This window comes from Martes martes, assembly GCF_963455335.1.
Source record: "Martes martes genome assembly, chromosome: 2".
Taxonomy (NCBI): domain Eukaryota; kingdom Metazoa; phylum Chordata; class Mammalia; order Carnivora; family Mustelidae; genus Martes; species Martes martes.
The window spans coordinates 160,326,990-160,615,347 of NC_137889.1; the positions used below are offsets into that span (position 1 = coordinate 160,326,990).

At 39.9% G+C, this 288,358-nt stretch overlaps 1 protein-coding gene across 3 annotated transcripts; it reads left to right on the forward strand.

Annotated features, from left to right (window-relative positions):
• Nucleotides 1–4,336: 4,336 nt before the first annotated feature.
• STIM2 (stromal interaction molecule 2) lies at nt 4,337–144,537 on the forward strand. Of its 3 annotated transcripts, none has more exons than XM_080797251.1 (13): nt 4,337–4,390; nt 4,654–5,058; nt 62,287–62,417; nt 86,613–86,727; nt 117,540–117,651; nt 121,468–121,583; nt 124,418–124,595; nt 125,134–125,311; nt 130,093–130,260; nt 130,962–131,062; nt 131,287–131,525; nt 137,873–138,146; nt 142,886–144,537. In XM_080797251.1, exons 2-13 carry the CDS (start codon nt 5,052–5,054, stop codon nt 143,361–143,363), a joined length of 2,097 nt encoding a protein of 698 aa, XP_080653377.1. In that variant the 5' UTR covers nt 4,337–4,390; nt 4,654–5,051; the 3' UTR covers nt 143,364–144,537. The 3 variants fall into 3 exon arrangements, with proteins under 3 accessions (XP_080653377.1, XP_080653375.1, XP_080653376.1); XM_080797249.1 differs by lacking the exon at nt 4,337–4,390 and adding an exon at nt 130,525–130,548 and having other exon boundaries at nt 4,438–5,058; XM_080797250.1 differs by lacking the exon at nt 4,337–4,390 and having other exon boundaries at nt 4,438–5,058.
• Nucleotides 144,538–288,358: the final 143,821 nt, after the last annotated feature.

Below are 288,358 nucleotides of genomic sequence, written 5' to 3' on the forward strand. Positions count from 1 at the left end.
CACAATTTGCCTTCCATCTTCAGAATTAATACTATCCAAGGACTCATCTGCGTGCAAATGAGGCAGTGCTCATTTTCTCATCATTTTCCGTTATGAACCTCTCTCTACCTTCGTCTTCGTCACAATTTGACTTCTCTTTTTAAGGGAGCATTTATCACTCCCACTGCTTTAGCACTTATGAGATACTATATGATCAATAGTATTCATGTAACACCTCAAATTAAGCAGTAACAGAGCGAATATCCTTTTAAATAATAGAAATGACTCCAGAAGCCTACTGATTAGTCGTGGTGGGCAAAACTGATTTGCTTTTGCTCTGTTGGATGGCTTTTAAAAAACTATGTTAATATTATGTTAATTGGTTTTGTACCCTGGATGCAGGATACCCTTTAAAAGACTTCCTTCTTCCAAGCAAGAATGCAATGACAGAGCTTACCACCTTCTCCAAACTAGCTGAGGAATATTCCCTGCCTTATTGGCTTTAAGGAGAAAGAATTTTGCTAATGAGTTATTTCCACAGTGTCACTTTTTCTTCTTAGCGCTTCAATCAACAATTTGAGGACCATATTAATTTGCAGAGGCTTCACAGTTCGAATCCTGGGGCCATCATAACATAGTATCACTTGAGAGATGTTTCTGAAGTTCTCAGGACCTCACTTCCCTTGCGAGCCTGGGTGGGGAGTTAGCGGGAAAACACAAGGTGCTCCGTATCAGGACTTCCACCAACGGGAGCTCTTTGCATCTCTCGAAGGGGCTTCACCGTAATTAGCAGAAGCGGAGTTACGAATGACTCCCCGTCAGGCGCCGAGATTCTGTGGAGCTCCTGTATCTTGGTTCCAGGAAAGCCATGGCCTTTACTGGAGGCTTATTTGAGGTATGGTGTCTTTAACTCTTTGTTATGTTACTCTTTCATGGTAACTTTGACTCTTTTCAGACTCAAAGCCATGAAAACTGGCACATCTCTCTGTAGGCGGAAACGCGGGCCAGAGAAGCTCGGTTGGCTGGCGGGACACAGGAGGAAGCCCCCCTCTCAGTTAACCGCGGACCGGAATTCCCCACTCCCGAACCTCCACCTCAGCCCCGGCTCCACGCCCACCCAAAGCCTGCCGCGCCCGCCCGCGCGGTGACGTCATCCCGCGGCAGCCGGCCGCCCGGACGCACCGCCCACGGAGTGGGAGCCGGAAGCCAAGCTAGCTGCGGCGCGCGGCGTCCCGGAACCGCGGGAGCCTGAGAGCTCGCGCACCTGGGGAAAAGGCGGTGGGAGACAACGGGCATGCGCGAGGTTGCCTGGTGGCGCAGGCGCGCTGTTGGCTTCGCTCCGAGACGAGATCCGGTTCTCCGGGTTGCGGAGGGTGGGGAGTCGTGGGCTGTCTTGGCTCTCCGGGAGAAGGGGGAGAAGAAGATGGGGACCGAGCCCGACGCTTTGGAAGGGCTGGTTTGCTTCTGGGATGGGAGGGGCGGGGTGGACGGATCTTGCGTCTGTGCTGGGCGCGCCCTACGGAGTTAGGGAATTTTTTTTGTCGGAAGAAGAACTCAAGCGACCACGCAGGCAAAGAGCGATGAGCTATCCCTAAATTAGGAACACGCTCAGAACACACGCCCGGAGCCTGGGGCCAGTTTTCCCTGAGGGATGAAAACGTACCTGTGTGCCAGGCAGCGTGCAAAGGCAGACCTGTTATATATTACTCTTGCAGCCACCAGCAACCCTGTGGGGCGGGCATTGTTACGTGGTCCCTAATTTTCCCCTCCGGAAACCCAGGACAGTACTTTTCTTACGGGTTACACAGGTGAAAAATGGTGGAGTTGCAGTTTCCACCAGGCTTCTCTCATTCTAAAGCTCAGTGCTCCCCATCAGATGCTTGAAATAGCGAATGGGTGAAAAGCAGACAATAAGGACATTCTGTAAATTAATGGATAAGGTTTGGACATTAAGAACTAGGCTGTAGGAAGGCATGCGGCAAGGAAAGGGGCTTAACGTAGATTTTAAGGGAATTTGGCAAGAGGAAAGAAGAAAGTTTTTTGGAAGCTAGGAAAGGGAAGGCAAAAGCTTGGAGGTGGGACAGGAAGTCAAAAGAAAGGAAGGCGATTACTCTAGCGGGAACCTGGTGTTTCTTTTCGGCTTGCAAATGGAAGCATCTGTAATTCTACAGAAACTCTTGCCTTCCAAAGCACTGGACTTTCTCTTTTCTGGACTTAGATTTATGCTCGATGCACAGTGATGCTATACCTCTGTACAACAAGAGGATGCATTCTGGCCACTCTAATAGAAACTTTGGCACCCATGACAGAGATGATATGAGATGGATTTAGGGCTGAACTCTGACCTGCTTGAGACAGGTCTCTTCAGTGTTCCCAGGTACTTCCCTATCTCCTTTTGGCTCCAGCAGTGAGAGGCATAAACAGTTAATCATAACCTCAAGTCCAGTGCGCTCTCATTGCCAACATCCTTATCTTTCAAAGAAGAGGGGTGCCTTGCTGGTTCGGTCAGTGGAGCATGGTACTCTTCATCTCAGGTAATGAGTTCAAGCCTCAGATCGGGCGTGGAGCCTATTTAAAAGAAAAGGGGGGGGACCCTATAAAATCTTTGTCTAAAGAAGTTTGGCCTCAGTGATTTGATAATTTGCGTTTTATACTGCAGTTATTGCTATAATACTGCCTGCTGTACCCAATTTAACAACTAATTAACTACTACCTTGTTTTTGTCACTAATTATTTAATGAGTGTAAATTTTATCTCCTAAGCAAGATCCTCAGATTCCCCAGGCAGGGACTGTGTAGTCTCTCATATGCCTGAGTACTGACTTGACTTTTTTGTCTCTCTTACTCCTCCCGAATTCCCACTACTCATTACTCTCCCCAGCACGTACTAGGCACTCAGTAAATATTGAGTGTATGACATGTTGGAGAGCAGAAAACAAGCCTGTTATTTATATTTTCCTGGTCTTCTAGCAAAGTTCTCTCCTTTTGGTAGATGCTTAGCAAATGTGTGACTTGATTGCTGTGCCTTTCAGCAGGGGAAATATAATCTCCCTGTCGTCCTATTAAGAATTGCCACCTAGGGGCGTGTGGGTGGCTCAGTGGGTTAAAGCCTCTGCCTTTGGCTCAGGTTGTGGTCCCAGGGTCCTGGGATTGAGGTCGGTGGCATCGGTGGCATGGGCTGATCTGCTCAGCAGGGAGCCTGCTTCCTCTTCTCTGTGCCTGCCTCTCTGCCTACTTGTGATTTCTTTCTGTCAAATAAATAAATAAAATCTTAAAAAAAGAGAAATAATTGTTGATAGATTGATTAGCTTCAAAGAAATTCTCAGTTCTTTCCTTGGGTGTGCATCCACTCTTCCACAGTAAATGAGTCATGGTTACGTTGGCCAGATGGACTAAGAAATTCTTTGGGAGACTGTGTAATTTGAGTATCTTCTTGACTTTAGAAAACCCGCCAATACAAACTAAAATCAAACCCCTGACCCAACAACAAAAAACTAATACCAAACAGGATCTTTATGCTCAGGAACCCTATCTGCAAATCTTAAATAACTTGGTGCTCCTGGAAGAGAGAATGCCTCTGCGTGCGCATGGCGCTGGTGCATTGTGCTTCATTCCCTGTAGGTAAAGCCAAATCTGAACCACCATTCTGTAAACTTAAAAAACTGACAGGGAAGAATCCTTATGCTGGGGTGGTAGCGAGGTGATGAGTTCAGGTAATGTTTGAACATAGGAAAGTTAGATGGCAGAGCAAATCCATTTCAAATATTTGCATTCAATAGTCCTAAATCTGTCCCTGTCTCTCATTTATTAGCTGTGGGGCCTGGGGGCAAGTTACTTACCATCTCTGAGTCTTAATTTGCTCAATTGTAAAGTGGGAATGATAAGCGATACCAATACATAACATTTAGAATTACAATGTGTAAATTTGTAAAGGCTTTAGAGCAGTGCCTGACACGTGGGCTTGTACCAAGCGCTTTAAGTAAATAAAACACTGCTCTCTGCTAACCTCTACTTCCACTTTGCAGGCTTCTTGTAAGCCCCACCTATATTGAAATTCTAGAGACGCCGCTGTTTTTGATTACAAGGTTTTCCTGACCCACGCAATTATTTTTGTTGTCGTCTACACGCCTATAACTTGCCCAAACAATTTGGGAAGTCTGTACTCCTTTGTCCCGCCTCTTTGGTCCCCCCACCCTCCAGCTGTCTGGGCGGGTCCGTGAATGGGGGAGGGGGGCATGCCCGTCTTCCTCCCGGCCTTCCAACTCCGTCGCTCCAGGAGAGCGTTAGCAGCCACCCCACCGCACTCCAGTGTTCCCGGGAACGCCCTCGGGGGCGGGGCTATGGGGCCACGCAGGCGCAGTGCAGAAGAGCCGCGCTTGCGCCGTGGAGAGGCTGAAGGAGGCGGGGGATTGGTATGCTGCGTGCGAGTGTGTGAGGGGAGGAGGCATCGGGGCCGAGCGTGGTACTACGACGGGCGCGGGCCGAAGGGGGCGGGGGGATGCGCCGCGGCGGCGGTGGCGCGGGCGCTGGGGCTGGTGTTCAGAGGCGCCAGAGCAGCGGATCCCGGTCTCGCCGCCGCAGGAGCGCGGGTGTCGCGCGCGGCCTGAAGACGCCGTACCTTTCTGCCCCTCACCTTTTTTTTTTTTTTTTAAATAACCGGAACCAATGAACGCAGCCGGGACCCGAGCTCCAGAGGCCGCCGGTGCGGAGGGGACCAGGCTGGCGCCCAGCAGGAGCTCGAGTCCGAGGCGGCGGGGGCGGCCCGAGAAGTCGCCCGCAGCGGCAACGGCTGCAGCGCCTGGCGGAGCGGACGAGTGGCCGGCGGCCGGGGCGCCGCCGCGCTTTCCCTTCGCTCCTCCTCCGCGCCCTCATCCCGCCGCGGCGTCCGGCCCGGCCTCGGGCTGGCTGCGGCAGTGGTGCTGGGCTGCGCTGCTGGTGTTCGGACTGCTGGTGGCCGGAGCGGCGGACGGATGCGAGCTGCTGTCCCGGCACCTCCGCGGGCGGCGGGCCTCAGGCTCTGCCGCGGCAGCCGTCTCCTCTCCCGCTGCGGCGGCGGGCGACAGTCCGGCGCTCATGACAGGTGAGGGCCCGGGGGGTGGCGGGCGGGGCAAGACCGGCTGCTTCGGGACTCCCATCCCCGGGAGGGGCCCGTACCCCTGCTGCGTGCCCGCTAGACGACTGCCTTGGGCAGTGCGCGATGCGGAACGGGGCGCCCAGACGCCAGCGCCTTGGCCGCTGCTTGGTCGCGGTCCCCTACAGTCCGGACGCCTTTCTCCTCCCACCCCCACCCCCGACACCCCGCCCTCGACGGAGCCTCTCGACGGCACTCGCTTCTCCGCCCTACAGTCGGGCTCCCCGGTGTTCCTCGCTGAGCAATGCGGTGGTTTCTCTTCGGCGCTGCAGAAGAGCTAGCAGGGTCTGCAGGGTACTGGGCTGATTTTTTTTTTTTTTTTTAAGCTGCTACAAAAAGTCAGCGCAGCACTGCGGTATTTAGTCTGCCTGTGGTGCTCCTTTTGCAAAGGCAGCTGGCAGCGAGTCTCACAGGTTCAAAGCCTCGCTGAGCACAATGTCCCAGGGGAGGCTGCTAAAGAGGATTCTTTGAGAGCCGTCATACCTAATGGTATTAGTGGTTCCGTATTAGTATGCGGAAACCTCTAAACCTAACGTGTATTTTTGGAGGGTTGGGAGGAAGGTTTTAAAGGATGGGAGGTATTTGCTGCTGGGAGCATCACTGGGGGATAAAGGGTGCAGAAAGCTCTTCAGGTAACCAGAAATGTACCTAAAATTTGTCAGGCGCAGGATATTCGTTTCGGGGCTTGTATTTGAGCAGCACAGTTCTGCTAGAGCGCACGAGCACCTTTGTAGTATAGAACGTTCTCGAAATTATTTAAAACTTGCGAACATGTTTAGTAAGTTTAGAAAGAAAATGGAATCCCTTTAAAGCCTTCCAGTGTCACGTACAACTGATATGTGTGGTTTAAGTAATGATGTAGGGATCTTGAAACGATTTCTTTTGGAAAAGTAGTGGAGCCAAACCTTATTTTTTTAAATTTTTGTACTGTATTTTTAAAGGTCATCAGTAGGTTTTCTACACTGATTGCAAGACTAAAAAGAAAAAGCAAAGTGAAACAAGATGATCCATCATTGATTTAACCAAAGTGATAGTCCAGCAGTCCCCTGAAAGTTACTAACAGCTGCCCTGAGAAGTGCCCAGGAGCTGTACTCTTTGGAGCAAAGCAGCTCTTCTCTGGGTTCTGTGACAGGGTGTTTACTAGTTCAGAGAGGAAGGTGTTGGTAAACTTTATCAGGCTCTTTCAAAGTTGTGTAGAACATAATGATCAGAATCTTTAACTTACTTTACCCTGAAACATATCAAGCTCTTTTAAATGAAACTTGAAACATCAAACCTATCACTGGTTAATTTGGATAAAATGATTACAGAATGATGAGTATTAGGAGCATAGTATAGTTTGAAAGGATAGGTGGAATAACTTTAAGCTTGAATAGTCTTTATTCTCCAAATACAACTGTGGCAGATAAAATGAAGAAGAGTGATTATTAGGAAATTAGTAAGATAAAACTAATTGCAGAGGTTAAGGAAAGTAGCAAGATAAAACATTCTGAAGGTTTAATGCCTCATGCAGGAAGGGAGGGAACAAATATTTGGGCTTCTAGAAGATACAGGAGCATGACTCTTGGTTTCTTGAGCAGAAGAGTTTGATCAACAAATAATTGGCTAATGTTTTATCAGTATGTAATGATAGGAGGGCATGCGACTTAGAAAATTAAGTACTTTCTAACTGATAATACAATGTATAGTATATAGATTATAGCAAGGAAATTACTTCAGGAGGAATTTTATTTTAACTAGCTGTTTATAATCCTTTTTAAAGATTTAAATTTCTTTTCTTTATGGCATCATGAAAAAGGAAAGGTAATTGCTATTAGATAAGAAGTGTGATCACACAAAGTGAGTTTGTACTATAGTGCTTTAAAATATGTTTGCAAAAATAATATTAACTCTGGAATTTATTTTGAATGTTCTTATTCTTTCCTTTTGTTGGAATACTAATTTTTAACAAGTTAAACATTTCCATTTCAAATTTAAGATAATCTGACTATACAATGTGCAAGTTAAATTGTCATTTTACTAAGTTTATGTAAATACAATCAATAGCACTGATACCTGGGAAGTGGTAAATTGAAGTCTGTAATAAAGTTGGAGCATATTGAAAATTTCTTTGAGCTCTATATATGCTCTCCACTATAGGGCTCTTTCCCATTCTTCTGATTGTGTGAATAGCGCTTTCTTTAATGGTTTCGACTTGTAAATGTTATGCTAAACCCCAAACATAATAAATTATTGCTATTGTACACTTCAGGAAGTAGAACCATAGACTGTACTTAAAAAATACGGCTTTATCATATTCTGGGAAGCATTAATGGAGAGAAGTGGGGTAGAGAGCATTAGTAATAAAACTAAGATACATGTGAATTTTGAAAGTGGAAAATTCTTGAAAGAATTCTGAGAGAAGAATTGTATTCTGGCTCTGTATTAAAGTTGTCATTTAACTGTGAGTATTCTTAATAGCTCTGAAAGTGATAGCCAAAATCAAATCTTCTCTTTTCCTCTACAGATGGGTATTTTTAATACTTCAGCAACATCATAAAGAGTTTGCCTCTTACAAATAAAATGTTGAAAGCATTCTTTTCCACTGAATTTTGCCTTCCAAGAGTTTTACTTTTGAGGTTTAGTGTATTTTAAGACTAAATTGCTTTTTAAGTCATCTGTCTCATGCTTAGTTTTAAGTAAGCAAGTGTTCTTATAAAGAGAGACTGAGAAATCATCAAAAGAAACAGACTCACCATCATAATGAATATTGGTTTATATTTTTTTCCTTTTTTATATTACGGTTCCAGGATTGAGTGTGCAAATGTTTTGATAAAGTGAAACCAGTATTTATAATACTGTGTAGTAAAGGTTTAAATTACGTATACATGTACATATCTTTAGGGTTCTTGCTTTGAAAGTGATTGAAATTTAAAGCAAATTAGGGCTTGGTGATGAAGTTTGTTGATTACAATCTAAGGCAGTGTTTTAATAATGCAAAGCATTATTATTATTATTATTATTATTATATGCCGGACAGATTTAGAATCAGTGAATTGATCCCAATGAAGAGTGATTGATCTCATCCAGATACGGTCTCGAGAAATAGTTTATGAGAGGGCAAGGGAAGGACAAAGAATACACATATGCAAATATGTCATGTGTGTTTATGTATATGTCACAGTTCTTTATTCTGGCAAAGTGTGCACAATACAGTTGATCATTGAACAATGGGGTCGGGAGTGCTGACCTGTGCAGTTAAAAATCTGAGTATAACTTTTGACTCCTCCAAACTTAACTATGAATAGCCTACTAGTGACCAGAAGCCTAAACAGTTGATTGACATGTATTTTATATTTATATTATATACTATATTCTTAAAGTAAGTTAGAGTAAAGAAAGTGTTATTAAGAAAGTCATAAGGGAGAGAAAATATATTTACAGTACTGTACTGTATGGAAAAAAATATGTATATAAGTGAACCCACGAAGTTTAAATCCACAAAGTTCAAACAAAGTTCAAGGTTCAACTGTAACTGAAACATTTAAAACATGTTTTCTTGTAGAAGTTGTTTCAGAATTTTTTTTTTTTTGTTGTTTCAGAATTTTTTAAAACAAATTTTGGCTTTAGAAATATTTGGTTCTGGGGCACCTGGGTGGCTCAGTGGGTTAAGCCTCTGCCTTCGGCTCAGGTCATGATCTCAGGGTCCTGGGATCAAGCCCCGCATCGGGCTCTCTGCTCAGCAGGGAGCCTGCTTCCTCCTCTCTCTCTCTCTCTGCCTGCCTCTCTGCCTACTTGTGATCTCTGTCTGTCAAATAAATAAAGAAAATCTTTAAAAAAAAAAAAAAAATAAAAAAAAAAAAAAAAAAAAAAAAAAAAAAAAAAAAAAGAAATATTTGGTTCTATCTTTTCTTAAAAATGAATTAATGCAGCCTTCTTTAGTGCCTCTGTTAAGGTTTACTATAATATTTACCATTAGTATGATATTAGGAATATAAAACTTTTTTTTTTTTTTTTTACCATTTTATTTATTTATTTGACAGAGATCACAAGTAGGCAGAGAGGCAGGCAGAGAGAGGAAGGGAAGCACGCTCCCTGCGGAGTAGAGAGCCAGATGCAGGGCTTGATGCCAGGACCCTGGGATCATGACCTGAGCTGAAGGCAGAGGCTTTAACCCACTGAGCCACCCAGGTGCCCCTGGAATATAAAACATTTTAAGACGTGTCTTTTGGAAGTATTAAAATTTCAGTGAAAACTTAAAATATTCTTAATGTGAAGGTATACCATTTAGAAAGAGCCACTCTACTCATTAGTGTTAAACACATGTATGTGGTGGGGGTTTTGTTAATTTAGATGAAAATACTTCACATGAACATGATTATCACTGTAAAAAATCTCAAGGTTCATTTTTAAGCATTTCAACCTGCAAGGTGTGCAATACCTAACATTTACCTAGCAAATGTCGCTTTTTAAAAAAATTAGTATTGGCTTGAGTGTAGTTACATATATGTTGCTTTGATGAGTATTTTACAGTGAATTTATAGTGTTGATGTTGACATTGTGACGATAGGTAAACTTATAGTGTAGTTCACATAGTATTAGAAACCATTGTTTCTCTTTTTGTGAAATTGCTCTTTCTGAGTTTAGCTTCTAATTTCCTGAAGCCACCTTTTGATGGATAGGTCTTGTGCTGTCTTCTCTTTTGGCTTCCCAGGTTAACTAGTACTGGTCCTTTTCTTCATCATTCTTTGGCCATTGTGATAAGGGGTTTTTCTTTTTCTTTCCTCTTCTTCCTTTTTTTTTTGGTTTGTTTTGTCTTGTTCTCTTGCTAACTACAGGATTAAGTATCTACTTATATCTGTTTTGATCTAGTCTATTTTGAACATTTTAGAATTATCTCACTGGTCTGGAAACATTGCTTTTCTTGAGAATACCATGATAGAACTGATTGGTGTCTGTTGGGAATCCCCTTGCATAGGAATAACTTAGAGGCCCAGTTGGAAAAATGGGTTACAGATTTGGCTTAACTTTAGCAATAGAAGGATCCACACAAGAATTCTTTACTTTGCTTAGGGCTTGCTTTTTGGTTGGATACATGCTTATGTTTTTAGATTAATATCTACTTCTGAGTAACTGTGTGTATTTTAGATATTGGCTTACTCATTGATAATAATGCAGTGTAGAATACTCTTAAGATGATGTTTGAGATCTCTATCTATGTATATGGTAGCCAAAGTATGAACTGGTTGAGCTAATGTTAAGATACACAGTTAGTAATATGAGTAGTAAACCATTACTGATATTCACTATAATTATGACCTTATCTTATTAAGAACTATCAGATTTTATTAGCCAAACCATTATTATTATGATTATTTTAAAGATTTATTTATTTGAGAGAGAAGGAGAGTAGTAAGACTCCCCACTCAGTGTGAAGCCCGGCATGGGACTCAATTTCATGAGCCTGAGATCATGACCTGAGCCGAAATCAAGAGTTGGACCCTTAAGTGACTGAGCCACCCAGGTTCCCCTCAGCCAAACAATTATGAAACATATGCAGAATATTGTATGTACAGTAGGAATTGGAAAGAATACAAAAAGGAGTAAGACAATGAGTGTGCCTGTTGGGAATAGTATGTATTTATTAAACTATTACTGGCTGTCAGTATTATGCTAAGTGCCGCATATACATCACTGTTTTTGATGCTGAGATTAACACTGTTGGCGATAACCCTACTGTAATCTTCATATAAAAGATGAGGAAAGCCATAGAGGATGATCTTAAGTAACTCGCGCAAGGTTATACTTAGTAATTATAGTCAGAGATTGACTTGAGTTTCTCTGCTTACAAAGCTTTGATTCTTAACTGGTATGTTGTATGCATCTTAGACACAACTAAACATAATGAGACAGACTGATTAGTACCAATAAAAGACTGCAAAATATTGGGGAAGGGAAGACTATTAGGGAATAGGAGGAGGTTAGGGTTTGAGTGGGAGCTTGATGTATAAATAGGGACTTCTTGTGGAAATGAGTGAAAGAGCTTTCTGGAAGAAGGCATAATATGCAAGAATAAGCGGTAAATTAATAGTTCTTTTTAGAGTTAAGTATAGGGTGTATATAGAGTAGTGGGAAATGCAAGGAGAAAGAAGATTCAATCCAAATTATCTAGAACGTTAATATTTCTTAGTTTATATGCTTTGTTTTGAAATGTGAACACATCTAACACTGGGGTACCCAGCCATGTGCATGGGAGTATGGGAATTATGATACATTTTCTTGGCATATCCATTTTTTTAAAAAAATATTTATTTATTTGACAGACAAAGATCACAAGTAGGCAGAGAGGCCGGCAGAGAGAGAGGAGGAGGCAGGTTCCCTGCTGAGCAGAGAGCCTGATGCAGGGCTCCGGGGCTCTATTCCAGGACCCTGGGATCATGACCTGAGCTGAAGGCAGAGGCTTTAACCCACTGAGCCACCCAGGCGCCCCTTGGCATATCCATTTTACTAACTGGGAAACAAACAAGTATTTAATCCATAGTAGTTTAAAACATTTAACAGTACTGAACTTGCATGTGTTATGGAGAATGCAAATTTACTTTTATTGTTAAGGTAAAACAAAAGGCTTAAGGAGGTATTTTGATCTTTAGTAAATCTGTTTACCTGCTGGGTTGGGAAGCACTGTGGTTTTTGAACATTGAAGTGACATGAGCTCTTTGTTTAAGAAAGCACAGTCTGGGTGGATGGAAATGAGGAGATGATAGAGATAAGTGAAGAGGCCAGTTAGGAAGCTGTATAGAAGTAAAGGCCATGACAATTTCAATCATGAAATTATGGCAATGAAAATGTTTAGAGGAAATTTTATAAAATTTGCTTTATTGTTAGAAAGGAATCTAGAGGAAATCTAAGAAGCAAAAATTATTGTTTAATTTTAAACATGTAACCTTTGTAGAGTGACTTAGATTGGTGAAAGTCCTTGAAAATATCAAGAGGAAATTATTTTTAGTATTCCTAATTTTATTTTGATTTAATGTTTTAAAAGATTTTATCCGTTTATTTAGAGAGAGAGCACGTGTGCGTGTGAGCGAGAGTGAGCATGCAAGTAGAGGGAGAGGCAGAGGGAGAGCGAGCGAGCAAGCGAGAGTCTCAAGCAGACTTAACAGAGAGTGCTAAGCTGGACACAAGGCTGGATCCCAGGACCCTGAGACCTTGACTTGAGCTGAAATCAAGAGCTGGATGCTCAACCAACTAAGCCACCCAGGTGCCCCTAGTATTCCGTATTTTAAAGTGCAAATTTATTCCTTAACAAAGGATAACTTTCCAGGTTGACTTAATACTATATTGTATCAAAGTTGAACTTTCCCCACTCTCACCCATTCCTTGACAGGCAATGTCATAGAATACTGGCATATTATTTGTTTCAAAATTAACTTTTGAATTTTACATATGAATTTCAAGCTTGATCCTTAGGTGATGATTTCAAATGACAAATCTAAATGATTTATTCATTTCCTTATCCTTCCAGAACTTTATATTAGTAGTTATTAGATATTTAGTTCTTCTTGAAGTATCTAATCCTGTCTTCAGTAACTGTTTTCCTTGACTGGTTTTATTTTTGCTAATTTTAAGGGTGGTTCTCTCCTGTCTCTGTCCTCAGTCTTGTGTTCCTCTAGCCTAGCTGAACATTTCCTCCTCAGAGAACTTCATTACTAGGAAAGCTCTAAATTGGGGATAGGGAACCCCAAGCCAATGATTGATTTGACTTTTGGCTTTATTTCATTTGGCCCTTGAGGTGATAGCCACAACTATCATGGCTGTGGACCTGAGAGTAATTTCCTTTCTGCTAGGCTGCCTAGTCATGCAGTGTAAAGTGAAACAACTTTAGGATAAAGACTAAAATTAGTTGTAGAATGTTAAATAGTGGCTATTCAGTGTTTTCTTTAGATGGTGGTAATTCGCCTTACCCCCAGAACCACAGAGTAATACCAGAACAGTTATTTAGACTAATACTCATCTCAGACCCCACGCACCTGTATCTTGTCCTAGTGTTTCTTGCAAAATAAATTTGTCTGTCTTTGTGCTTATGGATCTTGGCCTCTGTTTAACTTACTTTTACCTCTACTTGTTCTCTCTTTCTCTACCTCTCTTTTTGACCTTCCTAAACTTGCCAGTATACAGAACTTTCACACTTCAAAAATGATTTTACTGAGTTAAGTACTAGGTTTTTGACTTAAAAAATAATTGAAGTGAATCTGATGTATGTGATTTAAAAATACTAAACAATCTTATCACAAACCCCTAGAGTAACAAAAATGATTTGTAGTTGTTTGTTAAATGATTCTAAGTAAAAAGGTTTTTTTTTTAAAACCCTTACTTGCAATTTTTATCTGTTATTTAACATATTGGACTTTCACAGGTCCATGTTATTGTGCTTATGTTTTTTTTTCCTTTTTAAAAATATCTGATGTTGAGTAAATAGATAATATTAATCCTTCTCTATTCCTATTCTCCAGCAATAAACCTCTAACTTTTCCATTAATGATAAGTATGTAGTTTCTCCTGTTTCCTTACTTTCATCTTTAGCAATTCTTTCTACTTTGTTACACACATTCAAACTGTGTTAATCCTTGATATTTCTTCTGTGTTTCTGGATACCAAAATTAAAAAAAAAATCTACTTTAAATCTTTGTTCAACTGGGGGTATAGATACTCTGCTATGTCTTGGGTTTGCTTTTTAAAATAGACCCTGTGATGTGCATCCAGTGTTTGGTTCTAGGTCTGTTGAAATAGATCCTAAAAAGAAGGGTGGAGGGTAAAAGTCAGAAAGTCAGACTTGGTGAGTGTGTGTGTGTCTGTACATAAAGCTTTAAACATTATTAAGGGATTGTTTTGTGCCAGATATGATGCAAGGAACTGGGGATATAAAGATGCTGAAATTGCATTGTTGCAAGAACAATATAAACTTGAAAATTGCCCGAGAGTGGATTGCATAATCCAAAAAAAAAAGTAATAATATTGTATTTGTTTTTTAAAAGGAATCTACTGTGGGAGCTTATTTCATAGCATTTCTGCATTTACTAGAAATACCTATTAGAATATTTATTAGAAGTTTCTGCTTATATATTTGCAATATTGAAAATGAGCTCCCTTCCCCTTCTTTGGAACAAGTTGTGGTATTAATAAATATAGTACTTTTTTGTTTACTTTTTGGTATTACTTTTAGTCTTCATTAATAAGCAGACAAGCAAATAAACAAAACACTTAAGTGACTGTATGTGCCAGTCACCAAGTTAGGTGTTTGGAATTTTAAGATTAATAAGATACTGATCTTGCTTTGTATTCTAGGAGGAGATACTGCCTTTTAAAGGGTGATGATACATTGTGACAAGAGTGTAAGGGCATAAGGGCTGTATTTAATGGAATTGCATTTTGATGTGGGGAGGTGGGGTATTTAAAACAAGTTTTTTTAAAATTTCATTTTAAGTAATTTCTACACCCAACGTGGGGCTCTAACTCACAACTCTAAGGTCAAGAGTTGCATGCTCCACAAGTGAGCCAGCCAGGTGCCCAACGTGGGCTATTTTTTTCCACAGAAGTATTCACTGAGAATGTATAGGAGTTTGTCACATAGGGGGGTTGCCTAGGTGGCTTAGTCGGTTAAGTGTCTGACTCTTGGTTTTGGCTCAGGTCATGATCTCAGGACATAGCAGAGGGAGAGGGACAAGCGGACTCCAGGCTGGGTGCTCAGCCTAGAGTCCGCTTGTCCCTCTCCCTCTGCTATGTCCCCTCCATGCCTGTCCATGCTCACTCTGTCTTTCTCTCTCACAAATAAATAAACTCTTTAAAAAAATGTTATAAAGAGTTTGTCACATGGGGAAAGGTATAGCAGTGTGAGAGGAGGAAGCTGAGTGGGGAATGACATCATAGGCATTACCATTTGAGAATGCCTAGTGAAGGTTGTGAGTTACCGGTGTGGCAGAGTCAATGGTCAGCCTGTTTGTAGTGTATCAACATCCGTGTCTGCATGTGGGATTCAAATTTATGCCAGGCATTTGTATGTTTTATCTTATTTAATCCTTTAAAGTCCTGGTGAGATTATTATCATATCTGTAGATTACTATGTATGATGGAGATTTAGGATTGGTCTCAAATAGTTTATAATTTTAAAAATACTCCTGGGGCGGAGTTGGTGCCTGTGTGGCTCAGTCAGTTAAGTGCTTTCGGCTCTGGTCATGATCCCAAGACCCTGGGATCAAGGCCTGCATCAGACTCCTGCTAAGCAGGGATCTGCTTTTCCCTCTCCCTCTGTGCTAGTGTGTGCTCTCTTTCTCTAGTAAATAAATAAAATCTTTAAAAAAAAAATCCACCAATGCGGAAATTTTTATGATAAATTAAAATTTAAAAAATTAAATTGGTAACCTCAGTAAGTGGGTAATTCCTGTTTGTGATTTGTTTTCATGAATATTCCTTAAGAATGGAATGTCAGTTTTAAGAAGCATAACATTTTATATCTTGAACTTTTTTCTGGGCCGTAAGTCTGGTCCCACATTTTGTACAGTGTGATCAGAAGCATAGCCTCTAGATTAGAGTGGAATTTCTTGAGCTTGAGTCCCAGTCTGATAGTGGTTCTGTAATCAGGGGTAGGTGATTTAATTTATTCATGCCTAAAAAGTGTTTCTGGCCCCAGTTCCAGTCTGTGCGGGGGAGACTTGCCCATACCAGCAAGCAGTTCTCCGACTCCAGCGGAGTCTGAGAATTCAGCCCGATTCTGACGTTTTCTACGTGAGATAGAATCAGATCCCACGTGTAGAGTGCTCAGTCCCACAAGACTACCTTCCATTTCAGAAGCCATTCACAAGCCCTGGTTGTTGTTACCTGTGCTTCTGACTGATCCTCTGTAAATCGTAGGTTCCCATGGATCCCCCACCTTGGGTTTGATTAATTTGCTAGAGTGACTCACAGAACTAAGGAAAACCCATTTACTACCAGTTTATTACAAAGGATATTAAAAGATACAGATCAGCAGCCAGATGAAAAGTTGTATTGGGCAAAATCCTAAACAAAGGAGTTTCTATCCTCCTGGAATTTGGGGCTCCGCATAATGGCACATGGAAGCTTTCTGGTTCCCCAAGATGGAAGCTCTCTGAATGCCCTCTTTTTGTTTTTTTATGGAGACATTGGGTTTTCATTATATAGGCATGACTGATGAACTCATTGGCCTTGGTGAATAATTCAACCTCTAGCCCCCGTATCCTCCCCAGAAATCAGGGTGAGACTGAAAGTTCCAGCCTTAGAGTCAAGGTTGGTTTCCCTGGCAACCAGCCCCTATCCCTTAGGTGCTTTGTGTAAGTCTCCTTCGTTAACATAAGCCCAGTTGTGGTAGAAAGGGTTTGTTATGAATAATAAGACACTCATTTCACTTTTTTGGCTCTGAAGCTTTTTCAGGAATTGAGTATTAGAGCTCAAATAAAGCAAAGATGCTCCCTTTGCTCTTACCTCTCAGGAAATTCCGTGGATTTTGGGAGCTGTGAGCCAGAACTGTGGGTGAAGACCAACCATAAATGAGGTTTTTATTTTGTTCTTTTCCGTGACCCAATACATGCATTTCTTATAAATTACGGTATTGTAGTGCCTTAATTTCCTTAACTCTAAACTGAGTTTGAAGAATATATGACTTAATCTGTGCTGAGTACAGAGTCTGGCAAATAGAAGTATTCAGTTGTTGACTTTTTTTTTTAATCTGGAGATAAAGATGTAGAATAGTTGTAGAAATGTGCTGTGATGTATTGAGTATCATTGTTAAGATGTTTTACGTTGCCTTTAAAAAAAGTGTGAAGACGTAGTTTGAGTCACTTCCATGATCCAAATAATCATTAATGGTCTAAGATTAGTAAAAACTTTGTAGAAATATGAAACTAAGTGAGGAGATTGAGAGTGAGGAGTGTTACTGTATTTTTAAAAAGTTGTGTCATTAGCTTAAGTGATTTTGTACCTTTATTATTTTATATGATTAAAAAATTTAAGACATTTTGCAGTTGCAATATCAGACTTTAAGTTCCCCACGGAGCTTGCATTTCAGTTGTGAGAATAGGAAAAATAAATTGTTTTTAACTTGTGAGAAATGCTATCAGGGAACAAAAGAGATAGAAGATAGAAGATAATATGACTTGTATGGGGACACCTAATTTAGGTAGGCTGATTAAGAAAGGTTTCTTTTTTTTTTTTTTTAAAGATTTTATTTATTTATTTGACAGACAGAGATCACAAGCAGGCAGAGAGGCAGGCAGAGAGAGAGAGGAAGGGAAGCAGGCTCCCCGCTGAGCAGAGAGCCCGATGCGGGGCTTGATCCCAGGACCCTGGGATCATGACCTGAGCCGAAAGCAGAGGCTTCAACCCACTGAGCCACCCAGGTGCCCCAAGAAAGGTTTCTGAGAAAGTGACATTTAGCAGGAAATCTAAAAAATCAGGAGCCAAATCTCTGAAGAGTTGGGTAATAACATTCCATATCATGGTAGCAGCATGGGCGAAAGACCATGAGGCAAGAGAGAATTTGAATTATTTGAAGAAGTGAAAGTATCATTTTGACTGAGCATCTTGAGGAAGAGGGAGAGCAACGTTTGATCTGGCTGTGCAAGAGGGAAGGGTCAGACAGTACATAGCCTCATAGACCCTGTTTGGGGTTTATTCAATGAGTGATAGGAAGCAGTTGAAGCATTTTAAGGAGGGTAGTTATATGATTCCTTTTTTGGGGGTGGGGTTTGGTTGAGTGTTTTGGCTTGCTTTTTTTTCCCCCTCAAATTACTATGGAAAGAACATGTAACACAAAATTTACCATCTTAACCATTTTTAAGTGTACTATTCAGCAGTGTTAATTATATTCATGTTGTTGTGAAACAGATTTACAGAGTATTTTCATGTCACAAAACTGAAACTCCAATTTCCAATCAGGTAAAGAAAGGAGGCAAACTGAACAAGAAACAAAGGCCTTTTATTTGGGGTCTCAGAATTGGCAATTCAGGGAATGCTGGTATTAGTAGCAACCAGGAAGGTATCCCACTGATGTGGGGAAAACAAGAGGTTTTTATGAGTGAGAAGAGGGTAATCACATGACTTAGATAAGAGAAGAGGGGGAAGAATGTTCATTGGTGCTAACTTGTTGAGCTCCTTTTGATTATTTTCTAATCAACTACTTTATTGGTGCTACCAAACAAAACAGTTCTTGGTATGCATTAGTTAATTGTTCTGTCTTCATAAACTTCATACCGACAGTTTTATGGTCCGAATATCAGTTGTTCTGTTGAGTTTTATTAGCACCTGCTTGTCAAACAGTTGCCCATTCTGGGTCAGCTTAAGAGTTCATTACTTAGAAAGGAAAATGGAGCTTCAAAATGGAGCCTCTCACTTCAAGCCATTAAACAGCAGCTCCCTGCAGCCCCTGGGGACCTTCTGCTTTCTGTTTCCATGGATTTAACTACTTTAGATATCTCACTATAAGTGGACTCATACAGTATTTGTTTTACTGTGGCTGGCTTCTTTGACTTAGCATAATGTCCTCAATGTTCGTTCGTCCGTGTTGTAGCATATGACAGGATTTCCTTCCTTCTTAAGTCTGAGTAATATTCCATTGTATGTATATACCACATTTTTTATATCCCTTTATCTGCCAGTGGAGAGTTGGGGTTGGTTCTACCTTTTGGCTATTGTGAATAGTGCTACTGTAAACGTGGGTGTGCAAATATCTTTGAGACTCTGCTTTCAGTTCTTTTGTATATATATATATTCAGTGGGATTGCTGGATCATATGGTAGTTCTATTTTTAATTTTTTGAAGAACCTCATATTGTTTTCCATGGTGGTTGCCCCCTTTAATTGCCCCGCCATCAGAGCACAAGGGTTTCAATTGCTCCATGATTTACATTCAAAAAGTATCTTTGGCTGCTGTTAGGGGAATGAATTGTTGAGTGCAAGAGTCACCACAGGGAGATTGCACTGGAAAGTAGTTGTTAGTAGTCTCATTTAAAATTAATGGCTTGGACAGGATGATAGGAGGAGGAAGGGTTAACAAGATATTTTGGAATTAGAATTGACTTGGTTTGCTGATGGACTGGGGACATAGCAGTGAAAGAAAGGGAAGAGTCAAGGACAGCTCTTAGATTGTTAACTTCAAGGTCTCTGATGACCTCCACAATGCTAATGCAGGTAGGAAGGTCTTTCCTCGAAGCCTTTAGCATATTTCTTCTCATCTCATGGGTCAGGTCTGGGTGGTTGAACAATGATTTCCATTTTTAGAACAATTGTGTTTCATTCTCATAGGACTGGGAGAGTGGCCCACCTTCCTGAGCACATTGCTACCCTGTTGGAACAAAATGGAGGTTCTTTTAGCAAAGAAGAGGTGGAATGAGAGATTAATTAGCTTTGTCAGCTTTGGGGAAGTATCTTGACTTCTTTTGCCTCATTTGTAAAATGGGAGCGTAACTACCTCACAGGGTTGTTATAAAGATTAAAATAATGCATTCGAAGTGCTTAGCAAGGAATAAATGCTCAATAAATATCATTTTCTTTACCTGATTCCCTCTCCCCTTTCTTTGACTCTGTATTTCTTTTAGTGGCACCATTGTTTTTCGAGTCAAACACAAATTCTTGAAGTTACGTTTGAGTTTTTTGCCATTCTTTCTGTTTTTACTGCTAACACAGTGCTTCTGAACTAAATTATTTGTGCTAGGGGAGGCAATAATCTTGTAACTGACGTTGTACTCTGTTATATACTACTTTTATTAATAAAGCTGTTACTATTTTTTATTAATACCAAATTAAATTTAAACTTGTTTTGAAGTTCATAGTGGACTCAAACTCCTGATGGTCTTCTGTATATCATAAGTATATTCTAGCAAAATTAGGATACTTCTTGTTCTTTGAACACAGTTTATTTTCTCCTTTATTCTGTTGCTTGCATATTTCCCTCATACTAGCATGTCCTCTCTGTCTCTCAAGGTCCATTCCAAATATTTGTTCAGTCAGTAAATATTTATTGAGACTATTCTATTTCAGTGCACAGTTGTATGAGTTGGAGATACAGTGGCGGGAAGAAATTGACATGGGTCCTGCTCTCCGTATTTCTTTTGTCATAAAGTCTTTCCAAAGTTATCTTCAGTAAGACATGATTTCTTCCACCTTGGGACTTTCTTAGGAAATTGTTTATACCCTTCTTGCAATTCTTACTGGCAGTATCTATCTAATTATGTGGTATCACAGTGGTTGTTCTTTCTTTTTGCCCATTTGAGGTATCTATTATGGTATCTTTCTCATAAAGGTTGTACCATTAGCCTTGTTTGTAAATACTTTTCAACATGAAGGTTTGTTTTTGATTGTAATCTGTTGTAGTTGATGATACTTATATCTGTGTAGCGATTAATGGTTGACAAGTAGAACTTTGTGTCCACTGTGTCCAGCACCTTAAAATATGTGGGTCATCTGTAATACAGTATGATTTAACTGTTGGTGTCTCTTCTTACCTAAGATGTTTTTGTTGCTATTGAAAAACTGTATTAGTTAAATATTTTTGGAAAAAACTGTAGCACATCTTTATTTGTGACTGTTAATAATTTCTAGTGGAAAAATGTTACAGGATAACTTTCAGTTTTTCCTTCTATAAACTTAGTAATTATGATGAATGCATTACTCAGTTGGTTTGAGTCATGAACTCCGTAGTTGATTATTTCACATCCTTTTGAAAGAGTTTAGAGAAATTAAAATGATTGTGATTTTTAAAGTGATTATTAAAAAGGCTGGAATTTTATTCAGTTTGTAATCTTAGGGACATTACAAAAGTTTAAAATTTAAAAAGTGCTGGTTCATGTGAAATTAGGAGTAGTAAAGTCAGTAGTAGGCATAGTCTGTGAGATTGCATTGTGCTTCTTAGTTGGGGAGTACATTTATTTAACAAATGTTTGAATGCCTACCGCTAGACACTTTTTAGGTGCTGGAGAAATAGTAGAAACTAAACAAATGAAGTCTCTGCTCTTATGATTTCACTTCTAATGTTCCAGTTATTTGTCCTGCAATAATAATTTTGGTATATATAATATGTGATATTTGAACAAATTGGCAGCTTCCTCATTTTGTGTTGCTGCTGATCCCAGTATTCACTGGTTTCCAGATGCCTTTGTAATTGAAGCTGAGAGCCACACTGATTTTAGCTATTAATCTTTTTACTCACTCATAAATGAGTAAAAAAACTTTTTACTCATTAGCTCTATAAGTCATGATAAATCTCTGTAAGTCTTATACAAATCATACTTAAATATGTGTATTTTAAACGTTAATGCAGTGTGATAGGCCTAGAACTAGAACCCAGATCTATTAACTCATAGTCCTGGGTTGTTTTTGTCATAGGCTCTATAATATATCTTTATGGGATTTATTTTAAAATGTTACAGAAACGTGCAAATGTGTTGGTCCTCTGAATGTAGTCAAATCCAAGAAAATTTATAATGAGTTGTTTAAACTTGTTTATAAAATTACCATTTATCTTTTATAATGTACTAAAAATTTAGTCTGATGTTTTGAAATCTTAAACTTTTTTCACATAGCTGGCTGATAGTCATGATATATTTATCATAAACCTTGAGTATTGAACTGTTAATAGTTAGGACTTTTTTTTTCATATTGAGGTTAGTAAAAGAGTAAAAAATGGTTATATTCTAGGGCCGCTGATTTAAAATGAAATAATATAAGAATAGACTCTTCTTCGAAATTAAAAGATAATAAGTCAGTTTTTTTGTTTTTTGTCTTTGGTCAGTTTTTTAAGATTAGATAAACAGCAGCTGTTTCTAGTTAAGTACAAATCCAAAGCAAGACATGATTATAGATAATTTCTTTCTAATCATGATGAAGATATTTCTGAAAAGTCTTACCGTAGCAGAATTCAAAGTTGAAGAACTAAGATCTTATGGGGAAAATAGGCTTTCCAATGAGGGATCAGTAGGAGCGCCTGGTCGGCTCAGTCATTTAAGTGTCTGACTCTTGATTTTGGCTCAGTCATGATCTCACTGTTGTGAGATCGAGCCCTGTGTCAGGCTCCATGCTGAGTGGAACCTGCCTAAGAGTCTTTCCCTTGCTCCCTTGCCCCCCATAAGAACACACCTGTGTGCATGCTTTTGTGTGCTTGCACATGTGCATTCTCTCTCTCTCTTCCAAAGGAAAAAAAAGGGATCAATAGCTATATGACAGTCTTTATTAATATTTATATTTGCTAAAAGAAAATGCCATAGTAAAGGATTATTTGCATGTTGTGAATTAGTAATTTAGAAAAGTTAATTTCTATTTATCATCTTTTTTTTAATCATCGTTTTATTATAATGAAACATTCAGAATTTCCACTTGTAGTTTGTGAGATGCTTGAAAACCCATTTCAAGTTGTAGTAGGCAGTATGTGCACTAAGGAGCATTATTCATATGCTACTCAGTGTTTAGTCCATTGGCAAGTTAGATATCCTTTTGCTTTTACTTGGAATTGTTGATTCATATCTCTTTGTGTCCACTGTGGTTCCAGACATGCTGATTAGCTTTGATGGAAAATGGGAAAAACTTTGGGTAAATTTATTTAATGGTTCTTTGAATATTTTTACTGCTATGGCTCAGACATCTTCAATAATTCATTAGGGTATTAGTAAAATTTGAATTCTTCCTGTAGGAACCTTTTATCAGGAGACATGAGTATATTCTGACTTGCCTCTGTTTCCCCACCATTTAAGTGTGTCTTTGGACCTCAGCACTTTCCCAGCTTTGAGACAACAGAAGGATACTCTAGAGGTAAGGTCACTTTACCTAGGTCTCCTTAACTCAAGATTGCATTTTAAAAGTCTCAACTCTGGCTCTTCTCTGCTTTATGCTTATCAATCTCTGGATCCCTCCCCCCACCCCAGTCATCTGTAATAAAGATTCTCACGGTAGTGAACATGATAAACCATTATTAAATTTGTAAAAGAGGGATGCCTGGCTGACTCAGATGGTGGTGTGCAAACCCTTGTTCTGGAGCCCCACAAGGTTGGGTGTAGAGATTATTTAAAATTCTCAAAAATAAATAAATAAATAAATAAATAAATTTGTAAAAGAATTCTCACAAAATTATCATCCCAGAGGATTTACCAAACTCATACACAATAACTTTTTACAGCTCATAACTGAATGCTTTTATTTAATGTACTTGTTGAAAATTAAGTTTTTTTTTTTTTCAGTCAAAGTGATATATTCTAAATACCTGTATTTGGTGGCTGTTGGGAGGAAACTATAATATATGTTTATTTGATTATACTTTATAATTTAGGTCTTTTTGTCCTTTTACCACCTTTTCTTCTGTTTGATCTGTTCCTCTAGTTCTTTAAATGTGGAGATGGAAATAATATGTTACTGTATTTTTATAGATAATAGAGAGTATTTTACAGTATCTGCTAAATACATACTTTCAGTAGTTAATTATTTCAGGCTTTATCTTTTGTTTAAACCCTTTGCTTTAACTTGTTTGATTTAAGGTAATGATAACTTCACAATTTTAAGAGTTTTCTGAGCTTCTTGGATTGGTAGTTTGTTGTCTTCCAGTAATTTTGGATAATCTCAACCATTACTTTTTTGGATGGTTCTTTTGTCCTATTTTTCTTCCTTCTTTCTTTGGCATTCCCAATTAAGTATATGTTAGACCATTTGATACTGTCCCACATTTGTTGGGTTTCCCCCACCCTTTTTTTTTAAACCCTTTTTTATCCTTTTTATTTCAGCTTGGATAAGCCATTGGTCTGTTTAAAGTGCACTGATAATCCTGTCAAAGGAATTTTCCAACTTCGAAATTGTGTTTTTTTTAATTTTAGTGTTACTATTTGGTTCTCTTTTAGAATTTTCATATCTATTGAGATTCCCCAGCTGTTTATACATATTGTCCAGATCCTTTAACATATTAATCCTTTTCTCTAGATCTTTTAACATTAATCATAATTATTTTAGCCACTCTGGTAGTTCTAACATCTGGGTTATCCTTGTGTTTGGTTCTGTTGTTTGCTTTATCTATTGACAATGAAGCTTTTTTTCTTTTTTTCCTTTTCAAAATGTGACTTAATTTTTTTTTAATGGCTCATTATTTCTGATTAAATGATAGCACAGTTGAGACTGAGGTAAATATTGCCTGTTTCCTTTAATGGATGTGCTTCTTCTGTCACACTATTCCTGTGATAGGTTGAGTCAGTTTTGTTAATGGTTCAGGTGGGTATGGTTTTGCTGTTACTGTCATCACTTACAGAGCACCATAGACCAGAAATTTCCCCAGCAGTGATTTGCTGTTACTTAGTGTTTTGTTTGGCAGAGGTAGTGTTCCTTTTGCATTGGCAGCTATCAGCAGCATGCCTACACTGTGGAGAGGCTCTCTCTGTATACTAGGTTTGTGATGGGAGTGGAGGAGTTCTTGGTTTTGATCTACTCTAAGTCTTAGGTAGGGCTTGTGAGCGTGGGCCTTGGGAGTTGAGCTTTTTCACTCTTCTTCCTCTTTCCCCAGCAGCAGGCAAATTCTGCCTAGTATTGCGGGGTGGGGGTGGGGGAGTTGAGGGGGTGGGAGAAGTACTTAGGCGAGAGTTTCCTGTTCTTTGCCCAGTGGTAGCCTGTTTTGTTTGGTGTGGCATCCTGGACCAAGAGGGGTTCTTGTCTCTCTCCTGAAGTGGTGGGCTCTTACTTCTACCTCTTCCCTTGGAGCAGTGGATCTTTGCCTGGGCCCTGGGGCTATGAGAGTTTCCTGATGCTCTCCTTGTTTCTCTTGGTCTGTGCTTGTCCCTCAAATTGACTGATCATAGTTTTTGGTATATGTCTCTTTGCCAGTGCTTTCCTTTCAGGCTGTGGATTATGTTCTCTTATGCTTTTACTTGTATTTCCTATCTAGCTCTTGTGTTCCTGTTGATAATTCTTTGCTTCCATGGTCTAACCAAATTCCTAGTCTTGAGCTCCCTTTGCATTGCTAGGAGGTTGAGTCATCAACCTTATTTATCAAGGTACTTACTGAAAGATCAATACGCTTTTTGATTATTTTGTGATTCAGAGGTTACCAATTACTCTAATTTATCTACATGACTATGTATAATACTGAACCCTCTAGATTTTGGGTTGTTGTGTAATTTATGTCAAAAAGTTCAAGGATTTCATAGTTCTTCTTAGTTGATTTCACAATCTTAACAGTTCTTAAGTTTTCAGTCTTCATTGCTCACCTGTGGTGAAGAGTGTATGCTTTTATAAAGATTAAGTCAGATGACCTGGGTATAAATTCTTGCTTCATCATTTCTTTTATCTGCCTATTTATCTGTAAAACATTTGTTGACTGCCTTTTCTATTCTGGTATTGGAGTCATTACTGTGACTTCTGGCAGCTTTCATATATTGAGCACAAAGTGTTTTTCATAGGTTCACATTTAATCCCCCCTGCAACTCTGTGAGCGTTGTAGGTATTTATAGTAATTATTTGAGGGATTATTGAGTAATTATTTTAGGAAACTGGAGGCCTGGATACTTAGTATCATATCCGTTACCCCATAGATGGTAAGAGATGCAAACCTTTAATAAACATTAGTGATGTTCCATCTGATGGATACTTCGTAATATATTTTACTGTACCTTAGTATTGGAAACACACTTCAAGTTTTAGTTTTGTAAGTAATGATTCATTCAGACTTCTAGGAGCTATACTTGATTGTTCTGGGTCCTTATTTCCCACATCCTGACCATCTGTCATAAATGCTGTGGGTTCTAACCACCCACATATATTTTAAGTTTCTCTACTTTTCTGTTTTCATTGCCATCATTATAGTCCAGGCCAGTGTTACCCCTCACTGGGATTCCTGCAGTGGCTTCCTAACTTCTTGTTAATTGCTCTTAACCTTCAACAGTCTGTTTTCTCAGAAGCCCCGTAAAAATACACATAAGATCATTTCCTTCCCCCTTCAGTGGCTTCCCTTTTTAATTACAATAAAATAGACATTTCTCCTGGCCTGCAAATCCCTCCGTGGTCCAGCCCCTGCCTACCTCTCCAGATTTACCTCTTTTACCATTTTCCTCTACACTGAATTCTTTGCTGCTGCTAGAATATGCCAAACTTTCTCCTTGTTTCTGAATTCTGGCACTTAATGTTTCTTATGTTTTGACTGTTCCTCTGTTCCTTTTTGCCTGGCTGACTTTAATTTTTGGTTTTGTATCTTTCTCAGAAAGACTTATTTTGGTGACCACCTATAGGAGCAGTCTCCTTCCTGTCTCTTCCCAAGAAACAGATAAAACACTTTTAACACTTATATATACTTAAAACTAGAAGTTATATTTTATTAGATCTATTAACTTGCTACCTGTACTTACCTATAGAAATCTAAGCTCCATAAGAATTGGACCCTGTCTTTCTTGCTCGTATGTTACCTAGATAGTGTCTAGTATGTTATAAAATTAAGGTAAGCCATAAAACTTTTTGGATAGTAAATGTCTTGATTTATGCTTTTTGTGCATAAACCTATTTCTGTATTTTGGTGTTTTTTTCCCCCTGGGAGTAAAAAGTCAAAGAATTAAGCTAAGGGAAATGTCTAATGTATTTTTTAACCATTTATGCTAATTTGAATATTTCAGAAATGATCCCGTTCCTCCCCCCATTTTTTAGGTCTTGTGATACTTAAAGTGGATGTTGTGCCTTCTTAATTTTCATTCTTCTTTTATATAAATGGTTCTTATTATGAACTTTGAATATACAGACACATTTAGTAAAGAGAATAAAACAAATTTCACTCCTCAGAATTACTTTGGTATTGTTCTTCTTTATATCTAGTAAGAATTATTTTATTTAGTTTCAGTCCTCTTTGATGCAGTTTTGCATCTTGCTTTTTTAAATCTACATATTCCGAGCTTTTTCTTAACTAGTAAATGAAATAGAACATAGAAAATGAAATAGAAGATAGTAAATGAAATAGAAGAAATGATTTACTTGTTCTTACTGTTGGAAAGATTCCCATTGTTGAACAGATGTTTTCAGTTTTTGTGTTAAAAATATTGTTACAAACATTTATGCACAGAAACCTTTCCTTCATTCTGGATTTTAAGGGTACATTCCCAAGAGCATAGTATTAGAGTAAAAGGTATGAATATTTTAAGGTTAAAAAATAATATATTACTGGCAATATTAATAATTGCATCCTGAAAGGATTATGTTTTTGAATGCCCATTGGTGTTTTAATTGTAAAAGAATCTTTGCTATTTTGGGTGAAATACCATGTTTCATTCCTTCAATTTAATTAGAGTTTGGATGTTTCGCCCTTTGTGTATTCAGCATATTGTCCTTGTGATCAAACGTTGGAATGGTCCTGATGACAGATCTCTTCTCTCAAACTAATGAGAGGATCAAGACTGATTTTTTTCTTGATATTCCATTGTGGTGACTCTTATAAAAATGTGGTATCATTAAAAGGGTTGAGCTTTCCAATAGGGAAATAGTGATTCCTTTTTCTCAATTTTCTTAATTCTGGTTTAGTTCAGAAGCCTTGTTTCTTGAATTTGTTAATTTGATAACTCAGGTTTCTGAGGAGTAAGTTACTGTGAATATTAAAGATGTTGGTTGCCTTTATTTTCTTTTGCAAGATTTTCTGGACTATTGGCCCTTTTCTGTAAATGGTGAGGTCTGTGACAGATCCCTGATTGCATAGTGGATCTGAAGTGTGTGTCATTTGTCACTTTAAGGCTTGTACTGTATAACTATGTGTCTCTTCCACTATGGGGACTGGTGACCAGAGAAAACTACAGAGTGAGAAAGAGGTAGATTCAGAAGGAGAAGAGAGCATGGAATAGAGGAAAACTAGGCAAGGTAACATAAACCTGCATTTTAATTGTATACCATTTACTAACTCCAAGTTTCTGTGGCTCAGTTTCTCCCTTGGGGGAAAAGGAGCTAATAAGCTCTCTTAGGTCATAGTAAGGATTAAATTATACGCGCGCGCGCGCGCACACACACACACACACCCTCTGTGCTAGATAGTATATTATTTGGTGTTCAATAAATTAAGAAATTAGGAAATTGTGTTTTTTCCCTAGGGAAATTAAAAAAAAATTGTTGCAGTATCTGGGAATACCATATTGTTAAACACAGGTGTGAGTTGTAATAGTATAAGCTGGGACATTGCCTGAGGTACTGAATGTGTATAATAAGTTCCATTGTGATGAGCAAAGCAGTTCAACAGATTCATTCCTTGTGACCAAGCTGTAGTCGAAGTAGTATTGTTTAATTAATTAATATGAAGTATGAAAAGACTCTTTGAAGGTTAATTTAAAATGAAAACTTCCTATTATATTTACTAATTTCTTTGAAGTAGACTTAATGATTTATCAAATGGTGCTCCTTTTGTAATGGAAGACAAAAGCAGCAAGTTAAGATATTGATGTGTTATTGTAGTTTTGAGTGAGGCATGCAGATCTGCAAGATTGTGTCTTTTGATAGGACATTGTTAAGTTAATTTCCTGTTAGATGCCCATTAAAGGGTTTCTCAGCATTTATCTTATTCTTGGAAAAGTTACTGTTAACAACAGGATTATCAGATTATCACTGGATTAACACCTGGCAAATAGATGAATCTCAGCAAATCAAGAAAATTATCTCAAGTGGAACTGAAATAATGGAATTAGATGCTTGAGTTCTTTATGTTCTTCTGAAGATGAGGTACTTTCTCTCCAACTCACTCAAATGCATTTGGGCTTAAGATTTATTAATTCCCATCTTTATAATGAATTAGTCCATGGCAACCATTCCTGAGTCCCTTCTGTGTGTCAGCTCTGGGAATGGGGAGTTGAAGCATCTGTAATCTAATGAGGAAGAGCAGCTATAACTACAAAACATTACAATAAGAATATATAGATAGTTATGAGAGAATAAGGTAAAGGAAGTAAGTGAAATGAGCTCAGAAGTAAGATGGACATAGGCTGTTTTAGTTAGAGTGAACAATATACCTATTTAATAGGGTTGTTGCAAACAGTAATGGTGAATATAGGAAAATGTTTAGTGCAATGTTTGCTACATAGTAACTTTTACAAAGGGTTGGCTGTTAGTATTTTACATTCCTATAGTTTTTCTATGGTGATACAGTGCTCTAAATGGTTATTTATTTACTCTTTAAAATATTCAGCACAAAGAATTGAGAAAGAACCAGAGTGGGACTGAAGTGTGATTCATTTTTTTATTTTATTTTTTCAAAAGGTTTCCTTCCTTCCTTCCTTCATTCATTCAGAGTGTGTGCCGAGCAGAGGGGAGGGACAGAGGGAGAGGGAGAAAGAATCAGAGGGAGAAAGAATCTGAAGCAGATTCCACACGGAGTGTGGAGCCTGACATGGGGCTTGATCTTACAATCCTGAGATCATGACCTGAGGCAAAATCAAGAGTCAGCCACTTAACTGACTGAGTGACTCAGGCGTCCCTGGAGTGTGATTTATTGCTACTTCAGCAACTACTTTGGGAAATTAAAATTGAAGAAAGCTAATGGTTTGTGATCCTGCTTTGTAGAAAAAGTACAATACAGTGCCCATCTGTCACTTGGTTATGGTTGTTTATTTAGCATCACTGGGAGATCAAATATCCCACGTGAATGAAGAGCAACATTTGTTGAGCTCTTACTGTGTGTCAGGTGCTGTTCTTATGCTTTACATAAGATGACTCACTTTGTCCTCACAACAGGCTTATGAGGAGGTGGGGTCGCAGAGGGCCAAAGTTAAGTTCACGGACCTGGCAAGTGATAGACACAGGATGCTATGGACAGGATTTACATCCCTAACAAGTGTTCTTTGGACTCTTGAGTGATTTCAGCTTAATCCCTTGAATTGTGAACTTGTTTTATTTCAAACTTATTGGAAGCACTTTTTTTTTTTTTTTTTTTTTAACAGTTTGTTACTTCCCTGCCTGGTACTGAGCGCAGTTTAACAGGCACAGTGGTACTATTAGTGTGCAGGTGTGCTTCAGGGCTATCGGTTTGTGTAGAGCTCCTTGTCCTTATCGTTCATGGCCTTGAACTGCTGTAATAATTATTTCTTTATCAGCTTTTTAAGTATGATAGTACAGAGAAGGGCACCAAGTCAGCAGATGGCATATCTTTTTCACAAAGCGAATCCTTACATATTACCAGCACCCAAATCAAGAAACATAACATTATCTTTACCCCTGAGGTTCCTCATGCCCTCTTATAATCACTGCCTGTTTCTGCCGGGGTTAACCACTGCCCTTACTTCAATGTCATAGAATAGCTTTCCTGTTTTTGTTTTATAAGGATTTTATTTATTTATTTGACAGAGAGTACACGAGCAGGTGGAGCAGCAGGGAGAGGGAGAAGCAGTCTCCCTGCTAAGCTGAGAGCCCGATGTGGGGCTCAGTCCCAGGACCTTGGGATCATGACCTGAGCCAAAGCAGACACTTAACCGACTGAGCCATCCAGGCACCCCTAGCTTTCCTGTTTTTGAATGTAATGTAAATGTGGAGTCATCAACATATATAATTATATCACAGTTTATTGGTTGGACATCTGTAGTTTAAAAATATTTTTTGGTATCGGGGCACCTGTGTGGCTCATTCGGTTGGGCATTTGCCTTCAGCTCAGGTCATGATCTCTGCGTCCTGGGACTGAGCCCCACATTGGGCTTCCGGCTCAGTGGGGAGTCTGCTTCTCCCTCTGCCCCTTACGCTACATGTGCTGTCTCTCTCATTCTGTCTCTCTCTCAAAATAAAAAAAAAAATGTTAAAAAAAATTTTCTTTTGGTATCTGCTACGGCTGGAAAAAGGTACCAAAGCTTGAGTTGTTCTAACTCTTGGTAGTGTGAAAGATCCTCCTTTGAGTAAAGCATGTAGTGTTTTAGTGTGTGATATTTGTGATATCATTTTCATTTCTGAGGGTTTATTTTTTATTTTATCTTTTTTAGATTTACTGTGTTTTGCTTAAGTCAAGTTAGAAGGAGCATTCAGATAAACTATTTCCTGTGCTTACCAGATTAAAGAGTTTAGGGGCAGAGAAATTTAAAATGTAAGGTCTAGTGTTATTTGCATTAGGAGAATGAAGCTAAACTTAGCCCCTTAGGCTATAGATAGGGTATACATGCATGTAATTTATATATGCATATACATTGTTGATTTATCCTGAGTACTGAGAAACCTCCTTATGGCTTATTGAAAAATTTATACTAAACTTTGCTTCAAATCTGATTTTTAAATCCTAGATTTTTAGAAGCTGATTACCATGGGCTAGTTCCTCTTATTTGACAAATAAAGGAAGTTGGGATTGGAGACTCGTAATTTGTGTTGAAGTGGAAAAGAAGAAAAATAGGACAGTTAGAACATTCACTTTTATGTTTATTGTAAAACTAAATCAGGGAGAAGAATAGAAGAACTAGGAAAGTTGATCAGTTTTCCTACTTAAAGCTTTTGCTGTTTAATAGCATATTCACATAATTGAGAGGATGGAAATTTGAACTTAAGGCTAAGTATTATTAGTTCAACATGTATTTACTGAATACTTAAACAGTGCTCTTGGCACTGGGGCAGTAAATAAAACAATGCAGAACAACAAGCCTACATTTAAATGGGTAAGACAGTAAACAAACAGACAAGGGGCACCTGGATGGCTCAGATGGTTAAGTGTCCAACTCTTGATTTCAGCTCAGGGCCTCAGGTCATGATCTCGTGAGATCGAGCCCCATGTGGGGCTCTGCACTGAGTGTGGAGCCTGCTTGAGAGTCTCTCCCTCTCCCTTTGCTGCTTCCCCCACCAAGCTCATCTGTGTGAACTCTCTCTGTATCTCTCTCTCTCCCCGCCAAAACAAAACAAACCCCCTAAACAAGTAGACAAATATGTAATACGTCAGGAGGTATTTAGTACTATGGAAGAAAATTATATAGCTGAGGGCAATAGAGAATGTCAGGGCATAGTGTGTATGCATATTTGCTATTTTGTGTACAGTGGTCAGAGAAAGGATAGGTGACATATGAGAAGAGGGAGGGAGGTGACAGAATGATGTGGTACCCCTTAGGTGGAGGGAACCTGGCCTGGGGGCATCATGTACAGCATCACGATAGGGAGCATGCTTGGATTTTGGAGAAACTTAAGGAGACTACTGGGTTGGTATGGAGTAAGCAGTAGAGAGGGGAATAGTGGATTAAGTCAGGTAGCCATGGCCAGAATGCCCAGGGTCTCATAGACTGATGTAAGGACATTGACATTTCTCTGAGTGAGATGTGGAGCCACTGCAGGTTTTTGAGAAAGTTGTGACATCATCTGACTTGCGTGTTCAAAGGTCAAGTTAGTTATTTCATTAAGATTGGATTGTAGAAGGGCTGCTCTCAGGGAGGGGATACAAGTTAGGAGGCTTTGTCCCTGGGAGGGAGAGTGATAGGGCTCTGGTATTCTCTGTGCAGATGGTGGGAGGTGGCATAGGTGATTCTATACAGAGATACCAAACACAATGAAAGGCTTTCTGTTCTGTTGTCCTGAAAGTTAGGTTTATTGTGATATAAACTTCCCTGTGATGTAAAAACACAAGAGCTTATGCTATATTATGTAATTTAAGGAGTTAAAACATTGGAACAAATTTATTGTAGTTTTCAAATGCTGGGTGTTATGGGTGGCATAAATATCATACCAGATAGTTAAACCTTGTTTGCTTCTCTCCATGTCCCTAGTCCCTTTAAAGCATAGAGTTTATTTTAATTTTTTCTTTTTTCTTAGTTTTGGTTGATATTGCCTTCGTTTTTCTTAACTTTCTCTTGTTTTTGTTTTTGATTTTTAGCCTTCCTCTTATGTGCCGATGTAATCACAAATACCTGATCTGGTTTCTGCCCATAATTTTAATTAATTTTCCTTTAGTATTTTATTAGGTTTTTTACTTTTTCCCCTGATTTTGTATAATCTGTTATATAATTCTCAAAGTTACATCATTGTCACTTAACTTCAAGGCATTTTGCTTTATTACATAATAAGAGCTTATTTCATTTTGCAGTCAGTAGAGAGAGTAAGTTATTATCAGTGTCTAGCAGATAAATACTTAGCAAATGCTTAATTTTTTTTTGCTTTATTCACTTGTATTAATTTCTTGCTACTGTATTCACTTATCTGTTGGAAATTATATTATGTCATGTATGCATTAAAAAATTCATACATACGCATATCTCGAGTATTATAGTCTGGTAAGTATCCCAGCTTTGCAATCAGACCCATGTGAGTTATCATCTTGGTTCTGCTGCTTATTAGATTGGTAGGGCATTCTAGGCCTCTGTTAGCTTCCTCTAAAGTGGAAAACACAGTGCCTGGCTTTCCAGGTTGTAAAGTGCCTAGTGCAGTGTCTGGCAATAGTAGTACTTGTCCCTCAAATGGTGTTTTTCCTTTTTCCCTTACAAGTGATTTCTGAAGGGTCTGGACTGTTAGAAGTCCTGCCTGATTTAGGTTGTTGTAGTCTTCTATTGACTTTAATCACAAGACATGGTAGTACTGAGAGTCACTGTAAGAGGTCTCCTGTATTTCAGACTTATCTTTTTTTACTGCCACTGTGTAATGGCAGTTCAGTCTCTTGATAATTGGGTCCAATCGCATGAGTAAATAAAGTAGCTCCCTTTGTTTCCCATTGGTGCAGAGGGAGGAAGAGTACAGAGTGGCTGGGTGGCAGATTGAACTTGCAGTTTGATGGAATTATTGTGTCTCCCAGTGGAAGCATTCCTCTCTTTGGAAGTAAGACCTCTAGACCACCAGGGTATAAGGTCATGGGGGTAGGAAGCAAGCATTTTGCTATTGGGTTGCTAGGGGAATTTCCACCCTTTGATTTCAGGATTTGTGAATTCTAACTAGGGAAGAGACAACACTATTTCTTGGATGCTGATTTAGAATATATACAGTCTCCTGGAGAACATTGCCTTAGCCCTGCAAGGTCTTGCCATCTTAACTAGCACTGTAAGTGAGTCTTCAAAAGGCCATCCCACTAATCTGTGGGCCTGTCCTTTCACGATGATGGGGAACATAGTAAGACCACTGAATTCCATGAGCATGCATCCGTGGCCACACTTCATGTGCTGTGAAGTGAGTTCCTTGATTAGAGGCACTGCTGTGTAGAATATCATGATGGTGGACGAGCATTCTGTAAGTTAACAGATGGAGATTTGGCAGGAATATTGGATGCAATGAAGGATTCTGGATACTAATCTATATCTAGAAAGTCTGTCCATTAAGAACAAAACTTTTTTTCCTCTGTGATGGAAGCGTTCCAGTGTAATCAGCTTGCTGCCAAATGGCTAGCTGATCACCCTGAGTAATGGTGCCATATTGGGACCTCAGTGTTGATTTCCACTGCTGGCATATTGGGCACTCAGCAGTGGCTTGTAGCCAGGTCAGCCAGAATGGGCAGAAATCCATGGTGCTGAGCCCGTGCATAACCTTCCTCCCTCCAATGACCACTTTGTTCAGGAGCCTATTGGGTAGTGATAGGAGTGGCTGGGGAAAGAGACTGGCATATACAGAACCAATCATCTTGTCCATTTGATTATTAAAATTCTCTGCTGAGGTGACCCTTTGGTGAACATTGACATGGGACACTGTTTTCACATTTTTTGTCCACTCAGGTATTTCCATATTTTTTATCCCCCCCCCCTTTTTTTTTTGTCTGTTTGCATATCTCTTCACACTACCTTGTAACCGGTTTCTAAGTTATGTCCTTCCAAGTTCCTGACCTCCTAGAATAAACCACTGGCTACATCCTAATGCAGTGGCACCTCTGGCCATCTCTTCTTCCATGCAAAATGAACAACCAGGTGCACTGCTCAAAGTTCTGTCCTCTGGAAGGATTTCCTTTACTCTATGCTGCCGCCACCCACTTATGGGTGGAACCCGCATATGTAGAGAATTATTTGTAAATGAGGCCCAGCATTTCCCTTTTGCATTCAGGTGGTGGTAGGGAAGTTCCCATGTGGTTGTGACTGTGGGATGGGAGAGTGAAGATAATGTAACAGGAATGGAGGCCATGGGCATTTGGGCACTTCTTCATGTATCTTACTTGTGCCTTCAGGATCTGTGCCATCTCCGTCTTGTTTGTACACCTTCCATTTTATGATAGAGTACTGGTGTGCATGTCCGCATTTATGACTTAGTGGGTCAGACAGCCAAGGTCATGACAGGCAGCTCAGTTCACATGGTAACTTCGGTAGTCCATCATTAAGCATCAGTCTCTACTAAGTCACAGTAGCAAGCCAAAATCTATTCCTTAAGAAGAGAGTATTCACTGCAGAGGATGACTGGCTTTGCTTCAAAATTCTAAGGGTCTGTACTGTGATTAACCAACTTGGGCATGCCATAGGCCCCAAGCAGCATCTCTCTCTTTGCTGACACTTCAAGTACCACTGGATATGCTGGGTCTATGGCCCAAGTGGCAGAGCAACTTGCTTGGCATCCTGACTTGATGTAGAGCTTTCTTTTCTTCTGGGTTATCCTAAAAACTAGTAGTTTTTTTGGATCATTTGGGGTGATGGTAAGTTCTGTGTGTCACCTTGGCTAGGGTGTACTGCCTACAGTGGTTTGGTCAAACACGAGTGTAGACCTTGGTGTGAAGGTAACTTGTAGATTTGACTCCCTAAAGGAGATTATTATGGATAATGTGGGTGGGCCTCAAGCCAATCTGTTGAAGGCCTTAACAGCAAAAACATTTTCCAGAAAGATTGCTCTGCCCAAGACTGTATCTTAGAAATCTTGCTGGAGTTTCAAGCATGCTGTCCTGCACTACAGATGTTGGAGTCACGACTCCAACATTCATTTCTGACTGAGTTTCCTGCCTAAGTGGCCTGAACTACAGATTTCAGACTTGCCAGCCTGTACAGTTGCACAAGCCAGTTCCTTATAATAAATCTCTTGCTATGTATTTCTCTGTCTCTTTTCCTGCCCCATGTGCATGTTATCTATCTGTGAGTGTGTGTATTGGGGAGTAGCACACCCAAATGGGGAATACGTTGCCTGTAAAATCTAAAGAGACCCACTAGGTATTGTCTCTTTCCTGTTTGTGGGAGGGGCTAGATGCAACAATTTATCCTTTGCCTTAGAAAGGCCACCTTGACATGCCCAAACCACTGTACCCCTGGAAATTTCAGTTAGGTGAAAGGCCTCTGAATATTTGTCCAGTTTATTTCCTACCCTCTGACATGCAGTAGTAGCAGTAGTTGCTACTTCTTGCTGACCAGATCCAGTTAGTATAATATCATGAATGTAATGGACCAGTGTGATATCTTGTACAAGGGGAAGGGTATCAGGAAGTTCTGCAAATTAAATTATGCCTGGGACCATAATGCTGGAGATTTGATTATGCCTCTGAGGTGGGATAGTGAACGTATATTGCTGGACTTACCAGCTGAAAACAAACTGCTTCTGGTAGTTTTATTAATAGATATTGTGAAGAAAAGCATTTGCAAGATCTTCATCTTCATACAAAGTATTGTTAACGATGTGTTAATTTATTCAAGTGGTGAAACCACATCTGGTACAGCAGTCTCAGTTGGAGGCCATCACCCAGTTAAGTTTGTGATAATCTACTGTTCTCCAGAATCTATCTGTTCTCTGCACAGGTTGGATAGGTGAATTGAATGGTGATGTGGTGGGAATCACCAACCCTGCTCTCCTTAAGTCCTTGATGGTGGCACTGATCTGTATTTCCTCTGTGAATGCAGTATTGCTTTGGCTTACTCTTTTCCTATATAGTGGCAGTTCTAATGGCCCCCCAGATGGCCTTTCTTGTCCTAATAGCCCTTACTCCACAGGTCTGGGAACCAATGTGGGGATTCTGTCAGTTGCTGGGTATGTCTGTTCCAATTATGGATTCTGGAACTGGGAAAATAAACCATAGGATGGATTCAGGGGATGCAGTGGACCCATTGTGATATGTACCTGAGCTAAAACTCCACTGATTACCTGACATTCATAAACCCCTACTTTGACACATGGACCGCAGTGACATTTTGGGTCTTCTGAAATTAGTGTTAGTTCAGAACCAGTGTCCAGTAATTCCTCAAAAGTCGAATTATTTCCTTTTCTCAGTGCATTCATCATGGGGGAAGTCTGGGAGAAAAATTAAATCTATGAATTTTTTGTTGTATCACAGGGTCCTTCCTCAAGAGGACCCATTCTCCCCTCTATTTCCAGGGGTTATGAGTCTATAAACTGGCTCAAATTTGGGAAGTTATGAGGGGCCTTGATTCTGTCTTGTTCAGGTTCACTGGACCTAGAACTGTTTCACCTATTAGAACAAGTAAGAATTTAGTAGACAACCCACCTTTTTTCACTTCTAGAGGCACTGTGATCAACTAGTGAATGTCATAGGTTTCTGAGTTAGACCATTCTGATTTTTGTTTTCATTCTGTTGTCCATTGTGGTAACCATGTCTACCTTGTATTTGGTGATTAAATACTGCCACATGGTCCCTGACTTCCTAGGATTCAGTTACCCCCATTGCATTTAAGGATCTCACTTCAGTGGTAACAGTTCCCACTGTGATTTCTGACCTGAAGAGTAGAGCAATGACAGAGTTCTTCAGCAAAGCTGAGACTCACCACATATATTTATTTATCACATCTCCTCTGGACCCTCGTGGGGTTGGGGAGCAGGTTTTACATCAGAAAACCATTTTAACGTTCCATTCTAATTTCTCCAAACCTTTGGATACTTTCTTCTATGTTATACCAAGGCAGTTTTGGCATTTCAGCTTCATGAAATGCAGGCCACCTTTTGGTCCATGTTTCAGCCAACCAACCAACCAAAAAGATAGAGCTACAGCCCCTTGAGCTACAGCATTGAATCTAGAATCTCTGTTTAGTGGGCTTACGTTAATAAATTGGGCTTCATTCAACTCTTATTTTTTCCGTATTACCCCACATCCTTAATATCAAATCCGACTCATATTCCCCAGTTTTCCAGTCTATATAATATAGAGTGGAAACATTTTCAGTTATAGTGTATCTTCTGGAGGATAACACTTTATACCACACCTTTTGGGACCAGCTGAGTCTTGAATCTAAATACAGGTCTAGAAGCAAAGGGTGAGAGTATAGGTCCTGAGGAGAATCAGCTGTGTGTGGCAAGGTAACTACCTCAGGTGAAGCTATTACAGAGTCTTTATGCAAAGCAAGTTCACCTTAGTTAAGTGTAAGGGTCTGATTCTATTAGCAGAGAAGACCCTGCAGAATTTAGAGGTCCAGTGTCCCCTGCATCATTGAGATCTGCCCACATGTTTCCATTCTGATTTTCAGGATCTCGTTTCTTCCTAGCCAGTACCCTTTCTTTAATGGACAGTATTGCATGAAGTTGGGAATTCAATTTGTGTTGTAATTTGGCCACGCACAGGATGACACTCTGGGTTTGATTTTCAGAAATCTCAGCCCTGAGGGTTTAGTAGATAAAGATTTCAGGGCAGAAAGAGACAGAAGCTTTCAGGTCATTTATGTGGAATTTGAAGCTCTGAGCTTATCTTTTTATTTCCCAATTTATCTAACACAGTTAGTAGTCACTACTGTCATTTTCTGGTAAATGTTCCAAAGTATCAGTTGCATGTTCATCCAGAACCTTGCTTTTTATAAGTATTTGCTTAGGAGTTATCCAGTGGTTATATTTTATGTATCTCTATTGCTGTATCCTCCCATGTACCACCAGTGTTTTCTTTACCTTGTTACTGAAAATGGAGTCATTAGTGCCTTTTAATCTAATCAGATTAGAGACCCAATTGCAGAAACCCCAGAACCAATTCAGAAAACTAATCAAGATTCTGATCCTCTAGAACTATTCTTGCCTTTTAAATCATTGTTAGGGTTTTTTTTTTTTTTTTTAAGATTTTATTTATTTATTTGACAGACAGAGATCACAAGTAGGCAGAGAGGCAGGCAGAGAGAGAGGAGGAAGCAGGCTCCCCACTGAGCAGAGAGCCCGACGCGGGGCTTGATCCCAGGACCCTGGGATCATGACCTGAGCCAAAGGCAGAGGCTTTAACCCACTGAGCCACCCAGGTGCCCCCATTGTTAGGGTTTTTAAGAGAAACAGAACAAGTATGTATGTGTGTACACACACACACACACACACACACACGATTTCTTTTAAGAAATTGCCTTATGAGATTGTAGGAACTAGCAAGTCTAAAATTTGTAGGGCAGGCTGAAAGGTCACCTTGATCCACCATCAGGTCAAGAAATAGAATTCCACCAATATTCATAGAGACTTCCTTCTCCCATATCTATTCTAAATTACCACCTCTCCTCCTGCCAAAGGTAACATTAAATCTTCTGTGGTAAAGATTTTTTCTTTTTGCTTTTACCATTTGTGTATGTATGCTTAAACCCTATCATTTATTTTTGTCTCGAACTATATATTAGGCTCATTGTACTTTTTTTTTTTGTCTCTTGCTTTCACTCAGGAAAAGTGGGAGTTTTGTTCATTTTGTTGTATGTAGCTGCAGTTTGTTCATTTTACAATAATATTCCAGTTTTAAATACTCCAAGGTTAATCAGTTTTTCTGATGGACGTTTTGTTTGTTTCCAGTTTTGGCCTTTTATGAACAATGCTTCTGTGAATGTACCAGCATTACACATCTGTGTGAGTTTCTCAAGGGTATATAACCAAGGAGGTTGCTGGGGGTCAGATGGTATCAACTTTACTTAGCAATGCCTAATTATTTGCCAAAGGAGATGTATCAGTTTACTTTCCCAGTATCACCAGCATTGGTATTTGTACACTTAAAAAAAAATTCTATAGTAGGTATATAGTGGTATCTTCTTGTGAGTTTAATTTGCTCATTACTATTGAAATTGAGCTTCATTTCATATTATTGGTCATTTGGATTTCTTCTTTTGGAGATTGTTTATTAAAGTCTTCTGTCCATTTTTGTATGGGGTTGGTCCTTTTTTTTCTTACAGTGTTATGGAATTCTTTATATTTCTATCCTTTGGTTACAAAATATTTTTGGAATTCTTTGTTTTGCTCCTGTGTTTATAATTGCAATATCTCACCTCAGTTTGGCTTGAGTTTTTATTTACTTTATAGTGTGTTAATGAACAGAAGTTCTTAATGCTAGTATCAAATTAATGAGGCTTTTCCTTTATAATTAAATGCTTTTTATATCTTAGTTAAGAAATTTTTCCCCGCCCTCATGATCTTATCCTACATTATTTTCTCAATGCTGTATGGTTTGTATTTCAAATTTAAGTTTTTCATTTGATAGGACCTGAATTTTGTGTGTTTTGTAAGAATCGAGTCTGATTTCCATTTTTTTCCTTAAATGTAGATACTCAGCCAATTCCAGAACCATTTATTTTAACAAGTTACAATTTTCCTACCAAATTGCATTGCTAATTATGTTGTATAGCCACTGTGTGTGTATGTTTGGATCTGTTACTGGGCTCTTTATTTCTTCTACTTATTTGTCTGTTGCTTTGACAATACTCACAAAGTTTTTAAGTTACAGATGTCTTCTAAGTCTTGGTATTTGGTATAGTATCTTACTGGCGTCTTTCTTAAAACTGTCTGGCTATTCTTTCCCCTTTGTGTATTCATATACATTTTGCAGTCAGCTTGTCCAGCTCTAGGTGAAAAAGCCTATTGGGAATTTGACTGGAATTGCATAGGTTCTTTCATACTGAGTTGGAGACAGCAATCTAAAAACTTGGTATAAATCTCTATTTGTTTAAGTGTCTTTCAGTGGCTCTTATGAAGTTTTAGAATTTTCTTCCCTAGAATTCATATATACTGTTGTATTTATTTCTAGGCACTTTATGTTTTGATCCCCTCTTTAAAAAAATTCAATCATATTTTTAAAATGGGATTGTGTTCTCACTCTTTAGGATAGCAAGTATTATCATAGATTCATAACTGTATGAGGTTTTTTTGTACCTCAGGAAGCGTGAACTTGTAAAAATTCCCTTCCTTTTCCTGCAGATTTTTAAGGCAAGTGTTTTGAAAACCCAGTGGTAATGAGAAATGTAAAAAAACAGAATTTGACTCTAACCAAATTTCATTAATTTTGTCTATATCTTGCCCTGTCATTAATGAGGGCCAAACAATCCCAAAACCATGGCACTCTTCAGATAGTTTGTTCTTATGAAACTTGTAGCCAGAATATGAGGGGCTAAGGTTTAGACAAATTTTGAATAAGTAGTGGAATCTGTTTTTAGTTTTATTTATTACCCCAGAGTCCTTCTCTTTGTAAGCATATTTAAGAAATAATCATCAAACTCAGTGTATTAGATATCTGTATTACTACATAGTAAATTATTACAGATTCAGCTGCTTAAAATAATGTATACTTATTATCTTACGGTTTTTGTTGGTCAGGTGTCTTGGCATGGCCTAACTGGGTTTTCTGCGCAGTCTCATAAGGCTGAAATCAAGGTGTTGGTTGGGCTGCATTCTCATTTGGAGCCTGGAGTGTTCTTCCAAGCTCATTCAGATTATATAACTGTCTGATTTTCACTTAGCATAATGACCTTAACATCCATTCAGATTGTTGAGTGTATCAGTAGTTTGTTCCTTTTTTGCTGTTGAGTAGTATTCCATTGTATGGATGCATCACAGTTTGTTTAGACATTCACCCATGGAAGGACATTTGGGTGGTTTTCATTGGGCCAACTACAGATACAATTATTAACAAACATTCATATTCAGGATTTTGTTTGAACATTTTAACAATTTCTGTAGAATTAATGCTGCAGAACACAATTGATGGACCATATAGTAAGTTAGGGTACATTTAACTTTCTAAGAAACTGCCAGCCTCACTTCCAGAGGGACTGTACCATTTTACATTCTCACCAGCAAAGTATGAGATACGATTTCTCTTCATCCTTGCCAGTGTTTGGCTGTGTTGGTATTTTTTTCTTTTGCCCATTTTAATAGATAATGTGGTGATATCTCGTTATTTTAATTTGCATTTTCCTAATGGCTAGCAATGTTGAACATCTTTTTATATATTTATCTGTCTTCTCTCTGTCTTCTCACATCTTTGCCCATTCTTGAATTGAATTTTGATTGGTTTTTATGTGGACGTTTGCAAATAAATATAAAAGCTTAGACAGTAGCCTAATGAACCCCTATTATGGAGCTTCAGCTGCATATTTAGCCCTTTTTTTCTTTTGAATATTTCAAAGCAAATCAGATACCTAGATTTCATGACATTTTCTTATAAATACTTAATTTGTATAAGAGATGCATTTCTCTTACAAGGATTTTTGAAAACTATAACCACTAGGACATTATTATACTTAATTTAACAATAATTCCTTAATATCTACTATTAATACTGGTAGTATTAGCATGGGTTTAATATATATCAGTAATGATATATATTAGTAACTAGTGCATACTAAATATATATTAGTAATGGATAATAGATATCTAATGTCTAATAGTGCATATTTGCATTTTTTGTCTCAAAAATGTATTTTTAAAAATGGTATGTTGGAATTAGAATTCAAATAAGATCATTTATATACTCTTTTTTGACAATATTCGCTCCTTTTTTTCCCTCAGCAGTTGATTTGTTGGAGAAATTGGGTCGTCTTCTAGAGTAATTTGGATTTGGCTGATTCCTTTTTCTTTGTATCATTTAACTTGTTCTTTTTTCTTCTCTTTCTTTCTTTTTCTTTTTCTTTTTTTTTTTTTTTTTACATTTTATTTATTTATTTGACATAGAGAGACACAGTGAGAGAGGGAACATAGGGGGAGTGGGAGAGGGAGAAGCAAGGAGTCCGATGCGGGGCTCCATCCCAGGACCTAAGACAAAGGCAGACGCCTAATGACTGAGCCACCCACGTGCCCCCATTTAACTTGTTCTACCCCCTTGTTTTATTTCCTAAACTGATAGGTTTACTGTCTTGGTTAGATTAGGGTTCGGATTTTTAGAACAGAATCTTCACAGGGGTACCATGTACTCTTTTTTTGCGTTGCATAAGGCATATAATTTTTGATTGTTCCACTTTTCAGACTACAAGTGAGATCAGTTATTTCAGATATTGTCAGTCCTATCCCTACATTAAAAATTCTCCATTCTTTTTTTTACCTAATGGTTATGGCTTCCATTGATGTTTGTTGCCTAGATTCAAATTTTATTTGGGGTTGTAGAATGGTGATTTCTTAGTTATTTCCTCTTGCATTTATTTGCTGGACTTTCTTTCTTTTTATTTGCTGAACTTTTAAGAACATTTATCACCATTTTGGTTTTCATGAAATGCACTCATCCAGGAAAAGCAGGAAAAATGCCCAATTCAGCACCACCCCTCACCTCTTTATCAGTTCTCAGAGCAGTGACTTAGTGCCCAAGCAATCTACAGAAAACACCGGTGAGATGTTTTGTCCTCCATCATTTTCTCTTTGTGTATCATTTTGAATTTGTGGATTTTTAAAAAAGGTATTTGATGCTTTTCAGTGACATTTTCTTTAAAACTTCACTTTCTGTTTGTAGGTGTTTAGAAATACAACTGAATTTTGTACATTGATCTTTGTAATCCAGCAATCATGCTAAATTCTTGTTCATTTAAATTTATTTTTAGATTTTATCATCTGCAGATGGCAGTTTTTTAATTCTGCTTTTTAAATCTTTATTCCTTTTGTTTCTTTTTTTTTCCTTACTGTAATAGTATAGTTCTCCAGTACAATTTTAATAGAAGTGGGATAATGCAACCCCCCTCTTGCTCATTACCTTAGAGGCAACAACACCTCAGTATCTCACTATTAAGAATGTAGTTTGCTACATTCTTATGTAGGTTCTTTATCAGATTAAAGATGGTTCCTTATATCACTATACATTTTATCATGCATTAATGTCTAATTTTATGGACAGCTTTTCTGCATCTCTTCCCATGATGATGTGAGTTTTCTACCTTTAATCTGTTAATATGAATTATATTAATTGATTTTTTTAATGTTAAACCAGTTTTCCATTCCTGGAATAAACTCATCTTTATCATGATGTATTATTATCCTTTTTGTAGGTTATGGAATTTAATTTGCTAATATTTGTGATTTTTACATTTTGTTCACAAGTGAGGCTGGCTTTATAATTTTCATTTCTAGTACTATGTTCTTGGTTTTGGTTCTAGTGTTAAACTGTCCTAATAAAACAAGTTTCGGAGACAAATTTCTTTCTATTCTCTGTTAAGAGTTTAAGAGTGGAGGGGCACCTGGGTGGCTCAGTGGGTTAAGCCTCTGCTTTCAGCTCAGGTCATGATCTCAGGGTCCTGAGATCGAGCCCCGCATCGGTCTCTCTGCTCAGCAGGGAGCCTGCTTCCCCCTTCTCTCTGCCTGCCTCTCTGCCTATTTGTGATCTCTGTCTGTCAAATAAATAAATAAAATCTTTAAAAAAAAAAAAAAAAAGAGTTTAAGAGTGGAATTCCTTTTCCTTGATTATTTCTGGAACTTACTCATAAACCATCTGGGCTGGGAATTTTCTTTGTGGGGGAAATTCCCAGGTGGTTTAGTTTTTAGTTCTTTGAAGAATGGTGAGATAGAAATAATATATTCCTGTGGTAACAGGCTAGTAGTTAAAAGTGAAAAATTCATTTACTGATTAATATTTTTTACTATTTTGAGTTAAACTTTTGTCTTCAGTTTTTGAGATATAATCTATATACTTTTTGTTTGTAAATAATTACATTTATTTTGAATATTAATACATTTTGAAAAATATGTTATTTCCTTTCTTTCCTTAATACAGTTTAGATTTGTGTTTTAAGCTTCTTAAGTTTGTAAGAATTCTGAATAACGAATCTTTGAGGACTCTTTATAGGCCTTTCAGCCAGATACCTAAGTTCAGCTTCTGGCTCTGCCAGTTACTATCTTGAGTATATCTCTTACTTTCTGGACCTCAGATCCCTCATTTGTAAAACAAATAGATACTTCACATAGTTTTCATGAGGATAAACTGAGAAGTGCTTTATAAACCATAAGCTGTATAAATGAAAGGTTTTGAAGATAGTGAATATAGGTGAAGTGTTCAAACAAAGTTAGAGAGTTGGAGGAACCTTTGAGATCTGTTTAAGTCCCTCCATTTTATAGGAAGTAGAAGTGACAAGTGTATGTTCAGAGCTGAGTGCAGAGTTCAGACTTCCTGTTTCCCAAATCACTGAGCTTTTTCTATTTTGTCTTCCTGCAAATTGAAGTAGGTACTTGAGAGAAACTGACTTTTTTAGATACACAGTTGAGTGTATCATTCCTAAGAGGCTGGGGGGAAAAGTACATGTGACATTAGGGAGAAAAAGGAATTTTAAGACTTTAGTTTCTTAAGTTATCCGTAATTAAAAGTGCTGTCAAAGTAGTTATTGATTTTTTTTTTCCCCCAGAATTTAGACAAAGAGAGCCTTGTTATACTTCTCAGGGATTAAAATTCATCTAATACAGTAAGAAGTAAGGCCCTGTGTGGTTGCCACATAACTTTTTTTTTTTAAGATTTTATTTATTTATTTGACACAGAGAGAGAGATCACAAGTAGGCAGAGAGGCAGGCAGATGCCACATAACTTTGTACTTGAAATTCAGTTGAAATTTTACTTTAAAAACTGTTTCTTCAGTATAATTTTAGTAAAATCTTACCTTACATTTAATGTGAAAACTTTCAAACTAATTGTATTTGCAAAAGGTGGTTTCTTGAAGTCTAACTTGTCTCCTTGATTCCTTATTCTCTCTGTAGGCTTAAAGAAATAGTTTACTTCAAATTCTTAAATTGATACTAATAATGAGGAGGTTTGTTATTACTTGAGTTTTGAAAATTCAATATGTTATGTAGTTGTAGTGTCTAATACCCAGGAGGTATTCTTTCCTCCCTTCTTCTCACTGTGGCAGTGTATTGGAGATACCAGGCTGTACCACACACCTCCCCTCCCCCAGCCCTCCATAAGGTGCAGCACACCTTTCACTTGGTGAGCCTTACCTCTATTTTTGCTGTCTGTTCTCATTGAAGAGTTTTCTCTTTTCTTCCCTTCTTACCATTCCTCTTCCAGAAAGTCGCTTCCCTGGGAACTAGTGAGACACTAGGGGAATATTGAAGGGAGAATCCCAGGTTTGATGAGGGACTTCTACAATCCGAAACATCTTTGTAGAAAATATGTGTCCCATACTTTCACTGAGTTTTTAAATATTTTATGTAAGTCATTTTGATCACATTTGTATTTTTTTTTTTTAAGAGGTAATACCATCAAATACTAGATTTGTCAGTAGTTATTTGGGAATACTTGAATATTTGAATATTTGAATTGAGGCTGTGTTCTTTTTTTTTTTTTTTTTTTTTTTGGAGAGACAGGCAGAGAGAGAGGAGGAAGTAGGCTCCCTGCTGAGCAGAGAGCCGATGTGGGGCTCCATCCCAGGACCCTGGGATCATGGCCTGAGCCAAAGGCAGAGGCTTTAACCCACAGAACGACCCAGGCGCCCCGGCTGTGTTCTTTTTGTTTAAATACTAATTTCTATGATATTCACTATGCATTTATGTAAAACTAATTATAATTTTGTTGTCTTAAAGTTGGAGGTCAGATTTAATGTTAGGTTAGTTGTTACAGGCTTGTGACTTTTTTTCCCCTGAAAAACAGGACATTTTCTTTAAATAAAACTCATTACCTGTATCCTTATCACAAAGGTAGAACTTATACCTGACATCGAGGAGGTTTAGTTCTTTTATATAATAAATTTCTTTTTTAGGTTTAATAGATGTTGTTATCTGCACTATGATTCTACAGGTTTTCTAGGACTGTGTATCATTCTTTATATTTTTTCATTGCTATGAGTGAGGGTGAATATTTTATGATAATTTTGCAGCTGAGGTAGCAGAGAATTGAAGATGTTAAGAGGTTTACTAAAGATTATATAGGTAATAAGTAGTGGAATCGCGATTTGAGCTCAGGTCTGACTAGAGTTGGTGGTGGTGTGATTATTTAGGGAGAATGCTGGCTGACAGGTGGAGTTACTTGCTGCCGTAATAGTTATGCATAAACTACTGTAGGAGTGGAGAATTGGAAATATCTGTTAGGAAGGTCAGGAAGGCTTTACAGAGAGGGTGAATCTCTGGTGAAGTGATTCTTCAGAGATCGGATTGTGTCTTGTGTTTCTTGCTGTGGAGACTGGGCTCTATTCTTTGGGGGATTGGGAGGTCCTGAAGGATTTCAGCAGGAGGGGTGATGTGACTAGTGCACATTCTAAAAAGATATGGTGGCTGTAAAACAGGGCACCTCTGTAGTGTGGTGGTCCTGGAAGTAGAGACACCATTAGAAGAAGGCTGTGGGGGAGTGATGACGTTATCTCCGATGGCAGTGGCGTAGAGATGGACAATGGACTGGACAGGGCAACCAGGATTTGAGCTTTTAATAGCCAGACAATATACAGATGTTGTTCTCACTAATTTCTCTTCCCTGTCAAAAATAATGAGTGAAAAGTCTGTGTTTAGAAGATCAACCCAATACTGCTTTGCAAAGAACTTTGCTCTTGTTAAGATTATAGCCACATTTAGGATAGAAATCATATCTTTTAGTGACAAAATTGTTTCCTTAGATGGAATCTAAATTTATGCCTGGATTATGGTAATAATGTTAGACTTTGCAGTATAGGATCTACACTGACATCATTTCAGGAAGCAAAGCTAGTATTACTTAAAATGATCAACACCATTTTATGAATGACTTCTTTCATTGCATTCTAGATCATTCTAAATCATTTCTTAGAAATATCTGATTGAGTTCTGTATGCAGAAAGAATGCAGTGATTGTCTGTCTTTTTGACAACATGTTCTTATTGGCCAATTTCTACCTATTTGATGCCACCCTGCCTCATGTTTTTTCCTCATATCCTGAGGTGGAATGGAGCTGTTGCAGTGTTCCAGTCTGTCATGTGGTAGGTGGAGTTTTCTTGGATTATCTATAAGAACAGTCTTCCTGTTGTTAATGAGGCCAATAAATAAATAAATAAATAAGTAAACTAAAAGAGCTTATAATAATATGAGTTTAGTTTTCAATATCTAATCATTTAGAAATGTATGTATCTGGATGTCTCTTTCTCTAAAATTACAAAATACAAAGAAAAAGATCATAGCTACCTTTATGCTTGATAATGAATAAGATCTTTTCCTCTTGATGACATTTCTATTTAATGGAGGCTGCATATTGTGGTGGAAACAGTGGAGAGTTCTTGAAATTAGTAAAATTTACTTTGTAATATTTATGCAATCTGCCGCATTCTCTCTCACCTTATTAGTACGACCTTACAGTTTAGACCTCGTTGCTTGAGATAAAATTACTTGATTCCCTGCCTCCAATCTGCTGTCCTTAAAACCACATTCTGCAGCTACTGCATATTCTGTACAAAACACAAATCTGACACTGTTCCAGCCATGTCTCCCAGAGCCTCTTATTGCTAATGAGTTCTGCTAAATGAGTTGTGACATAAATATAGTGGCTCCTTGAACATTTACTTTCCACGAGCTTTTGCTAGCTCAGTATTTTACACAGATACACCCCTCACTCCAACACATAGGTGTTTGATTTTTTTAAAATATTTCAATGAGTTTATTTCTTAATATGCTTCAAGTATCATTTTACTTTAATTACTTCTAATTAGTATTTATTAAAATACCTGCTATAGATAGATGTTAATTGAGACAGGGATGTAAAATTATGAAAAGATAGGACATAAGACCTATAAGTGATAGTAAATGAGAGTGGTACAGATCTCTGTCAACTGTGTTCATAATTTTGAGGGCCAGATTTCGCTGAGGCTTGTAGAGAGTGCTAAGAAATCATAAAAGGCATTTTGGAATGTTATGTTCAGAGAAAAAAACAAGGCAGCGATTATTTCTGATCCTGTAATGGTAACAATAGAAAGTCTAACTCTTCACCACCTATTGGATTCTCTCTTTTGTTAGGAAAATAATTGATTGAAAATGGTAGAAATAAGTTATTAACAGAATAGAATAAGAAAGGAACTAATTGTTCTCAGTGGCCAGGATATTTTCATTCTAAGGGTTAAAAACAACTAATTATCTTATGTTCATGATCTCTGAGCTGTCATGGAGACTAGGAATGGTATGTGAAAACTGACAGTTTTTTTTAAACTTTTTTTTGAGGTATAATTGGCATATCATAAATGGTCCCCATTTAAAGTGTATACTTTGCTAAGTGTTAATGTATGTATATACTTGTACAACTGTCACCACAGTCTAAGTAACCATATAACCATAATCCCCCACAGTTTCCTCATACCCTTTGAAAGAGAAAACTGAGAGGCAGCAGTGAATGAGGAGGAAAACAAGAATATTATGTTGTCCTGGAAACTGAATAAAGAAGAGAATGATCAGCTGTGGCAGATGATCACTGATAGGCCAAGAAACAGGAGCAATGAATTGACCATTGGATTTAGTAAGGTAGAGATTTCTGGTGATTTTGACCAGGGGAGTTTTGGTGGAGTGGTGAGTGCTCAAGCCTGATGGGTGTATTTTAAGACAGAAAGGGAGTAGAGAGATTGGAGATGGTAAGTTAGCCACATTTTCAGGGAGTTTTTCTGCAAAGGGGATCAAAGAAATGGAGTAGTAATGCAGTGGAGTTGAGAATGTTTTGCCCCCCACCTTTTTTTTAAAGAATGGGGGAGGGAAAAAAAACTGTTTATATTCTGATGGTAGTGATTCATTGAGAGCAAAATACTAAGTGTGAATTTCTGGAGTAGTGCTCTTGAGGGGCCAAATGGCATGAGATTTAGTATATAAATGTAGGGATTGGCATTATGTAGAAACTTGGATAATTCATCTGTGGTTACAGGCAAGAGACCCAGTTTGAGGTATAGGTATTGGGAGGTTGTTCAGTGTGTGATGTGAGTTTACAGAAGTTCTCTTCTGAATGGTTTTTCTTTTTCCTTTTCCTTTTCTTTTTCCTTTTTCCTTTTCAGAGTCTTTGCTCTGAATGAGGGTGAGGGTTATGCATTGAGGGTGAGGATCAAGAAGGTGTGAAATAGAGCAGGAGTGTGAATTGACCTGGAAGTTAGAGTGTGATTGTCTGGTCAAGTTAGCGGTGCAGTTGAGACCTGTGGTTATGGACTTAAGGCATCATGCTCAGTCATGTTTAGATGCATGGGTGTAGGGACAGAGTAGGTGGAGAACTAGATTTTTACCATGGTTATGGCTTTGCTAACCAAGAGTAATATAGGAGTAATATAATTACTTCCCTGCGTGTGTTTGCAGGGGAGTAATTATAATAAGTGACTGTGGATTTCACTGTGAAAGGAGGGGAGAGAAGACATTAAAGGATGAGAAACAGTAGTCTCCACAAGAGATGAGGGTGTCTCTGAATGGGGCAGAGTCCGGATAATGTTTCCAAGGTAGAACCAACAGATTTTCTGTGGTTGGATATTATGTGTATGAAGGTTGTAGTCAAGAATGACTTTGGGGATGTCTGAGTGACTCAGTCGGTTAAGCGTTGAGCCTTGATTTTGGCTCAAGTCATGATCTCCTGGTGGTGAGATTGGGCCCTGCATCCGGCTGGGTGCTCAGCAGGGAGTCTGCTTGAGATTCTTTCCTTCTGCCCTCCCCATACTTGTGCACTCTGGCACGCAAGTGCACATACACACACACTCTCTTTCAAATAAATAGATAAATCTTAAAAAAGAAAAAGAGTTTTTGTTTTGAGTGGTTATAAGAATGTCATTATTGCCAGCTGAAGTGCTTGGTACTTTGTCACATTCAGTGGTTTGATTATTTTTTGTTGATTTGATTATTCTATATAAAAAGGAAAATTTTTTAGTGTAATTAAGCTAAATATAATAAATATAAATAAACTTAATCCACGATCACTCATGCAGTTTCTATGTTGATTCACTCATTCAGTAAATACTTGAGTATTTGCTGTTGTTCCCAGGTGGTATTCTAGGTGATGGGAATATGAACAATAAATCAATTGCTTATACTGGTTTTTAGTTAAAATTGAGAAATGAAAATTTGGGAACTTTATGAAATAAAAGGAATTACCATATCTTAATAAGTGAAAATTTATATTCGTACTGAATTGCTAAATATCTCAGTTGACTATATTTAGGCCAGTTTTTTTAATCTTTTAATACTCTTCCTCCTGGAACTTATATTATCATGCAATTAGTTTTTAGGTCACAGTTATTTAAAATAATTTAAGGTATTAATGATGTATTCCAAAAAATATAAAGTAGAAGTAAGTTTGAGGGGTAATGAATTGAAATTTGACCATATGAAAAAATCTTTTTCTTTACTGGCACCTGATACATTGTTTGGAGTATTCTTCATTCTTCTATTTGATGCAGTTTCCAAAGTTTAAATCTACACTAACTGGAAGAAAGTGTGCCATTTTAAAGAATATGCAGAAACACTGCACATTCTTTGGGGCTAATTCTTTTAGTTGAGTCATGAGTGCCTTGAATTTTGGACAGTGGCAGCGTTGTTGGGAAAAGTATATATATTTTCCTAAGGGAGAAATCTCAGAATAGGAAGGTCAGTATTAGTTTGTGTGCATATATATTGATATATTGATTAAATAATTTAATTACTTTCAGTGTTATCTTTAATAAACTCTGGTGTTTAGAGAGAACCCCTGAAAGTTGATTTGTTGATGACAACACATCATTACTACTAAAGAGCTGAAGTAAACACTTTTAGAGAACAGAGGTTCCTCTGGGAGGTATTTATGTCTGCCATACTGGTTAGGAACAGTGTTGGGGTACATGTGAGGAATCTCCAGTAACTTCTGTAATTCTGAACTCCCTACTTTCTACTTAACGTATTTCTTCTCTTTTCTTTTTTAAGATTTTATTTATTTATTTGAGAGTGAGAAAGAGAGTATGAGAAGGGGGGAGGGCCAGAGGGAGAAGCTTGGGGACTTGATCCTGGGACTTCAGGATCATGCCCTGAGCTAAAGACAGTCACTTAACCAACTGAGCCACACGGGCTCCCCTACTTACGTATTTCAAAGCAGAAATAGGTGTTAGAATTATATGGTAGGAAAAAGCATATGTAAAGATAGATAGAAAAGACTGTATTGGAGCCTGACATTAATTAATGATCTTTAAAATTAGCTGCTGGTTTGCTCATAAACTAATAAACAGATGCTTTGCCTGATTCTGCTTTTTGCATGAGGTCCTTTACAAGCTCTTTAACAAATGTTCACATCTCCAGTTTCTCTCTGCTGCTTTTGGATGTCTTTGGGGGAGGGAGGAAGCTTTGAATGTCTTAAAGAGGCTCTTTTGCCTGTGAATCTCTTAGCATTAGAAAATAATCAGTGGAATTCTTAGGGTATACAAAAGCAGTGAGTGAAATGAAAGGTATGGGGTATGGGCATCTGACCTGAAGGAGGAACAAAAGAAACAAACGTGGCTAGAAACAAGAACAATTTTTCTGATAAAATTGATATCCCTTGATGTTGGCCTTTTATTTATTTTTATTTTTTAAAAGATTTTATTTATTTGGGATAGAGTGAGAGCAGGTGAGAGAGAGAGAAAGGGACATAAGCGAGGATGGGGGAGGGCCAGAAGGAGAGGGAGAAGCAGGCTCTCCACTGAGCAGGGAGCCTGAGGTGGGGCTCCATCTCAGGACCCGGGGTTCACAATCAGAGCTTAAGGCAGACACTTAGCCAGCTGAGTCACCCAGGAACCCAAATGTTGACCTTTTTAATTGAATTATTCATAAGTTAGCTATACGTGAAGATTAGATGATATAGATGTAGATCTCTCTCTCTCCTGGACTTCAGTGGTGAACCAGGAGAGCTGTTACCTTTGGTCTTACAACTTTTTTGATACTAGGTTACTTTCTTTTCGAGTTCATACTTAAGATGTTATTATGTACTCAATTATTGCAGAATTTCTTTTCACTGATGTGCTTAATCTCCATGGTTCATCCATGTAGAACTGACAGTTCTCACGGATAGTACCCGTAACTCTAAGTAGATGTGCAGTGCAGGAAAACAGTTAATGGAGCTGACCACAGGAGTATAAATTTAAAATGCAGACTGTCTTTTGGTGACTATCTCAGTCTCAGTTTGCTTACATTAAAGATATAGATAGTAATAAATATATTTCATTATTAATGTAAAAATTGGAATTAATATGTTAAGAGAAATGATGATAGAATCTGGAATATGTAGGTGGTCATTATTATTATTTTTTAATTTTTTAAAATTTTTAAAAGATTTTATTTATTTGACAGAGGGAGTAATCACAAGTAGGCAGAGAGAGGGGGAAGCAGGCTTCCTGCTGAGCAGAGAGCCTGATGCGGGGCTGGATCCCAGAACCCTGAGATCATGACCTGAGCTGATGGCAGAGGCTTAACCCACTGAGCCACCCAGGAGCCCCAGGTGGTCATTATTTATTAGCAAATAATAATTCACAAAACCTCAGGGAAAAAAAGACGCTTTAAAAAAATTCTGAGAAGATATTTTCTTCAAAATTCAGAAATACCTTTATAATACTTTCTGCTTTGATGTTTTAATTACCAATAAGGGTTTCAATAAGCTCTGTAACTATATGTTTTTACTTTGGAGCACTGTGTGTTGGAAGCTGAATTTGTAAATCTTTAATGTGTAGAGGATTTTATGAGACTTTCCCTTTCCAAAACAAAACAAAACCAGTGGCTCTCTGTTTTTGGAGGTGATTGAAGGGGTTGGTTGGTGGTTTCTTTCTACATTGTATAGGCATTTCCCAACTTAGAAATATTTGATTTACAAATATCCTTATTATCAAGTCTCTGGTTGTGGCCTCATTTATCTCCTGTGACTGCCATCACAAGTGCACTTCTGCCTGGCGCTCACCTCTTTCATTGAGTGAAATATAACTTTGTAAGTCTTTCTTCCATTATTACGGAACAGTACATGGAAGGGGAATTACCCATTTTTGTTATTGAGACCAAATTGGTGGGACAATGAATTCTGCTTCCCAGTTGGAAATGTGAATTTGTTTTCACTTAGAAACAGTAAGAACTTTCTAAAATAATTGTTTGAACAAACTAATCCTGTAAGTACAGAGTAAAACTTATACCTAAATGAGTGTTTTTCTTTTTCAATATAGTAATCTTTGGAGATTTTATACTTACATAAGTACTGCTTTTAATGAACCTGCTTTTAGAATTCTTGTTTTGGAATTTACTTTCAGAATATTCTTTTGGGGTATTTTAGAAATAGGGAGTATTTTTCTTTTGATATATTATGGGAGATGGGGAGAAGTAATGTTCTTTTGAATTTCAACAAAATAGTTAACCCAGCTCTTTGACTTTGGGCATATTGCTTTGCATATGAGAATTTGGTTTGTTCATCATGGAAAGAAGCAGCATGATCCCAACATGGCAGCATTATTGAGAGAAGTTGAATTAGATAACCAAGTAAAGCACCTGGCATATGTTACCCAGTAAATGCTCTATTCCCTCTTTATCTTTTCTCCTTGTCTTTTAGGGTCTATTTGATTTTAGAATCAACCAAAAGATATTTAGAGTTAAGTTTAATTTAGAAAAAATGATGTTTTTGATATATGTTAAGATAATAGTAATATAGAAAGACTAGACTTAGATTGCAGGAGACTTGGTGTTGTGCTGTTGATTAGCAAAAGCCCTCACCTTTCTGGATAATAGTACTAGGTATCTACTGAGTGTTGTCTGCTGAGTTCCATATGTGTGCCACACACTGTGTTAGGTGTTTTATCTGTAGATGCCTCATTTAAATGTAATGTCAGCTTGGCAAAAGTTGCTGTCTATTATTCCCATTCTATAGATCAGGGAGTTAAGGCAAAGAAGTTAAGTGACTTTGCTAAGGTTGTGCAGTAATTGGCAGGATTTGAATGAATTTCCTGGGGCCTGGTTGGTGAAGTCGGTTGAAAGCTTCTGACTCTTGGTTTCTCCTCAGGTCGAATCTCAGTTTCCTGGGTTCCTTGTGTTGGGTTCTGTGCTCAGCGTGGAGTCTGCTTGAGTTCCTCACCAACTCCCTTTTCTATCTCTTTCAAACAGATCTCTAAAAAAGAAGTTCTTTTCCTTTTACAGACTCCTAAACCTTTCTTTCTGTAAAATTGGGATAGTAATTTTATTTTTTGTGGTTGTTTTTAAGTTCTTCCTCTGTGAGAGAACTGAAGCAGTGTAAGACAGTAGTAAGGATCTTTGCTCTCTATACCTTGTGCTTGGCTGTACCTTTTTTTCTTTATTGTGTAAAATATAAATATGACATAATGTGTAACCATTTTAAGTACACAATTCAGCGTCATTAGGTACATTCACAGTGTTCTGGTTGTCACTTTGAATTACCACATGCAGTCAAAAACAACACAAAATAAATAAAAGTAAGCAAAGTTATTATTGCACTATTCTGTTCACATAATGCTGCTAATTCAGATGTTAGTGTTTGTGGTATCCTGGGAGTAAATCAGGGCACTTGTTTACTTTTTTTTTCTTTTTTGTGCCTAGTCAGCATTATTTTCCCACATATGATAGATGTAGCTAATGTTATAAACAGATACATTACTACTTTCTAGGAACTTACAGTATTGAGCACAGTGGAAATAGGCAGCTGTCAATGAATGCAGAGAGATATACAGCTGCAGAAATACTACTTACTTATTTAAATACATTGAAGGAACATATTGTTTAACCATGAATATAAATATAGATTTTTTTTGGACGAGGGATGTGTTGGTAAGTGAATTTCGTATTAAGATAGTTTCAAGGCAGAGGCATTCTCTTTTGTCTTCTACTTTTAGAGAGGCCCTTTGAGATTAGCAGGGACTGTTTGAGGTGGCAAGGACAAGATTCTTTTTGTGGGTGGGGGAGTAAGTGGAAGTGAAGCAGTTAGAAGATGGTAAATTGAAAATTGTTCCTGGAAAGTGCCAAGGGACCTCAGTGAGTGAGTTTGTATGGGATGGTCTATTTAAAACATTTGGAGGGTGTAGTTGAATAAGGCACTTTTTTAAGGGAAATTTTTAGCTAACAATTAGGGGAAACTTCTTTCTTTTTATAAGAGTAGAGACTAATTAATAGATACTTTTATACAAAGTCAGTGATTAAAGAGATTCAGAGCTCCAAGAGGCAGTCATCAGTCAGGAGGGGTTTCAAGTAAAGACCCTTTATTTTCTGTTCAGTGTAACACTTATGGCATAATTAGGTACATCTGCAGTGGTTTCTCAACCCTCTCTTGGTAAGGTTTGTTTCCTTTAACTGGTGAACTCTAATTGTAGGAGTAAATATCAGAGATTCTAGAGTCTTCCACCTGCATTTTTATAGTGTCCTGGTGTAGCATTGTGTAACCAGTTACAACTTTTTCTTTCTCATTTGTTTTTCTGGCATGTAATACGCTTTTAATAAAGAGCATATTTTGAATATCTACTTTGAATATCTAGCATATTTTGAATATCTACTATATACAAAATAATATAGTAGAAAATGGGTTCCAACTAACTTCTTTCTAAAAATGTATTCAGTGACCTTTATTATTTATTAGATTTTTTGAGAAACATCCATTAATCCTACTATATGCTAGGTGTTGGTGGTACGTTAGACACTGGAAATAGAAGGGGCATGAGAGACTCACCCTAAAGAGGATATCAGAAGAAAGAACACATTATTTATTTTTATTTTGAGTTTGAATCATGTCTTTAGCTTATCGAAAAACGATACCAAGGAATTATCTCTGAAGATCTTAGAGAACATTTATTCTCAAAATATTTAGATTGGAGTATTTAATTTGATAAATGCTTGAACTATTAATGGAAGTACTAAATACAGACAATATTTATTTAAAGAATTTCTCTCAGTGGTGGTAATTAAGAAAATCCTAATCACGAGATGCATAAATAGTTGCCCGTATGGTAAGCCAAGTTCTTGGCAGTATATGATATTGCACATTGTTAACAGGCTACAGTCATTGGATTGTGATTAAGAGTCGGCTGGCTCCCCTTCTTAGTTCTTTTCTGCATGAAATTTGCTGACCTTAAGGGCATTATGGGAGGGAAGCTAGCTCTAAAGACTGGATTTACTTTTTCAGCTTCAGTTATTTCTGAAGCTCTTGCTTTCTGAGGTTTCCAAACCGTATTCCCTGCGTGTATCGATTGAATGAGATGTCCCCTTTGACTGCTTTCGGTTGTCACTTCAGTATGACCTTTTCTTTCTATCTTCACTGCCATGACTTATATTCTGTTTTATATTCTAGTACTTCCTGCCTGGACTGTTGGAATAGACACTCATTGGTAACAAGCATGTAAACTATAGCTACAGTTTCTTCTCTGGATTAAAATAAAATCGACTATATGGGAAAGCATATTTTGAACTTGAAAGCACTACACAAAATATAAGTCGTAATTTCTCTCTGTTACATTTGTCATTATGTCACAGTCCTACTTAAAAATCACCAGTTGCTTCTTTTAGATGCCTCTTTCAGAGATTCATTGTCCTTCGGTGCTGACAGCTCCAGGCTCTCTTTCTAGATTCATACCCTTCATATCCTGCTGCTCCTCCTTCCAGCAGTTGCTAGTGTTTTCTTCCTCTCTTTGGGGGACTGTTGGCATAGCTGAGGACAAGGCTGTTCTCTGCTGTGTGGGACTGGACTGAGCTTTCTAGCTGCTTCATTCTTGGGCTCCACACCCCTCCCCTGCATGTCCGTAGCTGCAGTGTGGAGAGAGGTGAGTGTGAGGGGGACGGGCAGAACACTGAGTGGTACTCTTATGGAGAACCAGTCAGTTAGCTAAACTACTTTGTCGGTCCCAGAGCTCATGTTAGTTCCTGTTTGAGTTCTTGCTTTTTTTTTTTTTTCCCCTAACCCTACTTATTAAAATCCAATTTCTCTTTCCTAATGCCACGAAAAATGTAATTGCTTGCATGTAAAATTCAGGCATCATTTATATAGCAGTAATATATATATACGTATATATATATTGGTAATAATATATAGTAATGAAACTGGCTTAATCTTTGGTTTTGAGTAGAGGAAAACAAGTTGGAATTTAACAGTGGTGTTGATTGCTGGCTTTGGTTAAGTTTTATTCTGTTTCAGCTGATTTCTTTTCAGTAGAAAGTTCTGTTCTTGATTTAGGAAAAAGAAAATGCTCAGTGTATAATGCTAAAAAGATTTATCACATCATATTGCATTTAATACAAAGTGAGGGCACCCAGCGGAGGAAATTTGTCTTAATTGTTATGTGGATGTCCAGCACCAAGCACAGGGTCTGACACATTACAGACACTCTATATCATATTTACTTGAACAAATGAATTGTTTAGATATCTGAGAAACATGTTTCTGGCTATGGAATACATGATACGTGCTGGTGCATTTTGGATAGCTAAACTAGATGTCAGTGAAATGTTGGCAAAGGAGGACCATTTTGTCATTTTAGCAGTTGTCTTTGAAACCCTTACACCAGATGCATTATATGCACAGATCTTTTGTAACAGTTTGTGTATTTGAAAAGAAATTTAGGTCAGCTATTGTGAGTTAAAATGATCATTTGAGCTGAATTAACCTGGAAGGGAAACAGTTGAGAAAGAAATGAAAAAGGCTTTAGAACAGGTAATGGGGTACAGAATTCTCAATTATTCTGAGATTTCTAGTCCTTAAGTCACTGTACCAAAAAGAGATAAAATTTTATGTGGAGGAATGGATCACTCTTGCCACATCCTCAACTCCTGTTTTTCCTTTTCTTCTGCTGCTCCAGCTTGGCAAAACACCAAATCCCAGAGCAATGTTCATCATTTCCCTCCTCCATTCCTTGGATGCATGGAGTATTGCAAGCCTCTAGGATTACAGTAGCACTTCCTGACAGCTGTGCCTCTCAGCCTTGCTCTATTCTGTTTTCCTCTGTCACCAGAGTGATCTTTCTGTAATGGATCTGATTGTGTTGGGCTTCTCCTTGAAAATCCCCTATTGTTTTCAGGATAAAAATCCAAATTCCTTAGTTTGGAAAAAGGACTCTTAGAGATCTGGCCCCTTCTTTCCAGTTTCTTACCTGATCTCTCTTCTTTTCTCCATTTTTTCTCTGTATTCCAGACATATTAACTAGTGGCATTTCTCTGAATGTTCGTTTTCTTTTCATGCCACTGAACTTACGATGTTTCTTTCTTTCTTTCTTTTTTTTAAAGATTTTATTTATTTATTTGACAGACAGAGATCACAAGTAGGCAGAGAGACAGGCGGGGGTGGGGGGGGGGGGGAGCAGACCCCCTGCTGAGCAGAGAGCCCGAGGAGAGGCTTGATCCCAGGACCCTGGGATCATGACCTGAGCTGAAGGCAGAGGCTTTAACCCACTGAGCCACCCAGGCACCCCATTATGATGTTTCTTTTTCCAGGCATGTGTTTCTCTCCCTCCCTATAGTCATCAACTATAGGTCATTTAAAACTTCCCAAGGTTACCTCTAGAAAACGTCTGACTCTTCCTTCCCAGTCTATTGGTTCCCTTCCTCCATGCTCTCCTCGTATCCTACAAATAGTGTTTTCAGTGGTCCCTAACCTAATGTAGTAGTCCACATGCTTCCCTTCTCACTAGACTGTGAACTTTTTTCAAGTACAAGATACTCTTACAAGCCCTTTAATTCCTCATCCCTGTCACTGGTTTGCACAGTATAGAAGCCTAGAAGTTTATGGTTTAGTTAGTATATGAAGTAACAGAATTTATCAGAGACACAAAATTGCCTGGCTAAGTCCTGGGTATTATGATTGCGAGAAGTAGAACATGTTTATTGCCTTGTACATAAACTCATTTGTGTGGGCAAAATGACCCATGAAACAATTAGAGATTAATAAAGTACAACATCAAATGAGGACTTAGGTTGAATGACTTGAGAGTAAAATATAATCAGATTTCAAATTCTTTGGCATTTCATATCTGTTCTTTATTTTTCTACTTAATAGTTACCACTGCTAACATGCTCTGCCTTTTACTTATTTATCATGTTACACTTGCCTTCCCCACTATGCTGCAAGTTTCATGAGGATTTTTTTTTATAATTTTTTATTTTTTATTAACATATGTTGTATTATTAGCCCCAGGGGTACAGGTCTGTGAATCGCCAGGTTTACACACTACACAGCACTCATGAGGAATTTTTATTTCTTTTTTCACTATGGTATTTCCATGCCTGACACATGGTAGATACTTAATAGATATTTGTTGAATGGATGGAATAGTGTTCAGGAAAGGAACTGATCCCTAAAAGATAGTACAAATACAGAAACACTTCCTGGAGATGTTACAACCTGAAACAGACCTTGAAAGGTCGTGTTTTATTAAATTAGTTAATTTAATTGAAAAAAATACTAATTTTGTTTTTACATGAATTTTTTTCAGATCGTATGTTCCTCCTAATTTTCTTTTAAGGCTTTATGAGGTTTTTAGAGCCCTCATCATTCACTTCTTTTATAGAGTTTGACTGGATTAACAACAAAGCCTGTTTAATCAGTGACTGATGATAACTAACCCTTGTGTACTCGTTGCAATAACACTTTCACTCCATATATTTATTAGCAAAATAAAATACGTAAAAAAACAGGTTTGCTGGAGGCAATAACACATTGTTTTTGGATCCTCTTTATTCCATATGTTAGGATACCTGTTTGCCTATCTTTTACTTCACCTCCGTTCAGAATAAGTACAGATGAGTTTGAACTTGTAGGCATGTCAGGGTTCTGGTTGTTTTGTGATGTAAGAATCATAATTGACCATTGTGCCTGCAAGTTCTTTGATTTTAGCAAATCTTGATCAGAGTTTTAAATACACACACATACACACGTGTCACATAACTTAGGAATTGCGTTGCCCATTGTTATAGTTTTAAACTTTTCTGTTTGCTTCTCTTCCAAGACTAAAGAAATTAAAATTAGATTTTGACTTCAAACTATTAAAAGTGTTAACTCCTCCAAACGAGTTACAACTGGAACGTGCATGTAATCCAGATTTGCATTGTTCTGTTACCAAAATTAAAAAAAATTATTAATTGGTTTCCAGAAGTGGCTTCTTGACATTTTTTTCCCTAAGCACAGAATTAGATTATTTCTTAGGCCATTGTAGCTGCACTAGATCTTAGTAAACATCTAGACTACTTTATTTTACAGGTGTGGTAACTAAGACACAAGGACAAGTGATTTGTACAGAATCAGACAGTTAAGTTTATAACAGGGGCAGAATGATAAACTAGATTTTTAACTGTTGTTGAAAAGACCAAACTGTGGCTAACCCGTCTATTGTGCTAGTAACCACTTTAAACTTTTAGGCCATTTCTAATTCTAGAAATACATATGGAACTGATGGTGTTTTAAAAGGGTATTTTAGTGACCTGGCAGAATAGTTGAAGTAAGTTCTTCGAGTTTGTCAATCTGCCAGTCAGCTGGATTGGGTGTAATTGAAGTTTTGGCAGTACATTTTCATTTTAGTGTATAGGCTGTTTACTGTTTGAGTCAACAAGTAACTTTTACTAATCTGATTTTAAGCTTTGAAAAGCCTTAAATTGTCTCTAAATTGTTAGATTAAATTTACACATTTTCCATAGGAAGAGGTTTAACCAATAAATGTATATTAAGGAAAACATGAGGAATAAGATTTTTAAAAGTTTAGTCTTTTTTTTTTTCCCAGTGTTTCCTTGTTAAATTTAAGAAGTGATGTATTTTAAAAGGTATTAATATGGGTGGGCCCTGATTGTTAAATAGAAAAGTGAAAAAAAAACTTTCTAAGTGTCATGTAACTCTTCTATATATCCTTTTCTTGTATTCTCTGCTGTATTTACTTGGATTCACATTTTGATTAAACTGGATTCTTGAAAAATAGCACCTTGTATTCTGTGATTTTTAGGTTATTTTTTCTTTTTTTTTAAGGAAGGAGTTCTATTTTGGGGGGGAAATGATTAGTAAATATAATGGGTTGAATAAGAAAAAAATAGTTCAAGATGTGGAAGAATATAGACAACCTGAAGTGAGTACTAGAGTTACTCCTGGTGGTGGTTGCCTAAGATCCATTAAATTGAGTTATTTATTTTTAATGAGTGTGTCCATATATTACACTTTCAATGACTCTGCTAGATTTTAAAAACCCATTGGTTTGACTTAGTCTGAAATTTAATGTTTTCAAACATTAAACATTAAATGTTTTAAAATTTAATGTTTTTCTTTTACATTATATTCTCTTAACTATATAGCCTGTGTTTTGCTGTGGCAAGTTAGTGATTGCCCTTCATTTTCTTTCAGATCCCTGCCTATCACTGAGTCCACCATGCTTCACAGAAGAAGACAGATACAGTCTGGAAGCTCTTCAAACAATACATAAACAAATGGACGATGACAAAGATGGTGGAATTGAAGTAGATGAAAGTGATGAAGTAGGTGGAAAGCTTTTCCTGTTATTCTCTTAAATTTTCCCATTATTCATCATATGTGATTCAGGTTCATCTTCAGTATCTTTAGTTTTTCTCTTTGCATTCTAATTTTACCCTTTTTATTTGCACGCTTTTCTTTTTTCTTTTTTCCTCATGCATATACAAGTCTTCCTAGTTTTATAAGAATCCTCAGTCTCATGTTCTTGCATTTCTCAAACATACGTCCTCTTCTGACTATATCAGTTATTATCTATTGCTGCTTTATAAATCACCACAAAGCTTAGTGGCTTAGGACAGCAATTTATCATTTCTCCTGATCCTGTGGGTTGACCAGGCTCAGCTGGGTACGTTTTCTGTTCCCTTTGGTATGGTCTGAGGTCACTGTGATGCTGTGTGGTTGCATTCCGCTGGGGGCTCTGCTGGGGCTGAAATGATGACTTCTTAGTCTTTGCAGTCTTTCTTCACGTGGTCTCTCATCATTCATAATCTAGCTCAGGCTTCCTTACAGCATGGCAGCTGGCTTCCAGGGAACAGTGTTCCAAGAAAACAAGTTTCCGCATGAAAGTACTTATCATCCCTTGCTTGCCTTGCCAGTGCCTGTTAATATCAAATTGGCTTAAAGCAAGTGATCTGGTTAAGCTCACAGTCTGTGTGGGAGAGGATTATACAAGGGCATGAATGCCAGGAGATTTGGTTTATTGGGGGTCATTGATGTAATGATCTACTGCACCCACTGTACAAATAAATCATGTTTTATTTCTTGAGCATTATTATCTTCCCCCTGACATCCCTCTGGCGTCCCTTTTAGTTTCTCCATAGAAGTTGTTTTCTTTGGTTGGAATCTTACTCTAGCCAAGTCCCCTGGTTGTTTTTCAGGCCTCTTCAATCTCTTATATTTGTCATAGTTGAGATGCTTCTCTTTTAGTTTATATGATACTAAATTATGTTTTTTCTACATTATAATCTAATGTTATATAATAGTCACATTCTCTAATCACATTGTTACCTAACAGTTACAGTCTCTAAAGATTAATTCTTGACTTGCTCTGCAACACTTTTACCTTGCGAATGCTCATCCTTTTGTAGGCTACACTTGGTTCCTCCATCTCTAAGCCAGTGTAGATTCCTGACCTATATACGTTGCTTTCTGCCTGACATCTTTTGAGGGCTTTACTTTTTCGTTCAAGTTAGTTTGTCTAAAACAATTATCTCAGCTCTCCTCTTTGAAATCTGTGACTATTCAATGGCCCTTCTGGACCTACTTCTCCTTAGTTTAAAATTTTCCAAATCAGGTGTTGGCGGACTTTTTTTTTTTTGTAAAGGCCCCAGTTATGAGTTGAAATGTGTCCCCACAAAAAAACATATTTTGAAGTCTTAAAGTCCAGTACCTCAGGATGTGACCTTATTTGGAAGTAGGGTAATTTCAGATGTAATTAGTTAAGGTAAGGATATACTGGAGTAGTGTGGGCCCTTCGTCCAATATGACTGGTATCTGTATAAGAGAGGAGAACACCATGTGGTGACACAGACACTGGGGAAAAGCTGACCCTGACAATGGAAGCAGAGATTGAAGTTATGGAGCCATAAGTCAAGGAATGACGGGGATTGCTGGTAACTCTAGAAGCTAAGAGAAAGGCATGGAACAAATTTCTCTGTTTTTATGGAGCTCAGTTTCTTCAGTGGTCAGAAGTGAAAGTCCTATTGCTCTAATCACCCGGTCTTTCTGCTGACCAGCCCCATCCCAGGGTGATCTAGAGGTACCATTCTGAGTACTCTCTTAGCATGAACTCAGAGTGTGATCAAAAGGGGCAAAATATACTCTTCTGACTCAGGAAATTCCAAGGGTTTTAAGAGCTCTCTGCCAGGAACCAAGGACAAACTCCAAATATATTTCTTATATCACAATTACAGAAACATTTAAATCTGAAAAGAACAGCAAAAATTCACATTTTTCAATCGTTAAAAGTACCCTCCAAGGAAAGATCTGTTAAACTTGCATGTAATATATAGACAGGGAGGGATTAAGTAAGCTTATGCAGGTATTTGACAGCCTATTTAAATGTATCTGATTGCATAATAGTTCCTCGAATTACAAGTTATTTTAATCTTTTTAACCTCATCATCAGATATTAAATGCTCAAATGTGTGAAGTGTTATCATTTACCACTGTGCCAAACAAAGTAAGCAGGCATGGCTGTATAATTTATACTTAGGTGGAATTCATCTGAGTCTTTTAAATTTCAGTGAAATTCCAAATATTTTATAATAGAGGTTAGAAGTAAAAACTTTATGTTAAAATGTAAAGCTTATGTTAAAAGAACTTAGAACTCTGTGAGTATGATTGGTGAGCTTTAATATTTAAAAACAGGAGATGTTATTCTTGGTATTTCTTCTAATATTACTATTCAAAAGCAAATAAGGTATGCCTCTCTATTTTATTAGTACCTTACAGAATCTAGAAATCTACTGTCCAGTATGGTAGCTACTAAGCTATGTTTGGCTATTGGGCATTAAAAATTGAGATGTGTTGGGGCGCCTGGGTGGTTCAGTGGGTTAAAGCCTCTGCCTTCAGCTCAGGTCATGATCCCAGGGTCCTGGGATTGAGCCCCGCATTGGGCTCTCTGCTCAGCGGGGAGCCTGCTTCCCTTCTTCTCTTTCTCTGCCTGCCTCTCTGCCTACTTGTGGTCTCTGTCTGTCAAATAAATAAAAATCTTAAAAAATAAAAAAATAAAAAAAATAAAATTGAGATGTGTTATAAGTGTAAAATGCACTTCAACTTTTGAATATGAGAAAAATAATGTAAAATACTTAAACTTTACAATATTCATTACCTGTTGGAAATGATAATATTATGGGCATACCAGATTACATAAAATATGATATGAAACTAATCCCACATGTTTCTTTTTACTTTTTATTGTGACTTCTAGAAAACTTAACATCACATATATAGATCAAATTAATTTGTATTGGAAGCACTGATCTAGAGACTGTGGTGTGTTGTAGGCTTTAAGGAAAGGGTTGTTAATTCTGTGGTTCTTGGACTATTTTGGTGCCTTCTGATCTGCATAACTACATCTTGATTTATATTTCTTGGTTAAGCGTTTCTTTTTTAAAGAAGTGAATTGTAATATCATTCTGGGTTTCTAGCAGTCATCATTAGGAAACTTCATGAGTTTAATAAGAAACCTTAGTCAAAAAAATTAAAGTACTTAATTTCTTGTGATTTGGTTTAAAATGTTAACTTTTTTTTTTCTTTCAAAGATTTTATTTGTTTATTTGACAGACAGAGATCATAAGTAGGCAGAGAGGCAGGCAGAGAGAGAGGGGAAAGCAAGCTCCCTGCTGAGCAGAGAGCCTGATGCGGAGCTTGATCCCAGGACCCCGGGATCATGACCTGAGCTGAAGTCAAAGGCTTTAACCCACTGAGCCACCCAGGCGCCCCATAAAATGTTAACTTTTTTAAAATTTAGAAAAATATTTAGCATTCAAAATGCTACTTGAAAACTTAATTTTTTTCTCTTTAGTGCTTCTGCTTTTGTTTTTTTTTTTTTTTTTTGGTCATGTGAGAAAGCATTTACTCTTTTAATTTATTCATGCATTTACTATTGAGCTAATATTTGAAGGTCTGTTTACGCCAGATACTCAGATCTTGGAATATATCCGGGACAGAACAGAATCTCACATTAATCTTTAAACCCTAAAGTGGACATTTTGTTGGATGCTTGTAAAAAGGTAGACTAAACAAAAAACAAAATAAGCAGGAAGAAGGGGGATGAGAGCAGGCAGATGGTGGGTAGCTGTAATTTTAAATAGGGTGCTTTCGGCAGACCTCACTGGGAAGGTAACGTTTAAAGGGTGTACTGTATGGAATACTGGGACAAGTAAGAGAATAAGTATCTGGCAGTTTTTCAGAGCTGTTCTCAAATTGAAAATAGAGGACAAGAGTGTTTTAGATTAGGAACGGGATATAAAGCTTTTGCTTTCCAGGTCATTGTCTTCTGATCAAAGGATTAGATGTCAGTGTATGCTCAATCTGTGACCTGTTTAGATTGAGGTTTTGATTACAGTCAAGTTTGTCTATTCTGCCAATATTGAAGATATTTTGGAAAGTGTACCTACACTTGATTAAGAAATACTTTTTTTTAAATAAAAGAAATGAATGGTTTTGTTGATTTGAACACAGCGTAGGAGGCAGTGGCAATTGACATTGTTATTGCCTGCTTTGTGGACTGAAAACTTTAGTATAGTTTCTAGTGTGCATGAACTTTGTTTTTACTTTTCCTCTTTTTAAAAAAAAAATTTAAAAATCCTTTTTTCCCTAATTTTTCTTCCTTTATATATCCATGCTTACCTTTTATTGATATCATTTGGAATAAATAATTTTCGAGTTTATGTTACCAGTTTTTGATATTTATAATTAACTTTAAACCAATTTATGTAAAAAAAAAAATGGTTGTACCTGATATTTCAGTTTTTCTTAGATTTAGCTAAGCTACCTGAATAGCACCTCTGTCATCTTTTATCTGTATACTTCTTAGAAAACTTAGTTAATAGCACAGATGTATGTGTGTCTGAAACAAGGAGAGTTACTATGAAAGCATGCAAAAATAGGGTTAGGAAAACCTACTAGAAAATACATTTTAAAATAGGATCAGTGAGTTTTGAATTACGAGGAGTACTGTTTCCAAAGGAATAAATGCATGTATATTTTTACTGAAAATTTTAAGTTAAAATTTTAACTTATGTAATATCTTTTGCTATGTAACAAATTACCCCTCCCCAGCTCCCAAATTTGGCAGCTTACAACAGTGTATGTTCATCATCTCACAGTTTGTTTGGGTCTGAAATCTAGGTGTAGCTTAGCTGGGTCTTCTCATTGTGGGTCTTTCAATAAGCTGCTATTAAAATGTTAGCTGGTATTGTGGTCCTCTCAAGGCCTGATACATGGTGGATCCACTTCAAGGCCTAATCATGTGGCTCTTGGCCCCACAGGTCTTCACTGGTTGTTGGTTGGAGATAATAGTTAACTGCCACATGGCTCTCTCCATAGGGCAGCTCCATAACATGGCAGTGAGCTTACCTTAAAGAGTGTGGGAGGGAGCTCAGAGAGAGAGCAATAGAAGGTCAACAACCTGGGAGTTAAAGTCTTTTTGTAAGCTAATCTTGGAATTGGAATCCCTTTACTCTTGCCAAAATTTTATTTGTTAGAAGGGAGTCACTAGGTCCTGCTGATACTCAAGGGGAGGCTGTTTGACAAGGTATGGGTGTGAGAATGTTGGGGTCATTGGGAGCCATTTTAGAGACTGATTAGCACAGTTTGTTTCTATACTCTGCTCAACTACAGATATTTGATGGGAAATTCTCAAGCCACGGAATTATAAAATATAAAAATGATAAAGTTACACAACTTCCTTCAGAAGGCTTTGTGTTGGAGGAGACCCACAATAAGACTTTTCATGTTGATCTTAGTAATAGAATATGTCTAGAATTTTAAAGCATTGATACACCCGATTAAAATTATCTATTAACTACTATTTTGCTGTTAGTAATTATGTGTAATTATATGCATAAATGGACCAGTACAACTTATTTGACCAAAGAATCACTTGGCATTCAACTGAAAGGACAAACAGAGCAAAGGTAAGGTGAGGAGAGATTAGGTGCTAAAGAGTCCTTGCCGTCTGTTAAGTTATAATTATTGAGGCATTTCCCTGCATATTGGAATTTTTATAGTTTCATAGTTTAGTTAATGTGTTATCATAAAAACAGGCTTTAAGTCTTTCTGGAAAATAGTAGCAGTAAGCATATAAATAGAGTAGCAGAGACTGGTAATAGGTATTCAGTTAAAAAAAGAAAAAAGGGTTAAATGGCCAAAATTGGGAAAAATAGGGAAATGATCTTTTAATTTTGTTACTATAGGGGTTATCGAACTTACGTTTATGGATTTATATGCTAAAGTAAGAGAAAATATTGAATGTTTACCATTTGTTTCATTCTGTAAGCACTTCACGTGGACTGTGGTATGGACTCCTCATAGAAGCCCTATGAACGACGAGTATACTCTCCATCTTATTTGCAGATGGGGAAATAGGCTTAGGGGAGTGAAACAGTCTGCACATTGCCACTAGCTTGTGAGTGGTATGGGTGGAGTTTGAGTCCAGACTGAATACATGTTTTTTTTTTTTTTTTTTTAAGATTTTATTTATTTATTTGAGAGAGAGAGCATGAGAGTAGAGAGGTCAGCAGGAGAAGCAGACTCCCTGCTGAGCAGGGAGCCTGATGTGGGACTCTATCCAGGGACTCTAGGATCATGACCTGAGGCGAAGGCAGTTGCTTTCTCATGTTAATGTTTATCATCAATCTCCATTGTTATGCCCTTCCTAATATAATTTACAAATAAATAGCTATGTGTATGTGGTGTACAAATATAGTAGATATACCTGTATCTATATACACACACTATTAGACATATTTGATGCATACATACTATTATATTGTTATGCTTTTTAAAAAATATTCACAAATATAAATGAAAACTGAGATAAAATTAAATATAATAGAAGTTCTTGTATTTTCTCCCTCATGAGTGGATTAGATTGTATATCTCTGTGGGGTCTGGGCAACTGAAATTGGAGATGACTACGCTAATGAATTATAAAGCAAGATCTGTTATGAGTCACATATACTTCATTCCAGTTTTATAAGAACAGGTAACTGAGAATTTTTTAAAAATGCAAGTTTCAGAGGCAGCCAGGTGGCTCATTCAGTTAGATATCTACCTTCGGCTCAGGCCATGGTTCCAGGGTCCTAGGATCAAGCCCCGCATTGGGCTCTCTACTCAGTGGGGAGCCTGCTGTCCCCCGTTTGTGTTCTCTCTCTCTGTCAAATAAATAAAATATTTAAAAAAGAGGCAAGTTCCAGAGACACTGCTAATGTTAATATTTATTCTTCTTTAATTTTCACTGTTCGCTCTATATGGGTCTCTTAACTATATAGCATATCAATTCCGGATATACTTATGGTGACCACTTTGCTTTTCAAGATTGAAATTAGTTCTGCTGCCTCTGATACCTGGAAGAAATGGTACTGTAAGAATGAAGCAAAACTTACACATTTATACTAATAAAGAAAAAAAAGCAGGGGATGATTGAGGCAGGACATTTAGATATCATTTTGATAAGGGAAGACATGGTTAAAATCTACATTTTATTTCCTTTGTTTCAAAAATACTTCTATAAATTTGTCACTATAACCATTGTAGCTACAAATTTTAATTTTTATTTGGAGTGTATCTCTTGATATGTAGAGATCCTAGAAAAGTAGTAATTATGAACACCTATAAATAGGAGTCTATGGAAGAAATATTCTGTTATCTGCAAAGAAGTCATCTCTTAGAATATGTGTACAGTTTTTTGATATTCTGCAATGCACCAAAATCTTTTAAGCATCAAATTTTGTTTTGTTGTTTTACTTACCTCTTTTCTTTAAACATTTTTTTCAGTTGCAGTTTTGGCAATTCAAAATAATATGGAGGCTCTCTATGTGTTTGGAAGCAAGGTAGAAAAAAGGTTGAGACCCTCTTTGCATAAAGTTTAGAATGAAGAAGGAAAGGCAATAAATCCTGAAGACAGAGTGGGTCAGTGCACCCAAATCTTTGGCCCTTAAGGGACAGAAGTGGATGAAAAGGAGTTGGCATAGTTCCTTAAGGTTGCTCTAAAAACCAATCAAAGTATGTTCCCTGGACAAAGCGGCAACGTGTGGAAATGCAAATTTTCAGGACCCATCCCAGACCTACTGAATCAGAAATGTGGGTTGGGGGTGGGGGGGCAGAAATCTGTATTCTAACAAGTCCTTTGGTAATTCTGATGCCCATGTTATCCTTTAATAAATCTTATGGTTGTTTTTGTAATATATACTTTTATAACAGTTTTTATAGTCTTGGTCACAGTATTTATATTTGGCTACTATGATGGTCTTGCAAAAAATACTGTTTCCTGACCCTGTACTTTGTGATTTCATTTTTCCCAAGTTCTACCTTAAAATTTTCTTGATATGTTCTATTGGAAGTCATAAACATGTGTAACACAGTAATTATTACAGTAATATGTTAATTATTACTGGAAAGCAGGGTGTGCTTGTATATTGCTAGGGAGAGGATTCTTTGCTCTTGTTAAAGTAAGATGGTTCTGTAACCTAGAATGGTTAAGAACCATTGTATAAATTATTAAGACAGGTCTTAAGAAAGTGTCTTTATTATTTTATAGTTGTACTTAGGATATTTCTTAAGTTCTAAGTTTGCTGTCTTGCCTCAGCAATTTTTAGTTGAGTACCCAGGCTTTTTATGTCTTGTCATGACAATTGTAGTACCTCTTTACTGGGCTTCCTTCTCTATCTCTTGCTTTTCCAGTTAATTTACCAGTTGCTCTTATCTTTCTGTGTATGATATTTGGTAAGAATGAATTCTCCCAGACTATTTATTTTTATTTTTTATTTTTAAATTTTTTTAAAGTTGACTCCACGCTCAGTGTGGAGCCCAGCGTGGGGCCTGAGCTCACGACCCTGAGATCAAGACCTGAGCTGAGATCAAGACCTGAGCTGAGATCAGCCTAACCAACTGGGCCACCCAGGCACCCCTCTCCTCGACTATCTCTATTCATGTGTCTTCTTAGCCCTCAGAGCAACTGCCATAGAACTCAGAAGACTTTTTCTTATCCTACCATTGCTTGCCATCCAGAGAGTCTTGCCTCTCCCCCCTCTGACTGTGATGTAGTGTAATGGTTACCCTCTTTTTTATGTCCTTAGTTGCCTGTCATTTGAGAAACACCATTGGTACTATCTAGTTAATACATACAGATTAAGTGGGCTTTTGTGCTGCATTTGGTAGGTACTTAAATATCATAACAGTTTTTGTGGAAAAATGTTTCTTTTCTTTTCTTTTCTTTATTTATTTGACAGAGAGATCACAAGTAGGCAGAGAAGCAGGCAGGAAGCAGGCTCCCTGCTGAGCAGAGAGTCCATTGTGGGGCTCCATCCCAGGACCCTGAGACCATGACCCGAGCTGAAGGCAGAGGCTTTAACCCACTCAGCCACCCAGGCGCCCCAAGGAAAGATGTTTTTCAAATGGCAAATACACTCTTAAATACAACCAGTGTGTAAAATGGGAATGAATGGTCTATGGTATGAGATCTGTCTGTAAGAGCCAAAAGTTTCTGGAATCATTTTGTGGCCTTGAGACATTTAACCCACTACCTTTGGCCTCTTTCTAGGAAGTTACCACAACCCCTGCTTCAACTAGTAAATCTTTTAGCCCCCTTTCTCCAGATGATTTCCATTTTCTTTAGACAGAATATCTGGTAATTACCTGTTTTCATTAAAGAAATCTTCCCTGGGGCACCTGGGTGGCTCAGTTGGTTAAACGGCTGCCTTTGGCTCAGGTCATGATCCCAGGGTCTTGGGGTCGAGACCCACGTCGGGCTCCTTGCTCATTGGGGAGCCTGCTTCTGCCTCTCCCTCTCTCTGCCACTCTGCCTACTTGTGCTCTCTCTCTATCTCTCTGGCAAATAAATAAATAAAATCTTTAAAGAAAAAAAAAAATCTTCCCCATTCCTGTTCCATTAGTCTTTCATTTCCCTTAACAGGACTTTCATATTAAATACTGTTATACACTAGAAGGGGGCAGAGCAGCAGGGGTGTGAATCAGGATCTATCTCTGTACTGCTTTAGTTCAGCGTGACTGTACAGCCAGTCCTGCTCTTCTCCCTTCTCCCCCAGGCATTTTCAGGATTATGGCATGGTAATGCATTTATGTAATATATTTTTTTGCGAGTTTAGCATACTTCGCATATCTTGTTTTCTAAAACATCTGAGTTTCAGTGTACAAAACCTATTCCTGTTTCACAAGTGAATATCGTACCTTTACAGTAACATTAACTCTATCGACCTTATAATTTTTGTTGTTATGGATATGGTGACATACAATTCATCATCCAAACTGGAATACTTTTGAGAGTAAAAGATAGTACTATTAATAATTACACTAGGGCGACAGGTGCACATGAGGATTGTCCTAGGCAAATGGGGCCATATAATTAACTCACTATATGTCTTTCCACAGTCTGCTTTCCACTGTAATTACCTTTGTCTTTGTCTTGCTCACTTTACTAAGTTGTTACTAAATTGATTCAAGTATTGTGCCAAGGTTTGTGCTGTTAGTAAAGGTTGGATCTGTTACAATTCAGTTTATCATACTGTCTTTATGCATGGGCCCCTTGTTTTCTAGTAACATGACAGAGACTTTGACATAATTCTAGTTTTTCCTAGAGCTAAGTGATTTTTTTTGTCTTTCTATTCTCTGGAAATAAAACAATGTAACAGTATTTTCTATATTAACTTAAAACTCATCGACCCTTTCTTTGATTTCTAGAATTTATTTATTTTTTAAGATTTATTTGTTTAGAGAGAGACATGAGTGGGAGGAGGGGCAGAGAGAGAGGGGAGGGAGAGAATCTCAAGTGGACTCCATACCGAGCACAGAGTCTGATATGGGGCTCGATCCCACAACCCTGAGATCATGACCTGAGCAGAAGTCAAGAGTTGGAGGTTAACTGACTGAGCCACCCAGATCCTGCTATTTTTTTTTCCTTTTGTTGTAAATTTCTGGCTTTCCCGATTATTCATCTGAAGAATTGTATATAGTAGTCTAAATTTTCCTATTCACATACCCAGTGTTTGGCCTCCAGAATTTCTCCCAGAAGTAACTGCTGCAGTCACTAACCCCATGGTCTTCGGAAGACTGTTTTGCTCTAAAAAGCTGTTCTTGTGGCCTTAAGGTGATAAGGTGCTATGCTATATCAGGAAGCTATAAGGTAAATTGTTCTTATCCTCCTGATAACCCCACCGTATATTGATTATAACATCATGGTTCATAAAGCATTTATGGTATCTCACCTTATCTTCAGCAGTCTTGTTTTGGGATAGGCAAGACAGGTGGTATCCCTGTTTTATGGCTGGGACTGCAGCTCTGATTATGTTACTTAGGTCACACAGCATAGGGAACTGGGCTAGAGCCCAACCATCTCAAGTCCTGTTCACTCTTGAACATGTTTAGGCACAATGCCAATTGTTGTTTCTTGAACTTCTGTTCAATTTTGAGCCCTGGACTCTGAAAGAACATCCCTTGCTTACATTCCTGAACTGTGTTTCTATTAATGACTTCAGTTTTAATTGCAAACCTTTAGGCATTGATGTCAACTCTTTCACCTGGACCTTATACCTGCTTGTTCCCTATATTTGGTCTAAATCATATTGACTTGTATCTTGGGTGTTACCTTAAGCGTGGCTGAAGAATCTCCTTATGTCACCCTAAAGACTACTTTTCACACCACTTTTCACCCCTATATTTCCTTTAGGCTTTCTTTCTTGGCCTTGCTGGGTCTGGCCTGGCTTGACTTTGTTCACGGCATTGACGTATTACTGGTATTACCAAATGTTGATGACTTGCTTTTTAGTACACCCCCCCCCCGACCTTTTTATAGAGTTATTAGGCCCAGAAGGCTAAAACTATAAGGCTGTTGAATTCAGTTGATAAAGAGAACCTTTTTAAGATGAAGGAGTATTTTGCCTTGATCCTGAAAATGTTTCAAAAATTTAAATAAAAAGGGGCACCTGGGTGGCTCAGTGGGTTAAGCCTCTGCCTTCGGCTCGGGTCATGATCCCAGGGTCCTGGGATCGAGCCCCACGTCGGGCTCTCTGCTCAGCAGGGAGCCTGCTTCTCCCTTCCTATCTGCCTGCCTCTCTGCCTACTTGTGATTTCTCTCTGTCAAATAAAAAATTAAATAATTAAAAAAAATTTAATAAAAAATATTTGAGAGCTTTTCACTTTAATTGCTAATTTTTGCCCACTGACTCTTATTTTTTGTATCTCCCAAATTCCTAAAATTTCTTTGAAGTCTTTATTAGGGAAGTATAGGAATTTTTATGGAATTTAAAGACCTGTGGTTTTTTTAAAAAAATTAACTAGTTGCTTTTTTTGTTTTTATTTTTCTTTTATTTTCTTTTACTTTGTTCCTTTAAGAGCTTGGGAAATATGCCTAGGCTCCTGACTAAGGGCATTGTTGAACATTCACTTAAAAACAAGATGTTTTTAAGTTCCTATTTATATATATAACACTGTACTGAATATGGAGCAGAATGAAAAAACAAGCATAGACTTCCATATGCTTACCATCTGGTAGGGCATATGAGGCTCTATCTGTCTAATACAAGGCATGTCATGGCATAGTATGTACTAGGAATACACATGAATCATGGAAGTGCTCTTGTGTCTCAGAAGAGTGTACATTCATTTGAGGAGCATCTAGAAAAGCATAAAGTAGGAGTCCTTGAGATGGGCCTTTGGAAGTTGGCATGGTGTTTACAGTTGTGGATGATTAGGTGGATCACTCCAAGAGGAATGGTTGGGGGGAAGAAAAAAAAAGCAAGAATATAAGGTACTAATTTATGCAGTAGCTGGTAATTCAGTCTGACTGGAGTATGGTGGCATGGGGGATAGCATTGAAAAGAACTTGCTTGGTTTTTTCTCTTTCTGCTTCTGGTTACTTCTCCTTTGATTCTTCATTGTTCTTACTTTTCTTGCATCCTAAAGTGTATGTATTGTATAAGATTAAAAAAAGTTTTTTTTAAAGCAGTTTGGTTTACAAGATTGAGAAGGCACAGAGATTTCCTATATACCCCTTACCCCCACACATGATGTATATTCTCTCTTATTGTTAGCATCACCTACCAGACTGGTACATTTTTTACCTACTAAAGACTAACCTACACTGACGTGTCATAATCACCCAAAGTCCATAGTTGTCATTAGGGTTTGGTCTTGCAGTTGTACATTCTCTGGGTTTGGATGAATGTATAATGACATGCACTCAACATTACAATATCACAGGGTATCTTCACTGCCCTAGACTTTCTCAGTCTTTATTGTTTCAGGCATTTCTTCTGTTCCTTTCTCTGTTTCTTCTCCTGGTACTCCCGTTACTTGTATGTTATACCTTTTGGAGTTGTCTCACAGCCCTTGGATACTCTGCTCTGATTGTTTTTTCAGTCCTCTCCTTGCTTTTTGGTTTTCCAGATTTCTACTGATACATCTGTCCTCTGGGGTAGAGAGTTTTTCTCAGCTGTGCACAGTCTACTAACAGGCCCATCAAAGGGGTTCTTAAAGTGCTAGAACTAGTGCTCTTGATCTGTAGCATCTCTTTCTGGATCTTTCTTAGGATATCCATCTCTTCTTATATTGCTTATAAGAGCTCTGTAGCATCTCTTCCTTGGTCTTTCTTTGGATATCCATCTCTTCTTATTGCTTATCTGTTCTTACTTCTGTTCTACTTTATCCACTAAAATCCTCAGGGTATCCTCTTGATTATTTTAAATCCCTCATCAGATCAGTCCCTGCTATGTCTGGTTCTGATGCTTGTTCTGTCTCTTCAGATGTTGGGTTTTTTTTTTTTTTTTGCCTTCTGGTATGCCTTGTCATTTTTTCCGGAGAGCTAGACATGGTGTATGGGATAAAAGAAATGGCTGCAAATAGTCCCGTAGTAATATGGTGGTGAGGTGTGGGGAGAGGGGAGGTGGTCTGTAGACCCATGATTAGGTCCCATTCTTTTCATGAACCAGTGATTCTGGATGGCGGCCTTCACAAATGTTTCTCAGTTTTAGTTTTTTCTTTTCCCTTTGATAGGATAAGAAGGCTAGAGTGATTTGGATTGGGTATTTCTCTTCTCCCACTGGAAGGCTAGAGCCTGGTAGAGTTGAATTGGTCCTGGTCAGTTAGGCTCTGATAATATCCCTGCAGGATAGGCTCCAGTTAACTAGTTGCCCCTGAGGGTAGACCTGATTGAGACAAACAGAGTGCTCTGGAGTACACCTCTTTTTCTCAACTTATAACAGGATTATTATTATATCCCAATAAACCCATCATAAGTTGAAAATATCGTAAGTCGAACATCCGTTTAACAGACTTTAACCTACTTTAAATGTGTTTAGAACACCGACATTAGAGTTGATCACACTTGAAAACCACCACTATAGTCTACCATATATAGTCTAGACTTCTTAATTTGGCATTTAAAACATTTTATTGTCTGGTCATAATCTGTCCTTCTAGCCGTTACCATTTACTCTGCAACTTGTTGATGCACTCTTTATTCTCCCCAAAGTGAACTGCTGAAAGACTGCTCTTTGGACATATCTGTATTCTCATGCCTGGAGAGGCCTTTCACTCATGATTTCTCTCATTCTCTTCCTGTTCCATTTTGCATGTGGTTGTCTTGGGTGTCAGACTAACATTCCATAGATGGGGTAGGTTTTATATTCTATAACACAGAGCATCCTAAATGGCAATTTGAAGTCAGTCCTGCATTTAATACATCTTGAACATTTTAAATTACTTATGTTTCTGTGTTGCTTTTGGTAAATTGTTTCCTCAAGAAAACCATTCCTTGACCTTGGCTTTCCCTGTCAGAATTTTGTATACTTTGTAATATCTTTAGTTGTAGTTGTCCAGTTTTCCTAGTAACTTTGTTAATGTGTTGTGACAGATTAAAATTTGAGTATGTAGTGTATATGATATTAAATTGTGAATTAGTGGGACTTAATTGTGTAACATTGTACAACATTTGACAATAATAGTACTTGATATCCTGTTAAGGAAAATTTATCCCCAGATTTTAAGCTGGAAAGTCACTGGAATAACTGCTTAGAAAAGATTCACAAGTACATGATTTTTTAGGTTTTTGGTTACATACATGAAGAGTTGTGTGCAAATTGAAATGTCTTTGTGCTAATCCCTAGAACAACCAATAAAATCTCAATTATGACAAAACAACCAAAACCCACAAAGAAATGGGTTATAGTTACAACCCTGAGTCTCACTGATGGAAGTACTTCAAACTCTTCTACCCTGAAAAACCAAAATATAATAAGACATTCACAAAGTTTAATGTATGGCAAGTTAATGTAATTTCTTAGAGTTTGGCTTAATGATTATGAGAGATGAGTAGTACATTTAGAATAAATAATATCTTTTTTAATGAATGAAATTGTGCCCTAAAAGATAATGAGTTTCTTGAAATTCTTGATGATTTAAATATTTGGGGTATATCTTACATTCAATTCAGTGCAGAATTTTAGCTATACAGTTTCATGAATTTTGACAAATGTATATACCCATGTATCTACCACCCCAATTGTGGTATAGAACATTTTGTTCCTCAGATTTTGAAACTGTTACATTCTTTTGTGGAAGACAGTGAAGAGAAATCTTTGTGTTGCTATAAAATCTATTATTTATAATTGGTCAGTAATTTTCCTTTACCTTTCCATTGCCTTTTTATTTCCCATACTTTGTGGTGTGTTTAAAATCTTATTCCAGGGGTGCCTGGGTAGCTCAGTGGGTTAAAGCCTCTGCCTTCGGCTCAGGTCATGATCTCGGGGTCCTGGGATTGAGCCCCGCATTGGGCTCTCTGCTCAGCAGGAAGCCTGCTTCCTCCCTCTCTCTCTGCCTTCCTCTCTGCCTACTTGTGATCTCTTTCTGTCAAATAAATAAATAAAATCTTAAAAAATAAATAAATAAAATCTTATCCAATGATGATCTTAGGATTGGGATAGGGAAGTTTTTCCTCTCTCCTTTTCAGAGGCCATATAAGGCCACTGGGGTTGCTCAGCCACCTTCATTTATGGCTATAAACTATATATTCTCTCCTATTACTGTTGATTCACTGTTTGTGCCCCTTGCAAAAGTGTATTCTTCCACCTGAGCACGCCATCTCATCTCTTGTCTCCCCTCGGCAACTCCAGGACAGTGCTTCAACAATTTTCCATTTTCTACTGGATCTTTTCCATCTGATGCAAACCTGCTTTTGTTTTCTCACAACAGTATAAAAACTTCTCCTGACTCTGTTTCTCCCTTTGGTTATTGCCCAATTCCTTTGTCCTTCTCTTCCAACGAGTTCCCTCAAAAGGATTTGTGTACTATTTTTCTCATCTCGTTCTTTCTTGAACTCACTGAAGCTTTTGTCTCTGTTATTCCTTCAAAACTGTTCTTACTATGCTCAGATTTCCATCTGGTATTAGTTTCCTTCTGCTTACAGGGCTTTTAAAAACATTTCTGGCAGTACAGGACTTCCTGTGATAAACTCTTACTGTTTGTATGTACGAAAAAGTTTTTATTTTGCCTTCATTTTTAGAAGATGTTTTTGCTGGATGAGAATTGTAGGTTAAAGTTTTTTCTTTCATACTTTAAATATGCTTCCTAAGCGGTCTCTGGATTTTTTTTTTTTTTAATCTGACAAAAATTGTGCTATCCTCCTTATCTCTGTTTCTCTGTACCTATTGTGTCTTTTATCTCCCTTCCCCTACCCAGTTGCTTTTAGATTACCCTCTTTATCCCTGGTTTTAAGCTATTTGATTATGATGTATATTGGTGTAGTTTTTTTCTGGAATCTCTGGGTTTATAGTTCTAATAAAATTTGAAAAAATTTTGGCCATTATTTTTTCAAGTGTATTTTTTTGTCACTCTGTCTTGGCTCCTTATGGACTCCAATTACACTTATGTTAGGCTGCTTGAAGTTGTCCCACAGCTCAGTCTCTGGTTTGGATAGTTTCTCATGCTTACTGTATTTAAGTTTGCTGATATTTTAGTCTGTCATGTTTATTATTAATTTCATTTAGTGTATTTTTCATTTCAGTCTTTGTGGTTTTAATTTTTAGAATTTTGATTTGGGTCTTAGAAAACACTTCGATCTTACATGTCTCCATTAACATGTTCAGTATTTACTCTGGCTTTTTGAATAGAATATAGCTATAATAACTATTTTAATGTCTTTGTTTATAGTTCTCTCATCTTTGCCTTTTTTGGGTTGGTTTGATTGACTTTTCTCCTAGTTGTGGGTTGTTTTTCTATGTCTTGGAGTTTTTCATTGGATGTCAGACACTGTAGTTTTTCGTTGGATGTCAGACACTGTGGATTTTACCTTGCTGGATACTGAATATTTTGTATACATAGAAGTATTCTTAAGCTTTATTCTAGGGCAGGGTTAAGTTATGGAAACAGTTTAATCCCCTTGGCTTGTATTTATAAGCTTTTTGTGGGGCAGAATCAACGTAGAGTTTAGTTGGGGGTTAGTATTCCTCAGTACTAGGGCAAAAACTTCCTTAGTCTTCCACCTGATGACCTACAAATTAGGAGATTTTCCATTCTGTCTTGTGGGAATAAGCACTATTCCCTGTCCTTTGTAATCTTCAAAGACTATTTCTTCCAAATTTTTGGTGTGTCTTTTTTCTTTGGCTTACATGCATGGGGTGATCAGTAGTCACGAAAGACTCAAGGTACTCTTTCTAGGTAATCCAGGCTTCTCTCTCTCTCTCTGTGGCTCACTCTTCTCTGGTACGTAGTACTGTAATCCGTACCCTCATTAGTTCTCTGCCAGTTCTGTCTTTTCAACTCAGAGGACTGTCCTCTCTGCCTGGGTTCCCTCCTCCTGTGCTTTGTCCTGGAGTTCTCTTCAGGAATTAATTTAGGGCAGTCACAGGGCTTTCTTTGTTTTTGGTCTTCAGGGATCACTGTACTTTGTTGTCTTGATATTCAGTGTCTTGAAAACCATCGTTCCATATATTTTATCCAGGGTGGTAAATCTTGTGTTGTAACCTCTTCTTAGCTGGAAATACAAGTTCTGACTTAACTAATTTTAGCCAGTAGAAAAGAGGAGATTTTTTGTTACATCTTGAAAGTTTACTTAAAGTAAAATTCACATATTGATGTTAAATCTGAAAGTCTCACCTTATATGTTACTGTTATGCTTGATGGATATTTTTTGACTTATGTGATCTCAGTTCATGGATGGCAGAAGACATTAAGTAGATATGTGTGTGTTCAGAGTTCTGGAAACTGAAACCAAAGCCTAATGGTAGATTTTGGCCAGAAACTAGAGCCAAAACTAGACTTTGGTGTATCTCTAACTTGCTACAATACCTACTTATTTTTTTAATAATAATAATAAATAATAGTAAATAAAAACAACAAATTTTCCCCATATATTTGTAAGTCTGTGCTCTCTTCTTTTATATTTATATTTAAAAAATTTGTTTACCTTTTATTTTCCAAATGAGAACACAGAAGATGAATCATTTGCCTCTGCCTTTGGACTTTTATTTTGGTATTCTTAAGGACAGTATAGTACTTCATTTATTTATTTATTTATTTATTTACTTATTTATATTTCTTTATTTACTATTGGATAGACTGATGGAATCATCAGTAATTTTGTTAGAGATTTTTGCATTATAATGAACAGTAATCTTGAAGACTAGTCATGATATAGGTCATGTATTGGTTCATGTAAAACAAATGACTGGCATACTTCAGCTCATAAATATGTTGTGTTTTACAGGTCTTTGTAAACTCATTGTTTGACTGTCATCTGTCATCTCTATTAATTGATCATTCAGTTGAATTAGTGTAATAAATAATGGTTAAGGTCTCTACCTGGCTCATGAAAGGCTATAGTCTAGCTTAGATGGTGTTGACAGTCATTGTGAGGTCAGTTGAACTCTGAGCTGTTCTGAGAACAGAACAGAATCCTAAGGAGGTCATTGGTGATTTACTGTGGGTAAACTGGGGATTGACTGATGGGTTTTTGATGTTGGAAGCTTAGGGAGTAGAATTAAGGGCTGATAACATACTGTAACACTTGGGCAAAAGTGTAAAGTTATGCTTGTGTTAAGGTGTAGAAACTGTCCAAATCAGCTTGAAGTTTTCTTTAGTATAAAATTTTAATGTTTGAAAAAAATATTTGAATTTAGGATCTAAAAATTTTTTTCTCAGATGTTAAGTGATTTACCTTTTTATTCTTAATTCCATGAAAACATATTCCAGTTTGCCTGGGTTCTCTTGTGTTTTTATGTAGGTGTCATCATCCATCTTAGATGATAAGATCAAAGTTACTAAGACAAATCTTAGCACTAGCCTGTATCTCTGCATTGCGAACAGCATTTTGTGTGACGGGTATCAACCAAGATTTGATATTACTACACTTACATCAGTGATTATCAGTAGTGTTTTTTAGTACCTCAGAGTTATCTTCTGCCACTTCAAGAAATGATACAGAGTGTGCCTATCAAGGCAAAGATTTAACTCTTTTTTTTTTTTTAACAGTGCAGTTTTTTTTTTTAAATTTTATTTATTTATTTGTCAGAGAGAGAGTGGGAGAGAGAGTGAGCGAGCATAGGCAGAGGCAGAGGGAGAAGCAGGCTCCCCGCCAAGCAAGGAGCCCAATGTGGGACTCCATCCCAGGACGCTGGGATCATGACCTGAGCCGAAGGCAGCCGCTTAACCAACTGAGCCACCCAGGCGTCCCTTAACTCGTTATTTTAAAAAATAAATGATTTATATGAAATACTGACATTGTTGAGTGTTTACTCTGTACCAAACAGTTTTTTATACTTCATGTGAACTAAGTCACTTTTGATATATGACTATAATTGCCATTTTGCTGCTGAGAAAACTGAAGCGAAGGGAGGAAAGTAGCTTACTAATGTCATATAGCAGATAGTACATTTGAGATATTCAAGGTGTGAAGATTGAGTCTGTGCTTTCCACCACTATGCTTAGTTTTGGGATGAGGAAACATGGGCAATTCATGCTTTATTAGCATGGTATCATTTCTAAAAATTGATAATCAGTACATTTTTCAGAACATCCAGGTTAGGGTAGCGGTGTGAATAGTGGTGAAGGACTTAAACTTCGGAATTCTTTAAAACTTACTTCCAATATTTGATTTTCTTAAATAACTCTATCAAGTCAAATAAATTGTCAACCCTCCCTTAGCTCTGCCTTTTTCCGTCTGTACAAGCGTGGATAATAGTAGTCCTTTCTGGTTATGCATTCTTTCCCTTGAGACATTATACTGAGCTATTTTAGTATTATTTTCAAGACAGGAAGACCCTGCAGTTTTTTTCCAGGAACCCATTTGCTTTAACTGACTCACATATCAGACCTTGGACACTGTTGTTTTGATGACAGGTGTCCTTTGGGAAAACCTCTGCTTACATTGTCAATGAAAAGTGTGTGGTTTTCCTGTTCATTTCTGTGTTATGTATTTTGTTTCAGAATGTCTGAAATGGTAGTTTTAAGAGTATTTGGAAATTGTAGCTTTATAAATGTCTGATATTTTCTAAGATGTATATTAAGCTACCAGTGTAGTCAAGGTGAAACTAATTTATTCAGGCTTTAACGTTCAACAGCAGTAACAACTCAAATTATTTTTATTGTCTAACACTTTTATATTCTAAGTATGAATTTTTAATTTAATCTTTTCATAACCATATGTGGTGGGTGATTTAATTTCCTCACTGTACAAAGGAGAAATATGAGGCTAAAAAGAATGCAAACAGTGGAGTCAGATTTTGAGTATAGTCTGTCACCCTAGAGTCTGAGTGCTTAACTGTGATGATAAATCACCTCTCCTTGGGTATTGAGATCTTAAAATTGTATATTTAAAAAAAAAAGGGGGGGAAATACCTATGTATCATTATTATGTCGTGGAAATCAGGACAAGAATTATATACCCCAGGCCTCTTGGGGAACTGAAACGGGAAGTCCTCAAGAATTGAGGCAGTTCCTAGTGCCATTTCTTTCTCTCTCTGTTCTCTTTCATTAGTTTCTGTCTCTACATTTTGGCTTCCTCTGTACGTGGTTCATGTGTCCATTCATAAAATGGAACCTCAATACCAGTTTCCTTATCACTTTAAAAATCCAGAACCATCACCAAATAACCTAGCCTTTTATGGTCTGAATTGCATTTACTTGTGAAATAAAATCCTTTCATCCTGGTCATACTCTGGATGGTTTTCTTCTGGGTCAAGTGTCCATTCTTTAGTCACACAGCTGTGGCAATGAGTGATAGGTTGAGGAGGGAGGACTGAACACATTCAGAGATATGCACTTACATTGGAAGGGAAGGAGGTATATATTGGCTGAAAAGAGCCCTCAATTGTGTCTGTACTAGCATGTATCAGATTTTATTAAGCACTGTCATAGAAATAACACAAATATAAGTGCAGTTGGAATAAAAAGAAAAATATAGCATCAAAAATATGAAGTATAAATACAAAATACAAATAATATATATGTTAGAGATACAAGGAACTGATAGCAGTTTATCATCTAGAAGCTAAGTTCCTGAAACTGGCTATGTAAATTCCATAATGGTTCAGAAGAATGTATTTTAAAGAATCATCTGCATAAATATTTTTGAGAAGAAATTTGAGTACTTCTGTATTTGTGTTATCAATTCAGCCTTTCTTATAGTAGGTATAATTAGGTACATAATTGGACATGTTTACCACGTTTTATTTGCAGTACATTATTTAAAGATTTACCTCATAGAATTTCAGATTCTATTTTCTGATTTAATTCCCACATTTCAACAGGTAAAAATTTGTCATTTTCTCATGCATTTTCAATTATTGGTGACTGCTTTTAAAATTTCTCTAGTTAGCCTGCCTCAGTTCTATAATTTACAGTTTTCTGTGAAGTTTTAGAAAATTCTGAACAGTCAAAATGATCCTGTAGGAAACATATTGGAGAGGGTTAATGGAAACTGATGAGTTTTAGTGTACTTGGTTTAGTTAACATTTTTCCACCTTAGTTTCAACATAAAATAATTCTAGTGCTTTCTATTCTACTCTAGTGCTTTCTACTCACATTTCTAGTGCTTTCTACTCACATTTGTGATCAAAATGTTGATGTATGAGATATAAAATACACTTCAATATGGTTTGTTATGAATTGTGTTATCTTGGGATCATGTTTTAAAAGGGAAGTATATATTAATTTTTAAATGGTAATTTCAGGGAAAATACAATTCTGTGCATTTATTCAGTTTTGACCCAACATTTTTGGGAGCCAAATAGTTCTTTTACATTAAGTGCACTATAGATAATCTTCCTGAGCTTTTTTTTTTTTTAATTGCCTTCTTAATTAAGAATATCTTAATTCTTTTATTTTGTTAATCACATATTTTGGCAGGTATCTATACACTCATCCTAGGCTTACTAAAATAGTTCAGTGGCTAGAATGCCTCATCTTGTCTGTATATGGAGGTTAGCTTCATTTTCTGAAATACATTGATCCTAAAGCCACAGAACTCTACTTTTAGGTTCTTTGTGTTCATGTGGTAAAGAGAATTTCTTAGGACTTTTTTTTTCTCCCTCATGTATCACAAATATGAAACAGTTGCCATTTATTCCAACTGACTGGAAAATTTCCAAGGCAGACTTCCTCCCTGCTTTTTTCATCAGCATGCTTTTCTTTCTAGAATTTCTCTCTAGCTCTTGAACCTTTCCCAAGGTAGGTGCAGTTTCTGAACATTTCAGTGACAGTGATTTTTCTGGGTATATCTACTGGATTCTGAAAATATCAGGAAGAACAGAGAGGAATGGGCAGAAAATAGGAAATTAGAAAAATATGAAATAGGAGGAGTTGGAGCAATGAGGCAGACCCCTTTAAAAATAACTTTTTAAAAGGGTTTTTGGAAAACAAAGTGAGGCACTAGTTAGAACAGCAAAATACATAAGTACTAGAATAGACCTGGGTTATTGCTTTTCAAAGTATCTATGGTGAAGGACCAGATTTTTCATTTCCAGTTCATTATAGATGGGGCCTACCTGGTAAATACATTTACCACATGCTTGGGTCAGAGTCTTTGAAAATGTCTGTTACTATATTGGTTTCTAAATGGCTTCTCTCTGTTTCTGTACATACTGTAGACAGGTATCAGTTTCCTGACCAAAATCAGTCTCACGACATGTTGAGTAGTGTTGATCCTAAAATGTTGTTTCTTCATTTTGTAGCTGAGGTTACTAAATCTCAGGAAAGTGAAATGATTTCTCAATATTATACAGCTATTAAAAATTTGTCTTTTTAGTTTTAGCGGAAGATGACATAAAAGCAAAATTTGGCCTTTGTCTGAAAATGATGTTCATTGTCAGTATATAAAAGTCAGAAAAATATGCCTCTGGGGTTGGGAGCTATTCACTTTGGGGGATATTGGTTGGAGATATTCACTTTCTGCATGAAGGGTTTCTAAAATAATCTTTTGTGTGATCTTATATTTTTGAAATTAGAAAAAATCAATAAAGATATCAAGTAAAATAATACCAAACAGGAAAAATGAGAAATGAGAGAAAAAGCTTAATAATTTAAAGTATTTCTTTTATGTATTTAGAGTAATGAGTTTATATGAGGATAGTGTCAAGAGATCAGGCTGAAAAGATTGTCGGGAATAGGATTGGAAAATGGTAAGTAAGCCATAAAAGGTGTTTGCTTCTCTTTCTCCCAAATGAAAAGCAAACGACTTTTTAACTACAGTGGGGAGCAACTGATGGATTTTCTATAATGAATACAGAGCAGGTTGGTTTTTAGCAAAGAAAATTTTAGTGCATTTTCTTTATATATTTCAAAGTAAGATTAATAGAGATCTACTTCAGCTTTATAAAATATAGTTCTGAACACTGCAGTCAAATGCCTCTCAACTATAAGTAATAGCTTCACAGGTAGGAGAACACAAAAATATGAGGTAGTAATTGAGATTAGCATTTATGGCGTTTTGAAACACCCTTGTCCCTAAATATCTGGTAAAAATGCATGTATAAATGCATATATATACACATACATACACATACACACACACACTTACTGGCCATAATACGGAATATATTATGCTGTTGAGCACAATATACTTAGCTCTGCTGTTTGTTATTTTTTCAATCTTGGACAAATTATTTTACTTCTTTGGGTCTTGGTTTTCTCATCTATAAAATGAGGATACATAATATAGAATTATTATGAAATTAAATGAGTGTGTGTGTGTGTGTGTGTGTGTGTAGAGACACAATGTAAGATAGTATCTGGGAAATAATGAGCATTAAATAAGTACTTTTATTGTTGTTATGATTAGTAGAAGACATTTTATTAAATAAATTTTATAAACATGTAAGAATAATGTGACTGTAAAATACCAAAAATGCCCCAGTTGTTATCTGAAAATTGCCACCTACTGGATTTTAAAATTTTGTTTCTGAGTCTACAGAGATTATAAAATAGTGAATTTAAGGTTACTTAACTTAGTGTTTTCTCTCTTGCAGTTTATTAGAGAAGATATGAAATATAAAGATGCTACTAATAAACACAGCCATCTGCACAGGGAAGATAAGCATATAACTGTTGAGGATTTATGGAAACGGTGGAAAACTTCAGAAGGTAAGACTGTTTTAGTGAACTGAATCCTTCATCTGCTCTTCTGCCCTGCTTAGCATTGTTAACTCACTAATTGCAAATGATTTTATGAAAAAAATCAAAATAACATTTCTGTGAGGGTATTTATATTTTAGTAAATAATTTTTCCATTTTTGATTTTGAAAAATGTTCTTTTACCTTATGATTCATTAAGGGTCAGCCTGTTTTCAGATAATTTGATACCTTATGCTAGAATAAATACGATAATGCATGTTTGAGAGCTTAAAGTTGTGGAGTATTGCTTCACTTGTTAAATGACATTATTATAAACGGTTTATCTAATAAATATGGGTCCCAAAGTTTTTTGTTATTGCGAACAGTTCCTGAAGTCTTCAGAAGGCACAGAACTTTTAAGCTTTTACTGAAATAAATTTTTTATGAAGTCTTCTAAGACTTGCATGATGAAGTTCTGTGATTTATATTTTACTACTTTTCTGCTCTTAGATCCTCCAGCCATCTCATGGACAGCAATTGTTTAAGGCAGGAAAGGTGTATGACCTAAAACCTCAACTTGATTTCCTAATACTAGAAAGCTCCAAGAATTATTAAAAAAAAAAAAAAAAAAAAAAAAAAAGATGTCCATTAAACTTACTCTTCTTCTTATTTTTATTTTATTTGAGTGACAGTCAACCAAAATGTTTTTCTAATGTTTTTATGTTTCTATTTTTTTTTACCAGTCAAACATTTATGTTATATATATTTTCCTCTCTAAGGTTGAATAATGAAAGGAAAGGAGGAGAGGAGGAGAAAGATGGGAAAGTAGGATAAAGATACTTTATTATAAATTTACTAGACTGGTTGTGGTAATATTTGGAAATGGAAAAATTTTCATAGAAAAGTATCCCATCAATGCTCAGTATTTTTATTAATGTACAAGGAGGTTTATAGCTTGCTTACATTTTTGTTTTCACTTCTTAAAGGAGGCATTTGTTAAAATACACTGGGAAGAAGAAAAGGAAGGAAAAAATATCACTGACTTGAATGAAAGATACATACACTTAAAAATCTGTCTCTCCATTTCCCTGCCCCATACCATTTTTAAGTAATAGGAATTTGGGTAGTATTGCGAATGAAAGAATGTACATTTCATGGGGGAGAAAGTGCTAGAATGGTGGAAAACTCAGAAAAACTTACTCTGCTTACAGGTATGCCTTAGAGATACTTAGAGACACCACCATAATAAACCAAATATTGTAGTAAAGCCAGTCAAATGAGTTTTTTGGTTTCCTAGTGTGTATAAATGTTATGTTTATGCTATACTGTATTCTGTGAAGTATGCGATAACATTATGTATAAAAAATGTACATACCTTATTTGTAAAATACTTTATTGCTAAAAAGTGCTAATCATCCTCTGAGCTTTCAGCAAGTTGTAATTTTTCTGTTGGTGGAGGTCTTGCCTCAGTGTCGGTGGCTTCTGGCTGAACAGTATGCTGCTTGCTGAAGATTGGGGTGGCTATGGCAAGTTCTTAACATAGGACAACAATGAGGTTTGCCACATTGATTGACTCTTCATTTCATGAACAGTTTCTCTGTAGCATGCAATACTGTTTGGTAGCATTTTACACAAGGAATTTTTTTCATAATTGGAAAACCCTGCCCCTGCTTTATTAACCAGGTTTATGTAATAGTCTAAATGCTTTGTTGTCATTTCAGCAATCTTTGCAGCATTTTTACCAGGAGTAGATTCCATCTCAGGAAACCTCTTTCTTTTGGTCATCCGTAAGAGGCGACTCCTCATCTGTTCAAATTTTATTGTAAGATTGAAGCAATTCAGTCCCATCCTCATGCTCCTCATCTCATTCTAGTTCTCTTGCTGTTTCCACCACATCTGCAGTCGCTTCCTCCACTGAAGCCTCAATGTCATCTATGAGGGTTGGAATCACCTTCTTCCACACTCCTGTTAATGTTGATATCTTGCCCTCTTCCCATGAATCATGAATATTTTTTTTTTTAAGATTTCATTTATTTACTTAACACAGAGAGAGAGATCACAAGTAGGCAGAGAGGCAGGCAGAGAGAGAGGGGGAAGCAGGCTCCCCGCTAAGCAGAGAGCCCAATGGGGGGCTCGATCCCAGGACCCTGAGATCATGACCTGAGCCGAAGGCAGAGGCTCAACCCACTGAGCCACCCTGGCGCCTGTATCGTGAATATTCTTAATGGCATTTAGATTAGTGAATCGTTTCCATCCATCAGAGGAATCACTATCCGTGGCAGCTGTAGCCTTATAAAATATATTTCTTAAATAATAAAACTTGAAAGTAGAATTACTTTTGATTCATGGGCTGTTGAATGGATGTTGTGTTAGCAGGCATGAAAACAGTTATCTCGTTGTATGTCTCCATCAGAGTTCTTGGGTGACCAGGTACATCGCTAGTGAGCAGTAATATTTTGAAAGGAATCTTTCCTTTTTCTGACCATCAGGCCTCAACAGTGGGCTTAAAATATTCAGTAAACTATGTTGTAAACCGACGTGTTGTCATCAAGGCTTTGTTTTTCCCTTTATAGAGCACAGGCAGAGTAGATCTAGCATCATTCTTCAGGGCCCTAGGATTTTCATAATGGTAAGTGAACATTGCCTTCAACTTAAAGTCATAAGCTTCTTTAGCCCCTAACAAAAGAGTCAGCCTGTTCTGTGGAGCTTTGAAGGCAGGCACTGATTTCTCTTTAACTGCGGAAGTCCCAGATGGCATCTTCCAATATAAGGCTGTTTCCTCCGCACTGAATATCTGTTGTTTAATGTAGCTACCTTTGTTACTTATCTTCTGGAGCACAGCTTCTACATCAGCACTTGCTGCTTCCCCTTGCACTTTTCTTATGGAGCTGGCTTCTCTTCTTAAACCTCATGAACCAACCTCTTGTTGCACCTCTGTTAGCTTCACAAGTTCCTTGGGCAGCTTCCTCACATCTCAGTCTTCACAGTATTGAAGACAGTTAGGGTCTTAATTCTAGATAAGGCTTCGGCTTAAGGGAACATGGTAGCTGGTTTGTTTTTCTATCCAGACCACTAAAACTTTCTTTGTATCAATAGGAAGACTATTTCACTTTCTTACTATTTGTGTGTTAACTGGAGTAGTACTTTTAATTTCTTTCAAGAACTTTCCTTTCCAAAGACAACTTGGCTAACTGACACAAGAAACCTAGATTTCAGCCTGTTTTGGCTTTGACATGTCTTCCTCTCTAGGCTCAATCATTTCTAGCTTTTGATTTAAAGTGAGAGACATGTGATTCTTCCTTTCACTTGAACACTTAGAGGCTATATTGTAGGGTTATTATTGACCTAATTTCAGTATCGTTGCGTCTCAGGGAATCGGCCCCGGGGGGCGGGTAAGGGGGATAGCCAGTTGATGGAGCCATCAGAAAACACACAACAATTATCAATTAAGTTTGCCGTCTTAAAAAAATTAGCAGTTTCCAGGGCCTAGGGTAGAGAGAAGGATGAATAGACAGAGCACAGAGAATTTTTAGGGCAGTGAAACTATTCTGTCTGAAACTATTATGGTGGATCCATGTCATTGTATATTTGTCCAAACTGTAGAATATACAAGACCAAGTGAACCCTAATGTAAACTCTGGACTTTGGATGAGAATGATGTGTCAGCATAGGTCCATCACCTATAAATAAGTACCACTCTGGTGTGGGATGTTGATAATTAAGGAGGTCATATATGTGTGGGGTAATGGGTGTGTGGGAAATCTCTGCACTTTCCATTCAGTTTTGCTGTGAACTTAAAACTGCTCTCAAAAACAAAATCTAATAAAAAATATTTTAAAATCATAAATTAAAAGTAAAAAAATTAAGTTTGCCGTCTTATATGGGTGCTGTTTGTGGAACCCCAAAATAGTGACAATAATAACAAAGATCACTGATCATAGATCATCATAACAAATATAATGATCATGAAAATGTTTGAAACATTGTGAGAAGTATGCAGATGTGACACAGAGACATGAAGTGAACACATGCTATTGGAAAAATGGCGTTGATCGACTTACTTGATGCAGGGCTGCCACAGACCTTCGATTTTGTGGGCAGTGTCTGTGCAGTATCTGTGAAGTGCAGTAAATAGAAGTGTGGTCAAACAAGGCACGCCCGTGTATGAAATCTCTCTGCAGTATGGAGGCATCATTCAATTCTAATAAGGAATTAGAGACCCATTATAGCATCTGTTGCTATGAGTATAGTTTAGATTTTGGATATGTGATAAGTTAAGTGGAACCCACTTAAATGTGCTTGAATGAGGGAAAAAGGACTTGACCACTTGTTACCACCCACAGTGCTTCCCTCCTGGTTCAGCTCCCACCTCTTGCCTGGGTAACTGCAGCAGCTGCCACAGGGTCTCCTGGAGTGTCTTTGTGCTCTGCTGTATTCTGGAGTTCACATAGCAGAGTAATCTGTTTAAAACGTAAATCAGATTTGCTCAGAGGAAAAGCTAAAGTCTTTACAAAGACCTGTATGCCTCTCCATGATCTGTCCTCCCCTCTTCTTCTCTTCCCTGTCGTGTGTAGCCAGCCTGCCTCACTCCTGGTGCTCTATCCCAGGACAGGAGATGTCCTTATGGACCCTCAGGGAGGCCCACCCTCACTATTTTATTGAAGATCACAGATCACACTCCTCTCTCCCCACTTTTACCTTTGTGTTTTTTGTTTGTTTGTTTGTTTTTGTTTTTTTTTTTTGCACTCCTCTCTCTTAGCTTCACATTTTCTTTTTCCCGTATCATGTGTCATCTTCTAAGACCTCATGTAATTGACTTATTCGTTATGTTGGTGTCCTTTCTTTCTCCTGCCTCTGAGAATGTCTGCCTCAGAGAGCAGGGGTTCTTTGTTTATTTTATTAAATTTATCCCAAATCTATTGGGACTCTATCCTTAAACCTGGTTTTGGTTTCTGACCGTAGGGAGTTTGGTGAGATCTTTTGTGATCTGTGAGCATGTTTTGTTTTGGTTTTGTTTTGTGTTGGCTTAGGGCCTTTCCAAGTTGGGTAGCCTCTTAAATCTCTTTTTACCCTGGGCTTTCACCTTAATTTCTACCTGCTGAGATTTTGCCTTTATGATGGTAAGATTTCCCCGAGTCACCAAAGAGGTGGCCTAAATTATAAACTGTATGGTTCTCACATCACCTTCTAGGGGAATATTATGTTGGAGGAGTAGTCTTAAGGCTCCTATTAACACAGCTTCATGGGAGGAGAGAGAATGAGCCTTGAGCCTCGAGTTAAACCTCCCCTAGATGCTTTAGAGTGACCTAATTGATTTTCTCAATACATGTGAGACATTTATTAATGGTCATGTAAAGACAGGGTATTGTTGCTAGATGGTTTTTATATCATAGCTTGACAAACCCCAGGTATCCTGGAGATCGCTCAGGGACAGGACATGTTGAATGTGCAGGATTCTGCTTTTATCTGGGTGTTGTGTTTCTGTTTAAGATTTTTCTTAGGAAACAAAAGGTGAGTCCTCTGAAAAGGTTTGGAAACTGCTGGTATAGAGATGAGTATGTACCTTTAGGGATTACATGTAATTCATGGTTGTTAGGTGAATATAATACATACACATACTGGCGTCCATGCATGCCTGCATACACATACAAACACAGTCATACTGTGCTCGTTGTCATTGTGTCTCTAGTGCCTAGAGCAGTGCCTTATTTACTTTGATATTCAGTAAATATTTGTTGAATAAATGAATGTATCATACCTGATGAGCGCTGGCTACTCAGTAACTCAGTTCATCCAATACTTTTGAGTATGAGCATTTCTGTTACAATGAGATATATGCATTCTTGAAAAGGTTATGTTTTGTAAACTTATGAACTGAATAATTCCAGAGTTTATGAGAAAAATGGGGTTGGAGCAGGCTACTCAAAACCTATGCGACTTTGTAACCAGTGCACTAATAGTACTAGTAAAAATACTAGCACAAGTTCAAAAGATATGTTAAATTCCTAATCAGTTAATACAGTAGTGAGTATGGGCCTTTACCTTAAACAGGTAGGTCAAGATAACTTCACGAAGGAGGTGTTAGGATTGAGGTTGCTAAATTATGCAGATAAACGCAGAGCTCATGAATTTGAGAAGTGAGCTACAAGCCTTGCTGAGACAGGCGGTGGCCAAATGGGGCTGAGAGGAAGGAGTGTGAGCAGACGGTATGTGCACAGCCTGCTGTTTTGCCATTTTGGATACTTTGTATCCATTTGTTGTTGCTTGGCAGTATAAAATGCTAACATGTGAGGAAAAGTCACACTTGAAATGATAGACTTTTGTATTTTATTGACATGATCCTTGTTTACCAGTTGCATGTAAGCTAACTCATGACGCAGAAGCACCTGGAGCAGAACAGGTTGTGTCTGTGATGTGCTCACTAGGCATTGGATGCCAGGTATTGATGATGAAGGAAATGTATCTCTGGGCTATGAGGCATAAGTAGCTGAGTAGGAAAGACAAATAACTGCAATAAACGGGGATGTGTATCATACTAGGAGTAAGTGTAGGATATGGAGGTAGCTCACTGGAAGGAGTAATTCACTCTCTGGTAGGATTAGACATGGAAGATGGTGTTTGCGATAGGCTGTGAGGGTTGACCAAGAGTTCTGGGAAGGGATGAGGAGGTGGACCATAAATGGTGGGGCCCCATGGCTCTTGCAGGTACCTGAAATTTGCTGGAAGTGGAAGTGGCATGGTCTAGGAAGTATGTGGGCTTTTGAGCTATACAAATTTAAGTCCTAGTCCTTCTACTTAATGAGCATTAAGACATAGGGTACATTTAAAACTTCTCTTATAAAATAGAGTTTTTATGCAATTTAAATGAGTACTGTAGCAAAAGTGCTTGGCATAATTTCCGGCATCATCTGGTAGGTACTTAGAAAATGTTGACTTGTCCTGGTAATGCTGAGTAAATTAAAATGTTACACTGTACTGAAAGTTTTCTAAGGTTTTTGATTCACTCTCATAATATTCATAAATAAAATAAAAAGATATACTAGGCTAAATACTTACCATTGTAGTATACAGTTCTCTGGAGGGTGAAACAGATCCAAGGTCTTTATGGAGAAAGTACTTATGGGAAAAAGTAAAATCGTGTTATGCAAAAATTGATCCTGATCTTACATAGAAAAATTTCAGTGTCATGTGAATGTACTTTTTTAGCTTGTGAGGTGAATGCTTGGTCAGTTTGCACATGCCAGCAGTGCAGTGCAAATGAAAGCCATTTTAAAAACTAGTGTTGGATTTCAGATAGGTTTTGATAAATTGGATAAGTTGTTAGAATTACCGAATGTAGTTAAAAAGTAGCCAGATGCCTGATGAAGGGAAATGTTGGTAGGAAATTATTAGTTGTATATAAGTTTTAAGCACCATAATAGATACAAACTGATTAAGTAATGTACTGTTTTTAAAAATGGTAGTTCATTGGGTTAAATAGTTATTATAACATGTGACAACCATGAGGTAATCTTTCCATCCTGTTTGTTTAGCATGGGTCTTATCTTACCTAAGGTCACTGTGTAATTTTGGGCTTTACAAATTGAATAGACATTTGGAAATTTGGCAGAAGGTTTAATTTAATTTAATTTTTTTATTAGAAATTTAAAGGAACTGAAATTGAGAGAAGAGAGATGTAGGCATTTAAATAATGGTTGTTTTCAAGTGTATTTAAATCCTAGCTAGAGAGTATTTTCTTTCTGTTTAGGAAAGCAGAAATGTAAATATGACATAAAAGGATTTATTTATTTATTAAAAATATTTAATTTATTTATTTGGCAGAGAGAGAGAGAGAGACAGCAAGAGAGGGAATACAAGCAGGGGAAGTGGGAGAGAGAGAAGCAGGCTTCCCGCTAAGCAGAGAGCCCAATGCCCATGCCAGGCCTGGGATCATGACCTGAGCCAAAGGCAGATGCTTAACAACTGAGCCACCCAGGCGCCCCCATAAAAAGATTTATAAGGGAAAAAATTCCTTATCTTGGATGTTAAAGTTCTAAAAGTAAAGAGGACTATAAATATTTCCTTTATATAGAAACTTGACATTTATAAGGGTATTCTTCTGGGTATGGAAGTATAAGTGGATCTCTACATGCTGATAAAAATCAACCAGTTTTTTAGGTGTATGCTGAGATTTTACAGTGAGATTGGAATAAAAAACAAAACAAAACAAAACATAAAGGTAACTGCATAATTGTTAAACATTACCAGAAGAGTAAAGATGTAGATCTTGAACATAAGAAAGTGTCATTATCTTTGTGGCATACATTTACACAATATTTATTTGTATATTTCAGTATGCATAGGAGTCACTATGGTAGAGCACCAAGTATAAGAGAAGGCCTTTCTCCTCACGGGGCTTTCGGTATTGTTACATGTGCACACATGAAATATTAAATAACAACTTAAGAAATTGTGATTGAATACTAGGTAAGTGGTACTATTTTAAGAGTTTAAGGAAATGGACAGATTTGTTATGAGGAAGTCTTCATTAGAGAGATGACTCTTCAGCAGGATTTCAAAAGGCATAAAATGTTCTTAGAAGTGGTAAAGATAGCAGTATACAAGTTAGCACATTAAAATGAGTAAATGAATATGTATAATTCAAGACTTAAATTCTAAATCCTTCGAATAAGCACAATTTATAAATTAGAAATACAATAATTTTTGTCTTTGAGAGATAAAAATAATCACTGTTTTAATATTTGTCTTTTGCTCTTACATGTAATACTTAACTTTTTGTGTCTTAGTTTTGTCATCTGCTAAATGGGGATAAAAATTGTGTATCACATCAGATTGTTGAGGATGAAATGAATTTGTACATCGAAAGTGCTTAGAACAGTGCCTAGCACATAGCAAGTGCTTAATGACCATCCTTTGTTACCACTAATTTTATAAGATGGATGTGAACATGGCGCATGTGGGGATTTGGGGCCTGATGCAATTGGAACAGGCATCTGAGTTGGGAATAGTAGAAAATAGGTCAGTCAGAGGGAGACCAGACTGGTGAGCCTTGATGTTTAAGCCTGATGAGCTGCTCCAGGAGTGGTAAGTAAGATTCCACTCATAAATCAGTGCTTACCAGTTAGTGATGGTGCCTTTAGCAGTGTATTAAGGAAGCTTGATTTGTATTTGGTCTCAGTAGCAAAGAAGGATGTTATTGTAGAAATTAGTGGTTAACAACATTAACTGTGTCTGTGGGCGGTGGTAGTGTATTTTAGCGTTTTTATCATTATCACACTAAATATTAGGAGCTGTTACAGTGTCTTGTTTTGGAAAGCTTTATAATATAGAGCAGTTAAGGAAGATGAATTCACTTAGGAAGACTAGCTTTGATTTTAATATAATGTGTAATTCTGAGATGTGTTTTAAAGGAAGACTTGAATCAACTTTTTCCTTTTGTTCAGAATGAATTCCACTTTCTTTTTCTTCCATGTCATTTTAAACCCATTGGGTTCGAGCAGAATCATTTAATGGGTTCGTACAGTGCACACATTTTAGTAAATGTATTTATTATGAGCAAGGCATTGTCCTAGTTATGGAAGATTCAAAGATGAAGCATATATTTTCTCTCCTCTGCCGGTCTGTAGTGTGTTATTGGAGAAAGGTCTATTAACACATAATTAAAGGATGTGATATGATCTAGCATCAAGGTATGTAGTAGGCAATGTGGGATAAGAGAATGAGAAGTATGTTCTACCAGAGGGCAGGTAAAGCCAGGGAGTTAGTTGCATGAAGGGACATTTATTTACCTTTCATCTCTTGCCACCCCTTCACTGGGAGGCACTCTGCTGGAGTAATTGCTTTCAAGATACTTGTGGTTAATACAGCACATTTTAAAAACATAGGGCTCTTAATATGCCTCAAATGCTTGTGATATTTTATTAATTCAGGTTTTTAACACTTTACAACTTTTATAACGATGCTTTTGGTTTCAGAAGAAGCTGTTGTTAGCGGTCTATAGAGGTACTTAGGGTTTTCATTGTCTATAGAAAGCAGTTTATATAAGGGAAGGCCTGTTCTTGAGGTAGAGTCTAGTTTCAAAATGACAAATGTCATTATTTGTACTACTAACAAAGGTCTTTTGTAGTCATAGTTTCTTGTATGTGGAGAATAGGCAACACAAACATATTGTCCGTTTACTCTGTCAGCCAAATTTTAAGTGTGCTTAATGTGAATTTTTGTTAGAGGAGTAACATGAATATTATTTGATCAGTTTGCAAAACACTGTTCTGTGCTAGTCAGAATTGATTTTTGTACTTTGCATAAACTGTATTCTTTTAAAAATAATCAAATAGTTTTCTTTTTTGATAAAATTATCTGCGTGAATTCAGAGCACTCACAATAAGTTTCTGATCTTATTTAATCATTATTTTATGTCAGCATTTCAGTTTCCCTCTTTCCTTCATTTCATATCTATTTATTGGGGCTGCTTTGGTTTTTATTATTTTCATTTTCTTCTTTCCTGTTTCTCTTTCTCTTTTATTCTTGGTCCTTTTCCTCTTTTACTTCAGAATATTTGACTTTTAGAGATGTAGAATCATTGTGTATACTAAGTTGCTAGGATTAGTTATGCCTTTCAATCTGTGGAAGATTGTTCACTTTGAGACAGCTGTGTCTTTTATACTCTGAAATAGAGACCACTTTTCAGAACAGGATGCAGAGACCAATTGCCTATCACATCTCTCTGTACTTTGGATTCTAGAAATTTGACATTTTCTATTCTTTGGGAACTCATGAAATACATAGGTTGTGAGCCTCATTTTTTCCTCGAGTAACAGATTTTCCAGTAGGTAATTCATCATATGATGAAAGTTTTCTTACAATTTAAGGAAGTACAATTCTAAAATTGATTGTAAATTTGCCTTATTATGGTTTTCTGTGCACCTGAATTATTCTACATTTCTCCTCTGCTATGTTCACAGACTCAAGGGATACCTCAAGTTTGGAGTACAGTAACAGAACCTTCTGCAGAAGGTAAAAATGAGGGCTGTCCACTTTTCACTGTGATGGACTATTTAGAAAACAGTAGCTTTTCTTAAACATCTTACTGTTCTTTCTTCCTTTTCCCCAACAGTTGGGAATCAATTTTATATAGAATTTGTGTTAAGTTTTGCTTTACCATTCATTGTTTTGGGAAGTGGGTGGGTAGGATGGACTCTGGTTAGAGTTCTGTGTGTTAAAATATATATTATTATAGGAGATCCACTGTATTAAATTCTACTTTAGGTGGAACACAATTTTATTCTCATCCTTTTGGATAAGGGATTTGTTTGTTGATAGTAGTATTCTCTTCAAAGATGGTCAGTTGTACAAACATCTTTTTTCTTTTCAAACAAGTCTTTATTTACTTGGGTTTTTTTTTTTTTTTTCTATTCCACTGAATGTTACTTAGCAGGTTAGAAGTAATTATAATAGAAATAATGCAAATTACAAATACAATGAAAATAAAATTTTCAGAGATATTAAAGAACCATTTCAGTAGCAATATGAACATGGCTTGTTTCTGAAAACTAGACATCTTTGCAATCCTGGATCACATATGTATATATATGTTATAGTACATATATAAATATATGGCTTAGAATGAATGGTAAAAAAATAAGGTAAATCACATAGTATGTGTGTCATACTTAAATCCTTTTCATTCTGTGGTTAGTTATTCTATCTAAATTGAGTACTGAGTACAAATAAAGCTTACTTTCTAACTTTTTCTCATCTGGTTAAGGTGTTCTTCAATATGAGATCCTTAATAAGCATTCTTCTAACATTTGGCCAGTCTTCTGTTTCTCTTTCTCTTTCTGTCAGTGTGAATTCTTCCGTATGTTGAAAATGGTAGGCTATTTAGATACTTTTGATTTAGAGGGTTTAAAGTTAACTGGTTACTTAAGTTATTAGTTTAAAAGTTTAAAAGTAAGAGTCTAAATCACTCTGACAAAATGAAATAGCAAATGTCAGTTCCAATGAAGTAAATTAAGTTTTTACTTCTATTATCAATCCTTTTTCTTAGCATGTAATCAGGTAAAAAGAAAGTGTTAAACAAGTGTTTATCACTAGGAGCTTCTGGTTGCTTAAGGGCTGTGTTCTTGAACAAAATTAACAACGGAGAGTTGTTACTCACTCACATAAAGGTATAATAAAGTCATATGAGTTGAGAGTTCCATAAGAATAGGGAAAAAAATTAGCCCCCTTGAGAATACTGTTACTAAGGCAAAAGCAGAGAATTAGCTAATGAAATAAGTAATGGCCATTAGAAACATGGGAGATGAATCAGGAAGGTACATTATCTTGAAAGTCTAGAGAGGAAAGTTTTCAGGAGATAATGGATGGCTGTATAATTGAGGGCATGGTCTATCTACCATATTGCAAGACATCTGTTGAAAACCTTCACAGATAATTTTTTTTTTTTTAGGTCTCTTTAATAGGAACAGATGAATTCCTGATAAGATGATTTATGCTTATTTTGTGAACCCTGTGACTGATCTTGTTTCCTTTGTCTATTTTTTATAGCTGTTTTTAAGGATCTCATGTATATTTTGTGCACGTTCTTAGTTTCACTTTATTTCCCTGTTCCATTGCCATCTTTTATGTTATTATTCTCTTTACATTATGTGAATCTTTGTAAATCATTTCTTCTCCCTCCCTCCCTTCCTTAGTGGGGGATAGAGAGAGTAGAAATGAAAAGTAGCTAGTAGTTCTGATATAGAGAAATATGATGTATTGGGAAAAACTATTAGTCTTGGCAAGAAGAAAATCATTAACCCTCAAGGATCAGTTTAAACATTGGTATGGGGAATTGAGTCCCATACACACACAGAATAAGTCTTAAAAAAGATTTAAGTGGAAGCCACCTGAATATACATCAGTGGGTAAATGAATAAAGAAAATGTGGCACATACATACAATGGAATATTCTTCAGCCTTAAAAAGAAGGAAATTCTGACACATGTTAGAACATCAGTGAACCGTGAGGACGTTATGCTGAGTGAAATAAGCCAGTCACAAAAGGACGAATACCGTATGATTCCATTTATATGAGGTTCCTAGGAGTCGTCAAATCATAAGGACAGAGTAGAATGGTGGTTGCCTGGAGCTGGGGAGAGGTGAATGGGGAGTTATTGGTCAGTGGGTACAGATTTTCAGTTTTATAAGATGAAAAGAATTCTGGAGTTGGATGGGATGATGGTTGCACGAGAATATGAACACTTAACGACTATTGGACTGTACATTTAAAAATGGGTAAAGATGGTAGCTTTTATGTTACATGTGTTTTAACCTCAAATAAAAAATGATCTTAGAGAGTGAGTAGATGAGAAGTAGAGAAATGGTGGGCAAACCCTCTGTTTAAGGTATAGACAAGAAAAAGGAGGGAAATTGAATGGCAGTTACAAATGGCTAGTATGATCAAAGGAAGGGTTTTCTTAAGAACTGGTAGGTGTGACTGTGCTTAAAGAAACAGGGAAGCACCCAGCTGACATTTTTAAAAGTTAAACATTTAAAAGAAGTTTCAATTCAGGAAGTACTTTGTTCAAAAAGTACAATATATAAGGTTTGGTAATTGGGATTATACCTTATTACATCATTTAATGTCAGCGTTTGTTTTCTTCGTGAATACTTGTGTTGGTTTATGGATTGAAAAGATATCATTAGCCAATAAAAGATGAATTTGAGATAAGACAGTCTTGTTGACAGAATTGCTAGCTGGCACTCAATCACAGACATGTCACTAAATGTTTTCAAATCCGTCATAGAATTTATTTCCTATGAAGAATTTGAATGACAATTTAAAAACAATGTCTTGAACTTTTGGGAGGGGTTTGGGGTGGGCTGGGAAAAGGGGAATTGGGAAGTTGAGTACTTAGAGAGGGGAGGCCCCAAGAAAGACCTTACCTTTTAAATTTGCTTATGTATGTATTTGGTTTCTGAATTATATGTTGTAAGAATATAGAATTCTAATGTTATTTTCCATGTTTTGACCAGTACCAAATATTTTCTGGCAGAATTTTAATGATAGTGCTACAGCTCTACTACTACAATGAATAATAATAGGTTTCTGTGTACTAGCTGCATACCCACTGATCCAGAGCCTGTGACCTTAGCAAAGGTAAGCATGTCCCAGATTGCAGTGTGAGATAGTTGAAGATTGATCTGCTTTGGTAGTTGTCTAAATTTTTCTCATCTCTTTTTAATAAGCATGCTTAGTTGCATGAATCTGACCTTGACATTAGACTGCATTCTCTTTTAGAGGTGTAATTGGAAGCTTTTGGATGTGTAATTGAAAAAAGGGGAGGCTGAGTTTTAAGTTAGTGGATATATGTTTTAGGGCTGTGTCCAGATTCTTTGAATGGTTTTCAGGAATGCCCAAAAAAGTAATCTTTCTAGTTTCCAATGAAACCTGTACTATATTAAGTAATGGAGGCTGAATTTATCATAAAACTAAATGCTTAATAAATTCCTGTGCATAACCGATTGTTCAAAATGCTTTGTTGAGTGGCTTGAAACTATAGTATATTGTGTCTTCTTTTTTACTATAGAGCTTTATTTTGAAGTTTGATCAGTTTATGTGTTTTAGTAAGTCTTACTTTAGTGGCAGGAGATAATTGGGAAATTTGTTGTAAGGATACTTTATCATCAATGATTTTATTAATCACAAGTGATAAAAGTTACATACATCTCCATTCATTCATTAAGTCATCAAACATATGTTTAGTGCTTCCTGTGAGATGGCATTATTCCAGGTTTTGGGGGTGGAGCATTGAGCAAGTTAAATATCCTACCCTCAGGAAGTTAATACTCTTTTAGGGAGAAAGATAGTAAATACGTTTGCATGTGTGCATGTAGGTATATGCACTCATAAAAGTGCTGGAACAGATAAGTGATAGGATAAAAGTAAAGCAGGGTAACACATAGTCCAGGTAGGGCAAGGGCTTTTTAAGTACTGTCATTTAGGAAGAACTCTCCAGAGAAGTGATATTTGGTTATAGATGGGAATGTTGAGAGTGAGCCAAAAGGGGGGGGGGCATCTAGGTGAAGTATATTTCAGATTTAAGGATCAGCCAGGCTAAGACCTTGAGGCTGGTGTGACCTCAAAGTATTGAGAGGATTACGAGGTAGTATAGCTGGAAGGTCCTGAAGGGATGGGAGAGTAGTAGGAGACATAAGATCTGTGAGATAATAAGGGCCAGATCTCATAGGACCTTTAGGGCCTAATAAAGAATTCAGGATTTGTTTTAAGTATAATGTAGTCTGTTGTGCATCTAGCTTCATTTTGGAGTTTTGAGCAAAGAAGTGACGTGATTTCTTTTTAGAAAAGTTTACCATAGTAACTGTGTGGGTCTTAGACTCTTGAAGAAAAGGGGCAGGAGTAGAAGTGGAAGGCTGTGAGGCCTTGCTCTTGAAGTGACCTGGTAAGAGGGAGGTGCCGGAGAGGTCTGACTGATAATGTAGTTTGAAGGAATAGCTGACAGGATTTGCCATTAGATTGGATTCAGGAAGTTGATGGGGGGGTGACGACAGGAATTAAGTTTGGTTCCTAGGTGTTGTGTACCTGTGGTATTAAAATTTCTTCGAGATGGAGGCAATTAGGAGAAAAAAGTTTGAAGAGGTCCAATTAGGGGACCAATAATGGAAAAAGAAAGTTGATAAAACACTGAGGTCAAGATGCAGGGGGGTGAAGGACTGAGTGCCAGGAGGCCAAGAAGCAGAGGGAGGAGCCTGGAAGAGCAGTAAGATGCGATATGAGGGGAGCCAGGAGAACATAGGGTCCTGGAAGCCTGGGGAGGAAATGTGTTAAAAAGTGGGCACAGTCCATGTCAGATGCTCCAGAAGTTCAAATGAGAAGGTGACAGAGCTTGGATTGGCAAAGTAGTAGTTGGTAATCTTGACAAAAGCAGTTGCCTGTAGTGGTGGAAGCGAAAGTCTGATTGGAGTGGGTAAAGGAGGAAGTGAAGAGGGTAAATACTGTTGACTTTCAAACTAGACTTTGAGAAGAGAAGGTAACAGAAAAGCTTAATAGGGGTGGGTGGGTAGGGTCTGGGAGCATGTGTCCCATGATAAAAAATATAGCTACCCCTTTCAGAAATATCTGGTATGTTCTTGATATTTGCAGTCTAAAACTTGGACTATAAATGGATTTTCTTATGAGCCATTTTTGGTCTTACTCTGAATCTTAAGATAATTAAGTGTATCATTTCCCAAATACAGATGCTTTATTAAATCCCATTGTGGTGTTTTAATGAAATGAGCCAGTGTAACTCTTAACACTGAGAGTTATATCAGTAAATTTTACTCCACCTCTCCCCTTTCTAGAATCTTACCAGCTATTTCAGATTTTCTGTACTTCACAGCACTTCTTACTTTGACAAGGTGAAACCCTTGTCACTTAGTTTACTTAGGATCACTTAGATGTTTCTGTACCGTGTAAGAGGAAGTACAGGTGTTTTTAAAAGCATCATTGGTGGAGCAAAAAAGTGAACTTTAGGTGGCAGAAACCAGGTCCTGTCCATTCTGAGTTACAGTGGAAATCTTGAGAAAGGGATGCTCTCCAAATACCTGTAAATTCAGGAAATAGATGATTCTTGGTACATGACCTGAACACCCCCAAAAGGCAAATAGTATTCACCAACTTAAGAAATATATGAGAATATCAACTACTATTCACAACTATTGTTATAAAATATACAGAGTAAGAAGTGGAAGGTTTTTGCAGTGATAGGTAATATCTTGTTGTCAATTCTAGGAAAAGCAATACTTCTTTGTTACTTAGGCTACTATAAGAGTGTAGCTTACAGTGCTGTCTTCATTTTCCATATTTTTAAAAATTTAATTTTATTTAAATTCAATTAATTAACCTATAGTGTATTATTAGTTTCAGAGGTAGAGTTCAGTGATGATTCATCAGTTGCATATCATTGCTCATCACAATGTTTTTTTTTTAAAGATTTTTTTTTTTTAAGATTTTATTTATTTATTTATTTGAGATAGAATGGGGGAAAAAAGAGCACAAACAGGGCAGAGGAGCAGAGGGAAAGGGAGAAGCAGCCTCCCGCTGAGCAGGGAGTCTGATGTGGGGCTCTATCCTGGGACTCTGAGATCATGACCTAAGCTGAACGCAGATGTTTAACTGACTGAGCCACCTAAGTGCCCCAACAAGTGCCCTTCTTAATGCCCATCACCCAGGTACCCCACCCCCCCACCTCAGCAGCCCTCAGTGTTTCCTATAGTTAAGAGTCTCTTATAGCTTGCCTCCCTCTCTGATTTCATCTGACTTTATTTTTCCCTTCCTCCCCTTATGATCCATATTTTTAATGAAAAATTGGTGATATTTTTTCAAAAATGAATTTCATATCATTGTGAGTGTCTTTGCATTTTTGTATATTAATAGGAAACAAGGAGCAGAGTTCTTTGAAATGTCAAATGTATAAAATATTTTTATTAGTATTTGTAGATTGATAGCATGTAGAAACCTACAAATAGCTATGGAGTTCGTCTTCTAGAATATAAGGATTTGTTTACTTTGCAAGTAAATTGGTTAGGTGGGGATCTAGAGGTGATCATTTCTGGTTTGTCAGCATTTTCATTGAAATCAAAATTATTACTTAATAGAATAAAGTATATTATTTTCATGGAATAACAAGTATAAGAAAAGACAATTTATAATTTAAGAACTTTGAATTTAATTATTTGGTAATAGCTTGTTGGTTTGTCACCCAACAGTTTCACCAAAATAAGCAGAATTACTTTCTTCCCCTTTGGCACAGCTGGAGCCCAGGAAGAAAAAAAAAGTAAAATAGGAATGTACTTTGGGATCTGAGAAATAAGTCGAGTACAAGAGAACAAGGAAATACAACTGGGAATTATTGAATAGACGATAGAAAAGGCAAAAAACTCTGAAACAGGTTATTTCAATTCCAGCCCATAAAAGTGGAGAAATAGTAAAGTTTACATGTATTAATAATTTAAACAATGTAATTATTCCTGAAAAAAAAAAAAAGACTACTGAAATTTCAGATAATTCCTGAATGTAGCGTAAGTCAAGGGAATTGGTTTTCCTTTAAAGTCTTGGTTTTCAAAAAGTATCATAAATATTTTTGTAGTAGTTTATTAGTTTTTTGCAGGATAAACATCCTAAATCCATATTAGAAGCTTTCTAATAGTGTGAATTTAGTATCTTACATCTTTTCAATTTGGTACTAAGTGAACAATGAACAACAAATAAACTTTATGGGTTCTGAGGCTTCATAATTCCTGGGGCCTCTCATCTTTTAGACACTAATTTCTTGAGAAACCTTGAAGTACAGCTATCCTTTCCCTTTTGGGAGAGACAGTATCCCAAAGTAATGTGGAGCTTGACTGCCTGTATTCAGTTCTTTACATAAACTTACCTAGATTTGTGACCTTGGGCAAGTACCTTAATCTCCATTTTCCTAACTTTCCCCATTTGTAAATGTAGGTTATTATAGTACTACTACCTTAGAGGATTGTATTGAGGATTAAATGAGTTATTGAATATATAGAGTTTAGGATAATACTTGATAGCTAATAAGGGCCTGGTGTTTGCAGTTATCAATGTTAGGGTTTAAAGATTACTGTACTTTACTGAAGAAAAACAGAAGCTACAAAGTACTAGAGAAATGAGCAATTATTAGAACTCTACCTACATAACTAAGAAAGAATTAGAAATATTTCTTTTTAAAATTGTAATGTCTTAACTGAAAACAGTTTTAAATTTCATGAAATTTGCTGTACCAGAACAAAGAGCTCTCACATATACTTTGTCCAGAGACCCTCATTCCAGTTTTGCCATTTGTCCTGATAATGATCTTTATATCCAAAGGATCCAGGAATATGCATTATACCCAGTTGTCCTGTCTTCTTTAATTTGAAACAATTCCATAGTATTTCCTGGACTTTCCTGTCTTTGGCTTGAAACTTAACAAGAGTGACCTTTCACAGATTGTATCTAAATTAGAATTGTTTTGAGGGTTTCATATGGTTAGATCCAGGTAATGCATTGTGGATTGGACTGTTACAGAAATGATCCTTCTCATTACATCTTTTTAAGTGGCATATGGCATCAATTTATTTGGTTACTGATGGTATTATCTTTGATCACTTCATTAAGATAATGTCTGTTTTTTTTTTTTTAAACTGTAAAGTTACTTTCTTTTCCTTTGCAATAATTTTTTTTTTTTTATGGAGAGAAACTTGGAGACTTTGTAAAAGCATATTCCTCATATCCCTTGCACCCACTAGTTGTAGCATCTGTTGGCATTTCTTGCCTGAATTGATTAACTCTCATGATTGTAATTTTTTTGGATTACATAATTCCTTCTATTTATTAGTTGCATTCTACTGTAAGGAAGAAATTTAAACAGTATATTACCAACATCTTGTCCTGTGGAGATGGTAGGGAGGAAGACAGATGTATCTTGAGAGTAGAAATTGGAGAAATAGTGAATCTCAGAATCTCATGATCTGAAGATTGATCTTCTGCACTTACTCATGTATATCCTTGTGGACTCTTGGATTTCTACTTTATTCAGTGGGTTATAGTTTGTTGCTGCTATTATTTTGATGCTCAAATTGTATCATATTTGACTAGTGGAAAGCCTTTCAAGCTGGCTGACTTCTATATTATTTTGTTTATGTCTCCATCATTTTTTGAGCTCCTCTTTACTTTCTGGCACAAAAAAGATATTCCAGGCTCATGTTGTTATTTCTCGGCCCTAGCCCTGGAAACAGCCATTTCCTCAAGGACTCCTGGTTATATATAGTTGAAATTGTATTTCGAAACTGTGATTTGTGCACTAGGTATGTCCATTGCTTCTGAGGTGTTGTTGCCAGGCCTTCTCAGTGAACAGGTTAGAAATACATACCTTTATATTTATTTCTGTCTATATATTAAAAAGTCTTGAGTATCACTGATATCTGGTACCAGTTCATACTACTATCAGTATAACATTACTGGATCAATTCTAGCTTAATCCCTTTCCCTAATTGTACCTGCTTTTACTCATCATGAAAAGCCTAGCTGTTATGTTCAATGTATTTCCTTATTGCCAGAGCGCTCCACCCCCCCCCCCCCCGCCTCCCTACATAGCCACTTTCTTGACTCTTTTGGGCTGCTACTTATTCAGGAGTCTGCCATGTATAGACCTCCACCCTCACAGAGCTACCACCCCATCCGGTGTCCCAGTTATCCAGTTATGTATGCTCTGATCACCATTTGCCTGTCTTCTCATCCTCTTACGGAATCTAGCCACTGCTGGGTAATTGAAAGATTTTGAAATAAAACTGAGAATTTGAGAAAACTTTGGAGAGGAGTCTGAGTGCTCTCCAGTGACACTCTGTCAATGAGTCTGTCTTTATTTTTATTACTGAAGTACATTATTCACATTTTTCCTTTTTCCTAGAACTCTAGCTATTGACAAGGGTCCCTGTGAATGGGAAAGTTATTTAGTATTTTAATGTTTTAACCATTGTGTCAGTACTCCCCAAATGAGAACTTTTCTTAAAAGTCATTTTGTCAGTAATAACTAGTTAAACCACTACTCTATATAGTAAATGAAACCTTAGTTGGGAAATGTTATCTGCCAAGTAAATGCAACTAATAGTATTTGGGATCTGTTAAATTTCTAAACACTAAATGTACTAGAAAAAGGCATATGCAGTTGCATACTAAAATAGAAACTGCCTGAGTCTGGAAAATGCTTCTGTCATTGAAATTGGTGAATTTTTCTGTCTAGAAGAAATTAGGATTAAAAAGTTTTGAATGTAATGCCTTTTCCTACCTGGAGATTGTGTGACAAGCTGTGAAAACTCAATTTTTAATCACTTTTAGAAAGAAAGTATTTATTAACTGGACTTTTGTGTTCATTTTTTGTTGAACTCCCTCTTAAAGTCAGTATATATTTTTTTGAGCTTTCTAATAATGTTGGTGATAATATTTTGATGCTGATGTTTTATATTTATTTTATCCAGTGCCCGGTAGTAATTACTGTGAACTCAGTAAATATTTGCTGAATAATGGGGCGCCTGGGTGGCTCAGTGGTTAAAGCCTCTGCCTTCTGCTCAGGTCATGATCCCAGGGTCCTGGGATCGAGCCCCACATCGGGCTCTCTGCTCCGCAGGGAGTCTGCCTCTCTCTCTCTCTGCCTGCCTCTCTGCCTACTTGTGATCTCTCTGTCAAATAAATAAATAAAATCTTAAAAAAAAAATTTGCTGAATAAAAGAATCCCAAGTTGCATGTAGAGAAAATTCTTTTGAAGAAACTTTCAAATTCCAAGAGAAAAAAAATTGATCATTTTTAATAATTTTAATAGCAGAAAATTAAAGCAAACATTTGTAAAGCTGTCATTTAAAAGTAGAATTTCTGTTAACATATTCTTTGAAAAGCAGCATCTGTTCCATTTTATGAAACTTAGTAATACTTCTGAAAATGTTTGCTGCTTTATCTAGAAGCGCCACTAAAAGGAGTGAACGAAGGTGACATTTTCCTGGCAGCCTTGGTTGATAGAATCACTTTGTCATCTATTCACTCATCTAACAAACATTAATTGAGTTCCCAAGACATATCTGCCATTCCACATTTATGTAGTGGTAGCTATATTTTTGATATTGTACAACATGTTGGGAATGAATATAAAAATGAATTAGAAGTGTTGTCTGCCTTTAAAGAACTTACCTTCATTTGATGTGAAATGTTCTTTTTATTCTCAGTTCAGTGTTTAAAAGTAAATAAAAGAGGGCAAGAAGGGCAGCTGAGGGGCTGAGTGTGACACGAAAGAATGCATAACCAGAGATGCGACCACCCTGTCCTTAAGGTGATGTCTTTAATAATGTCTTTAATGCAATAGTGAGGTATTTAGGAAAACTTGATTAAACATTTAGTTTTCTTTATGGCCTCTGAGTCCATGGGTTTGTTGACTCAAGAAAGTGCATTCTTTGCATTTCTTTAATTACAAATAATTTCTGACCCATTGTTACTATTTTATTGTGATACTTCTTTACATTTGTAGTTTCACACCATTGCTTAGAGGCATTTCCACATGCATTTTGTTTATCTTCAGAACAGTCATAGAATTTTAAGACTCAGTGTTTCTCCAGGTTTTATTTTATAGGTATGTCTTTGTTATTCCTCACCATCTTCATGAAATTAGAGGTTGATACTATACCCTGTTTAAATTATAATACGATGGCAGTTTACAAGAGAAAAAGTAATAAAGTCTTCCTTTAGTGTCCATTTTACCACTCTTGAGAAGAAAACACCCTGGTAACTTTTATGTTCTAAATGTTCAGACATTTGCTGGCATTTATGAAGTGTGCCTAAAAATTACATGTAATTCTTGGATGGTGAAAGTTAAGGAGCTCATGAGGGAAAGTGTGTGTATTTATTTGTCTTTAGTGCAACTACTAATATCTGGACTTCCCAAGTTCAGGGTGTGGCTTTTAGGTGTCCAAATATAGCATGTTGCAGGAATGTAGTCCATGCTACAGAGACGTGCCCCGCCAAGCAGCGTGCAAATGAGGAGCTCACATTCTGGCACCGTTCTAAAGATAAGCCTGTCTGGACCATGCAGAGCAGCTGATCATTTAGCCTCACTCAGAAGTCATACCACAAAATCTATAAACCGGCTGAGATAAGATGAAATGTGGAAGGCTTTAAACTTTTTCATCTTTTATATTCTAAGAAGTAATTTTTAAATGTTTCTGTTGCATTTAGTTGAAGTCGCTTTTCATCAAAGCCCTGCTGTATTGTACCTTAGATTAATTGCATTTTCTTTTGACAAGTTATGTCACTGTAAAGAGACTTTCTGAGGCTTTAGTTACTTGAAATTTCATAGTGAAATTGAATTTAGAGAAGTGGTTAATACTGGTGTGCACATATATTTTAGAATATAGTACTTCATATAAATATACAAATAATTTGGGTGTTTTTATAGCCACAAATAGTTTTTATTTACTTATCTGTTATTTTAAAAACATTTTTATTTATTTATTTATTTGACACAGAGAGAGAGAGAGAGAGAGAGCGCGCGAGAGAGAGCGCACAAGTAGGCAGAACAGCAGAGGCAGAGGAAGAGGGAGATGCAGGCTCTCCACTGAACAGGGAGCCCAATGCAGGGCTTGATCCCAGGACCCTGGGATAACGACTTAAGCTGAAGGCGGCCACTTAACCGACTGAGCCACCCAGGTGTCCCCACAAATAGTTTTTAGCTTGTTTATCAAGAAACTGCAAAATCTAGAACTTCTTTCAATAACCATTTTATATGGCCAACTTTAAATGTAGTTGCTTTTGTTAACAATGTTTTAATTATGTTAAATATGTTAGTATTTTGTTAATCATGTTTATTCTTTCTCCTCCCTTTTACCAAACCTTTTGGTACTTATAAAGATGTTTTCGTGCTTTAATAGAAGATAGTGAGTGTGTATTGAACTGCACTGTATTTAATTCTGCAGTACTATTTTATGGTATCAGACGTTGATTTTATTTATTTATTTATTTATTTTATTTTCAGCGTAATAGTATTCATTGCAGAAGTTGATTTTTCTAAAATACAATAGTTTGCCGGAAGAAACTGTTATGCCAGTTGCTCTCTTAGCATTAATACATTGTGTGTGTGTGTGTGTGTTTTGTTTTTAGAGAGGAAGGAAGGGGTAGAGGGAGTTGGAGAGAGAATCTTAGGCAGGCTCCATGCTGGCTGTGGAACCTGATGGGCCTCTATCTCACGACCCTGAGATCATGACCTGAGCTGAAATGAAGAGTCAGACGCTCAAACAACTGAGCCACCCAGGCACCCCAACTCGTGTGTGTGTGTGTGTGTGTGTGTGTGTGTGTGTGTGTGTGTTTATTTGAGAAGGAGAGTGAATGAGCAAGCATGGAGAGGGAGAAGCAGACTCCCTGCTGAGCAGGGAGCCCTGGGATCATGATCCAGATGATTAACTGGCTGAGCCTGTGAGGTGCCCCTTAACGAGTTTTTTTTTTAACCATAAATTTAGGATATTGCAGGTTTTAAAAATTAGTAGGAGAGCTATTAAGATATGAGGTATAGAATAAATGTAATGCGTGTATTATATCCAAGTTCTGACGTGGCTGATGGTGACTTTGGCTGTATTTTGAATTTTCATCATGCAGAGGAGCGGGGGAGGGGGCGTGTAATGGTTAGAAGTTGGGGCTTTGAAGTCAACAGGGGTAGTTTTGAATCCTCTCTCTGCTACTTCCTTGTGTGAATTTAGGCAAGTACTCGTACTCTCTGAGCCTCAGCTTCCTGATCTGTGGATCAGGATTATAATATTACTTGTAAAACCTATTTCCTAGGGTTGTTGAAAGAATTTCATGAAATAATTAACGTAAAGCCTTTAGCCTAGTTCCTGGAAATTGCCAAGTGCTCACACAATATTAGTTACTGCTATTATTAACATGTTTTATGTGCACACTAATGCCTTATAATTAGGAATCAGTTTTTTCTCATAGTATTTAGGTGATTTTACAAATTGTCTTTGAAGGTTTTTAGGACAGCGTGTACTTATATTAAATATAACAGATGAAAACTTATATGGTGGTACTTCACTAAGCTGTTTTGTATTTTTAGGCTTGTAACTTAATACAGGTATATGGCTAAGTATACTGGGTGCATTGGTTTTATAAGATTGCCTTTTATAGATGAAAGGAGCAAGTAAATATGTATATCTTAATCTTCTGAAGTGTATCTTTCACACTGGTTTGTGTATATCATACTTGCTTAAGGCAGGGGTGGACTGGAAGCACATAAGTTCTCATCTCCTCCTGCTGTCAACTTCCAGGATGTTGTAGGTCTCTGTGATTCTGATTTGGTGTCAAGGATTCTGCAGTGCTGCTTTGAAATATGATATTATGAAAACAGTATTTTTTGTCTTTTACACAACTACAGACATGGTATAGCCAGTAGACCCAATTAAATAGAGCAGGTTTGGTTTTCGCCTTTAGGGAAGAAAAACATCAGTTACACATACAGCTGATACTTAAATGGCAACATTATGCTGGTCTGCATAGCTCCTGCCTTATGGAAGCTTACAGTATAGTTGAGACATAAGATGTAGTTAGAAAATAAGGCATCACGTATAATGTATTATTTCATACAAATACTAAGTATCGGGGTACGGGGAGAGCACTTTCAGTTGCAGTGTTTCTTCTACTTATAATCAGTTTGTACATGAGGATGTACCTATGCATGATGCATGTGTTTCTTTTAGAAGGCTTCTTCAGCTGGGTGGCCACAGGAACGCTAGCTTCTCTCTCTGTTGCTGGCTATTTCTAGCCCTTTCTATCTTGTCATTCTCCCATTATTATAAATCCTCTTACTGTCTAAAAGCTGCTCTCCCCTTAGGTCCAGTTATCATTTTCCCTCTTTTTCAAGGCCTGATCAGAATAATTACATGGTGGCACTGAGACTTGCAAGGAGGAAGGGGAAGAGAGGGAAGCTGTTTTGGTGCAGAATCAGGAACTTCATTCCCTATTACAGAAATAGCGTTGTTGAGAGCAGCAAGGGGGAGGGATAATGAAAAGGAGAATCCTTATCTTGCCTCTGTTCCTGTGAAAATCCATAAACGTGTGCCCCCACACATCCTACATCTTCACACCCACTCATCTCCTGAAGATTTGGTTCTACTCACCATCCTGTCCCTGCTCTTTCCTGTTCCTCATCACCTCCTTTGTGCCAGAGCCCTGCCCCAGCTCTGAGTCCCCTGGCTCTTAGAAAATCTTATCATTTAGGCTTTTCTAAGTCCCAGGAGGCACCTCATGATGAAGAACTGGCATAGCTCCATCGAGCTATTGTGTTACTACTTCCAGGCCCTCAGGAGGCCACAATGTGTCCTTGATGTCTCTAGTGGAATCCCAAATCCATTAATGCAATTACCTATAGCAGATTGCTCATATATAATGTTTAACTCTTGTATTACTATTAGTACTATGCGTCTAGAAGGTTTGTTTCTAAGAGAAAATGTGTTTTAAGTTTTAAACAGTGAGGTATTCAAATTAGGAGACACCTATATTGGCAGTAAACTTGGAATCTGAAAATGAGAGTTCAGATTCTAGCTCTTCCAGTTCATAGACGTGTGTGACCGTTTGTGTACTTACTGGCCTCTTCTGGCTAAGGTTCTCTGTATTGGCTGTAGAGAGAACAGCAGTCTCTCAAATGTGGTTATGGGGGCTTAATGAGAATATAAGTGAAGGGTATAATAAAATATAAAATTCTATGTCAAAGGAATGTGGCTTTTTTGGTGTTAACAGTCACTATATTACGTTTAAAAAAAAAATGGCTCAGTGGGTTAAAGCCGCTGCCTTCGGCTCGGGTCATGATCCCGGCGTCCTGGGATCGAGCCCCACGTCGGGCTCTCTGCTCAGCGGGGAGCCTGCTTCCTCCCTTCTCTCTCTGCCTGCTTCTCTGCCTACTTGTGATCTGTCTGTCAAATAAAAAAAAAATAAAAAAAAAATCTTAAAAAAAAAAAAAAAAAAAAAGTTCCTGCCCTCTAGGAACTCCTCACCCAGGGTTAGATGAGACAGGAATGGGCAATTCCATGAGAGTATGTGATACATTCTGTGGCAAATATATGTACCTGTGATGAGGGGCACAGAGGAGAGCAACTATAATCTGAAAATGGACATTTAAGGGAAACTTCCTGGACGTGGGACTTCCTGATCTGAGACTTAAAGGCCAGGGAAGAAACATGCCAGGCAGAGAAAGAGGAAGAAGGGAAAGCCATTCCAAGTCGAAGGAGTGGCAGGGGGGAATGTGGTACATTCAGAAAGCTGCAGATACGGCTTTGGGTATGACTGGAGCATAAGCTGTCTACTTGTATTGCTTAATTTGATTATTGGGACCCCTTACCTAAATCCGAAAAGGCAATTTGCTGCACAGTGGTTAACAACTCTAGAAATAAACTCAGTCTGAAACCTGGTTTGATCATTTGCTAATCTGTTTTATCTGATTAAGAACTTCATCTTCATAGACTTTTAAGTTCTGTGTGGTGATCAAGGTATCTACTTCAGTGGGTTGTTGCGATGAGTATTTGAAATAATGTTTGCAAATATCCTGGTGTTTAATACACACATAATAAACATTAGCAGCAGTTTTTGTGTCTGTGTTGAAAGTTTTTAGAGTTACTTTTCCCCTGTCAGTATTTTATAATCTACTTTCTAGGCTAGCTATTTAGCAATATTTTAAACACCAACTTTTGTTTGTTATAATGGAATCAGAATTTGAATGAATTTTTAAAGGTGGTCTAGATCAATTTTATCATTCTCTGTGTTAAGAAACTGACTCATAGTTAATCACCTGGCTGTCGTATCCTAGTGAATCTGTGACACAGCTGGGACAAGAATAAGGTCTTTGTATTCCAGAGTTCTTTATTTTAGCCTTGGAATAAATGTCAAAAATCACTCGGAGACACAATTTCTAGCAGAAAGAATATAGGTTAGCCGTATAGAAATTGGCATTTCTATAGCTTTGCAGATGGGAAATCTAGGTTTTGAAGAAATGCAGTTTCCTTCTCGGGCTGCCCTCTGGTGGAAGTTCTGTTTAGCAACAGCACATGGGAAAGAGCCCTGAAAGGCAGTGATGAGGAACCAGGTAATTCTTAAATGAGTGAGTGCTCTGCCATCAAGGATTTCTTGTACAAAGTCCTATTTCTGATTATTTGAGTCTCCTCATTAAAGTGTGGAAATAGATTTTCACAATACCTCCCAATTAAACATGTTCTATTTCATTTATTCAAGAGGATCAAACAGATAATTTTTTGAGCATCTTTTGTGTACCAAATGCTAGGAATAGAAGCAAGAAGCAATGCATTAGTGAAGTAAACATATGTTGAAATGGTCATACAATAAATCATACAAATAAATAGCTATAATTAGTTAAATGCTGTGCCTAAAGAGTACAGAGTGATTTATGACCATTAGCAATGTTTGGGAAGCCTCCCTCGAGGGATTGAAGTTTTAACTGAGATAGGGAGTCTCAGTAAAGAGACAAAGATGAGTCAGAGCAATGGAGAAAAGAATCTCATACTGAAGAAGTAGCATGTGCAAAGGCCCTGAGGAAGGACACAGTATGATTTCTCCCAAGAACTGAAAGACAACTAGTATATTTGGATCAGAGAAAGCTCATATTAAATACAGGCCATGGTCGTGAGAAGTGAAGGTATTTACTAGGTATTACCGAGGAAACCAAAAGGCATAGGAAGAAGTGAACGTCCTCTCAAAGTAAACTGTGTGCTCTGAGTTAGAATTTTGTTGTTTTAAAGATTCATTATAAAGAAAATTACTTTAGAGCCACTGTAATAATCTGTTTAGAGAGTAGAGTAATGCTGGGATTTGGGCACTTTAAATATGTATTTTTTTTCATTCGATTTTTCTTCCTTTCTATGCTGGCTTATTGGGAATTGGGGGAATATTTTGATGTGCTGGAGTGTTGAGATCAGGGACTTTTGTTGATCAGTTGAACAGCCATAGAAATGACAGAATCTTATCCTTTTTTCTTGGCTGAGATTTTTGTGTGGGTGTGTGAGGTGCAGCTGCACTGTTGGTTTCTTGGCAATCAAGACAAGCAATTCTCAGTGCAGTTCATGCTGAATGGGAAGAAACTTAAAAGAAAAAAGGCTACTTTGAATATATTAAATTCAGTGGAAAGCACCGAGGGCCTGAACCTTTGGCTGGTATTCTAAGTTACTTGACTAAATGGATACAGCAGCCTTGGGCACATGTCCAAGCTTATGGCAGAAACACATGAAGGAGAGATTTTTAAAATAGTCAAAGCTTTGTCTCAATAGAAAATTACCAATTACCATGTGTAATTCTTAAATGAATTTTTGCTAGTTAATTTTTCATTTGTGATTTAAGCTTTTTCTCTATTGAGCACTTAATGAAAAAGCAGATTGTGAAGAATTAGCTTTGCTTGCAAAAGTGAACTCATAATTTTCTGTAGTTTATCAGAAAGATATTTCTCAAATTTATATATACACAGATGGATTCCTAGGTCTGCTTTTATTGCTCACTTGTTTTCATCACTCTCCTTTGACTTTTTTGTGGCCTATAAGCACTTTGTGTTCCCAAACCCTCAAATTAAATGCAGACAATATGGAGCTCTTAATTTTTTAAGGACACTTGGATCCTTCCCTTTGGATAATGTTGTTATTGTCCTCCATATGCTTCAAGCAGGAATGTCTAAATCACTCCCAATCTTTAACTGTCTGTTTATCTCTCTACTGCTATTTAGTATTAGTGCTTTCACAGTAGCATAGTCAGGTCCTGCAGTCAGTTGTCCTGAGTTCCTATCCAGTCCTGCTACTGACTATCTTGGTCCCCTTAACTTTTTACTTTCTCATCTCCAAAAATGGAGATAATCATATTAGTGCTTCATGAGGTTTGTTTTTAAGTAAGGCTTAGAGGAAAAAATGGATATAACGAGCTTAATTCAAAATAAGTGTCCAAGAGAAGAGATGCTATAACTGGTCATTTTCTTGATGATTTTGGGCCATTCCCTCAATCCACTGTCCTGGGTGATCTCATTCAGCTTAAAGATCATCCGAATGCTGATGACTCTCAATTTTTATATCTTTGTCTCTAACCTCATTTTTCCTGAAGCTCCAGATTTGTATAACTAACTGCTACTATGGATCTACACTTAAAAACTAATAATACTTCCAATAAAACATGTCTAAAAGCAACTTTTGATCTCTGTCACGCACTCCTACTTGCCTCCCCAGTCTTTTCCTTCCTAGTCTTTCCTATCACAGTTAATGGCACCACCCTGTGTACTTCTTTTTTTTAAAACTTTCCTGTAGCTAACAGCCTCCATCCATTTTGTGAGCACATCTAGCAGCATTATCCCCAGAATATATCCTAAATCTGACCACTTGTCTGTCGCCATATCCTCTGCTAACACCATAGTCCCAGGCAATAACCTCTCATTTGGACAGCTACATAAATGAATGTCCTGCTTACTGCTCTTTGTTTTCCTTCTTGTCTCCTATAATCCTTTCTCCACATTGAGGGTAAACATAGATTCGAAAACATTGGTTATTTACTGCCTCCTTCTCTCAAACATGGCTAGTTCAGTACAATCATAAAGGCTTTACACTAGCTTTTCCTCCTGTTAGGGATATTTTTATCCCTGATCCTCACAGTGTTAGCTTCTTGCAAGTTTTGGTTCTCAAATCAGATAATAGCTCCTCAGAGCCTATCCTGACAGCTTTCCTTTCTTTCTTAATAGCTGATCTCTGTCTGGAATTTCCCCCACTTTTCTTTCATGTCTTGTGAATTGCCCCTCCCCTCTCCCATGAGGCCAAGGACTTTATGCATCTTGTTTACTACCATATTCCCAGGGCTTAGAATGGTACATGATACGATATTCAGAAGGTTTACAGGATTATATAGATGGATAACAAAAATGAAAGAATTATTAGGTACATGTTTTATAAGTGTTTCTACAACCAGAGAAATGATGGATTGTTTCATCCTGAATGATTTTACATAGCTGCTTATTTTAGAATTAACCATGCTAATTTTTTTCTTTTTATTTCATGTTTTCTCTGTCATAGATTATGTGTAAGAGGTATGTCTCCATTGTTTTCAGCTTCTGATAGAATGCCAAATATCATGTTAGTACTTATTGTCAATTGAATTGAATTGAAAATTCAATTAACATCCTCTGAAATTATAGTAATTTTATGTATGTGTGAATGTATATACATATAAATATATATGTAAATTACACAAATTTTGAAAACAGATGTGTTTAAAATATGCCTTCCCCTTTTATCTCTTGCAGTTCATAATTGGACCCTTGAGGATACGCTTCAGTGGTTGATAGAATTTGTTGAACTACCCCAATATGAGAAGAATTTTAGAGACAATAATGTCAAAGGAACAACGCTTCCCAGGTTAGTCTTTATTATCCAAATGTATTTTTTTTTACTCAAGGAGAATTACATACTAGATGTTATTTTTAGTGCCAAATTTATAAGTTGACTCTGTGGCTAAGGGCTCAAAGGAAATATTGTAAATATATCCATTCTTTAATGTTTTTTTAAGGTGTGAATTTGCAATTTGAATCAATTTTTCTTATCTAAATAATCAAGTTCTTTTTAAAATTTATTACCAAAGATAGTAATTTTGGGAATTAGAAGATAGGCCAGCTGCATCTTTTTTAGATAACATTAGAGGGCCAACCTCTGACCATGTGGTAGATATGACAAAAACATATTCATTTGATATTAATCTACCTTTATGGAAAACCTATTTGAATGGGTTAATGTACAGGTCCTTCTTAATTATATTCTTTTAATAACAACAATAACCGCTCAGTATTAGTGGTTGTAAGTTAAACCTCAAAAAAAAATGAGGTTTAATAAAAGCCATTTTAAAATGTATATTACATAGAGGTACTCTGTATTACCTCATTTAAGCTTCATGGTTAAAGTTAAGTATGTATTATTGCATTTTACAAATAAAAAAAAAATCATAGAGAAGTTAAATGTTTTGCCCAATTCAGCATTTGAACCCAGATAGATCTTATACCAAAGTCTAGGATGCCAGTTTAATCCCTTAGGTGTCTGGAATTATTTGTTACCAGTCTTCTAAATTTTATTTTCTAAATCCCCTTTAGTTAACTTAATAATTTTTTAAGTTTTTTTTTTTTTTTTTTTTTAAGATTTTATTTGATAGAGAGGGAGAAGGAGCCAGGGGGAGGGGCAATGGAGAGGGAGAAGTAGACTTCACACTGAGTAGGTTGCCAGCAAGGGTTTCCTGGCTCCATCCCAGGAACTTGGGTTCACAACCTGAGCAGAAGGCAGATGCTTAGCTCACTGAGCCACCAGGTGCCCTATTAATTTTTAAAGATTTAAATGTTGAAATTTGTAATGGTTCTGCCAGAACCTGGCCGTTGGAAGATTGCTTATTTTACATTCTCTCAAATGTTTCTTGTATCAAAAAAGATTAATCCCTTATTATTGTCTTACTATTATATGTGATGAGATGTGCATATTGTATTTCTTATCAGTTTACTTACATATTGTATTTAATTAAGTGGCTTTTGTTGGTTTGGACTTTGGATTTTGGATTGAGTAGAAAAATATGAAAATTTTCAACTCAATCCAAAATTTTCATATCTCCTATAAATATTTTCTGAACATCAACATCAGTATTTCTGAATTTACTCTGTTCATGACTATAATGATGGAATTATGGGAATAAGTGTGTATTGAGTATCATTTATGTTGTTCATGGTGTAACTAGATGCTGGAAAGAAGACAAAGATAAGATAGATTTTTTGTTTGTTTGCTTGCTTGCTTATTTATGAGAGAAAAAGGGTGGGGGTGTGGGGAGAGGGGCAGAAAGAGAATCTTAAGCAGGCTTCACACTCAGCACAGAGCCTGACGTGGGGTTCGATCCCACGACCCTGAGATCATGACCTGAGCCCAAATTAAAAGTTGGATGCTTAACTTGACTGAGCCACACGTTTTTGCTTTTAAATATGAGAAGTTTCTAAGTCAAAACAGGATAGTAGAGCACTAAAATGGGATTAGGGGTTTTTGAGTTCCGTTATCCTGGTATGAGGAACTCATAGTATTTTTCTTATGTTGTCTTTTGGGAAGTTTCTTTGTGTGACAACAACACGAAATAGAAGAGGTTGATTGGTGTTCTGGGAATAAATGTTATGGTCACTTTTTTCTTTTGGTTAAGTAAAGGTTATCAGCGATAAGTCAAATCCTAGAATTGTTGAAATAACATCACACTTAATCAAGATCAATTTTTTTAAATAGTCAACATGTTACTAGGAAAAACAAGTTATAAATACAGAAGTTCAGCTTTCAGGTAAGCCCATTGGAGCCTTTTGGAGTGGAGGAGAAAGGAAAACTGGAATGCCCTTCATCCAGCCCCTTTTCTATGGTAATGGCACTTACATGAGTCCACTTAAAGGAGCAGTATCAATTAACTTAAGGATGTGAGTTATGGAACTTTTTGTAGGGTAACTGTAGATACAAGAGCTGTTTATAATAATGTATAAGAAAATGTATTCCACATCACAGATGTACACGTGCCTACAACAATTCATTATGTTTCCTTTCTGTGACATTAAAATACTGTCACATATGCAGTAGGTAGTCAAAATTATGTTCGTTTTATGTCAGTTATCATGGTTATCATGAGCTTTTTACTGATTTTCTATACTCTGACATTCTTATTACCAGAGCTTATACTAAGGCTCTCTTCGCCTGACACATGCCTCCTCATTCCTTTCAGACCTGTGTGAACTTCCCTGACATCCTCACCCACTCAGGTAGAATCACTTCCACCTCTGGGTTCATACAAACTTTGTATAAAACTGTTATTTGGTATCCTTTTTACTACATCTCATTGTCTTTCTTAAATTTAGTCTATCGATATTGTTGCTATTAATTCATTCATGCATCCATCCATGCATTCATTCATGTATTATACAAGCATTTATCAAGCATCTACTTTTGCCAAGCATAATGCTAGGTGTGGGGATACTGAGACAAGACCTAGCTTTGGCTTCAAGCAGTTTGTCACGTTAAAGGTGTAATAGCAGCATACACAGAAGGGACCTGTGGAGGTGAAGGAAGGCATTTTGTAAAGGGAAAGTTAGAGTTCATTACTCTGTAAAGTGTTATAGAAGCCTACAGCAGTTATAGGAGGCTTTATAACTTCTCCATACTTAAAGGTTTTGATACCTTCCAAAATAAAATGTAGTGGTTCAGAGTATAGTCGTTGGAATCACACATATTTGGATTTGAATCCCTGCCCTACCTCTTGCTAATTATGCAACCTTGGGCAGGTTACTCAATCTTTCCCTTAGTTTCCTCATTTATAAAATGGGAATTTTATATATATTAGAGGTTTTCTTGGATTTTGACTAAGCCCTTGATACAGGACCCGGCATATAGTACATGCTTGTTTTTATTGTCATTGTTATTAGCAATTTTATTATTATTAGACTTTGTGTTATAAGATCTTTATTGGCATCATATTTGTTAAGATGTCTTAGTTGATGACTGGGCTACTTGGATTTGAAATTCAAAACAAAGTAATTTTTATTTACTTATTTCACGTGTGCCTTTTCCTGCTCCCTACCCCCTACGTGGTTTCTTCATTGCTGGTGAAATGGTTCAGTACTTTTTATTACCTAAATCCCTCCCTCTTCTCCATGAGGACTTCTTACTCTCACTTATGACTTCACTGGACTTTGTTTAATTTTTAAACAATTTACATATAAGAATGTTGTAAAGGTATAGGTTTTTTAGATACTTTTAAAGAAAAGTGATACGATCTAAATTGAGAACTATATTTTAAAGTCTGCTAGTGATGTTAAGTAAATCATGTACAATTTTCTTATTCTCTGAAATGATGGTAAAATGCCAGAGGTAATTAATTTTTGTAAAATACTTTTGCATTTGATGAATTTTAATATCCTAGTAAATTATAGCATAAAGTAACCTTAGAAAACAAAAACGTCAACATAATAAATAAATAATTGACATACATGGGTGTTCGTACAGCTGAGTTTACACTGGAAGTTTTTGGATATGTTTTGATATGTTAATAAAGTATTAAATCACATGGATGAGCTCTTAACAGCAGTCATCACTGAGTATTAAATGTATTGTTAAAATATTTAAGTTTACATACTAGAAATATTTTCATTTAATATGTGTGTGTTTTTTTTAAATAAACAGGATAGCAGTACATGAACCTTCATTTATGAGTTCCCAGTTGAAAATCAGCGATCGGAGCCACAGGCAAAAACTTCAGCTCAAGGCACTGGATGTGGTTTTGTTTGGACCTCTGACACGTTAGTATTCTCTCTGAGTCTGATGCAAAATAATCATCAGATCATATATTTGTTATTTAAAGAAGGAAAAAGTAAGAAAGAACACTAAGAAAATCATTAGGTATAAAGGAAATGTCATATATGTTAAGATTTATAGGATGAGATTTTCTGTCATTGAAATGTGGCATGTGAAATTTCCAAGCTGGTTACTGATGTAAAAAGTTGTAAAAACTATGTTAGTTGGTAATTTAGAATTAAATTTCTAGATTTGGAACTTTAAATCTTTGTAACAGTTTTAATGTTGATATCATTATAGCTGGATATTCACTGAAGGATGCCTTTCAAAAATGGTACAATGTAACCATCTCCATGGGATGGAGTAATACATCGTAACTTGATTTCATTCATCACCAGGAAAAGGATTTTCTAGCTATAGATCAAAAGCAGAGATCCACTTGGAATTTTACATGGTAATAGACTATCCTGGCAGAAGCACAAGGTGGAGAATGTTATTTGATTGTGTTGGAGAAGAACATCTAACAAATTTTTGTGTCATATTTGTAAGGAAAATAAGCCTTGTATTTCTTTACTTTTGACAGGAATACTTTTTCCAGAAAGGAAATTTAATATATTTAATTTCAAATTCTAAAAAGCTTTGGGGGAAAGTGTTTGAAGAGTACACATTTTAAAGGAATTATGTTCTATTTTTCAGAAGCCAAAAAGAAATAACAAAATTAATACAAGAAAAATGGCGTCTTCAGATGATAAATTAGGAAACTAATATTTATTTTACCTCAATTTTTGGAGTTAGGAGACTTGCAGGTTTGGGTACTATGGTTTTGGGGGTGGCCCTGCTGAAAAAGGGTTCCTGGAGCTGTTGGATGGATTCCATGACTGTACTGGTGGTTCTTTTTTGGCTCAGGCTGAGAGCAGCTGGTGAAACAGCTGGAACTCCGCTTTGTGAGAGGTGGTGGAAATGCACTGTTGTTGGAAATTACAAACCCTAGGAAGCAGAACGCTCCTGAAATGCTGGGCATTCCACACAGATGACACCCTGAGTTTCTTACTGCATCTCTTGGGGGTTGTCTTCCATGAGATTCTAATTTTTTCATCGGAGTGATTGGTGAAAATAGGATTAAGCTCTAAAACTTGCCTCTCTTTACAACTTGGTCAGGGATATTTATGTTTTATTAATCTGGGAACAAATCACCCTCTATGCCAAAACAGTATTATATTATCATATGAAAAGAAATCAAACTAGTCTCAAAGAATGTTGAAAGCAAATGTTTTAATAAACAAACCAGTGAAGAAGTTAATGATGCATTACCTTTTTAATGTGTTTGTCTTAGAGTTATTATTCGAGTGAATGAGCCCTGCAGTTGGAATACAGGCATTAGATTTATAACAAACTAACATTATAAAATGAACAAAGATGTATTTTAAAGGAGTTTTTACTGAAATCTTTTTCAGTTTGCGGTAATTATTATAGAGTTTGGGACTTGTCTATTTATTGTTATTTCTGGTGATTCTATTTTGGCCTGAACAGAGCTCATATTTGAACTAGAACTCGAGCTGAACTTCTCAGTCTGAGGCAGAAATAAAAATAAATCCTTGTGAGATTTTAGCCTTCTGCAGTGCATCTGTTTCACTGTAGGTGTGCGCTCTGGAAATATGCAGCCCCGAGGGTCTCTGGCCTGGAGCATGCTGTTCATCACACCGTGTAAACATACACGGACCGAGGAAGCCAGGAACTTGTCCGTCTATAGAGCTCCTTATTTCATCACCCATGCAACAGATCTTCCTGCTGGAGGCCTGGGCAGTTAGGTCGTTTTCCACTATAAACTATATCTCTTTGGAGCAACGAATACATTATATTGTATTAGTTATCTTTGTGTATCCTTCCAGAGAGCCCTCTGAAAATTAGTGTGTATTAAGAGTCAGGAAATTATCTGACTATTGATTTCTGTGTTTGGTATCACTGAAGATAGTAGGCCCTGGCTTCTTACTCCTTACTTTAGAAACAGTGCTGGAAATTACTGACATGCCTAATGGAAAGGAAGGTGATCTGTTCTTTCTGTCTAGTAACCCAGATACCGCTGTCAAATAGCCACCTAACGCATGACTTGTTATCATTTAACTCTTGCTTTCTCAACCTTGGTGCTTCACATTTTGGGCTGGATAGTTCCTGGATGATTCTCTATTACTGGCAGAAGTGGGGCTGGAAAGTGATTGTCTTGTGTGTTATTGGATATGTAGCGACATCCCTGGCCTCTCCCCACTAGACACTGGTAACAACTTCCCCATCCACTTTACACCCTCCGATTGTGACAAGCAAAAATGATCAAATGTCCGCTGTGGGGGGGATATCACCCTTAGTTGAGAATCGTTGACTAATCTTAGTTATATGACTACTTGCTTGGGGAAAATGCTCTTTTGGGGAATGATTAGGCTTCCAATGTATGTATCAAAGCAAGACAGATCTCTAACTGGACTGAAGGAAAGCCATTGGGATGATAGTGGTAGTACTCTTTATGCCTGCTTTCACCCCACAGAGGACATGATTGGAGGTGCTTCATGGCTCCCCAGGACTTTTGTTACCAACTCCTTTTGTTACCAACAGGGGTGGGGTACATGCTTGTGGGTTTATCTGTGCCCTCTGGTAGTTCTAGTGTATCAGACTGTTATAATAAGCACTTTGATTATTAGAAGAAAGAATTTTTAAAAGGCTAGAGCTGGTTTATAGGAGGGACATTTTCACATTTGTTTGTTTTTAGATACCTATTACTTTAAAAAAATTGCTTCTATGTATTGAGCTTCTGTTATGAAAGATTAATCATCTCTAATTTTCTTTATAGGCCCACCTCATAACTGGATGAAGGATTTTATTCTCACAGTTTCTATAGTAATTGGTGTTGGAGGGTGCTGGTTTGCTTACACACAGAATAAGACATCAAAAGAACATGTTGCAAAAATGATGAAGGACTTAGAGAGTCTACAAACTGCAGAGCAAAGCCTAATGGACTTACAGGAGAGGTGAGTAAGTTTAAAAAGCTATGTGAATCTTACTATTTTATGTAGGCAAATACAGTTTGTGAAAATGTAATATGGGCATTGGCTCACACTTTTATTTAGTTGTTACACACATCAGTAATGTCTGTCCACTTCATTTCGTATTTTTAGAAAAATTATATTGTTCTAATTAGAGATTTATTTTAAAGGTATGCACTAGAGAATAGATGAGCAGGTCAGTGGAAATAAATCAAGTATAGGTGGAATGATATGTATAGTTAAGTTTTATTTTTAACGTGATTCAGGTAATAATGAATTTCTTAAAAGTCTCTTTGCTGAAGAGTGATTCCCTGCTATCACTGTATTTTGAGCTCAGTGTTACCCATATAGCTGTATAGGGGGCTACCTGCTAGTTTTGGTATTCACATGTAAGACTAATAGAAAATACTCTGATTTTGGATGGAAACATGTATTCTCCTGCTTGATACGTATTTATTCTTTGTGAAAAAAATGAAACTTTGGAAATTTTGGTGAGGAATTTTCATTTTTATCATTCTGTAAGGCTTGAAAAAGCACAGGAAGAAAACAGAAATGTTGCTGTAGAAAAGCAAAATCTAGAACGCAAAATGATGGATGAAATCAATTATGCAAAGGAAGAGGCCTGTCGGCTGAGAGAGCTAAGGGAAGGAGCCGAATGTGAACTGAGCAGACGGCAATATGCAGAGCAGGAATTGGAGCAGGTATTTACATCCCACGAACGTATTTGTTAGGGCAGTGGTAGCGCCCCTCTGAGGAGTTGTTTTGTTTTTGTTTAGTCTTCTATGTTTAGTGGCATTGTATATTCTCCCTTAGTTAATAAAAGAATTATTTGTTCACATTGTTAGCATTGATCAAAGCCCATATAGCAAAATGACAAAGTAATAATTTAAAAATAAAGTTACCGTCATGTTCACTCACTCATGAAATCTTATCCCATGCCATGTTAATTATCTCCAGTGAATTTAAGATGTTTATTTAACATCTGTGATATGTTTCAGCTTCCAGCTGTAACCTAGTAAAGTTTATCTAATGTTAAACCTCTCTGCAAAGGTAAAGAATCTCTGTTATACATTTGAATCCTGTTAAATGGCTTTAGAACATAATCTGCTAAGAATTCTGAAGTTGTCTACAGATGGCTTTTCAGTATCTCCTGCTACCATGCAGTTACTCAAGATGGAATGAAAGCCTTTAGGAAAGGTGGGGTGTGGGGGTGCAGAATTTAATTGTAGGCAGATCTTTTGGTTTTCTGTTCTGGCTATAAAAAAATTACCACTAACTTCGTGGCTTAAAATAACACACATTTATTATCTTACAGTTCTTAAGATAGAGTTTAAAATAGGTTCCCAGGGCTGCATTCCTGTGGAGACTCTAGGGAGGATCTGTCTCCTTTGCCTTTTCCAGCTTCCAGAGGCTGCCTGCATTTCTTGGCTCATGGCCCCTTCCTTCATCTTCAAAACACGTCACTCCAACCTCTGTTTCTGTGGTCTCATCTCCTTCTTCTGACTTGGACCCTTTCTTTACTGATAAACTGTGGGTGAGAAAGCGTGCCCAAGATCAGAGTGTCTCAGTTGTAAAGCAGGGCCAAGAACCTTGGTGTTCTGTCTCCCGCTTTGCTTTGTGTACTGTTGTCTTCTCAGCCAGGTGCTAAATAAGGAATAAGAATTATGTGATGAATGAGTTTCAGTTTTAACTCATGAGAAAATGTTCGGTGTGTGTTACTGTTTCCTTCAGGATTGTCATTTTTGGTAGGATTTGTCTGCCTGAACACAGCCATCTCTTCCATTCATGGCTAGCTATTGTTTCCCTCATACCCCTGGCATCTTTTTTGTTGAATCTTTTCCCTGTAAGGAGTTTGTTCTCTAAAGTTAACTCCTACATGTACTTTGGGGTCAGGTCCTATTCACCTGACAAACCTTATCTGTACAGAATGTAGTAAAGAATCCAGGAGTTAACAGAAAAAAAAAGAAAGAAAAAGGCTTAGCCAAAATTATAGTGTGAAGGAATTCGATATTATGCTTTTTATGTCTGTGAGAACTCACTGCCTTTTCCCACCAAGACTTCTAACTCTTGGCTTGTTCCCAGTACTAAACTAAACAGCTTGTTAGCTATTTTTCTGCACTTTATGGGTAAGAAAGAACAAATCAGAAAGCAGTAGTGGTAATTTGTCTACAGATACATAAACTGATAGCAGAATTTTACAAGTAAGTGACTGCCCCACAGCGAGGGAGAAGACAGCCTACAAAAAGGATTCACAAATCACAAACATTCTAATATGAAGTTTTTGCAAAAGCCGTTGCACACCTCAGTAGACTTTGGGATCTCCATGATATGTCCCAGTACAAATGTAATAATCCTAGTGAGATCCCGAGTCAGTAAGAGGTGGTTTAAAGGGGTTAAGTGGGTATTTAAAAAGAACTTTGTCCAACATGATTATAATAATAAGAAACACAGTTTTAATGGTTGCGTACTGTGTGTCAGAAGTTTATGCTATGCACATTACAGGTGGTTTGGTCATAAATTTTAATCCTCACGATAGAAATTATGCTCATTTATAGGTGAGACATGCAGAGAGGTTAAATAAGTTGCCTGAATTCACATAGCTCTTAGATGGCAAAGCCAAGATTTTTGTGTGTCTTATTCCAAAGTCCACGTTTTCCCATACTGCTATTAAAAGTTTTGTTTCTAAAAGTAAATTTCACTGGAAAGTTAATTTATGTATGTTATATAGTCTACAATTCCACATAGTTTGAAGTATTACTATAGCTTATCTGGGAGGTAGTCAACTTCTCAGAACTACAAGTCAAGAGTATCTGGTACATGTATAGTGGCACTATTTTTCCCTAAAACAAAAACTTTCGGGTGAATAGTTGTACCACTTCATATTTTGTATGGTTTAAATACTTTTTCACGTGAATTATTTTGTTCTTAAAGTTTCAAGAAGACCAAAGTCAGGACAAGTCATAGTATTTGCCTATTCTACATGAGACAAACCTCAGATTAGAAAGTGAAGAACTTGTGAAGGTCGCAAGGGATTTAATAATCATAAAGTTTGGGTCTAGAGCCATGTTTCCAGATATTTAGGGTGTTTCTTTGTGTGACACCATGTTTTTACTTACTGCTGTTTTATTCCTGAGACACAAACATTGTGTAAATAATTATATTTGTAAACAATTTAATAATTCATTTGCAAAAGCTTAAAATTACTCATTTTTTTCTGCATCCATTCCTTTGTAAATAACAGTGTAATTCAAACTGAAGGATTAGAATTTAGGTCAGATGATAAACTTATGAATAATAACAGTGAAAATAGTTAAAATAGTTGCTCTTGTTGGAAGGTCAAGATTTCCAAAATTTTGAATCATTATTTGACAGGCAGTAAAAACACTGTTCAGCTTCAGCTGTGAAATAAACCAATTTCCCAAGCTTCAGCTAGCTCTATGCCAATTCTGTGTTAAATGTGTTCATTGAGTTCTTTTAGGGGATATAAATGTATAGACATAATAAGGAAAATCTTTATGAATAAAGAGAAAAACTTGAGTGAAATTTGAAATAGATTCTCTGTTTAGTTCCTCGGCAGTGGAAATTGTGTGGAAGTTTTAGCTTTAAGATCTTATGAGAAAGAGAGCCTGCTGACCTACACTTTATAGTGTTGTATGGAGCTCCATGTCACAGGACCTGACCTCAGATCCTCTCTTCCTGAAAGATCATCAGGGACGCCACACAGCTTAGACAGCTAGTTTATTAAACACAGTATTGTCCCAAGCGCTTTGCACAGTTTAATGTGTCAGGCACATGTTGCTTAGGATTTGTTTTTAGTGAGTAAGTGGAGTATGTTCTATCTTAGCCTTACTTTTAATGTCTGTACTTAGTGTCCCATTGTGATTTTTTTTCGTCTGATTTTGGAGTTTTAAAAAAGATACTTCTCAAATGTAATTTTCTTTCTGCAGTATCTGACAGCTGTTCTATTTCTTTATCAGAAGAAATTTGTGTACAGTACTCTTATTAGTTTATTCTGGCACACAATAAAGTTTATTTAAATAAATTGTGCTTGTTCAGATCAAACATTCTTCTGCACACGAGTTTAAGAGTGGAGTTTTTAGTTACTTACTTAGCTTTGGGGGAAGTAATTTACAGGTATGGTGCTCCAGAAGCAGGATGCTCCGCGATGCATTCTTGACTTTGTCTGAAGGTCTTGAGTGTGTGTTCATGATACCTTATATTCCACCATGCATCCTTACACATCTTTAGCTTGAGCTCTTGCTAGTTTTTAAGTGAATCTTCCCTAGAATGGATTGTCTCTTCTTTCTTTGTTCTTTTCTTAGGCTTTCTTTAAGAGTTTTTCCCTTAGCATTTTATTCCAACTAATGCAGTAGGCATTTTAGTTTTGTAACTATTTATTGTCCAGCTCCCCTAAAGGGCAGCTCGAAGGAAGACTTCGACATCCTGACAGTGAAACCTATGCAGTTTCTCATGGAAAAATCAAGTAGAGTCTCACTCAGAATCTGTTTTCTTGAAATTTACACATGGTCTGCAAATGCATTTATCTACCTTCTGGTATGTTAGAAGCAGTGAATTAAGTAGAAGTGGGTGAAACAGACTGTAACAGACAGATGTGCTTATGATAACAGTGAGAAATAACTAACCGTAAAGAAGATGTCATGAAAACTGTCAAAAAAATGGTGTCATTACTTTAAGAAGTGAATGTATAGTGAAATGGCTTTTGGTAGTGTCTCCTGGGAACAGTAGAAGGGGTAGTAGGGCAGGTATCCACTGTATTTTGGATACTTCTTATATTCTATACCCTAAACAAAAATACACTATAAGAAGAATGTAATCCATTGTAGTTTGGTATGTGTCTGAAATTTTCTTCTGTCACTTGAGTCTGGCTATTATAAAATATAAAAACTAAATAATGCAACCTAAGATATATGTAAGCCCTGGGGCGCCTGGGTGCCTCAGTGGGTTAAAGCCTCTGCCTTCGGCTCAGGTCATGATCTTAGGGTCCTGGGATCGAGCCCCGCATCAGGCTCTCTGCTCAGTGGGGAGCCTGCTTCCTCCCTCTCTCTCTGCCTGCCTCTCTGCCTACTTGTGATCTTTCTCTCTGTCAAATGAATAAATAAAATCTTAAAAAAAAAAAAAGATATATGTAAGCCCTTTCTACCCTTTGGCTTTACAACTTTGGTTAGTGGGTTGAGATGCACTTAAAAACTTCAGCTCTAGTTTTTATGTTAGGAATATATTTTTATACTTTGTGATTTTAAAAAGATGTTTACAAAGAACATAATTAAAATTGCATTTTCTCTTAATTTTGGTGAAATCTTAATTAAGATGTATCTTAATTTAAACATCTTCTTAAAAAAAATAAATTTCTTTCTCTTTCTCTCTCCATCTCCATCTTCCCTCCAACCTTCTCTTCCTCTTTCTCTCCTCATCCCTTCCGTTTCCTCTTCCCCCTCCTCTTTTCCTTCTCCCTCCTTTCCAGGTTCGAATGGCTCTAAAAAAGGCTGAAAAAGAATTTGAACTCCGAAGCAGCTGGTCTGTTCCAGATGCACTTCAGAAATGGCTTCAGTTGACACATGAAGTAGAAGTACAGTACTACAATATTAAAAGACAAAATGCTGAGATGCAATTAGCTATTGCTAAGGATGAGGTACTCTATTATATTTCAAAATTTAATAAATTTCTAAAGAGATTAACCAATTGGGATACAAAGATCTGAATAAAAATTTTATTGTTATAGCTTCTTTTTGTGAATTGGAACTTACTGCATAAATGACTCTTGTAGTCATAGGCCGTAGAGTAAAATTACCTTATTTAGAGCAGTATATAACTTTTAGAATGACCTCAGTGTCATTTAAAAATCATCCCTATTATCATTATCATAAATGTTTTATACAGAGCTTTTCTCCTCTAGGTTGCTGCTTCATATCTGATTCAGGTTAGTAGTTACTAGAAATTAATGTCTGACTCTTATTAAATTGTGTGAAATGACATTAAGTTTTAATCTGATTTCTAGCAAAAAAAAAAAAAAGCTCAGTTCACTCACTAACACCTCATTGCAGTAGGATATGATTAATGTTATATTGTTAATTTTAATAGAAGATTAGGATTTTCTGAACCATCAGAATAAGAGAAAAGTTCTCCAGAACAAAGTTTTGAATTGTATTGATTGGCTTAAGAAAGCATGCTTTCTCCCTCATCTGTTTTCTTTTTTGGAAATTAGGGCTTTATTTTGGCTAATATAATTCTCCACTGATTTTATGATTATTAATATATTCAAAACAAACTTCATTAATATGTGTGTGTTTTTTCCAAACCTACCCTTATTTTTTTCTCTCCTTGGGTTTCTAGGCAGAGAAAATTAAAAAGAAAAGAAGCACAGTCTTTGGGACTCTGCATGTTGCACATAGCTCCTCCCTAGATGAGGTAGATCACAAAATTCTGGAAGCAAAGTAAGAATGTTATTTTAGCCATCAGTTTACCTGTATTATGTTGAAATGTGTAATTTATAAACAGTTTACATATGTTAATTTGTCATTTAAGCATGTGTAATTACATAACCTATACTAATTTTAAGAATGGGTAATTGCCACTGTCTGTTCATGTACTTGCCCTGTTTAGTGCCATATTAAAGATTCTTTGATGCAACAAGTAATTACTACTTTGGCTTTTTCAGGAAAGCGCTCTCTGAGTTGACAACTTGTTTACGAGAACGACTTTTTCGCTGGCAGCAGATTGAGAAGATCTGTGGCTTTCAGATAGCCCATAACTCGGGACTCCCCAGCTTGACCTCTTCCCTGTATTCTGATCACAGCTGGGTGGTGATGCCCAGAGTCTCCATTCCACCCTATCCAATTGCTGGAGGAGTTGATGATTTAGATGAAGATACACCCCCAATAGTGTCACAGTTTCCTGGTAAGTGATGAGTTAAAAAAAGAGAGTTTGTACAGTTTTTCAAGTAACTTTCTACCATGTGTTTTATGAATCATTGACTTTGAAACCTATGATGAAAAATTTGTTCATTCATCATTTTCTCTTTTTTCCTTTTGTGGTTAATAATTTCTCTTTACTATGTGAGAATAATCAGGTGTGTGTCTATATACATATACATAGAGTAGTGCATCATACATGCTAAATATTGTATGAATGAAGTGCTGAGCTTTGAGGGTAAATATTCTTTCAAATGACAGCTTAATCTATAGTAGAAAGTAAAAATTAGGGGAAGATCTTGGTACCACTGACTAACCAACTGTGTGACTTTGGGCCGGTCTGTGATTTATTTGAAATTGCATTACCATTCCCAGTGGGCATGGAGTTTTTTTGTTTTGCTTTTCCAGTTCTCTGTCCTTTTATTTAAAGAGTTTATCCTGCTATACTTTTAACTCATGATGCATTGGCTCAGTTTACTTTTAAGCAGAATTAAACTGTGCTTATGTTTAGAAGAACTTTTTTTGTTGTTGCTAGAAAATGGAGTTCCTCTCAAAGGTGGTTTTAAAATGTACAGTTTTCGTATGTTGCCTTGTTTATGCGATAAACATAAAACATAAACAAATGTAAAATATGTAAAAACAGTATGTAAAAATAAAACAAACATAAATAGATGTAAAACATAAAAAATACGTAAAAATAATATGTAGAAATTAAACATAAATATTCTTTGCATTTTTACACTGTAAGGAATATGTTTCAGTAGGAAGGTTAAATTCAGGTATTTTAGATTTTGTTAATCATTTTTAGAATTTATTAATATATGGAGTTGTTGCAAAGTTATAGAGAGTTGAATTTAAAATGGTATGTTCTTATATTAGAAATCATTTGAAAAACTTTTGATCCTTGTTATTGCCTGGCTGAATAACTTTCCCAATCTTTGTGACCTTTTGGAAACTGTAGATAAAACAAGATTCCAAAGAATAGGAAGCAGAATTTAATCACTAATTGGTTGAAAACTTAAATAGAAATTTTAGTTTTAAGACAAATCAATCATGATATATAAACATTTTCCAGTTTGAATTTTTTTATCCAATTGTTAAATTTTTCCTGATGTTATGATTTACAAAGGGTTCTAATTTTTAGAACAATTTTAGGAAATAAAGCCCTAAATTTACAAATAAATAGTGAATGACTATGCATTTGTGTTCATTTCTGTGGCTCGCTCTGGTTTAATGATGGAGAGATAACGCACGTCAGTTGAGGAGGCACTAAACTCTTAAAACAATAGGGAAAACAGGACAGAAGATAAATGCCGTGAACCCTAGAATATGTGACCTTGCTCATCCCACTTGTCCTGTGCCACAAAGCAGTTCTGGTGCAAAGTTATACCTGTATCTGGGCCAGCTCTGCTCTTTGAATATTGTCTTGTGTTTATTTGAATTATATGCCCTTAAGCTTGCCAAATGCTACACTGATTCATAAGTGTATGATTTTGTTTGAAAACTATAGCTTTTAAAAATCACAGTTCCTCCTTAGAACCCATAATTATTCAGTATCAGTATACATGAAGATGTATTCCCTAAGTTAACTAGTTTTGTTTTTTTCCTTTCCTTTTTAAAAAGTTCTTTTTGATGTATCAAAACATCTATATGTGAATAGTTGTCTTAGGTTTTCAGTGATTGTGATATATAGAGAAATTTAAAATATGAAAAAAGTATGAGTTGATTTTTAGTTTGATGATTTAGAAGTTCTGTGACCAAATTTATTATCTGTGAAAAAAACTCTTGCCTAAGATTACACTTTGAGAGCTCTGCCTCCACCCAGTGGCACAGCAGTAATACTCCACTCTGCCTAGTTATGAAAGCATAATTTCAGAGGTGATAAATGGGAAACTCCTGGCAGTCAGACTAGAGCCTAGAGTAGGATGAAGGTCTCTTTATTTTGTACCCTCTGAGAAGTTTTAAATTTGTACCGTGAGTATGTGTAAATTGTCTACGTGTGAAATAGTGGCAAGGAAACATACCTGTGGTATGTTAAGAGCAAAGTGAAAGATTGTGAAACTATACACAAAATAATATTGTCTATGTTTAATTATGTGTGAAGAAAAAAGGGAAAATATTATCAAAGTTTAGCTCTTTGTGGGTAGGAGAAGAGATCATAGTTTTTTCCTGTTACTTTTATAGTATCTGCTAAATATTCATAGTGGGGAATGTGGTACCAATTTACTTAAAATTTCTTATTATAAAGTCATTCAGATGAACTTAAAAGTACTGAAAATTAAATGCCCACCTACTACAAAGATAAACGATTTTAACATTTTGCTCTATTCATCCCTTTTTCTGAAATAAACTGCTATACATATAGCTAAACCACATGGCCTCCCCTTCCCACTCTTCTGAAGTTGTATACCGTTCTAAAGCCTGTTGTACTTTTATTACTTGCAGATGTACCTATAAATAATAGGTACAGTTGTTTAAAAATTTACATAAATTATCAAACTCTAGGTAATGTTTTGCAGCTCTTTTTGCTCACATGTATGTTGTAAATTTTCCATGTTCATATACAGCTTTATTAAAATTCACTTTAACTGTTTAGTATGAGTTAATGACAGTGTATCTATTTATTCATTATAATCACAAACCACAGTTTATTAACCCATTTTTCTACTGAGGTAGGCTCTTTGTACTTTTTTGCCTTTACAGACAATACTGCAGTGAGCATCTATCTTTACCTTACCTTTATCTTTTTGTGCATAATTTTGAGAGTTTCTCTGAGTAGACACCTAGAAAATGGATCACTTTTAGTCCTTGGGAGGGCTGCTGTTCCTAGTCATTGCAAGGTTGCTCTCAAAATGATTGTTCGTTTATACACCCACCTTTATAAGAGTGCTTGTCTGCCCATATCCTCATCAATACTTAGAATGATCTGATTTATTTGTTTTGTAACTTGAATGGCTGTGGTATACCATAGAGTGATTAAAATTTTTATTTCCTTGATGACTACTGAGATTGATTTCCAGTTCATTTCATGGTGTTTGTATTCAGATTTCTTCCTCTCTGAGTTGTTTGTTCCTACTGTGGAATCTCTCCCAGGATTCCTTATTGATCCAGGAGAATTTGTCTTAATATTTTCCAGCTCTTTGATGGTTGCAGATAGCTTTCAGGCTTTGGCTTTTCTTTGTTACTCAGCTGTGTTATTTATTTATTTTTTAATCATAGGGGTTTTTAAAATACATTTCCAATGACAAATTTATGAAACTGATTTGTGCTTTTTACATCTTTTCCAGAAGATAACAGATTTGCTCTCCTAAAAGTTTCAGATTTGCTTTAATCCTTTAGTTTTTTAATCTACCTGGAAGTTATTTTTGTTTGTATTGTGAGATAGGAATCTAAATATATCTCCTGATGTATGGACAAACAGTTGTCCCAGCCTCATTCCTGGTCTGTCCGTACCGGTTTGTAATCCCACTTCTCTCCATTGGTGCACACGTGCGTCCATGCTCTCTGTTCTGTTCCACTGGTTCCATTCTGCTTTCTGCTTTAGTTGCTATTTTATAGTTTATAGTAAGTGTTGAGGCTTGATAGGTCTGGATTTTCCTTTATTATTCAAATTCACAATTGCTGTTTTGGCCAATATGAATTTTAGGATTCACTTATGAAGATCCATTGAGATTTTTTTGGAATTTCTTTGAATTTATTGATCTATTTGGGGAAAGTTATTATTCATAAGTTTCATTTATTGGGATCTGCTTTTACGTCTTTAAAATTTAAATTTTTCTCTGCACTCTTCTTGCACATCTTTTTAAAAAAGATTAATTTCTGGATACCCCATAGTGTTTTTTGTTTTGTTTTGTTATTTTGTTTTGTTATTGTTTGTAGTTACACATTACCTCTCTTTAAAAAAATTTTTTTTGCTTGTTGCCGATGTAAAGGGAACTGCTATTGACTTTGTTAATAAGCTGATGTTACGTACAGAAATACTAAATTCTCTCAGGAGTCTTTTGGATTTTTTTGTTTATGCAATAATAATAATAAGTTGTTTTTTTCCCTTTTCAGTCCTAATGCCTTCTTCCCTTCCTTTTTTCCCCCTAAGACCTTCAGTAAAATGTTGAATAGGGGTACCTGGGTGGCTCAGTGGGTTAAGCCTCTGCCTTCGGCCCAGGTCATGATCCCAGGGTTCGGGGATCGAGCCCCGCATCAAACACTTTGCTCAGTGGGGAGCCTGCTTCCCTCCCTCTCTCTCTCTCTCTCTGCCTGCCTCTTTGCCTACTTGTGATCTCTGTCTGTCAATAAATAAAAATCTTTTTTAAAAAAATGTTGAATAAAAGCAGTGATTGTAGGCAATAATGATTGCCATTTCTGACTTCAAGGAGAATACTCCCAGTATTTCATCATGCAATGTGATTTTTATTTATTAAATTATTGTTTGCTCTGTGTTTTTGGTAGATTGCTTTTAAGTTAAGGAAATTTTATTCCTATTTTGCTAAGAATGATTTTTCTTTTAAATCAGTGGCTGTTAAATTTTACCAAATTTTTTCCTGCCTAACTTGAGGAGATCACTTATATTATTTTTCTTTATTCTGTTGTATAAAAGCAGCACAATGTGTGAATGTGCTTTGAGAAGTCAAGGGAAGGACAAAATAATAATCAGTGTCAGGTGCTGGTCAAATGTCAGGGAAGGGTTGAGTTATCTGTTGAATTTAGCAACAAGGAAGTAGATTGTGACTTTGTTGAGAACAGTTGCAGCCAAACTATATGTGAACACTTCATACTTTCTTTGATGAATGAGTTAAGGTGAAGTAGTGGAGAAAGTAACAGATAAAATTCTTCATAAAAGGGGAGAGAGGTTATGTCAGTTGAAAAACAGAGTGAAGACAGAAGAGGGTTTTTTGTTGCTGCTGTTGTTTATTGGTTTGTTTTTTAGGTTTATTGTTCAGCATTGATTTTTAAATGCTATTGGGAAATAGAAAGAAGTTGAATATAAAGCTAACAGAAGGCCTAATCAGTAGAGTAAGGTGCTTGAACTTGGGGTCGAGAATAGGACAGACAAAGTGGAAGGAGCAGAATGTGTGAACTAGAAAGGTAGAAACGTGGTCAGAATCTCAGTTGTCTGTCTTGACTTGTAATATCAAAAATGGAGCAGTGATCTCAAGACAGCAAGACAAAGTTGGAGAGTGAGTGACGTCATAGATGTCTTGAGAAGGGGGGAAACCATGATGAGTTAAGGTGACGGAAGGTCTTATTTGTAAATGAGATTGCTCAAGTTTGATGATAGGTTGGGTTGATTGGTAAGGGAATAACTGGGAAGTGATGACTGGAGTAGAGGTGGTAGATTCACACAGCTTAATAGTGTGAGTTTCAAAAGGAACACATTTTTATAAAAAGATGTAAGAATGAGGGTTTACAGAATGTTGGGGTGTGAGAAGGCCACCAGTGTGATGTTCTGGTGCTGCAGCTGAAGTTTTCTACCTGCATGGGTCTAGACTGAGACTGGTAGCAGGAACAAGATTATCTAAGATTTCTAGTTAGTTCCATAGTAATCAGTGTTCAGGAAACAAGTTTTGGTCAGATCTTTGCTTTACTGGCTAGGAGACAGTATTTCAATGACTTGATTTAAAATTTCTTAGAGGCAGGCAAACCATAAAAGACCCTTAATGATAGAGAACAAACGGAGGACTGATGGAGTGAGATGGGTAAGGAATGGCCTAAATGGGTGACTGGAATTAAGGAGTGCACTTGTGATGAGTACTGGGTATTGTATATAAGTGATGAATCACTAAATTCTGTTATAATATGAAACCATATTACACTATATGTTAACTAACTAGAATTTAAATTGAAACTTGAAACATGAAAACAATAAAACTTCAAGTTCAGACAAGTCACGCTATCTCAAGAGATAATCTCAACCTTTTTTTTTTTTTTACCTGATAGTTTTCTTCTTTTAATGGTAAAATTCACACAAAGTTTTGCTACAAAGTACACATGCTGTATTGATTTTTAAATGTAAGGACTTATCATCATGGGCAGATTTTCAAGCCTATGTAGTTAGTAATGTCAGATGTAATGTTAGAGCCTCATGGGTTTATGTTCTCTTCTGTTTATTTTCTAGACCTGTTTTCATTTTAATTCCATTGTTTTTGTATTTCTTCACCTTCCTGGGAAGCAGTCCAAGTGGTAGAGGTGGCAACCATAGTGCAGTTACTCCAGTGAGTGCTGGCTCCATGGTGACGTGACCTGTTAGTGGAGGCAGGACCCCAACATGTGTGCCTGTGTTGTGCCTAGAAGTGACACTGGTCTCATGAGCCCGTTTGTGTGTCTGCTTGTTTTCAGGGACCATGGCCAAGCCCGCGGGGTCGCTCGCCCGAAGCAGCAGCCTGTGCCGCTCCCGTCGCAGCATCGTGCCAGCCTCACCACAGTGTCCTCGTGCCCAGCTCCCTCCTCACACACCGCACCAGGCCCACATCCGGCACCCCCACCACCCCCAGCACCCGCAGCACTCCTTGCCTTCCCCTGACCCTGATATCCTGTCAGTGTCAAGTTGTCCTGTCCTTTATCGAAATGAGGAGGAGGAGGAGGCCATTTACTTCTCTGCTGAAAAGCAATGGTATTGACAGTGAACCAACTGCAGTATATGTTGGACGGGGTGGATGGGAGGTGGGCCTGGGGTGGGGAGGAGCGACACTTTGGATTCAGTTTCTGTTGCTGCATCACGAATTACCATAAATTTAGTGGCTTCAAGCAACATCCCTTTATTAGCTCTTAGTTCTGCATGTCAAAGTCCAAGCTTGGTGTGGCTGAGTTTTCTGCACAGGGTCTCACAAGGCTAACATCAAGGTATTTGCCAGGTCTTGTTCTCCTCTGGAGCCTGAGGGCCACTTCAGAGCTCATTTGGTTGTGACAGAATTCAGTTCCTGTGATTATAGCCCTGAGGTCCTGTTCCCACGCTTGCTGTTAGCCGGGGGCCCCTCCCAGTTCCTAGTGGCTGCACAATACTCCTTGCTATATGGGCCTCCATCTTCAAAGCGCACAACAGAAACTATCCCTTCTGTCAAGTCCCCTCTTTCCTTGGTATCTCTGACCTGCCCCATCTCTAATCTCTGGACCCAATTTAAAAGGCTCACTTGGATAATAGTTTCTGATATTAAGATAGACTAGTTTCGGGCCCCAATTACATCTGCAGAATCCCTTCATAGCAGCACCTGTATTAGTGTTTGATGGAATAACTGGAAGAATATATGTGTTTACATCAAGACTAGAGATTTAGGGACCATCTTAGTGTTCTGCCCACCACAGACAGTGTAGGTGTTTTGACATACAACTGCTTAGAGACCACTGCACACAACTGACTCAAGTCTCACAAAACAGATTTGTCTTATGAATAGTTTTTTTGTAAAACACAAAGGCATAAATTTAAATATACACAAAGAAACATTAAATATGACTGAATTTTTAAAATATTTATTGCCACTCAATGATTTTTTTCTGTTATGTGCTAGTACTTACTAGCAAACAGGAAATATCAAATGCCAAAGATGAAAGAAAATGTAAGAATTTGTATAGAATGGGTATAGCAGCAGTGTGTTCTAGTCCAGCTTGAGGACCATCATGCTCCATGAGACCCGTTGCAACTAAGGATGTCTCCTTCCAAACCACATCTCTCTTTAGGAGCAGTGGGATATTAAGTGACAGGAAAACCGATGCCAGTTTCTGACTTTGCTCACACATTGTCACTATGCAGCTCTGAAGTCTTCCTGTTCCTCGTGAGAAACAAAACTAAAGGGAGTGGGCTCGATGCTCTCAGTGACCCTTTGTGGCTTCTCTCTATCATGTGATTTTTTAGTTGGCATCATCATCAAATAATAATTTTCATACATGTTTGTTTTTATCTACTAGTGAAAGTAGATTTTATGAGAGAACATTCCCGAGGAGAAGGTCCAGGGTTTGTGTCCTTGTTACAGTTGGAGAATTTGTGCAGCTTTGCTTGGGTAGCACTTTCTGATTAGCTTTTTGTATAACCTTTGCAGTATAACTATCATCACCCACAGGATGGCATTAGGGACAGAACTAATTTTGTGTGGCTTATGGAAATTAATAGGAAGACTCTAGAGTGCTGCTGTCCAGTAGAATCTCTGCATTTGTGGACATGTTTAGTTTTCATTTCAAGTAATAGTGTCGGAAATTCACAGCTAGCTCATAAATAGAGAATTTAGCTGCAGAAAACTTTTCCTCATTTAGTGTCTTACATGTTTACATGATGAACCACTAGAATCCTTACAAAATAGTAATAGTAATGACATTTACTATTTACTGATCTTTTATGTTCTATGCATTATGCGCATATACACTCATTTAAATCTTACCTTGAGTTGAGTCTTGTTATATAGGCATTAAACTGACATGAATTCACCTATACCTCAGTGAGAAAAAAAGAAATAGAAAAATAACATAAATAGTACACATCAGGTTCAACATTCCAAAGAATATATGCTCTAGAAAAAAATGGGACACTTTAAGAGTCAGAGATTATACTATACCTTACGCCCCAAATCTCACTAGTTCTGTGGAAGTAGCAACACTTCAGATTATTATTTGTTTTGGAATAAGGATGTTAGGATGAGGAATAATTTTGGAGATTAATCAAATACTCTGACAGGAAAATTGAGACCTGGCTAATTTAAGTGATTTGCCCAAGGTTGTGCAACTGATTAATGGCAGGACCAGTACTGGAATCTAGGAGTCCTACCTTAGATCAGTATTCTTTTCACATACTATTTAGATTTTAGAGACTGTTTTTGAAATAATGTTAACCTAGCTTAGAACTTCACACACAAAGCAGCCAAACCACATAGCAGAGTAGAAAGTAAATTTTTAAAATTGTAACTAAATCAGCTTCTGGCTCTGGGACCTGGACAGCTTCAGGAACAGTGATATATGCTATACAATTAATGGATGCCCAACTCCAAAAGAAGCTAACAGAAAAGTCCCTACCAGTGACCGACTGCTGAGTCATTTCTTCTTATCTGAACTTCCTCTTGTCCTCTGTTAGCACCCCCATTATCATATTGTAAAAGCACTTAAAAATGATGCAGCACATGTAACTGTATTACATGAAATCATCGTTTAAGACTTTATTTGCCCAGGGGATTTGGTACCTTCTGAGAGCTTGGAGTGTAATAGAAACAATCTGCACATACATGTGTGAGTGAAGTACAGAGAAGTGATTAAATACTTTGAGTAAGATACATATCTAAAATGCGGTATTCACTGCGTGAATAATGATAGTAATCACAGGTCATCTGAGGTGAGAGAGCATTCAGTTCATTTATTCTATAAATATGAACTTGGGTCCTCGCTGTATGCTGTGCGCTTGCTAATAACTCGAGCTGCCAAAACAAGTGAGACAAGGTTCTGGCCTCGTTCTGGCTGGCGGATTATGATCATATGTGTCCTTGCCTTTCTCTTCTGTCTTCAGCTCTCTTCCTTCTCCTACCGTATTTCTTCTGCCCTTTTTATCTTAACTCTACTTTTTATTTCTAAATCATTTCTTTCATAGAGTGAACAGTATTTGTATCCCATGTGGTACATACAAAAATAAGTAAGACATGATCTCTATTATCCAAGGTCTTTTCTCTTTTTCTTTGCTTTCATCTGTTTCTTTCATTCATTCGTTTGTTCATCACATATTTATTTTTTCTAAAGATTTTATTTATTTATTTGACAGACAGATCACAAGTAGGCAGAGAGAGAAGGGAGGAAGCAGGCTCCCTGCTGAGCAGAGAGCCCGATGTGGGGCTCTATCCCAGGACGCTGGGATCATGACCTGAGCCGAAGGCAGCGGCTTTAACCCACTGAGCCACCCAGGCACCCCCATCACATATTTATTAAATACCCACTGTGAACTTGCCTCTCACCATTCCAGTACAGAGAATACAGAAGTTAGTAAGATTCCCTGTCCTCATTTTCTTTCTTCTGAAGAAAGTGACTATAAAACGTTAATATAAAATACCTTTTGAAGTAGTGGGATGTTTTGGGATGCCAACTAAAGTCAGATAAAAAGAGAATACTGTTATGACAGAGTGCCAAGGGATTTATCTCTGGAGAGAGAGCAGTTGAGCAGTGACCTGAATAACCTGGGGCATTAAGCCCTGTAGAGATGGAGGGAAGGAAAATAGGAGGCAGAGGGAACAGCAAGTGCACAGCCCCAAGGGAGTCACGGGATTGGCATCTTGGGGAGAACAAAGAGGGAGGCATAGTGTAATAAGACAAAGTGCTGGGGCCTGCAGCTGGAGCCAGAGCCGTGGTCCTGATTGTACTGGGCTCTGTGGACTTTGGCAAGGTCTTTGGATTTTTAGCCTGACTAGGGGAGGAAGCATTGGAAAGTTTTGAGCAAGTAAATGAATGATGCACTCGGTTTTTAAAAACCCCTTTGCATCTGTGTAGAGCAGTGGCTAGGAGGGAGGAACAAGAAGGGAAGCAGGGAGATCAGTTAGGAAGCCCTTGCAGTCCCTGAGGTGACTTCACAGTAGTTCAGGAATAGGGGTGGTAGCAGTGGGGGAGTGACAGGTGTTGGATTTGAGGGATATTTTGCAGGAATGGCTGATAGCATCTACTGTTTTTTGGCCTTGAGGTTGTGAACTGTATCTTTCTTATCCTTCTTATTTCTCTTCTCTCTTTACGTGGAGAAGGGGGGAATCAAAAAGGAATAAACTTGTGAGAATTTATTGACTGTCTACTTCTTAAAAAATCAGGTGACATCACTGACTTTTGCCTCCCTTCACTCCTACTCCCCTCCCCCCAGTTGTACGTCAGCTTCCTTCTCCTTTCTAAATTTGGGAGAACTTACATTTTAGCTTAACTATATTCCTTTTTTCCTTCCTCAGGAAGCTAGATTTCATCAGTTTAATAACTAAGAAGGAAAAGGAGAGACCGTGACTAAAGTTCATCTTTTAAAATATATAATGTCAGCTATGTGATTTAGAAAGAAAAATACTTGGTGTTGAAACAAAACACCAAAGTAGCTGAGATTTAAAAAAAAAATCTGTAAACTTTAAACATTTTCATTCCTCTGACAATTGAAGAAAGATGTAGCATGAGTTATGTTTCTTAAATTGGAAGATTTCATTATTATAGTGTATGTTACATATTAAACATTGAGTTTTGCTAAGTTATTTAAAATAGTAATCTAATTTTGTCAGAATGTGTATAGACTTTTAGTATTTCTCCCTTTTACATTTTGATGGATTAAAAATAGAAGTTGTTTTAGTTAGAATTAGTTAGCATGTCTGCTGGTAGTGTTAGAAAATACTGATTTAAAATGTTAACCTTTGTCTCTGTCTCATCCAGGGAAGTGCCAGACACGGCCTCAGAATGTGACTCCTTAAATTCTTCCATTGGAAGGAAACAGTCTCCTCCTTCAAGCCTTGAGATATACCAAACATTGTCTCCTCGAAAGATATCAAGAGATGAGCTCTCTCTAGAGGATTCATCCCGAGGAGATTCACCCATAACTGCAGATATCTCTCGGGGTTCTCCAGATTGTGTAGGTCTGACAGAAACGAAGAGTATGATCTTCAGTCCTGCCAGCAAAGTGTACAATGGCATCTTGGAGAAGTCCTGTAGCATGAACCAGCTTTCTAGTGGCATCCCGGTACCTAAACCTCGCCACACGTCCTGTTCCTCTGCTGGCAACGACAGTAAACCAGTTCAGGAAGCCCCACATGTTGCCAGGATAAGCAGCATCCCGCACGATCTTTGTCATAATGGAGAGAAAAGCAAAAAGCCATCAAAAATTAAAAGCCTTTTTAAGAAGAAATCTAAGTGAACTGGCTGACTTGATGGAATTTATTCAAGTGGCATCTTTAAACTCTTTATCTCCCATCCTCCACTCCCCCTTTTTGTTTTAATTTTAGGAATGTAACTCCATTGGGGCTTTCCAGACTGGATGTCATAGTGGACTGTCCCAGGGGCAACTGTCTACTGTCTGCCTATTTAAATGACTATATAATCAATTCGTCAAGCCAGTTATACTGAAAAATCATTAAGAGATGAGACAGTTTACAGTCATTTCTGCCTATTTATTTCTGCTTTGTTATTAGTGATGTATATACATTTTGTTGAAAGCCACTATGGACTTATAAGCTTTAATGGACTAGTAAGCCAGCATGGGCTTGCAAAAATTTCTTGTTTACCACACCATCTTCTTATCTTTCCACAGAGCTATTTACATCCTGGACTAAATGACTTAAAGTAAAACTAATTGCACTACCGTTTTCCAGACTGGAAAAAAAAAATCTCTGCAAGTGAAACTGTATAGAGTTTATAAAATGACTATGGATAGGGGACTGTTTTCACTTTTAGATCAAAATGGATTTTTAAGTAGAACCTAGGGTTTCTAATTGACTTGATTTCTGGAAATGAAAACCCACGCTTTTATTATGGGAAGCTTCTATAAATGCATTTAATATTATAAAGTTTCAAGTCCTGCTGTAAAGATCATGTTGTTTTGTTTTTCCCAGGGCTTTCACTGTGATTTACTGCATTGCAGGCTGTATGATAAAATATAAATAATTTAAGGAGAGAAGGCTCTTGATTTCCTTATGCACGTGGAAGAGTTAAAACTTGATTGAAGGACTTACATTCACAAGCTTAAACTGAGGTCGGGGACGTGGGGATCCAGGCACTTGTTTACAGACTTTGAATAACCGCAAAGAAGTTTGGTTTGTGAAGAATTTGTACTGTGGAAAAGATAATAAATTGGAGACATTATTGTGTGGGACTGTGTTGATTTTTGTTGATAACACTCCACTAAAAACACTATACTTTTTTTGGAGAGCTAAGTGAGCTGTTGTGTTGCTTAATTGCACTATAAGAAATAGTGACGTTTTGGAAGTTGTCAACAAATTTCTTTCCATTTTATATTGTTTGTCATATTTTTATGTAGTTTGAAATGTTTAAATGTTCTAATATCAAGATTAACAAATATAAATTTATGGTGCATTTAGATTGTGTTGTATTAATTTATAAAGTTTGGAATTCGTTAAATCTCTAGGTTATTTAAGGGTAGCTTTTACTGTGAAGATCATCACATAGAGCGGCAAAAAAAAATACCAATAACGTCTGGGAGTTTTCGCCTAAACTACTTCTAAAAATTCAGGCATAAATGATTGGTTAATGCAGTATGGATGGACATTGGGATGAACAATGGATACATATTAGCTAGAACGGCTTTTTAGCAGTATGGCTAAAACACGTAGTGTCCAACCCAGTCCTGCTTAGAGGAAAATGCCAACTGATCGGAAGTTTATGTGAGATGTGCTCCTAAGAAATTCTTTTATCAAGAATATGAACAGTTTCCTGAAGTGTCTGAAAGTTGTGGTGGTTTATTCTCTTTAGTACTGTTGTTAAAAACTGTTAAGGTGTTGAATGATATATATATTCACATATATTCAATATATATATTATACACACACACACGTATATAAGAGTGGTGTAAAGGCAAAAAATTGATTAACTGAAATAAACACAGTGTTTTGGTCTAATCAGAAGGTAAGATCCCCTGAAAGGTCAAGAGTTGAGGAACAATGGCACTAAAGCTGTTTGGGAAGTGGGGGTAATGTGCATAAAACGTTGAAAAGCATTCTGGAAAGTTTCTTCCAAGTGAAGGGAATATCTTTATCTTCTTTCTCTTTCTTACAACCAGACAGGAGTTCTTTCCTCTGAAAATTGCACAAGGTATGAGAACTTTATAGTTTGATAGATAGAAAAGGTAAAAGACCAATGGGGCAGGGAGTTGGGTGGGAGGAGGAAAGAAGGGCTCCAAGGGGCTCCCAGCAAGGCCTGCTGCTTGATGAGTGTTAGAAGGGAATTCTGGATCAGAACCACTGGACGCCGGCACATGGGGGCTGGGGTGGAAGAGGCCCGCCTAAGTATAGTGTGGGCAGTCTAAGGGAATGCCTGGTTTGTATGAAATTTTATGTTCTTGTGTATAAACAAATTCAACCAAGGGGTTTTTTCTGCTTTATGTTGGTAGTACTTACTTGGCGTTAGTACAGTGTTCTATATTTGTAAATTCAACAGAGAATAATTAAGCTGTAGAAAGCCACAATAATTTCTGTGTTGCTTCATTTCCATGTGTAGAGTTGGGCATTAATATAAGTTTTTTAAATTACCCATTCATTACCTTACTAATCTTGTAAGACTGGTGTTTTCTGATTTTAAAAGTAATATCCTCCTTATTATAATATAAAATGACTCATGATAGAAAAGTATAAAGAAGAAAAAGAACAGCAAGCAGGTTAAATTCTACTGCCCCAAATAACTGTTTTTAATGTTTTGGTTCATTTTCTGTCAGATTATTTTCTCTATATTGATATATATTTACATAATTGAAAACATACCATATATGTATTTAATTTTATATCATGCTTTTCTCTTAATATAAGCATTTCTCCAACATCATTAAAAACCTCATGAACATTTTAGTAACTATAATATGCCATTGTATGAATTTACCATAATCTTTTTAATTATTCTTTTATTAATCATTAGGCTGTTCCTGATTTTTGATATGTGAAATACTAGGATTTAGTATTTATTGAGCACTCAATGTACTAGCTGCAGTTCTAAACTCAAATGTATATTCTCATATAATCTTTACACCCACCTTGTAAGGTAGGTACTGGCTTTTGTTTTTGTTTTTTTTAATAATCATTTTACTGATGAGGAAACTGAGCCCAGAAAATTAATAATGTGCTGAATGTTACATAGCTAGTAAGTGGTAGTGTCAACTTCTGAGTCATACCACATAAATTCTAATCAACATTTTGATTCCTTAGAATATATATTTTGAGAAGTATGTAGGAAAGCCTAAAGAAAATATATATGTATGTATATCTAAACATCCAGTTTTACATATAAAACTCTACCTTGTTTATACCTTGAGTATAACTTTTTAAGGTTTCTTATCCATATAGCTGTGTTTATAACCCCCCCAAACACCCCACCAGAGTGTTTCACACTGTCACTTCTGAATTACCATTTGGTTAAAACTGCTAATTTAATTGGTAAATAATGTCTAGTATTGTTGGAAAGTTTATTCATGTTATGTATTTTTCATTTCAGTGAATTGTCTATTCATGTCTTTTGCCCATTATGTTCCTGGGGTCCTAGTGTTTTTTGTCTTTCAAATGTAGCTATTCTTGTATTCTTCATTTACCAACTAAAACAGTGATTTTTTAAAAATTATATTCGTATTTCCATGTTTATTTTTAAAAGTAAGCAAAAGAAAACCTACATATGTTTTAGCCTTAATGATCTCCTATTTATAGGTCTTAAGTGGTATTTCCCAAAAAACTTACAGATAAGAGACAATATTAGAGACAATATTAGAATCTTATTCAACAAATATTTAATAGCCTATCACATACCAAGCATCACAATCATCAGCTCTGTGGGTATAGAGACTAATGTGACCAGTACCTCCCCTAAAGGAACTCCTTCCTCAGTATCTAATAGGGGAGACAGGTCCAACAAAATGTCTTGTAATAAGGACAGTGATAGAAATACAAACCAAATGTTGGGGAGATGGGAGGTAATAGGGAGAGGATTTCTCTGCAGCTCAAAACTAATAAATCAAGGACAATTAAATGGTGCTAATTTGCTGAGGACGTGGAGAAATTTGCTAGAGCTGTAACAGGCCCCAGGGCAAGTTAGTTTTAGGGTTTCTACCAACTAGGAGTCTAGTTCCAGCAAATGAGCTTGCAGTTACTGAGGTCCAGCAGAACAGCTTGTAATAGCTGGGAGGGTGTGCATGGTGGTTATGTTATCAGAGGGAAATAGCATTTGAGCAATCTCGAAGCCCTGATAGTACGGATAAGATTTCCCTCCGCACATCCCAGGCCTAAAACAGGGTAGTCTCTGTTGAAAAGATTACCCACCTCAGACTTACCTGGGTAGGCCTGATCCTATCTTGAATCCCTTGGCTTCATGCTAGCCTTCAGGATTCTACCCCAGTCCCGTGATTGAGCTTTTGGGAGGTTATCTGCAAGTGTCTGCAGTGGCCCTTACAGGAACCCGTCTCCGGCAATGTGTGTGGTAGGCCCAGATGGGACATGGGAGGGAGGCCTCAGTCCAGATCTTGATTTCTTACCATGTGAAGGGAGTGAGACAATGCCCAAGATCCTTGCCTGAGTTAAAGAATTTTATCTCCATTGTTCCGATGGTCCAGTTTTTACTGGATGTGCTGCGTTGTCGTCATCAGCCTCCAAAAGTGACAGCAACAGGTTCAAGGTATGGCAGACAGTTTGCAGTTGTGTCCCAGGGAGACACAGTCACTCAGCCATTCCAGATCTTCAGTTCTTAAAACAGCAGCAAAGCATCTGTTTCTGCTTCCCACACTCCCCTGGCTTTGCCTTGCTAGATTCTAGTTCCTTGTAAAAGTCAGACTCTCGCAAGTTTCTTAACTGCTCAAAATGGTTCCTTGTCTCCAGCTTCAGACTGTAACATTTTAGAGTCTTAGTTTCAGGTGTATGTGATAGTGATTCAGTATTTTTGCACATTACAAGCCCCATGATAAATATAGTTGCCATCTGTCATATGAAGTTATTACGGTATTATTGACTATTTTCTCTATGCTATATCTATTACGTCCCATGACTTACTTCATAACTAGAATTTTTACCTCTTAATCCTCTTCACCAATTTGGCCTACCTCCTAAATCCTCTTTGCTATGATAACAGTTTGTTTCCTGGATCTGTGAGTCTGTTTCTGTTTTGTTTGTTCATTTTCTTTGTTTTTTGGATTCCACATATAAATCATATGTTACTTGTCTTTCTGGCTTATTTCACTTAACATAATACCCTGTAGGTTCATCCATGTTGCAAATGGAGAGATTTCATTCTTTTTTTTTATGGCTGAGTAATATTTCACTGTATATATATGTTTACCACATCTTCTTTATTCATCTTTCGATGGACAGTGGGGTTGCTTCCATATCTTGACTATTATAAATAATGCTGCAGTGACCATAGGGGTGCATATATGTTTTTGAACTAGGGGTTGTTTTCTTTGGAAATACCCAGAAGTGGAATTGCTGGATTGAACGATCTAATTTTAATTTTTTGGAGGAATTTTCACCAATTTCCATTTTCATTAACAGTGTTATGGGGTTCGCCTTTTTCCACATCCCTGCCAACACATGCTATGTCTTGTCTTTCTGATAATACTTAGTCTGACAGGTATGAGGTGATAGCTCTTTGCAGTTTTAATTTGCATTTCTCTGATGATTTAGTGGAGCATCTTTTTGTATATCTGTTGGCCCTCTGTGTGTCTTCTTTAGGTAAAATGCCTATTCAGCCTATTTTTTAATCGTGTTATTTGTTTAATATTGTGTAAGTTCCTGACATAGGTTGGATATTAACCCCTTATGGGATATATGATTTGCAAATATATTCTCCCACTTAGTAGGTTGCCTTTCCGTTTTGCTCATGGTTTCCTTTGCTGTGCTAAAGCTTTCCCATTTTGCTTTCAAGTAGTTGTGTGACATAGCAGCTGTCCTAGTGTTGTAGTTCTGTTAAGATTATCGTGTGTGTGTGTGTGTGTGTGTGTGTTTAAAGATTTTATTCATTTGACAGACAGAGATCACAAGCAGGCAGAGAGGCAGGCAGAGAGAGGAGGAAGCAGGCTCCATACTGAGCAGAGAGCCTGATGCAGGGCTCGATCCCAAGACCCTGGGATCACGACCCAAGCCGAAGGCAGAGGCTTTAACCCACTGAGCCACCCAGGCGCCCCTCATGTGTGTATTTTTAAAGTACAGCTTCTTTAACTGAAGCGTCGTGGTTCTAAAATTTCCATGTGAGCCAATTCCCCACATGTGAGAATGTTATCTGCTGAAATACCCTTAAGACCTCTGGTCCCTGAGATGTGGTCATGCCAGATTCTGTGGAGATCGAAGGGCACCATCCCTTAGGAACTAGAAGAGGTTTCTAGGGGAAGAATGTGGCTTGTTTTGTTTTGTTTTTGAAATACCACCTGTTCAAGTTTGATTCTCCTTGAAAAGGCTTTCTATTAACTCTCAAGATGTATATCTGTAACCAAAAAGTAGAATGATAAGAAATTACAAGAAAGGGGGATTGGATTGGAAAGGATAAAATAAGCCTGGGTGCAACCAGAGGTTATGTTTGAACTTTAAAATTCAGAAAATGAACCTGGAAATAGGACTGAGCATAGGACCTTGGGAAAGGAGGGGACATAGGGAAGGAAAGGATGCATGTATTGTCAAATCACCAAATCTTGTTCATTTAATCCCTGAATATCTCTGCTAATGCCCCTGTCTACTCCCCTGGGGCCTTGCCTTCTTAATTTCTAATTTTATTAACTTCCACAAGCTAACTGACCCAGCCTCACCCTCTTTCATCTTCCTGTTGGTGAGCTAAGCCACATGATGGATTTTCTCTGATTAAAATCTTTCTATGCCTTTCCATTGCCTGTAGGAGAAAATACAAACTTAACAGAAACTAGTGAAAGACCTTGATGTTCTGGACCCTGCTAATTCTGCCAGCCTCAGGGCTCGCCATCATGGACATAACCTAACCAGTTAAGCAGAACTTCTTACAGCTTCCCTGCCCGCCTCCTTGACCATGCAATGGCTGGTGCTTTTGCCTAAATGTCTTCTCCTTGGGCCGTTAACTCTGAGCCTTTAACTCAGCTCGGGCATCTCCGGAAAGTCTCCCCTACATGTCCTCAGTGTGGATGATATCCCACTTCTGTGAAGGTCCGGAGCTTTACTGTGGCACTTGTCACATCATATTGCCACCACCTCCTAACTGGTTTGCCCAATAAACCAAACTGCTTAAGTGCAGGGAGTTGGCTTTCTCCAGCTTTGAATTCCCAAGGACTGGCCCTGTAGGCGCTAAATACATTCTACACCCATTGAATGAATAAATGACGAACATTATTGCTGCTGTCAAGCTTCAGACCGCTAAGGGTATTCATACATTTAGTGATGAGAAAAACAGTTCCAGACCATTTCCCAACATGATTCAGCAACATGTGCTGTATTTCCATTGTCTTCTATGGAGATTCCAAGGAAGGAAGAGATCAGAAATGGCACGGAGTAACTAGTACGCTCTCTTTGCAAAACATATTTATGCAGCTGGGCCCTGAATGATGAGTGAGGTCTGAAGAAGCCTAATAGGAGAAACAGATGCTTTTCCTTCCAGGCTCTGCTTAGGTGTGTGCTTTGTGTAGTTAGCCTGTCCTATATGGAGCTCGGCCCCCCTCCTGAGCCCAGCATGTAATGGCTGTGCTGCCTAGCTGGTAATTAACGTGATTTCTGGTATTGTTAGGTCTTACTCTTTCAGTAATTGTAGAGTGAGCGTCCATCATGTGCTGAGTGCTGGGCGTACGGCAATAAGTAAGATAAACATAGTCCTTACCTTCTTGAACAAACCCATAAATGTTTACATTACTATGTTATTAGTGCTATGAAGGAACAGGTCATGGGGCTATGTAATTATTTAATGAGGGTCAGGAAGTGCAGCGCTGAGGAAATGACATTTGCACTTTCCCCTGCAGATTCTGTAGGAAACAGACAAGGAGGAGAACACGTTTCTGAGTGGTGGTGGTGGTGGTACCAGCATGTGTAGAAGGACTTCAGGAGGGAAAGAATCGGGTGGGTTCTGGAAGCAGAAAGGTTAGTATGGCTGGACTGTAGCAAGGGAGCAAGAAAACAAATAATACAGCATATGTTAATTAAAAAATTAATAAAAAAAGAGAAAGGGGCAAGATCCTGCAGGGCCTTGCAAGCTGTATTTAAGGTTTTGGACTTCCTCCTGAGATTAGTGGGAAGTCATTGAAAGGGTTAAGCCTGGGGGAAAATCCATCTCTTGTATTTATTTTATCTCAGGTGCTTCCAGATAGTTTGAAGGGTAAACACACTGGTTGATACAGCCTTAAATTCCCTCTGAGCACCTGCTGCTAAATTAGATCCTCAGTAAATATTTAGCAATTTGGTTTCCAAATGGTTGCAGACAAGTTTAAGGGTGAGGGTGAGTAGAGTATTTCAGGGGACGAGGAAGGACTCTTGGCAGAACATGGGGAGCAGTGGGAAGTGAAGTTAGCATAGTGGTCACCCCCTTCAGGTAGAGGCTCTCTGGGAGCCAAATACAGGGGCTGAAACAGCAGGTGCTTATTTTCTCAGTTTCGGAGCCTAGAAGTCCAAGATCAAGGTGCCAGAACGGTGGGTTCTGATAAGAGTCTTCTTCTTAGTCTGAGGACAGCTGCCTCCTTGCCGTATCTTCACATGTGGCACATGTGCACATACGTACCCACACACACCCAGAAAACATGCCTGCCCTATCGGATTAGGATGCTGCCCTTATGACCTAACTTTTGCTTATTTACTTCCTTGTCGGTTCTGTCTTCAAATATAGTGATATTAGGAGTCAGACCTTCAACATATGAATTGGGGGGGGCATAATTAAATGTGCAACGGATTTTGTAGTGTGAGACCACTGAAGCAGGGATTGTCAGCCAGGGTGTAAGTCAGTAGAACTGGAGCTTTCTCAAGCTTGAGATATTTAAGGGACTGGTGTTGGGAGTTTCTGTTTTGTTTAGTACGAAGCGAGAGACTCAGAGTCTACATTTTTTAAAAATCTTTCTGCGACGATTCCGATTGTATCAGGAAACACTTACTATATCTTTCATTTTATTCCTCGCCTATAAACCAAGGGATGTCTCTCATCTCCACATTGGGGAAATATCCCATTCCCTCTTTCCACTTTCTCTGAGCCTTCCCCACCCCCACCCCACCCCCACCCCCAATTAGAGAAACTCGAGAGAACCCAACATTTCCAGGCCTGCACAGGAGAAAAACCTTTTCATTTTCTTGTACTCCATACTATTTGTCCTGCCGTGACCGACGGGGATGTTAAACTAGCCACCATCTTCCATGTGGTTGGCTGGCAAGCCGATTTCCCTTTTCCACAGTGGATCACAAGGCCTCGATTTGAAGGAAGGGAAAGTGGGAAGCACAATTTTAATCTCAGAAGTCTGAAGAGGATTGCATTTAGTTCCAAGTGACAGAAAACCCAACTAACCAACAGTGGCTCATAAAATGAGGGGTTTAGTTTTCCTCATACAACTGGATGTCCCGGGGTAGCCCACTGGTCAGAGACTGGGCTCCTCCACTCCCCGTGCACTCCTGGAGTCACGTCATGGCCCAAGATGACCATGTTACCTCTGGTGTCGCCTTCACGTGCCAGGCGGGAAGAAGGGCAACGGCAACCCGGGGGTGCCCGTTGTCACTACTCACCTTGTGAAGAGCTTTTCAGGAAGTCTACCCCAGCAATTACCTTTTTTAGCTCCTTGGCCAGAGCTATGCCATTTGGACATCCTCAGCCAGAGAAACTGGGAAATAGAGTGATTCTGCATTTATACATGCATACGTGCTGCTGCCCTGAAACACAGTTGGGGTTCCACTGATAAGAAAGAAGGACGAAGTGGATTTTGAGCAGGGCAGGGACATGGCGAATTCTCACGTCTAACTCTTCTCCAGGCGGAGGTGTGTGTGGAGGCAGGGGGTGTCACTGATCACTTGCCTGACCCTGAGAGAAATATTAAAATATTTTGAGTTTCTACCATGTGCCGGAAGCCATTCTGGGTGCTGGGAATACAGCGGGAAACAAAACAGGCAAAAAGACCCACCTTGGGGCTTATGCTCCAGTAAGGGGTACAGCCAACAGAGGAAATGTGTAGCACATTGGAGGGAGGTAATGAGGAATGTCTGGGCGGTGGTGGTTGAGGAGGTGGGTCGCTGTGTTCAGGTGAGTGTTCAGGGGAGATCACCGCAAGCAAGTTGGCATCCCAGTAATGACATGGACGAGGTGAGGGATGGAGTCGGACAAGCACCCCAAAACCTGCCTCTGAAACAGAGCCGCGGGCGCAGCAGGTACGGAGGCTCTGGGTTCTTTGTTGTGCTTCTGAGGTTTGTTTCATGGATTCTAATATTTGTATCTTAATTTCTTCATACGGACATCAGTATGTGTGGTTTTGCTGCCTGTGAAAGGGCAACTCTGTAGGGGTGCCAGGGGCTTTCCTCCCTCTTTGGAAAAAAGCAAAGTGCCCGAATGTCCATCTGGAGAAGTTAAGTGCCTTTTCCCTCATCTCTCCGGCTCCCGAGTCCCGTTTTCTTACTTCTTTACTCTGGGAGACTACAAGCTGCTGTACTTAAGAAAATGGACTTTGGAGTCTTGATAGCTTCTGAGTATGAGCCTTGAAGTTTTCTCTCTCTGATACTGGGTAAATAACTTATCCCCAGAGCCTGTTTGGCAGTGAAGTTGGGACGCAAATGCCTCCATCCTGTTGTGAGAATTAGATGATGTGTGTGGAGGGCACCTCTCGGTGTCTCTGCCCTGTCCCCTTCCTTGTGATCTCCAGCCCCCAGGCACATGGCGCACCTGGGGAAGGTCAAGGCTGTCCCTATGAGAAAGGACTTACTCTCCTAGCGTGTGAGAGCCTAGTGTCACATTTATCTTCCTTCAGGAAGTCACACTTACCAGCCTGTCCCTGAGCCCCTCCCCATAGTCTTTTGAGAGGTAACAATGAGACCCCCAATGACCTGAATGCCAGACAGCGATGCTGCAGACACTGTGAAATCTTGTCATCATCAGGGGCTGTCCCCTTGGGGACTCCATCCCTGCCCTCTCCCTGTGTCTCTCTGGTGCTGGCTCCTTGTCACAGAGCCTCGTCTCTGGTACCATGCCCTTTCTCTATGGTCATCAACCACATCCTGGCTTTCTCCTTGTGTTCTCCTCCCAGAATGTCACAACACATCTCGGCAGTCGCATGGGACTTGTTTCCACACGTCCCTGATTTCCCCACCAGAAGTCCCACATAGAGATTAGCAGAGCTGCCTAACTTCCTTTTCAGCTCTGACTTCCAGGTTGTTGCAAACAGGCCCCCTTTCCCACTTCTACCTGTGACCTCTCAAGTCCTGACACTGCTTTCACCCCACCCACCATGCCACCAAGCCCTCACGTAACCCACGGCTTAGTTGGTATGAACATCTTCAACGGTGTGTCCCTGAGCCTATAAGATTATGTATGTATACAACTCTCCCTTCCTCCTTTCTCCCCCATCAGAGGGAACGTTTGTTATTTTTCTACAAGAGTCATCCAGCCATTCCTGTTTCTGAATTTTGTGCTTACCTGCCTTTCTTGGGATTGACTCATTGCCTCCTCATTACTGTATCTTTACTATCTCTCTTGCCATGGCATTTTTAAAAATTGTGAAACAGGCTCAAATCTTTGTTATCTTAAGAGGAAAAAAAAAACAAAACCCATAACTCTTTTTAGCTTTCACATGTATCTTACCCAGGCATCTAGGAAAGTAGTCCATGATTATATACCTAATTTTTAAATGGATCTATGTCAAAGATTTATTAAATGAATTAATGAAGGATTCAGGAGAATGGTAAAGCTAGTTCAAAGAAAATTGAAAAGACTAGGTATATAAAGTAATGAAAAGCATGCTAAAAGGAGATTGCTAAATTACATATAAAATAAACTATAACTTCTGGGTTATATATTTTCATTTGTATCTCTTTCATTTTCTTTCACATTGAACAAAAATAACGTACATGTCTTCCCATGTTTTATGAGTTAGCATCTATCCTTACAGAGTTAAAAAAGATCCTAAATAGTAAATAAAGGTGCACAGTCCTAGAGAATCAGAATAAGTCGGACAGGCCTGCTAGACACTGTTCAACACAACACTGAAATGACAGGCAGAAATCTCTTTGCCCACTTCCAGGTTTTGGACATTTTTTCTAACAACCATTCCTTGTGATCATAAATAACCCCTGAGGGTTATTCTGGGTGGACATTTTTTCTAACAACCATTCCTTGTGATCATAAATAACCCCTGAGGGTTATTCTGGGTCATTAAAGCTAGTTTCATTTTACTTTGTTCTGATTCATTAACTCATTAACATTGGTGCAGCAAGACGTGTTAATATAGACATACATTTCCTTGAAGTATGGTCAGCAAATCCAGTGCCCTGTGGTATTAAACAACCACTGTGGCCAGGAAAATCACCTTCTGTTTGATGCCATGGAATCCAGTATCGTATTTTCAATTGGTTCTATTATTCCAGAGAAATTTTTATTGCTCTTATTTGCACTCATGTTCTGTGGCTAGAAAATCAAACCCGAGGAATTTATGTCTACCAGTTTTGCCTGGAGTGAGTACCTGCAGTCTGCTTTTACAAAGTTGATGCTTCTGGACTTAGAGTCCTGGAGATCAAGACTCCGGCCCCTGCCATATTTGGCAGTTGTCCAAGCAGTGTCCGCTTAGAAGTCTATATCTATCCCAATGTTCATAGCAGCAATGGCCATAGTCACCAAACTGTGGAAGGAACCAAGACACCCTTCAACGGACGAAGGGATAAAGAAGATATGGTCCGGATATTCAATGGAGTATCAGAAAGGATGAATCGGAAAGGATGAACACCCAAATTTGTATCAACATGGATGGGACTGGAAGAGATTATGCTGAGTGAAATGAGTCAAGCAGAAAGAGTCAATTATTATATGGTTTCACTTACTTGTGGTGCATAAGGAATAACATGGAGGACATTGGGAGATGGAGAGGAGAAGTGAGTTGGGGAAAATTGGAAGGGAAGACAAACCATGAGAGACTGTGGACTCTGAGAAACAAACTGAGGGTTTTGGAGGGGAGGAGGGTGAGGGGATGGGTGAGTCTAGTGGTGGGTATTGAGGAGGGCATGTATTGCATGGAGCACTGGGTGTGGTGCATAAACAGTTTTGGAACACTGAAAAAATTTTAAGACTGTACCTATGAATCCATTATCAAGAGGCGAGAGTAACTTGTCCTTGAGGCTCTGAAGATGTGTGTCTTTGTTAAACACCTACTTTTAGCCTGTAGCTTTTAACAAAGTCTTCAGGGAGCATGACAGGAAAGCCAGAAGTTGACAAGATTGTGTGGTGGTGGCTTTATTTATTTATTTATTTATTTGTTTAATAGGCATCAACAGTGTGAAATGGAGGAGAGAAAAATCATCTGTAAGGGTGAGGTTGTGAATAACTATTTTATAAGATTTGGATCAATGTTTCCCAACTGAGGATAAGAACATATTCTAGGCAGTGAGGACATTGACTCTGGGACATTCCTGAAGTGTACAGTCTTGGAGGCAAAAATTAGCTTCTGTAAGGCTGAGCTTCTCCTTTCACTTGACAGATCTTTCCATTTTAACTCTCAGGTAGCTCTTACCTTTATTTTTTCCCGTTGACTCAATCCTTTGCCCTTTTATCCATTGTATGTTTTCTCTGAGAAATGTCCTCTCTTTTGGCTTGGTATCAAGTGTCCTAAATTAACAAATTGTATTTTGGTAAATCTTGCCCATTCTCATCATCTGCCCCTGGACATCTCCTCTTGTATGTTTCAGAATTATTGAAAAGGGAATTCAATCTGTTTAAATTGCAACTTAACAGAACTTCCATTCTGACCCTGATGGAGTAACTTATCTTTCATAAACAATGTAGAGCAAGTCAATATATATGAGGAAGTTAGTTTCAGGCATTAAAAAACAAACAATGTCATACTGTTCTTTGAGAGAAGGGGAGCATATCAAGTAAACCACACAGCCAGCCAGCTCTCTTCCTGGGCCACTTTTTGGACTATAGTGTGGTGTAATGGTGTATAGGGGCTTCTTGTGGGTTCTTAGGTGAGAGCTGGGTTGTATGTACACAGGGTGAGGCTTCATTAAGGCTTAGGAAAGTGTGGCTACTGATGGGCCAGCAGTTGTGCAGTGCTGCGAGACATTGAATGTAGGCCAGTCCAGAATGGAATGTGTTCAGTGAACACTGGGCATTCAGTTGAGATCTCATAAAGGCCAAATCTGGGAGTAGGAAATGTGCCCTAGATCAGGGATTGGGAAGTTATGGCCAAATCTGGCCTGGGGCCTGTTTTTGTGTAGCCCATGAGCTAAGAATGTTTTGTTTTTTACATTTTTAAAAAGGTTGTTAATAAGCAGCAGCAAGAGGAGAATAAAATAGAAGAAGAGGAGAAGGAGGAAGAAAAGAAAGAGAAGAAAAAGGAGATAGAGACCATAAATTGCTCATGAGGCTAAAATATTTATTACCTGGTCTTTTACAGACATGCCCCCCCCCCATAATAAAGGCCTCATCCTGTAATGAAGAATAAATTTGAAATAGAACTCCCCCAACAAGAAAAAAAAAGCAAGCCAGAGAAGGAGATTTGCCAATAATTAGCTGCTTTGCAGAACATAACTAAGCTTTTTTTTTTTTTAAAGGAAACAACATAATCCAGACTCCTTATATCACTCACAATGTTTAGCATACAATGAAACATTGCCAGACACATGAGAAATTTCCTTGACCTCTGGTCAAGGAAACAATAACTAGTCAACAGAAGCAGACTTTGATAGGATCCAGACATTGTACTTAATAGATAGGCCTTAAAACTGCCATTGTATATATGTTCTGAAACTAAAAGGAAAAGATGTACACAATAAGTCCACAGATGGGAGACCTCAGGGAAGAAATGGGCACTATAAAAAGGAACCAAATGGAAATTTTAAAACTAAGTTACCATATTAGAAATGAACAGCTTACTGGATGAGTTTAACAGTAAAGTGGAGACTCAAAGAATAGGATAAGGAGCTTGAAGAGAGAGCAATAGAATTGCTCTGAGGAAAAAAAGATAAAAAGACAAAAATAAACAGACCCCTCAGTGACCTATGGGAGATTATTAGACTGTCTGTGAAGAGTCCAAGAAAGAGAAGGAGTGGGGTAGAAAAATACTTGAGGAAATAATATCTGACAATTTCCCAAGTTTGGTAGAAATGTAATTACTCATCTAAGAGCTCAGTAATCCTAAGCAAGTACAAAGAAAACTACACTTAGACACATCATAGTTATCCTTCTAAAAACCAAAGATAAAGAGAAAATCTTAAAGACAGCCAGGGGGAAAAGAATCAGTATTTACAGAGAAATAGTCATATATCTGACAGATAATTCTCACAGAAAACAATGAAGGCCAGAAGACAATGGAGCAACAGCTTTATCATTTTGGAAGAAGGGGGGAAAAAACCTGTCAACCAAGAATTCTCTATCTAGCATGAGTATCTTTCAAAAATTAGGATGAAATAAAGAGATTTTCAGATAAATAAACCCAGAAAATTTATGGCAAGCAGACCACAATAAGAAATGCTAAAGGAGTTTTTTTTAAGCCTAACAAATAATGATATGGGTGGAAACTCAACATACAGAAAGTAATGAAAACACTAGAAATGGTTAATAAATGGGAAAATATAAACTACTTTCTTTAAAAAGTACATAACGCTTTAAAAGAAAGGTAACATTATGTTTTGGAATTGATAACATGTGAAATAAAATACATGACACGAGTAGCACAGAGCACAAGAATGGAATTATACTCCCGAAAACACCTTACATGTCACATGAAGTGGCTGGTTATTAACTCTATGTGGTATATGATAAGTAAGGATGAATATTGTAATCCCTAGAGCAACCATTACAAGGAATAAGATATAGCTAAAACCTCAATGGAAGTGATAAATACTATACATGGAGTTTGATTAATTCAAAATAAAATAAAGAGAAATGGAGAAATAATGAAAACAAGAAAGATGGGAAAAGTAGAGAACAAATACTAAGATAACAGAATTAAACACAATCATATTAATTATTTAATGTGAATTGATTAATCTCTTCATTTAAGAGGCAGAGATCATCTGGATAAAAATGTACAGCCCAACAATAAGCTATTTATAAATGATGCAATTTAAGTGCATGTAAATATAAGTATACATGTATTTTGAATGAAAGGAAGGAAAATGATATACAATGAATAGTAAGCATAAGAAAGCTTCTGTGCCTCTATCAGTTTTACACAAAGTAGACTTTAAGATGAAGGTTGTTATTACATATAAATAGGGACATTTCATAATGATGAGTTAATTCAACAAGAAGCTTCAGAAACCCCAATTATGTATGAATGCACATGATAAAAGAGCTTTAAAGTACATGAAACATGGGGCCGCTGGTTGGCTCAGTCATAGGAGCATGTGACTCCTGGTTTCAGGGTCATGAGTTCAAGTCCCATGTTGGGTGCAGACCTACCAAAAAAAGGAATTTTATTTGTAATATTATTTTCATTCAAAAGAATTCTCATTTTTTGGAATAAAGTAAAAAAATAACATAATATATCTATACACACCGGCAGTACATGAAACAAAAACTCACACAACTAAAAAAAATCCAAAATCACAATTGGTTTTAATATCTTGTTTTCACAAGTTGGTGGAACAAAAAGACAAAAACAGATCAGTAGAAAAAGAGAAGTTGGAGAGGGGTGCACCCCTTGACCTACACTCATCACTTAAGCTCCTGGTCTCTCGTACACACATTTGAGATGTCCATCCTTTACTTCTCTGTTTATAAAAAGTATGTGAAATCATCTAAATACATTTTGGAACATACGTCATGGTTCTCTTTGTTCTGGGATAGTGTAGGTCTGCGATGATTTCATCAAGAGGGGAGGCACAGCAGCACAGTCAGTACCTCGGTCCAACTCAGCTGCAGAGTGCAAATCACAGCAGTGTCCCGACCCACCGGTATTGTGCTTGCTACCTGCAAACCTGTGTTTGCTCAATAGAGACACACGCAGAGCTCGCCATCACTTTGGGGTTTTTCGGTTTGCTTGTTTTACTCTTCTGTGATGTGACATTGTGGCTATATGGCTTATTTTTAAGTTGCTTATTGCAGTTATTTAAAAACAATACCAGAACAAAAGCTCCTGTTTTCTTTGGCAGTTTCTGCCTTTGGCACTTTTTTCCTAAGCGTTCTGCTCCTTCCTTTCTTTCCCATCAGGTCTTCCATTCCCTGGTTCACAGTTCCTGGGGATTTCTCAGCTGTAACCCAGGCTAGGAGAAAGGAGTGGCCTGATGCACTCATGAGTCAGCATTGCGGAGACTTTTATCTGTGTGAGGAGGTGGGAAAGTAGCTAGTTGCATTTGTACATGAAGACTGTGAATATGTCATTAAGTTCTATATCACAGAAGTCTATGAATTACAGAGCTGGAAAGCTAAAGCTAGTGTTATGTTAGAATCCTGGCTTCCCACTTGACTGGCGTTTCCAGGTATGGCGCAAAACCTCACTTGATTCATTTCCAAGCTCGTAACAACCGTGCAGGCTCTCTCTTCCTTTCTCGTTGGGTCAGTTGTCACCAACAGTATTTTTCCTTCCGTTCCAAGTGCCACACACTGGCTGCCCTTTGAGCCAGAGCTGACCCTCAGACATGTTTTATTCAGACTGCACAGATAATTTTCTAAAATTTCCCAAATAAAGTATCTGGAGGTCTCACAAACAAATGCAGATTTTTAGCTTTCCTTAAACTAACAAGAACAAAAAAAGGAAGACCAGGCATGACTGAGCCTGGGCCTGCTCACTCCTTCAGGCATCCCTCTGAGCCCATGACTCCTCTTCCTGGTCAGCAGTCCCACAACCCTCCTCAACCTCCCCAATATCCTGGGGTTTGAAGAAGTAAACACAAGTTTGGAGAGCTCTGATTTAAGGCATGGATGTGAAGTTCAGAGCAAGTCTCCCCAAGATGTGCCAATTTGGCATATGGACTATTTTGAACTGAAGGCAACGGAGACCTGGTGAACTAAAAGAAACTTTCCCCCCCTCCTTTATCTACCTAGAAGAACCTAAATTGGGGTCCTTCCCAGAGTTAGCATTATTAGCAGAGATGAATTTTATTTGAGCAGCCCATCTGTATTGCAAGGCAAATATGTAATTATGATGCATCTTCTCTTCTTTTCGTCCCGTGAATTAGCCTCATCCACTTTGAAGCTCCAGAACCCCATCCCATTCTTTAGCTCAGGATGGCATATAGACATCAGTTTACCTTTCTGCTTTGACACTCTCATGTATGTGGGATTCCTGTACATACAAAACGTATTTGATTTTCTTCTGCTCGTCTGTCTCATGCCAACTTAATTCCTAGGCCAGACAGAAGAACCTTTGGAGGGTAAATAAAAATTTCTCCTCCCCAACAGTTTGGCAAACCAGCCAGGAGACCTCACTTGGATGCGTACTGCTCACCGCAAAGCTGCTGCAGTAGAACAATCCTGGGACCTCTGATAAGAGCTGGCCAGAGGTAAGAGCTCTTAACCACGTCAGACTTTAGAAGCCCTATCTGCAGATTACAGTGGCAGCAGATAGTGAAAGTCCCTCTTTTCCTTTTTGAAGTTTTGCAAAATCAGTGGGCACAGGTTGAGAGATATTAGTTTGGCTCTGAGAGACTCAGGGCTCAGCCAAAGCTCTTACATACGTATTAGAAAACCAAAAGAGTTTTTCTTTCATCTCGTTCTGTGACCTGAGAGCTTAGTTTTGTGATCAGTGAAAACATTCTTTGTGTTCTCTACCATCCAAAAGGTGTACTTACTGAGGGACAGCTTGGTGGCCAGATTACACTGGAGTTCCAAGCAGCATTGTCTTTGGCCATGCCTATCCTCTGGGGAGTTTGCCATGAGGGGTTCCAGTCCATAAGGGGCCCTTGTTGTTTCAACCTTCCTTGCTTTGTTAGTGCTGGAAAACTCCCATTCCTGCAGCTCTTACTTGATGTCTCAGATTAGCAGGCTTGTGACTGGTGGCATCTCTTATTGTCATGGGAAACTATACTACACCATCCTTACCATCTGTACAATGAAGGCCTTGGTTTTCTTAGACTGTCCTTGAAAGTGAACTTTCTGGATCTAGGGAGGGCTGCGTATTTTGCAGTCTGTTATGGGCTGTCTCTTGTGTTTTTGATTAAGCCATAAAAGGGCCTACTGGTTTGAGTCACTGTTGAGAGATCTTGTCAATGGCCACAGGCCCAATCCTTTGAATTGGCTATATTTGAGAAGAAAATAAATTTAGAGAATTATCATCGTAAATGATTTATTTGTACCTATGGAGACCAAACTAAAAAGAGGACACAAAGAAATATAATGACTAGCCTGAGGGATGCCCATAAGATGAAAAAAACAGAAATTAGAATAAAAATTAAATCCAAAGGAAATTCCTCTTCTCAAATCTGGCCCCATTTACCTATTTTAGCTTCCAGTTTTTCCTATAAGATTTACAGAGAACACTCTAGCCTATTATCTTAGGCATAGGGTATACGGGTTTCCCCTATAAATACTGAAAGTCAGAAAGTGAATTTTGCAGAGAAACCTGGGACAGGCAGTGGAGCTTGCCTTCCTGGGCTCTGTAATCAGGCTCTGCCAGCTACAAGCCTTCCTATGCAATGTCCTTTGCAGACATATCCTAGACCCTCTCTAAAGGAATTCATGTCCCATGGATAGCAGCAGAACTTTTCAGAAGATTCTACTAAATTTAGAGAAGAATTAGATTAGTGGCCATTCATAAATCAGACACCATCCACTCACTCCATAGAGGAAACGGACGACCAGAATTTCTGCTACGCCCTCCTACAAATGATGAGCTGAAAATTATTGTTCAGGGACTGATAGAAAGGAAAATAAAATTTCGTGATGCCCTTTCCTTTCCAAATCCAGACCCATTAGTTACTGATCTGTTCTGTCCTGGGATAGATATGGCTTTCCTGCTAGTCTCACTTTGCCTTCCTGGGACTTGCAGGGCCTCCATTCTTTCTTCGATCTATCTTTGGGAGTGACTGGATCTTGGAAAGGTAGTATCCTTTGTGCCCTAAGTGAGGACCCCTCTTAAAAGGAGTGGTATTTAATATTGCCAGAAATATTTAATGTTTGTCCTGGCTGAAAATGGAGAAGAAATTTAAAAGAAAAAAAATTTTTTTTGAGTAGGTCTGTAATCAAAAGTTGGCCATATTGGAAGCTAATATTTAGAGCATAATAGAAATACTTAATTTTTAAAGAAGATTTTACTTATTAGAGCATGAGTGGGGGAAGCAAAGGGACAGGGAGAGAGAATCTCAAGCAGACTCCATGCTGAGTGGAGCCTGACACAGGGCTTGATCCAATGACCCTGAGATTATGACCTGAGTCAAAATCGAGAGTCAGACACTTAACCAACTGAGCTAACCAGGCACCCTGAGCATAACAGAAGTTTTAAAAGACTTATTCCAAGTTAGAATAAAACTATGTACCCAGAGGGAAAGAAACACATCCCCAATTCCTTGAGGGATTAAAAATAACTGTCCTTATTTTACAAATCTTTGGAGAACTAGAAATATGGTCCTGAAAAAATTCAGTGTCAATCCCAAAACCTCCCCTTTTTATCTTAAAAGGCTTACTAGTATTGTCCTTAGAAACAGTCCTTCTCAGAGAAACTGCATACTTTCTCTGTGACTTTGTGATAAAGATTTTCTATCCCCATCTTCTCTGGGACCCAAGAGCCATTATTTGAAATGCAAACCATAGGGAGAGGTTTCTTATCAGAAGGAAAAACACAGGAGAGAGGAAGTATTTGGAATTTGGACAAAAGAAAAATCTTCTCTACAAATATTAGGAACTGTAAGACCTCTGCATCTGCTCATGGATGTCTCTCTATATATGTTGTAGATGTGTGATATTTTTCTACCTCCAGATGGTATTGCCAAAATTAATTTGTAAAGACTTCTATTTAGTTGGTTGGAAAAAGCAAGTACTTATAAGGATTGGCTATTCGAGAACTCACAGAAATATGAAAACTAACCGAAACAATTTTCAGGTTCACGTAATCTAGGATTAATCTTTGATAAATAAAAGCTAATTGAAGTTTGTTGGTTTAATTAAAATAGTCATGTCTTCAGAGTTATCAGCATTAAATCTAATACCTTGATTCTACCTAGGTTTACTAAAAGTCAAATAAGCTCCTGTTATCTCTGTTACAGACTTTGCCAGCAAGAAAGAGAACCTAAAGACGATGGCTAGCTGTTATTAAATTTTTGTGACTAATCCAAGCATAATTATTAAAAACAAATGAACTTAGGATATGTAAGATAAACGTTTGTAAGTGAACTTTTGGGCAGTATATTTATGTTTTATGGATGGTATGTCTACTTAATAATTCCTCAAATCTCTTTGGTAACTTCTATCCTAAATGATTAAAATTCTTTGTATGTCTACGTCATTCCCAAATAAGAAAAAATATTGAAACATTAATTGCTAAGAACATCTAAGTTTGCCAAATTTTGTCTTCTTTTATGGAGATGATGAAGATAAATTTGGGTCTATTGGTAAATATGTTTTGAGCTTTATTGAAAGTACTGTGAGAAAGCACACATTTCTAGAAATTATGAAATGTATTCATAAATTTGCCAGTCTAAAGAATGTTGGTGTAACAGTTCACAATTACTTACTTGTTGGTTTCCACTAGAAATAAAGGTTTTCAGAAGTTAAGAATTCTTTTTTTTTTTTTAAAGATTTTATTTATTTATTTGACAGACAGAGATCACAAGTAGGCAGAGAGGCAGGCAGAGAGAGAGAGAGAGGGGGAAGCAGGCTCCCCGCTGAGCAGAGAGCCCGATGCAGGGCTCGATCCCAGGACCGAGCCGAAGGCAGAGGCTTTAACCCACTCAACCATCCAGGTGCCCCAGAAGCTAAGAATTCTAATTAATGTTTGTTATTAAAGCTACTAGAAATAATAAGGGAAACAACCCTGTAGGGTGGAAAAGTAAGTGCGGTTTGGTTTTTTTTTTTTTTTTTTTTTTTTTTTTTTTTTTTTTTTACAAAAGGAGGTAAGGAATGGAGATACATTTTTGTTTAGGGAAACAAAAGTAATTTTGTCTTAAAGTTGATGGTTTCAAAATGACAAAGAGAAGCAGGGATGAACCAGAGTTGTAGAAGGCTTATGAAAAAGGAGTCTTGGGAAAGGAATTTGATGTGTGATCAAACTGGGAAAGAATGAATGAGTCTGTTACAAGGGTTTTAAAAATAAGCTTTAATATCAGTAGTGTTCTTATGTAAAACCAGGAATTAATTTTCTTTCTTTTTAAGATTTTATTTATTTGTCAGAGAGAGAGAGACAGAGCACAAGCAGGGGGAGCAGCAGGCAGAGGGAGAAGCAGGGCTGGATCCCAGGACCCTGGGATTATGACTGGAGCCAAAGGCAGATGCTTAACCTATACTGAGCCACCCAGGTGCCCCCAGGAGTTAATTTTCTTTCACCTGTTAAAAAGACAAGGTTTTCTAGAACTATTGGTCTTCTCTTGATATGATTGTAAAAGACTTTTTGCCTTTTAAAGTTATCTACCTAAAAAACAAAGATTCTGTGTTTTGCTAGAATAATTTCCTGTGTTTATCAGGTTTATGTTTACTTAAGAAAACTGAATCCTCTCAATATTAAAAGAGCTAAATTTTGCTAACAACTATGTAACCTTATTTGCTTTTAAAATCTTTTAAGGTCACTTTGGTTAAATAGATAACTAAGTATTAACCAGGACTTATAATCCTATTTGACCAAGTGCTTTAAAATCTTTAAAAAGAAAAATTTTTTTGAACAAACTTCCCCAAATCTCATTCTAAATAAAGTCTTTTGACCTATAAGAAACATTTGAGATTTTTCCAGAAAGGTGCCTGAAAGGTCTCAAAGATTTTGTTAAACTAATTAGGTTTATTTGAGATGTTAAATTACATGGGGAACATTGTCAAGTAAGAAATAATACTAAGCCTTCTTTATGTTGTATTTGTGTAAGTATAAGTGTTCTAGAAATTGTATAAAATTCTTGAACTTCTGATACGTCCTGGTATTTTGTCTATCACTTGTAATTCAAATTATTAAAATATGCGTGTCACAGACATAACCAAATTTCCCAGTCAGTTCCATTACAATGACTTCTCATCAAATCTCTAATGATGGACATTTTTAAAAAGATATTTATTCATTTATTTATTTATTTATCTGAGAGAGAGTGAGAGAGAGAGCAGGAGAGGGGGGTAAGAGGCAGAGGGAGAAACTCCCCACTGAGCTGGGAGTCTCATGTGGGGTTTGATCCTGGGACTCCAGGATCATGACCTGAGCTGAAGGCAGACACTTAACCGACTGAACCACCCAGGTGTCCCTAATGGTGGACATTTCTTAAAAAATCTTTTGTCACGTACAGTTATTGTTTTAACTGAGTTGCTTCAGTTGCTTTTACACAAGCGTCATTGCAGACATTCATCATCTTCAGAGAGTTTCATGGAAAGGACTTTTGACAAACTTTTGTCATGGAAAGTTTCATGGAAAGGACGTTTGACAAAGCTTTCTGTTAACCTTAAGATCACAAAACTGAACTGGGTAAGTATTTCTGAATTAGTAAGAAAACTGGATTTAAACAGAACAAGAATTAACACGGGACTGAATGAATTGAGGAGGGTAATTATAATTTTTATGACTCTTGTATGAAACATTGCTGGTTCTCTAATGTCTAATGTTCCAGATTTAAGGAAACTTCTCTTCGGCTGTCTATGACTTAGACAATAGGTGAAACATACCTTTGTAAGCAAATATGAAACATTTATCTTTTTCTTCCTACCCGATCCCTCCAGAATTCAAAAACTCTCAGTGAGTATTCTTATTTTCATGGTGGTATAGTTATTTCAGTAAGTTCAATAGTTCAATAAGAATCTGTTTTTCTTGTAACAAGGTATAATTAGAAACATTGTTTATATTACCAAGGCTTTGACTGGAATGTCATATTTCATATTTGAGAGATGCGTAGACTCTGCCAATCCAGAGTCTGGCAGACCAGAGAACTTTACTCAAAAAAGACCAGAGAACTTTATTTGTTTTTAAATATTTTATTTATGTATTTGAGAAAAGAGCAAGAGAAGCAGACAGAGCACAGAGAGAGGAGAAGCAGACTCCCCACTGAGCAGGGAGCCCCTTGCAGGACTCGATCCCAGGATCCCGAGATCATGGCCTGAGCCGAAGGCAGATGCTTAACTGACTGAGGCCCCGGCGTCCCAAGACCAGGGAGCTTTAAAGAACTAAGGTCAACTCTATGGAGCCAATAGATCTCCTTAGAAAAGCAGAGTGGTACCTTCTTAATAGGGTTCCCGGCAGCCTATGTAAGGAAGGGGCAGGAATCTCGGGATATTTTGGCGTCCTTCAGAAGACGATTTCACCCAAAATATAGGTTATTGCTGGTGAAATCTGATGGTAACTCCTCGGCTTGGCTTTCCTGGCCCAAAAAGGTCTTTAAAAGTTCAATCTCAAATTCCTTACGAGAAATGGTAACAAATCAGATTCAAAGGAGCCTGTAGGGTTTAATCACTCTTCTTGTGGCACTTCTATAATCAGGCCAAGTTTGTTGAAACACAGCTTATTTTACAAACAAATTAGTCTTCCCTTGGCTATCTTTGGTGGAGATGAGAGTGATTTTGGAGAGAAAAACTATGTTTTAGTCACACTTTTGTGGGTTCTAGTTCTTACGAACTTTCCTCGAGAATTTGTCATCTCCCTACAACCAGGACTGGATCCTGAATTCTGGTTGCTTCAAATACCTTGACTACATGACTCTCAAGCTAATGTTTCTCATTTTCTCCCACGCTTCTGATCGGGAATCACTGAGAACAACGCTGTCCTTTTTTCTGAAGCTGTGTAAGCTAAATCTGGACAACTTGATAGAAACTTCAGAGACGTCGCCCCGACAGTCCGTCTCTTTACAGTCTTTGTGCCTATTGCTGTCTCGGCCTCTCTGAAGATTCACCAGATACTCAGACTGCAAACTATGACTCACTACTGTCTACCCTCACTCTGTCTGAAGGCACTTCAAGCCTCATGTCTAGAAATCTTCTTGTCAGCAGCATCCAGAACTTAGACACTGGGTTTAGAATTTGTTCCAACTATTGACCTTTGTTTTTCATTAGTTTCCCTAAGAATGCCACTTATTAACGACCTGGTTGCCATCATGAGATAGACATAACTTTGGGAGCCTCTCTGCAAGACCCCCTCCTGAAATGAGACAGCCCTTTATCTGAACTGACCTCTACTTGGGACCAGACCATTGAGAAACAGAGCAATCCACCACCATAGTTTCTGGATCATGAAACCTCTTTCAAGTTTCAAAGGCAGGACGGAAGGGGTTTAGAGTATGTGTCCCCAAAATGTGCCACCTTGGGAAGTGACAATGCATGAGCTGAAGGCGATTAAGACCCCACAGTGTCAAAGAGAAGCTGTGCCCCTCCCTTAACTACCTACCTAGAAGAGTCTCAATTGGGTGTCTTTTCCAGAATGAAAGTTATTAGCAGAGATAAATTGTATTTGAGCGACCCATCTCTATGGCTGGACAAATATGTAATTATGAAGTATCTTCTCTTCTTATTGTCCCGTGAATTATTCTCTTCCACTTTGAAGCCCCAGACCCCGATCCCATGGCATGTATCTATTATTTTACCTTTCTGTCATTGAAGGTCTCCTGTGTGTAGGGTTCTGGTACATGCAATTTTAAACTTGATTTTCTCATGTTACTGTCTCATGTCAATTTAATTCTTAGACTAATTGGAAGAACTTACGAAGGACAAACATTTTTCCTCCCCCACGTAAGAATAGTAGGGATCTCGTTATTTAGCAAGCCGAGTCTTCTTTTCCTGTCATTATCAGATAGATCAGCAAACCCCTTTATTTGTTTATTTTACAGGCCTGGGGAAAAAAAAAAAAATCAATCAGAAAAATAAAAAGGCTGCAGCTTCTCATAATTTCCTCTAGAGGGCAGTATTGTACCGGTATTACCGCAGCTCATTCTCGCAGCCATCAAAATGCTAGTTATATAATTTTTCAGTGGGAATAATTCCTGTTTCTAAATTTATTACAGTATTTTTTCAATAATGTGAAATTTATCAGGAAGCAGGTAGAGTCCAGAAGCTGCATTATTTTAAAAGAACAAAGCGAACATCCTTTTTTTTTTCTCCTCCCCCCTTCCCAGAGCTTCCTGACTTAATTATTTGAAACAGAACACGTTGCAACGGATAATTGTCACGATTATGCGGGCTGTTCATTTCGAGTTTGCGTGTGCACACACATTCAGCGGCCACATCTGCAGTGCGTGCCAGAAAAATAGACCCGTCCCTGTACACTTTGAAACAGCAAATGTTTCCCATTTGGAGCAATTTCTTTATTTTGTTTTGTGGATAATGAGTGTTACCCACAAATATGGGAGGCAAGGAAGCAGAAAATGGTCTGTACTATAAGGGGATGCTCTTAGAGATACACATACACATATGCAGACAAATGTGAGCTGTGCGCTGGCCTTATACATAAACAAGGCAAGTGCTGCAAAGGAGAAGTTGTGTGTGTTAATTAGATTAATGGTTGGAGAACAAATCCATTTCCAAGCAGCTAATTAAATATTTCATTTTGAGTTATTTTGTGTAATTTGCTTTGGTATGTGGCAGACCAGTATGAAGCATTCAGTTTTACCTTCAGGCACAACCCGCTAATATCTCATTGACTTAATTCCTTGGTTTGGGTGCTTCGGGTTTTGAAAGTGCTGCCTTTTTAGTCCTGGTTAATCCACTTGACAGCCGAGTCTGAGACAGGGACTCTGCATTTCCCTCTCCTACAATCTTGGTCTGGCATCTTGGACCAAGGTAAGTAGGATGGAAGCTTCCTTGTTATCACCTTGATTAGGTCCTAAAATGTTAGGTTTGGAGCAACTCCTTGAGGACCCCTGTCGCCCAGGGTTCAAGGGGTACAATTTCCTTGACAGATTGTCTGAGCACCTTGGGGCTGGAATGTCAGGGTGGCTTTGCCTCAGTAGTGGCTCCTGTAAGGGACAGAGCTGACCATACATGTCTCCTCTCACCAAGCCGAGAGGAGAGCTGGGGCCGGGAGCAAAAGTGCAGGCAGACGGGTGAGAGGATTCCTGCCTGGAGAGCTCTGGAGGTGACCGCGAGGACCAGGGGTCCCCGACGCAGCCCTCCAGGCAGTGCCGCGGAACCTGTCTGCCTTTCCAGGCTTATCCAAACCGCAGAAGGGAGCATCCTCTGTGATCCAGCCCTGCTCTGATGAAAGAGACAGCCTGACTTCTATGTCCAGACTTTTCCCCACTCCTGAACCGAATGCCTTCAATCTTAGATCAAAGTGATGGATTTTACAGTGGTTTTTATCATTGTTCTGCTACTGGCACGCCCCTTTTCCACATCCTGCTTGGAGTCTGGCCTTTGGGTCCAGCTTTGCCGCACCAAGTAAGATGTCTGGAAAAATGTCATCATTAGCCTTTGCTCTCAGGCGTCTCTCCTGTTCGCACGAGGTGGGTGTTACCCTGTAAAATCAGAGCATCAGCCCAGCCACCTCTTGTGCAGCTCTTACCCCTGCTTGACCAGGGATCAGTCCTGATCGATGCCATTCCATGTCCTCCTAAACACCCTCCCTGCGTCCTCTCCACCTGTTCCTTCTGTGTGGGTCAGGACCCACATGAGGACCACACATCCCTGGCCTTCCCGGACTCACCTCTGTCCACACACCAGAACCTTCCCTCTCTACATGCCTCCAGACCCTCAATCCTCCCACTCCGAGGTAGTTGGGAAGATTCCCCCAGACAGGGTGGGGCCTGGCTATCTCTACATCCTGGTTTTCAGCGGCTCTAACCCCTGCGGAAATGAAATCTGAATTAGGGAGAATAAATAGCCACCTTCTCCGGAGCGTCTGAAATTCTAACAATCTTTCTAGTTTCAGGAAAACTTTCAAGACAAGTCGCCTTTCATGCACAGCATGTATTTTCAACGCGATAGCCTTTGGCTAATGGGACCTTGTTATAGGAAGCGTGAGGTCTGCATTGCCACCTTGGGACTGGCTCGTCTTGCCTCGGGTCTGGAAGTCCTGTGTGACACTCAACTCTCCCGTCAAAATGCTCACGGTGTACTTGACAGCATCGGCAGAAGCTGAACGGCTTGAAGGAGCAGGACGCGAAGGGCTGGGCCGAGGGGCAGCTCGGGCGGGCAGGCGTCCCTACTCCTGACTTAAAGAGTCTTGAAGGAAGAACAGGTGTTTTCTGAGTGGATGATGTGAAGAGTGGCATTCCAGGTAGAGAGGGGGGGTCTACAGGGGCCTGGACACCTGAAAGTGCTCTTGCACACCCTTCGCTCTGAGGCTCAGCTAACTTGCTGCCTTCTTCAGAAAGGATGACTTCAGGCCACAGTGCTGGTCCCTGTTGTTGCCTGACTCATCCTTACAGAACGAGACTGGGAGCCCCAGGGGACTGATTCCATCCTTTTCTACACCCGCCCAGTCCCCAGGACCATGCTCTGTCACCGCCCGGGGACCTACATCATGCCAGGGGAGTCTGGGGTGGACGAAGTAAGAATTTCCAGGTTGCCAGCCTCTCACTGATCCCACAACCAAGGAGGAGATCCTCCTGTAGGGAATGTGAAAGGTGCAAGGAACACGGCGGTTTCTCCTGGTGGAAACTGCAGGGCCGTGTGGAAATGAGACTCTCTCTGCCTTGACAGCATGTAAAGTGTAGTTTCTCTGCAAGGTGAAGTTTTTAACATCTGGTAAGTTTTTGAGAACCCCGCCCGGTAGCAACTCCGGAATTGGGGCTCAATTCAAAGGCTTGTAGAAATATTTCTAAGAGAGAGCCCCGTGAAAGCACCCAATTTCTCAATTGGTACGTTTCCACGATTTACACGTCATTCTTCAGAAGAGCTCTTCTTCTCTCTCCATGTTCTCCCAGGCCCTCATGTTGGCCTTTTACACACCAGAAATCGGGCCATATGTATTCCTCCAGGAGCAACAACAGTAAAGCCATACTCACTCCTGAATAAAACCTGAAACTGTCCCCTACCCCCCACCCCTCCCCGCGCAGCTGCTGCGGCTGTGTGTCTTACTCCATCGTGATTGGTGGCGGATGGCAAGGGGGGTGGTGAGGGACCCTGTCTGGGGATGTCGAGCCTGGGCGTGCTAAGGAGGGCTGCGACCATGCCACCGCCTGTCGTTTTGGGAACTGTGAAGGTCCACCAACCTGGCTGCTGTTTAACTGGACAAGGTTGGCTCAGGCGTATCTCATTGTGCGTTCAGTGCAGAAGGCTGGAGAGGTCTGAACTTGCTGAGAAAAATCACGGTTTTTCATTTGTGGACAATTCTTTTTTTTTTTTTAGATTTTTTTTTAAAATTTCTTTATTTTAATAAACATATAATGTATTTTTATCCCCAGGGGTACAGGTCTGTGAGTCGCCAGGTTTACACATTTCACAGCACTCATCATAGCACATACCCTCCCCAATGTCCATTTCCCCACCACCCTCTCCCATCCCCCCTCCCCCCAGCAACCCTCAGTCTGTTTCTTGAGATTGAGTCTTTTATGGTTTGTCTCCCTCCCAATCCCATCTTTTCATTTTTTCTTTTCCTACCTCCCCCCAACACCCCCCGCCTTGCATCTCCACTTCTTCATATCAAAGAGATCATATGATAGTTGTCTTTCTCCGATTGACTTATTTTGCTAAGCATGATACCCTCTAGTTCCATCCACGTTGTCGCAAATGGCAAGATATCATGTCTTTTGATGGCTGCATAGTATTCCATTCTGTATATATACCACCTCTTCTTTATCCATTCATCTGTTGATGGACATCTAGGCTCTTTCCACAGTTTGGCTATTGTGGACATTGCTGCTATAAATATTCGGGTGCACGTGCCCCTTCGGAGCACCATGTTTGTATCTTTAGGATATATACCCAGTAGTGCAATTGCTGGGTCATAGGGTAGCTCTATTTTCAGTTTTTTGAGGAACCTCCACACTGTTTTCCAGAGTGGTTGCACCAGCTTGCATTCCCACCAGCAGTGTAGGAGGGTTCCCCTCTCTCCGCATCCTCGCCAGCATCTGTCATTTCTTGACTTGTTAATTTTAGCCATTCTGACTGGTGTGAGGTGGTATCTCATTGTGGTTTTGATTTGTATTTCCCTGATGCCGAGTGATGTGGAGCATTTTTTCATGTGTCTGTTGGCCATCTGGATGTCTTCTTTGCAGAAATGTCTGTTCATGTCCTCTGCCCATTTCTTGACTGGATTATTTGTTCTTTGGGTATTGAGTTTGATAAGCTCTTTATAGATTTTGGATACTAGCCCTTTATCTGATATGTCATTTGCAAATATCTTCTCCCATTCTGTCAGTTGTCTTTTGGTTTTGTTAACTGTTTCCTTTGCTGTGCAAAAGCTTTTGATCTTGATGAAATCCCAATAGTTCATTTTTGCCCTTGCTTCTGTTGCCTTTGGCGATGTTCCTGGAAGAAGTTGCTGCGGTGGAGGTCAAAGAGGTTGCTGCCTGCATTTTCCTCAAGGATTTTGATAGATTCCTTTCTCACATTGAGGTCCTTCATCCATTTTGAGTCTATTTTCGTGTGTGGTATAAGGAAATAGTCCAATTTCATTTTTCTGCATGTGGCTGTCCAATTTTCCCAGCACCATTTGTTAAAGAGGCTGTCTTTTTTCCGCTGGATATTCTTTCCTGCTTTGTCGAAGATTAGTTGACCATAGAGTTGAGGGTCTATTTCTGGGCTCTCTATTCTGTTCCATTGGTCTATATGTCTGTTTTTGTGCCAGTACCATACTGTCTTGATGATGACAGCTTTGTAGTAGAGCTTGAAGTCTGGAATTGTGATGCCACAGACTTTGGCTTTCTTTTTCAATATTCCTTTGGCTATCCGAGGTCTTTTCTGGTTCCATATAAATTTTAGGATTATTTGTTCTATTTCTTTAAAAAAAATGGATGGGATTTTGATAGGGATTGCATTAAATGTGTAGATTGCTTTAGGTAGAATAGACATTTTCACAATATTTGTTCTTCCAATCCATGAGCATGGAATATTTTTCCATTTCTTTGTGTCTTCCTCAATTTCTTTCATGAGTACTTTATAGTTTTCTGAGTATAGATTCTTTGCCTCTTTGGTTAGATTTATTCCTAGGTATCTTATGGTTTTGGGTGCAATTGTAAATGGGACTGACTCCTCAATTTCTCTTTCTTCTGTCTTGCTGTTAGTGTAAAGAAATGCGACTGATTTCTGTGCATTGACTTTATATCCTGACACTTTACTGAATTCCTGTATAAGTTCTAGCAGTTTCGGAGTGGAGCCTTTTGGGTTTTCCACATATAGTATCATATCATCTGCAAAGAGTGAGAGTTTGACTTCTTCTTTGCCAATTTGGATGCCTTTAATTTCTTTTTGTTGTCTGATTGCTGAGGCTAGGACTTCTAGTTCTATGTTGAACAGCAGTGGTGATAACGGACATCCCTGCCGTGTTCCTGACCTTAGCGGAAAAGCTTTCAGTTTTTCACCATTGAGAATGATATTTGCGGTGGGTTTTTAATAGATGGCTTTGAAAATATTGAGGTATGTGCCTTCTATCCCTACACTTTGAAGAGTTTTAATAGGAAGGGATGCTGCACTTTGTCAAACGCTTTTTCAGCATCTATTGAGAGTATCATATGGTTCTTTCTCTTTCTTTTATTAATGTATTGTATCACATTGATGGATTTGCAGATGTTGAACCAACCTTGCAGCCCTGGAATAAATCCCACTTGGTCGTGGTGAATAATCCTTTTAATGTACTGTTGGATCCTATTGGCCAGTATTTTGGTGAGAATTTTTGCATCTGTGTTCATTAAAGATATTGGTCTGTAATTCTCTTTTTTGGTGGGATCCTTGTCTGGTTTTGGGATCAAGGTGATGCTGGCCTCATAGAATGAGTTTGGAAGTCTTCCTTCCATTTCTATTTTTTGGAACAGTTTCAGGAGAATAGGAATTAATTCTTCTTTAAATGTTCGGTAGAATTCCCCTGGGAAGCCGTCTGGTCCTGGACTTTTGTTTGTTTGGAGATTTTTGATGACTGTTTCAATCTCCTTACTGGTTATGGGTCTGTTCAGGTTATCTATTTCTTCCTGGTTCAGTTGTGGTAGTTTATACGTCTCTAGAAATGTATCCATTTCTTCCAGATTGTCAAATTTGTTGGTGTAGAGTTGCTCGTAGTATGTTCTTATAATTGTTTGTATTTCTTTGGTGTTGGTTGTGATCTCTCCTCTTTCATTCATGATTTTATTTATTTGCGTCCTTTCTCTTTTCTTTTTGATAAGTCTGGCCAGGGGCTTATCAATCTTATTAATTCTTTCAAAGAACCAGCTCCTAGTTTTGTTGATTTGTTCTATTGTTTTTTTAGTTTCTATTTCATTGATTTCTGCTCTGATCTTTATGATTTCTCTTCTCCTGCTGGGTTTAGGCGTTCTTTGTTGTTCTCTCTCCAGCTCCTTTAGGTGTAGGGTTAGGTTGTGTATTTGAGACCTTTCTTGTTTCTTGAGAAAGGCTTGCACCGCTATATATTTTCCTCTCAGGACTGCCTTTGTTGTGTCCCACAGATTTTGAACTGTTGTGTTTTCATTATCATTTGTTTCCATGATTTTTTTCAATTCTTCTTTAATTTCCTGGTTGACCCATTCATTTTTTAGAAGGATGCTGTTTAGTCTCCATGTATTTGGGTTCTTTCCAAATTTCCTCTTGTGATTGAGTTCTAGCTTCAGAGCATTGTGGTCTGAAAATATGCAGGGAATGATCTCAATCTTTTGGTACCGATTGAGACCTGATTTATGACCCAGGATGTGGTCTATTCTGGAGAATGTTCCATGTGCACTAGAGAAGAATGTATATTCAGTTGCTTTCGGATGGAATGTTCTGAATATATCTGTGATGTCCATCTGGTCCAGTGTGTCATTTAAGGCCTTTATTTCCTTATTGATCTTTTGCTTAGATGATCTGTCCATTTCAGTGAGGGGAGTGTTAAAGTCCCCTGCTATTATTGCATTACTGTCGATGTATTTCTTTGATTTTGTTATTAATTGGTTTATATAGTTGGCTGCTCCCACGTTAGGGGCATAGATATTTAAGATTGTTAGGTCTTCTTGTTGGACAGACCCTTTGAGGATGATATAGTGTCCTTCCTCATCTCTTATTATAGTCTTTGGCTTAAAATCTAATTGATCTGATATAAGGATTGCCACCCCAGCTTTCTTCTGATGTCCATAAGCATGGTACATTGTTTTCCACCACCTCACTTTAAATCTGGAGGTGTCTTTGGGTCTAAAATGAGTTTCTTGTAGGCAGCATATTGATGGGTTTTGTTTTTTTATCCATTCTGATACCCTGTGTCTTTTGATTGGGGCATTGAGCCCATTAACATTCAGGGTAACTATTGAGAGATATGAATTTAGTGCCATTGTATTGCCTGTAAGGTGACTGTTACTGTATATTGTCTCTGTTTCTTTCTGATCTACTACTTTTAGGGTCTCTCTTTGCTTAGAGGACCCCTTTCAATATTTCCTGTAGAGCTGGTTTGGTGTTTGCAAATTCTTTCAGCTTTTGTTTGTCCTGGAAGCTCTTTATCTCTCCTTCTATTTTCAATGATAGCCTAGCTGGATATAGTACTCTTGGTTGCATGTTTCTCTTGTTTAGTGCTCTGAATATATCATGCCAGTTCTTTCTGGCCTGCCAGGTCTCTGTGGATAGGTCCGCTGCCAATCTAATGTTTGTACCCTTGTATGTTACAGACTTCTTTTCCCGGGCTGCTTTCAGGATTTTCTCTTTGTCGCTAAGACTTGTAAATTTTACTATCAGGTGACGAGGTGTGGACCTATTTTTATTGATTTTGAGGGGCGTTCTTAGCATCTCCTGGATTTTGATGTTTGTTCCCTTTGCCATATTGGGGAAATTCTCTCCAATAATTGTTTCCAATATACCTTCTGCTCCCCTCTCTCTTTCTTCTTCTGGAATCCCAATTATTCTAATGTTGTGTCATCTTATGGTGTCGCTTATCTCTCGAATTCTCTCCTCGTGGTCCAGTATTTGTCTCTCTTTTGCTCAGCTTCTTTATTCTCTGTCATTTGGTCTTCTATGTCACTAATTCTTTCTTCTGCCTCATTTATCCTAGCAGTGAGAGCTTCCATTTTTGATTGCACCTCATTAATAGCTTTTTTGATTTCAACTTGGTTAGATTTTAGTTCTTTTATTTCTCCAGAAAGGGCTTTTATCTCTCCGGAGAGGGTTTCTCTAATATCTTCTATGCCTTTTTCGAGCCCGGCTAGAACCTTGAGAATTGTCATTCTGAACTCTAGATCTGTCATGTTACCAATGTCCGTATTGATTAGGTCTCCAGCCTTCGGTACGGCCTCTTGTTCTTTTTTTTGAGGTGAGTTTTTCTGCCTTGTCATTTTGTCCAGGTAGGATTTGCTTTCTCCTGATGTGGAATTCCGCTGTTCTTGGTGACTGAAGTTGGTTTTGGCTGGGTTTCTTGTTGATCTTCTGGGGGAGGGGCCCGTTGTAGTGATTCTCAAGTGTCTTTGCCGCAGGCGGAATTGCACCGCCCTTGCCAGGGGCCGGGCTAAGTAATCCGCTCGGGTTTGCTTTCGGGAGCTTTTGTTCCCTGAGCGCTTTCCGTAGAGTTCCGGAGGACGGGAATGAAGATGGCGGCCTCCCAATCTCTCCGCCCGGAGGAGCCGAGAGCTTGGGGTTCCACTCCTCAGTGCGCTCTCAGAGCAAAGCGCCCAACCGCCCAGACTCCCTGGCCTGCGGTCGCGCCTTGAGGAAAGCAGTCAATTGCTGGAGCTGGAGAAAAGCACCGGGTCACTTCTGTCTCCGCAGCCTCCAGCCGCGCTCCGAGCCCACCCAGCCTGCGACCGGCACAAGGTAACCCTGGGCTTAGAGCTCGCTCCTCGGCTTTGTCGCTGTAGCCGGCTTCCCCGCTCTAATACCTGCGAGCTCTGCGGCACTCAGACACCCCCAGTCCTTCTGTGACCCCGCGGGACCTGGGGTTATGCTGGCCCCGCCTGGGTTTCCCCCCGGTTTAGCCTCTGGAGCGATGTCTCCCAGTGGAGCCGACTTTTAAAAGTCCCGATTTTGTGCTCCATTGCTCCGCCGCTTGCCGAGAGCCGGCCCCTCCCCCCGGGGTCTATCTTCCCGTCGCTTTGGATTCACTTCTCCGCAGGTCCTACCTTTCAGAAAGTGATCGATTTTCTGTTTCTAGAATTGTTGCTCTTCTCTTCGATTTCCCGTTGGATTTGTAGGTGTTCACAATGGTTAGATAAGTTATCTAGCTGATCTCCTGCTACCCGATGTCGTCTCAGCCTGCTACTTCTCCGCCATCTTGACTCCTCCCTTTTTTTTTTTTTTAGATTTTATTTATTTATTTAAGACTCACATGGAGAGAGAGCACAAGCAGAGGGAGCAACAGGCAGAGGGAGAAGCAGGCTCCCCGCTGAGCAGGGAGCCCCATGTGGGGCTCCATCCCAGGACCCTGGGATCATGACCTGAGCCTAAGGCAGACACTTAACCGACTGAGCCACCCAGGCACCTCCTGTGGATAATTCTTTAAAGAAAATATTTCTGATGTGTGTGTGTGAAGCCCTTTCTGTTGCGTTAACACCGTGGGTGCCCTCATTGTGGTTCACAGTGTTCCCATGTGTGTGGCTCATGGGAGCACATCTTCAGTCTGTTTAGCTCTATCTCCTTGGTCAAATGTGAGCAGAGCTCTGCAGCTGGACAGCTGCTGCTTTCTGCTCTTTCCGCCTCTCTTTCTTACACTGGAGAGGAGTCACCTTCCTCTGGCACGATGATCTTCCGGCTGGTCTTGCCGCCCCCCGCCCCGCACCCCTCCCCCTGCTTGGTGAGGAAACATGCGAGGCGGGGGCTGGCTCAGAATTCTAACATGCTTTCCATCCCCAGAGTCAGGACTGTCTTTAATTAAGCCATACCACATTGGTGAGGGAGAGGAGACAGTGAATAATGATCTTTGATTTGCCCAAAGTGTACTTGACTCACAATAAAACGCAGTTGAAGGGGCATTGTCTTTCTCCTAGAGCACGGAATTATGGAAATATTCTGCTGAGCAGGACTCACAGCAGGGGGATGTTTGAAAACTTGCTTCTGGTTTTGCTCCAGCTGGTCACAGCAATGGGGTGATGGATGATTTAGTTGCCCGGCTCGTCCTTCCCGTGGCACGTCTGTGGATGAGGTGCGTGGTGGTGACACAGACCTGGTAATAGACTATTTTGGTAAAGAGCTAGAATTTCTCTTTGCTTCTTGTAGAATCTTCTCTTTCATCCATTATTTCCAAATAGGTCAGGAGAAATGGGGCTGTCCCCGGTGTATGTGTTAACTCGTTATCTGCCAGTTGCAATTTCTCAGAGGTCTGCCAAACTTGGCACTTTACGTGGCATGGATTTTATTAACTTAACATGTAGACTGATGTTGGCAGTCACTCAGCAATCTACCCAAAGCAGGCAAATCCTTCACCAACGTCACATGTTTACTCTCTCTGAGGTATTTTCTTATCGTATTTATATCCCCTTTGGTAGGGGCTCATTTCATTGCCATTTATCATCCTCTGATCTTTTTAAACATGGAGTGAGCTTCTTGTGTGGTGAACCTCTGGAAGACTGCCCTCTAAAGTACGGTTGTGCTGATTTGATAAATGCTTTGTAAATATTTGAAATGATAGGATTTGATAACAAACCACTGGTCTCTGACTCCCTGGTGAGGGTGCATATGCAAATAAATTATGATTCCTGTCTTATCGCCCACTTCCCTGGTCCCCCAAGGCTGTGCCTCTTATTTCTATCTTTGTTACCTTTGTCAGTCAATATAGTCTCCTCCTCTGTTTTTTAAAAAAATGTTCATCGTCAATTTAAAGGGCTCGTTGTCCCTAATTTTTAGACAAAGCAGCCTATCACCTACATCAGATATATTTGTCCGAGGAAGATGGGAACACGGGGGAGAACGTCGGACAGGGGATAAAAGAGTTAACACGTAACGTAGTGATCCGAAGGGGCACGTGCACCCGAATGTTTATAGCAGCAATGTCCACAATAGCCAAACTATGGGAAGAACTTAGATGTCCATCAACAGATGAATGGATAAAGAAGATGTGGTATATACATACAATGGAATACTATGCAGCCATCAAAAGAAATGAAATCTTGCCATTTGCGACGACGTGGATGGAACTAGAGGGTATTATGCTTAGCGAAATAAGTCGATCGGAGAAAGACAACTATCATATGATCTCCCTGATATGAGGAAGTGGAGTTGCAACGTGGGGGGTTTGGGGGGTAGGAAAAGAATAAATGAAACAATATGGGATCGGGAGGGAGACAAACCAAAAGAGACTCTTAATGTCACAAAACAAACTGAGGGTGGCCGGGGGGTGGGGGGGAGGGAGAGGGTGGTTGGGTTATAGATATTGGGGAGGGTATGTGCTATGGTGAGTGCTGTGAAGTGTAAACCTGGCAATTCACAGACCTGTATCCCTGGGGCTAATAATACATTATATGTTTATAAAAAAATAAAAAAAACAAAACAAAAACAAACAAACAAAAGAAAGAGTTAATATGTACTGACAGTGGACACTGTGCTGCGTGTGTTACGGAGGTCATTTCATTTCTTTCTCATGATAACCCCGTAACACAGATAACAGATGCCAGTGATGGCACTCAGAAGTGAAATTCCTCAGTCGGGGCCACGCGGGAGTAGAGAGGAGATGTGAACCAGCCAAATAGGGCTTTGGAATGTAATGAAGAGGGTTTCGTAGGTGAGGACAGATGGGAGGGAGAAGGATGGGTGGATGATGATAAATTCCACTCAGTAATGAGCAGTTAGTTAAAACCCTTGTACAGAAATACATTCACCCGTCACACACAGACATGCGAGATCAATCCCCAAGCACGTGCAGTCCCCAAGCACGATTCCGCACTCTCTCCCAGGTGGCCGAGGCACTCCCCCAGCGTGCCATGATCTGGACACATGGGCGAGGCCACTTCTGTCCTGCAAAAGGCAACTCCACCACCACAGCCTCTTTTCTTGGAGACCTGGGGTATCTGAGTCTATGGGGAAGTCTTATTAGATTGTTCCCTAGGACAGAGTTCTGCTTTGCAGCTTTATCTGTCAGCAAAAGGACTAATACCACACCAGGCCGAGCCAACATGGTGCACAGGCCTGAAGGGAGAGGAGAGGGTCCAGGACAATTAATTTGTTGGATGTTCTGTTGGAGGCTTCCTGCTCTGGGTACCTCCCTCCAGAGCCTCAGAATGGGGACTTCCGTGAAGTAAGTGATTCATAAACATTCGAGGAAAGACAGAAGGAAGGATGGAAGGAAGGCAGGAAGGGAGAAGAATTCTGTCGGTTAGTATAACGTTCACTGTATGATACCCAAAGAGTATTTCTCAAAGTTCCAAACAAGACAAAGCTTTCTTCCACTTCAGTGAGCTTGGAAGGGACCACACTTCAGTACCCCTTAGTGGCTCCTAGTTTTTTATGTCTTCCAAAGTGTCTGTTCTCCCTCGCCAGCAGCGCCCGCAGCTGGGTGGTCTGGCTTCGAAGGCTGGCCTTGGCTCTTGCGGCCTCATCACTGGGATATTTATTTTACAGTTTCCGGGGAGTTTTTTTAATGTACAATGTAGCTCTTCTTTTGATTTTTTAGGTTGTGGCTTCCCCATACAAAGCCAAACCCACTCTGGTAGGGTGAGCTGAATATGTGCAAACACACATACTTAGGGAAGACACCCTTTAGACAATAAACTGGAAAGAATGCCTGAAAGGAATCGCAAAGACTCTTCGGTTGTTTGTAAGTTTTTCCGAGAATTTGCTCGGCCGCTAAGGAAAGTGGACTCCGGTTTACTGAGTGTTGCTGTAAGTGCCTTCTGTTTAGAAAAGCGAATCAGCATTTATCTCCTAATTGGATGTTGCTGGGAAAATACAAGTGCTGGGAGAGGCAGCGGCCGCTCTCCTCCCCCTGCCCCAGCCCCGGCACCTTTCACACTGCAAGAGCCGATCTGGCATCCTCTTTGGGCTGGGGGAGCACATGCCCTCCCAGAGTCAGCCCCGTGTCTGAATTGAGTGCAAAAGTCATGCACTTAGAACCAGCTGTTCTGGGACACCTACATCCCAGATGCTAAAACAGTGCCTCTCAACATCCAGACCGAAAACAGGACGGTAAGAACGGAAACCCCCATGACGTGCGACAGAACAGCAAGATCCTCACACTTGATCCGAAAAACTCAGCCCTTTCTAAAATGGCCAGAGCCCCGGCCGGAGGAGCCCCCAAAGGGCTGTGGGAGAGGTAGGCATGCTGGACCGGGAGAACAGAGGAGCTGGGAATGTGTCCAGTGAGTTTGACAACGTGGTGACCTTGGGCAGAAGCTTAATGTCACTTTGTCTCCCTTCGCCCACTTCACACATCTGTCAAATAATGTAATAACCCGGCCTCATCTCATGTGGGGGCTGAGGATTAATTAATAAGCGATTGTAAATTACTTGGCACTCCTCTGAGGAAAGGCATTGGGAAGCGCCAAGCACTGTAATTATCAAGCAATCCGCAAGCTCCAAAGCCCGAATGGCCTCAGGGAGCCTGCTGGGTTGCCTGCGGTGGCCCCTCCGGGTGGGAAACCGAAGGTGGAGGGGCTGTGGAGCACTTTGTTTCCCCTGTCAGCCCCCCTCTAATACAGGGCACTCTCCCCCACCATGATGAATACCCCATTGGTGGCATTTCGTGCCCTACATGATGAAAATACCCATCTCCCTTGATCCTGGCTGGGAAATCACAATGAGGCAGAGTGGTGTTTCCCAAGGATGATTCCCAGAGCACCTGCCCAGCATGTTGCACGAACCCCGAAGGGCTTTGTGGGGGAACACCACATATTATGCTCTGCCTGGAGATGGACAATCCACTTGAATATATTAAAGTCCTGCAAGGGGATTGTAAGAGCATGTTTAAATTTTATTTGCCTCCCTCCTTCCCCACATTACTTGATGTCTTGTGATGTTTATAGGAATTGCACATTGTGCTCTGTGGATGGACCCCTGCCTCCCACTGGAATGTGATTTCATTTGCTCCTCTCTCACAGATGGGTCTCTTTCTTGACACATTAAATCTGGACAGGCTTTGTGACTTGCCTTGGCCAACAGAAAGTGGCTGGGATGACCTTGTACCAGTTCTGAGCCTGGGCATCAAAAAGTTTGCAGCTTCTCCTCACCCTCTGGGAACCCAGCCAGCCTCTGTAGGAGCACGCCTGGGCGAATCTGCTGGAGGGTGAGACAACGTGGCTCTAGGTGCCCCACTCCCCAGCCAACAATCAGCCAACCTCCCGCTCCCCAGCATCGCCACCTGACTTGGAAGGAAGTCGACCACAGACATATGCAAGAGACCAGACACGTGTGTACCCCACATCGTTGACCTGGAGAATTATAAGCCACATAAGTGGTTACTGTTTTAAACTGCTAAGTCTTGGGTGGTTTGTTATGCAGCAACAGATGAATAGTACAATGATGACATTAATTTAAACAATTCTTTTTAATAGTCATAGGTATATAAATTGGGCTTAGAAATTTGGCCATGCACCGACTGCTCAGCATTTTGGCTGGACTGGCTGCGGTCAGCTCAGCCTCTCTGCTGTGTCTTGGTGCATTCTCTTCTGCACCTCGGGAAGAAGCAGGAACGAATTTACATGTCCCACAGTTCCTGTTCTCATACGGTTGTGGCTTCTCTTCAGCTAGAGGCATGGGAGTAAGATTCGGAAGGCAGATGAGAAGGCGAAACTACCGTCCTTCAGGGTAACTGTGGGTGGAAGTGTGGACAGACGTGGGCATGAGGTCTGCAGCATCTTCTGGGCGAACTCTTAGAAATCACCCTCCATGGGGCTGCCCGTAGCTTCACCACAGCCTTGGTGCCTCCTGGGTTTCTGAAACTTTGCCTTCCTAGGCCTTCCAAGGGTGTGCAAACCTCTGGTGAGATGCCTGATAATAAGAGAATGTGGCTGCTGACTCTCAGCACCAGACTCCAGTTGGGAACTTCACTTTGCTACATTTTTTTGGAATGTTTTCTGATGCATTGTAGGGGCTACTCTCCAGCACCAGCCAAACGCAGGGAGAGATGCGTAAGGACAGGTATGGGAGCAGGTGCCAGGCTTCTGCCTTCCTTGAGTGGAGCGGCCTCTCAGCACCTGGGTGTGCCTAGCCACCTGCAAGCCCCGCCTGACTACCTTTTAGTTCTGAGACTTAGGGAGGTTCCTTGCCTCAGTTTGCTCGTGTGTAAAATGGGAATAACAATTCTCACCCAACCGGTTGTTGGGAGGAACGGGTGAGCGCCGTAGGTACTGGGTTTGTCCCGCATTGTCCCTATATGACATCTGGGAGTTCAGGCTGTGTGCAAATTTCCACAGACTGGCATCTGGATGATTGGGTTGTACTCTCCCAAATGGCTGCGCTTTGCTCCCTTTGCTTTCTTTCAAATTTGACACATTAGCGTGTCTCCAGAAATGATCAGTAGCTTTCAGAGCTTCCCTGTTTGGTTCCTCTCATCCCGGATCTCCACATCTTGTGCGCACCTTGCTACCGTTGCAAAGGCTGCTTTCTAATAAGCAAAAACATTTTACTCAGGCAAATGTGAACACAATTTCAGTGGTATTTCCCAGGGATTGCCTTGGAAATCAACAAACAAATCAAAACGTCTCATTGCCCTGTAAGGATCTCAGTAGGATTATATCAGAATTCAAAGGTGGGGGGAGGGAAAGACAGGGATGAGAAAACCCAATCATCTACCTTTATTTCCACAGTAGTTGCGGTGTTGAGAGAGTCCCACAAGGAATCAAGAGTGTATTAAAAACAAAAAATCAAAAAGCTTTATCTAATGTCTCGCTGTTCTTAGCTTGTTTGCTTATTTGTGGGAAGGCAGCAGGTGGGTGTTGGGCTTCTCGAGGTGTTATTACGGGGGAATCTTCCACTGTCACCAAGAGGAAACCTATCTTCCCAGAGATCTTCCCAGATCAAAAGTATGGCCTTCACTTGATCATAACAATGCATATACATTTTTCCTATCCTTCTTCATGTTTATTTTAATATGGAAATGATAGTTCCCCCTGTCTCTTTCTAGATTATAGGTGCTCTAAGAGGATGGGTGCACAGCTTTATTCCTTGAAGGTAATAGTAGAAAGAGAAGGGACTCAGGAGTCGAATTCTGACTTCCCCATTCGGTAGCTGTGTGACCTTGGGACATGAATTAATTTCTCTGAGCCCGTTATCTCATTTGGGAAAAAAAAAAAAAAGATAATATTTTTCCGGCAGGGTTGTTGTGAAGATGATAATTCCATGAGATAATGTATGTGACGTGCTTAGCAGAGTGGTAATGTGTTCCCAGGAAACAGTCGCTGTGATTTATATTGTCCCTTATTCTGAGAAGGAGGAAAGTGAAGGGATGTTTTTGACCTTCCTGATGCTGGAAGACGACTCCTCTTGATTCGGTCCTCACCTGCGTTGAGACCTCCAGGTGGCCCCTGTGAGACTGTGCTGATGTGGGATTGAGTGAGGAGCCTGAAATAGTCAGAAAGAGAAGACACACGTGTGCAAAGAATGGGCTCCAGGCAAGCAGACCCTTTGGTTTTCTTCAGCCAGGGTCTTCCAGTGAGCTGTTCCCAAAAGACTTGCTCCCTAATACGTTTATTGAGTCCAAATGCTTGCTCAGATGGTCCCGTGCTTAGAGCTGAGGCGTGTGGAGGGCACAGGGCTCTGGCTCTCCTCATTCATCTGGCTCATCTTGTCTGCTTGATTCCTTTGCCCGAACAGATGGATTTCAGACATCCAAAATGCTTTGTTGAGTACATATGGTAGGATAAAATTAGAAGGTAATAACCAAGGTTTTTCTTTCTGCTTCTTCTGTTTGTTTGTTTCTGTTGTGTTTTTTTGCCTCAGAGCAGTCGTGGCCTCCCAGGGAGGAGACAGATGAAGGGGAGCATTGAAGGCATCTCTGAACAGTTTTCAAACCATTTTCGGAATGGAATTTGAAAGAGTAGACACTCTTGTCTCAAGAGCCCAGGCTTTTTCCTGCAAAAGCTTTGTATTTTGTTTTTTGTTTTTGACAAAAGGTATTTTGAGGACAGAATTTGCCTTAGAGGGATGTGGTGGTTTTAAGACCACATCCTTAAATGGGAATATGGCAAATTAGAGACAGTAGAATAGAATCGGGCAGAAACGGTGACACGTCACTCTGAGAACAGAGAATAGAAACAGTGGTTTTCCTCGTGGGAGCCGTCTCTCTGTCTTGGACTGTGGGCTCTGGAGATGCCAGTTGCCATGAGGTGGTCCCGTGGAGAGGCCCATGCACTGGAGTTGGGAAGCTGGTCTGCCACATCCACGTGGGGGAGCTTGGAAGCGGATCAGCCCCTGTCCAGCCTTGAGATGACCGCAGACTGGGCACCACTTGGTGGCCTGAATCTCAGGAGAGGCCTTGAGGCAGAGCCACCCAGCTAGTCACAGCCGGTTCCTGCCCCATCAAAACCGAGATAATAAATGCTTGGTTTGCTGAGCTGCTAGGTGTTGGGGTAATCTGTTATTCACCAGGAGGTAACTAAGGTATGTGGTGGGGCATGATGATATCAAATCAGTCTGAGGAGGTGATAAGGGTCTGACGGCCTGTTGGATGTGGAGGACAAGCAGAGAGAAGGTCACCAGGGCCAGGACAGTGTTGGATCTCCATCTTGGGACATGGACAAATGCCCCACCTTCCTAGAGGGGATGGACACCCCGGGTAAGTTTGGGGGCTTCTGCAAAGTCGTGATGACTTCCAGCCTGAGGAGGAAGCAAACTTCCTGTAGAAGAGACTATTGACTGCACTGAAATCACAGGAAGTAGAGGTAACAGCCAACTCGTCTAGGCCAGAGGCTGGCAACCTTCTGTGAAGAGTCAGATAATAGGTACTCTTGCTTGTGGGCCCTACAGTGTCTGTCACAGCTACTAAGTCTGCCATTGTGGAGTGAAAACAACCTCAGACAAAATGTAGATGAAAGGGCATGAACATGTTCCAACAAAACTTAATTTATAAAAACAGGCAGCGTCCCAGATTCCTGGGAGGTAGTCTGTCCATCCCTGGTGTAGGCCCAGAGGATCCAAGTCAACCCCCTGGGTCTCCAGCAGTTCCAGGAGAGTGGAAGAGGCTGAGGCCGGCTTCTGGACCTGGAAGGCCTTCCTGGTGGGCACGAAGAAGTTGCGGAAGGAGCTATGTGGACTGGAACATTTCAGCTCCGTCTGTCTGGGCTTAAGGACAGAAGACTGAAGAATGTAGGAGATTTAATGTGTCAAAGAGTTGGCATTGCTTCCTGGATTTTAATGTCTCCTGGGGGAAGCGTGTGTGTGTGTGTGTGTGTGTGTGTGTGTGTGTGTGTGTGTGGTGAGACTGTGGTTCTGGGGTGAGGAGGGGGGAGGGGGCTGGTGGAAAGGGAGTTAGCAGGGACAGTATCTGAATTAACTGAGCTCAAAAGAAAAGTCACAGGGTTTTCTTGAATTGGCAATTTTTTTTTTTTGAATTGGCAAAATTTTTATCCTCCATCAATGGTAAATGGACTGTTGAGAACTAAGTTTGTATCAGTTCTGGAGTAATGAAGAAGGTGACATTTTTGTAGACCTGGGCACTGTGATTATGTAACATTTGTGTTTGCTATATGCATATAAATAAGAAATAATATCAGGGAGATCCAGATTTTGGAGCTGGGAAAAAGCCAAAAATTCAGAGCACGTGAGTAGAAATATCATTTCCTGCGGCTCTTGGCTGATTCTAGAACTGGGCCAACTACATGATTTGCAAGGCCCGGTGCAAAATGCAAATGCCGATCTTTCCTTTTGAAAGAGCTGGAAAAGAGTGCTGTTAAAGGTAGTATAGTACAAGGTTTTTTCCTTTCTCCCATGGTCTCTTTTTTGACTTGTCATGGAGTTTCCTCTTTGCTCTCTAATGTTGTTTTAGGTATGGAAAAATTAAAAAATTTAATTATTAATATGAATTTTACTGTTCATCTTTATATAAATATCTAAGAGAGAGACACAGCAATTAGAGGGAACACAAGCAGGGGGAGTGGGAGAGGGAGCTGAGCAGGGAGCCCCATCCGGGACCTGATACCAGGACCTGAAGGCAGACGTTTAAGCACTGAGCCACCCAGGTGCCCCTGTTCATCTTTATATTGTGCAAGGCCTCTTTTGAATGCAAATATAAAAGCATTTAACTCATGCAATCCGCAGAATCACCTCACTCCCGTTTTGTAGCTTGTACACGTGTGTACACTTTGCTCCCAGTGGAACTGCAGGAGGCGGCATGAAAACTAACTGCACTGTTTTAAATTTCACCTCCCAAGGTGTGCGCATCCGCCGGACATGTCTCTTTGGCTTCTGCTGAGCGCAGAAGGACAGAAAGGAAAAGGGAGTATGAGGTGCACTATCTGTTCCCTCCTCTGTCCTCATTCTGCATGCACTGTTGAGCAGCAAAGGGGAGCAGGATGGGGGCCAGAGGGGGGCCCTGGACTGACTTGCTGGGGGCGCTGGGACACAGCACTGCCTGCCCAGGGGCGGAAACAGCAGAAAGGGATCGCCTTACAGTTGTGGAGGGAGAAGTCTGAGATCATGGTGTTGGCAGGACCACTGGGGCTCTGACGAAGGCTCTGAGGCAAGATCTTCCAGGCCTTTCACCTCGGTTCCCAGCCTTCTGTGGCTTGAGGCAGCCGGCCTGCAGTTTCCACATGCAGTTTCCTGGGTGCACACGGAGTGCCCAAATTTCCCCTGTTCAGAAAGATACCAGTCCTATTGGATGAGGGGCCCATCCGACTCCAGTAGGACCTCATTTTAACTAATTACAACGGTGACAACCCTATTTCCAAATAAGGTTACAGTCTGAGGTGCTGGGAGTGAATTGGGGGCAGGGGGAGCACAACTGAACCCATACCAGATTCCTTGATCGTGTTGCTTAGAGCTCATTGCTTTCTTTCTATAGTTGAAACAGGTTCTAGTTTGAACAGAAAGTACCACCCCTTGGGGATGTCAGTGTCCTTCTACTCAGTTGTGGGTCTGGTGATGTACACCGTGGGTCCACCGGCATTGTGTGCCCATGGGGAACCAGGAACACTATATGTGAACATGGCAGCCAGGAACAGAGGGAACAGAGGTGTCCTGTATATCTCCTCTGCTCACATGCATGCACCATTGTCCCATTGGACTTCACTTATAAAACCCAAGTTCAAAGATAAAATTATTAGGGCGCCTGGGTGGTTCAGTTGGTTGAGTGTCTGACTCCATTTCGGCTCAGGTCATGATCTCAGGGTCGTGGGATTGAGCCCCAAGTCAGGCTCCTCAGTCAGTGGGGAGTCTGCTTGGGATTCTCTCTCCCACTCTCCCTCTGCCCCTCATACTTGTGCTCTCTCTAAAAACAAATAAATAAATCTTTAAAAAAAAAAAGATAAAATTACTAAGAATGTCAAGATGGCAATAGTTGAGCATTAGAGCACACGTGGGACTCTTCTGAGCCTGAAGCCCTGTGCGGTGGCCTGGGTCACCCACCCACAAGGTGGGGTCTCTCCAGAACCGCAGCCCACCTCTCGTACCTGAGCTTTGTACCCTGTGCTACAGATCCCTAGTGACCTACTGGTGATCCAATCCAACCACTGTAGACCAGGGATCCAGGGAGATGAAATGCCTATCCCAAGATTCCCAGTGGGAAGAGACAGGACTGGAGGCCTGGTGGCCAGAGCCCTGGTCCAGCCATGGCTTACAGTACCCCATCACCTTGCCACTGGCTCCCTCAGCTGTCCCATCTGTTAAGAGTTGGCTCAGTGTGAATGCCCACTGCACAGACACTTCTTTATGGTCAGTTATCACGAGGTGTTGGGGGACACTCCTTAGATGTGTGTGTGTGTAGGGGACGGACCTGCCTTGCCTTCTCAGTGGCACCTGAGGCAAGCGGTCACATGGCAGCAGTTTCCCTTCTTAACTGAATCTTAGGATTAAGTTCATGGTGATGGGACAGGGAGCAGGGCTGTGATGTTCAAAGGATCGGAGCTTCCCTGTTCTCAGCTCTGTGAAAAGATGAGGTGGGGGACAGGAAAAGGGCTGGAAAAGCCAGAGGGAGCCTTGTCCCACAGTAGGGCCACGATACCTGGATCTGACCTGAGGCAAAAGGTTCCAGGCGTGGGTTGACTTTCAGGGTTCTCCTGACATTTCTGGCCTCCTTCCTGTCTCAGCTAACTTTTGTTATGTAACAACCCCCCCTAAACGTAGTGGTTTCAAACAACAGTCCAGCCTCTGCCCTCGCCCCACCCCCCGCTCCAATGCAGCTCATGATTCTGTGGGTAATGAGGAGTGGGCTCAGAGGGACAATTCTGCTCCAGCCCATCTTTTTCAGCCCTGAAAAACGCTGCAGCTGGCTGGCTTCAGGAGGATTCGAGTAGCTCTCGACTGGGGCTTCTTCCTGTGGTCCCTCATCTGCCAGCAGGCTGGCTGGACTCCTTCTCAGGGTGACAGCAGGGTTCCAAGAGCAGCAAAAAGGGAAGCTGTTAGGCCTGTGGAGACCTAGGATTAGAACTTGCACACTGTCTCTTTGACTACAGTCTACGGATCACCACAGGTCACAGACCAGCTCAGCTTCAAGAGGTGGGTAAAAATATGCCACTCCTTGGGGGAAGAGCTACAAAGCAGTGTGGCCATTTTGCAATCTATGACATCACCTCTGGGCACAGCTCAGCATCTCATACCTTCCATCCAGTGCTCCTGAAACTTTCCTGTCCTGGTGTCAGAGCTTTTCCGTCTTCCCCCTTGTTATTCCGGGGCTGTCTATTCAGGGTCCTTTATGAGAAGGAGTCAGCTTGTTTTAGGATCATTTGTGCCAGATGACAGAAAACAGAACATGGGGAGACATCGTAACAATAGGCAGTACTCATGGGTCACTCTGGGAGCTTCCGGGTAGTAGAAGTTCTGGGCTTTGGGAAAAAGCCATGCCTTAAATCAGGTCTGTCTAAACTTTCATGACCGGAAGGATTATCAGGGGAGTTTGTTGAAACTACAGATTCCTGAATCTGTGATGGAGGTACTAGTTCTGTGTTTTCTGGGAGGAACCTGTGCATCGTTAAGCTTCCCGGCTGGTCCTTTTGATGAACTGGATGTGGACGCCACAACTGAGTCTTAAAAGCATAAGAAGCATCTTGGCAGGGGATGCAGGGAAGGCAGGGGGAGGCAGGAAAGCTGTTTGGCTCGTGGGCTCCTGGAGGGATAGACTGTGTCTTCTTTCTTTCCCTGTGCCCACTGCGACTGGTGCCCACAGGTATTTGAGATTCTTGTCATGTTTAATGGAGTTGAGTGGGGCCGTGTTTCTCTTGTGTGATTTGTGTTCTACCAGCATCTCTTTCTTGGGATCACGTGAGGAATGCAAATTCCTGAGCCCCATTCCAAGCCCATCTGAACCGGCCTCTGGGGTGGGGGCCCACAGTCTACTTTAATGAGCCTCCCAGGTGAGTCTGATGCCTGCTCATGTGTGAGAACCACTGGGTCAGGGCTAGGCACACCTGGGAGAGGAGTCCTGAACAGCAGCCCATGTGAGTGAGGTGGGACCACCGGGGGCCCCGGGGGCGAGACTGTGTCCCAATCAGCCTCAAACCCCATACCCTCTGGCAGGGTCCTCCTGGGGCTCCTAGCTCTCTGAGCACGCTCCTCCGTGGTCTTTCCTTGCCAGGACTAACACACTTGCCATTTGCTGCAATTCTTTCTTCTGCATTTTGGACTGACAAGGTTTCTGGGTTGATAACAAAATGATGGTTCCTGCTGGGTGAATCAAGCTTTTAAATTGGTGTCAAGATCTTTCCCCCTTTCCTGAGTGGCTTTTAAAACCCTGTGCCTGAGGTGGAGAACTGAGGATTTAAGAATTAAACAGGAACTGGCATGAGGGGGGTCCACCGTTCCTGCAGAGTTTCAGCTGCACATTTAATTATTAAAGTGGGTATACCCAGCGCATGCGTGGACACACACACACACACACACACACACACACACACAGTGGCCAGGACTAAGTACCTAGAAGTCATGTTGTGTTTTTGCTGTGGTTGTCTGGACGACGCTGGGCAAGAAGGAGTGTGTAAGTCCTCCTCAGCCACACTGGCCCCAGGAGATTAAGTTCCTTGGGCCAGAAGTCTCCTGAGCGAAGAAGGAGACTTAAAAAGCGAGAGGACATTGGCCTGAGTGTCACAAGTCCGGCATTCTAGCTTCGGGTACCCCACAAATTCTTGGATCCATTGCTTCGTCTCCCTGAGGCTCAGCTCCTTACGTGCAAATGGGCACATGTCTTGAGATGCTTTCCCTTCCCCTAAAAGATTCTTGAAGGTACTTATGAATGCATACAAAACAATAGTTAGTAAGACATAAACAGAAATTAGGAATTCCATAGGAGGATTGAAGAGATTAGTGGAAGCTAGAATCTGAGAATCTGAACATTAAATTAGATTCTGAGGGCTTGGAAAGCCAGGGAAGGCATGGAAGAGGTAGGGTCGAAAGTTTTTCTTGACTTATCAAGTAAGAGAAGGAAGTGGATGGGCACGGGGGGGTGGGGATGGGTGGGCAGGCAGGGCTTGGGGTTGCCCGTGAGACAAGGAAGCAGGAGCCAAGTGATAACTCCTCCTCTCCAGTCCCCATCCTGGCTGGCAGTTCACCTGACATCTGAGGTTGCCTGAGGTCATCTGCTCTGTGGCTTTCCTTGGCTTTGTGCAGCTAATGTTTACTGGAGGCACACAGCAGTTATGAAACCATTCCTCCCTTTCACACCCTTGTGCTCACTAATGTGGTCAGGCGATGTTTAATTACGACAACGCAATTGTCCTGGGAATGCAATTCTGCTAATAGGTGTCTGATTTCAGATGAAGCTTCAAAGGGGAAGCAAATCTTTCAGCCTGAAGAAGGACCAAACATCCCACCCTTTGCTGAATGTGCAAACAAAAAAGTGAAGGACGGTCTTCGTGGGTTAGAATAAAACAAGCAGCCAGTGTTGCGTGGAATGGGTGGGAAGAACCGCATGGGCGGGGGGTCTCCACTCACTGGTAGACAACTTGGAAGAGGAAAAACAAGGCTGGGGACTCTCCCTACCAGCTCCCAAGACAGACTGTGAAGCTCTAGGAAAGACAATATGGTACTGACACAGGCAAATAGATTCCTGGAAAAGGACTAAGAAATTGGGCCACTCCATCCGTTTTGTTTAGGATGTGGAATAATGGATTTTTTTATCCAGTGAGGTTGGAAATAAAAATAGGCACAACCACTTAGGAGAATAATTTGGTACCTTCCAGTAAGTTGAAGATACAGACTCACTATTACTCAGAATTATACTTCGAGATATATCTCCTACATGAATTCATATATACATATATATGCATCCATATGTATATACACATTTGCATCTCTATGTGCACACATGTGTATGTCAGGAACTATGAACAATAGCAATCACATTATTATCATTTGTAGGTAAAATATTGGAAACATCCCAAACTCCATTTGGAGGAGAAATGAATTGTTGTATCTATAATGGAATTCCACATAGCAGTGAAAAGAAATCAACTAAAAATACATGAATCAATATGAATTAATTCTGCAAATATAATATTGATCAAAAGAAAGCAATTTGCTAATGAATATTTGCAGTATGGTATCTACATGCAACGGTTCTATAAATTGAATAGGGATGTAGATGTGGAAAGGAAAAAGAAATGCAAATAAAAGGATAAATCTCTAAAATAAGGACAGAGGTTCCGCCTAGGTTGAAAGATGGAACAAGGAGGTCCTATACGGGGAATTTCACTATGTTGAAAGTGAATTATTTTTAGAGCTGGTGAGAGTCGCCGTTCTTCACGCTGTTTTACGTGTCTCAAATGTTAATAAAAAGAAGTTGCAGCACTTTTAGTTACAGACCCAACTATGTGTCTTTCCTCAGGGGATGGATCAAGATTGATCCAATCCAGGAACGGAGGTCCCATTTCCTTTTGCCATATGATCACTTTGGGTATATAACCTATTTTTCTAAGACCTAAGAGGAAGTCAGTTGGTGGTGGTGGGGAGTGTATGGTTCTGGAAAACTTTTATTTTCTGATAAAGACTCTTTTCCTTCTTGAGACTGTAGATGGCGATGTGATGTCTGTATCCTTGGCAGTCACCATCACCAGCTGACAAGGAGTAGAGTAGAAGGCCAACACTCCAAGGATGGTAGAGAAGGGACATGGTCAGATGTGGACACTACTGAGCTACAGAATGAACTCTGGAACCATCGAGAGCCCACAGTTTGTTTATTTTACTAAATAAACAGTAATTATCTTAATGGCTCAAGATACAGGTGGTCTACCTTTCTGTTACTTGTGGGAAAACCTTCTTGATACAGAACTCAACAAATCATTTTCCTTTTAACCTTATAGTTGGGCTTGCCATTCCATGAAAACACTAAGCACTTTCTCTCCTTTAAATCTCTACTCTTTCCTCCATGTATAGGGCCCTTCTTTCTTGGTGAACACCTCAGTGATAAAAGCTCTTCTGAAATAGGTCCTCTGTAACACTTTCCCAGAGATCCCAAGTTATCAGCACTCTTTTTTCTCTGGGGCTCCCAGTACCCTCTCTCTCTCCATTACAGCCCTTTCCACGTTAACAGCATGTTCCACCATGAGTCTCTTTGAGGCAGGATCATGGCATCTTCATTTCTATGTCTCCTGTGGTTGATACAGCTCCAGGCATGTCATAGGGACCCAAGAGAAACCGGGTAGAATGAAAGATGCCTGCCTCGTATCTATACCTCAGACAGAAAGCAGGTCAAGTACCAAACTGCTAACTGAGGAGGAGAGGTGTGGAGGAAGAGAAATTTGGGTGACCATAAAGGCACAGGAAGAGAAATTTGGGCGACCATAAAGGCACACTGCAAAGTCAACCCTTTTCTTAACAGCTCCTGATGCAATATTCCATCAGTCACTTCACATTGGCTAATGATTTTGTGTTTTGGACAGAATCATGTTTAAGCTCACCAGTCTATTTAAATCCTGGTTTCCTTTCATTTTCCCATCATAATCAGGTTTAAGTGATGATTGCTTAAGCTCTTATTTTCTAGGAGATAAATGAATGCACAGGTGATGCTGGGCACTTACAAAGTGATTACTTTTCCCAGAACTTGAACTACGAAAAGCGTGGGCAACCTTTATTATTAGACAGAGAGCCCTGTGTGCTTGGGAATTCAGAGACATGAGTAGTGCATTATTTAATTTTAATGGGCTTGAACGTTTGCTCCAGTGCACTTCTCTGTATCAGTAATCATGAGAATAGAACAGGGTTTACCTTAAGTATTTTTTATGTCGTGTGCACGCGTGTGTGTGTGTGTGTGTGTGTGTGAGAATGTGGAGGGGAGTCAGAGACAATGAAAGTAGCATCAATATGTAGATTAACGTTGAGACAGAAATGTACTGAAAAATTACCAGCAGCTCTTTATGTAGTCAGGGTGCTGGACCATGAATTGGTGCATATGTAGAGGAGAGCAGGCTTTAGTTGAGAGAAGATTCCAGCTGCAACAGAAGTAGACTGAGACAGAGAGTTTGAAGCAGATCTTCATTCAGCAGAAGGTCCTTTGAAAAACCTTGTTTATGCAAATGTAGGTGAATGATACTTTACATGTGTTACCTCGTTTATATTCACAAAGTCCTATGAGGTCATACTATTGCTATTTTTATTTCGCAGAAAACAGACTTAGAAAACTTGTCTAGGGATCACAGAACCTGTAAGGCAAAGAAGTTACCATTTTTCTGGGAATAGGGTGTAGCTGTTGTTTTGTGAGTTTGGCAAATGTTGTCTGTGCCTTCGAGTTCTTGGAGGGTAGGGACCTATCTGGATTAGGAACCCAGGAGCATTTAAGGAATAAAAGACCCCACACTTCAACTTATGAAGAACAAAATTTGACATCAGGGCAGGGTGATTCCAGTGAATGCCCGGGGCAATGAGTCCTTGGAAGATTTACCATCAGACTGGAATTATGGGACAAATGGACTGACCTGGTACATGGTCAGAAAGGAAGAGGTTTGTGTCATGGTCCTGGATTGTGGCTCTTGGAACATGGCCTAGAATTTTTATGGCACTTCCAAGCATCTTCTATTTTCTCACTGGGATGGCAAGAGAGTAAATTTTCCCCCCCTAAAAACAGAAACTTGGCCACATATAATCAAGGAGATTGCAAACTATAAAGATCTTCTGACACTATCTTCTTTCTCTAGAGTGGGGGCAGCGCTAGCCCCACTCACTGGATTTCAGGGAGAACTGAATGAGGAGCAAGCAGTGTCAGCTACTGCCATGTTTTTTTGTGACAGAGATGCTGTGCACATCCCATAGGGTAAGGGCTCAGTCCAACAAGATTGCCTCCCCTCCCCCACTACCCCCCAAATTCAGATGCCAGTCTCAAGTCCAGGTTGTCACCCCTGCTTCTGACCCATCAGCTGGAGATTGGAGGTGCCAATGACCCCTCCTAGGGTTCAATTAATTTGCTAGAGTGACTCACAGAATTTAGAAAAACGGTTTGCTTAGCTTATTACCAGGTCATCAGATCATTATAAAAGGGTGTAACTCAGGAATAGCCGATGGAAGAGCTGCACAAGATGGATATGGGGGAAGGGTGTGGAGCTTCCATGCCTTCTCCAGGCATACTACTCTCCCCAATCTCCACGTGTTCACTTCCCCAGAAGCTTTTTTTTTTTTTTTTTGACACAGAGAGAGAGAGAGATCACAAGTAGGCAGAGAGGCAGGCAGAGAGAGAGAGAGAGGGGGAAGCAGGCTCCCCGCTGAGCAGAGAGCCCTATGCGGGGCTCAATCCCAGGACCCTGAGACCATGAGCTGAGCCGAAGGCAGAGGCTTAACCCACTGAGCCACCCAGGCGCCCCTAAGAAGCTTTTTGAACTCCATCTTTTTGTGTTTTTATGGAGGCTTTAGTACCTATGCATGTTTGATGAAATCATTGACTATTGGCAACTGATTCAACTTTCACCTCCTGTCTCCTTAATGGAGGTCAGGAGTGGGCCTGAAAATTTCAACCGTCTAATCACGTGGTTGGTTCTCCTGGCAACCAGCCCCCACTGTTGTTCTTTCTAAAGTCACCTCATGATCATAACAAAAACACCTTCATGGTTCTCAGCACTCCTGTTACCAGGAGTTTTAGGTACTCTGTACCAGGAATGAGACAAAGGCCAAATAAATATCTCTTATAAATCACAATATTGCAGTCACCAAGACTCAAGATTGAGGGTCCCAGGAGGAGGACTTGGGCATTCTTCTCCACTACCGTCAGGACTGGAAGACTGGAGTTGTTGGCAAAGAGATCATAAACTTCCCAAAGCAGTTTTGCTAAATCACTGGGCATTCCAGAAATGTATGGGGATCAGGATTAGAAGTCTCATCCTTTTCTCCCTGGAGGGTTTATTAATCTTTGTCTTTATACACAAAAGAACACAACTGTTCTGTGAAAGAAGTAATGAGAAAATAGTCTCATGAAATATTCTTTTGACTGGCTTTTGTTCTATCAAAAGATACATTACCATTTGTAAATAATGAGTCTTAACTTTATACCATCCATTAGCAATGGTTGAAATGCTATTCCCTGAGCACTTACTATATCCCAGGATGGTTTCAGAGGGAATGACTATGTGATTTTTTTCACTACTACATTCTGGTTTGTTCGGATGAGTGTTTGCCTTTCCCTGGACCTCTGCCTCGACTCTCTGTAATTGCCCCCTCTCTTGGTTTTACTTACTGGTGGGTGAGGAGAGGGGACAAATAAGAGCACTGAAGGAGAGCAGAATTTGCCACCTAAAATACGCCTCTTTGACATATGGATTATTTTAGGCTGATTATTTTTGAGAAATAGCAGACATAGAAGAAAACTCTGAAAACTAAGTTTAAGTTATCCTTTTGTAAGAGATCTTTCCACGTATAAGGGAAACCTCCATTTGTAAGAATGTTTCCCTGCTTTTATCAGGAAAACAAAGGTAATTACGAATCTTTAGAGACTCTTATCAATGGAGAAAGCGAGGACTTAATAACAACCTCACCATTGTTTACTGTGCTTTCCCCTGTAACCTCCCATAATTGGCCTCTCCATTCCCCCAACATCTTTTGTCTTTAGCTGGAGTTATTATTTAAGGTGGTAGTTTAGATCATTTTGGAGAGTTATTCAGTTTTTTCTCTTTTTTTCCCCATGTATACAGGAGGTATACATGTTATTAAACTTCTGTTTGTTGTTCTCCCGTCAATCTGTCTTTTATTACAAGGGGCTCTCAGACATGAATCTAGAAAGATGGAGGGAAATTTATTTTTCTTTCCCCACAACACTACCAGGACTTGGGAGAGCTAACTTCCTACCTGGATTTTTTCCCTGGCTGATAGTGAGATGGGGCATTCCTCTGGAGGCTTGGCTTACCATCAGGCCAGTGAGCCCATTGACCTAGATTATTGTTACTGTTGGGGAGGAAAACTTTTTAGTCTACTCTTCGAGATTCTTCTAGCTACCCTAAGAGTTAGAGTGACATGAGACAGATTAAAGGGGAAAAACCCAAAGTTTAATTTTATGCACATAGAGGCCTTAAAATAAAATTGAGACCTAAAGAAATGACCAAGTCATGCATTTTTTTATATGTTTTATACAAAGAGACATAAATATGTGAGAAATTGACAGGACAAGAAAACTTATGTCCAGGAGCTTTAATTAGTAAGGAATTCTAAATAGAATTTGGGCTGGTGTAGTACATTAGTCAAAGTAACAAGGTTTGTTCTATAGCCTTCTCAGCTCTGAATTCGCTGTCTCCTGTGATAAGGATGTCTCTTTCCCTCCTGGATTTGTCCAGGCAGAAGCAGGGAAAAGACCACACGAGAGAAGGAAGAAGCAGCTGTGGGAGCAGCTGCATGTGTGTCCCTGAGATGAGAGGTGGAGCAATGATGCTGATGACTTCCTAGTTCTTCTTCCAGAACCCTCTGAAGCCTGGTCATATTCCTGTCCTCCAGACACTGTCCCAAAGCTCTGGTAAGTTTGCATCACATTCAAACAAAAGGGCCATTTCCAGGAGACTACTTAGGTACAGGCTGAAGGCCTATGCTGAAAAATAACATTTCTTCCTACGTTATTGTGCACTTCATCACTTGTCTGTTCATTCATTTACTCCTTCATTCATGCATTCATTTATTCGTTTGTTCATTCATTCAGTAAGCATATATTGAACTTTACCATGTGCTGGGCACTGTGGTCCACTCTCTGGTAAGACTGGGGAGTGATACAGACGCAGTGCCTGGTCTCCTGGAGCTTACAGTCTGTTCCTGTGGCTGCCATAACAAATTACCATAAACTTGCTGGCTTAAAACAACAGAAATTTATTCTTTCACAATTCTGGAGGCTTTACCTTTGAAATCAAGGTGTCAGCAGATTGTACTCTCTCCAAAGGCTCTAGAGGAAACCCTTTCTTGCTTCTTCCAGCTTGTGGAGGCTTTAGATGTTCCTTGATTATGGCTGTGTCACTCAGATCTCTGCCTCTGACTTTACCATGGCTTTTTCTTCTTCTCCCTTTGTCTCTTCTCTGGATGTCTCTTAAAAGGACACTTGTTATAGAGTTTAGGGTCCACCTGGGTGATCCAGGACCTCATCTCAAGTTCTTTAAGTTAATTATATCTGCAAGGATCTTTCTTCCAAATAAGGTCACATTCATAGATTCCGGAGGTGGGGACATGGTCATATCTTTTTAGGGACCACTATTCAACCTATTACAGACAGTGAGCAATTATAAGAAATGTGGAGAGGGGTTACAAAGGGGACGGGTGGGGTGCTTAAGAAAATGGTACAACAACCTCTTTTTGGGAGTTAGGGAGGGCTTGTTGGAGGAAGTCACATTATCTGAAACCAGAAGGAAGAGCATTATAGAGGTGGGGGATATTATAAAGGAAAGAAGACCAAGATTTAAGAGAGGAGGCACCCACCAGGGAAAGAAGAGGCAAGCAGGGTTGGGGCAGTCAGTGTGTGGAAACAAGGGGAGGGGCAGAGCATGGAGCAATGGTCTGGTGAGACAGGTGGGTTCTCCAGGCACATCCATGCTGCCTTCTGCTTTTAGGTGGCCTACAGTGATCTGATTTGCATTTTGCAAAGATCTCTTTAGCTGTCCTTATCTCCCCTCAAGCCTACAACTCTATAATTTTCTGATGCTTGCCAACAATATTGTCAGTGGGAAATCCCTGACAATCCTTGGAGGCTTAGGTGAGGGAGGGTACTTAGGGTGGAACGTGTCAAAAGCCTCCTTATTAGCATCTAATTCACACTCGCCCCACACTCCATCCACATCTGCCTTCATTTTGCTTTTGCAAAATGTAAATCAGTAAAATACTACCTTAAGGCCTTAAGATACCAAAGGCAATTTAATATTGTGAAAAATAAGAGGCATCTTTGCTGTTCTGACATTTATTCTTGCCGGGCTCGTTACTTTTCCTAATGAACGTTTCTTTCTCTCCTTCCGCTTATCGGTTTTAACACATGCCATTTACCACCTCCGACCTGCTGATTAGGGGGCCGGGCACAGGCTTACATCACTGTCAGAGAAGGAGAGGAAAAATTGCAAAGTAAATGGCAAGATGTGGCTGTGATAGCGAGCGGGGAAATCTGCAGTGTTCAGGAGAATGCGGGGCCCCGAATGAAATCCCCCAGCTGCGGGGGTGCGGGTGCGGCTGAGCCACTGGAGGGCCCTGGGCACCACGTGACTGATTATTCAAATGGGTCAGTGATTAACCCCGTTTATATTATTGATGGAAATAATCCTGCCGGAGCCGGCAACGGCTAATGCATTTTGGAACTGTGGTTTTCCATTGATAGCACAAAGTGGTGTAGAGGAAAGCCATTTTCATAATATTAATAATGGAACTACAGAATCAGGTCACTTAAAGGAAAGGGCGCTGAGTCAGCGAAAGCAGCGTCAACTTGAATGTGAAGATTAATACCGAGAACGCGAAGGAAACACAAACCTTCTGCAGCAATCTCATGGCATAAAACACACGCCCCTTGCCATTTTCTTTTCAAAAGAGAAAGCGCTTTAGAAATGGCTCGAGATTCTAGATGAATTTATGGCAGAGGAAAACACTGTCCGGCCTGCCAAGAGAGTCCCTGCTCAGGTATCTCTCCTCTTTTCCTTTGATTAAATATCAGGTTTACCTTCCTTACCCACGCCCTGGTTTCATGTCCAAGTCCTGGAACAGTGTCTGTAAATGCCTCTGAGCCAATGATTAAAATTACAAGTGGAGATCAAAGAGGAATGAATGCACTGGTCAATGCAGGCAAGCGGGTGTGGAGATCCACCGGTCTTGTGGCCCCCAAGACAAGCTCATAGGTAACTTCCCTTGCTCCTTACACCTGCCACCGACCACTCTGGGGTGGCTTGCTTCTTTCTTTGGTCTCTCCCCCGACCCCCCATGTACAGGGCCAGTTTCAGATTTCACCCCAAAGTTTCAGACCAATGTGGAGTGGGCTGCTTTCTTCTCTCTGAATGGGGCCATGATCTGCCTCTTTCTTCGCTCAGTCAACACATCCTCACTGAGCATCTCCTAGAGGCCAGGCTTTGTGCTAGGGGCGGTACTCCTGAACATGAATGTGGAGAGGAAGTTGTATTTACGCCAGGCTGGAATTCTCTTGTAAGGACGTGCCTTCCAGCAGAGGAAGTGGAGAATCCTATAACCTCCCAGACTGTCTGATAGGCAGAGGGAATGGAGTAGGTGAGGGAATCATGGGAAGGTTAAAAGAGGAGGCTCAAGCTCCTGGAAATATTCCTTTTGGTGTCCTACCCAGAGGGACAGTTTGACACGAGGAATGCTTTTATTTTTTAAAAACCATCGGTATCTTTCTTCCTCCTTCATTTTTAGGATCTGTGGTTGCTTTGCCCTTGTTAAGGTGCTTTTGGGGGGCCCCGAAGACACACTTCTCCTGGGGGTGCTCCTGGAGACACCCTTGGATGGGACTCGGTTCCGGAGCAGCTTTGCCAACACAAGCCTAACCACCTTCTAGATAAGGGGAACACTGGACTCTTTATTTTTAGCAAACAGAGCGGAATGCAGTAAGCAAAGGGTGATGAATCTCCTTTTATACCAATGTTTCACAATAATGAAAAAGCAACCTCTGTCTTAAAATGGCCATTGTTTTCACTGTAATTTTTCTCCCCCAGGCAGACAAATTGGTGAAGTTGGGGTGGGCAGACATAGCTTTCATCAGCCCTGGATAGATTTCACAGGGGCTCGCCCAATGGGGCGTGCACAATCTCTGGCTGTGGTCTTCTGGTCCCATTTATCAGGAAGCAGGTGTGGGGAATGTGGCTGGCGGGAAGCAGCTCAGGAGAAGGCATTCACCTTCATGCGGAAACAATTCCCAGCCCGGTAACAGGTGGGTTGTAATACCAAAGTCCCCTCCAGTGATCTCCACGGCTGCTTTACTTACACTGGAGTATGGGCGTTTTGGGGGAATAGCACCTCTCGTTATGATGAACGAGAGGCCCCAGGTTGGGGTCTCAGGTGGCGCTGCCCTGGAAATTTTGCAGGCTGGGCTGGTGGCCTGGCTGTTGGCCGTCATGCTAGGGCCTGGGAGGGCTTGGGGAGGGGCACACGTGTGTGTGTGTGTGTGTGTGTGCGCGCGCGCGCTTGCGCTTAGGGGGGCTTTTTATTCTTCTATGCAGGGATGATTGTATTTGCCTGGCTGACATTTTAACTGATTCTTATTCTAATGGGTAAAGCCACTGTTTTCATTCCAAGGGAATTTCAGGATACGTGCCTTTTTTTTTTTTAATTAATAGACTTATTTCTCAGAGTAGTGTTAGGTTTATAGAAAAATTGCAAAGAAAGTACAGAGAGTTCTCATAGGCTTACCACACCCCCCAACATTTCCCCTATGATTAACATTTCACATTAGAGTGGTACATTTGTTGATAAACCGATATTGGGATGTTGTTAATAACTAAAGTTCATAGCCTACTTTGGGGTTCACTGTGTTGTCCGTTCTGTAGGTTTGGTCAAAGGCAACATGTCCTTTATCCACCATCAACGTATCATAGGGGTGTGAGCCCTTTTTTTCGGTGTGGTTGTGCCCTCCTGGGGGTGCCCAGCACCTCCTCCAAGCAGTGCCCAGGCTCTGGCAGGAGCCCTTGTAGGCTGGGTGAAGGGGACAGAGTGCCAAACTGTCTGAGAACAGTGTCATTGGTGCCTGTCCAATGGAGAAAGAAGAGCTGGTCTTAGAAAGAGAGGTGTCACTAAGACACCAAGTGACCTGAGACAGATCACTCAGAGAGGTGTCAGGTTCCTTCCAAAGCAGGGGAGGAGGCTTCCTGCACCCCCGTCTCAGGTAGATGTCACTGCCCTTCAGCCTTTGGGTTCACATTTTCTTGGGCTACTGGGAGGGGTGTATGTATTCACACGGGGCAGGTGGAGGATGTCAGACATCCCGGGGCGAGGCTAGGTGTCACACTGGCTGGGCAGTCGGTGGCGGAGTCACCGGCCCTCTCCTGCACAGGTCCTGTAGACACCGTGGTCATCGTGAGTGGTGAGGATGGACATTCCATGTGGCCCCTGGGCCTTTGACACTGAGCCTTCAATCTGCTGTGGTCTGCTGAGCCTTTCTCTGGGTCCCTTCAGTCAGTCGGAGGCCCCTCTTTGTTCTTGGAGGACATTCTCGGCATCAGCTGCCAAGGCGTGCTGTCAGCTGGGTCACTGCCACATCTCGTAGAGCTCTCGGGGAGCCTGTCCCTGCAACCTCCTTGTCCCTTTGTCCTTCAGGAAGCTCTATCCCCTTTCTTTGCTATCTCAGCAGAAACCCCAAGGAGGCCAGTGGACCTTGGGAGTGAAAACATTTGATAGTCCCATTTGAAGCCGTCCTTCTTAATACTGTAACTTCTTGATGTTTAGTTCAGGCCTTCGGTCAAGACTTACCAGACCCCATGGCCTGTATGTTACCTGTGCCTGGTGGAAAAGTAGGAAGGGTTGGTTCCCTGCTTGGAGCACCGCAGAAAGGACAGACAAAAGTGGTTTGAAGAAAGTTCCAACGGGACAGCAAGAGGCAAGCAGAAGAGACGCAGACCCAGTGGTCAGGAGAGCCGACGGGCCGCACTTGCAAAGCTCCAAACGGCTCTTGGAAATAGGAAGAGCTGAGAAGCCCATAAAGTCCCAGCTTAGGGGCTCCGACTGCTTTAGATGCGAATCAAAGTGTGATCCCTGAAGCCTGCAGAGCACATACGTGCCCACTTCCCTGATGGGAAAACTGGGCTTCAGAGATTCTAAGAAAACAAGTAAAGACACATACTGCTCACACCAGGGACTGGGATCTGAACCCAGGTCTGCGGACTCCCAAGCCTCCGGTGATTCTACGGCATTGTGATGGTTTCTTGTGGCTGGCTGGCAGAGGAGGCTGGGTGCTCCTCAGGTTTTAAAAAAGCTATTAATCAAATGAGCCAAGATACCCAGGCTGGACATAGTTGAAGAGCCAGTATTGGCTGAGCACGTATTATGTGCTAGGAGAGATCCAGGAGATGCACTCTCCCTGGATTGACTTATTTATTTATTAAAGATTTTATTTATTTATCTGCAAGAGAGATACAGAGAGCACAAGCAGAGGGAGCAGCAGGCCCCCCACCGAGCAAGGAGTTGGATGCGGGAACTCCATCCCAGGACCCTGGGATCATGGCCTGAGCTGAAGGCAGCTGCTTAACCAACTGAGCCACCCAGGCATCCCGAATTGACTCACTGAATCCTCAGAAATGACTATATTGTTTCTTATGATTATCATCCCTGTTGTAAGATGAAATAACTCAGCTCCAGAGAAGTTAAGTAGCTTGCCCAGGTGAGCAGCTCGAGAGCCCGATGCTGAGCTCCTAGAAGTCTGGTCTGCGCTGTAGTTTTAACAACACAAGGTAATGTTGATCGGGCCCTGGTGAACACGGGGCTCTGTGGCAGACACCTGCAAACACTCTGAAAGGTGAGCCTCTCCCCACCTGTGGGAGGGAAGGCAGATGAAGAACGGGAGGCTCAGGAGGTCAGACAGCTAATGTGTGGGCCGCAGCTAACGATGGCAGAGCTGGGGCAGGAGCCCAGATCGGTCTGAGTGGACAGCATGAACTCCTCCTCAAGTGCTGGGGGCTTTCCTACCCTAAACAATCCAGAGGAGCATTTATAAAATACTGATTCCTGAGCCCCACTCCTGGGGACAGATTCAGAAGCTTGGGGCAGGCCGGGGAATGTGCATTTTATACAGGCCTCAGGATGCATTGCAACCCACCCCTCCGCCCCCCTCTGGCTGACCCTGGCCATGACTCGGGTCGTCAAGTGCAATCCTCTGGTGGTGGTGGAGGGTGGACATCCTCAGTAGCATCGTGATCTGGGCTGGGGCGCGGGCCACTCTGTACTATTGCTTTGTGGCCCATTTCAGATTATGAGATTACCCCGATAATGCAAGTTGACCTGGAGGTCTGAATCCCTTGGTGATCATTTACATGGGAAGCCAATCCAGAATCAGAAGCCATTTATTGACTTACCACAGGGGTCCCAGGGACAGGGCCTCCTTGACACCTGTACTCTCATCCCTTCTGGACGGCCAGCATCTGCTCTCCACCTGCCTGGAGGACCCCAAGGGAACCTGTCACCAGGCAGAGGGGGCCTCGTCGGAGCTGGAGTCTGGGCAAGGACAGCTCTCTCGGTCAGCGTTCCTCAACGGGGGCTGCACATTAGGTTCTTTCGGGGTGACTTTTGAAGGAAGACTAATGCCTGCTCCATTCCAAATCAACCAGTCGGGGCCCTCGGGAGGCAGATGGGAAATGGCCACTGAAGACAAGCTCCGTAGGAGGGGATTCTGACGCAGGGGCTGCTGGGCGGCAAACCGCGTGAGGCTGAGGTTTACTTGCCTCTCCTGCTATTTATAGTTCCTTTGGGTTTTCTTTGATTTACCGGATGCTGTGGTATTAATTCATACAAATAATTGAATTAACCAATTAATTAATTAAAATGATTTTATTAATAAACCTCATGTTTTGGTACAGAGAGCTCCCCCTTCCTCCACGCATTTACAGCGTCCCCCATCAAATGCTGTTTTCATACCAATTTGTGTGACTTGAAATGACCAAAGGATGACTCTCAGATTTCCTCTCCTGGAAAGATTCTCCGTGAAGTTGCTCATGCACAAACCTAGTGTTGGCAGGTTTCCCGGCACCTCGTGAGTGACTGGCTGAACCCTAGCTTCTCTGTGGCCCCAGGTCCTGGCCGCACGGGCCGCTCCTTGGGCCTGGGGGGAAAACCTTCCCGCCTGGGGGAGTAGTCTGCAAGGCACTCGTGTGAGTGAGCACAGAGAGAAGGGTTTACAAATAGATTTGAAAAGAATCAAGTTCAAATCCCCTCGAAACCAAGGAACAATCCCCTCCACCCCTAATTTGTCCTCATTTCTTTCTAAAGATCTCTCCAGCTCTCAAAAAATCTCGTTTTCCGTTCTTCTCAGCTTCAATATAAAAACATGTCACTAGGGGGCACTTGAAGACTGAGTAAGAAAAAAAAAACACCCCAGCAATTCGGTAACAATAGGCTGCACTTCATCATTACCTAGGTAAACAGTTCTGCACAAAACAAAATATAAAAAATACATAAGGAATTAAATATGTATTTAGCTGAAACTGTGATTCAATTTCTGAGGGTGGTTTTCTTGAAACTGGACATGGGAGGAAACTCGCATCCTTGGATTTACTGGCAATTTTGACTTGAGGTTTAATAATAATGATGATAATGGTAATAATAGCTGTCTTTTCATCTGATTTAAGATGGACACTTTGCTTACTTCAGTGCTTTAGTGCAAGTGGGTGTTTGAAGCTTTTACTAAAATTTATGTTGAAGGAGCGTCTTTTTTCTCAACCCCGATGATAGCATTAATGTGATTGCTAGCAAGTCCCAGCTGCACGATTAATGGAGGATTTTCTAGGGAGGTGAGAGAGGCTCTGTGGGTGCATCTGGGACCTGAGTTCTAGATCTGGTCTCTTTTTATCTAGTGGCATGACCATGGGCAAGTCACTGTCTCTCTTTGGACCTCAGTATGCTCACTTGTAAAATGCTAGTATGGACTAGGAGACATTTATGATCTTCTTCCAACCGTTTAACAGGCCATAAGAATTTCTCCAGCTGTCTCCTTGTGGTTGAACTGTTCACATCTCTCTGGGACTTTGGCATGAAGAGTTACACCAAAGGCTACTGGGGGGAGAAAGAAAGAAAGAGGATGTGAGTGTGAGTCCTGGTTCTGCACTTGCTGGCTACCTTTGGGAGGAGAATGGGTTAAACAGCATTTTTCCAAAAGAGGTTGTTGAAGTCCTAACCCCCAGCACCTGGGAATGTGACCCTATTTGGAAATAGGGTCTATGCAGGGGATCAAGTAAAGATGGGGCCCTTAGGTTGGGTTTTAATCCAGCATGACTGTTGTCTTTATGAAAAGGGGAAGTCTGAACACGTAGCAGACACAGACAGGAGAATGCCACGTGAAGACGCAGGCAGTGAAGGAGTGACACTTTTTCCAGACAGGGAGCATCAGAGAATCCTAGCAAACCACCAGAAGCTGGGGGAGAGGCCTCCCTCACAGCCTCAGAAGGAACTGACCCAGCCACCACCTTGATCTCCGACCTCTCCCCTGCAGAACTGTATTTAATTGTGACACTGTTAAAGTTTACTTTAACAGTAACTACATTTCTACTGAAGCCGACCAGTCTGTGACCCTTTGTTATCGCAGCAGCCCTAGCGAATTAATACAGAAGGACATGTAATCAGTAAGGATGGGATGAAACGAGGCGACGTGGGGGAAAGGCTCTAGCACACAGGACCTCGCATCTCCTGGGAGTTCCTCAGACACTAGTTATTATAAAGAAGGCACAAAGGAGGGAGGAAGGGAAGGATGGCGGGAGGAAGAAGGAAACTCCTGGTGTGAAGCACGTGTTAGGTGCTGGGAACTTTACATATTTCTCTTCAGTTCTTGCTCACAACTATCCTGCTGCTGAGGGAACGGGGGCTCCTAGAGGTGAAGTCATTTGCTGACGGCCGCACACTAGAAGTGGTAGACAGCACAACCTACATTCTTGATGCCCTATTATGCTCATTGTTAGGACCAGGTGTTACTGATGCTGGCATGGGAAACCCCATTCATTCGTTCGTTCATTCATTCACTCACTCTTCTGCTTAGGAGACAGAAAGAGGCAGAGCTGGGTCCATTCCCGTGAGCTGATGCGAGACTCCGCTCCATGAAGGCATGTATTTTCTGGAATGATTGATGTTCATTGCCCAGAAGATTATTCCCTGCAGCAGGCCAGAGTGAGGCTGTTTGGGGGGAAAAGCAGATCTCAGGAGCTGAAGCATGAGTCCCTGGGAGTAAAGTACTCATATTCACATTTCTCCAGCTTCTTCCCTAAATAAAGTTGCCCACGCTGTTCTAAAGGGCATTGACAGATGACTCAGAACCAGACTCACTCCAGACAAAATCCCTGATGAGCCCAAATCCATCCTGATTTCATAGTTCCTCTGTGTCCTGCACATTCCAATCCTTATCCTTCTCTCCTCGCCCAACCCATCCCTACCCCTGTTCAGTTAGACATTGACCTGGGATTTATCTTCTGCCAGGCGATGGGCACATAAAAGTGGCTGGAGAGGGGGGCTCACAGCTATGCTAATCGTTGCGATGTCGGGAATAGGCCCAAGATGACAAAGGGTGTGAAGCAAGACACTTGGATGGAGGCTGTTCAGGAAAGCTTCCTGGAGGAGATGACAAGCAGTGTTCTTGGAGAGTGATGAAAGGGTAGGTGTCTCAGGCTCAGGGAAATCATGTGCAGAAATCTGGAGTCCTGAATTAGCAAGGCAAGTGGAGACAACTGGAAATGATTTGGGATGATTGGTCATATGTGTGGAGAGAGGGGAGTGAGAAGAGGCTGGAGGGCTGGCAGGGGCCAGGTCACCAAGTCCTCCTGGAGTTTCAGAGCTATCCTAAGAGGTGCTCATTCAGCTCATCATTTCTAGAAGGCCAATTCCAGAAGTTTCCTCAATCATGCTCCCCATCGTCCCCTGATTCCCCTCAGGTTCACTCTCTGGGGTCCAGGTGGGCTCCTCTCTTCCCTCCGCTGCTACTGAAGCATGCACTGTCTCGGTTGTTCAGTCCATCAACAAATATCTATGGCTTTCCTACTCTCTACTGGCTCCCACTCCAGCTGCCAGGATCCAGTTGTAAACAATCAGGCCAGCAATGGGGAGTGCTTTATGTCCTCCTTCTTTTTAGGTGAGGCACTGAAAAAATAAGCCAAGGATTTTGGTAGGTCTGAGGGGGACGGGTTGGGGACAGTGAGCCATCCTTCCCCTTGGAGCCAACCACAATGTAATATGGCTGTCTGGGCACCTAGTAGTTCTGCTCCCTCCGTGGACAGTGACTCCCTCTTCTTGTCTTACTCTCTCTGTTGCCTTGATGACGCTCTTGCACATGCCTTGTTATAGGTGACACTGCCCAGACATTTCAGAGGGACAGGTGTGCCCTGGCCACATCCTGTCCAGGTGGGATTTTGCTCACTTCAGTGCTTCTGTGTCTGGAAGCCTCTTTGGGACCAGCTGTGAATATCTCTGTTCTTGCAATGGGGCCGGTATCATGGGCTTTCTCTCTCATTCCTGAGCTACCCCCTTGTATCCTTGGGTGTATTCGTTTCCAGGGGCTGCTGTGGAAACTGCCAGGAAGTAGGTGAATTAAAAAAAAAACAGAAATATATTTTCTCTTAGTTCTGGAGGCTAGAAGTCTGGCATCAAGATGTGGGCAGGACCTTGATTTCTCTAAGGCTCCAGGGGAAAATCCTTCCTTGTCTCTTCCGGCTCAGTCTGGTAGCTCCCACCATTCTGGCGTTCTTTGGCTGGGGGCAGCATAATGACAACTCTGCTTCGCTCTTCACATGGCCTCTTCCCCCACGTGTCCACGCAGCAACAAATCTTTCTGTCCTTATAAGGACACGGATCATTGGATTAAAGCCTACGCCACCCAGGATGGCTATGTTAACCGGCAGATGACATCTGCAGAGTTTCTACTTGCAGATTAGGTCCCATCCACAAGTACCAGGGGTTAAGACTCCAACGTGTTTTTGGGGGGACCCAAGTCAACCCCTAAGCCTGGGTGTGAGGGTCAGCGAGAGCACGAGAGAGCATAAGCAGAACTTCAGACTTCAGATGTCTCCAGGCTTTGATCAGCAGGGAGTTCTCTCGGACGGCAGGAGTCTAGGCAGGAACAGAGACAGAGAAGGCTGTGGAACCCCAGGAGATGGCTAGTGGGGGAGGACGGGTCTGTCTCTTGATGCTGCTCACGCTCCTTGTGTAGGCCTCTCTGCTAAGTTTGCTGGACAGCTAGTGGGTGAGATGGGCTGCCCGGTGCTGGGCTTAAGTACACCTTTTCGATCCTTCCTGAGAGTGCAGCTCTGTTTGCTGCACCTACACCCCCCCCCCCCACTTTGTTTTCAAGTGGCTCCGCAGGATGAAAAGTGAGCAAGAGGCCCAGGGTAAGGTGGTAATGTTTGCTGGGACGGACCGCAGATCAGCCAAGGGAAAGCCCAGAGTTCTCTGCACTGACTTGCGACCCAAAGCAAACCCAACAGCTCGAGGACAGCCTCTCCGACTCACCGCCCGCTGCCCCGAGGTCTAGGAAAGCCCTGACTCACATTGATGGGTGAGCTCCTTCTAGAAATGTCTAGGAGAAGGCTGGGGGTGTATGAGACATCTGGAGCAAAAAAAAAAAAAAAAAAAAAAAAAAAAAAAAAGTACTTTTGCTTCTCTGAGTGTTTATCAGATCACCCCGCCCCAAGTCGTTCTGCATTCAGTTCTGCAAACATCAGCGGCTCCTCCGGGCTGGGCTCCTGAGCACGGCGAGCCCCTAAGGCGGAGGCGGTGGGTGGGGAAACTTTGACTCTCCCTGGCCCCAGCGGCCCGTGAGCCCCGTTCCTCCTAGGGAAGAGACTCTGAGCGCCGCTCCGAGGCCCCTCCTTCCCCGCGGCCCGCGGGTCCCCTCCCCGCCCCGCTCAGGCTGCGCGCTGAGATGTTAAGTACTGAGGGTGGCAGGATATTTTTGTTGCTGTGCTCGGCAAAGCCGACCGCTTTTTACAAACACATTAAACATTAATATCTACAGAATGGGCAGTTTTATAGTGCACAGGCCCGAGCTTCCTGGACACGGATTTATTTATTTTTTATTAATGTAACCTTAGCATGCCACGTATTTCTTGCGGAGCTCCTGATCTGAAAGGCCTTGGCTGGGCGCAATGAATACTTTATGATTCCATTTAAGACCAAGGGAGCCAATAAACTCACCCCAATTTACATTTCAGTGGAGTCTTATAAGTAATGCATGCCGCTCGCCTCTCCGCAGGCTCCCCGACTGCCTGGCACGTCTCATCACAGACGTGGCCTTTTCACGAGGCAGAGAGCAAAGACGTTTTCTCTTCGAACTTTTTTCTTTTCCTTTCTGCGGCTACCTGATCTCCTCTCCGCGAGGGGCTGGCCGCCGGACTGTACTGGGGTCTCAGAGAGAGACCTCTCCGCTAGGTGGGTGCCGCTGAGCCCGCCTTCCAGAAGCGCGCGCAGCCGCCCGCGCGCCGCCAGCTCTGGCCCTGACTTTCCCAAGGCTTGGATGCAAGGGCGCAGGACGGTTGTCCTTCTAGACCTGACTTTCCTGACCCGGGGAGCTGCTCACTCAGGGCAACGCTGCTTCTTTGGTGTCCTCACTCCCGCAGCGGCTAGTGCGGTCTTCACGTGGCCCAAGTCCGATCAAGCCACCCTGCTCAGAATCTTCCAGCGGCTTCCAGGCTTTTTAACTCCCGCTGGAGCTCCCAGCTCCAGGCTGCCCTGTGGATTTCAGACTTGCCACCTCCCCCAAAGGCACATGCCAGTCCTTGAAAGAAATATCCCTCTATGTCTATGTGTGTGTAGACATGTATGCGCAGATGCTATAAATGTAGATACGAATATATAATATCTTGGTTCTGATCCTTTGGAGGACTCTGGTTTTGGCGTGCCCTCTACTAACCATCAGGGATAAAATGCTGTCCTCCCACGTTACTCCCTGTGATGTTTACACATCCTCTGACACTCCTCTCATAGGAAGGTGAAGACTGCTCTCTGCCCCCCATATGGACAGCCCTTAGTGGCTCACTTCACTGAATGGAACGCAGCAGAAGACATGCTGGTTGACCTCTCTCAAGGCTGGATTGAGAAAGGCTGAATCTTTTCTAATGTGTCAGCCTGAATCTCTCTGCCATCCTCTCTCTTCCTCTCTTGCTCCTTTTCTCTCTTTCTCTGTACCACTAGCTCTCCGAACTCTCTCATCCTATTGTGAGGAAACCCATGTCACAGGGTGAGGCCACACGAACCTGTTGTAGCGAGGGTCCCACCTGCCAGCCAGCATCAACTTCAGATAGGTCACAGGTGGAGCCTCCAGATGATTCCAACCTCCCAGGGACACTGAGCTGCCCCAGGGACCCTGAGTGGAACAGATATAGGCTGTCCCCATTGTGCCCGGCTGGAACTGGAGAGTCAGGAGCAGAGCCAAGTTATTATTATTTAAAGCCACTATTTGGGGGTTGGTTGTTTACAGCAAAATAACTGGAATGTGTTATTCTGCTTGCTTTTAAATTATTTTTTAAAAGATTTTATTTATCCATTTGAGAGAGAGAAAGAGAGTGCATGAGCAGGGGGGAGGGGCAGATGGAGAGGGAGAAGCAGGCTCCCCACTGAGCAGGGAGCCCAATGTGGGGCTCAGTCCCAGGACCCTGGGATCATGACCTGAGCAGAAGGCGGATGCTTAACCAAATGAGCCATCCGGGTGTCCTTAAATTTTCTTTTTCATTATCACTATTTGGAATATAATTATTTATTAACTTGTTTATTTTCTGTCTTTTCCATTAAATATGAGTTCCATGAGGAAAGGAACTTTCTTAATCTGGCCTTTTTTTTTTTTTTTTAAATCTTAGTGCCTATAAGAGCCCCTAGTAGGCACCCAATAAGTATTTCTTAAATTCTTCTGAATCTACTAAATTCTATTCTTTCTTATTTGCTTCCTTCCTTCTCTTCCTCTGACCCTTTCTACCTTGATATTTTTCTTTTATTTCTTTCATTTTTATTCTTTTTTCTCTTTCTCTTTTGCTTCTTCCTTCTTTCCTTCCCTTCACATAATTTCATTACTTTCCAATCACTCAAGAACCGCATAAATACATTTCCTTGTGAGAAATGAAAACATTTCAGGTAAAGCTCAGTTCTTTCGTTCATCCTCCAGCCTGAAGACTGGCCCCCTTCATCCTCATTTCATCTTTGCTTTGCTTTGTCTCCGTGTCCCCAGTCATCTGGGGGGAGAGGGGAGGCCCTTCTCCCCCACTCCAAATGTTGCAGCTTCCTCGCTTCTCTTCAGTTTCCCCCTTCCAGAACATTCCATCATATTATCAGGGTATTTGTCCCCAATCTCTGCTTTGAGGGGAACTTGCCTTAAAGCTTTCAGAGAGTTCCTGTTACCCACCAGCCAGAAAGAGTTCAAACTTCCTAGCCTGGAGCTTAAACTTCCACAATCTGAGCCCTTCCTAGGACTTTTGTTCTTCTTCCTTCATGAATCTCTTCTCCAGCAACAAGGATCTCCTTCTGCCTCCAACAGTCCGTGGCTTTCTCACTTCCTGCCTTTTTGCTGACTCTGTTCTTTATGTCTTCAACACCTTCCTAATTCTATTGGTCTGCTCAGATGCTACCTATCTTCTAGGTCCCTGCTCCTGCCTCTGAAGAATCTTCTCTCCCGTGGGCTTCAAGCTCTCACTGCATTCTCTCTGCTGTTGTCTCGTAGGGCTGACCCTGGGTATTTTGCGGTATCCGGTCTCCTCAGCTGGAGTTCAAACTCACGGAGAATAAGGACTGTGCTGCATTCCATTCCATGTAGTCGGAGAGCCAGGATATCTGAGAGTCTTCCAGAAGGCCCTGTTGCTGCCTCTGTGGTCACTCAACTGCCCTAGGGAGGGGCACATTTGATGTCCATGTGTATGTTCCTGGGACATGGTAACAGTGGCCAGGTGGACAGTGGGAATCAGCAAATTGGTGGATTTCTTCTCAGGAGTCCTCTTCTCCCAGCCTCACTTGCCTGAGGTCGAGATTTTTGACCTCTTTGGGCAGCTGTTCTGCTACCTGGAGTCCACCAACAGGGTGCATCGTTAAGAGTTAATTTTTGCTGTCAGAACCATGGAGGAGGCTCTACCAGCTTCTGATGGAGAGATGAGGGAGGGCGTGGGACTGAGGAGACAGAGAGGACCCACCCGGAGTCACAGACTGGTAAGGAATAGGCTTTGAGTGGTTTTTACAGAGCCTTATTCATTCAATCCTTTATTCAACATATTCAACAAATATTTCTTGGGCACCTGCTATGGGATGGGCACTGTACATGGTGCTAGGGACGCAGGGGTGAATGAAACAGATGCAGCCTTATCTTAAGTGTATAGTCTAGTGGGAGAGACAGGCAGAGAAGTGGCAAGTATACAATTTGAATTGAACATGATCAGGGAAATCAGCCGGGAAATCATGATCACATAAAGGGGACAAGGGTCACACCTTGAGAGGCTCCCCAGAAAATGGAACATGAAAGGTGACATCTAATAGGTAGAGAGGAGCTTGCCAGGTGAGGAGGGGAGGTGGGTAAGAAGGAAGAAGGAGGGAGGCCTTGCAGAACAGAGGACTGGACCTCGGGCCAGAAGAACCAGCAGAGTAACAGGAAATAGGGACCTGTTCACAAGGGCTAGACTTAACAGATGGAATGGTTGTTAGAACTTTGGCTTGTTCCCCCAGGGGGCAGGGAGGGTAGGCCAGCTGTCTTCATCTTGGCTCCCAGCAGGTATGGACTCAGGCATGACCCAGGGGTCATTTTCACATTTGCACAGTGGGAACCTAACCCTGGTATTTCGCCTTTGCTCACTTGGTCAGAACCTTCCGCTCTGACTTTGACCAAAATCTCTGCCCTCCTCAGGCTTCTCCAAAAAGGCCACTCCTGTGAGTGAATGGGTATGGCTATTGTTTTATGATGGGGAGGGCTCACACAGCCGGCTCAGAGCACTTCACCCTATAAACACGGGTCTGTTCTCTTCCCAGGCTTCTTTGGGTGTCTCATTGACTTGGAGCCTTTTCTCTCGGCTCTTTCAGGTCCCTCCTCCCCACCCTCTTCCCATCTCCCCTCCCCTTCCCACTCCTTTTCCCTCCTCCCCTCCCTCTTGTTCTCGGTCCTCCCTGCCACCCCCCTCCTCCTCCTCCTCCCCCTCCTCCTCCTCCCCCTCCATGCAGAGCAGCCCTACCTGCGGCTCTAATCTCAGCTGCAGCTGCCCTGAGACCCTGAGTGGGTTTATCAGGCCTTTGAAAGTGGGTCTCTCTCAGGAGGAGGGATTTCCATTTCAGCTGTTAAAGGGGGAAAAATATATATATATTTATAAAATATATATAGAAAAATAGATATTATATATGTGTAAAACACATGTTTTCTCTCTATATAAAAATATGTAAAATATGTATATATATTTTACCCTATATATATTTTTACAGTGAAAGTGTCCTTACTTCTAAACAACACAGGAGTGACTCTCCCTTGGGCTCCCAATAATCCCTTTTGGATGGGGAGCTCACCTGCAGGGAAGAGATAACACTCTGGACCCAGGCGTCATGGCCATCTTCATCTATTCTACTCACTTCCCTGTCTTTTACTTCCCTTTTTATATCGGTGACATTCAATAACTATTTACTGAAGGCCTGCTATGTGCTAGGAATTAAACTAGGCATTTGCTAAGGAAGTATTTTCTAGATGGGTGAGGAAAACTTTAAAGGAACTGCTGCCCGTTGTCCCCTCTCTCCCAGAGGCTGCTCACCTTCCACGTCTGTGGCTGCTACTGGCATGCAGTGTCCACCATGAATTGGCTTCTCACTGGGATTTTTGATCTTAAGAAACATTGGTTAGCCCCTCTTCTGAACTAGAAGCTATATAACATCAAGGTCCAGTGCTTCAGGGAGGGTCATGCTCCCCCCTCAAATGTGGAGAAAAGCAGGTTGTGTTGAAGAAGAGTGCACCACCTGGTGAAAAATAGAGATACGTTTCAGGAAGGTCATTCTGAAGATATTCAACCTCCGGTCTCTGGTTGTTGTAAAACTGAGCTGCCTCCCTGCCCTTCATACCTTCTGGCTTCTCAGTTTCTCTTTGGAGTGGAGCTAATAAATCTCGGATTTTGCCCAAACTGGTTTGAATTGAGATTCCGTCACTTGCATGCAAACTAATAAAAGAGTAATTAAAATTGGATACATAAGGTACTTGGCAGTGAATGGGCTGCTCTGAAAATAAAGAAGGCAAGAGGCTTGATGATTTCAAATCATTATGACCTAGATTGAACAAGCAGTTTTGCGAAGTGCCCGGTATAGCGTCTGACACACAGCAGACCCCCATTGATGTTAATTTTCTCCTTCCCTCCCATCCCCTTATCTTCTCTTCCTGGAAGCCTATTTCAAGTTAGATGCTGGAAAGCAAAAGACATTTTAAAGCAGGTTTTGTGTGCCTTTTTAGATTACTAATCTTCTAAGTGGTAGGAAGGAGCCGGGGTGATCTAATGCTTCTCTGATGGCCTACTTTTCCATGGGCTCAAACCGAATGTGTACTTAATCTATAGCCAAAAATATGTTAAAAAAAAATCTGAATCACAGAGGCATAGAAATGGGGAGCTCCATTACTGGGGAATCGAAGCTTTGTAAAAGAACAGCTTTTATGGAGGATCCTGGTTCTGGGGTATGTAGTGTCTTATTTGATTGCTCAATCAGCAACTGCTGGATTTAACAGGCATGAACTTCATGGTACCTTATTCAAAGCCCCATTCCCTGGCCAGTTTCCAAGATATCTTAGCCTCTAACCTTTTAAAAATGCTTTCTTTGTTCCTATATGGTTTGCCATCTGTTGCTTCCTGACTCCTACTAATGCTGCATGTTTTGAATAAGTCTTTACATATGACCAAGGTTTGTCTTTGAGCTAGAACTCCATCTTGCCGGATAGTTGCTAAGTTACGGACTTCACCATGTAACTGTTTACAATGGGAATATCAAAATTTATAACAGAAGGGTTAATCGGTAGAGGAGTCTGAAATACTTGATTGTGCAGTAAGAAATAACATGAAAGAATATACATGCATGTGTCTTTCTCTCTATATATATACAAAATGCAAAATCTAGGCCCTTGCTGTTGATTCTGAGTGACAACTGTCTTCAGATTCAAGGACTCTGATGTCTGCATTGAAATCCCAACAAATATCCTGGCTTAAACTGCATAGCAGATCCACTCTGCATGGCTTGCACATAACATAAATAGTTGTCACCTTTCTGCAAAATGCCAAGTCAGGAAATGTTAATCCATAGGGAAGCCATGCCTAGGCCGTGGCTCCAACCAGATGGGTAATTCCCGTTCTTGTTCTCTAATTTTAAAAAAAAAAAAGAGAGAGAAAGAGAGAGAGAGAGAGAGAGAGAAATTCCTGTCTCTACAGTAGCCCAGCCTCTATTATGCTGTGTGTGCATTAGTAAAATTGATCTCCATAAGAGTTCTTCAAGCTGAATTACTTAACAGCATCGTTTAGGGCTGCTGCCAAGGGAGAAAAGTCAGCAGGGCGAGGACTTAAGAAAGTTGCTAACACCGAGGCTGATTAAGGCTTCCACATTTTGCAAAACATGCCTGGCCATGGCTTAGTGGAAGGCTGCTGCACTTTACACCTGGAAAACAGGCCCTTTGAGCACAAGCTCTTGGCAAAAATTGCATTAAGACTACTCATTTGGCGGTGATGTGAATTTTATGTATTCGCTTTAATTCACTCCTCTGGTTCCTCAGGGTAATGACACAATTCAGGCTGATTTTCTTATGGAGAGCTCTTAGCTGTCCAATTCTGAAGTTTTTTAAAAAATTCTTTTATTTTATAAAATTCATCATAGGGAGGGCAGAAAGAAGAAGAAAAAAAAGAAAGACAGACTGAAGGAAGCACATATGACCAATCCAGGAGTCATTTGCTTTGGTTGTGGGGGGTTTCATGGGCCCTCTGCTCAGGTGAGGGCATCCTGGAAAGAAAGACCTGAAAGTTAAAGGTCGGGGTCCTGCTGAAGTGGGTGATCAGCACACAGGAAGGAGTGTGGGGAGGGGATAGGATGACAGGAATGAGGCATTTGCCTTTGGCACCAAATTTAAGGAGGTGCTCAAAAGCTCAGGAATCAAGATACATAATACATTAATGAAATAATCTATAAAGAACTTATCAAACTCAACACCCCAAAGCAAGAAGTTCAGTCAAGAAACGGGCAGAAGACATGAACAGACATTTCTCCAAAGAAGACATACAGATGGTCAACAGACACATGAAAAAAGTCTCAACATCACTTGGCATCCGGGAAATACAAATCAAAACCACAATGAGATACCACCTCACACTGGTCGGAATGGCTAAAGCTAACAACCCAGAAAACAACAGGTGTTGGTGAGAGGGAAACCCTCTTACAGTGTTTGTGGGAATGCCAACTGGTGCAGCCATTCTGGAGAACAGTATGGAGGTTCCTCAAAAAAGTTAAAAGTAGAACCACCCTATGACCCAGCAATTGCACTACTAGGTATTTATCCAAAGGATACAAAAATATGGATTCAAATGGATACATGCACCCTGATGTTTATAGCAGCACAGTAACAATAGCCAAAATATGGAAAGAGCCCAGATGTCCTTGGACAGATGAATGCATAAGGCAGAGCTGGTATAGATATACAATGAAATATTACTCAGCCTTCAAAAAGAGTGAGATCTTGCCATTCGCAATGACAGGGATGAAACTAGAGGGTATTATCCTAAGTGAAATAAGTCAGAAAAAGATAAACACAATATGATTTCACTTATATGCAGAATTTAAGAAATGAAACAATTAACAGCTTACAGTCAAGGAAGAGCCAGGGTTCCAGCCCCTTATGTGATTCCAAGGCCTTACTCTTCACACTGATCCACACTCCATCTCCAGTGTGAGCCGAGCTTGAGTTAGGAACACCTTAGGGACCTCCAAGGAGTATAGCCGGAATTCACCATGACTGTTCTCTTGTCGATGCAGGATTGTCTGCATTCTGCTCAAACCTTTCTAGCAATTCCTTGTTTTCAGGGGCAGTGTTCTATTTTGGGGCATTTATACTTTTATTGAGCCAAATCTGCCATCTCATTATGTCCATGTATAGTTGCATATTTGTCTTTTGGAAAAACGATTTTTTTTGCCTGCAATACCTTTTCTTGCCATTGTCTCCTGTATGAACTCCTAATCATCCCTCAAAACCCAGACTGAATATCCCTATATTTATGTGTCTTTGTCAGATTCTCTAGATCAATTGTTATTCCCCTGTTTTTTACCTTATGGCATCTTATACTTGCTTATGTTCTCACTCTTTTTACATTTTTTTGGGTATAGTTATTTGTTTGCACGTTTATTCCCCTACTAGACTGTGGACTCCGTAAGAGTGAGAAATATGTCTTGTTTATTCTTAGATCCCAAACATCTGGCTCATTTTCTGGCACACACTAAGGGCTATTAAAAATGCTTTGGGGAAAATCAATATAGCTTAAACAGATCAACTGGCAACTCTCCCTACAAGAATGCTCTTCTGTTTCGGGGAGCCCCCTGTGACATCTCTCCAAGCCGACTGCAAAAGAAGGAATTTGGATTTGCAGCCAAATAGAAACAGCTTTGTACCTAAGTCCTGTCTCTTCTGCTTACTAGATGAGTGACCACAGACCAGTCACTTAAAGCTTCGTCTTATTTCCATCTCTCTTCTCCATCTTTGCCTCCCCCATATCCCTTCTCTCTTCCTCTTCATCTTTGCCTCTTGCCCATGAGCAGGGCTGTCACCAAACCCAGCACGTGGCTGTCTCGCAGACATCTCTCTGGTCATCTGTGTCCTGTGCTATTCCTGAAGGCTGAGGGTGACTCAGCAAAAAGGAGACCAGATTATAAGGTGTTACTGCTCAGTTTATCAGAGGCACAGAAGTGGAGCTGCAAACCCCTCCTAGAACCCAGTCTTGATCTTTGATTTTAGTGATGCAAATTGCAGAAAACAGAAATCCTGCAATGGAGGGAGGAGCTTCCGCATGGGTGAGGGAATGTCTTCACGGATGATGGGGAGATCCAGCAGCAAGCAACAACCTCTGGGTGCCCGGAACTTTGGGGGCCATGCTTGTTTGGTGCTGCCACCCGCAGGAATGTGGGACCTGGAAACCAAAAGATTTTCCTGCACCAGCCCTTCCTCAGCTAGAGGGTGTCCATTCTAGCAGGACATTTGCCTCCTTCGATAAGAGGAAGGTTGAATGTGAAATTTTCTCCCCCCAGATTCTATCACCTTGAGAAAAAGTACTTTAAACACTGGCTATATTTAAAGATTTTGTCAGCTAATACTTGATTGCATTTGTGATATGAAGCCTGAGGCAAAGTACTGAATTAATGCCCAAGAAACAAATACGTGAAAAACTTGCATAGATCTTTGGAATAGGTGCACCCACACGTCTGCAGGCTTTAACTGTGCTGAAAAAAAAAAACAAAACAAAACAAAAAACAGACACCCAAATCTTTGGGGGAAAACACAGAGCATCCCAAATCCTTTAGAAGATTCTGAGCTTGAGTCCTGTTATTTCCAAGGTCAGCATTTTAGGAATTCTTCATTTTCAAAACTTGCAGCCCAGGTGATGGAGGGCATGAAATTCAAATCTCTTGTTCTACCGGCTCCTGCTGCTTTTGAGCTCAGTGAGAATTTCAGAATACCGTTCTTTTTAAGCCTCCAGTTTATTCTGCACCACAACCCGAGGCAGTACCGACATGTAACGGATGATTCTACAGATTGTAGCCACCACGCTGTTTCCCATGTCTGACAAGCCAAGGGCAGCAAGAAGCTGGGGTGGGGGCATCTGGAAGAAAGAGAAGGCAAGGCTCCAAAGGGGCCAGAGGGAGGTTATGGGGAAATGAGACTCCCTTTTGTGTCATTTTGTATGTACAGTGGAAACTGGTTGCTTTTGTTTGTCAAGTGTCACTTTGGTTAAATCACTCCTTCTCTGCTGCTGTGTGGTTTTGATGGTGGGGATGGAACCAGGCCGTGGGGTAACTTCGCCCTCTGCCGCCCTCCCTGCCTGGGGGGCTGAGCCGTAGGACACTCATCACCTGGACTCCCTTCCCTGTCGATTCTGGTTGGAATCATCCAGAAGATGCACCAAGAGGAGAGGAGAGCTGGGAGAGTGAGGCTATTCCCTGAGGTCCCTCCCTCCCCGATTCCTGCAGGTTGGATTCATTTCTCACTAAAGCTCCAGGCTCTCAACTGCCTCCAGGGTTCTGGTGACTGTCTCCCTATGCTCTTTGTGCCTGGGGAAGTAGCAGCTGCTGGCTCTTCTTGCCCTGGGGGCACTGTGACTACAACATCCCCATCCCTGGACCTACCTTTGTAAACAGCGCTTTTACTGAACTCTCTTCAGTCGTCCCATCGAGTGCGCTGTCTCTTGTCATCTTGACCCATATACACTATATCCTATTCTCCCTCAGTGTCCCTCCAAAATTAAAACCAGGGTGCCTGGGAGGCTCAGTCAGTTAGACGTCCGACTCTTGATTTTGGCTCAGGTCATGATCTCAGAGTCATGAGATGAAGCCCCACATTGGGCTCTCTGCTCAGCGGGGAGTCTGCTTGAGATTCTCTCTCCCTCTCCCCCTTCCCATCCCTACCCTCCGACTCACTTAAATAAATGTATCTCCAAAATTAAAACCAAATTCCCTGGGTAGGCAGATAATCCAGGCTGGCCCCTTCATTCATTCAGAGGTGTTTACTGAATATTTTTATAAGCCTGTGTCGCCCTGGGAATTAGGAATACCTAATGACACAGTGAATGGCTCACTCCACGCCCTTATCCTTAAAGTGTTCCTACATTCATGGGAGACACTAAAGAGAGACAAGTCAAGCATACATACCTGAGATATCTCACACTGTTAAAAAGAGAGAGAGAGAGAGAGAAGAAAGGAATAAAGCAGACAGGAGCTGGATGGATACAGATGGGCAGGCAATACCAGCTTGCGTGGTCAGGGAAAGTGTTTCTGGGGAGATGACAGGTCACAGCAGCCCTGGATGACAAGACAAATGGTGAAAAGCGCACGTTATGTGGTGAGGACAGCAAAGGCAAGGGTCTGGGAGCACGAATGAGCTTGGTCTGGATAAAGCGAGAACGAGGCCAGTGTAGCTATGATCAGGGAGCTAGGGGTAGGCACCGGGGTCAGATAGCTGCCGTGCTGGTTTTGTGGGTAAAGGAATCGGGCCTTAAATCATTTTTGGAGTGGGCTGAGGGCTGCCATCGGATTGTAGGAGGAGGAGGATGTCACCTTTTTCATGTATTAAAAAATCCCGTTGGCAGACATTTCACAAGGGGTGTGTGACGGCATAATCTTACCCACTATGTATGCCATTGGCTGTCATCCTTCCAATCTGGCTGCCCTGGATGGGGAGAGATGTCCCATCCACTGTGTGACTGGGTGGAAACCTGACTGTCCCACCTCATTTATCCTCATCTATTTAGCTGCCCCGTGCACCATCTCTACCCCTTCTGTAATTTCCCCTTGGCTCTCATCTCCATCCCTCCATAGCGTGGGAGCCTTGTCTCGTCTCATTGTGCACCAGCTTCCCTGCTTCCATCCTCGTGCCCCGCTGATGCACTTCCCACTCCACTCTGAGGGGGCTGTTACCAAATGGCACTCCCAATTTTTTGTCTGTCTGCGAGACCTCACTGCATCCCAGGCCAGCCAATGCTCAGCCCTTCCTTAGCCTCTGTCCACCTTCCCAGCCTCCTTGCCCAGAACTCTAGAAAATGCCCTGTGATCTTGCTTTTTCTCGGAGGATGCCCCTTCCTGCTGATGTCCCCATTGCCCGGGATGCTCTTTCTCTGCTGGTCCCTGTCACGCCTGGTCTCAGCCATTACCTTTTTGTAAAGCCGGCTTTAATGTCCCGTGCACGAGGTGGAGTCCGCCCCGTGCACCTCATTTCTCTGAGTACCGTCAGGTCTGCTCTTGTCACACTGCTTGACGACTCACTGTTAACTTGTATCTTCTCCACTAGACCGTGGAGGGTGTGCACAGGTGTGTTTTCCAAACATTAACAACTCCAGGGCGAAAGGTACCAGTCCTTCAGAACGGGAGCCCTGGAGTGGGTCCTGTGGCCCTGGAGACCCCTGCTCTGCTAGATGAAGCCCCTTTAGTGGCCAGATGGGGGCGGGGATGTGCCGGGTTTCCTTAGAAGCCCCAGAGCAGGCTTGGCGGGGAGGCTTGGCTGGGTTCCTGGGAAGCAGTTGCTTACTAGGTGCTCTCTAGCTTGTTAAATGCTCAATATCCAGCCCTGTGGCAGCTGTTGGATGAATCTCTGTTGAATGACTCCATGAATGCATAATATTCCGCCCCCTCCATGGACTACGCTCCAGTCTGTCTTGCTAACAGTGCTCTTCTCCAGTGGGGATGCGAGGCTTCCTGAGAACAGCCTCAGATTCCCCAGTATTCTCACGCCACTTTGCGAGCTGGCGGGTGGGAAGGACAGTGTAACAGCTGCTGCTTACCGAGCATTTGCTGTGTCCATAAGGCACAACGCTGAATGCGTTTTCTCACGTAAACATCGTAACACTTTAATGAGGTAATAATAGCAACATTGAACACTTGCTATATACCAGACCCTGTTTTAAACATATTCTGACTTATCTGTTCCTGACATCAACTCTAACAGGTAGGGATTGTTATTGTTGTCCACTGACAGATGTTAAAATGGAGACACAGAGAGGTTAAGTAGGTTGCTTAAACTCACACAGCAGGTTGATGGTAACACTGGGGTTTAAGCTCACATCTGATTCTGAAGCGCACACTCCTGATCTGTTCTGTTCTACCTGATGTTGGTGATTGATGGATGAGGTAAAATGTGGTCTCCTGTGGCTTAAGAATTCTAGACTTCCTAGGGCGCCTGGGTGGCTGAGTTGGTTAAGCATCTGACTCTTGGTTTTGGCTCAGGTCATGTTCTCAGGGTCGCGAGACCAAGCCCCATGTCAGGCTCTGCACTCATTCCGGGAATCTGCTTGAGATTCTCTCCCTCTCCCTCTGTCCCTTCTCTGGCCCATGTGTGCGCTTTCTCTTTCTCTCTCCCTAAAATAAATAAAAAAATTCTTAAACAAGAAAGAACAGTATATGTTTTTGTAGAGTTGTAAGGATGAAATGAATTATTTCAGGCTAAAAGCTCCTCCTTTTCTTTTTTTATTTTATTTCCTAAGGGAGGTTTTCCTTAAACCCCAGGTCCCATCAAGTCCTCGTGATAAGCATTTTCTTCATGTGATCCCTCCTGTTTCTGACTCTCTCCACAGTTGTGTGTGTGTATTTAAAAACTATCTTTTAAGTTACTCTGCTAATGCAAGGTCTGGGGCTGCCTTGTTCCTGCCTGTACCCTAGCGCCCTCCCCAGGGCTCAGCACAGAGTAGACACGCAGTGAATATTTTGAGAATGAATGCCATATCACCGTCATCTAGGAAACGTGTTGGCCTGGCCCTCGAATCCCTGATCTGGTTCTCTTTGTGCTACAGCCCAGCACAACACCACTGCAGTCCACCTACCAGACTCCCCCAGAGGAATCTGGAGAGATGGCATGTGCCTTGGGCGAGGCTCTGGGCCTGGGCCGTCCCCAAACAGCTTCCTCCCGAGACTTGGGGTCCGTCCCTTCAGGCTGGCCTCCTCAGCTTGTGTAATTTTCTGATCTTGTCTTGTTCTCTGTGCCCGACTGTCTGTGATCCTTTCTAGTTTTATCTATCACTTCATCTTTTTAAAAAATGATTTTATTTATTTATTAGACAGAAAGAGAGAAAGAGATTGAGCACAAGCAGGAGGAGTAGCAGGCAGAGGGAGAGGGAGAAGCAGGCTCCCTGCTGAGCAAGGAGCACAATGCTGGTTCAATCCCAGGCACCTGGGATCATGACCTGAGCCGAAGGTAGACACTTAATTGACTGAGCCACCCAGGAACCCCTCACTTCTTCACTTTTAACTTTTTCTTTCTACCTTGCATCTCGGGCACATTTTTCAGGTGAGTTCCTGGCTTTTTTATTGTCACAGGGGCTGAAGATAAAACACCTTCCCACGTGCTTTGGAATTTGACATGGAACTTTGGTTCTCATCCGTGAGTCTCATTCAACCCCTGTGTCCCTCTTCCCGTGTCTTCAGTGTGTACTAGACCAGCAGGTGCATCTAACAGGAACTGCAGTTGGCACCTCAGAGCCCCAAGCAGTGACCAGTGAGGCTATGGATGCTCCCTGAAGGCAGCACCAGAGCAAGGGGCTTAAAAGTTCCCAAGTTCCCAGTTCCTTCATCTCCCCTTGATTCATGAGCCTTCTGTGCTCACAGTACAAACTCGGTCAGAAACAATATATGACCACATCTACTTTCACTTTTTGATACATTGCTTTGAAAACCTCCAGCATTCCCCCAACTTCCCTTCTCAAGATTGTCCCAAAGTTTAGGGTTTACCTCCTTAACAGAGAGCGATGTGCTCAGGTCCTCATGAGCCCTCAAGGGACAGGACAACAGGTGGATTTATGTGGTAGCAAGAGGGAGGAGTAAAAGGGCATTTCTTTTGCTTGTGAAGACTGTCTTACACATGCCTCTGGAGAGACCAGCTGAACCTTCAGGAGCCCCAGATTCAAGTCCTTGGTCACACTGGGCGATGGAAGGACAGAGCAGGTGCACCTCCTGGTCTGACTTGGCCTGACTTCCTGGTAGCCATCAGGATGTTCAGGACTGCCTTGGCCCCTTCCTGGAGGGCACAGAGGTTTACCCTTCCCATCCTAAACCTGTGAGGACAGCAGAATTTGAGACAAGAAGAAAAATGAAACTCTTGAGAAAGAAGATGCAGGCTTCATGGGGCACTCAGGTTTGATTCTGAACCCCAAGACATCCGTGCTTTGGGCTCCTTTCCTCTTTGATCTGTTCCATCTACCGTCCGCAGCCCTTGAAAACACTTCCCTTGCTCTCTGTGCATTCAGATGCCGTCTCGGTGTGGCTTTTGTGATCAGGAGGGCGATGGCACAGACGGGGTGTTTTCTCCAGACCCAGACAGGCGGAAAAGAGCAGATGCCCAACCCACTACAGCTTTCATTTTTCCTTTAGATCCATTCCCTTTCTCTTACTCATTCCCCCCCCCCCCCCCCCCCCGTCCACATTTAAGAACAAATCACAGAAACATTCTTGTGACTTTGAGTATTGGAGCTGTGGGCACAGGTTACGTTTTGGAGAGGCGTGGGCATGCCTGGTTTTGTACTTTACTCAGGAACAATTTTCAGAAGGCCAGGCCCTTTCTGCACTTTTACTTTCTTTCAAATGAAAATAGCTTTCTGGTTTTCACTGATCATAAAGGTAAGCAATCTCTCTGGTTTACTTGTTTAGAATTCAGACCGAGGTCAAATCTCTTTTTCTATTTAAGTAAAACGGCCCAGACACCCGCTTGCTACTGTAGGTTTCAAGCATCGACCTTCCCGGGGTCTATTTTTCTTTTCTGCATCAAGTTCAAGAATGCCAGAGCCTTACTTGGTTGGAGCAGTCAGTCCTGGTTACAGTGGGCAGGGACTGGAGTCGGTCTGTGAACTGCGGCCCCCCACACTGGGGCTGTGAACAGGGTGCTGTCCTCAGTCCCATGCTGCAGCGACAACGGGTGGCAAGGCTCCTAAGAGGACTCTCTTGTCCTCGGCAATTTCTTGAATTTCAGCCTAGGCAACCCAGTCACTAATAATGTCTCCCCGAAGACTAGAACTTTCTGTTTCTCACTTGTCTGATTCCTACTGTATCACAAACCGATCCCGAATGAGGACAGAGTTTGAGCACACATGTGCAAACCACACACACACACACACACACACCCCTGCAAATGCACCTTTCAGTAGCTTCCAGTTTCCCCCATAGGGTCCCATTTCCTAACCATGGGTCCTACTGCCTTATTATTCAAAGTATGGTCATGTGCCATGTGGCCTCAGCATCCTCTCAGTGGTGAGAGATGCCGACTCAGCCTCAGCCCAGGCCAGCTGACTCAGGGTCGATATTTTCACGTGGCTGCTGCTGAGTCACATGTGCTGTTGCGAAACCTTCCCTTTCCCACCTGTGGGCCTCTCGAGTGCTGCCTGCTTTGCCTCTGGGTCAACACCCAGGGTCTGGAATGTTGTTTTGGCCTGACTGCTAGTCTCCACTTCTGCGCATGGTTCTACCTCTGAGGGCCTTTTGGACCCCGGAGAAGGATCAAGGACACCCAAGTTCTTCGCAAGGTGACATGGACAGTGGGTGGCACTGTTGATTGAAGGGTGTCACAGAGTAGAAGTGGTTGGTTTAAGAGCAGATGTGATAAGCTATTTGTCATTCCATGGGCTCCTTCTTGAGGCCTCCTCTTTCTCAGAATGTGGGTATAGGGAGGGGCGGTGGCCTCAGCTACGTGCCCTACTTTCTTTCCCTTCTCCTCCGGCAGCCTGGCCGAATCCCTTCTTTCCTTTCCTGCTGTCTCAGTACCATCCCCCCATGCTGGGCTCCTTCTCCCTGGTGACACTTCACCCGGCCCTTTCTGGCTTCTTTTGTAATAGATCTATGGGCCATATGTTTCTGGATGATACAGAAGTAAAATCAGGAATAACTTTTTTCCAGCCAGTTGTGAATTCTGGTGAGACAGAATTGCTTCTGTAGCAAAAAAAAATAGAGGGCGCTGGTGTAGGAATGAAAACCAGCCTTCTACCTGCTGCTGAAGGTTTACTCTTGTATCTGCATGAATTCTCCAGGCTTTCTAGGCTACATTTAGTTAATCTCCTAGGGCTCTGAAAAGCCGGAGGAGGGCACAAACTACTGGTCCTTGTATTACAGGTAGAGAAACTGAGGCTATGCTTACTCTTGCAAAGAAGTCAGTGAAACAAAGTCAAGTCCAGTTGGAGAGGAGAGTAGAGAATAGCTGAGGACTTGCAGAGCACCTCCCTAGGACCCGTGGTTGGGTATGAGGTCCATCTCCCGCCTCCCAGCTCCCGTTACTTCACAACAGCACCCTCAGGCCAGGCCAGCATGTGAAAATGAGCCAAACCCTTAACCATGGTACCTGGCTGAGCCAGCTTTTATGGGCACAGCTGGTCAAAAGCAGCATCCCTGGGTGAAATGCCTGTACTGAAGGACAGTTCAAATTCAGCAAAGATGAGGCAAACAGCCTGGAGTGTTCATGGGATGGGAAGCTGGTGGCACAGACCCCAAATTGCTTGGTGGCTAGGTATTTCTAACTTCCAGGAGCTCCCAGAATGAAACATCCCTTTTTCCTGGCTTTGTTCTCTCCCTGCATCTGTCCTGGCTGGGATGCTCTCCTTCTCTGTTTCTTTCTCGTAACTCTTTCATTCTTCCAGTCAGCTCATGTTTTGTCTTCCTGAAACTGGCCCTGGGTCCTGGTTGGAGGAAAATGCACGTTTCGTTGCGAAGTTTGTGCACATACTGTTCACTCTGCCTAGAAGCTGTCACGCACGTGTTAGTCTGGCATGCTCCCTCACTTCCAGATCTCGGCTCCAGTGACATCTGGCTGGAGAGGATTTCCCTGATCACCCTTGACACTAGGACCTGCCCTACATGTGAGATTCTAGGTGCTGGAGATCAGCTCATCTCTCTTCTTACTTCCTTTTTTCTAGAGCCATTAATACGCAATATCTACCTATCTATCTATCCATCTGTTCATCTGTCTACCTACCTATCATCAATCTATCTCATACTCCATCATCAATACAATTTTTTAATCTGCTCCTCCATGAATGTATGAGCTTCATGGGTAGAATATAAGCTTACTGGTCCTGAACATAGCTGGTCTTAAGCAGCTAGCTCAATGCTTGGGACACAGTTTCTTTGATGTCCAAATATTTGTCAAGAGGTGAACTTAAAAACTCTTGAACTCTGTACACTCATGGCACCCTCTTCTTATCTCTGCTGGGACACTTCCATGCACTCTAGTTTTTCTGGCTTCCCCTTGAGACTGTACCTTCCTTAGGAGCAAGGACCACTCCTCTCCTTCTTATAACTCAATTGCTAAGTCCCTTAGCTTAGAATCTGGCACAATGCTGTGCTCCAACTATGATAGATTAGTGACCAACTGAATGGCTGAGTGTCTTGGTGAGAGACAAGGAGGGGTCAAACAAGAAGTTCATGGCCATGAGGAGCCAGATTCTGGGGCAGACTCAGAAGTGATTGGTGACAACTCCTACAGAAAGGAGAAGAGCAGGAGAGGTTATTTGACTCAGAGAATTTTAGCCAGAGGGGTGGTGTGGGTAGTGATTGTGTTGACTAAGGTGTAAACACAGGAGAAGGTGCAGGGTGCTGGGGAAGAGGGGCGGATAACAGGACCTAAGTCATTTGTAATACATGAACTCAAAGAAGAGACAATCTCTGTGTGCTCTTTTCTTCCTACCTGTGAACTAAAAATAATTTTTCTTCCTACTTATCTCACAAGGGTGTCATTTTAAGAATTAAATAAATAAGCTATTTTGTCAAATAAATGTAGAGTGCCTACGATGTACTGAACTTTCTGTTGAGACAATGGATGGGAAAAATGCTTGTGTGTTTTGCATTCTCTGTTTCTATCTGAGTATTTCCTGTGTCTTCATCCCATTTCACAAAGAGAAGTTAACACTTTCAGGGTACCACTGAGCATGTCCTTTTGTACAGACTAGTCCAAGAGTTTCCTCTAAGCCCCCATGGGGTTGGCAGGGATTTGGGCTCCGAGAGTCTGACTCGTATGTAAAACTGCAGTTGTCTGAAGTGGGCCACTCCAGAATTGAAATGAGATGAAAATAGAACTCTTGCTTTCTCAGTAAGAGGAAATGCACATTTTCCCAGAGGAAATGTGCATGGTTACTTTCTTTCCCAACCAATAACTCTACAGCAATGGTAAAACTTCCCTTTGGGGATCCTATTGAGGGAGTCAGTCTTTTTCTTCCTCTGAATGCATTTTTTAGCAAAGGGTATATTCAGATTTAGAGGCCAAATGAATGTCATTGGGTGACTCTCTTAAGGTCAAGTGCATTCCATGTTCTAATGCCATTAGTCATTTTTACTAAGAATCCTTCGCTCAGGTTTCTTTTACCAGTGAAACGTTCCTTTTAGATTCCCTTGGGAAAAGTCCCGTCATAGAAAATGCAGAGGAGAAGCTGTTTGGTTTGGTGCTGCTTTGGTAACCTTGGAGAATTTATTATTCCTTGTTCACACGCTAACCTTTGTTTTATTTGCTTTTCCTGGACTCTTTCAAAAGGGATCTATAGGGGCACCTGGGTGGCTCAGTGGGTTAAGCCTCTGCCTTCAGCTCAGGTCATGATCCCAAGGTCTTGGAATCGAGACCCGCATCAGGCTCTTTGCTCAGCAGGGAGCCTGCTTCCCCCACCTCTCTCTCTCTCTGCCTGCCTCTCTACCTACTTGCAATCTCTGTCTGTCAAATAAATAAATTAAATCTTTTAAAAAAAAAAGGGATCTATAAGCAGAACTGAAATGTAAGACCATGGAAAAGGTAGTAAGGAAATATGATATGAATGTCGGCTCAGTAATTATGTGGACTGAGCATCTGATTTGTCTTAGAGCTTCCTGGTCACCAGAGCAAAAAGGGAAAAGAGAAGATGTGTACCTCCTATTATCACAGAGAAGCACTCTGGCTCCTTAGAGGGGACTTAATTTTTTTGGCATAAAATTCTTAGAGAAAGAAAATTCTTAGGATAGAATTTATATAGATGATAAGAGTTGTATGATGAATTTAGAAGTAGTTTTAAGTAGCTGTTTCACTTGTAATGATCAAGGGTGTCACATTAAATTCCAACTCAGGAAAATGCTTGTGCTGCAGAAGAACTGATAGGGGGTAATCCCGTTCACTCAGGTTGTTCTAACTGGTTTCAGGGATAGAACTTAGGATCCTTGACACAGTCTGGTTCTAGGGGTAATCCATGAGACACTTCTGTCCAAATGACAGGGAAGGTTGTTAAAATGCCCCACTCCAGAACTACTTATTAGTTTAGAAGCTCCCAAAGTAGAGCCTGAGACAAGAATTTCAGTGAAGTAAGAGCAGGGAAGGAAATGTGAAGGAGTGGGAAAGGCAACAGGGAAGACAAGACAGCCGATACTGAATGTGTTATTAGGCAACTGGAAGTTAATACCTTGGAGAAACGCAGTGGCCAGGGTGCACTTACCACTCCCAATGAGCAAGGAATCTGTGTTATTTACACACCAATTTCCATCACTCCTTGGCTGATGATAGCTTTTGGAGACATTAGTATCCCAGCACATCTGCCCTGATACACAGGCAAGCAAAGCAAACCTTGGCAGTCAGGAGAGCTAATGTAGGCAAAGCCAGGCAAAGAAATGCAGGACTGAAATTTGAACCTCTGCTGGCACCACCTGTGGTGGGAAGGGGAATGTATTTGTTCCCTAGGACTACCATAACAAAGTACCACAAACCAGGTGGTCAAACAACAGAAACTTATTGTCTTACTGTTCTGAGGTTAGAAGTCTAGGACTGAGGAATTGGCAGGGTTGGCTCCTTCTGCGACTGTGAGGGAGAATCTCTTCCATGGCTCTCTCCTGGCTTCTGGTGGTTTGCTGGGAGTCTTCAATAACCTTGACGTTCGTTGTGTTACCCTATCTCTGCCTTTGTCTTTATGTAGCATTGTCCCTGTGTGCCTCTGTGTCCAAATCACTCCTTTTTATAAGGTGCTCTAGACTGAATTTTGTTCCCCCCAAATCCATACGTTAAAGACTTAACTTCAGAATGTGACTGTTTTTGGACCTAGGTCCTTTAAAGAGGCAATTGAGTTAAAATTAGGTTAGTAGAGTAAGTCCCAGTCCAACCTGACTGGTGTCTTTATAAGAAGAAGAAATTTAGACAATAGAGAGGTACCAAGGATATGTGTGACAGAGGGAAGACCATATGACAACATAGTGAGTAGGCAGTGATCTGTAAGCCAAAGAAGTCTAAGGAGAAACCAAACCTGCTGAAACATTGATCTTGGATTTCTATCTTTAGAACTATAAAAAAAATAAGTTTCTGTTGTTTCAGCCACTCAGTCTGTGGTATTTTGTTATGGTAATCCAAGAAGACTAACATATAAGGATAACAGTCTTATCGGGATAGGGGCCCAACCTATTCCAGTATGATCTCAATGGATAAATAATTATATCTTCAATGATCGTATTTCCAAATAAGATCACATACTGAGGTACTGGGGGTTAGGACTTTAATGCATATTAATGTTATTTATTTATTTATTTTGAGATGGTGTGATACCATAAAACCTACAAAAGGATAATATATGGATGAGTCTTCAACAGCATGAGTTGTACCATCTGGATCACGACTTTTGAGGATAGGTCCTGGGTATCTGCATTGCTAACAAGTTTTCTAGGTAATTAGGTTACATAACAAAATTTGAGAATCAGCTATCCGGAAAAAGGAACATTACTTCATCTCACCCAAATACCTATTTTCTCTACTCTACTTTTGGTAGGAGTGGGAGGGAAGACAATTTGAGTATTTCTGTGGATCCAGAAAGCCAGTTTTGCTACTGATAGAGAATTCCTGATCTTTAAACATCACCATTGCATTATAGTTGGTTAATCAAGTGACCAACACTCTCCACTGCTCTGTGAACTCCTTTTAGGGTACAGATTGGATTGACTTCATTTTTGTATTACTTGTTTTGTGTACATTGTAGGTGTTAATACATATTTGTAAGACTCAATCTGTCAAATGATAGACTGCCAATTAGTGTTTGTTAAATGAGTGAAAAAGGTCTGTATCTATTGGCCAATAACTGTTTGTTGAATGAAAAAATAGGATTAAGAATGACACTGAATCTCTGCCTCTTAACCCTTTATACCAAATGATATTGTGGTCCAAAATATTCCCAGGGTTATCCTCATTGTCAGCTCCAGCAGAGGTATCCCTCTGGAATTCATTTTACTAAAATTTCTTTAGGGAAATAAATTGAATGATGACTAGAATTTAATACATTTCACAGATAGTTTTTTCTGTATTTACTTGCTAGGCAGCCTTATGAAAACTGACATATGTATTTAGCTCTCAAGAGTCCTTGTAAATTAAGAATGATAAGGATGAAGAATAAAATGATAAGACCTGTTGCAGCAGACATTCTAGCTGTTCACAAATATTTTACCTCTTCTCTTCTTTCTGTTATGTGGTAAGATTACACCATTCTAATTCCTTTAGAGTCAGGCATGGATATGTAACCTGTTTAAACCAATGAAATATGAACAGAAGTGATACTGCTAATGGCTAGGAGTTTTAAGAGCCCATGGAAGTTTTACTTTCCCATGTGGTATTGATCATGAGTTCACCTGTCAAAAATAAAGCCTCTATCAGCGTGGATCTCTGGATGATGGCCAGAGATTCCTTCCATTCAACGCCCCCCACTATTGGATATGTAGTGTGAGATACAAAACTTTAAGTTTAAACCACTGAGATGTTGTTTTTATGATGCTATTGTAATAAAATCTCTCTTACTTATTGATATTTGGTCATATTTGAAAATCATGAAAATAATTTTTTCTGTTATCTGTGGGCTGTGATGTCAGGCACTACCTAAATGTTTGGTCCATCAGTAGAGATAACAATTTAGAGATTTTAAAGTAAAGATATAATGGCAACAGTATACTATTTCTTTCTATTATATTTTGTTATATTATATGCTTTTCTATTATTTTTTGACTCACTTATATGTTACATATTTCTACAGTTTGATTTTCAAATTAAAAGAAACTTGCTAATAATAAGGGTCTACTAAGTCTAACTTTGACAAAGGCAGAGTAAAGGCTTCTCAAAATCTGCTCCTCATAAACACAATGAGAACATTGGAATACTTTAAAAACCAACTTTTTCAAAACTCTGGAAATTAACTAAGGGCTTGCAACAATCTAAGATATGTTTGTTCAAGAAAAACAACTGAGTCTTTGTAAAAGCAGTAAGCCTTGTGGTGTTTTAGCTTACCTTAATTCTATCCCCTTTCTCATCTTTGTGGTAACTTTGAAAACAAATAGCGTTGTAACTATGATAGTTATGAAAACCAACAGTTTAGTACCCACTGAATGAGACAGGGTGGAATTAGAGTTCCCCAAAAGCCTCATGGTCAGAATTTGACCTATCTGGTTGCTGCTGAAATGTTCCATTCTCAGAGTATCACTTGTCTTGACTCAGAATTCACTCTGCAAACAGACCTACCTTCCAAAGCACTTGTTGAAAACAATCACTAACAATTCTTTAATATCACAGCTTTCTAAAGTGATGTTACCAGTTGCTTAGGGGTCAACTACTTATTGGACAAAGATTTCCTTAACTTCTTGGAATTAATAAGTCCCCTGGTCTTTACCTGAGGGCTTCCTATGCACAGACACATAGTCAGTGGTCCTGAAGGCAGTTTACAATTCTGTCTCAACGTTCATATTTGCTTGTTCAGAGTCTCAAGCTCAGCCATAAATGAAATCAGTTTAGAATTTCCTCAGGTCTTCCCTTAGTATTTTTTTTTTTTTTTTAACAGGAGGCTGACCACAAAACTTAAAAAGATAAACTGGGAAATGGAATGTCCACAGGAGACTTTGGAAAGCTCTGAAATATTCCTGAGAATCTAGAAAGCATACTAAGGGAAGAATTGTAAACTGCCTTCAGGACCACTGACTATGTGTCTGTGCATAGGAAGCCCTTGGGTAAAGACCAGGGGACTTATTAATTCCAAGAAGTTAAGGAAATCTTTGTCCAATAAGTAGTTGACCACTAAGCAACTAAACAGAGACATCAGTGAATGCATAGGAGACAGAGTACAGACTTGACAGAATTAGTCCAGGAAAGTCACTAAACCAACAGCGGCAATAGCAGCAGTCAAAACAACAACAAACCCTGGAGAGGAGAATCTGATTACTAGAATTGTAATATTATATTATTCAAAATTTCTAATTTTCAGAAAAAAAATTATGAGATACACAAAGAAACAGGGAAGTATGGCCCATACATAGAAAATAAGCAGTAAACAGAAACTGTCACCAGGCGTTTAACTTACTAGAAAAAGACTTTAAATCAGCCATTATATATTCATTCAAGGAACCAAGTGACTCTTACTTAAAGAACTAAAAGAAAATATGAGAATGAAATTACACTAAATATCAAGAATATTGATGAAGTGTTAGAAATGATAAAAAGGAACCAAATAGAAATTCTAGAGTTGGGAAATAGGAAAATTGAATGAATAATTTATTAGAGGGACTATATTTGAACTGGATAAAGAAAGAATGAGTAAAGTTGGAAAACAAGTAAGTTGAGATTTTCCATTATGAAAAATAAGAAAAAAGAAAAGTGAAGACAGCCTCAGAGAACTGTGGGACATCATTAAGTGTGTCAAAACATATCTAAGGAGAGTCTTAGAAGAAGAGGAGAAAGATCAAGGGTATTTGAATAAATAATGTTTCAATCTCTCAAATGTGACAAAAACATTAATCTGCACATCTAAGAAGTTCGATGAATTTCAAGAAGAGAAACTCAAAGAGATCCACATGGAACATATGATAGTCAACTTGCCAAGAGACAAAGACAAAGGATCTTGAAAGCATCAAGAGAAAATGACTTATTATATACAAAGCTATCCCCAATAAGATTAACAGAATTTTCACTAAAGAGGTCAGATGGGATGTGATATTTGAGACACTGAAAGAAAAAAACTTGTCAACCAAGAATTCTATATCCAGCATAACTATCTTTCACAAATGAAGGAGATATTAAGACACAGCAAGAAAAGGAAAAACTGAGAGAATTCATCACCAACTACTACTCTTCTCTGCAAGAAATAGTAAGGGAGGTCCATTGATCTGAAATGAAAGGATATTATACATTAACTTGAATCCACATGAAGAAATACAAACAACATCAGTAAAAGTAACCATTTAGGTAAATATAAGACCGTTCAAGTCTATTTTTGTTTGTAACTATTTTCTTCTATGTTCTTTAAAAGACAACTGCGTAAAACAATGTTACAAAACTATGTTGGTTGGCTTATAATGTACAAAGATGTAATTTGTGTGACAATAATAACATAAAGGAGGGCAGAGGGAATGGAACTATATTAAAGCAAAGTTTTTTGTATACTATGGAAATTGGTATTAATGTAACTGGATTGTTTCAAGTTAAGTTGTTAATTGTAATCAAAGCAACTATTAAGGAAATAACTCAAAACATATAGTAAAAGAAATAAGTGAATTAAAATAGTAAACAAGAAAATATCTATTTAACAAAAGAATGACAATAGTGGACAAAAAAGACATAAAATACACAGAAAAAGATCCCAGAAAAGCGGCAGACATAAATTCTACCTTATCAGTAATGATGTTAACTGTAAATTGATTAAACTCTCCAACTAAAATGTGGAAATTTGGGGCGCCTGGGTGGCTCAGTGGGTTAAAGCCTCTGCCTTCGGCTCGGGTCATGATCCCAGGGTCCTGGGATCGAGCCCCACATCGGGCTCTCTGCTCAGCAGGGAGCCTGCTTCCCTTCCTCTCTCTCTCTCTCTCTGCCCACCTCTCTGCCTGCTTGTGATCTCTGCCTGTCAAATAAATAAATAAAATCTTTAAAAAAAAAAAAAAAAAAAAAAAATAAAATGTGGAAATTTTCAGAAAGGAAAAGAAAAACTGTGATCTAATGTATGGTATCTGTAAGAGACATACTTTAGATTCAGAGACACAAATAGGTTGAAAGTAAAAGGATGGAAAATATATATAATTACAGAGTACCTAAAAGAGAGGTGGAGTAGCTATATTACCAGACAAAATAGACTTTAAGACAAAAATGGTTACTAGAGACCAGGAAGGACATTTTATAATGATAGAAATATAAATCCATCAGGGAAACATAAAAATTATAAACAAATATTTACCTAAAAACAAAGCCCCCAAAACCTTAAGCAAACACTGAAGAATTAAAAAAGAGAAATTGACAGTCTAACAATAATAGATCAAGGCTTTAATAACCCACTTTCAATAATGGATAGAGCAACCTGACCTAAGATCAACAAGGAAATGGAAGACTTGAGAAACACCATAAATCAAAAAGTCTTAACATATAAAATACTGCACTCAGCAACAGCAGAAAATACATTCATTTCATGTGTACATGGAATGATCTTCAGACTAGACTATGTATTTAGCCACAAAACAAGCCTAATAAATTTTTTTGAAGATTTTATTTATTTATTTGAGAGAGAGAGACAGAGATAGAGAGAGTGAGAGAGCATAAGCAGGCAGAGGAGCAGAGGGAGGAGAGACTTCCCGCTGATCAGGAAGCCTGACATCAGGCTAGATCCCAAGACCCAGAGATCATGACCTGAGCTGAAGGCAGATGCGTAAGAGACTGAGCCACCCAGGTGCCCCTCAATAAGTTTAAAAGGATTGAAATCATGTAAAATATGTGCTCTGCCCACAATGGAATGGAATTAGAAATCCATAACAGAAGGAAACTTGGGAGGTTTACAAATATGTGGAAATTAGACCACAGTCCTAAGTAACCAAGGGGCCAAAGAAGAAATCACAAGGGAAATCAGAAAATACTTTGATATGAAGGAAAATTAAAACACAGGCAAACTTATGAGATGAAGCTAAATCAATGTTTAGAAGGAACTTTATAGCTTTAACCATCTATATTAAAACTAAAGAAAGATCTTAAATCAACGTCTCAACCTTCTACCTTAAAAAACTACAAGACGGGGGTCCTGGGAGGCTCAGTTGAAGTGTCTGCCTTTGGTTCAGGTCATGATCCCCAAGGTCCTGGGACTGAGCTCTGCATTGGGGTCCCTGCTTGGTGGGGAGTCTGCTTCCCCCTCTCCCTCTGCTGTTTCCCTGCTTGTGCTCTCTGTCAAATAAATAAATAATTTAAAAAAATAAGAAAAAGAAACTATAAGAAGGAGAGCAAATCAAACCCAAAGCAAACAGAAGGATAGGGCAATAGTAAATGTAATAAAGAAAATAAGAACAACAGGGGGAGCCTGGGTTGCTCAGTCATCGGGCATCTGCCTTTGGCTCGGGTCATGGTCCTGGGGTCCTGGGATCGAGCCCCGCATCTGGCTCCCTGCTTGGCGGGAGTCTGCTTCTCCCTCTACCACTCCCCCTGCTTGTGTTCCCTCTCTTATTGTATCTCTCTCTGTCAAATATATCAATAAAATCTTTAATAAAAAAAGAAAGAAAATAAGAACAACAGAAAAAAAACCCCTATGAAACAAAAAATTTTTCTTTGAAAAGATCAGTTAAGTTGGCAAGCTTTAAGCTAAGCTGACCAAGTAAAGATGGAAAGAAGACATGACCTATTTAAATCAAGATCAGTAGAGGGGACAGCCTTACTGACTTAGAGAAATCTAATAAAAATTTTGTAAGAGACTACTATGAACTGTTGTATGCCAACAAATTAGATAAACCAAATGAATCAGACAAATTACTAGTTTCCTTGCAGATTTTTTTGAGGCAGTTTCAGTAGTTTGTGAATACACTATAAATCACTGAGTTATGGACTTGGCAATTTTAATCACATGTGAATTATATCTCAACAAAGTTGTTATTAAAAAAAAAAGTCTGATCACTTTTTTCCTTTTTGCTTTCTTAAATGCCACAAGGGGTACATGGTAACCTGGATATTTTACACGGCACATGGAACTGCCCTTTGAATATCTGTATTAGGGGTCCTTTAAATCTCTTTTTTTGAGGGGAAAGTAGAGGAAGAAAATGGAGAAAGCTTTAGGAGGATGGCAAAGTCCATTAATTTATGTCTGTACCTTGCATGTACATAATTATCTTTTATAAATATCTCTTATGATCTTCTATTTTTGCCTGAATCATTTTCTTCCTGCCGAACTTTGAAGAGTAACATTAGTTCCATGTAATTTATATTTTTTTCCTGAAATACAACATCAAAACTCTCATAAATTTTCAAAATGTTTTATAGTTTTTATCTTATTAGTTAATATGCCAATTTTCTAAATACATAAAACATAGAAGAAATGACTCCATGAAAAAAATTTGAGCTTTTAATGTGAAGATTCATTTCTATATGGTTTACAAAAATAAGTATAAGGCATTATTCCACTGAGGCAGAGTGATCCAGACATAAAATTTCTATTTCCATCTCTAGATTAATCATAACACATTAGAAACACAGAGCTTAACTCCCCAATTTTTCCAGCCTTAGGTAGCATGATTTGTTTCAAAGATTTTCTAGCTTCAATTTGAAATATTATGTTCATAAAACTCCGAGGAGCACAATTTCATTGTGACTCCTTTCCTCTCATCACTGCTGCTGTGTATAATTTATATAGCTTCTCTGACATCCTTTGTGCTTTGTGTGCCTGAGATTCTAGTGTCAGTTCGTTACCCTGAAAAGCTTAGAATACAGGATCTAAAGCTCCATGCACTATGAACAAGAAAGGAAGAAATGATGGTGGTGGATGGAGGTTTCAAGGTCTCTAAATCTGCTCTAACAAGATTCTCAAATCATCATTGGAAGGGGTCCTTTTCATACTTAGTAGCCAGAATTAAAAATGAGACTTTAAGTAACCCCAGTTTCTTTCCCCGTGGAACTATAATAACTTGTCAATCTGTATTTTCCTAATTTTCGTGAAGACTTATCAGAGTGGCAGATTGCTTAATTCATAACAATGAATGTTTACTTCTGGGTACCATTATATGTGCTATTTTATCTAGCATGTAAATTTCTTACAGGACCAGCCTATGTGTTTTGTATTTTAAAGTTATTTTCACAGTGTTAGAAACATAAATGTGTATAAGTCTGATTATGCCGTGTAGAGTAACAAAAAATCCCCAGCCAAACATGTTTAAACAACAACCACACACACACACACACACAAAAATGGAATGTATTGACTTAAGCAACTGAAACATTAAAGGATTGCCACCTTCAGGCATGACTGGAATCAGGTTCAAATGACGTCCCCAATAAACTGTCATTTCCTGGTGATCCTTCATTCTTCAGTTCTAATTGCCGTGGTTGTTAACTCACACCTCTCTCTCTAGGTGGCAATCGAGATAAGAGCATCACATCTTCTTTCTTTTTTCTGCTTTCTCAGCAAAAGTGATTGTTTGTTGTTGTTGTTTTTGTTTCTATGGTGGCTGAAGGATGTAATGTCCTCATTAGCCTGGCTAAGTTGGGGTTAATATAATCTAAACATCATCAACAGGAGAGTGAAGGAAGGAGTATTCCACGGAACAAAATTGGGCTGTTGTTTCTATGTAAGAGTAAAGAATGCTGAAAAGTCTATCAAAATAGATAGCTGGTAATCATTTGATAGTTGAGTCTAAATCATTTAAATTGGGACTGTCATTTGGATTTACCAAGCCTTCATCAGAATCTGCAGAAAAGACAGAGGAACACATTTACTTCCATTAAGTCAGTACAGACTAAGAATGAAGGATAACGCAGGACTCTTCAGAAACTTTAGTATCCACAGACTTGTTTTCAAGTCTAGATTTACCTTCAGAATTTTACCCACTGACACACGCATACTCATGTTTCTCTTTTTAATCTATCTAGGTCAGTGTCACCTGTAGGGTAGTCTTTAGGGGGGCAGCATGTGGTTTCCTCTGCCCAGTGCAACAGTATTTGAGATCTCGATCATGGTGGTGTCCAATAATGCTCTTGAAGGAGGGTGGTACGTAGAGGTCTCTAGATTCCCTGCCTTTGATGGGTAATGGCACAGTGCAAGGCTGGTGACAGGACACATTTCTTCTAATAGTTCCACCACTTGGATGGTTTGCTGTAAGTTAAATGAGCTCTCCTTTGCTCTTCCTTCAGGCCAATTCCCTTGCAAGGTGAGACACTTGTTTCTGACCTTAAGGCGTCATTACAAGGAACTGACAGTGCCTTCTGGGAGAGACCTAGCTTCCTTCCTTTGTGCAGCAGCCTCACAGGTCCCAATTCCCCATTCACTGGTTAAATCCCAACTCCAGGTTAACTGCACCTATTAATTTGTAACAAAAATAACAGTTAAGCAGCGAGGAGGGAGCATGCCCTTAAGGGAATACCCAAATGCGGCACTGGAGTCTCACCAGGACCACCTGCATCAATTTAAAAACAGTTTTTACCAGCACAGGAAGAATTTTCTGCAAACGTTTGTGTTTGCGAAGCTTGTTTACCTCAGCTGGAAATTGCAGCAGATCGCAATTTGAAGAGTGTTTACTTTTTTCCCCTAAATCATACTCAGTGGTAATTATTGGGATCCAGATTTTGTTGTTGTTGTTTGAAAATGGTGGGAAGTAAATTTGGATTGGATTCAGGCTCCTGAGACCTGGATGAAATAGGATAGGCATGACTCCAAATGATTTCTGGAAGGAGAGAACAGATCTGGAGGAGTTCCACGGTTTGAGACCCTCAGGGTGAATTTTTTCCCTCCTGCTTTGGGAGGAGGAATCCTCCTCTGAGGACTGTCTTGTTAAGAATGATGACCCTCGGGTGCTACAGGACTCAGACCAATAAAGATTCTTTCATGTTTGACTCCATTTAGCAATTCAAAGTGGTCTATGGATATTTCAGGAAGAATTTGTAGTGGAGGTTTGGCATAAAAATTTTCTTGGCCTTGGTCCTACAATTGACAAGAATTTCGGTGTCCTGAGATACCTTCTTTCTCGAGAGTCCTGGGGAATCAGAATTTTATAGTACCTAGCAGGAGAGGGGAAGGGTTGGCTCGCATGTATACACCATGGTGCCAGAAGTTCTAGAATGTCTGGAATTGAATGGTAGATGTGGGATGGATCTTGGGGAGCTTCTTCTGTATTTTTGAGCTGTAGAAGCAAAAAATAATTTAAAAATGTTTTCTTTGCACATAGTACTGAAATAGTAGCATGGTACGTGGCCCAGAGAAAGCCACCTGGTATACTTGTAAGAAGCACAAGAGAAGTTTGCCAAAGCTTAAGGGCTAATCTTCTATCTCATAAACTCAGTAATTTCTCTTTTTGAGTCCACTAAGACGAGTCTTTTTTTACCCATGTGGATTCAGATTAGCAAAGTGTGGCAGTAAAAGTAATGTTCAGAGAACATTTTGTTTATTCTCAGACATTTGCCATTGTCTTTTCAGCAAGGCACAGCTATGTGACTAGTGTTTGTGGTAGGTTCTGAACAGAAGTTATATTGTTCTCTTCTAGGCTAAGACGTAGAGGAGTTGATATGAAATTTTTATGTAGTCTGCCTGCTGCTACTCAGAAGGCCTTGTGCTCTGCATGGTACAGCTACAACATGGCGATTTTCAGTCCTCGAGGGATGGATGTGGCGCCCTATCCATACCAACACTTGATGGGTTTATAGCATGCTAAAGCAGAGTTGGGGACTATCACTACAGCATAACCTAATATCCTGACTGATTCCCCAAGTGCATGACATTGCTGTATAGAAATAGAATGCTAATTTAAAAACGTACAAGGATACATGTAACGGCTTCAGAGCTAGACATTTAAATCCTTATGTCACCACATTTTTTTCCTTAAAGCAAACTATGTTTTTGTTTCCTAGGGCTGCTACAACAAAATCAATTGCTTAGAACAACAGATATTTCTTCTCTCATAATTCTGGAGGTCCAAAGTCCAAAATAAAAGTGTTGGTGGGATCACATTCCCTCTGAAAGCTCTAGAGGAGATCCTGCCTCATCTCTTCCAGTGTCTGGTGGCTCCTGGCATTCCTTGGTTCATGGCAGCATAACTCCAAGCTCTGGCCGCACCTCCACATGCCTTCTTTTCTATGTTTCAGTGTCTCAAACTTCTCTCTTCCTCCTACTTAAATCCAGTGACGTTATTCATTGGATTTAGGGCCTGCCCTACATCCAGGATGATCTCATCTGGAGAGCCTTAATTTAATTACATCTGCAAAGATCTTATTTACAAAAAGGTCACATTCACAGGTACTGGGTGTTAGGTTTTGGACATATTTTCTTGGGGGACACAATTTGACCCACTACAGACAACATGGGAAATAAAATCATAGTTAAAGTATGCTTGTTCAAAATAGAATTTGCATTGAGAGTTAGATGCATGAATTATTCTATTTCCTTAACTTGACTTTGCTTAACTCTTCTCCGATCCCTTTAAATTGGTCTTAAAGTCACAACTCCAGTCCTCTTTTTCTTACTTCAATATTCCTTAATGGTGTCTTACCAGAACCCAAGTACTAAAAATAATATCACAAAGTTCCCTCAATAGTGAGGCAAACTTCTTCAACTCTGTAGCTGCTTCCCCATCACTTTGTCCCCAGTTCACATATAGATTTCTTCTACCACATAGATTTAATGAGCATGTTCCCCTCCACCCCCTCATACTGAAAATCTTGTGGTTCTTAGAAGAATCTTAACAAGATATGAACTAAGTAGAAGTACAGGAGAATATGTCCTTTCTTTCTTCATACTTCCATATTCCCTATTGTGATTGCTGGCTGAGAGGTTTAACACAATCTATGATAATTTTTTGCCTTCTTCATTCTGCTAATTTCCAGCCTTATTTCTTAAAGTCTTGATATGGTTTCCTCTTGTATGAAAATACACCAAGAAAATTGTTTACTCCTACTTCGTATGAGGTCAAAGTTAGGAGCAAGAGCCTGCAGTGGCTGTCAAATCCTTGGCTTTTATTTTATAGTCATTATGAGAACGTTTTTATTTGAAATGGTGGATATTTGTTGGTGGAATGAAATCATGTGCCTTTTTAAAATTATTTATTTATTTATAAAGATTGTATGTATTTATTTGACACAGAGAGGGAGCACGCACAAGTAGGCAGAGCAGCAGGCAGAAGGAGAGGGAGAAGCAGGCTCCCCGCTGAGCAGAAAGCCTGATGCCCGGCTTGATCCCAGGATCCTGGGATGATGACCTGAGCCAAAGGCAGATGCTTAATGATTGAACCAACCAAGTGCCCTGCCTTTTTTTTTTTTTTTTAAATAACAACAACAACAACAACAAAATCGTGATAAGTTTGGGTCTTGGGACACATACCTTTTTCATTCGGGAAAAGATTAATTTGTGGTGGGCTCCCTTGGTATTGCATTCCTATTACTTTTCTGAATTTTATTCAGAAGCTGGAGGGCTCGATGGTCAAGGAAGCTTACCAGATATCAGCATTTATGCCCTGATTATGTTAAAGTAAACTTGTCACCACAGGATTTCCAGCATATCCCTGCAACAGAAGACAAATATAAGCATCATGTAAACAAATACGAGTTTTTAAAAGAGGGTCTCCTTTTTGGCTGCAGGTAGAATAGGAGTGGTGGAAAAGGCCTGAAACTATTTAGAAATGTGGATTGGCCATCTAGAATCCTAATATTCTCCTTCTCTCTGGTTGCTGTGGCTGCTTTCTCGTTCAGACTGAGTAAAGACTTCTGGGTCCAGCCAACCAGGAAAGAAGGGCCCTTTTCTTTTTTGCTAACTCTGGATTGGTGTTATGGTTATTATACAATTAAAGTTGGCTTGCTACATATGTCTGTGGCTAATATTGATGGACTTCCCACACACTGCTAACTGATCTCTGTGCTCTTGCCCACTGAGCCTGGACCAGCCTTGAATTAGGACTAGAGTCCCACTGCCAAGCTGGATGAAGAGTTAGAGTATATTAAAACCTGAGTGGGTGGACTTTTTTTTTTTTAAGATTTTTTTATTTCTTTATTTAACAGAGAGAGAGAGATCACAAGTAGGCAGAGAGGCAGGCAGAGAGAGAGGGGGAAGCAGGCTCCCTGCTGAGCAGAGAGCCCGATGTGGGGCTTGATCCCAGGACCCTGAGATCATGACCCGAGCCAAAGGCAGAGGCTTAACCTACCGAGCCACCCAGGCACCCTGGGTGGACTTTTTAAGACAATTCCTTCATGTGTATAGGTGGGGAGATAGGGATGATTCAACAAAATCTTTACAGAATGCCCTGAAAACAGCAATATCCGTCATTAGATCTCAGTGAGTGCCAGTTACCGCTACCTTGAATATTTTTTGGGAACAGATGTGACTAAGTTCTGAAATTGAGGAAGAAGATCCTAGGTGGGAGGTGGGAATTGGGAAAAGAGTGTTGGAATTTGTCCTTAGATTAGATGCCAGGGGACAGGATGAGAAAAGTCACCTGAGGGTCACTCTTTGAGAGATGAGAAAGGAGCCAGCAAAAGCCCCTGTTGGTTTTGGTAGCCCACACAGGACTGGGGGCTTTTTAATTGAGGATAAGGGACTTTTGAAGCTCCTTCTTCATAGTTGTGATTTACTGGTATGCTTAGGATCACAAACCTATGTTTTAGAAACCCAACTATTTTTATACCATTTGTACTTCTGTAGTTATTTTTTTTTCTCTTAGATTTTAAGGTTTTTTTATGAAAATGTCAGGCTGTCTCAGGATGACGAGTTTGTTCATTGTCAGGTCACATTTTCAAGGGAGAGACACTGATGCCTCTTTTGTGGAGGTAGAGTCAAAATGAGAAAACTTGAAGGAAAAATGAAAAAAAAATCCTGTCTTGGAAATTGAGCATATTTGTTTGTGCAATTTCACCTTGTACCTGTCTGATTTCAGGCATTACCACACTAACCATTTATGGTGGAAGATCAGATTCTGTACAGCGCAAGTGTTCTTTTTGGGAGAAGAAAGAAAAGTAAGAGAAATTCTTGCCTCCTTCCTGGAGGTGATAGGAGAAATATAAGGGCTCACCAACTGAGTACCTGAGGCCTTAGTGGCCTCCTCCTAAGACCTTATCTTTGTCTGCAGGAACTGAAGGGAACTTTGACAATGGGAAGCAGTGGGTAGGAGGAACAGTCTTCTATCTGGGTAGAGTTCTAGTCTAAAATAATACACGGACAAAGAAAACACCTGGAAAACATGCTGACAACCCCCCTCCCCATTCCATCCTGGCAGACATTGCTAATTAGTCCTGGCACTTTCTTACCAACCTTAGATCAAGCTTTATATTCTCAACATAGCACTTAGCACAGCTACCATCAATCCATAAGATTTGACATGCAGGGGAAATGTAATTACCATTCCTGAAATAGACTATTTCTCTTTTCATTTCCAGAAGGCAGAGACCAAATCTTGCCCTTATTTGTGTCTGCTATAGCACTTAACTCAATTCATGACCCAGGATGGTGTTCCCTGAATTGTTGTAAATGGTATTGGGTTGGGAGACACTGGGGATGACTGCCTAATTATGGAGTCAAGACAATCACAACCAGCTCACAGATAGCTGTGAGAAGGTCTCTCCAGATCCCTGTGGTATGATTTGGGTTGGTTTCCAGTAGAAGAAATCATGTCTACACTATTAGAGATTCATGGTTGAAGAGGAAAAAGAAATATTTTTTGAAAACATTGGTATACTTTGTTATTATTAACAAATAATTTTCTACTTTCCAGCAAATACTCCCACTTGTCCACTTTTATACTCCCAGTGCTAAGTAGAAGGTCAGTAATATATGTGGTACTCAATAAAGTTAATTTATGCATTGGGTATCTACATTTTCTAAAGGCTCTTGAACTTAGGATACTGGTGGCCAATATCTCTTATTTCCCTGAGGACAAAATGAGAGGAAAGTGAATTACCGGCAAGAGCACATACTTAGGTTAAACGAAAGCAGAATTTCTTATGAGGGACAGTAGACGAAAATTGAAAAGAGTTAACAAGTAAAGCTCAGATTTCTATTTCTTTGGGACAGCTTTGAAGTGCATTCCGACCCGAAGGCCAGAAGAGACTAAACGGCCTCTCTAAGTCCCTCCAATCCTGGAGACACCATCTTTCTAGGGAAGAAAGAAGCCCTGGAGGGCAATGACTCTTACAAGCAATTACTTACATCACAGAGCATTGTTAGCCCATGACCAATGGCTAAATGAGAACAGAGTGAGGACTCTCAGGGGCATCTTGAAAAATATAAGTAAAATCTTAAAGGTCAGGGAGTTCTATCCATTAAGCGTGGTCTCCTGGAGATGAGTGAGTGTACTTACAGCACTGTTAATATTTTATCAAGAGTTAAGGACCCATTAGCATTTCCATTTGCAAGAGCAGGTTTGCCTAGATCTTGGTACACAAATGTGGTCTCCTTGGCTAATTGTGTGTGTGTGTGTGTGTGTGTGTGTGTATGATGGCCTTTTATTTTCTTTTTTCATTCTTAGTCTCAATTTGTTAGGATATAGTGACAGATCTTTTAAAAAAATATAGCCATTATATTAACTTAACTGAATGTGATTCCTTAAGTGAGATATCTTATCCAGGGTAGAGGATTGACAAGGGGAAACATTTGTAATTTCAATTTATAAATCTCTCTCTTTTGATTGCCTGGTTCTTTGGTTGTCTGGATAAGTTAGTAATTAAAAAAACAAAAAACAAAAAACAAGAAGCATATGGAAAAGAATGTCCAGCTGCTCACCAAACCCATTTCTTTTTCTTTCTTAGCATATGTTTAGCCCATTTTCACCAGACTTGTTCACAATTAAGTATAGCTATATTACTGAGTTCTAGCTGATAAAATGTTACCAGAAGTGATATATACCAGTGCTACTCAGTGTGTGGTCTGCAGATCAGCAGGGTTAGCATCGCCTGGGAACTGGTTTCTAAATGTAGATTCTTGAGCTGCACTACAGACTTACTGAATCAGAATTTCTCAGGAGGGAGCCCAGGAATCTGTTTGCTTGCTGTCTAGGCCATTCTGGTACATGTTACATCTGAGAAGCACTGGTGTAAACCAGGTTCAGATATGCCTGTTAGAGACCTCCCATGTGTGATACCTGAGGTTCTTTCTCCTTCCTGGCTTGACAGAGATGGGTCCCTGCATTGTCACTTGCAAGAGAGCTGTTCATCGTTAAGAACACAATTTTGGATTTCACAAAACTGAAAATTAAACATCTCCTTTATAAAGTCTCTAAGATTTGGGTATTTTTTATTTTATCTTATTTAATTTATTTTTGTTCCAAGTTTTTGTTTAAAGTTCAATAGTTAATATATAGTGTAATATTAGTTTCAGGAGTAGAATTTAGAGATTCATCACTTACATATAATACCAGTGCTCGTCAAAAGTGCCCTCCTTGATACTCATTACCCCTTATACCCATCCCTCTGTCCATCTCCCCTCCAGCAACTCTTAGTGTGCTCCCTATACATAGCCAATTTTATGTTTTGCTTCTCTTTTTTTCCCCTTGTGTTCATCTTTGTTTCTTAAATTCTATGTATAAGTGAAATCATGGTATTTATCTTTTTCTGACTTACTTTTGCTTAGCATAATACACTCTAGTTCCATCTGCGTCATAGCAAATGGCAAGATTTCATTCTTTTTTATGGCTGAGTAATATTCCATCACACACCCCCCCCCCCCCACCTCTTCTTTAACCATTCATCAGTTGATGGACATTTGAGCTCTTTCCATAATTTGGCTACTGTTGATAATGCTGCTATAAACATTTGGGTGTAAGTGTCTCTTTGAATCAGTATTTTTTGCATCCTTTGGATAAATACCTAGTAGTGCAATTGCTAGATTGTAGGGTAGTTCTATTTTTTAATTTTTAAGGAAATTCCATACTATTTTCCAGAGTGGCTGCACCAGCTTGCATTCCTACCAGCAGTGCAAAAAGATTCTCCTTTCTCTGCATCCTCACCAACACCCATTGTTTCCTATGTTCTTAATTTTAGCTGTTCTGACAGGTGTGAGTTGATATCTCATTGTAGTTTTGATTTATATTTCCCTGATGATGAGTGATCTTTTCATGTGTGTGTTAGCCCTTCGTATGTCTTCTTTGGAAAAATGTCTGTTCATGTCTTTTTCCCATTTCTTAACCAGATTGTTTGTTTTTTTGGGTGTTGAGTTTGATAAGTTCTTTATAGATTTTGGATACTAGCCCTTTGTCAGATATGTCATTTGCAAATATCTTCTCCCATTCTGAAAGTTGCCTTTTAGTTTTGTTGGTTGTTTCCTTTGTTTTGCAGAAACTTTTTATCTTGATGAAATCCCAATTGTTCTTTTTTGCTTTTATTTCCCTTGCCTCTGGAGACATGTCTAGTAAGAACCTGCTATTGGCTGAGGTCAAAGGTGTTGCTGCTTGTGCTTTCCTTTAGGTTTTGACGGTTTCCTGTCTCACATTTAGGTCCTTCATCCATTTGGAATTTATTTTCGTGTATGGTGTAAAAAAAATGGTCCAGTTTCATTCTTCTGCATGTTGCTGTCCAGTTTTCCCAACACCATTTATTGAAGAAACTATCTTTTTTCCATTGGATAGTCTTCTTGCTCTGTCAAATGGATTTTTGACAGATTATTGACCATGAGGGTTTATTTTTATAATAGCTCATGTTACTCTATTACAATGATAGCTAAGAAATGACTTATTCAGGTAACTTAAGTGAATTACTTTTAATATATAGGAATCTCTCACTTGGGTTGTATTTTAAACCGATTATTTAGAACTTACTGATTGTACTCCTTTCTTTTCCTCTCTACTGAGTACTAATATATCCAACCAAGATTACAGATTATTCTATTTTGTTTGTTAATTCTGCTGAATTCTGAGCAACTTAGCATATAGGCATGTAGGGGATTATGCAGTGGGTCAGATGTTGGGGAAATAGCACTACTGAAATGACTAATGCCTGAGTCCTGGTTTTGTAATTTTCCAGTGTGTGATGCTAGGCAAATAATATAACCTCTCTGAGTCTTGCATTTCCATTCCTGAAATTAGATGGAGTGAATAAGACAGATGTGGTCCCAGGCCTTATCTAACTCACTGCCTAGGGCAAAAGGAGAAAAAAAATATTAAGAATAAAAATAAATTATTCAGTAATTATAAATTATTTTTATTACTGAGAGAAAATACTCATGGGGGTGTATTTTTGATAAGGCAGTCAAGATATCTTCTTTGAAGATGTTTCATTTAAATCAAAATCTGAAATATTAAGAAGGAGCCAGCCACGATAAGGTGGTGGGGTAGGTCATGGTTGTGGGATGGCAGAAGGGAGAAGGAGATATTTTAATAGCTATTTTAATAGCTCTTCCCTTCATAATTTGCTGAGATACCTTTATTTTTATAATATCACAATGATGGAAAAATTCATTGGCATGCCACAAGAGAAGCCTAACTTGTTAATGTAACAATGGGCAACTTAATGCTCTATGTGAGTGATTTCTGGAAAGCAAAGAGGATTCTAAAAGGGGAAAGCATAGAACAGGAAACTCCCACAGGAATGGAAGAAAGAAATGGAGAAAAATAAGTCCCCAATTGTCAGTGGGTTAATAAATGAGGAACAAATGGTAACTCCATGTAGAATGTCACTGAACCCCTGTTTTCTATAAGGAATATCTCTCTTACCCCATTACTTTTATCTCTCTACTAAATATTAAAATCTCTATCCATGATTGGAGATTTATCTGTTCATTTAAGTTCTGTCAATTTTTACTTAATGTATTTAGAGAGTCTGTCATTAGCTACACACACACATTTAGGATTATTCTTTCTTTTTCAAATAATTGATCTATTTATGACTATTAGATGTCTCTTTTTTCTTGATAACATCCATTGTCTTGAAGTCTGCTATATATTAACAGAGCAACATCAGCTTTCTTGTCCTTAGTGTTTGTTACATATGTCTCTTCTCACCCTTCTACTTTCAGTAAATGTCTTTATATTTAAAGCATGTGTCTTATAAATGGTATATAGTTGGATTTTTCTTTTTTATCCACTTTTACGATCTTTGTCTTCAGTCCATTTACATTTAATAGTCACTAATAAAACTATATTCTATTTATCACATCTAGTTTTTGTTTCTCTGTTGCTCCTTTCCTGCTTCCTTTTGGGTTAAACAAGTATTTTTTTAGTATTTCATTTTATCTCTATTACTGACATTTTGTGATTTTTTTTTTTGGCAGTAGCTCTAGATAACAATATGATCATTAATTTATCATAGGCTCCCTTCAAATGATATCATACTACTACTTCATGAACAACGTAAGAGTTTTATAATGATATAATTTCATTTATAGTCCCTTAGTCTTTGTAAGTCTTTTTTTGAGGAATTTGTTGGAAGAGAGAGAACATACAAGTGAGAGAACACAAGCAGGGGGAGTGACAGAGGGAAAGGGAAAAGCAGGCCTTCTGCTGAGGAGGGAACCCGACGTGGGGCAGGATCCCATGACCCTAGGATCATAACCTAACCTGAAGGCAGACACTTAACCAACTGAGCCACCCAGACACCCCAGTCTTTGTAATCTTGAATCATATATATTACTTCTACATATTAAAAAATCCCACAAAGAGAGTTATTAATTTTTACTTATATAATCAATAGTTGTAAAAAATAAATTTAGCATACACATACAGAGTATTTCAAGTTTACCCCTATATTTCTCCTTTCTGATGTTCTTCATTTTTCTCTTCAGATCTAGGCTTGTAACTGGTATCTTTTCCTACCAAACTGAAGAACTTCTTTTAGTATTTCTTTGGTGTAGATCTGATGGATCTTCATATATGTTTCATTATTTTTGGAAAATCCATTGTCTCTATATTTTAAAACATTTCTTCTGTTCCAATCTTTCCAATCTCTTCCTTCTTACATTCTGGGCTTCAAAAACTTGATATTAGATCACTTGATATTATCTCACAGATCTTGAGTGCTCTCTTTCACTTTTAATTCTTTTTTCTTTATTTCATTTGAATAATTTTTATCGAAATATTTCAAGCTTATTATTTTTTCTGTTGTGCATAGTTTGCATAGTAGTTTTTATTTCTAGTATTTTCAATTTTTTTAAAAAATAGCTTTGATTTGTCTGCTGACTTCCCCATCCATTCATATATTTTAAAATCATTTTTACTAGTTCCTTTAATATGTTTATTATAGTTATTGAGACATCCTTTCCAATAATTCTAACCTATAAGCCATCTGTGGCTATACTGAAAACCATTCTTTTGAGGATGGATCATATTTTCGTACATCATCATGAGTCTTACAATTTTTGATTATGTGCTTATCATTGTGTATGAAGGATTATTAGATACCAGAATAAACTATTTGTCTCTAGAAGAAGGATCACTCTGCTTTCTTTCGGGTTGATAGGGTATGAGGCTAAGTCAATCTAATTTATAGTTGAACTGGGTCTGGACCTTGTAATTTTAGTTAGACCCTGTCCACTCTGATTTCAAATGTTGGAGTTTGGGACCAGAACTTTCCTTTTTGCAGGGTTTGGAATGCCAGCACCAGAAATATGGGAATCTTTTTAATACTTTACAGCTTCACCACCAGCGTCTGAACTGTGGGAAAGTTCTCCCTTCTTTATAACTTGGTTGCTAACTTTTTAGGCCACTGGGGAATTCTCTGTGCTTTCCAGGCCTGCCCTTTGGCTCTATACATCCAGAAAAATCTCTCTTTACTCTGCCACCCTGTCTTTCAGTCCTTACTAGGCAGCTTCAGTGTACTTGGCGAAGTCCTAGAACCCTGCCTGCAGCCTTCCTCATATTCCCTGAAAGTTCACTGTAGCTTCAAGGGATTTCTCTTACATCTCCTGCTCTGCTTTGTGACTTTGGTTGCTACCTCCGCATACTCAGGGAAAACACTTGTGGAAGTTTTGGCAAGTGGCTTAGACTCATTCCTTACTGGGAGCCCCTCAGGATTTCAATCCTTAATGCTGGCTCATGGATGACCATGACAACGTTTGTGAAAAGTGCATCTGGTTTCTCCTTATCTCCATATATTGCCAATTCCCTTCTCTCTCATTGTTCCACTAGGGATGAAGGCAACTGTGTTGTCTTTTCTCTGAAGACAATCTTTCTACACTCTAGAATTTAGTTTATTTAGGTTTCTTTGCATCCTCAGCTCTTACAATTTTTTTTAAACTATGAAATTGTATGTAGTTTATCTTATTTGTTTTTAGTATTTACTGCAAGCATGACACTCTTTTGCAACTTTCTACACCCTAGTCAGAGGCAGTAGTCTTTTCAATGAGTTTTATGTGTAAGTATAGATAATGTGAATTGCCTGGGCATTTCCAAGCTCCTCAGCCTGCTCGGTTTACACAGACCTTTATCATTAAGTTAAATTAGTTGGAATCCCAATAACCTAGATGGTGAGAGATCTAGTTTGTCCCCTGATGTCTCAACCTTGTCTTGGAAAGTTACCTTTTTTTCCTACTCACCTCGTACTCCCATTTTATGTTTCTGTTGAATTCTCTCTATTGTTTGCATTCCACTTCTCGCTACTGTTCTGATTTGGCTCACATCAACCCCACATAGATGAAGTCAAGAGATTTCAATAGGAGGGGGAGTCAGAAGGGTGGAGAAATTAGAGTGAAGGAAAAGGAAATCTGAGGTTAAGGAGGAGTCAGCATTCAGCTGGTGTAGTGAATGACCAAGTGGGGAACATTTTGAAAAATAAGTTCGAGGTCTTATATTCTTTGTGTTTTTAATCATGTAAAAGAGGTGAATTTAGATTTTCACTGCTGTGCCTCCCTCTTCTGAGAACTATGATTTTGAAAATTTTGAGTAAAGAGCTGCTTGTGTTCTGTATGTGGTCCCTCCTTGAGGGTAATGACCAAAATAATAATTAGTAAAAACAATGGTGTGATCCACAGCCAATACTTCCACCAGCCCATCTTCCACCTACTAGTGGGTGAGTGGACTCACTTGGGAAGAATATCCGATTGGAAAGTCAGCCTGGCTCATTTTCTCTTCTCCCCTTCTTTCTGTTCTGGATAAGTCTATTCCTCAGGTTTCTCCATCCATAACGTGTTCTTATAACAAAGAACTTCAAGAGAAAACTTGCAAGAGAATAACTCTTTCAGTGATTCAGAAAAAAACCCCTTCATCTTCGGGCACAACTACACTGTCATTTAGATACAAACTCACTCTGGGCTTAAAAACAATGTGATTGGAAGGTAGGATGCAGTTTGGGGGGCTAAATTTCACAAGGCCATCTTCGTGGGGAACAAAAAGAAAGACCAAACCACAGCGATGCAGTAAAATAAGACAAAGAGAGAGGAGCCTGCAAAGGTTTCTCAAGGACAGCTTTTGTCTGTGGTTCCTTCATGGGCTTGAAGCTGAGGCTAAGAGAAAGAATTACGTGTGTGGCTGGTGGTTTTGTCACATCACATTCCCACCTCCAGCCTTCAGTTGATTCATTCTTTGCGCATACAAATGTGATTGCTCTTCAAGTTCCTTTTCTAACAGAAGGGGCAGCTGCAGCACCCAGCTGATGACTTGGGGGCCTCTCAGAGTTGAGCGAGGACAGACATAGTCTTTTCCTTTGTGGCTCTTTGCCGAGTATGCTGCTGTTTGCACATTTCCCTCTAGCTACCAGAGAAATAACTCATCCCCTCTGGGATACCACAGCCCCTTTGTTCAGATATTTATCATAGTGTTTGACACTTTGTACTGTATTATCTGTCTCCCTGCTTTGCCTCTTTCACTAAATCTGCTCTTTTTAGAGAAAGGGAGTCTGTCTTGTTTGTGTAACATCTCCAGAGCCTAGCATAGTACCTGGCAGGCTCCAGGGGTTGATAAATATTTGCTGAAGGAATAAATGAATAAATGTGTGAATGAAATGATATATATGTAACATGTTGAATGTAATTTTGGAATTAAAAATGTAACAATCTCTGAACGTCCAAAAAACTAAAAATGTAAAACGAGACTTTAATCTCTAATGTTTTAATAAGTTTGGATTTAAAAATTCCTTAAAGTTAAATAAATCTTAAAAAAAAAAAACAGAGAAACGGGGGCGATGGCTTAGTTGGCTAAGCCTCTGACTCTTGATTTCTGCTTAAGTCATTATCTCAGGGTGGTTGAATGGAGTCTGGTTCCGTACTCACCAGAGTCTGCTTCTCTCCCTCTCCCTCTGCCCCTCCTCCCTTCTCTCTCCCAAATAAATAAATAAATCTTTAAAAAAAATCCTTAAAGTAAAAAAATTATCAGTTGTATTAGATAGGAATTTTCTTTCATTTCTAGGAACAGAGAACAGGGAACTACAGGGGCTTAAACAGATTAGGGATTAGTTTTCTTTGTAAAATAAAATCCAAAATTAGGGAGTCTATACCAGGTAGAGAAACTTCATGAAGTTTCCAGGGATCCTTTCTGCTTTAATCCATCCTTAGTGTGTGGCTTCCTTCGTGTGCGGGTTCCATTGTTTAGATTACCAGATGGCTACTGGAGACCCAGCTAGTATGTTTGCATCAAGTCCAAAATCCATCTTGCCAACTTTTTTTTTCTGCTCAGTTTTACCTAGAGGAGCTTTCAATGCCTGGATGGAGCAGAGTTTTAACCTTATACAGAACCGAGTCCTCAGTAAGACACATCGAATCCCTACAGGACTGTTAGAGCACTAACTTTCATACTTGTGCTGGGGGTGTGATTGCCCAGCATCCTTGTCTTAGGGCAGGATAAATGCTGCGCTATAATTTACCCTCCAGAACAGCCCTGAGGATTTCAGACCGAGGCTGCGATCTGACCTGAAATTCCACCTTGCTTAGTTCCTTCCCTCCTCTGATCCTTCATTCGTTTCCACTGCAAGCAATTTCTTAATAAATTGCTTGCACATGAATCCTTGTGTTAAGGCTTTTCATCCAGGGAAACTGACTTAAGATAATGCCTGATAAGGAAAACTGAGATAAGGTTCAAGGTCAAGCAGATGTAACCTGGTTCCTAAGGGCATCTCTATGTCTGGTGAAGTCAGATGCATTTGCTGAGAGAAAGGTGGGTGCTCTTTTGCTAAACCCTTAAGGGTTATAGCCTGTGCTGGGTAAGGCCCCTCTCCTGGCTGGGGCTCTATGGCCTCTGCTTTGGCTGAGGCCCTTTAGATCCTAGTCCTTTGATGACATCCAGTGGCCTTTGCCTTAGACCTCACACGTAGATCTTGCTTTGTGGAAGAACTGCTTATGATCTGTGCTTCCAGGAAGCTTAATGCCTCTTGGCCTGGCCTTGGCAGTTAAAGCTTACTGCACATCTGTTAAAAAAAAAAAAAAAAAAAAAAAAAAAAGAGCTGTATGGATCAAAGTAAACAGTTAGGAACCAACAAGATCAAGAATGTCCTTACACATTTGAGGTCCCAAACCAGGCACTGTTGTACAACGGGAGCTTCAAGAAATCCACAAAGACTTAGTTGCCCCAGATTTCATACCTTGTTTAGTTCCTAGTGTTCCTGGCTCAGGCACCAGAAGTTAATTCTCCCCTGAACTGAATGTCCGCCTCGCCTTCCCCTCCCAGAACAATCGGGCTTTCCAGCAGGAGGTGCTTGCCCTGTCAGGTATGGAGTACGATGGGGAGGAGATTGCATGCTTATCAAATCACATGCCAGGGCTAGGGGAAGGGCTGTTGGGATCTGCTGGCTGGTTTATCCTCCCAAACTTACCAGTCAGATACATCATCTCATTCCCCTTCCCATCAACCTGTCTTAAATAAATTTGGGGTTAGGTGACCCCTCCCATAAAACTAATATATGCTAATGGAACTCCCTACAACATGAAAGGAAACATAAAGAATAGGGAACAAATATTCCCCTAGATATTTTATAGCAGGACTTCATTTTTCAGGTATCAGCTCCCACCCATGATCATGCGCTCCAGTGGATGCTTGTCCTGACCCAAGGTGGAAAATCAGTTTGGTCTAAGCCCATCATGTTGGTGCTATTCTAGTGGATAAGGATCGATTTAGATAGATGTTGGCTGATGAAGATAATCCCCCCCGCCCCCATCCACTGACACTGCGAGGACTGAATCCTTCTAGTCTGGATGTATATTTCTATTGATGTGTGTTAATTTCCTGGTTTCTGTTATTATAGTTTTGTTAGCTCATGCTGAACTCGTGTAAAACTAATGCCCCTAGATACTTTCTACGTGAGCAGTTACCAAATCAGATTCTTCCACTTTAGTGCCTTTGACTTTGTTGAACTAATTCCAAGTGTGATGATCTTTCTGCAACTTCAAAATACACTAAAATGGAGTGAAATTTACTTCTATACACCTGTTTGGTAACCACTGGAATTTTGGTCTCAGAAAAACAGAATCGTGTGGGTTGTGAGTCACTTTTGCCAGGGATAATTAGGAAGAGAGGAAATTAGGAGTTGGGAATAGGAAGCAGATGGCAGAGGAAGGATAGAAGTTTTTGCAGTGAATCCTTGGTGAAGACAAAGGAATGCAAAGCACAGTAAACAGAAGGATATTCAGGTGACATCTGTGAGGAGGAGTTGAGAGCCTCGATGTGAGAGGATTTGACAGGCACATGATCTGGGGATGGAGTAGGAAGCATCTTCTGAGTCATGTAATCAGGAAGGCATTGATCATTTGAATGGGGACACATGCAAAGAAAAAATACATGGAATTTATAAGCACTTCTCTACAATTTTAAGAAACTCAAAAGTTTCAAGTGAGAAAATTGAGTGGAAATGAATATTTTAGTATCCGTTATTACTAATATGAGATCATTATAATGTTTTTATTCTTGTATTTTCATGAACACAAAATATATTTTAATAGGCTTCATACATTCAATTCTGATGTCAGCTCCTCAAATTCTTTTTTTAAATATTATTTTAAATTCTCAACCTCAAAATCTCTGACAAGGACGATTTTCTGAAGTTTAATTCTGTTTGATAAAGGATGACAATATTTACATTTATCCTTGCTAAATTTCGTCTCATTAGAGTCCCTGAAAGATTGATAGATTTGATCACTTAAAGCTACAAACTTTTGTATAGAAAAAATGTATCATAATCGGAACTTACAAATCAAACAAGAGACTAGGAGAGAATATTCACAACACATATGAATGGCAAGGGTTAATATCCCTAATCTACAAAAAGCTCTCTCAAATCAAGGAAACAACACACAACTCAACTGAAAACCAGGTTAAAAGCATAAACTGGTAACTCGGAAAAGGGATGATATGTAGATGGTAAACATGAAAAGCTGACCATATTCTTTGATAATCATGGAAACACAAATAAAAGGGATGAGATAGTCATATGAGTCAGCAGATTGGCAAAAGTTTAAAAAGTTATCAACTGCTGGGGCACCTGGGTGGCTCAGTCCATTAAGAGTCTGACTCTTCATTTCCACTCAGGTCTTGATCTTAGGGTTGTGAGATTGAGCCCCGCTTTGGACTCTGTGCTGGGTGTGGAGCCTGCTTAAGATTCTCTCCCTCTTCCTCTGCTCCTCTCCCCACTCTCTCTCTCTCAAAAGAAAAATAGTTGCCAGCTGCTGGTGAGGATGTAAGGGAGATGGGACCTCAACTATATTGCTGGTGGGATAATGAATTGCTATGTATTATTGAAATGTGTTTGATAAAAAAATGAACATATCCTTTGGATCAGAGATCTCCCACAGTCTCTTGGTAATTCATCCCTCAGAAATAAAAGTAATTGAACTTCAGTGAGTTGTTAAAGATAATGATGTGTTTCTTGAACATATTTTGCAGCTTGTCCCCAGAATGTTCTTCATTCAGATGGTTGCAAGCAAAGACTTTCTTTTCCTTCAAGTCTTTGCTCAGTTACAACCTTGTCAGAGTGGCCTTTCTTGATCACTGTATCTAAAATCATTGTCTGCACCACTCTTATTCCCTAGTCTTGTATAGTTTTCCTTAGTTTCTCTTTTTCTTTATTTTCCTACTAATGCTTACAAGTCCCTGACCTTGTGTCATGTTTTGTGTTTGTGAGTTGTCTTTCTTCCCTAGTAGAAGGAAAAAGCTCTGTGTGGGCCGGGGCCCAGAAGACTTTGGTCACTGTTGTATGAATAGCTAGTGCCTGGCACATAGTAGGCTTTCAGTGAATATTCTTCCCATGAATGAATCTGTAATATTGGCCTAGGGAACAGTGCTTCCTTCCCTTCCCTTTCCTCCATGCTGTTCCTGAGAGCACTCTCCAATAAACTTCCTCCATACTAATCTCCATCTCAGTTTGGTCTCCTGGGAACTTGCTCTGAAGCAGCATATACACACATATTAAGAATGTCTTCACATAAAAATACAATAACATATTTTTCTCCTCCTCTAGTTGTTAGCCTGAGGGACCATCTCATCTCCAAAACTCCCTGTGGAGTCATCTGAGACTTTCGTTGAGACTTTATCATAAGCCAACTTTTCCCTCTGCCTACTCCTCTCACCTTCTCTTCCTTTCCACAGATGTGGACTTCTGCACATCCGTTCTGCCCATTTGCTTTGAAGGAATCGATAGGAAGATGCTTTCTTTCACGATCAACTTTCTGGCCTCTACTGACACGTAATATTCATAAATCACTCACTAGCAAACCTTTTCCCTCACTTCAGTTTAATCCTTGCAAAGTATCCCTTTCTTTCATGGAACTAGGGTCAGAAGCTCTGGGAACATTGAGCCTGAGATAGGTTTGCAAAAAGGTGTCATTGACATTCTACCCTCTTTGATTTTCCTCTTCTCTCTCTGTAATGTGGGAGTCCTAGCTCAAATTTGAAACTGCTGGAGTAGAGAGAAAGTAAAAATGTGGGAGGAGGACTGGGAGTAGGGAGTTTGCTATAGGAAGCCCAAGGCCACATGCAGTAGGTAGACACAGGTGGGTGGCCATCCATTTTGACAGATGGCTCTATTTTACTTCTCTGTTAACGAGCATGGAAACAGACAAGAAAATGCATTATCTGTATCCTGTATCATGTCAAACTCTGGACGATGTTTCTGTTCTTAAGGCCTGGTGGAATGGAAAGTGAATGATTGATCTTTAAGTTTTCCTAATTCTATTATATTTTCTTGGCCATACCCTCTCTCTGCTTTTTTTTTTTTTTTTTTTTTTGGGGTGGGGAGCGGGGGTTAAGACATCCTAAGAAGCTGAGCCACATATTCTGCTGGTATTTGACTATCCAGCCAAGACAAGGAAGCAGAAAGGTCAAAGGACAGAAAGTTTTAATAGATCAGCATAGCATCCACTAGCATGCATGCCTAATAAACAGTCATATTGTTGTCTTGCAAATGGCACAGTGCTGTATTTACACTTACAGGGAGAACACTGCGTCAGCATATTGTTAATTAGGACACTACCCGAGGCTAGTGCAGATTAATCTCCTCAAATATGCTTACTGTATGGAGTAATCATGATTAATTAGCACATAAGATTGGTCCAAAATGAGAGGATTTGAGGGGAATCTTGCTTTGTTTGTCTCCTGTTGGATGAGCAGCTGAAAAGCTTCCAGCTGAGGCAACCTTTAGCACGGAGTCTACTAGCTCATCCTAATAGGTACCGTGGTGTTAGGTGATCAAGAGATGATAAATAGACAGCCAGTAATACACTTTCAATTACCCTTGTAAAGCTGCTACTTAGAGACCTCAAGGGTATTGGATCAAGACACCAGCAGGCTAATGGGCAAGATGCCTATGCAGAGAGCTTGGGGCTCAGGAGTCCAGGAACTTAAATTCGCTCTAATATCTGACCGCTACTTGGTAGTGTGGACGTCTCTCCGTTAATTTTTAGAGTGCTGGCCTAAAGGTGACCCACGGTGTGTTTCCTGGGGCGCTGTGGAACTGTTGTTAGGACAAGGCTGATTTTATTTTTAATATTTCTGCAGGCTGGCGCGTGGTTGTCTTGGGCACGACTCTAGGGTGATGGTATGAACTGAACCTGCAGGAGGTGCAGCGGTGCGGGCCTGAGCCTTCACAAGGTCTGCTTCTCCATATCGCCCATTCATCTGTCAGACCCCTAGGAACGAGACTTACATCTGGACATCTGCCACTGCAGGGGTGACTTTGGGAGGGAGGCTTTATTGGCCCCCTAATTTCCACCCCTCTCAAAGCTATCCAAAAAGCAAACATAGAATATGTATTAGTCAGGATTCTCCAGAGAAACAGAACTGGTAGGATTTCTATTTATCATCTATCTGTCTGTCTATGATCTATCTACCTATCCATCCACCCATCCATCAGTCATCTGTCTAACTATCTATCTCTGTGCCTGCTTACCTGAAAGGGGATTTATTTTGAGGAATTGGTTCACGATTATGGAAGCTGGGAAGTCCCAGGCTTTGTCATCTACAAGCTGGGGACCGGGAAATCTGGTGGTATAATTCAGCCTGAGTCTGAAGGCCTAAGAAATAGGGGCACCAATGGTTTAAATCCCAGTCCCGGGGACTGAGGAGTTGAGATAGGAAGTTCGGCTCAAGCAGGCAGGCAGGAAGAGAAAAGTGGTGAATTCTTCCTTCTCCCACAGTTTGTTCTGTTCAGGCCCTCACTGGATTGGAATGATGCCCATCCACATAGGGTCGGGCAATCGACTTTATTAATTCCACCACTTCCAGTGCTAACGGATCCAGAAATACCCTCACAGACACACCTGGAAATGTGTTCTATGGGCATTCTGTGGCCAGCCAGGTCGACATATAAAGTTAACCATCACGGAGTAGAAGTAAAAACTAGTGGCTTGCAATGCAAGCAGCTTCAAGCAACTCCAAATAAACACAAAACCCACGTGGGGCCACTACGCTTGCTCCATGGGTGGAATTTCAAGGTTAGTCCCCAGCCTCTCTTTCCAATCAGATGATCATTCCCCGACCCACTACCTAAATTTCAAGAGCCTCCTCCTGGCGCTTCCAGGAATGAGAGTCTGGTGGAGGAGGCAGACAATTTCTAAACAGCCTCAGTCAAAAGCAGAGCGTGGAAAGGACTCGAATTAAGTATGAGGTCAGTGTGGTGAGAGAAGACGGCGGGTAAAGAGTTTGGACTTTTTAATAGATAATATTCAAGAGTGGGCATACCTATTGATCCACAGTAGACTTTCCTTCTGGAACAAGAAAAGGGATCTATAATAGAGGCTGATATTTTGCTGACTCAAAAGGAGAGCAACACAGAAACTCACAGAAGTTAGCTTTAACTAAGCCTCGAGGAACCTGAACTGCATTTCATCTTAGAGCACCCAAGGAGGGCTCAGCCATCTGGGTCAAGTGAAACCAGGGGTGAAGAACTTAAGCTTGAGGTTGAGGCCGCAGACTCATTAGTTGGGAACTAAAGCCTGAAAACTAAGCTGTCTGCGCTTGGACTGAAGCCCTGGCTTTTGACAGCAAGCTAATAGACTCTCCCCAATCCTCTGTCAAGAAGGGCCTTTCCTTCAGTGAAAATGGGGGATTATGTCCCTGGGAGGCTATAGGGCTTCTTTTAGGGCAGGAAGTAAATCAATACTGATCCTGGCAACAGAATCACATAATTCGGCTGACTTGTAGTAATGTCTCAAATATTATCCCTAGAGCCATGGAGGTATCCCAGATGGAGCGGTGTGTGTGTGTGTGTGTGTGTGTGTGTGTGCAGGAACGCACACACCCAACACGTGAGAGCTCTCTCCACGTTTCCTTTGGCTCCCAGAGTATTTTTTGTGTGTTTGTTACTGCACTGTTACCTGTACTCAAGTCATTTGTGACTCTCCAAGCCCTTGCTGGACTCGGAGCACCATGGGAGCAAGAGAAGCAAGTTTTCGGCTTGCTTTATAATGTGCACAGTGCCAACGAGAATGTACACTGAATAGGCAACCAGAGTTACAATGGCCAGTCTGTTCTCTGTTTAAGCATTAAGGTGAGAGTGGTGAGCGACAGCAAGTATATGTCTCTAGGAGAGATGGATGTAGGTATGGAGTTACAGAGGGATATGGGAATTTTACTAAGCACACGTAACACTGAGTCATCCATGTAAATCCCCTTCGAATTCAGATACGTCCCTGTAACCCTTCCCTGTTCAGGCTTAATAAGACTTAATAAGACTTAGTAAGTCTTATTAAATTATTAAAACACAGACTTAGTAAGTCTGTGTTCATTTATGGATGACAGACACTATTTCACTTTATAAAATTTTTCTTTTAATTTATTTATTTGTTAGAGAGAGAGAGCGAGCAAGCACAGGCAGACAGAGTGGTAGGCAGAGGCAGAGGGAGAAGCAGGCTCCCCGCCGAGTAAGGAGCCTGATGCGGGACTCGATCCCAGGACGCTAAGATCATGACCTGAGCCGAATGCAGCCGCTTAACCAACTGAGCCACCCAGGCGTCCCACTATTTCACTTTATAAACGAGCTTGTGGCAACATTGTTCTAATCTCTTGGTTTATGAACTGAATTGTGGTCCCCCCAAATTCATATGTTGCAGGCCTAACCCCCAGCACCTCTGAATGTGACTATTTTTGGAGATGGGGATTTTAAACAGGTGGTTAGGCTAAAATGAGGTCTTTAGCATGGGCCTCATCCAATGTGACTGGCGTCCTTAGAAGAAGGGAAGGAGACAGCAGGGATACCATGTTGAGGACAAAGCAAGAAGGCGGCCATCTGTAAACCAAGCAGAGAGGCCTCACAGGAAACCAAACCTTCTGACACTGTGGTCTTAGACTTCCAGACTCCAGAACTGTGAGAGAACAGACTTCTGTTGTGTAAGCCCTCCAGTCTATGGTATTTTGTGATGTAAGATCTATCCAAACAAATACACTAAGTTTTTTTTTTTCTTTAATTTAAAATTATTATAGAAGGAAACACACATGATTTGGAGCAATTAGCATAATAATATTTCCTAGAGATCATTTTGGCTATCTATAGATACTTAAGAAACTACCTTAAAACTTACCTGAAATAGCAATTTATTATTATTATTATTTTTGAAGATTTATTTATTTATTTTAGAGAAGGGGAAGGGGCAGAGGTAGAGGAAGAAAGAGAATCTCAAGCAGATTCCTGTTGAGCGTGGAGCCCAATGCAGGGATGGATCTCAAAACCCTGAGATCATGACCTGAGCCAAAATCAAGAGTCAGAAGTTAACTGACTGAAGGTGCCCTGAAATAGAAATTTATTATTTCTGTCATTGATTTTTGTGGGCTGACTGGGCTCAGTAGGGCAGTATTTTTTTTTTTCCCCAAAGATTTTATTTGTTTATTTGACAGAGAGAGAGTGAGAGAGCACAAGTAGGGTCAGTGGCAGAGGGAGAGGGAGATGCAGGCAGGGCTTGATCCCAGGGTCCTGGAATCATGACCTGAGCCAAAGCCAGATGCTTAAGCAACTGAGCCACCCAGGCACCCCTCAGTTGGGCAGTTCTTGATTGGGATCTCTGTTAAGGTTACAGCCAGGTGTCAGTGGGAACTGCAATTCTTTACAGAGTCATCTGGGTGAGATGTCCAAGACGACTTCTCCATTTATGAGTCTCAGCTACAATGGCCGAAAGGACTGGAGTTGGCTGAACATCTCTTTTTGTGTGGCCTGTTTTCTCCTCACAGGGCTTTCTCATGTCAGGCTGGTCTCCAGATAGTCAGGACTTCTTATACGGTGGTTGGCTCTCCCGGATGAATATTGCAATAGACCAATCTAAAAGATGCAAGGTTTCTTCTCACCTCGCCTTAGAACTCACTTCTGACACAATCTAGTGCTTATGAGTGAGGAAAGGGCCAGTCCAGATTCAAGGGGAGGGGACGATACAGGGCACGAATACTGGGAGGTGAGGTCGATTGGGCACCATCTTTGGATACTCAGTTACTGTGTAGTTTTGACTGGGCCATTGTAATCAGATCTTAACCAATTAATTTCTTGGCATCCACATAATGATTCTAATCTATTCATCACTTTGCCTTTAGATCGGTCTTCTCAGCACATCACAATGACTACTTCACTCAAAACCCTTTAATCCTTCCCATCTATTCAGATCCTGAATGATCTAGACCAGCAGTTTCAATCTTCCCTATGACACACTATGACTCTATATATTGTGCACAATTCTTCCCTAATAAGAGTCAAAGAATGGGAGTTTGGGATTTTTATTAATTTCAGAATTCAAATGTATTAAAAGATAGTCACAATTTTCTTTTACAACAGTATCACTCTCACTTGTATTCTGACAATCTCGTGGAATCAGGAATAATGAGATGGGGCAGCGAATAGGACAGAGAACAGCTCATAACCAGCAGGTTTTCTGTGTCCTGCCAGCATACTTGGCCACGACTGATGTTGCACAAAGAGCTGTGCTATTAATTACTATGTGGTTTTATTCAAGGCTCCATATTGCATACAGAATGCTGTTTAGAAACATGTTAATACAATTTCTGCAGATTAATAAAAAACTAATTAAGTAAATAAAAGTTTAAAATGGTGGTCTGGGGAACCTGATGGCTCACTCGGTTAAGTGTCTGCCTTCATCTCGGGTTGCGATCCTGGGGTCCTGGGATGGAGCCTCGCACTGTTTGTGCTCTCTCTCTCTCTCTCTCGCTCACTCTTCCTCTCAAATGAAAAAATAAAATCTTCAAAATAAATAAATAAAAAAATAAAATGATGGTCTATATTCAAGTAAATATATGATACACTGTGGAAATACTGGTCGTTTGTGACTTATTGTTAACTCTACGGCCATGTGTTTTGCTCATTGATATATTTTTATTTTTATTTATTTTTTTAAAAGATTTTTTATTTATTTATTTGACAGACAGAGATCACAAGCAGGCAGAGAGGCAGGCAGAGAGAGAGGAGGAAGCAGGCTCCCCGCCGAGCAGAGAGCCCGACGTGGGGCTTGATGTGGGGCGGGATCCCAGCACCCTGGGATCATGACCCGAGCCCAAGGCAGAGGCCTTAACCCACTGAGCCACCCAGGTGCCCCTCATTGATTTATTTTTAAATAAAGAATTAGCTAAAGGTGGCTGAAGAAAAGCTGAGTAAGGCAGTACCTACAGACTGGAGATGAGTGCAAATGATGCTAGGAACATTGCTGGTTTGCAATGACATATCAACTCGCCAGTCACCGCAACACGCAAGAGACATTCAAAGGAATAAGGGACTTATTCTTTGCACCATGAAACGTCTGAAAACTGCTATTATTGAAAACCATAAAATCATGCTCATCTATGTCTATAATATATTAAATATTTTATTAAAAACACAATGTTTAATAAAATAATTTTATTTATCTGCATAAAAGTGTTTTGTAAGATTTAATAGTCTTTTTTGGTTGTAACATGCTTTTCTCAAGCCCACATAAACAATGCAATGAACAAACAAAATTCTCTAGGTCCCTTTGCATTATTTCTATTTCGGTTTTCTGTTGTTAAATAGCAAGTCACTCCAAAACTGAGTGGCTTACAGTAAGCCATTCATGAATTTGGGGATTCACTAGTGGTTCTTTGGCTGATTTCACAGGCTGTGACTGAAGTCAGCTGATGGGTCCCCTGGGGGCCGGCGGGTCCAGAATGGCCTCATTTCCTTTACCAGACTGGCTTCCGATGGTTTGTGGGGAAGAGCTGGGATGCTTGGTCCCTCTGCAAAGAACTTCTTTCCCCACAGGGCTGTGCATCCTGAAGGAGTCTGGTTTGGTTTCCTCACGTGGGGAGTGGGTTTCAGGACAGAAGCTGCAAGCCTTCTGGAGGCCTTGCATGGAGCTCTTCTCCGTCACTCCCACCATATTCTGTGGGATCGAGCAAGTCTCAAGGCCAGTCAGATTCAAGGTAGGGGTGCAAGACTCCTGCTTTTGTGGAGGAAAGTGCGAATAACTTGTAGTGATATTCGATCTACCACAGCTTCCCAGGATTTTATTTGTATCAGTTTGTTAGGGCTGAGTCTTGGTCCCTTCGGCTGCTATAACAAAATACTACAGACTGGGTGGCTTGTAAACAACAGACATTTATTTCTTACAGTTCTGGAGCTTGGGAAGTCCAAGATTGTGAACTTGGCAGATTTTGTATCTGCTAAGAACCCTTATAGATAGCTGCCTTCTTGCCATGTGCTCACACGGTGGAAGGACTGAGGGAGCTCTCAGTGGTCCTTTATAAGGATACTAATGCCATTGATGAGGGCTCTGCCCTCAGGACCAAATCATCCCCTCACCTACCCCACCTTCCAGTGCCTTCACAAGGGGAAAGAGGGCGGTAAGATTTAACAGAGGCATTCGGGACGATGCGAACATTCAGTCTATAGCAGACCAACAGCAAAATACCAGAGGCTGGGTGGTTTAAACAACAGAAATTTATTTTCTCACAGTTCTGGAGGCTAGAAATTCAAGAGCAAGGTGTCAGCATTTTTGGTGTCTCCTGAAGCCTCTCCCCTTGGCTTGTAGATGGCCTCGTTGTCACAGTGTCTTCACATGGTTTTTTCTCTGTGTATACCCATCTATGGTACCTCTCTGTGTGCTTTCTTTCTTTCTTTCTTTCTTTTTTTTTTTAAAATAAGGCTACCAGTCAGGGAGTCCCAGTTAGTTAAATGTCCAACTCTTGGTTTTGGCTCAGTCAAGGTCTGAGAGGCCTGTGATCTAGCTGGGAGTCAGGCTTCCAGCTAACTGCTCGGTGGGGAGTTACTTCCCCACTCCTTTCCCCTCCCCCCCACCCCAGCTCCTGCATTCTTTCTCTCTCTCAAATAAAAAATAAATAGATCTTTTTTCTAAAAAAAGGAAAAAAGGATACCAGTCAGATTGGATTAGGACCCACCCTAATGGCCCCATTTTAACCTAAACACCTCTTTGAAGGCCTTATCTGCAAATACAGTCACGTTCTGAGGTCCTGGGGGTTAGGGCTTCAATATAGGAATTGTGTATGGGTAGGGGACACAATTCAGCACATAACATTATTCACTTTTCTCTCTCTCTCTCTCTCTCTTTTTTTTTTTTTTTGGTAAAACCTAGGGACTTCCTGAGTGTGTAGCAGAAAGGAAAAACCTGGGCAAATATAATGCGTGGGCACCTGTTGTTTCTTCCTGTTCTGCAGTGTTAGCTCTTCTGATACAAGCAGCTTTCCTGAGGGCACAGCCAATCAGAATTGGAATGACTGACTCACAGATGGACACGTGTCCCTAGGCATGGGCCCCAATCAGCCCCATATTTGTGCTGGAAATATTTGGGGACATCATCTCTCTTTCTTCTGGAGTTGCAAAATTGGTAGAGTGTAAACTTGGATCTGCTGATGAACACTGTTTAGTTACAATATGGTGAGAAGCAGCTGGTGAATAAAACCAAAGCAGAGGAAAATAGATATGAGAGTAGAATAGATAAGAGTCTTGATCATGTTATTTAAGGGCCTGTTATTAAAGTCTAGCTCATTTTGACATTCTCCAATTACGAGAACCAGTAAATTCCTTAAAAACATTCATCCAGGGGTGCCTGAGTGGCTTTGTTGGTTAAGTGTGGAACTCCTGGTTTCGTCTCAGATCATAATCTCAGGGTCGTGGGCTCGAGTCCTGTGTTGGGGTCTGTGCTCAGCATGGAGGGAAGAGTCCCTCTGCTCCTCCCCATTTGGTCTCTCTCTAAAATAAATAAAAATCTTTAAAAAAATTTCATTCTTTCACTCATTTATGCATTCATTCATTCATTTTGGGTGAGGGAAGAGGGCTTGAACCAGGTTTCTGTTACTTGCAACCAAGAACTATAATATGAGAGCTCTGGCCAGCCTAAATTTCGGGTGTAACCCATCTAAGATTTCAGCAAGTAAATTTTACCCGACTTTCATCCTGGAACAAATTCAGGCCAGTTTGGTCTAACCACATGTCCCTTTGTTCACTGTGTACCTGGCAACCTTCCATTCTGTGTGATCAGGTTGCAGCCAAAGGTAAACTTCCCTTTGTTATAGTCGACTGCTGGAGTTTAATTCCACTAAAATGAAGTCATGGGACATAGGCATTATGAGAGATTATTAATGAAAGAAAATAGATATGTATTGGATTCACACTTGAATTTCTTTATTTAATAAGGGATACTTTCAAATCATCGTGATTATTGGTAAAATTAATGATGCCCTCACTCCAATGGATTTAGGAGCTTGTAAATCCTATTAAAATTTTTGAGTGACCCTAACTCAGGAGATAAATTGCAAGTTCCATTGTCTGACATTTAAGTTATTTGTAATCTAAACCTGACCATTTTTCTAATTTCTGTCTTTCTTTCTTTCTTTCTTTTTTTTTTTTTTTAAGATTTTATTTATTTATTTATTTGACAGACAGAGATCACAAGAGGCAGAGAGGCAGGCAGAGAGAGAGAGGGAAGCAGGCTCCCCGCTGAGCAGAGAGCCCAATGCAGGGCTTGATCCCAGGACCCTGAGATCGTGACCTGAGCTGAAGGCAGAGGTTTTAACCCACTGAGCCACCCAGGCGCCCCCGTTTTTCTAATTTCTGTTAAAATCCTACATCGAGTAATGCTACAGCTAGACAGGGCTATTTCCCACTTCCAAGAAATGACACTTTTACTGCATTTTTAATCTTATTTGTAGTTTTTTTCCAATAAACATTTCCTGCGTCTTTTTTTCTCTTTTTATCTATTTCTACCCACTCCCTAAGACAGATAAAGATCTTCTTAAAAACTTCTCTAAAGGTCTTATTTGGAGTCATTTTCCAACATCTGGGTTTCTATAACTTGTATCTGTCTTGATATTTTGGATTGTGGTTCTCTTTACCAATCTGGAATGGGTAGGTTCTGTATGGTGCAGGAAGTCAAACTTGTGCATCATTTGAGCCTCTGTCTTCCCATCAGCTCTATGATCTTGCGCTTGCTTTCTTCATCTTTGTATCGGTGATAATCATACCTCTTGCATAAAGTTTGGGTTCACATTTCATGAATTCATTTAAACTATCAGCCACATAGAAGGCATTTAGAGGTAAGATTCCTTATCTTTTGTCTTACCTATAATGCTCAGCACTGTTCTTTGGAACACATATATTCAAGATGTATTTGTCAAATGATTACGGTAGTTATTAGAATATAATTGTCTAAAGGTTTTTCAAATAGGATAGGCTTGAGTCTGCTTTCTTCTTCCCTGATTAGTTCTACCTGAAGGTAGAACTAAATCTTCTATTTTTTGTTTTGTTTTATTTTTCTGTGTGTGTGTGAATTAAAAAAACCCTACTAAACTATATGTATTTTTTAAAAAAGATTTTATTTATTTATTTGACAGAAAGAGATCACAAGTAGGTAGAAAGGCAGGCATAGAGAGGTGGGGGGGAAGCAGGCTCCCCGCTGAGCAGAGAGCCCAATGTGGGGCTCGATCCCAGGACCCTGGGATCATGATCTGAGCCGAAGGCAGAGGCTTTAACCCACTGAGTCACCCAGGTGCTCCCTTACTAAACTATATTAATATCAAGGACAGCATATGGTATAATTTGTGTTTTGATGACTATTTAGTAACTGAATGAACAACCAGACCATTGAGTCTGAAACCTAACACCAGCTGGATCTGGTATGTAGGCTAGTGGCATCATTAAGAAAAACATTTTAAATTCATGACAACTTACTCTTTAAAAAGAAAAAAAAAACCAGCTTTACTGAGGTGTAATTGATACACAAAGAATTGCACATGTTGAATGCGTCCAATTTGATGAGTTTGGATGTATGCAAACACCCAGGATACCTCCACTGGCAATTAAGCTAATAACCAAATCCAGTGCCTTCCAATGTTTCCTTGTGTACTTCTCCCCCCACCCCCACATCCCCTGAGTCCTCTTATTTTTGGTGGTAAGAATATTTAACATGAAATCTCCTCTCCTAACAAATTTTGGAGCACACAATACCATAGCGCTAACCATAGGCATTGCCCTGCAGATCTCTAGAACTTACTCCTCTAGAATAACACAGACTTTAGGTCTGTTGAACAACTCACCTTATTCCCCACCGTCAGCCCCGGGCAACCCACTACTGTTTTCTTTGCTTCTCTGAGTTTGATCATTTTGGAGACCTTGTAAAAGCAGAATCATGCAGTATTTATGAAAGTTTATTCGTGATGCTGTAGCATCGGTTAAGCTGTGTGATTTCACGTACCATCCTGTTCAGCTTCTGTTTGAAGCGTGCAGCTTCTCAGCCTGACTTCCACTCCTCGGGGAAGCCTCACTGGGGTGCACGTCTTCGTGAGACTGAGTTGTGCGTGTGTGTGTGTGTGTGGAGGGGGGTGCAGAGCTGGGAGGAGTGTAGCGGGCTCACCCAGAGGAAGTAAGGGGTATGCTTGATAAAATGTCTGCTTCGGTTACTCTTGAATTTTTCTAAGTTCCTGTTTCTGCACCTCACCCTCTCCTGTTCAGCATTCTAAACTTAGTTCTATCCCATTCTCCAGCCCCACCTGCCTGTCTCCAGAGATACAACCCATATTCCCACTTGCTTTGAATGCAGTATAAGGCATAATAACTCATACATATGAGGCTTTCTTCTCTACCTGCGACTTTGCTGTGTATTATCCTATTTAGTTATCATGGCTATGCTATCTCTTAGAACCCTCTCTGGGTATGTTTTATTATTATTCCCATTTTTCAGATGAAAATACAAAGATACAGAGAGGTAAAGGTGATCGGCTGAGGTTCTCAGGCCTGTAGAGAGTGGTGGTATTGGAATGAAATCTTTTTTGTTCAGAAATGATTGTCTGTAAATTGCATTATTACATTAAGGGTAATGGAGTTAGTGGTCTCTCTCTGTCTCCCTTTCTCTTTCCCTCTCTTTCTCCTAGTTCTGGCTCTCTGACCCAATCAGTCCTGGTTGTTATTTTTGATAGGCTATTTTAGGTATTTTTCTTATGGATTTTTCTTATATTAGAATTTTGTTCAGTTTTTCTCCCAAAACTGACTAGTTTCCTAGAAGACCGTGTAGGAGACCCACTTTCATTTTTCTCTCCATAGTTGTTCTGCTCCTTTCTCTTAGTTAACTGGTACACTGTCCAAGTGTTTACCCAAGCCGGAGTCCTCAAAGTCATATACAAGTTTACAAGAAGAACTCAATCTGTTGTGTTGAAGATGTCAAACACTTGACAGAGAGTGAACCACATGTGTATCCTCTATGGACCAGGTTCTGCACGAGGCATCAAAGTGACATGATCATGAGATAACTGAGAGAGAGACTCCCAGTGTATTTGGCTCCTATCCTGGAGGAGATGGCATCTGAGATACACCTAGAAGAAGGAGAATTTAAACTGGTGAAAGGAGAGGTCAGCAAACCAGGAAAAGTGTTTAATAAGGAACTAAGAACCATGTAACAATTAATGGTTGCATTTCCTGTGTATTCACGATATATGTTTTGTGATTAATTCCTACCTCAGATAGGGTAAGACCAACCTGCTGCAACAGACACCTGATAAAACAATGACCCAAGGAACAAAGCAGTTTATCTCTCTTATGAAGCAGTCTTGATGTGAACAGTCCAGGTCAGCAGGGTAACTACTAGCCAACTTGCTGGTCTGCTTCCCCCTAGGGTGTTGCTACTGTTCACACAGTTGAAGATGGATTGATGCCTTGTTCGGGTTCCAGCCTTCAGGAAGAGAGGAGGGCATATGGAGAAGGCACATGTCATATTCTACAACCCAGGTCAACAGGTACAAAATGAGCCTAGGAATGTAGTCTAGCTATAGCCTTGTGCTTGCATTCAATTCAATTCAATTCAATTCCAAATTCAATCCAAGCCAATCCAGGAGGTTGAAAGAATGGATTTGGTGGGCAACCTGCCATCTTACCTGCATTCCCATGACTTACTCTACTCCTTTTGGAGTTTGTTGGGAGGGACAGTGGGCTTGCTGAGAGCAGGGAGGAGTAGGAGACAGGCCAGAAGAGGAAAGTCTGCGGCAGCATCAGGAGTGGTGGTGTGAAGCCCACACCATCCTCCCTCTGACCACACTGGACAGAGCTGTTCTTCTAGAAATCAAACAGTGATTGAGGACTTTTTCAAATTTGCAGAAACAACAATTCGGTTGGACTGTTTACAACTGAAAATTGTCTTCTAGTAGGTTTTCATGAAAACTTGGCATCTGCTAATGCTTAAATGCGGATAATGTGAAAAGATGAGAAAGGAAATGAATGCATGATACAAATACTGTATCCAGAGTGTCTTGATGCAAAAACTTTCCCAGAAGCAGGTAGCTTTCTTAGATCAACCGTTCATATTTTATTCCAGGGGTCTCCGTGTTTCTGGTTGTGATTCTACTCTGCATACATAACATGTAGTCACAGTTCTTGCCAGAGGAAGCATTTCCTATCTTACAAGACAGGATTAAGCACATCATTATTTTGTGTGTGTGGCCAAACCCTGATGACTCCCAGGCGCTCTTCTACCTGAGTGTGTCTGAGGACTGTTTGTTTAGGAGACAGGGACAACCTGCTGCTTCGTTTCCTTAGCATCATCCCACCATCTGTTTTGATAGCAGGTGTTTTGGGCTGCTAGATGAGGGACCTTCCTGACAAAGATATATCCTTAGAAGTGCTGCTAGAATCTGTTCACAAGCAGAAGAGAGGGCACACATGCTTTAATACTTATGACACAATCCAAACGGTGGCTGTAGGGTGAGCCTGGTCACCAGATGTTTTGCTCCTACCTTTTTCTCTGAAGCACACGCCAGTTGGTGGCAGTTTGAAAGTTTGTAGTTAAGAAGCTTACTCCCCGCCCCCGCCCAAATAGAAAGACTGGGGCTGTCATCTTCTTCAAATGCAGCCTGGTGCGAATGAATCCCTATAAAAATGAGAACCAGACCATCTCTTATCATGCCTGAGAGGGTCAGGAAGGGGCATTTGGCTGCTCCAACTTGTGAAGTATTCCCTCAGGGTCCCATCTGCCTCATCAAATTGTGCTCTGATTCACGGATACCAGCCCCCCTTGGGAGTTATTCTCAAAATCCAAAATCAATAAACAGAGCTGTCAATCAAACCAGGCTTCCTCTGCTGCTCTCTGGACTGGGGATTTGGGGAGAGGCCCAGGGCTCCGTCTTCAGAGCAGCTCACTTGGTTCCCAGTGAAGTTGGATAATTCTCACGATTAATTGCCTCATTAATGGAGGAGATTCACACAGTATATATGCTTTTAGCCAGGTTGTCAGATAGCTTTGAAAGGGTTTAATGTCAATAAAAGTTTCAACGCTGCCATTAGTTTAGTTAAGTAAGCATTTAACAACTCCACTTGGGTGATTATTGCTCTGGGAAAAGACCCAGATAGGTTATCTGCTCATTTCAATACTCCACGGGGATAAGAACTTGGATTCCAGTGTAAGGAGGTTGCTATGTGAGCCTGGGGAAAGTGGGAGCAGCCATGGAAAAACGAAAATGAATACAAGCTAGATCAAATTTGGACTTTACCAATGTATCACATAGCATGCAATTAAGCATGCCATCTGGTTTACTAAGTAATTGGCTCAAGTTTGAAAGCTTCAGTACTAGAATTTACTGGCATCCTTTATTACCTTGTTAATATTCTTCCTGCCTCAGGACATTTGTATCAGCTTTTCTTGCTCCATTGAAGGTTTTCTTCAGATCTTTGCAAGGCTTGCTCTCATAATTCTTTCAGGTTCTTGATTTAAATGTTACCACCTTGAGGACTTCCTTCATCTTCCCAGCAAAAATAGCTCCACCTGCCTTCACTCTAGCCCTTCTCAGTCTTCAACACCTGGGATAGTCGTATGTGCTCATTTGTTTATTGTCTGTCTCCCCTCTAGAGCAGAAGGACCAGGTGTCTCTCCTTCACTGCTCTATCTCTGGGGCCAGAAACAATTCTTGGCATGTTATAAGTGCTCCATAAATATATGGAGATGGAATAGATGAAGTGCTAACAATAGCAGTAGTAATAATACTAAGAAAAACTTCCCAAATACTCTCATCCAGAAATAAACGCCATTCATATTAGGAAACATTATTCCTCATATTCTTCTATACGTACTTCTACAACAATAGGAAATAGCTATTGGTGCTATTTAAAAGAATTATAACTTTAATTTCATTTGAATTGAACAGAAACAAAAAATGAAAATAAAGGAAAAGGTAACATTTTAAATGGGGTTTTTGTTGTTGTTGCTATAAGAGCCATTATTTCCTCAAAGATACTGCTTAAAGAGATGATGAAAAACATTAAGAAGTTGGTAGCATTTTTGAGTTTCTTTTTGTTGAATATATTATTTCTTTTATGATGTCCAAGGTGTACTTCCTCTTGGGCATGTGTAATCCAGGCAATCGTTCACTGTTTGCTTATGTTTAAACAGAATCCCTACCTCTGGTCAGTCCTTTCTTTGTGGTCTTCCATTCCTGAAGTTTCAGTTTTAAGATTTCTTATTTGACTGGGTTTCATTGGCATTTTCCCAGCAGGCCCATTGGGTGGCACTGTAGCATTGCTGTTAGAAAGAAGTTTCCAGTGTCACCAGCTGGGGTTAACATCTCATCTCCCCCCATATCCTAACTGTGTGGTCTTGGGAAAGTTACTTACTTTCTCTGTATCTTAGTTTCTTTATTTGAAAAGTGGCGATGATCAGAGATCCTACTCCACAGGTTGTTAAATGGATTCCACGGGATAATTCACGCTCTTCCTGGAGAGCCTGGCACACAGTAAGCCTGCCCCACTAAATCCCCTTGAGAGACACCTCATTGCTTTCCCTGTTGTCTGGCCAAAATAGCTCTCTTGCCTCACTGTGGAGACAGACAGATCAAAGGTTCTTTTTTCCTGAGACCTCAGACTTAAATTACACATATAATGTCGTTTCCTTATGTCCAGTCCTCTCCAATGAGGACTTGCAAGTTCAAAAACTGTGGTCTGAGACACATGTGGCCATAGACGTGAATGATGGGAGGTGAAGGCAGCCTTGGGAGGACGTGGGGGGCTGGTTCAGGTGGAGCACATTGGAATCGTTCTCAGGAGCCAGACACCCCGGAGGAGGTCTGTAGTTGGGAAGCAGCAACAGCCGGCATCTGACAAGTTTATTTCCACAGTTGGATGTGATTTGCCTTAATGCTGATATCCCTCCTGCCAAGGTGCATGCTGTTTGCTCAGATGTTGGTCACATTTTGATAATCATTTAACCTTTATTTATTCTGCACACCCCTTGGTGTAGATAATCATTTCTGGCTGCCGGAGGAGGAGAGCCACATGAGTCAATGTGGAACTGGAGGACCCTTCCCGACGGGATTCTTCTCAAGAGATGGATATGTCAATTCAAATTGAAAATCCCTCAACAAAACTGATCGTAGACAGAACTGGCATTTTTCAATTTCTAGCTGGTGGGAAAAATGGGGAGATTTTCTTACATTTCCTGCTTAGGAATTCTGATGAAGCCCTCTGTTTCTTTCTTTTTTGCTTACCACTACGCTTATAGTTTTGTCATTTCTCCATTACCTAATCTTTGACCAACTCAAATATGCTTGAGCTCATCTATTTCCATAACTGGATTAGAGAGATTAGAGAATTCAGAAAGGTAAAATAGTGCAAGTGATTTTGAAATTTCACTGGTGAATCTCTGTACCTATCGTGAATGACATTTGGCATTTTAAATTAAATTTAATTTATATTATCTTTTACCTTCGAAATCTTTTTAGTGTTTGATGTAAAGATTATGGTAGCTTGATAAAAATAAATTAGGGTGCTTTTTTGTATTCTTTTGTTTTCTGTTTAAACAGTAATTTAAATAGTATTAGAATTACGTATGATTTCTATTTGATTCATGGGCTTTTAAAAAGTAATCCTTGTAATGCTAATGAGAATTTTGTGTGTGTGTGTGTATATATGTATATATACATATATATGCATGTATATACATATATATGTATATATAATGAGAATTTTGTGTGTATATACACAGATTATATATGTGTATATATATGCATATATATACATATATATAATATATATATAATTATATATATATATTTTTTGCCCCAGAGACCTAGTTCTTGGAGGTACCTACCAATTTTCTAACACAAGATTTTCAAAATATATGGATTACTCTTAATCAAGAAAAATGTTACTTGAGCTTCAGGCTCTTGACTATGGATATTATCTTCTTTTGTCTGTGAATCTCAAACTCAGTCAAGGGAGCTAATATAGATAGAGGGTAGAAGGGTCCTTTTGTTCCAAATCATCAGAGAGCAGGGTGAATTGACATCTTAGCCTTGACTTTTTGCTGAACACTGAGTTAGACTTTGGCATTGTGCCCTTAGCTTACACTGAAGAATGTCCTGAAGAAATCAAGTTTTGTAGGAGTATTACTGAAAATATCATATTCTATATTACTCAGTATCATCTGTATGAAGACCTAGACAAGATCTTTTATTTAGACCCTGTACCATATGGTCACTGCGCCCTTGAAATATGGCTAGTGCAATGAGGAAATAGATTTTATTTAATTTTTAATTAATTTAAATTTAAGAATTAATTCTAGCTGTGTGACCTTGGGAAGAATGAATATTCAACAAAAACTTTTGGGAAACTTAAGTATGTTGAAACAATGTGGATATGCAAATCTACTTTTTCTATTGCACATTTTATGCAATCTAAATATAGATCAAGTATTTCTAATGAAAATTTAGTGCCTTTACTGAGATGTGCTATGAGTGTAAAATACACATTATATTTTGAAGATTTATTATGTAAAAAATCTCATTACTATTTTTGTACTTGTTATATGTTGAAATGATAATATTTTGGATATATTGTGTTAAATGAAGTATTATTAAAATTAATGCCACCTTTCATCTGGGTGGCTCAGTAAGTTAAGCATCCAACTCTTAATTTCACCTCAGGTCTTGAACTCAGGATGGTGGGACCGAGCCCTGTATCAGCTCTGCGCTCAATGCAGACTCTGCTTGATAGTCTCTCCTTTTCCCTCTGCCCCTCTCCCTGCTCCCTCTCTCTTTTTCTCTCTCTCCCAAATAAATAAATAAAATCTTAAAAAAAATTAATACCCCCTTTTTTGTTTACATTTTAAAGTGTGGTTATTAGAAAGTTTAAATTATCCTATGTATCTCACATCTTATTTCTATTGGACGGCTCTGCTATATACTAATGGTCCAGGAAAAACTTTTTTTTTCCCAAGGACTTATATATATTTTTTTCTTTTCTCAAAGAAAATATGGATATTATAATCACAGTTTACCTAAAAAAGTTAAATTCTTGGCTATTGGAAGCTCAAAGCTCTACTTTTGGTTCAGTGTTATTTCCTCTAAGATTTTATCATTTTTATGTCTTCATTTAATTTTTCTTCCCAGTCTTATCTTCCTGTTATGCCTGTATTTTCACTTGGTGTGATTTAATTTAGTTTACAGTTGTTCAATTTATCATGTTCTTGTGAGCAACCCCGAATCATGCTATGGAGAAACTGTGTGCCTCATGTGCTTCCATGTGAACCTGTCCAAGCGATCAACATGGCGAAGCACAAACAATGGTATGATCAACATCTTCCTTTTGAAAGGAAAAATACAGAAATATAAAGGGATTGGCCTTTTGAAAGCTCAAAGTGCCACATGGTTCAACACAAGAAATAGATTTCTAAAAGCCACTTAGGTTTGTGGTCAGTTTCTGGAGCTCTGGAAATCCTTCCTGGAGTGTTTTTAATAGAAGAACCTAGCCTTTCGCTAATTGAATGTCACCAGTTAACTGATAACATCAGTGTTGTTGAATGTTATCACGAGGGAATGATTTCCTGCTGCTGGATAATGCTGAGGTGAAGCTTAAATATATGAGTACAACATTAAAGAGGTTGATAATATGGCCACATAATGCTACCATGATTGATTGTCTATTATATGGAATTTATAGTACTTCAATCTTTTTTGCCTGTGAAACCCAGTCGAGTGTTCACTATAACGATTTTATCTGGGGCTACGTTGAAAGATCAGCTAGTCCTATGAACTGATCTATGATACTAAAATGACCCTGAACTTTGAAGCCACAAAGGCCTAGATGTTCGAATTTCAACTCTTCCCTTTCTTAAGTAAGTGACTTCTGGTAAATTTCCTAGTATCTCCATGGGCCTCATTCTCTCATCTTCAAAATGGAGATGATATAGCTGTCTTTCATGGCTGCTCTGAAGTCATGTGTCTATAGAATCTGGGGGAATGCCGGGAACATGATAGGTGCTCAAAATCACATACTTCTCTCGTCTTCCCTCGTTACTTCGTATTAGATTCCAGGTGACCAGCTGTTATGGTGGACACGTGAATTTCTGGACTTCCCCCACCTCCCTGCCTTCCATCTCCACCATCTTTTTCCCAGTGGCTGACATCTGTTGAGTGTTTACGCCAGGCCACATGCTTTACTCTTATATCCTCACACAAGCTTTTGAATAGATGAGGACTGTAGGGCTTGGGCAGGTTAAATAACTTGCCTAGGGAAGTATTCCTTCTTATGCTTAGAAAGAGAACCCAAAATTAAAAGCATGTCTGTCTGACTACAGAGCACATGAAGCTTTCATCATATACATTGATTACAATACGTCATTGACTTCAGTTCTCTGAAACATTGAAGGTTCTGGAATTGCAGGACAATAACTCTAAAGAATTTTGGCTGCACTCAGGGAGCAGCCACCATGTGATTGGCAGGGGTCAATCTGACTTGAATTTACTTCTTTCTGGTGGGGACTGCAGAAACAAGAAAGAGAGTACCATTTTTATGAGATTATACTTTTTATTCAGAAAGAGGCATATCAATTAATTAACTTTATCACAAACATAAAATACTTCAATGAGCATAAGGGTTAACAATTATAATCAATTTGAGCTCTGGCTTTTGGACTGAGTTTATAAAGTAACTAGCATAAGCTTCTCTCTTTAAATTTTAATTTAAAAGGCAAGGACAAAAATCTATGCTGGATTCTTCCCTGTCCAGTGAGTGTACGATTGTTGGTTTGCCAACTGGCCTCTGAACAAGGAAGGCAAGGAGAGATAAACGGAGGGTGGATTACTCCAGGCTGGCAGATGGCAGGCTTAATAAGCAAAGGAACTTACACGAAGCTTGTGGTAGGTGACCACAAGACCCGTAGATCTCCATACTAACCTGCCAGAATCTTAAAAATTTATCTAGAAACCTTAATGGGGTTGTCACATATACCATCCAGATGATCTCAACAACACATTGCTCTCTCAAGGCTGGGTGTTTGAAAATGGCTTCCACTGACAGAACGGCCCCCAGCACATACATTCCAAGGACAGGGGCGAGGAGCATTCAGTTGCCTGCGTCCAGCTCCTGGGGCAACCAGTGGTCATGTGCTCTTGAGGATCTCCTCCAACATTGATATTATCACTTCTTACAGGCACTATGTCATTCAGTAAGCGTGTCTCCCAATGCATAGCTTCCATCTTTTAGTAGCTGAAATTTAAAATGGCCACAGCAAGGCAAGGCAAAGCAAACCATGCAAAAGGAAAAACAGATGCAAGAAACATAATTTTGTTTGGCTCTAGACTTTCCTATCTTCCCCAGTTTCCCTCCATCCAGTGTATGTCACTTGACTAATAAAAAAAGACCTTTATACTTCCTAGTTGTTTTGTGAGCAGATAGAGTTTGTTTATTCCAATGGACATAGGAAATTTTATTCATATATTTATTCATCAGAAAATATGTGTCTATCATTCTATTTGACTAAATAGATTATAAACTTTATGACTGCTCTAGGCACTACAGATGAAGAATGACTGGAAGCTAGAGCTTTTTTGGGAAACCAGGTTTTGAGGAGGAGAGAAAAAGTGGTCATATTGAGGTGAGAGGTAGACATGGAGGGTCTGAAGAGAGGGGACAGTGTCGAACAGAAAGGGTGGGGAACGATGGAGACACCCAAAAGACATTCTCTTCTTTCAACTGCCTAAGCTATGACAGAGTCAAAAATTATTTGTTGAATAAACAAATTTTGTCAAGAATTGGTTCCTCTCTGGGCACCTGGGTGGCTCAGTGGGTTAAAGTCTCTGCCTTTGGCTCAGGTCATGATCTCAGGGTTCTGGGATCAAGCCCCACATTGGGCTCTCTGCTCAGCAGGGAGCCTGCTTCCTCCCCTCTCTCTCTCTGCCTGCCTCTCTGCCTACTTGTGATCTCCATCTGTCAAATAAATAAATAAAATCTTTTTTTTTTTTTTTTAAAGAAGAATTGGTTCCTCTCCAAAAATGGGCCTCACAATAAACTTATCTTTGAGGTGCTTCCCAATTCCATGGAAGGTATGGTGGGTAATGGTGGTGTTGGGAACACTTAGAGATTCTCTCTCATGAGAGGCTTGGATAACACGGTCAAGGGTAAATAAAGAGAGGTTGAGAAGATTCTCAAAATGCTCCTTAATAAAAACTACAAGCATAAATATCAGTTTGACTTCCCTCTTGTTTTAAGTCTTATTTATTGTATTAAAGTGTAGATTTTGGGGCACCTGGGTGGCTCGGTCGGTTGGGCATCTGCCTTCAGCTCAGGTCATGACCTTGGAGTCCTGGGATCAAGTCCCGCCTCAGGCTCCTTGATCAGTGGGGAGCTTGCTTCTCCCTCTGCCTGCCATTCCCTCTGCTTGTGCTCTCTCTCTTTCTCTCTCTGCAAATAAAATCTTAACAACAACAACAACAGTGTATATTTTGAGATCTGTGTGTAAAGTACCCTTGTCAGAAGTAAGTCTTACAAATTCAGTGTTTTCCTTTATGGGAGGGTGCTAATACAGTCTGGGGCACGAGAATCAAAGTTATCGCCTCCTCCACCATGTTCTGTGAAATGCTCGCCAACATTTATGTATAGTTCTGTTGTTTTCAGGGGTTTACTCTACAGCCATTTTTGGTTCACTGTCATGTGGAATGCAGAAGGGGATGTTGGGCTTCAAAGTCTCATCATGGATTTCTAGGTAGTTTTTATTTATTTAATTTTATTTTTTAAAAGTTTTAATTTATTTATTTGAGGGGGGAAGAGCAAACAAGTGTGTGAAGCCGGGGGAGAAGCAGAGGGAGAGAGAGAAGCAGGCTTCTCGTGGAGCAGGGAGCCCAATGTGTGGCTCGATCCCAGAACCTCAGGATCATGACCTGAGCCAACGGCAGACGCTTAACAGACTGAGCCACCTAGGTGCCCCACTTGGCCATTTTTAATCTCCCATTATCTTTGTCTAGGTAAGTCGATGTTTTATAATGTTGAGAAGACTTAAGAGTCTGAATATAGGGGCGCCTGGGTGGCTCAGTGGGTTAAAGCCTCTGCCTTCGGCTCAGGTCATGATCCCAGGGTCTTGGGATTGAGCCCCATATCGGGCTCTCTGCTCAGCAGGGAGCCTGCTTCCTCCTCTCTCTCTCTCTGCCTGCTTCTCTGCCTACTTGTGATTTCTGTCTGTCAAAAAAAAAAAAAAAAAAAGAGTCTGAATATATGCTCTTACTTATTACCATTGCTACTTTATTGCTTAGGGAAAGCTTATGTAAGATGTTTAAAGAAAGACAGAAGACTGATCCCCGAGAGAAAAATAACATTTTGCTGTGATGGGACCAGGGGTTCCCCAAAATGTGTCACTTTGGCATATTGATTGTTTTGAATTGAGGTTACTAAAACACAGCTGGTGCAAGAAAGACAGTGACCCTCTCTGTCCTCCCTGAAAACAAGAAGTAAATTCCCTTTGGGAAGGGTTTCCTCCCTGCAGGTGGAGAGGAGACTCTGCAACCTTATCAGGAGAGACTGGGAATTCAGGGCTGAGCAGGCTCTGTAAACAAACTCTCTTACTTCTTCATTAATTTGCTGCTCCAAGCCCCCACTTCTTCGTTTTGTCAATTCTTCACAAATTTATTTATCTAAGAGCTATAAAAGCTGTGTGCTTTGGTCACTTTTTTGGAGTGTCATATGCTTTTGAGCTCCCCTATGCACAAAATTCAATTTGTTTTTCTCCTGTTAATCTCTCTTATGTCAGTTTAATTATTAGATCAGCCAAAGAATAGAAAGGGAGGAAGGAAAAGTTTTTTTCCTTATTATATAAACCATTTCCACGACAAACCTTGGAGTGAATTTCTTGTGTTTCTTTTACCCTCTAGGTTCTTGAATGAATTGAGACTGTACTCATGATAACTTGGTGTTTGTCCTTTCATGAGGTGGTAGTACTGGAGCTAAGTGGTATGCCATTTATTCATGGAAAAAAATCACAAAAAGGAATAATTTCTGCTGAATGTCATGCTGCTGTGTTCTATGTAAGGTGGGCAGGAAGTGGGTGATGAAGGAGTTTCCTATAAGATCACAAGAATTTGTTGGGGCCCCACAGCATACCCAGCACCATGGTGATGTGCTTAAAATGGTTAGAGCAAATTGATTCAAGAACTGTCTGAGTTGGGGAGGGCAAAACTCATTGATTTTTTTTTTCTTAAAATAATCTTTTTTGGTGTGGTAAAAGATGACATTTACCATTGTAACCATTTTTTTTTTAATGATTTTATTTATTTATTTATTTGTCAGAGAGAGAGAGAGAGGGAGAGAGCGAGCGAGCACAGGCAGAGGCAGAGGGAGAAGCAGGCTCCCCGCCAAGCAAGGAGCCCGATGTGGGACTCGATCCCAGGATGCTGGGATCATGACCTGAGCCGAAGGCAGGTGCTTAACCAACTGAGCCACCCAGGCGTCCCCATTGTAACCATTTTTAAGCACACTGTTCAGAGGCATCAATTATACTCACACTGCTGTGCAGCCACCCCTACCATTTCCCAAAACTTGTTCATCACTTCCCCCTACAAACACTAAGTAATAACGCCCAGTTTCCCCCTCCCCAGTCCCTGGTAACCTCTAATCTACTTTCTGTCTCAATGAATTTGCCTATTCTAGATATTTCATCTAAGTAGATTCATGAAATATTTGTCCTTCTGTGTTATTTTACTTGGCCTAATGTTTTCAAGGTTCATGCATGCTGCATAAAGTATTGGAACTTCATTTATTTTTATGGCTGAATTATAGTCTATTTGTGTATATAGCACATTTTATTTATCTATTCATCTTGTGATGGACTCTTGGGTTGTTGCTACCTTTTGGATACTGTGAATAATGCTGCAGTGAACATGGACACACAACTGTGTTTGAATATCGGTTTTCAGTTCTTTTGGGCATATAACTAGGAGTGGAATTGCTGGATCATATGATGATTTTTGCATTTTGCAGAAGCACCAAACTCTTTCCACGTCAGTCCCCACCAGTAATGTATGAGGATTCTGATTTCCATGTATCCTCACCAGAATTTTTTCTATTATTGTGAATATGGCTATCCTAGTAGGTTTGAAGTGATATTTCATGGTTTTGATTTGCATTTCCCTGGTGATTAATGGTGCTGAGCATCTTCTCATGGGCTTATTGGCTATTTGTGTGTCTTCTTTGAAAAAATGTCTATTCAAGAATTTTGCCCATTTTTAAATGGGTTGTTTGTTTTTTGTTGTTGTTGAGATGTAAGAGTTTTTTTAATATGTTTTGAAATTAAACCTTTAATGAGATATATGATTTGCAAATACTTTCTCCCATTCTGTGTTTTTTCCCCACTTTCTTAATAATGTCCTTTGATACACAAAGTTTTAAAAAAATTTTTGTGAAGTCCAACTTAGCTTCCTTATCTCTTATTATTCTTACTTCTGTTTTTATATTTAAGGATCTATCACCAAATTTAAGGTCACACAGATTTACCCCCATGTTGTCTTCTGGGAGTTTTATAGTTTTAGCTTCTTTGTTATATTTAGGTCACTGATCTATTTTGAATTAATTTTTGCATATGGTGTGAGGAAAGGGTTCAACTTAATTCTTTTACATATAGAAATCAAATAATTTCTAATCACTGGCTATTTTTTCACATTTTTTTCTTTTTTGTCTGTATTCTTAAAACTTAAGAATTCCTTTTAATCAACATAGAAAAATAAGACAAAATAAACTTCTCATTATCTCACACTTTTAGAGTCCATTTCTGACATTTATCTGTCCAGAGAGAAGCAATAACCACAAACTGCTCTTTCTCAGTAGGACCTAAAAAATGCAACTTCCCTCTCTGAGGGGACTTATGTGTGACAGACAGCTTGTTATGGAATTATAAACTTTTATGGATAAGTTGAAATAGAGATTCCCCAGTGTCCTTTAGGGTTAGATAGTCACCTGTACTGTTCTTCTGGAATGTCAGAAATAAGCTTGACCTGGCTGTTGGAAACTACTGATATCATGAGGTTATTTTAACATCCAGAAGATAATCAATACATGTATATACTGATGGATGGGCTTGAGGAGAGATGCCTCGGGCAGAATCTCAGTCCCATTTTGATTTTGACAGTTCAGGGTCCACAACTGTGTCTGTTCATCTTTCAACAATTTTCTTTGCTCAAGGAAATTTGTGGCCTTTCTTTTTCAGTAGAATTTTCTCCTTAATGATTATAGTTCCTACAGGAAAGCTGCAACTTTCCCAACTCATTTTATTTCAAGAAAATGTAATGAGCATCTATTACGGGTTAAGTGTTATGCTAGGTATTGGGAATCCCAAGAAGAATAAGAAACAATTCTTGCCCCAGGGTAACTTAACAATGCAGCGAGGGAGATAGATATGTATGTATTCAGGTTTACTAAATTATTAAAGACTGATGATAGTACTTCCCAGAAGTGTAAGAGCTGGGACATTTTGTAAGGTGGGCTTTGGACCCAGAATGTCAAGATTCAGATACTATTTCTATAACTTGCTAACTGCATGTGGGGGAGCTGGTTACTTAACCTCTCTGAGTCTTAGTTTCCCACTTATAAAATGGAAACAATCATATCTAAGATGAGAGGATTATGACAAGACAAGAGAGACTCAGAGATATGGTAAGTAAATATTCCTGTTTGGCACACAATCATCACTCAAGAGCAAATGTTTATAGAATGCCCCATGCAGTTCCAATATCTCTACAGAATTAAACAATCTATGAGGCAGATGCTGTCCTCATTTTAGGGATGACACTGAGACTTATGAAGGCTAAGTCATTTGTTCCAAGGCGCATAGCTAGTGAGTAGGGATACCAGAATTTGAAGCTAACCCATCTATTCACAGAACTTACATCCTTAGCCACTGTTATATAACAAGTTCTATATTCACACTCTTGAAGGACAAATTTTTGAGAGTTGGGATAATCATGGAAGGCTTCCTGGAGGAATTAGACCTTGAGTTTGCCTTGAGGTAGAATAGGAAAACCTTAGTTATTCTTTCTTTCTAAATTTCAGTTTAAATGCATAGTGTTGTGTTAACACTGTGTGGATTGAGAACAGCATTTTGATTTTTGAAAATGCCCTGGGGTTAAAACTTATCTGCTAGCTTCTTCCTGATATTTATTAAACTCGACGATGCTGCATTTCTCTAACCATCATATTTCAGTATTCAAGACTATGAACGACAAGCTCCCACAAGGGCTGTGGTGCCAAGGAGAGGATAAGGCTACAGTCCAGGGCCTGTCACTCAGGGTTAGAGCTTTCCTCACCCTCCACAGGATGCATAAATCGTAGGCTAAAAGGGGGCAGAAATGGAATTGGCTTCTTCAGAACTCTCCCTAGTTATCCAGTAAATACTCTTAAAATTGGAGAAATGTCAAAAAAAAAAAAGCCCCAAAACTTTGCAATCTGATAAAAATGACAGCTTATGTTGCTCAAGTGAGAACTTTTCCAAGCTAGAAGTCCATCTGTTTACTTGTTGATAATATGCGTAGCTCATGATTGTGGGAATTAGCCCAATTTGTACCCACTATGACTGTGTGAGCATAATCTTCCAAAATGATTGGCAGCACATAATATATCAAGATCTTTTTATTCCCTGTATTAATATAATATGAACTGCGAGAAGATTAAAGTCTCATTTACATAACCTGAGATAAAAGGAGGTGAGATATTGTAATTATCCTTTCAAGCTAAATTTCACTGCTATTTAAATTAACCTATGTGAAGAGCAAGTTAACCCCAAGGAGAGCTTTTGCCCCATGAAATCTACTTGTAAAATCAGGGGCATTTATAAGCTGGTCAATCAATTAGCTATTTGCTGTGTAGACGTGGACTTCAAGTTAAAGGTGAGGACAAGGAACTGGGGGCTGCTGTGTTGCTTTAGGGTGTCGTGATTTTTCTCTGATGGTGTTCCATTTTTATTTGGGCAAAATGGGCAAGATTATTACAGCTGGCCACACTTTCTTGGTTTTTCAAAGCAGTGAGCTGGAAAGAGCAATGATCTGGAGTCAGAAATTATGGGTTTTGGGTGTAAGCTCTGCCATGTACTAATTCTATGACCACATGGGGGTCAATACCCCTCAGAGCTCAGCTTGCTTAAATTTGCACAGGTCTACATGAGATCTGTATCTAAATGCTCAAAAATGCTATGATTCTCAAAGAAATCTTATGAATACCTACCAGAGAGAGATATAGTTAAACAGATATTTAAAATCTGCTATGTCCTGTAATCCTTAAAATCTAATATTAACTAAAAAAAAAAAAAAAAAAAAGCTCTGAAGTTTCTGAGTTTTAAAAAACCAGAATCTTCTACTACTTGTGTTCATTTTAGCATTAGGAGAAGTAGTAGGGGAAAAGGAAGCTAGAGCTTGTCGGATGCTTGGATTATCATTAAAAATTAAGATGTCAAGATAAAAATTAATTATTTTTTATGATCCTGAAAGTTACAGTGAAATCCTTTGGGGCTTTACCAGAAAAGAAGTTCAAAAGATAGTTGCTTCGGTTGTATATTCCCGTGTAACAAATCACCCCACAGGTTAGTGGCTTAAAATACAAACAAGTTATTTCACAATGGCTGTGGGGCAGAAATCTGGGTGTGGCTTATCTGGGTGTCTCTAGTTCAAGGTTTTGTGGTTGGCATCATCCTGCCTGCTGGAGCCACAGTCTTATCTGAAGGTTTGGTAAGGGGAGGGCTTGCATCTGTGCTCACTCATGTGGTTGTTGGAAGGATTTAGCTCCTTGCAGCCTGTTGATTAAAAGCCTCCCCTCTCAGTGCTTTGCTTTATGGACTTCACAGGACAGCTGAAAACACAGCTGCTGGATTCCTCACAGTGAGTGAGAGAGTGAAAGAAAATGAACACCCAGGACAGCAGCTACAGTCTTTCTATAATCTGATCTTATAAGAGATATCCCATTACTAGTACCATATTCTATTAATTAGAAGCGTGTCAATAATCTCAACTCAGCCTTAAGGGGAAGGGATTGTATAATGACATTAAAACCAGAAGATGAGGGTCACTGGGGACATAGTAGAGGCTGTATGCTACAACACTAAATATTCTTTCTACTTATTTATTTCAGGAACATGATTATAGATCCAGAAAATGCTTCCTCTGTGTCTTTTACTG

What these genes read in the sequence shown, in the direction of transcription:
- STIM2 (XM_080797249.1), top strand. Translation starts at nt 4,644, where the DNA reads ATGAACGCAGCCGGGACCCGAGCTCCAGAGGCCGCCGGTGCGGAGGGG. An exon ending in CAGAGCAGGAATTGGAGCAG is followed by an intron (nt 125,312 to 130,092) that starts GTATTTACATCC and finishes CCTCCTTTCCAG; the next exon opens with GTTCGAATGGCTCTAAAAAA. An exon ending in CTGCTTCATATCTGATTCAG is followed by an intron (nt 130,549 to 130,961) that starts GTTAGTAGTTAC and finishes TTGGGTTTCTAG; the next exon opens with GCAGAGAAAATTAAAAAGAA.